We start from the raw sequence: 223846 nt of genomic DNA, 5'->3' as shown, positions 1-223846 counted from the left end.
AAATGAGTTAGAATTAAAAAAAAATAATTAATTCAATGTGATTTTAGACTTTTGGGGGCCCCATTAGAACTCGGGGCCTCCAAACGGCTCTGGGAGGCAGCAAACTGGATACTTTTACCTGGGCTACAAAAAATTAGTTTAATTCAAGAGCATATTAAATTTAAGTATTGAAACTATTTGCAATATTTTAATATTACAATATAATTAAATTATAGTTATTTCACAGTGATACATCGTTATAAGCTTGTAAGATTTGAAAATTTTGTTTTATTTTGTATCACTTCCTTTTTCAATATATCAGAATGTATATTGCAAGGAATTTTTAAATGGAGTCAATACTTTTTTTCTTTGTAAAAAGCTTCTAAAATCCGAAGTATGGCACAGTCTTTACAAATAGTTTAACTTTGGAAAATGAATAACTCTTAGACACTCTCTTATATGTTTACGGTTTTCATTTAACAAGATAAATTCCCATTTAATCAGAATCCAATTTATTGATAAATTATTTTTATAAAAATAGAAAAAAAAAATGGACCTGAGTTAAAAAAAAAAAAGAGAGAGATATCAGTTTTAAAATTATAACATTCACTAGGATGTTATAATTTTTCAATACAATAGTGTCAATACAAAAATCTAACTGGCTTGAGCAAGATAATACTAAACAAAAACAAACATTTTATGTATAAATTTTATGTAACTTTTTGTGATGTAGCAAAATTTCATTAAAAAATTCCAAACATTTCCAATAAAGCTTTTTATTATGCAATGAAAAATATCATACAATTCTATATCAAAGAAGCAATAAGGACACTTAAGTAATAGAAAGTATTGCAATAATGGTTAAAAAAAAAAGAAAAATCAGTAAAGAAACTAGATAAACAAGGCAGTGGCGTAGTTTTGGGAGAAAAAACCCCCTCCGAAATTAAACATTACTTGATTAATGAACTCTTCACGGTATATAGGATGTAGATATAAAAAAGTTTTCATTATTCATTTTTTTGTAATTTAAAAATTTAGAATATATATGTTTTAAAAGGAGATAAATGACAATCTCCTTCGAATATACATTAAAGCTACGCCACTGAACACAGGTCAAAATTTCAACACTCATATTTGAACTCATTCAAAATTTCTCTTTGTAACACATAATTAGATTTTTAATGCATGGCAGTAAAATTACTGAAGGCACAATTTTCTAGCACAGTAGTTCCCAACCAGGGGGAACACTCCCCTTTCAAAGGGAGGAATTAAGTTACTCTAATTACACTTGGTTTCTATTGCAGATCCCTTTGTATCTTCAGAAAATGAAATTATGGTATTTATTCCCGATGAGAAGTTTAATTTAGTTTCTTTGTTAAATTTCTTGATCATTTGCAAGTTGAATTCTTAGACCGAAATAAAAGATTTGTAGAAAAATCAGTGAAAGAAATTTGGTCTTAATTGCACAAGTCTTATCCAATAATGTCAGAAAGAGCTATCAGAGCATTGTTTCACATTATCTTAGCAAGTTTGAGTAAGGCTTCTCAGATGAAAATGACTTAATGAAATAAATTGAAAGTGACATGTGTTATGCCTACTCAGTGTATCAAAGAATTAGTGACGAAAAAACAATTCCAGTCATCAAAAAAAAAAAAAAAAAAAAAAAAAAATCAAATCATTCAACAACAAAAAAATGTGACTAAGAACATACTGGTTTGCTATACTAATATTTTTTTCTATAATTAAGAGAATTATTTTTTTACACTTAAATGATTAATTTGTAAACATAAATAGAAAAACTGCATAAGTATTGGTAGATCCAAATTTTCTTGCTTTTATTAATTAATTTTTAAAACATGTTATGAAATAATCGAAATCTAAATAATCTATGAATCTGTGTATTTGATTTAGAAGGGGGAACGAAATTAACAATAGTAAAAAGCGAGGAATAAAACAAAGTAGTTTGGGAGCCAATTTTCAAGCAGAATAGATAAATTTTTATTCACTAACACACCCAGAAAGCATGTAACCTTATGGCAACCGTGCGTCGGAATTTTCTTTTTATTGCCACGAAAATGTTTGTACTAAAAACCTTTTTTCAATGAAGCAAAAATATTGCAGTTTCAAACTTTTCATCCTAAAAGGATAAAAAAATTATTTTTAAAGCGTTTTTTAAAAAGTATTGTCACTTAGAAATAAAAGGGTCACTTAGGTCCGTAATGACGATGGGATCAAATTGCATTGTCCGTTAAAATTTCAAGAGAAGGTGGATTTTAGCTGAGCATACAAGACTTTGTGAAAAGAAACCTCATAATTACCTAGATTTAAGATTATTTTCCCCTTGAGACTAGCTTTATTAAAAGATTTTTTCTCGCTTGAAAATACTAAGTCAACCTCTATTTAAGGTTTTTATATAGAAGGTTGTTTTCAAAGGATTTGGATTAGGGTAATGTGCATAGAATAGAGCAGATTATCACAGATCTCGTTTTAAGGTTTACACATAAGCTGCATAACAAACCTTTTTAGGTTTACATTAAAAGGTTTTTGCTGAGTGAAAATAAACCTTATTTTGCTATCTGGGATAGGTGTATGTGTGTTCGGAAAGTAACTTCCAATTCAAATAATATTATGGTGGATAACTGCACAATATTGAACTTTTAATGTCATAAAATAATTCCTTTGAGTACAAAAATGTAATATTTTGCTTAAGTTAGCAATAGGTAGTTTTATTGAAATCAAGTCGTTTATTTTGCTTTAATGAAAATTGATGAATGTGTATGAAAAGAAATACAGCTTGATACATTTACTTAAAAAAAAATGAAAGTTTGTTTAGAAAATTCCCATAGCCACAACCTTACTACAGTATATTTACATTTATTCATAAGCTGACGAATAAAACCAACAATTCGTAGATTACTAATTTTACTACAAAAATCATGCGTTCAACATAAAGTGAAATTTTTAAGGTCATATTCCATTGCTTGACTTAAATAGTAATAAAACGAGTCAAACAAACTGTAATATTTTTCTTGTTACTCATGAAAAAAAATTCTAAATCAAATTGCATTAAAATATTTACACAAAACCTTTCATTTTGATCTTGTCATGTACAGAAAACATATTTAGCTGTTTGGGTACATATCACATGAGTCATAAACAATCCTATCACATGCAATTTTGAAAACAAAAGAGACAAGTAACAGAATGTCTTCATGATTACAATTACTGATAAAATAAAAACTACTGAAAAAAGAATACTTAAATCCAGCTAACTATTTACATTTTCTAAAATAATCCAGTATCTACAAATACAGCCAGTTACATACAAAAAAAAAAAATTCATCAGCCATATATTGATGCAATAAAATGAAAGTACTAATGTGTTCCCTATTTAAATAATTAATTTTCTAGAACTCTATTTTTAATTTTTTTCCTAAACAATTAAAGGAAAAAATTATAAATCACAAGTTGAAATTTTTAAAATACTAACACGTTTTAAAACTAATTTGATGCTAAAAGCAGATTTTTTTTTCAAGTTATAAAAACCAGAACATCTTGGAATATTTACAATTCATTAGTTGAAAATCTCGAAGTGCTGGTTACTTTTTTGCGATCTTGTATTACAACTTAAACAATATAAATTATTTGTGCAGTTAGGAAAAGAAAAAAAAAATTGTTTTGATGAAAACAAACCAAAATGAATAAGGAAAATGAAACAATAAGTATAATTTAAACAATATATAACACCTAATTCATAGATGAATTTCTGCATTTCTCTTTTTTAAATTAAAAAATAATTTTTAAATTCGAATTAATTTATATTTAGTAAACAATATAAAATTCTTCATTGATTTTTCACATTGTATTTGAAACATTTATACATTTTAAATTTAAAAAAAAAAAAAAAACATTTAACAGCCATGCATAATTATTATACTCAGTAAGAAAAATAGATTACAAATTTTCATGTCGATATAGATGCTAAAAATACAAAGTGCTTAAAATCAACCAGCAGAATAATGTCATAAAACAAATTCAGGTAACTCTAGGCAAGTATGTTTATTAAAAAAGGGCATTATATAAAATTATTTGCAAATAATATTGCACAAAAACAAAAGTCACATAAAATAGAATTAATAATAACAATTTTAGTTTGAACACTATACATTAAAAAAAAAGAAAAAAAGAGATTTGATCCCTTTAATAAAGTTTTGTACATACATTTCATTTTGTAAACTGTTATTAAAAGAAACAAATATACAAATGCATAGTGAAAGTGCTAAAAGTTCGTAATAAATGACAAGTCAAGTCAAGTTCATTGTAAAAACTAATAGAATTAAAATTATTTAAAAAGTTCCTATTTTGGTTTATAGCTTCATTTTTCCAAGCTAGGATAATTTAAACTGATTTTTTAGGCTTAATTAAACTAAAAATAAATTTGCCTTTCCTCATGTTTACAAAAAAATTATAAGGTTTTTTTAGTAATGAAATGTTTTATGTGGTTTAAAGATTCACTGTCAGAATAAACAGAGTAAAGAATTCACACAGTTAGCAAAAATTGCTGGCACAGTTACAAATACAAACTGCATGATTTCCTATAAAATGAAAAATAACTTCTAAAACTTTTCTGAAATATTTCGAGGAGAAATTTGCTTTAGATACACAGTATTTAAAAAAAAATTACATAAAATATTATTGCCTACAATAGCTTAAGTCAATACTAAGTAAATGATATGTATGCAAAGACAGACAAAATATTCTTTCTGATGGATATTAACGATTTTTTTTTTTTTAGACTTTTGGCACTCTGAAATATGTTCTTTTTACTCAGAAATAAAAGTTCACACCATTTTGTAGAACATTGTTAAAAAAAAATTTTTTTTAAAAAAAAAAATAAATAAAAATAAAGTGACACAACATAATATGCAAGATATACTTGACTTAAAATAAAGGTATTTAAAATAACACAAATTAGTTAAAAAAAATTGTTTAAAAATTATGCATATTAAAAGCATATGAATATTATAATTTTTTTAACAATCCCTTCTTTTAAAAATAAAACACTAAAATTCATTTCTACTTTGAAAAATCTAGTTCATAATTTGTGCAACTGGGAATAGAAAAATTTAATATTAAATATTAATAACTATTTGTAAACAATTCTAGCTCAAAAACATTAGAGTCGTATGTATAAGACACTTTTTTTTATAAAAAAATTTAAATAGTTTTATTATAAAAATTGAATATAGTTTGTACTTCAGTTTTTTAAGAATAAAAAACAGTTGGAAGCCTTATTCAAGTTGTGGCCAAACTTTCGATATATATATACTATATATATGTGTGTGTGTTATTATAAACATGTGTGCAATTAGCTTAGGTAAATTGTGACAAAACGTCAAATTAAAATTTTTAATTGCTGTGTTATTTTATAGGAATTATTAGTCACTTTACATGAATAAGCATCCCTTTTAATTTTATTCCAAAATAATGTCATTTAACATATCTTGATTATATTTATGTACATATTAATTCTATAAAAATATTTTAGTCAAAAATTAAACAGTAACTTTTTCCAAGAGGTGTAATTTCTTCTTGTAACAAAAGTATTTTACCACAAGGAAATATATACTATTTGGCTCAGCTTAATATAGAGGACTGTTTGATTGTAAAGAGCATAAAATAAATGTCAACAATTTTCATTTTCTCTAAATTTAAAATAAGCAAACACAAAATAATAAAAACATTATCAATTTTAAAATTCTCGATAAAATGTTACATGACACTTTTTTTAACTCATTAGTTTCCAATTGAATAAAATAATAGAAAATCCATTTATAATGAAATGTTATCAAGTGGAATGACAAGATTAATTGAATTAAATTAATATTAATAGAGTCAAAGTATGGGTTTAATAAAGTTTTTCCATTTGGGAATAAAAGTAAAATTACACAATTAAATGCTTATAAAAAACAGCATAAATATTTCACAAAATACAATAGCTTTTAGGAGGACAAGGTACCTGTCTTAAGAAATAGTAAAACATCTTAATTTGGCTACTATGTATAATCAACTGCCAAAAATAAAAAATGGTAGAGATATTTTTTCTGTTTTTAAAACATAATACAGAAGCTTGAATAAACCATCATATATTGGCTGAGAATAATTTAAAAATAGTAGAATAACATGTCACGTGATACTTTAGAAGTATTTAAATCTTCTGATTAAAAATATGCTATGGTGAGCTGTAAGTATAGAATATGAATTCATATGTTAAGCTTTCTACATGTTTCTTGAAACAGCTTCTCTATGTTTTGATGAATTTGACAGATGATTCTTTTCAAAAAGTACTTTTGACTTGTCTACCACAAAGTTCTTAAACTTTAAAAGGCACTTTTTTCTTAGGTAAAAGTACTTTTCAGCAATTAAAGCCAATTCTCAAAGAAACTTTAAAAAAAACTTTTACAAACAGTACATTAACAAATAGTACATTAATAATTATACAAAAATTTTCAGTTGAAAATTTCTTTCAACTTATCTGTCCACTAAGTTCTTCAAAACTTTAAAAGGCTTTTTTATGATAGGTAAAGGAATTTTAACAATTAAAGGCACTTTCAAAAAAACATTTTTAAGTTTTCCTTGGAAATTTTTAAGTTACATTTTAATAGGTAAAATGACTTCTTAACAAGTAGAATATTAACAACTTCAACAGCAGAAAACCTTTCTAGAAAAATACATTTTGATACAAGTTTTATAAATTTGAAGGTTAACTTATTTCTAAAAACTAGAAATCCTTTGACAAGTAATATGATGGAAGATACATTCCCCTATGTATAAAGATAAAATTCTAAAAGTATAAAATTTAGATATAACTCTACGTAGCTCAATATAAAATAGGTAACAAGAAATTTAGCACATCACGTTTTAGCTAGTCTGAGGACATGAAGAATAACCTCATCAACAGTTTGATTATTGAGCAGAGTCTTAACAGCATTATCGTCAATAACAACCGTAAAAAGTAACTTAGCATTTTCACGCAATCTATCCATGTAAACATAATGATCTCTGCTAACAGGTGTATGTCCACATCTCTGAATAACTAATTCCAAAACCTCATCAACAGGTTTATCTGGCCATCCAAAACCGATGAGAGTCGGCTCATCAATAAGTAGATACAAAAGTTCTCGTATATTTTCAGTAAGATCCTTCTCACTCAAAACCCTAGTATTGATGATATTGGTGTCTTTCTCGTCTTTTTCGTCAAAGAGTAGCTTATCGAACACATCTCTGTGTCGCTTTCTCATGTGCCGCAGTAGACAATCCTTGCGAATGAAAGCCCTGCCACATTCATGACAAGACCTTGGCTCCTCCTTTGTATGCGTCAAGAGATGTAGCTTTAAAGACGGTTTCACAGAGAAACGTCTGTCACAGGTCGGACATTTATAAGGTTTTTCCCCAGTGTGCAAAACAGAGTGACGCATGAGATCTTCTTTGCGAGTGAATGACTTTTGGCAATGTTCACAAACAAATGGTTTGAGTTTTATATGAACGTAAAGCTGATGCATTTGAAGACGGGCTTTTCTATTAAATATTTTGCCGCAGTCGTCACATTTAAAACCATTTTCTCCAGTGTGGAAAAACATATGAGCATTTAAACCACCTACTTGAATGAATTTTTTCCCACAAAAGGTACAAGTATGAGGTCTGATGCCAGTATGAGTTCTTAAATGGCGACTCAAAGTTCCCTTCAAAGTAAATCTAAAAAATGGAAGAAAAAAAAACTTTTAACAAAAAAGAAAAACTTAAAGCTTGGACCTAAATGTTTACTTTTTGCATAATAGAAGGTGAGCAATGGTACACTTTAATTAGTAAAAGTGAGTGACAAGTATTTAGATTTGTTATAGCAGAAACGTAATGTAACAAAATTTAAGATTTGTTGGGGAAATAATATAAAATGAAGAAATATATTCAAATGAACATAGGGTACACTTTTTGCTACTACAGATGAATAAATAAAGTCAAACGATGTTAATAAATCATAAAAACAGACATAGTTATAAAATGATCAGGGTGGCCACACACGCTCAGAGAAAAAATTCCCTAACTTATAAATAATTTTTTTAAATTGATTTCATTGACTTTCCCTTATTTTAGTAACCAGCAGCATTAATTTCATCATTAGTATTTCAGACATGCCTTATTCTTAAACGTAAAGTTTTTGCTTAAAAAAATAAATTGCAATTTTAGATACTTTGAAATAATTAAATTTTACTGTCTTTGAGGATATTTAGTTAAATTTCATGATGTTTCCCTTATTTTTTCAGATTGATACAATACCCTTGATTTATCCTGTTTCTCCCTGATTTTTTATTTCTGTAATAAGTAAGACGTCAAAGGCTACTACTTTTGGTGTTTGTGAAACAGAATTGCAATTCTTGTAAAATGGCACCTATGTAGGATAACACTTTCGTTTTAAAATTAAAATTGTTAATAAAAGCAATTAATGTCATAATTAAACAAGCAATGTTCTTGGTTTGCAGGCTTAAATTAATTTATTTAAAAGACCTATAAGCAACTATTGTTATTTAAGATATATACATGAAGTATTTGATGCAATATATCTGAATTGTAGTTAAATATGATTTTCAGTGAAAGAAATGTATGAAAGAATAAGCATTAGCATCATAAATTATTATTGCTTTACTAACAGGGAAATGCCTACTTCTGAAAATAATTTTACATATATTTTACTTACTACTTTAGTGATAAAAAATTTTTCGTACATCTACCTGAAATAATTTATCTTTGAAAGTACTGATAATTTACTATTTGAAAGATATTTTTATTTCTTTTCAACTCGTCCGACCATTTGCCCTCAGCTTTTTAAAAAAATTTCCAGCTGGTGCTAATAAAGCCTCCGATTAATTGAAACATCTAGCTTTGCATACAGATTTTTCCCATTAACTATTTGAGGGGAAAGATCTCCAGTAAGATGCTCATAATACTTTTTTTTAAAAAAAAAACAAAGGTAGTGAGTGATTTGTAATTTAGTCAATAGTGCAAAGTAAATGGTCCAGATCTTAAACCCTATAAACTGGAAAAAGAAACAGGCAACAGCCTTAAATCTTTCAAGAGGTTTTTACAACACAGTAAAGCAATGATACTTAAGGGAGTAACATTGTAATGTAAAGAAATTTCTGTACAAACGGATCTATCCAAGAAGTTTGCCCCATTCAATGCAAATTGGTTGATTTGATTTTTAAAAAATCTTACTTTTTGCTCTGGTACTTATTAAGTCCACTTTATGTCGAACGATACTAGCCAAAATAAATAAGCAAAAGAAAAAGTAAAAAATTACCTCCTTCCACATTCATTGCAAGCATAAGGTTTCTCCCCTGTATGAGTCATACGATGCTTGGACAGAGCTCCAGTAGAGGGAAATTTTTTTGGACAATAATCACAAGCATAAGGTTTCTCTCCAGTGTGCTTACGAACATGAATTGCAAGTAAAGATTGACCATGGAATGCCTTGTCACAATACGGGCACTTGTGATTTTTCCTACGATGCACTTCACCGGTATGAGATCGTAAATGTTCACGTAAATTGTCCTAATAAAGTAATGAAAGCATAAATATCTCATTGTATAAAAATAATTATGATTTTTATTTAAATAAAAAAATTTTGCCAAAAAATATAAATAAAATTCATATTTAGACTTTTGCTCATTTAGCAATAGCAGATATCAGAAAAGCACAACCATTTTTAGGTAGTAGACCACAAAAATTAAAAAATACAGTAGAGTCTAGATAATTTGAGGGGGACGGGACAGAGTCCAACTCTAACTTTCGAAAACTTAAATTTAAGAAATATTTAAATGAATAGAAACAAAGCAATTTTTAAATTTCAGTATTTAAATGAAATATCTATTATATTTAAAGAAAATTTACTTACATTAGATTATCACGGAGCATTTACTGCATTACATCAAGTTATAATATTCATTTTATTACTGCATAAGGTTAATTGTACTTAAAAATAATTGTCTAATGTTTTTATTAAACACACTGTTCACATGTTTTAGTGTTTAATAAATAAATTTGTTTTTCAACATTCAGTAGTAGTAATTGTTCCGCATGTTGTGTTTGTGTTGGCCATTGTTTGGAAGCAAAGCCGATTTTTTTTTTTACTAGCTCGGATTTAAGGAAAACTCGAATAATCAAGATTCTACTGTACAAAGGAAGGGACCAACAATAAATAATATAATACTGTAATAATAAATCTCCGAGGAATACATGGATTCTGTTTGAAAGTAATGTGGATAATTTAACAAGTCTATAATTAATCTTTTGCTCCAGCAAAGATAATAAAAATAATTAATGTCAATAAATTTAAACAATTATACTTATTAGATTGCAAAGCAAATTATGGCAAATTTATGAAGGCATTGGCATGCAACAAAAAAGAGAACTTAACTTTACAAGCAGCCTAAAAGTTAACTTTCCCTATTATTCAGAACACAAAATTTGTTACTAATGCAGTATCAGATTAATGTGATGACGGTTGTCAGAATTTTGAAATTATTTTTTTTATTCATCTTATCTATTTGTATTTTCTTCTCCTTTAGCTTATTTACAAATTTATAAGTAAAAAATTTTTGCAAACTGTGAATAATTTTCATAATGAAACTGAAACTCTCATATTTACATTTGAGAACAGTTGTAAACTAGTTCAGTAACTTTCACTTACTCTTTTCCTTTTATATTTTTATTAATAATTTAGACAGTTTCAGGGACAAGTAAAGAGTCTTATGCCTGATAAATCATAAGTGAGAATATAAACTTGAAAATAAATATAAAATGATTGAAAAAAGCCAATATGTTTATTCTAAGATAATTATAAATAAATAATATAGTTTATTTAAGTGTTGTATTTGAAAATATAATTAGGAATAAGAAGCCCTGCAAAAAGTGAAAAATTAAAGGGGCCCCATAAAATGTTTTCCCCATAAATGCCCAATTAAGTTTAGTGATGGCTCTGATACCTATTCACAATTCTAGTGTATTTTAAGAATTTTTTTTAAGCTAAAAGATCAATGCTCATTAACGATACAAAAAAAAAATCAAGTACGAATTAACAGAAAAAATGGGAAATACTATTTTAGAATAGTAATAATTCTAAAGCAGTGTATTTATGATAAAAAAGAACAATAATTTACATAGATATTGATATATACAAGACTGTAAGAGTGTGAACAAGTTTATAACATCATGCTGTATATGATAACGAGGTTATAACGCCATGCAATTCTGTATATGAAAGCAAGTACTAAAATTAAGAAAAAAAAATTCATGAACTTTTAAACTGAAAATAATCATAATATAATTGAAGGTTTCTCCAATTATATAATTGAATTGAAATTTTACAGCAAACCAGGTGGCAAAAAGATCAACTATTAAATTAACACTCTAGTTTGAAATAACAATATCGATTTTCAATGTTTGAATAAGCGATAAAAAACCGCTTTAATGATAATTTATTTATTAAAAAAAATTCAAAGTACACTTTTAGTTACATATTTTCATCTCTGAAATAGTTTTTAATAAGTCATTATTAAGGTATTATTTTCAAGTTAAAAATTTATTTTTATTTAAATTTTCTGTTTAACATAATAGCTAAAACACAAATTTTAATACTTATTGGACAATTATAACAAGTACGGAAGTAAAGGAATATTTTGTATACCTTTCTTGTATATACTCTGTTACATAATTCACAGGGAAATGTCGGCATAGGTAAACCAGAGCATTTAGATATTCGTAAATGACGATCAAGATGATACTTTCGACTGAAGTTTTTCTGGCATACAGCACAAGTAAATGCAAAGCCTTCTTTATTAGCAACTTTCTTTGAATTAGTAGTTTCTGATATTCTCTCAGGTGAATCTACACTGGGGCCTGCTTCCTGAGGAAAACCTGTACCATTGCTTTCATCATATATATCTAAATAATCATGTGGATCATTTTCCTCTTTCACTGGCTGTGGAAAAAAATTAATTGGTTTCTTTAATATTGACATACATAATGAAATATAAATAGCAATTGATTTTTAACAAATTATTTCACAGTAATTGATTAAGTTATTTCATAGTCATTGATTTTTTAATTTAAAATACACAAATTTGAAGCTTTATATATTTAAAAAAATTTGTTAATAATAAAAAAGTTTTAAAAAATAATTTAATTTGATAAAATGTTGAAACTTTGTGGAAAGCATTTGGTATAAAACTAAATAAACACCTGCTAAATATACATACTCAGTGTGCAATATTAGAAATAGAGATTTTTGCTTTGAGGAGCATACAACATATATACATAATGTACTCGTACGCGGGAATGCTATTCATAAGAATTTGTCCCCATCTCGAGCAATTTTTTTTAGCATTAACTCAGATTAAAAAAAAAAAAAAAAAAAAAAAGATATGCACCTAAAACTAAGACTACTGCACATAAAACTAAGCTAATCAATAGCTAGTATTATATCTTTAACAAAACTGCTAAATTACAGAAATATATGCAGGCATGTAAAATAATCAAAATAGTTTCATTAATAATTAAAAGACTTTTGGAATAAATTTGTTAAAATTTGGTGGAGGTGAAAAGGTTGAGTCTAGTTACAAGAATCGAAAAATTTCTTACGGAAGTATTATTTACTAAGATTTTATTTTCGCAGAAAGCTTTTAAATTTTTCTAAATTTGGTATATAGTTTGGCCTGCTTCCAAGTCAAATTTTTATTTAAATCAATCAAGTAAGCAAGGTTAAACATTTCAAACACAAAGAAGAAGAATAAATGTACACATAGCCGGCCAGGTGGCAGAGCGGTTAGTGCGCCTGACTGCGAAGCCATTGGCTGCAGGTTCGAATCCCGCTATGGGCATGGATGTTTTTCTCTCTCTTTGTGCTGTCCTTTGTTGTGAGTGTGATGTGTGAATGTGGCCCACCCTATAAACGGGTTTGTGGCAGTGTGGCGTGGACAATGTTGCTCGCCTCCGTGACTTTGGTTCACAGGTGCCCACTGGGTAACGCTAAATAAGTAACAATTCCGGCATCTTCATAGGCAAAGATTAAAATTCAATGCCTGCCATTGAAAAAAAAAAAAAAGTTTACACATAAAAAAATGCTATGTTGCACAATTTATAAGAAACAATTATCACATGCCAAATTGGCATAGAAATTAAGTATGTGAGCCCGGGAATACTCAACATGAAATAATAAAATAAAATAGTAACTATTTCAAGAGAAAACAGAGAAGGAGAATTGTTTTTTTCAACTTCTCTTGAATTTTCATTATTTTTTCTGAATTTCCTAAATAAAATAATATTTTATTTAAATAATCTAAATTTAATAATAAATAATTTGCTCTTTAAAAAAAAAAAAAAACTTAAAATATTGAGTAACTAATTTACAATTTCAATTCTAATCTATAATCGCAATTCAACAAATAAAAAAAAAAATCAAATTTGATTGATTACAAAATGACAATACAACAATTAATTGAACAGATAAAAGTGTAGCAAAAATATACAATTCCATTAACTTACTTGAAGCGGAGTTAATATTTCAGGTTCGATGTTATCAGGCAAAATGGCATCATCTTTTTCAGCTTCTTTGTTAGAAACATTTCCAGAATTTTGAGCCTCTACAACAGTAATAACCTCTGGAATGATGATATTATTTTCCAGTATAGAGCTTGATTGCTTATTTGTTGGCTCATCACTAACTTCTAACACATCTATTTCTTTTTTTACTAAGTATAAAGAAGAAATTCAGAATTAAAAATGTGTTTGAAAGGACAATTAAAATTTACAAGTTCTAGATATTAAAATTTTACTGTATAAATTTTTTTTGCAAAATTCAGTATTAGGATAAAAAAGATTTCTATAAAGTTAGCTTTTTTAGATATAAAATAAATATTTCTTGCATTAAAAATTTAACTTTTCAAGTATTGGAACAGTTGTTTTGTTCAAATGCGAAATTATATTGACTAAATATCAGTCAGGCTTCTATTTATCGAACTTCCATTTTACGAATTTCTCTATTTTGCGATTTTTTTCGAGGAACCAAGAACATTTTGGAAATTTCATAAAATAACTTCCAAATAGCGAAGTGAATTCTCTATTTAACGAACTTTTCCTTGAGTTCCACTATACCTATTTCTTAAAATATTTAAGAGCATTTCAAACTTGTTAATACATTTTATGGGGGAAATGACCTTGAATTGATTTTCGAAGCCGCTTAATTTTTAGAGAAAGTAGTAAAATCCCATTCCCTTTTCGTGTGCATTTAAAACGAAAAACTCAGACATAATTAACGGAGTTTATCAGCAGCGATTAAACTTGAGAACGCATGTGGTAATGTAAATGGAACGTGTGTAGTATGTTTAAAATTACTTTTATAAGTTACATGCAGCTATAATTTTAAATAACAGCTTAGCCTTTTTAGTTGAAAATGTAAGTAGGATGATAGTGTAACACTGGATAATGTTTTGCTTTCCATGCAGATTTCATTTAGGATACTAAGATGTATAAAATAAATCGTAGATACTAGTTTACAAGAAGAAGGTGTATCAATTGTTATTTTAATTATGTCTAGGGCTTAAGAATTTAAAACCTGTTTTGTGTTGTTTAAGTATTTCAAAAGAAGAGTTTCTATTTAAAGAATTTTCCATATAACGAACTTATTATCAGAATTTATCAACTTCGTTAAATAGAGGTCCGACTGCATATATATTTCTCTAAATGATAACAATAATTTAATTCAAATTAGGCAGTTCCCAAACTTACATAACCAGTTTCCTGGGAGCGTTTTTTAAAATTAATTTCAAACATGATTAGAAGAAGAAAAAAAATGGAAAAAGAAGCAGCTTAACACATTAATTGCAATAAAAATAGAATTTGTTTTACTAAGATCTAAAAGACTAAAAATTCACCCACCATTTCCAGCTAAAGCAGCACTATCAGCATTCATATTGTTATCAAAAAGAATTTCTACATCATTACCAGATGGGTATTTTTGACGAACTGCATCTTTTCCTCTACCAGTCGGGGAATCTGATGTGTTGATATTACTCTTTTTTGACCTGCCAATATTGGTTTTTTTATTGGTAAGTACTGGTAAACTTTTTTTAGCAATAGGTTCAGTATTTCTCTCCAGAGAAAATGCAATATTTTTTCGTAAATTTGATGCGGATATTTGCATTGTTTTGGTTTTACTAACTGCAGAACCTTCAGAAGGCTGAGGTACCTTTTCACAAGATTTAGAATTAGATAGTAAAGTCTTGACCTTATTGAACATTGAGGACTGTAAGCCTCCACCACTGGGAACTTCGGTATCATTTTGCACATTTTCTCGGTCAACTGACACTTCACACGATTCCTTTGTTTTAACCGAATTTTTAACACCTTGCCCTCTTTTCTTCTTTAATGGGGGAGCGGATCCATTTATATCATTTTCTTCAGAGGGTAATTCAGAAAACACAGGAGTAGCATCATTGGCAGGGGCCCGACGTTTTCTTCCATAACTTTTTGGAATATCAATTTTAGTGTCATTTTCTTTTGTGCGCAACTTTCGTCTCGACTGGGACTCAAAAGTTGTATTAACAACTCCAATGTCAGCATTTCCATTTTCAATAGAAGCTGCACTTGAAATCACTTTTGAAGCTTCTTTTTTTCCTCTTGGAGTTGGAGTTTTAGTTCCAGTCTTTGATGTTACCTAAAAAAGAAGATTTTTTAAAGATAAATATAAAGAAAGTTTGTTTAGCCAGCAAAATTATTTTGAACATTACATCAATATAAAATTAAATTATGAATTTTTTTAAAAAAAAGACAGCAAAGTGCAGCAATGACAGAAAAAACCCCCACTTGATTGGAATCTAGTCATTCTAGTATGTTTATTTAAAAGCCTTTTTCCAGTTCTACAATGAACTAAATTTTAATTCGTTTGTTTATCCCTTTCTGAATATCTAATCTTGATTCATAAAACAGCTTTAAGTGTAACAGCAGGAATCATTTAAAATTTCCTCTCACTATGACGACTCTCTGACTTGAAAACAAACTGAAATAAATATTTTGACAAAAATCATAACATGAGTGTTTTTGCGAAATAAATCGGTTGGAGGTGAACAACGGCATTTTAAACCTGTGCATTCATAAAATCTTGGAGTATTTTCAAAAGACACAACAAGATCAGGGTTGCCACAGAAAAAAATGAACAAAATAGTTGCTTCTAGTAGCCTAAACCATGAAAATAGTAGCCTAAAATTATGAAAATAGTTGCCTAAATAAAAACAAAATTTTTTCAATAATATGACTAAAATTTTATTAAACGACTTCATTGTAATATATCATGATCCATTTCGCCAAGTTGACAGCCAATATGATAATATTTAAATAAATGTTAGTGTTCTAGCACTAAATTTTTATATAAAAAAAAATCAGTATATTTGCAGAACATTAAATACTTTTAAATGCTAGAATTAATGCAGAAAATAAGTTTTTGTTAAAAAACACACACAAAATTTTTCCTTTTATTAATAAGTGATTTAGCAAATATATATATATATATATATATATATATATATATTGAAAAAGTGATTACTAAAATTCGAAATTCATGGATCATAGTATCGTATTGAAAATTGGGTTCTTTAAAATCATGCAGAGTTTCGTAGCAATAACTGATGAAAAGGCGATTGAGAAACAAAATAGATTCACAATGGAATCTGCACATTGAGCGCATTAAAAAACGATGACTCAAATTTGCAATTCAAATTTTTTTTTATTTTTCAGGAAAAAAAATTTATTATGTTCAGAAGCTACCACAGGTTGTCAACCCAATTTATGCTTTAAAAAAAAAAACATTGCTAGGAGCACAGAAAAGTCTCCCAATAGTCTCTTTATCCTGAAAATAGTTGCTTTAATAGCCAGGCAAAAAAAGTAGCCATAGTTGCCTCAGGTAGAAAATAGTTGCAAATAGTCGCATTTTAGTCACCTGTGGCAACCCTGCAAGATGTTTTAGAACAAAATGTTTTGAAACCTCATATGACCAAAAACAGATGTTATTTAATAAAAATAATATCTTTTTCTTAATAATTTTTTTCCATCTAGATATGGAAAATTCAAAGATGCATTTTCTTCAATGTAAATGACTTTTTTTTTACAGCATACAAAATAAATTCAATACATCATTGAAAATAGAAATAACTAAATTACCTCTTTGTTCTTAGGTATTTCACAAACATACTGGTGTTTTCTTAACAATCCAATGGAAGAGAATTCTATTTTGCACTGCTTGCAAGAAAAACTTTTGCACTTTATAGCTTTCCTGTTTGTAGTTGCCAAGGAAGAAACTTTAGGCTTTACTGGTTCTGATAAAGCTAGATTTGGTTTAACTAAAACTTCTTTTGCTGCTTTTAATTTTTTAGAATTTTTAGTTACTTTGTTATTGATAGTTTTAGCAGGAGTTTTACGCAAAACTCTTCTCACACCACTTGTTTTTGGAGAAGCCAGTGTGGATTTCTTTGTTATCTTCTTGGAAATGGAAGGTTGAGTTTTTGAAGATATCTTTCCTTTTGCCTTCAACTTGGGCTTTCTTTTAGCAGCCATGTTATCTAAAGAAAAGAAAAAACAATGAAAAATACAAAGGTTATAGCTTATTGAAACAGTTTCATAAAAACAATTTTGTTTTTTGCTGTTTTAATAGGTTTAGATGCAGAAAGTGTAAATATTCATCTAAACTAAACTCAGCGGCACGACAGCCCTTGAAAGCCAAGGCCTGCTGGGCCCATCTCAGTTTTCTTGACCTTGGGCTCTGGGGTCCAGGAGCAGATGTTCCGGTCAGGTGAACGCGGAACCCCCAGTGTTTAGTTCCCAAGCAAGCTTGGTACTCATTTATCGACCCACTGAAGGGATGAAAGGCTGAGTCAACCTTGCCCGGCCCGAGGATCGAACCAGGGATCTGTGGCACGACAGCGCTACCACTCAGTCACTGGGCGTCAAATATTCATCTATTTTATGAAAATAATGAGCTTTGCTCACCAACACATGCAATTATATTTCTATGGTCGATAAACAATTAGAGCCGTGATAATTAAATAATATTCGTTAGAAATAGTCCAAATTTTTATTGTGTTAATAGAAATTTGTTCCACAGATTGAGTTACTAATTCAGTTCATATTCGGATGAAATTTCAACCTAATTTTTAACTTGTTTTTAAAATTCTTATTTAATATTTTATTATCACAGAAAATCATTAATGTCTTTAGATATGATCTTTTGCCAATTAGATTACTTAGCAATAATGAAGAAAGTTAATCCTTAATGTTGCGATATAATATTAAATAATTATTTTGCATTAATTATTTTAATTACATACTTTAAACAAGCTCAGTTTTAAATATAAATCATTATAAAAGTAAATAAAAATTTTTCAAAAAAATTTTTTATTTACCTTTCAATTAAAAAAGTAATATGGGATTACCCATGTTAAAATAATCAAGTTTTGGAGAGTTCTGAGGGATAACAAATAAAGGACGCTCACTTAATCCCATAAAAATTTGACAAAATGTGTAATATCTCGTAATAACTGAATTTTATCCTCCACAATTTTCAAATTACCCTCTCATACTACTTTATGTATATAATTCAAAAAGTAATTCTCTCTCCTTAAAATAAGTGAAAAATGTGTAGTTTATAAAATAATTAAAGGCATGTTAAAAGGCAATCTCTATGTATATATACAGGGTGATTCTAAAAAGATAGGAAAAATTTTAGGAAGTGATAGTACACACCCAGACAAACAATTTTTATCAAAGAAGGCATGGTCGAAAATAAAACACAAAACCCCTAGGACGTCAAAGTTTATGTTATTATATGAGGCAAAAACACACAAAGAACGATGAAGTTAAGTTATAAAAGCAAATTTAATGGCATGTGATTACAGTAAGTGTTCAAAACAGTGGACGGCAGCAGCTATGGTGGTACAACGGCGAAGAAAAGATAGGCGAACTTTAGCTGCAACGGCCGAAAGCTTGGCGACAAATAACATAGCGCAGTAACTCGCAATAGGAATGGAGCTTTCTCGTTAGCATGAAAAAACCTTCCAAATGCGCCACCACTTTTGCATTTTGTTTTCGATCATGCATTCTTTGATAAAAATTGTTTGTCTGGGTGTGTACTATCACTTCCTAAAAGTTTTCCCATCTTTTTAGAATCACCCTGTATATATTTTTAAAAAGTAAACTAACAAAAATTGATAAACAACTTGAAAGCTTTTTTCTATAATTTAAAATAAAAATTATGAAAAAATGAACATTTAAAGGTGCATTTCTTTTTCTTTTAAAAAAAAAAGGGTATTAATTTAAAAAATTTTACAAAATTTAAAATCATGTAAAAATTTATTCACCCTTCACCTGAAAAAAGATATTAACAAGAACTTAACCAGTTGAGAAGAATCGTAGTGAAGTAAATCGTAACAGTAATTAGACCTAAACCTATAAATGCAGATAATTTTCCAGTGTGTAATCATTATTTAAACAGTGAATTATCATTTTTTTCAAAATGGAATCTGAATAAAAAGGCAGTGTGTGTTTTTCAAAAAGGGTACATTTATCGGGATCAAAGGGAAAGCAGGGTGGGCTGCCCTTCCAAAAAAAAAAATGCTTAGGGACAACACTGAAAATATTCCACATCATCTGAAACTGCATGTTTATGCAATTTTCGATTACACCTCTGAAATTTATTTCTATAAAACTAAATGTCAATGGTAATTGAAATAATAGTAATGTATTAAAATGGAAATTCATTATAGAAGTTGTTTGATTGTGACAAATCTTGATTATTATACATGGAATGCGATCGATAACATCATTTTTGGAGTAAATTACATGGAGTATGAATTGACTTCTAAAAACATGTTAATAAGAAAGGAAAAAAAATAATAAAAATTACATTATTTAAAATGTATGTATATGCTTTTAAGTTTCCTACATAATCATATTGAATGCAATTTTGATAATTTGAAATATTTAAACTTGTAAAATACATCACGCAGAATAATTAAAATTAAACAATCATGTTAAATAATTTCTAAATCTATTTAAAAGTTATTGTCATCTAATTAAGATGTAATGGAATCATGATATTTTTATTTCTCTTGCTGTAGATTTCCAACAGGTAAATAAATTAAAAATTGACCCATTTTTACAAATAAGTATTGTGTAAATAGTGTTATAATGATAAATAACAAGATGAATTCACACATTTGAAAAAATTCCAGACTGAATCATTTAGAGAGAATAAATTAGTACTGTTAGAAATTTAATTCTATCAGAAATATATGAAATTCATCTTGTTTGAAATACACTTTAATCTATAAAAATGTATTGAAAAGTTGATAAAGAATACATCTTTTAATAAGATTTGAGTAATATCATCCATCGACAAGCAATGAAAGTCATTTCTCTTTATTGATCTTTAATTCAATTTGAATATAGGATTCACTATTTACATAACAAATAAAAAGGGCAACTACGTTTCTCCATGTTCCTTAAAAGAATTATTATTAACTTGCAACTAATTTAATATTTGCATAATTACAGATCGGTTAAGAGTTCATAATTAAATGATCAGTTAAAATGTAAGTCATTGTTATACAATTAATAATGCTTTCGTCGATAAGTAGTTATTGAATGTTTACGTTTCTTAAAATTAGTGAACGTTAAATTGAATTTATGTACATACAGTTTTAGTTCAATCAGATCAATACATTCAAATAAAACGAAAAGATGAGTGCAACTAGGAGAAAACAACAATTGAAATGAAATAAATTTATGATTTAAGGAAATAATTAAACCTGTAAAGGACGCTCTCCCTTTTAACAAATATAGAACTATCAAGTCTTTCTTGATCTATAGCTTTTAATACCGGTGACATATAATTAAACGACTGTGTTAAAATTAGTTGAAATAAACACCACTAGGGTAATAAATCTGATTGAAATGATTTTTATAAAATATAGGGTAATCAGTTGATATAAATTTTCACGAAATAACGTAACCTGAAATATGTGAATTATTTGCAAGAGATTTTATAAATCATTGCAGTTAATAATAAAAATAAATAAAACTATATCATTGCTTGCGATCACAGGACAACTGGCAACAGTATATTTTTGTTTACGTTTAGTGCTTTTTTTGGTTGAATTGTAGTTTTGGAATCATATTAAATTAATATATTTTGTTTTATAGTCAGAACTTGTTAATATTTATTATTGATAAATCATGTATATAGAATATGCAGCTATGCACCTACCAGATGAGAAAAAGCAGTTAGATTTTAAAGCAAAAGCTCCCGTTTCTATTTTTTTAGATGATGACAGAGCTGATTACAAACCTGGTTGCAGCGTTATGGAAATATCTTTCCCTGAACCTGTTACGGTACTTTTCGTTTTACAATTAATTTTTTGACTTTATACTATGTGATATCTATCATATAACTGAAATCGGATTCAGGGTTGGGCCTAGTTCACCCCAGACATTTTTTTGATTTCCTAGAAATGTCAGTTTTAAATAAGTGAACAGAAAAAAATAATGAATACGTATATATATGTATGCCCACCTTAAAAATATTTTATGGTTAAACTTATATAGACGTAGACGGGTGACAAAATATTTATAAGTAGGTGATTTATCATTAGACTGTCTGGTTAAAAACTCACAATCAAGTATACCACTCTTACTGGAGCAATTTGGTTACAGTGTAGAATAGGGTGCATCTTTCTTTGAGCACTGTAACTTGAAATTTTTACTGAATAACAAATCTTCGGAAATATTCCATTATCCGGTTATTTTTATTGCAATTGCTTATTGGAAATCCTCACTTATAACCCATTTTTCCTGTATTTTGGAAGAATATAATATAATCTAATAAACTTATGTTCTTAAGTTTTATGTTAATTTAAAAAACTGAGAAATAAGTCAGATTTTATAATAATAATAAGAGAAGATTGAAATAATAAGCAAGCAAATGAAAGATTTTATATATACCATTAGAGCTTTATCCAAATACTGTATTTAATCTGAAGGGCACCATCTTCTGCACTCTAACCAACTGTGTGAAAGATTAATTGATAAAAGAGGTAGTATGTAATAAAAAATACATGCAAAAATAGTGAAAATAAAATAAGCAGTTTTATACAAGGACAGGTATCCACTACACAATGACATCAAAAGATCAGTATGCAGATTCTCATGTGCCTCTGTGAATCTAAATCTGCCCTGTGATTTCTTAATTTATTTTATCACAATACAGATATCCTTGGATCTCTTTTTCCTAAATTAAATTTAAATCATCCCTAAGACTTGCAACCAAAGTCACTAAATTTCTTGTAATTTATTCTTCTGTAACTCATTCCCTCTCTATGTATTTTACATTTTATTTTATAACTGAAGTTGAACAGCTGACCCAATTTTTTGGGTTTACAACTACCAATGTTCAATTCCGTAGCCTTGTAATTTTGAACCCAATCCAGAAGACAAGAGAACTCCTGGATTAAGTATTAGGAGACATTTGCTTTCGTGGAGGACTTTTTGATGGAACTAACCCGCATTTGCATTACAAGGAGAGGAGAACCACAAGAATCTCCCACGTCCAACCTGGGGATTCTAACTCATGGTCCGCCTACCTGGGAGGATATTATAAGTCAGCACTGCGGTCGTTGCAAGCCGGATGCGGAATTGTATCGACCAGCCATGGTTGGGATTAGAATCGGGTTCACCTCATTGCAAGGCAAACACACTATGTCCTGAGCCATCACGGCACCCTCTGTCTGTATTATTCCTCTCTATTTATAAATGTTTTTAAAAACCCATCTTTATGTATAAGGGAAAAGTTTTTGATATTTTCATGCACGAATTTTGCATATTTGTAATAATTTATTTTAAGACTTGCTTGGGTTTTAGTTATTTTTAGAGAACTCCAAGTTAAAAAGATTTCATTTGAATTTATACCACGTAAAATACAACTATTACTACCATGGCATGCAGTCAACATAAGAAATTTTTTTTAAACTAACTATATCTATAATATTATAAATGTTTTATGTTATTTGCTTAATGCTATATTCTTGCTATATTATGAAAGTGAAAAATCTCATGATATTTTGTTTTGATTGTTAGTTAAAATGTATGTTTTCTTTTCACTACTAGTCAGTAGTGCCCCATTTGTATTTTGTTTTAATACTAATGTTTATTTTTCTGTGTTTTCTGTGAATATTATATTTTCCTTAAAATTAACCTAATGTATCTCAATGAAGGACTTCTTCTTTTAGATTAGCGAAATTCGATTTCGAAATAATTATACCGCTTTCATATCATTTTCTTGCAAAAAGGTGGCTTCAGAGAAGGATGTCAAAAGTGAGTTGAATTCTTATATTCACATCTTTGTCTGTAAATTCATGAATAATTATGCAATATTTTGCTATTACTGTAAATTATTCCTGTTCAATTAACTAACATATTTAACTAACACATAATAGGAAATAATGAACTAGAGGTGGTAAGCAGTTTTACGTATCTTGTAAGTATAATTAAAAACAAAGGAGGAACTGATGAAGATATACTGAGTTGAATAAACAAAGCAGTTACGCTATTCTTAATAACTTCTGGAAAAACAAAAACATAACAAATTCACCAAAAATTAGAATTTTCAATACTAATAATGTTAAATTTGTCCTACTACCTACAATTTGGAGTGAAAAGGAATATGTGTATGTATTTATTTTACTATGTTTATCTATTATTTTATTAAGATGATCGCATAACTACAGATGAAAAATTTTAAAATGGATGTTTAGTTTAGCATTACAACAAACTCTCTACAATTATAAACACCTACCAGACATAATCAATATATTAATAAACTTCAAATTATTGTGTCAAAGAGAAGATGCACCAATGCACACCTACATTATACCCATTCTCTATATACTGGGAGAGTGGGGAATACCGCTTGTGGTGAATACACTGTATTAAGAGCTTTCCTTTTTTATCCGTGAAGAGCAGCAGGGTTTGACATTGGGATTTGGGCATTCGCTGGCTGACCCTCTACCGCGTAGGAGGCTGAGTTTCATTCCCCTTCGATTGTTAAATGTGTGGTTACAATATTTGGTAGCAGATATGTTTGGAAGAATCTGTGTACATTGTGAGATAAATAACGCATCAACAAATTTAAGTACAGTACAGAACCCGTTATCCGGAAATCAGAAAACCAAAAAATCGGAACGAAATTCGATAAATTTTCCCGCCATTTTTTTAAAAAAATGTTTTTTTTCCTCATAAGATTTTAGAATTTTCCTTTCTTTTTTGAAAGATATTTACCTTACCATCATGTTGGAAATAATCAATAGTGTATTACTTCATCGTTTTTTCTTCTTTTTAAGATTATTTCCAAATAATTCTTTTTTTTTAGTTGGGTTTAACAATAAAAAAACGGCTTTTTGTAGTGATTAAGAAAACCGGAAAAATCAGTTATCGGGAATAGCGATGCTCCCGATCGTTCCGGATAATCGGTACCCTACTGTATATGCATAGTAATTCTGAGTGTTAATCACCTGATTAACACTGATGATATTAATGCATCAATTTAAGTAATTGATTATGTTTTATGTCTTTGATCGAATGATGGTAAATTATAACGACAGGTGAGATTGTCATATGTTAATCAAGTTGTTATAAATCTGAATGTAAGTAATTATTTAATATTTTGTCTCATTATTTCAATGTTCTTTTTGTTTAACCGTATTTTATTTTTCAAATTAATCTTTTTCTCTAGAGCAGGAGTCGCCAAACTTTTTTGATCATCGACCCCTATATAATTTTTCGAAATCTCCATCGACCCCCACAAAAGTAATTTTCTATTAATTAAAATAAAACTCTATTAGATACTGTGTTTGTACATTCATTTTATGATTTTAAACATTTATTAAAGTAATAGTACATTGTGTAACAATAGTTTTATAAAAAATATATTAATATTGAAATTTAAATACCTTATTATTAAATAATAAGTAATTATGTATAAGTAGATATAGTGAGTAAAGTAACTAAAGGTTTACTGCTTCTTGTTCAATGAAATGGGTGTGCCTAGTGTTTTTTTGCAAGGTTCGCTTTATTGGGTTCAAAATTGGTCAATTTTAATTTTCATCAAAATTGGTCACTTTTGTGATTTTTGTAAAAAAATACAAAGTGTGCTATAGTTATGTCGCGTACTGTACTAATCCATATTATTAATTCTTACCTTCTTTTTTGTGCATTGGTAATTAAAATTTATATCTAAACCAAACGAATGGTTTTATCGAAACAATAACTAATTATCCAAAGCTATAAAAGTTTTAATAATGACACTGCAAATATTCAACACAGTTTGCAAAGATAGCTGAAACTGCGTATGATATTTGCGTTTGTAACGTCAATGCTCGCCACACGTGACATTTGGACAAGCGCACATATGCATATGACTTATAAATTACGCTGAGTTCGTGCCACTTCGCGGTGGTACGTAAATACTTGTTTCACCCCAATTAATATAAATTTATTAATTTATGTGTTATAAAGAAACTGATATTGAGTCAATTATAAAAAGAAATTTGCAAATTTTACATACTTAATTAGGTATGTGTGATTTGCTTACGGAGAACTGTTTTTTTTTTTGACCCATAATTGACCCTTCCGATTCAGATCGACCCCCATTCGCCCCCCTGTCTCAGATCGCCCCCCGCTTTTGTTAAATATACCCCTGGGGGTCTATATAGACCACTTTGGCGACCTCTGCTCTAGAGAATCCTGAAAATTAACTGCTATACTTTCTTTGTTTGAATCAAATCTAGTGTGTGTTTTAATCATGGTAAATTATCTTACTTTCATCTACTCCTTGGAGTGTTGCATATTTCTGTGTTTGAAATATAATTTTGATTAAGTTTAGCAAGGGATAATGCTGCTAGCATGAATGCTTTGTTCAAAGAAAACTAATGATTTGAAGGAATTGATTAAATCAATATTCTAAATTGTTTTACAGCATGTATTATAAAGCTAAGCTAATATTATTTAACACTTGTACATCAATATTAGTGAATGTATTACTTGTACTTCTTGAAAGATAAAATATTTATGGTTAACTTGCAGTTTGGTCTAGTCAGTAATATGACGACGCAAGTATGTCACACATAGTACAGTGTAACGTCCCATATCCGGACGTCCCTTTCCCGGAAGGGTCGATTTCCCGGACACTTTTTAACAATCAAAATAAACAAACATCTCTCCATCTTCCCCTTTCCTAAAAAAAAAAAAGATCTTTTGACACATTTTCTCTTTTTCTAAATTGCACTGAACCTCTGATTTATGCATCGAACCCATAAATCACCTGAAAGGGGAAGTGAAGATCTACCAAGACCATTGAGTGACCGTTAGTGACGCTCTTCCCTTGGAATGTAGGAAAAAGAGGGAGATTTGTTTTCAAAAGACCGCAACTGAGTCCCCTCCCCCCTCCTTTCCCATGCAGGTGGCTAGAAAAAGAGGCATTTCCTGGAACCTTTTTATTGAAAGAAGAAATACTGTGGAAAAGGGTAAACGGGGCAAGCGTTAAGGTGGGGGGGGGGAGTCAGAATGGAAAATTTGAATAGGTCTAAAAGGATACATGTCCTTGAGAAACAAAACATTCGTTCTTCTCCATACCATGTAATATTTAGGAGGCGGGGGGGAAAGGGGGTAACATTCTTTTTTTAGTCAAAAAAAAAGTCTTTCAGTAAAAAAAAAATAATATAGAGAACCCGATCAGCGTGTCCCGCCTTTATGCTTGATTGATAGCCAACGATTGGAAAGAAAACAATAATTTGTTACTTCCCCACCCTCAACTTAAATGATCTCCTCTTTACACTTATTTTCTTTTACAAATAAGGAGGAAATGAATTTTTCTCCTCCATCTACCCACCTTAATGAATGACGGGAATTTCCCTTTCTTTCTTGAATCATTCTAGTTAAAAATGGCGGATTATTATTTTCATATGTCAATTTTTTTTAGTTTTATATATTTTAAGCAATAATATTTTTTTTCTAATATTTCATATTTTATTGATTAGATATTCTAATACTAAAACATTATTCCCCTTAAAAATAATGTTTATTTATTTTTTGCTTCTTAGATTTAGATCATTTTAAGTTTTGTTCCAGAATTTCCCCTTCCTGCTTGAATCGTTCTAGTTCAAAATAGCGGATTAATATTTTCGTAACTTAAATTTTTTTAGTTTACCATATTTTCAGCAATAATATTTTTTTTCTAATATTTTATATTTGATTGATTAGATATTTTAATGCTAAAACATTATTTCCCTTAAAAATAGTGTTTATTTATTTTTTGCTTCTTAGATTCAGATCGTTTTTTAAATCATTTTAAGCTTTGTTTACCTTGGGGGTGCATTATACGGAAAAATCTATTATACGGACTTCTGGAAGTCCCACCGATTCCGGATACGCGACTTTACACTGTAATAGGCATTAAGACAAAGTTTTCTATATTTTTCTTGAGCTTAAATATTACTTTAGAAAATTACAATATCAAGCCTATCAAGATAAATTATGCAAAAATTATAATTATGCAAAATGAGTAATTTCATACTGTTAAATATTATAATATAGTCTAATAGGAACAATATTTCATTTATGCAAACTATATAAAAATGAATTTTTTAAGCATTTTACACAGATGTTGTCCTCAGTTCAGCATTTTATAAATTGTAATAATATAGATGTTAAAATTTGTCGTAAAGTTAAACAGCAAATTTACTATAATAAGGAATTTAAGCAGCATAATGTTTAGTTAACAGCAGTTGTCACTCACATCTGTAATTTTAAAAAATATTTATTTTATCTTAGATAGAGACATCCTTCCTTGGCAGGCATCTATTCGTCGTTTTATTTTAATGCAAGAACCTGAAAGTGAGAGAAGCTCACAAGATATATTTTCAATCTCTGCTAAAGATGTAAGTTTTACTTATTTATTTCAAATTGACTTCATTATTTTTATCACTTAGAATATTTTTGCTTTTTAACTGGTCAAGCATATTATTTTGAGTAAGTTTATGCAAAAATTTCTCAATTCTTGTTGAATAACTAAAGGAAAAACAGGAAGGGAAAGAGAACAGAAAGGAAATTTCTTTTTACACTAAAAATAATCATTCATTTAAATAAAATACATTTATAATAGGACTGAAGTTTTATTTATTTTTATTATTATTTATAAGTGTTACTAATGATAAGCATAAACTGTATTCCGAGCATCAAATCTCATTTCCCTTAAGTATCTTTTTATAGTTTTTTGTTTTGCAATTATCACAAACTTAGTTTGTTTTTTTTTTTAAATTTTTAAAGTGAATTCTCTAATCATATTTAACCGTAGCAATTTTAAATTTTATTATTTCAGTGTTTTTCAAGTATCATTCCTAGCTCAAAATTATATGAGGATTTAAAACTAATTCATTCTAAACTGCATAACTTGCACAGCTGCCAAATTGTACTGTTGTTGAAAAGCATTTTACTAAGTGGTATTATAATAATACATAAAGTATTAAGACTTTTCTAAATGTTAAGCTATCTTGCCAACGCTTGAATGCATAATTGTCTAACTAATTTATATTACATATATATACTTGAATTATTAGTTTGTCATGTGACCAGAAAAAAATTTCAGATTTCATTTTTAAAATTTTATGTATAAATGTTGCTTTTTATATGGGTGTCAACTTGTCTGGGAAATAAAACCGACTTGTGCCAAATCCTAACCACATTGCCACAATCATGCTTTTGGCCTGAAGTTATGGTGCTTAACCTCCATGTTCCCACAACTGTTGTAGGATATGAAGAAAATAAATTTCATGGACCATACAAGTTGGCAACAATAGGCTTGTATTATGCCATATGTATAAGATTTGGGTGATTTTTTCTGAACTGTTAACTTAATTTAAAATATATTCCAGAATAATGTATCTAAAATATTATAAAATAAGTTTATAAATTGGCTGAAAATAGCCTATATTAAAAGTGAAATTTTCCCTTGACAGCCGATTTTCACATTATTTTAATAATAGTTTTTACTATAAAATTATTTATTTTTTTTTAAAAAAAAGTTTAAACTGTTTATATATTTTTGTTTGAAAAAGTTATGCTGCCAACTATTTGCTACCCACACTGTGTTAATTAAAAATTAACGTTATATTTTTTTCTTCAATTCATTTCACTAATTAGGGGTATGTATCATTTTGTGATATCTGATGTGTAAATCATGAAACATGCGAAATTTTTATTTCATAAAAAATATTTTTAAATCCCTGGATTATTATTGATCAAATGTAATGTGTTTAGTACTGAATAATTTGGCTATTTTCTTGGTCATTAATTGTAGAATAACTTAAAAATAAAATAAAGAGAATATTGGACATGATGTTAAGAGTTTTATGTTAGTGTTTTGCCATAAATACAGCTGGGTTTTTTTAGTGTTAAACACCAAATGTTTAAACACTGAGGAAAAATATATGTATGGTATGATATGCACCAGCAGAGAAGGGTTGTGTTTTGAAAAAAATTATATGCTGAATTTCATTATCGTTTAGAGTTTAAACATTGAGGAAAGTTCTTGTTCAGAGACTATAATATGTCCATTTTTGTATTTTATTTTGTGCTTTATTCACATTATTTTTGTTTTATTCTATGTAGTACAAAGTATATCCTCTTCTTTTTGACCTTTTGTTTTATTATGAAGCTGTTTTAAAAATTTTTATATATTATAAGTGTATTTGTGTATGTAGAGTGTGAAAATGTTATAAAATCTTTCCTCCTTTATGTTTTGTTTTAGAGTGGTGTGACTTTAAATAGTGTGGTGAACTTAAGAATTATTTTGAAACAGCCTTCATATAGATGGAAAAGATTTGGAATCGAAGAATTAACATTCTTTGGAGAACTTACAAAGGTGATGGTTCTATTATGTAAATTTTATTTTTTAAACCAATATTGCTAAGTTAAGTTATTCAATTTTTTCAAATTATTATATATTTGAAATGTTCAAGACAGGGTTGTCAAGTTTTTGATGAGCTTTTTCTATGTTTACCTTGCAAGTTTTTACCATGGTTTTTAACATCATGTCCAAATCCCAAGTCTTTTGCTGACATTGTATTTTCATTTTATTTTAACTAATTAAAGTTTAAATGAAAAGTGTATCTTAAATGGCGTATTTTTTAAGAAGAGTTATAAAAGATATTTGACAAAAAAAAATTACTTCAGATAGTTCACAAAAATTTGATAACATATTTTTCTAACGTGATTATATCAGAATTTCATATATCTTAAGTAAAATGTATTGTATACTTTTATAGGTTTTATTTCATTAAACATATTCTATTATTAATTTTAAATATCAAAGCAATTACACTCTAAAAATTCTGTTTCAATGACTTTTATTTTTATATTAAGAATGAGAGGTTTGTGTCTCAAATTATTTAGCCCTTGAATTCTTTGGTAAAATCTTTTCTGTGAGAAAAAAACAAAAGAAACAAATTAAAATAATCGAAACCATCTCATCATTTGCTTTCAATCTTCAACACTGAAATGATGTTTCATAGTACAGTCGTCCCCACTATATCGCATATCGGATAACCCGCTTATATGAATAAAATTTAATGGAATCAAATCATTTTATATGAAACCAATGTTAAACTTCCCCGTTTAAAGGATATTTGTAGTTTCTTATCTCTGCCTAATTGCATGTGGTACTCACGTAAGTGGTACTGTAATGAAAAAAAAATTGTCTATTTTTGAGAAATTTTAAAATGGAATTTCTGTTTTTCAGTTAAGATAAAGATATAATAGGTGGTATGTTCATTAGTTGATCTAAATAGGTGTTAGAAAAAATTTGTTAAATCTTGCTGGTATTTATACATTGAAGTAAACGAAGGGGTTTTTACCCCTCTTTGATTTACATCACACACACACATAATTTAGAATGTAAAAAAAGGTACCAAGTGTTTTGTGGGCAAGACTTTTGGTCCCCTCCTGTTGCCCTATTAGCTTTGATAAGAAAAAGTTTCAAAAACCTAACGCAGTGTACAATATGTCTTTCTCTTAAGTAAAATAAGCATTGTTTTATCCAGTGAATATTTTTGAGTTGGTTGCAAGCTGAGCGCAAGAAGGAATGATGTGAATTAATCGAGAAAAAAAAGCAATGAATCTTGGAAACAAAAAATCCCAAACTAAAATAGCACATTAATTTGGAATTTCTCAAGTTTCAAAGATTAGAAAAAAATGAATAAGTAAATTTAAAAAAAATTCTGATTGTATTTGAAATGAATATGCAAGTCGTGAAAATCTTAGTAGGAACTAAAATGGAAAATTTTATTCTGATAAATTGACGAATTATACGGGTATAAAAACAGTCTTTCATAGACTTTTTCGGAAAGGATCAAATAATATTTTAGTACTTATATTATACTTTTCACTAACAATGATTTATTTTCATGTAACTTAAAGTGACATTTGTATTTTATGATACTAACACAGACAGTTTTAATTATAATTGTTCATTGGTCATAAAACTGAGTTTATTTAATCAAAGCGCTATACTATGCATTAAATACCATTAAAAAGTAAAAGGCTGGAATCGATGGTATTCCTTTAAGCGGGGTTGACTGTATAACTATTTGGCTATCTATACTTTTAATGTTTTGCAAGTAACATTTTTAATCAAATGAAGTCGGTAGACTGCCAGTTCTGGTAAGTGTATAAGTATTCATAGTTGGTGAATGTTATAAACGAAATATTTAATTCTAAGAAATATTTATGTAGCAACCATATTTACCTTAGCTATGCATGAAATGCAGTAAAAACATTAATTAATAATATCAGTGATCAATCGTTTTCTAAACATCATGTTAAGTTACAAGAGTATATTGAAATTAAAATGTATTTTTTAGCAATGAGGTGTAACTATAAATAATAATTTGTTTATTCATAATTGTTATAATCCAATTATTTAGCTCTAAGAAACATTTATGTAGCAACCATATTTACCTTAGCTGTGCATGAAATGCAATAAAAACAATTATTTATAATATCAGTGATGTTCAATTGTTTTCTGAATATCATTTTAAGTTACAAGAGAATAATTCTATTGAAATTAAAATGTATTTTTTAGTAATGTGGCATGGTAACTATTAAATGATAATTTGCTTATTCATGTTTTTAATTTTCAATAATTTAGACAATAATATTGAGTTTAGGATCCGTGCATGAACAGACAGAAGTAAATCACTGCTGTGTAGTGTGACACATTATTTAAAATGCATTAATTAACTTTTTGTATACTTTGTGTGCCTTATACATATGTAATTATATTCATTTTTATAACAAAAGGGTTTGAAAAGTTTAAGAGCGAAATTAAGTTTAATTTTATAAAAGTTTTGCTAATTTTTAAGTTCAAGCATTCACTCTATATTTTGTTTGAATAGTAGAATAATTAATGCGACCTCATATAAAAATTTTAATTTATTTCATTTTGATGGTTTACACTTTCGACAGGTTAAACTTTTAAATGTAATATTAGAAATTGCTTTTATGATTTCAAAAATAATTTTATTTTGCTTTCTAATTTATTTATGTATTTTATAAAGATTTTTTTATTATGTTTTAAATCCTAAATGCTATTTAAATATTTAAGCTAAACTATTTTTATTTAATACGATGGAAAATTGCTATTTTAATGTTATTATTTATGGGTGTGCTCTAATTTGAAATATTATTTTTAAGTACCTATGTATATAGCTGACACATGCTTAGATTGATTTAACAAATACTTTTAAATCTATGCATGTGTCTAAAATGTTAGCATTTATGCATGTAAGGAATAATATTTTGTGTAATTTCTTAATTTGCAATTTAAATTTAGGATTCAAAGCAAACTGTAGTATCATATCCTCTGTCTGCTGGTTCTAGAAGATCAGAATGTAAAAATAGCACCACAGAAATTGTAAGTTTTTTGTATTTATTATTTTTTTCAAATAACTTGCCAAAAAATGTAAATTATTGTTTTTTTATTCCATGACCTTATTTTGAAGAAAACATTTTGCTTTTCATTGTTTCAATCATTCTGTTACCGAAAATAACATAATTGTGACAGCTAAAATAAGTGAATAAAAACGGATAAATTTTACAGAGAACTCTTGCAGTTAGTAAATTAAGTGCGATTTCCAGGCAAAAAAGGTTGTCATTTGAGCTATGTATAAAAGAGATATTTAATTGAACAAGTTTCTCCTGATTCAAGTAAGAGTCCATTTCAATTGTAATATCCTTCTTCATAATGGCTAATGTTTCATATAGTTGATTTAAGAATTGTCCTTTTTAGGTTTGTTTGAAATTAATACTGTTCAGACAATTATGAGTGCGAAAAATCTTCTTCCTAAATTATTTTTCAGATTGCAGTTAAATAAAATCATGTGCATTCTATAGTTAAAAAATCAACTGAATATTATTGTTTACTTTAAAGTATAATTCTATTTTATTTCATAGCATTCTGCTCATTGTAGCTGCTTTGTAGGTGAATAACTCAGCATTACAAACTGAATTTTATAATTGTACGGTGCTAGTATTGAGAAGTTTTTACTTGATGTTAAAATAATGTATTTTGTAGGATATTGTAGAGAGGGGAGGGAGACTAAAATAATGCTTATTTCTAAAGTTTTCTTATTTTTTTAATGTATAAATTTAGCATAAATTAAAATTGTCTGCCTTCTTTTTTAACGAAAAATAGTACTAAGTCAGAATATGAAATTTTGATGGTGCTTTATTATAGAAAAATATTTATTTTAGTAGATGGAACCTGTTATTTATGTTTTTTTATTTATATAAACTTAAAATAACTATACTAAATTGAAATTAGCAATAAACGCTTTATAATGATCTAATTTAAAATAGTTTAAAATAATTGTATTTATTTTGCATAATTTTCTCACTTATAAATTACAATAACTATAAATTTAAGTTTAATGTGTTACTTTTGCTTATATAAAAAATAAATTTCATTATTTATTTTGACTATTGTAATTTTTATTAAAATTCAATTTAAAACACATCCTAAATATAAATTTTTTTTTCAATAAGCTAATTTGTAAGTAAGCTAATTAACTAAATTTTGTTGTTTTTAGAATAAAAATGACAGTATGGAAAGCCCAAGGACTAAATACATACTTGCAATATCTGATGTAATGAAAGATAAACAAGCAACAGGTTGTGACGTTGGCAGATTTGAAGTAAATATTTCCATAATAAAAAACTATGCATTATTTTTACATATCATAATAAATTTATTCTTATATCCATAAACTTTCTATCCATAAATGTGGTTAAATTAAGAATTTAATAAATGTTAAATATAATATATCAATCAATAATAAAATAGTTGAAACTTCTAATATAAAAAATGTTTAAGATTTCAAAACTACAGACAGCCGTTATGCAACCTAATGTGGCGAAGTTAGTTGATAAGTTTTGTATTTTGTTATTTACAATTTTGTACACTTTAACTTGCAAACATATTGCTTAAATATACTTTTGATTTTATAAATATATATTAAGGCAGTAACATGAATTATAAAAGTTATGTAAATATAGCGGATTGTTACATAAATAAAGCTAGTCTTATGTAGATTTTCCATTGTACATTACTATGGAGCAAAAAGTGTTCAAAACTGCAGCATGCATCACAGAATATTTAAAATCCCCATTGAACAATTTATGTTTGGTGTAGAACTTTTTACAATTTATTATTGTCTTGAAAAATACTATTTGCTGTTAACAATATTTTTACATAAAACTATCTAACACAGTGAGAGACCAGAAAAAAAGAGATTAACAATTGAATTTTTAAAATTAGTCATTCTGCCTCATGTTTGCCTTAACATCTTTTGCCTAAATAGCTTGAAAAAAATTTTTTGCTTATATATTTGTTCTTTTTTTATTATGTTCGCCTGTTTTTAGTTTGCTATTTTTCATATTTTGAAAATTATTACATAATCTAGAAAAATATTTAAAAATGCATGTTATTTTTATTTGCAATTTGTTATTTATATTATTTTTCTTTCATATGCTGGCATGTTTTGCTTTATGTTTTTAGTTTGCCCTTTTCTCTTTTCAGTCTTGAAAAAATTGCTTTATGTTTTATATATCTCTTTATTCAACAAAACTGGAGAGAATGGCTTGCTAAAAGGTTATGTAGTTATTATCAGGCATGATATTACCACCTGTGTTTGGAAAATTGTTTAACGTGAGGTTTTAGCACAAAGTTAGTATCTTTTTTTTATTATTAACGAGTAATACCAGAAATTATCTGATTAAAGTCTTCATTTAATTAATTTATAGTATTTAGTTTAGATTATAATCAAATTCTTAATAGTTACTAGGTTTATTTATTTTTATGGTTGGCTTTAGTAATTCTTGTTGCTTCAATGTACTTTTCTCACACAGTTTTAAGATTAATATCAAATTGAAAGTGTGTTTGTTATTTAACATTCATATTTTATTTTAGGTTGAGGGGTCCTATGACATAGGTCATCTGGTGTGAAATATTTTTATTTCAAAGAAATACTTGATAAATTACATTGTTATGTATTATACTTTAGTTTGTATCTTTGATGAAATTATTTATTTGTAAATATTTTTGCACTTTAGCCATAATGTTTTAAGCTCTAGAAGTGTTAACAATAGAAACTTCTATATTGTTTATTTATTAAAATATTTTTAGAATCTGTTACATTACTTATTCTTCCTCCTTTTTTTTTCAAATGAAAATTAAATAATAAATACTGATTATGTAATTGCTAAAAAATTAATATGCTTAGTGCTAAATAAAAATGTGTGTTTACATATGACTAATCCATTTCAGTTAATTAGGTTTTTACATTAGACTAATAACTTTTTACATTAAAAAAATACAACCTAAGTTACAATCTCTTAAGAGTACCTAAGGGTTATCTTTCTAAGATTCTAAAAAAAGTTTTACAACCAAAAGAAAACATTATAAAAGATAAAGAAAATTTTGTAATGTTATAGACATTATAATCTATGATCAAGTTATATTTATTTTTAGATTAATGATTAGAAAAACTTACATAAACTAATTTTATGACTGAACTAAATAATCTAAATGAATAAGTTTAACATTTATAACTTTAAGTTGACAAAAAAAAATATTTAAGCAGTTTTTTTCATTATAACTTAAATTAACTTAATTGTATTGAAACAATAAATTTATTTTACTACATCATTTACTATAATAGCTGTTTATAGTTTTTAGCTTCTAAAATTTTATAAGCAAATATTTTTTTAAATACTTTCATGTTTATCAAAAAAAATAATTTAAATAAAAAAGAAATACAACAAGTTTTAGATAGATCATTTTAATGTAGATAAATAATCTATTATTATTTTAAAAAACTTAAGATTTTAAAATTAAAATTTACTTCAAATTAAATATTTTATGTATAAAAAATTTAAATTCTTAACACTGTTCTGCTGTTGCATACAAACGTGAGCTTAACTTTAATGCATTTAACTTTAATGCTTTAATTATTTTGCTATAAATCTATTAGAAACATGTGTCTAACAATAATTAAATAATTTTAACATTTTTTTTTTTTTTTTTTTGTATGTTCAAGCTCTCTATGAAGTTTTAAGTGCTTCATAAAATATTAGCTTAGTTTAAGTAAGTTTCATAAAGCAATTTCAGTTTTAAATATTTTTTAATACCTCTAGTTTTTTTTTGAGCGATTGCAATTTTGTTATTGTCTTAAATATAGTTCAATAAATTAAAATATGATTGATTATTATCAAAAAAAATTTGTTTTTACTATTTTGTCAGAATCTAGTTAAATTTAGTGTGTTATTTATGTACAAAATAAATAGAGTATCACATAAAATCAAAAATAGATAAAAGACAGTAAGATTTAATTTGCCAACAAGCAGAAATGTTACATTTTTTTTAAATGCAGTGATATAAATAGCTTCGATGCTGGAATGATGCTTTAAAGTGCATGAGGTAAAATCTCAACATGAATACTATAAATTAAAATGACCATTTTATATTTTCAGTTGCCTTGAAACATTTTAAAAGTATTGCTAGCTTAAGCTTAAAGTTACTTCATTTTTACGAATATCAACCTTTTCAAGTTTAATTATACTCTGTGTACTCTTTAATTATACAGGTATCTGTATGAAATATGTTACATATCTTAAAGATGATTTAAAAAATGAAAGAAGCATGCATAAAAACGCATGGTTTTTTACTTTGAAAACCAGGCCTTTCAACAAATTTTAAAATTTGTTATAGCATTATTAGTTTGTAAACAGATAGTGCTAATAACTATAAAATAATTTTTTCTGCTGTATGTTAAGGCCATTTCAACTGATTTACAAGATCATCAGTTTATTGATGGTTATTATTTTGAAAACATTAATTCATAGCTGTCCCAGTAAGCAGTGCCATAAAATAACGAACTTATAAATGAAAAAAAAGTTGATATACTATTCTGGCAATTTTGAAGCTATAAAATGGTCAATACAATAAATACTTATGAAAATATTTGTTCTTCCTTTAAAAAATAAATACGTCTGAAAATGTCACAGTACAAAAAGCAATACAATAGGAAGACAGTTTTATATACAAACATATAAAATGCACATTATAGTATAGAAAATATACAAGTATCCTTTCACCATGTATTCTACAAAAGCAAAAATTGGTCGGAAATTTTTATTAACCAAACACATTGTTTTTTGATTTTAGCTTCATACTAATCTCTAAGAGAAAGTTTGTAAATCTCACTTTTCTCTTTCTCAACATAATGGAATGGCTTAGTGCACCTGGCTTATAAAATTGAGGCACTTTTAAAATGGTTATGAAATAAAATATAGTTCTATTCAATACAAAAATATCAAGCTTTACAAAATCAGGTGGTAGCCTAACACCAAATGCCTCTTGTACAAATTTATATATATTCAATTTAAAAAATATATTAGATATTGGCTAAGTTTGAAAAATATTTATGTAAATAAAAATTTTATTAATGGTCATTGGATTAGAAACTCAGTTTGAAAATTAAAAATATATTGTTAATATAATTTTAAAATGGGAACGAAAGATTTTAAACTTGACATTGAAGATAGTGCAGTGCAACAAGTAAAATTATAATTGTATAAAATTACAACTAAGCTCTATTGAAATGAAGTGTATCTTGACGGCTTCTAATGTTTATAATGTGTTTTATTGTTACGTAGATATTATGATATTTGTAATGAATCGGTTAATCATTTTCCATTTTGTAAAGGAAGGGATTATACAAAAATACTTACTGGTAATTTTGATCATTTTTATGATTTTACTTCGCTAGAAATATATATATATAAATAGTTGTCAGCCAAATACCAGTAAACAAGCATGATTTCCTGGTCTAATTTTGAAACAAAATTTTACATTGCATACTGAGCTCTACAATTAACACTCATTCATAGAAGATTAATATTTGGTTCATGTGAAGTTTTGATTGGATTCCACATTCTTCCTATTACTATTGCTAAAAAAATAAATATTAATTTTTTAGTAACGAAAAAAGAGGATGCTTAAAATACCAACCACATAGCATTAGTGTTGGGAAGCAAGTTTTATATTTTATAAAAATAAACAAAAAAATTTAATGATTTAAAATTTTGATGTAATTGATGAAATAATAAGTTGTGAGAATTGTAAATAATGTGTTTCATAAATAGCTGTAACATTAAATTTCTAGCTATTGCAATAGACAACGATGCATGTTTTTTTTTTCTTTCATTTTGTGACGTAGCACTATTAACCAACCTAATAGCCAAAGCATAAATATTAGCCTCAATCTTTTTTAACATTAAAAAGAGTCTACTTTCCATTCCGGGTTAAGAATCAAGATTTTTTCCTTCAAAGATGAACAAACAGCATTCGCAATGTAATAGTACCAGTTAAACGTCTTTCCAGTTACAAGGAATGAAGTAAAAGTTTACATCGAAAAGAAAAAAATCAAAGGCTCACTCCTTGATCATGCACTGTAACATTTTGACAAAAGAATAGACACAGGTAAATTAGTTAAATCGAAATATGTGTTTTTAAATCCACATATAGAAGTACAATCTTTAAGACAATTGTCAAATTTTTTTATAAAATAAATTAATATAATTTTGCATACAAGTTTACTAAATTAAAAAAGAGAATTTAATTCACTTGAACAATTTTAAAGACATATTTTTATTAAATTTATTATTTATATTCAGTGAAATCTGTTAAGTTAACCTTCAGAAAAACGATTACCTAAGTTGATCTTAATCAAATACCAAACTGGAAATAACAAATTCCCCTTTTATTATAAGTTGATCCACTAGTGGTTCAACAAACACAGGTTTCACTGTTACTAAAATTCTTTTATGTATCCTAAAAGCTTGTTCTTTTTTTAGGCAAAAATTATTCCATTTTAAGCTATGGAAGGAAATAATAGAGATATACAAATTTCATGTCAACACTAAGCACTATTTTCATGTTTCCAACTTTTGCAATAAAGATTTCAAGAAATATTTTCTAGCCAAAAATCGGTATAAAAATGTACTCAACAATGCTGAACTCGACTTAACATATTTTTCATGACAGGCTTAATTTTTTGGGATTTATTCTTTTTTTGTAGCATAGTTTTATTGCTGCTCCCATTAAAACCATTGTGAGGTTCGTGTTCCTTGGCCTTCTGCCTTTCCTGTATTTTTTGCCTTAGGGTCAAAAGTGTAGCTAAACTGGCACCTGTACCTTGCCGGACATGTTTTCCAGTCAGAGCTCGACAAGGTCTTTTTCTCTGAGAATCTGGTTGCATGTCATCTTCAACTGAGCTTGGCGACATAGGAGGAGGCAAGCGAACACCAGGAGAATGCTGCTCTCGTAATCTCTGCACTAACTGTTGATAATAGTCGTACACATGTACTAGATAAGCTGGTGGAGTATGTTGCTGTAGCTGCCTTCTCAGAAGTACTTCGGAATGGGGATAGTATTCTTCAGGTGGTGGGTCTGGCGAAATTGCTCTTCTTTTCGGAGATAATGGGCGATCCAAGTAGGATTCTCTTGGTGATGACGTCCTATCGTCATAAAATCTCCTGGGTGGGGATACTGGATCGTCGTATATTCTTTTTGGAGAAACACAGCGGTCACCATAAACAGGAACAAATGATTTTCTTTTCTTGGCACCTCCTGTGACAGGGGAGTTAGCGCGATAACTTTCATACGTCCGATGATAGCTGTTGGCTATCGAATTAGAGTTCGAATCCGAATCAAATAAATGTCCTGAAGATCGTTGTATGAAGTAAGATTTAGGTTTGATAGGTGATCGAGATTTGACAGGTGCTGGCTTGATGATTGTGAAATTGGGGCAGCTAGATGAACGTGGAGGGCGTTTGATGTTCAGGGCACTTTTGCCATTATCGGATGTTGCATCAACCGATCTGAAAAATTAATTTATTAATAACTAGAACAGTATCCTACTTTTAATTAATAATAGAATAGTATCATAAACTTATATCGGCATAGATTCATTCACTACTAAACATGACTCAAACAAGTTATTTTCACATAGATTCATAAGAAATGAAATTTAAGTATTAAATAAATAAAATATCAAATAAAGGATTAAACATCAACTAAATTTAGAATCGACATCTGTTTTCTAGTTAGGAATATATATAAACTATTTGGATAGATATTAATTCTAAAATGTAATTAATTAATTTTAAAATAATTTAATTATTTTTGACGAAGTCAAAATCAATCTTTCATGGGAGCAAAAAATCGTAACAAAAACAGGGTAGAGAAGTGCTGGGATGAACACTTAGAACAGCAACAGCTATGGGGGGAAATCATTTACAGGGTTTTCATTTCTTTTAAATGTAGGCTTGTTCCCTGTAGCAGAATTTTTTCGAGCTATCTGCGACAAAGCTCTCTAGCACTAATATCTTTCTGCAAGATACTTATAATAATAACAAACAGATATGTTACTGATTTAAAATAACAAAAACGCTGTGTTTACAAAAAAATTTTTTTTTTTAATTGAACATGTAATAATTTTTTTTCTAATATTATGGGTGAAATTACCCCATTTTGTTGAGGAGTGGGGATTTATAATTTTTTTCCTCGCATTTTGTAAATAATCATGAAATCCGTAGAAAATTGCAGATAAGAGATCGAAGACGAAATCATATGAATCTGACTCCTCAAATGTGTGTTTCGAGATTAGGTTGTTGTAATAAATAATATCGTCTAAAAAATATCGGATTTAAAAACTATGGAGAAATCAATAGCAATAACTGCCAAAAATTCGATAGAATTATTGTCTTAAAAAGTAAATACTCAAATGCACGATTCAAATTTTCCATTTTGTTTGAAATATATCGGGATATTTAAAAGTCACCTGAAAATCAATATCAATAACCGCCGAAAATACAATCTAAACATTGTATCGATTTACGATACCATTGACTTAAATTGAGCGCGTCAAAAAGAGATAATCCAAATTCTAAATGCATGATTAAAATATTACATGTCAATTTCTGTAGAAAAGAAAAGTATTTTTTTTTTTACTTTTTAAAAGAAACATTTTTCTGCAAGAACTCTGTAACGTTCTGCGACAATGTCGCCGTGTCGCTCCGATTTTGCCACGGGGGTTGTTATAAACTTTATTCGCGTGTTTTAAATATAGATTAGAGGATAATCTCACCCCAGAATTGACCACTATTTTGTATTAGTTTAATCAAGTCTAGTGGGTCGTCTTAAATTTAATTCTACTTTATACACCTATAGAAAGAGCTATCTTTAAATGATTAACACAGACCTGCTTCTTTTTGTCCTTGGGCTTTCATAGACTCGTTTTAACTGCCTGTTATGATGGAGCTTCCTGATAGCTGTCTCCAGACTCCCCCTGCTGCCATGCCTGATATCATGAACTCTGTTTTCATCAGGACTGACTATGGAACATTGTCCGCCATACCTTTCGGAAACAAAAGGATATAAACTGGCAACAGGTAGTATAGGCGGTTGGTGCCAATTCTTTTTGTACTGATGTGTGGTGTTCTTAGCTGATAATACTGATGAAGAATTGCGAGATTCTTCTATATTTCTTTCCAGCACCACTTTTTTACGCAAATCCATGGGGGCATCATTGTCATGATAGGCCGGGCGCACTGCCCACATTGCAAGTCTTCATTCGCTGGAATAGTTATCAAGAATTCCTCCAATCTCGTCCAAATAAGGAATCTGTAACGAAAAAATTACAACCATTTACTTTTTATACTCTCATTTAAACATACAGGAAGCACAAACATTGTAATCGAGTAGTAAAATTAAACAAAATAGTAAAATAATGAATATTCTATAAATAAATATATTTTAAGAATACGAGATTTTGGCGATTATCGTGGTTACAAAGATAAGTAACTACCCATGACTCTTCTGGATTGGGTTCAAAATTAAAAGGCTACGGAGTTGAACATCGGTAGTCGTAAACTGAAATTTGCGTCGGCTGTTCAACGACGGTTATATAATAAAATAAAATAGAAAAGAAAAGATAAAAGTTCTCGCGTTAGCTGGACAGTAGTGTAACCAGTGAGCAAGGAAGCTGTCGGACAATATGCCGTGCACGAGATTTTGACAGAGAATAGTTCTTTTAGCTTTATGAAGAAGGGTGCTGATTAGAAAAAAATTCAAACTGAAATTTAATTTTTCCATAATGTTAGTACGAATCCTTAGATTTGAATGAATAAGGTATGATAAATAACAATGAATTAGGCATATATATCTATTATTCATCCTTTATAACTTGACACATTAATTAAAATTTGAGCTGCTTAACCGAAAAAAAAATGTACTTGTAAGTAGGACTGGGCGATATTAGAAAGTATATATCGTGATGCATCGTCAGTTTTGCATCGCGATATAGTATTTTTGAATTTCATTTACTCGTAAGGCACAGAAAGTCAGATTTCTATCAAAACTTCATACTCTGATTGATTTAAATCAATTTATAAATTTGAAGATATATATGTTTTGCTTAAGAAAGATATTAAATAAATTGACTACAATGTTCAAATCTTACTTAAAATATTTATTGAAATGTTTGTTTAGAAATTCCTAATACGCGTAAAACAAAGTGTTAAAAACTTTTTTTAAAGCGTTTTTTACAAATTAATATTTTCTTTTACTGTTATGCATAAATAATTACATAATTATTAAGCTCGATCGTAATGCTAAATTTCTAAATGAAACGTTAAAAATTATTTGTATGTTTAAAACAAAGTGCTAAAAAAATTTTAGAAAAACAAAACGCTTTTAAAACACTATTTTTTATTATTATCATTTCAGTCATTATAGTTCTATTGTAGTTCATTTACGTCACACTAGAGCTGCACAATGGGCTATTGGCGACGGTCTGGGAAACATCCCTGAGGATGATCCGAAGACATGCCATCACAATTTTGATCCTCTGCAGATGGGATGGCATCCCCGCTTCGGTAGCTCGACGACCTGCACGCGAAGTCGAGCACTTTACGGTAGAACAGTTTAACGAGGACCAATACCGCACTCCCTCGGTCCCTACGCAGACTGATCCAAGTGGTCACTCACCCGCACACTGACCGCAGCCAGTAATGCTTGACTTCGGTGATCTGCAGGGAACCGTGTCTTAACGATCAGTCCACTGCGGGACCTTATCATTTCAGATAAATAATGACCGAATTATGAACAAAAAACAAAGTAAGATTTAATTTCTTAAAAATAAAAAAACTGTGATATTCGATAATATATTTAGCTAATTAACAAATAATATGAAAAGAATATTTTTTTAAAAAAATTATTATACTCTCAAATAAAACGAAGTGCTAAATGATTTAAAAATGAATAAAATACGCAAACCTCTCAAATTTTTTTTGTATAAACAAAGTTGATTGACTTATGTCCAAATCCAAATGACAAAAATAACTTTTTTTTTCAACTTTATTTCTAAAAAAAAAAAAAAATTAAGATTTATAAATTTAAAATTAGTAATAAAAACTCATTAAATTATTAGAAGTTTCATCCAAAAAGTTTCTAATAAATTAAAAGGAAGTAAAAAAATAACCTGACAAATTTAATTCTTTATGGGGGCCTAAATTAGATCGCCGATAATTTTCACATTTAAAAATAAAAAGAAGTTTTTTTTTTAAAAAAAAACTCATCTAATTAATGAAGAAACTCTTCTTTATATATTCTTTTCAAAAATAAATTGTTTCAGAACAAGGTAACATCGGCGATCACGAAGTTAGTCCCACTGAAAATAATCTACAAGAAAAGTCGCGACAAAGAAAAAAAAAGCTAAGAGGTGCGAAGAGGAACATGCGATATAACGATATGTGTTCTCAAAACTCTGATTCTGATTCCACAGCTCACCAATCAAGGCCATTTCAACATAACGAAACGAACATCGTCTTCCACAGCGCGAGTCGACATCGGAACGTAAGAGAAGAGTCTTATATCGCTATATCGTTATCTTATATCCTTGCGTGTCTTATATCGCTATATCGTTTTACGCTCGTTGTCTTTACTCGACGGCTTAAATCAGATTTCTGATGCATCGCCTTGAATGAAAGTCGATGTATCGTCTTGCCGATATATGCGTTAAATCGATATGTCTCGATACATCGATTTATAGCCCAATCCTACTTGTAAGTGAAAAATTTCCATAACAGTAAGAATTTTTTCTTCTTCTTTCTATTTAATAGCGTAATTAATTCTGTGTTTATTACATATTGGTAAAATGGGTCTTGGTTTGGATTTGATGGCTTCCACACACTTTTTAACTGTGTTTGAGAGTAATAGAGTAAACAGTGCGCATGCGTCGTCATTGCATGCGTTGCTATGGCTACCGCTGCTGTTTTTCTTTTTATTTTCCCTACCAGGCATTTTTAATGTATTTACACTATAATAATTTAAAGCATTTTTACATTCTTTTTATTATTAACGTATAATTGCTGGCTTGACAGTGATTTCAATATAAATATAAATGCTGAAGAAGGAATTTTGTGACGTCTTGAATCACGAACATACGCAGGATTTGAAAACCAATCCGACGACAAACATCAATTGAGACACTTTACCCATGATTTGAAATGGTGTGGCGCTTAACGGAGTCAATCCAGAAAGAAAAAGCATTTGATCAATGGAAAACCAGTAATCGTAATATGGCCATCACAACTTTTTTTTCATTTGCGTGCATTTTTTGTTCTTATTCAGTTTATTTGTGAACTTTTAATGGTACTGTATTATACTGCCTTAGTTTGGAGAAAGGGAATACCAGTTCAGGTGCTGTTCACGTCGTCTGACCAGGATCAAAATTGCGTGGCATTTTTACCGCTAAAAGATAGAGTCTAAAAATGGGGTAGGTGCTTAGCCGGGGTTGGGGGATGATGTTAGGAAGTTTGAGCCGTCCTGTTGAGGAAAATCATGAGGTATTTCTGTTCCTTTTGTAAAAATATGAGTTCTTTAGAAATAATGTGGTTACATTTCACTAGAAAGTTAATAAAACATACTTGTAGAATTCAATTATGCCTCCTCGTCAGGGAAGAGTAGATGTATAAGAGATCGTTGTGGTGAATACAACGGTTTCGTTAAACACTTGATGCAAAAAAAAATCAAAAATCCGCCCGCATTTCTCTCATCAAGGACGTGACTAAATTATAATTGAGGCTAAGCCCTCAAAATAACAGCTGCAGCATACAGTTAAGAAGAAACGAAAATAGAAATACTACATGTGTCGACGGCAGGTGTAAATGGCGCGTGTAATTATTGTTATTCATTTGTTCTTCCCAGACAGAATTTTTAAAAAAGCCTATTTCATAATTATTTTTTACTTCAGTTTCAAACCATTCCCACAAGCCTTCGCTATAGCTAAAAAAAATAGATTTTTGTGAGGAAAGGGAACTAATGTTCAAAACTTACGGTCTCAAACTTAAAATTTATTTATTTAAAATCACCGCAAAGCTATCTCCATACATGAAGGTATTACTTCCTTAGTCTTACACTATCCTGTAATGATTTTTGCAACTAAAAGCATTTTAAAGTGATTTTGATTTGATCGTTAACATCGCATTTAAGCATGGGTAGCTACAGTGTGGCGGGACAGGGTTTTAAACAGTGGTACGAAATAATGTCATTTTCAGAAACTTCGCCAAAATCTGAAAAAAGTCAACTCCAACATTGCCAGGAAGTAGCACTAATTAACATCATTCCAACAATGAATAAACCGCGCGTGTATGATCATGGAACCAACCTAAAAGTTTAAGTTTAGCATAATATTGTTTAAGTCTTAAACAATATATTAGTTATTTTATATTAGTAATCTTATAATATGTTATAAGATGAACATATATGCACCTACGATACCTAGTTTTGTTAGCATTTTCAAGAACTTATAACATAGCTGACTCTGTTAAAAAACAACTACATTTTAAATGCAGACTACTTATCGTTTAGAATTAAATGTTTTAAACTCTTCATTTTTATTTTACGCATAGCATGATTGACTGAACCTTTAAAAAATTTGTTAACAATAAAACTTAGAAGAACAACACGAATAAAATATACAAATAGAGGTACAGAAATGGAGAAAGATACTTCTTGTCACTTTCTTTATTTCATATTTCTGAATCTTTATTTGTGTTTTATTCACGTTGTTTTGCTATATTCATATGTTCATACATATAGAATAGGCCAAAATTAGGAAATTTCGTAACAGTGACCAGTTGTAGCATTTTTAACAGTGGCCACTTTATCAAAATTTTTAAATTACTTAAATAACTGCTGATAATAATAATGCAAGGCGTTTCTTGCGAAGCATTTCTCAGAATATGGTAAATATTACAAGGCTCATTTCTAAAATAAAGAAAAAATTCCACATTTATTGAAAAAATAATAATAATTATAAAATGCATGTGGGGTACATTTTCTTCGAAAGACTGACAAACAATTTTTTAATAGCTATTTGTTATATTTAGTCGCCCTGTGGTTGGAGGCGACCATTAATTTTATAATACGTAGTATAAATTATTTTATCCTCATTTGATATATAAAAAAAGTCTGTGCTTACGTTTTATTAATGCTTATACTTTATTTGATATGCTAATACTAATGAAGCTATTTGTGAAAATTTGTATGCTAGAATTGTAACTTGGCAGCAAATTAAAATGTAGAAAAATGCGAACACTATTACGCGAACAGTTTACATAAGTGTTAAGGATTTATAGATTTCGCCAATTCGAATTTTGCCGGTCTCCGCATCGCAATACTCAACCGCATGTGTCTTTTATTTTAATCAATCACTTTAAAAGCTATAATAATACCAAAAATCAAGCGATTTAAAATGTTATTACAATTAAGGAAATTAATATGCCATTTATTTACTTTCCGATATCTAAATAATCAATCAACAAATTAGTTGACAGGATGTGAGAAACAAACTTTAAAACTTAAATGATAAGAAAGTGTAAATGCGCACATTGCCTAGGTATAAGGCTTTCCGCCTTATACTCTTGATTCCGCCTTATACTCTTGATTCCGCCTTATAATCTTGATTACGCAATTTAATGGAACAAATCAGATAATTTGCAGATCAGCTGAAGTGTACATTAACAGCTTTCGAGCCTAAGCTGTAATACATATACTTATTTGGGTGCAAGAGTGGGATTTGGATGTATTTCAATAGATTTCTACAAACATCAACTCTGAAAATATTATTCAATTTTATCATGAAAATTTTATCTTAGTTACCTGTTGCTTATAGCTTGCATAACCTGAAATTTTAAGTTTCCTATGACGTCTGTTGGTTCATAACCCCAAATGAAATTAATTCCAAGATAAAGACGATTAAACGATTGGAAAGGTTTTAAAGTAAGCACTCCGTCTTCATAACTCCGAAAGCTCTTCCACTACACTATTTGCCTTCGGGTGATGTTTTCCAGGTAATGTTTTCGTTTTCTTTCTTTAATTGTCTGAGAATTTTAACTAATCAGGTGCTGTTCGAATTTTTTACTCTCACCAAGTTCCTTTCATCGTTCCACTTTATTGACTAGCACATGCCGACGGTTTGTCCAAGGCCATCTTTGATGAACGGCTGTTATTTTATTTATTTTTCTTTCTTTTATTTTACAACTTGTTTCCATCCCTCAAGCAGGTCAGACACATTTGAAAGCTCAGTATGGGTTTGCACGTGACTACCAAATGTATTCTGTGAAGAACTTTCACCGAAGAAGGGGATTCATTTACCAAACGAACATGATTTATTATTTCACTTTTCTTATTGTGGTATGAAGAATGAATTTATATTCTAAGAAAGCATTTTTAAAATAAAACCAATTAGTTATAATTCATAGCGTAATTAATTATTTAATCAATAAATTAAAACTATTATAAGGTAGACATGTCTCACAGATTTTCCAATAGTGACCGACGAAAATTAAAGGGGGGAGGGATTAAAAAAAATTGCAGAAGCAGCAGATTCTGGTGTTCAACTGAACGTTGCGTTTTGTTTTGCTGCGTCAACACAATAAGATTTGAAATTACGAGGATGTGTAGAAAAATGTACAGGGAGTACAATGTCATAAAAAATTTAACATTCCATTAGTTCGAGATTTATTAACTTTTAACTAGCCTTAAAAATTATCATACGGGCCGCTCTATGGGCCCCAGGAATACAATGCTGAAAAGGTCATATTTGTTTATAAACTTAACACAAGAGTTGTTTTTCAAGAAGAAATTTCAATTTGTTTGAAAGTTTCTTCCCACTTTTTTCAATTCCTACTATTAATTCACACTATCTCTATTTTTATTTATATATCTTATTCAAATTTTCAATCGTTAATAAAATACTTTTTATTTATCCATTCAAGTTCAAATGCATTTTTTTTAAACTTGTAGTGGGGGACACTTGATGCTAATACAGTTTTTTCAAATATTAATTCACTAATTAAATTTAATTAATTAATTTTAGTTTTATATAAGAGAAAAAATTTCTCTAACTGTAAATAAAATAAAATTTTTATTTGTTGATCTAAGTAGGACTTCAATTTTTTTTTTTTTTTTTTTAAATATTACTTGTTTTTTGCTTTAAATAATGATTATTTATTTATTGTTGTAGAAATTTTATTTCTTTCTCTGGAGGTTTTCATTTTATAAACTCGCGCTTGAAGTAATGTCAAAAATAACAACAAAAGAAAAGAAAAAATATTATATGAAGCCTACTTAGCAAAATCGCTTCCAATTTTAACTATTAGGCTATAGGCTATATTGTTAAGGCTATAGGCTATATTGTATAGGCTATATTGTTAATAAGTAAAATTACCTCTTATTGTGTCACACATTTTGCATTCCTAAGTTTAATTATCTTTTTTTAAGTACTATTGACTATTTTCTAAATCCTCTTAATCATTCATTTCGTTACGATTAAAAACAAAATTGTCTTGCAAAAAATTACATATTTTATATATACAATATCGTTTTTGATTGATTTTTAAAGAAAATATTAACGAGAAACAACCACGGGGATTGGCAAACGGAGCGATAATAAGTAAATGTTATTATTAAATATGATGATTAGTTTCTTTTATTTCATTATGCTTAAATAAAATTTCGAATATAAATTAAATAAGTTAAAATAATTAAATATAACATTATTATCATTTTTATTCACATCATCTAGAAATCTTAAAACAATTTCGAAAAGTATATTAAAGATTAAAGTAAATATAGGAATATAAATTAAACTAGATAATTTTAATAAAATATTATTATTGATTTCATTAATATCAAAAAATCTTTAAATTTTTAAAATAGTGAAAATAGCATTTTAAGAAAAAAAATTCTAACGAGAATATTAAATAATTTTCCATCTTTGCTTTGATAAGTGTGTATTTAATGCAAACTTTATGAGTTAGCTTCATTACGTATGTCTGTTACAATTAAAATTACAAGTTCTAATAATACAACTAATTTTTCGTTTACTTTTACTTACATAAATTTGTCAATACCTTAAGTCATCTAACCTTTAAAGCCTTATAAAAACTAATTTAGCGCATTATGTTAGTAAATACGTTAAATTATAAAATTCAAATACGCCAAAATATATTGGGGGATATTTTACTAATACTATCTAAAAATGCGTAACATCATATGCATTGCATTTCTGTTATAATTCAGGATCAACAAAGGAATTATTATTTTTCTTCTCAACTACATAATTTAATTTAATTATAGAGTTCTATAATAATTATTACAAGCATTACATTAGTTGTAGACGATTATTACATTAGTTGCAGACGATTTATTATGACATTTATTATGTAGACGAAAACGTATTATGTTGTTTACATCGAATACTAGCTTAGATAAAAATCAAATTTTTTGAACTAAAGGAATTATTAAGAGTACAAAAAATTATGACACAACTAAAAAATGAAATATTGTTATATAAGCAATGAAATAAGGCTTGCGCAATAAGACTGTCAGCAGAACTGCATGGCGTCTTCAGGGCGATGACAGCGCATTTAAATTTATCGTTAATATCAAACAAAACTTTATACTATTTTGAATATAAGATGATAATACAGTTTATACTTTTCGTTTAAAAATAGCTATTTATCTTAACTTTGTAAACATTTTAAATTTAGCTTATATAAGTTGAACTTATAAAACATTTTGGACACAGTATAATTTTTCTTTTAATCTCAAGAACAAGAAAATATAACTAATATTATATTTGTGTAAATAAAATGAAGACGATATATTTCTTTCGAGAATATGTATCAAGCCGATATCGAATTCCGTGCTTTCATAAAAATCTACGGTATAATTTTCTGAACAAAAGGAATTTTTAAGAATAAAAAAAAACTATGACATACCTAAAAGATGAACTATTTTATTAACAATGAAATAAGGCTTGGGCAATAAGACTGTCAGCAGAACCGCATGGCGCCTTCAAATCGATGAAAGAGCATTCAACTTTATCATTGAAAAAAATATCAAACGATAATTATTTACTATTTTGAACATAAGTTGAAAATCTGAAGCTCGTTTCCTGTCAATACTTTTAGCTCAAAAAGAATCACCCGAATACAGGTGGTTTACCTGTAATAAAAAAAAAGAAAAAAAAACTATTACATCATTTGGCAATGAAATTACATCACTATTACGCTAAAAGCAGACGAATAAAACCGCCACCAATATAATTCATAAAGTTAACAGGTGGAATGGCAATATGACAAAAGGCAAGCAGTTTTTAAGTTGAAAAGGAACAATTGATTCTTGCGAAATCAAATAAAATATCTATAATAATGTTTTATGAGCTAATGTGGCATATTATTTTTTAAAAAATATAGATGCGTTTCGAATAAACGATTGTGATTCTAAAAATAGAGCGTTATTTGGATAAAAGCCAGGTAAATTTTTATTGTTTTTGATGTTTTTTCTTTGTTATTTAGATATACAAAGGGAAAACGAAAAGATTTATGTTGCCCAAAAATTGTAGGGGAAAAAAAAACTTTATGGGGTAGAGTTTGAATTAATAAGAGTAATTTTTGGATTTGAAGATGATTTTTTTTTCTTAAATAATAAATAAAACTGATATTCAAAAGGAAAAAAAGTTAAACGTTTAACATAAAAACGTCATGGTGTCTAAAAGTCGACTAAGAAAAAAGATCGAAGACACAAATTTAAAAAAATGTTTTCAGAAAAGATCATATTTTAATCTTATTTATCAGAGTAACATTGATTTGTTTTGTCATATCATTAAGTTTCAGAGATCTTATGGGATGAATATACTAAATTTTGTAACAGAGAAGAAGATTCCAAGCTGTCAATAGTGGAAAAGTTAACAGTTTACCTTTTTCTTTCTTTCACACACAAAACCGTATAAACTTTAAAGCTAATTTACTCTAATTTTCTGAAAAGCTTACTCTTTATTTATCTACTCAGCTCTTCAATTGTTATTTCACTACTAATAATCTCTATTTCAACCTCATTTAAAGCTATTATCTTGATTTATATGTAAGTTTTAATACCTATATTAATATTTATTGTAAATTATACATATATATATAATACATATAATAAATTATATATATAATACATATAATAAATTATATATATAATACATATAATAAATTATATATATAATACATATAAATGTAACGTATACAAATAAATGGTTTAAAACTAGAAAACAACCACCTTAAGTTAAGATACGAACAATGGATACTGTTTTAACTAATTGTATTTATTTAATGCTAACCGAAATAGGTTGAATAGTTTATGCGAATCAGAAATTTAAAAAGATACAACTTTTTGGAGCTTTGACTTGTGAGATTTTTTGTTTAAATTTTCTATTTTGATTAGCTTAATTAATCTCAGAGGCATATTGAAATACGCAATAATTGACTGACATTAACGATCAAGGGCTAAATTTTTTGAGTCTTTTCGACTTAACTATTGGGATCACATTTTTCAGATTGTGGTGTTATTTTCTGAATTCGCTTTTATGTTTGTGAGAGGAAAACTTTCAAATCAATTCAAGTTCCATTTTACTCTTGACCGATACAAGCAGAGCTGATCGACAATCGAAATTTCAGTCACTTTCCGATAAGCTCTATAACACTAAAATTTCAACACTCAACTTGATTACAATACAAATTCCTATCGTTTCCTTTACATAAAAGTAACGTTATTGTAATTGTAATGCTTACCATAGTTTGAGAAGTGGTTTAAAAGAAATGAAGAAAAAAAAAAAAAAAAAAAAAAAAGCTCTAAACAAGTAAAATGCCAAAAGTCTACACCATGATCACGAGCCTTCACATTATTTTTAGTTGTGTAATAAGTATTTATATATTACAATTTTTAAGTCTCTGTAAACTGTATGAAATAATTTTATAGTGTATAATTTCTATCCGCTTTTGCTGTGTAAGCTTTGTTTAAATTCTTCCTGCTCTCTGTGCCACAAGTATGTTTGATTTACAAACTAATTCTATTTTAAGAATTAGTGTATGCGTGCTACCTAAATTCCTGGTTCTTACCTTATATTATCTCGTAAAAATAACTTTCCTGATTCATATCTTACTGCTTACTGTAATTATAAATTTTAGTGTTATTGCATAAGAAACATAGTGGCGGATACTTTACACCAAGTAGTGTAAAAGAACTATCTATTATGTTACACGGTGCACCAAGAACTATCCTTGGCTTTTGTTGTAGTGAAACACTATTTTGTTGTAAAGTAGTTACCACCATTTTTGGTGTTCAAATGCATCAAAAATTTTTATAGTGTCATAAATATCTCATCGAAATTTATATTCTAATCAATCACCGAAAATCGTTAATAGAGTGAGTATGATTTAAAAATTTACTTCATGTAATTACGCATATTTGGATGCGTTGAATTAAATGCATTATGATCTTCAATAAAAACTTTACAGTTAAAAAATAAACTAATTAAAAAAACAACACAAAATATCTATATTTTCTTATTTTTTGTCCTTCTTTTACGAATTTTTTATTTATCAGGAATGAAAAATCCCAACTTTGTATACAGATGAGCATACGGATTATATTTCTCCATAAAAACAAAACACTTTTTTATAATTTCTTATCTTTTAAAAACTTTACGTGAAATTTTTTTTTAAAGAAGGCTACCTGTTACTATCTAAAATATAACTATTTTAAAAACTTTTGTACGATCACGGAAATAACATAAAAGCATTTTACATTTTCGAAAACGCATTTCTACGTTATCTGTATTATCAAGGAACAGAGTATGTATCTCTATATCAATGTACAAAAGGATTCATAATAAAAACTTAGGAATCGATAATATTAAATTATTTCTTTTTACTAATGAAATTAATGTTACTGAAAACAATTTTGCTTCCATATTTTTTTTTCAAATAACATAATAGTATTGCATTTGTATATAAAAACAACCAATTGACTAATAAAATATAATCACGCATTGTTTGAGAGGTTGTATGTAAATATTTCTTTCTTAACGTGAGATTGTGTTCAGTATCAAGCACCATTATGTAGCTATTAAATCATAAAAAAACGAGAAAAGTCATAACTGTTAAAAGAAAACATGACTCTGATGGACAATAAATGATTGTATTTTATTAGTTGAAATTAATTTATTATTATTGTGCGTTCCTGTTGTTTGCCCAATGGCAGAAACAAATTGCTAAATTTTATTTAGTCGTTAAAAAGACACATCAGTTCCTGAGGAACATATTGTTTCGAATGATTTCCCATAAAATCGTGAATCTAGTCAACAAGGAAATATTCAAGTAATTTGGTTAAGATAAAATGTAAGTAAATGTTTAATAAAACTGAGAAAGTTAATGTAAGCAAAATAAGGTTTTCTCCCCTGGAAGCTCTTTTGTTAAGAAAAATGAGAAGGCCGCAGCAAAGAGTGCTTAAATTGAAGCTTTAATTTTATACATATATTTTTAAAAAGAAAAGAAAAAAAAAACGGAACATACAAACGAAAATTTTTTCGAAAGCTGTTCTTCATATGCTCTTCTGTCATATGAAATGCAATTTATAGTTAGATATATGATATTTTAATAACAGAAACAACGCAAAATGCCGTTATGAAGAAAGGAAACAGTTTTGTTAAAATAAAAGTCTTTGTGACATAAATAATTGAGCATATAAAAGTTTGGAAAAATTTAAAACTAATACTCGATTTTATGAATTTTTATCTAGCTGGAAAATACTCGCCTTTTTAAATTTACGAAATAAAAACTAAAAAATATATGTTTGAAATATTTGAACTGTTTCCCTGTTTTAACGTCTAGACAGATTCATTTCAGTAATATAGTATGTAGTTTAAAATTAGTTTAAGGCACTGAAACTGTGGTTTATTTATTTTTTATTTTCCTTGGTGGAAGCGTTATAGAGAACATTATCATTTTTACCAAGGTGAAATTCAAGGAATAGTTTTAATATTTTACAAGCCCAAATAATGTAGTGATTGAGTAACTTTTATAATACTGAAAATAAGATCTTAAACTTTCGTCTTTGCGCCATTTTTATAATTAGCTGAGAGGGCGCTGGCTTAAGATGGAAGGAAACGTAACTGTTGGAGTGGTTTGTTACTCCTCTGAATACATTAAGTTAACAGAATTAAGTTTCGGTCGTGTGGTGACAACAGACATTTTCTTTTCAGATAACGTAAGTGACGTCATCCGTGCATATGATTATGGAATCTGTATATAAAGCATGCATTGTTGTAAGCATGTGTTCTTGTCGACTTCCTGTCTTGTCTCTTCACTATGTCACGTCACTGTGTTGTTGTTTCCGGTGACGTACCAACATTTTTGTTAAGATATATTTATGTTTAAATATCTTCAGTTGTACGCTGTATCGAGATGGTACTGTATGAAATAAAGAAATGTTTAAATCTTCAAGTTTCTTTATGTGAGTTAACACTTTCACTCAATACTGTGCTACTCCGCTAACGCATCAATAGTTGGTTATGGGCCTTCGAACCCGCAAACCTTTAGTCTGGAACATGGAATAAATAGACTAATAAGGAGTGAAAAGTGGAAATAAGTCTTCAATTTTCAATATGGCTGAGTCTACTGATGGAACAGTTTTTGCCTTTCCAAAGCTCGGAGATTTTAATTATGGAAGCTGGAAAATTGACATGAAAGTTTTGTTGATGGAAAAAGGATGCTGGGACTTTATAACTGGAAAAGAAATACCACTTGATGATACAGCAGCTGAAAGAGACAAATTGGCCTATCTTCTACGAAAACAACGAGCCTATACGACAATTTACATGGGAATCGAGCGAAAATACCAATCCCTGATTGCTGATACCGAAGACGGGAAGACAGCTTGGGAAACGCTGAAAGTAAACTTTGAACCTACGTCGAGAGCTCGTCTGGCTGGTTTAGTCGATGATTTCTTTAGCACAAGATTTTCACCCGACGAAGAAACGATCGGAATATATAGCAAAAGAATGTTGGAGAAGAATAAACAAATTGAGGATGCTGGATTTAAATTGCCTCCAATATTAGTGTGTTTTCAGCTGATAAGATATCTGCCTTCTGAATATGATAATTTGGTACAGATTCTTTACAGAGTAAAAGATGAAGAATTTACGATCGATTCAATTACTAAGCAACTAATTACGGAATCTGGAAGGATTGAACTGAAACAAAAAGACGAAAATAAAATTACGTTTGTGAATGATGCTTATTCAACTAAAGTTCAAAAGGGTGATTATAAAAGACAAGCAGAGAATAAGAAAAACTTCAGTGGAAGCAGTCTGGACCGTAACAAGAAAACCGAAGTAACAAATCCTCGTCGTTCTGTAGTATGTAAGTTCTGTGAAAAATTGGGTCACACTGAGGATAAATGCTACAAGAAAGTGAATGTGCAACGTCAAAAGAAAGCTTTTTTATGTGAAAAAGACTATTCAAGCCTGAATGAAAAATTTGAATCTATGTGTGTGGAATCGTCTAATACTAATCAATTCATAGGAGAATTTCTAGTAGATACAGCAGCTACATCTCACATCTGTAAAGAAAGAGAATGGTTCTCCTGGTATAAAGAGATTACACCGACAGAGGTTCTAGTTGGTGACACAAATAGCTCAACAATTGCCACTGGTGTTGGAGACATTGACTTTACTATATTGGACATTAAAGGTAAGGTGGAAATTACTTTAAAAAATGTTCTATATGTGCCCAACATGAGGCGTAATTTGATTAGTGGAGCGAAAATTGATATTGCTGGTAACTATGTTGAATGGGGCCGCAATAAAATGGTAATTTTTGATAAATTTCATAATTATATGTTTACTGTAAACAGAAAAGATAAATTGTATATTTTGAATGGATATCCAACAAAATTTAAAGATGAACTTAACGAAAGTCTTGATAGTAAGAATATAGCTTTAATTTCAACTTTAAATTTAGATATTGTACACAGACGATTCTGTCATGTGAATATGCCATTAATTCAAAGTATGAGTAAAAATAATGTAGTAAAAGGCATTGAAAACTTAAGTAAAAGTAAAAACGAAAATTGTACTAGTTGTAAAATTGCCAAATCTACTAGGGTATCTTTAAAACGAAATCGTATTTATCATAGAACTACTAAAACTTGTTTAGAAAGAGTGCATTGTGATTTATGGGGACCTTCTCCCGTAAACTCTTTAGGTGGTAACAAATATTTCTTATCTTGTATTGATGATTTTTCTCGTAAAGTTGATGTATATGTTATAAACAGTAAAACCGAAGTTTTCGAATGTTTTAAGAAATATTTAGCTAAGTGTGAAAGGGAAACTAATCTTAAGTTAAAATGTGTCAGAACTGATAACGGGCTAGAGTTTTGCCATAAAGAATTTGAAAATTTCTTAAGCAATCTCGGAATTAGAATAGAAAGGACTAATGTATATACTCCAGAAATGAACGGGATAGCAGAAAAGTTTAATAGAAGTGCAATGGACGCGGTAAGAGCAATGTTACATGATAGTGGGTTACAACCCAAATTTTGGGGGGAAGCTTTGTTAGCTTTCGTGCATACCAAAAACAGATGCGAGCATAAACTAACTAATCATTTAAGTCCAATTGAAATATGGTCAGGTTTTAAACCTTCAGTAAGACACTTTAAAATTTTTGGATCACTAGCTTATGTACATATTCCCAAAATTAATCGAAATAAACTTCAACCTAGAGCTAAACTTGGAATTGTTGTAGGATATGCTGTACGAACCAAAGGGTACAGAATTTTTATTCCGAACGATAGGAAAGTAATTGAAACAATTCATGTTAGTATTGATGAAACCAAAAAGGGTGTAGAAACTTTATTTGGAAAAAATAAATCTTTTGAATATCTTAAGTTCAACCTAAATTTGAAAAACGAGCTAGATAACTTTGATAATGAATCTATTAATGATAAAACTGCGTTAGATAAAGTAAGTCCTATTGATATCGAAAAGTGGGAAAGGAAAGAATGTCCACGAACTAAAAGTAAAAGAATAGATGTATTTTATTATCCTCCTTCAAGTAAACTAAGACTTAGATCTTTAAATGATGTTAAAAAGTATTGTGAGAAAAACAAACTCTCTTTTGAACCTGAGAAATTTTCATTTAAAGCAAAAAGTAAACATCCTAATAACGTAACTAAAAGTTCAAGTAGTGAGGAAGATTTAAATTCAAATGAAGATTTCGAATACGAGTGTCATTTTTCTGAACTTCCCAAAACATTTGAGGATACACAAATTTGCAAAGATAAAGAAAAATGGGATTTTGCTATGAGTGAAGAACTCAAAATGATAGAAAAACGCAAAGTGTGGGAGTTAGTAGATCTTCCTAAAAACACTAAAGTGATAGGCACTAAATGGGTTTACACTGTTAAACGTGATGAAAATAATAAACCTAAGAAATACAAAGCTAGACTTGTTGCTTTGGGTTTTAAACAAAGAGCAGGTATTGATTATGGAGAAACATTTTCTCCTGTTGTTAACTTTTCAATTATTAAATTGTTATTTATTTTATTAGTATCAATGTTAAACTGGTGTCATTATCAAGTCGATGTAAAGTCTGCATACTTGTATGGTAATTTATCGGAACCTGTATATGTTAAACAACCTCCAGGATATATTGTTAAAGGTCATGAAGGTAAAGTTTATTTATTGCATAAATCCTTATACGGGCTACATCAAAGTAGTCGATATTGGAACTTTGAACTTGATAGTATATTTAAGGATTTAAAATTTGAGAAATTAAAATGGTTAAATTGTGTTTATAAATGTAAGAATACTATTTTAATTGTGTATGTTGATGATATTGTAATTTTTGGTAAAACACAAATTGATGTTAATAATGCTATTTCACTAATTAAAAGTAAATTAGAATTAACTGAATTAGGTCAGGTAAAATATTTGTTAGGTGTAAATTTTGATATGAACAATGGTGCTTTATTAATGCATCAAAATACGTATATTGAGAAATTAAGGATAAAATTTAAAGAACTTCCAAAGTCTAATGTTAGTCTTCCGATAAAACTCGGATGTAAACTTCCTGAAAAAATAAATGAAAGTGATATTGTTGAAAACGACTTAATGAAACGATTTCCATATCGAACATTAATCGGCTGTTTAACCTTTTTAGCTGATCGTACGAGACCTGATATAAGTTTTTCAGTAAATTTGATGTCTCAATTTTCTAATGGTTATACGTTCGAACATTGGAAAATCGTGGTTGATATAATGAATTATGTATTTAACACTAAGGATTACAAAATTAATTTAAGTAAAGCTAATAATTTAAATTTAATTTGTTTTTCTGATGCTAATTGGGGCTGTAGTTTAAGTAATCGCCATTCAACTAGTGGATATTTAATAAAATTTGGAGATGTAATTTTTTAGTTGGCGTTCAAGAAAACAAAAATGTATTGCCCTTAGCTCAATGGAATCTGAATTTGTTGCCTTATGTGAAAGTATGAAAGAAACAGTTTGGTTTTCTAGAGTAATTAATGAACTTAGTATTCTGCCTGACAAAATTGTACCAAAAGTTTTTTGTGATAATCAGGCTGCTATACATTTCTCTAGAAATAATTGTGAAAACTTTAAGACAAAACATATAGATATTCGATATAAATTTATTCGACAACTTATTGAAGAAAATCTAGTAGAATTAGCTTTTATTCATTCTAAGAATAACTTAGCAGATTTCCTAACAAAACCATTAATGGGTAATAAATTTAAAGAAGTTGTGAATAATATATTTTTCTCTGATATAGATCACACGACCGTGGGGCCGTATGTTGGAGTGGTTTGTTACTCCTCTGAATACATTAAGTTAACAGAATTAAGTTTCGGTCGTGTGGTGGCAACAGACATTTTCTTTTCAGATAACGTAAGTGACGTCATCCGTGCATATGATTATGGAATCTGTATATAAAGCATGCATTGTTGTAAGCATGTGTTCTTGTCGACTTCCTGTCTTGTCTCTTCACTATGTCACGTCACTGTGTTGTTGTTTCCGGTGACGTACCAACATTTTTGTTAAGATATATTTATGTTTAAATATCTTCAGTTGTACGCTGTATCGAGATGGTACTGTATGAAATAAAGAAATGTTTAAATCTTCAAGTTTCTTTATGTGAGTTAACACTTTCACTCAATACTGTGCTACTCCGCTAACGCATCAATAGTAACTTAACAGTTAAGCACGATGCTCGTGACTTCTAACATATTAATCTAAATAAGTGTTATTTTCATATGACGAAAAAGTTTTAGAACAACAATCTTTAGAAAAACTACCAACTTTTCCAAGTGATTCTTTTGGCATGATCATACGGAGAAATCGTTGTTTCTAAACATGACCTTATATGAAGCTTAATAAGAATCCGGTTCTAAAGAATGCAAAAAATAATAACCAGATTAGCGAATCCTTTCTCGGAACTACATTAGACGGGTTGTTAACTAAGACACAGATCGTCAACAACCACTATCGCTTTCTATTCGCTAATCCACCCACTAACACAGTGTTTGCGGTTTCGTCAAGAACAGAACCATCTGCGAATTACGTTTCCTTGAGGCGAAGGAAGGTAAAAAGGAAATTCTAAAGAAACAAAACAAAGAAAACAACGGTTATTTCATTCGAAAACCTGTTCTAAAGCACACTCACGTTTCTATATTTAGTCGAGGTTACCTGAAAACAATGAGGGATAGTCATTGGTCATGAGATTCTTACTCTCGCCCCCCCCCACATCATTCTGATGCAATTAATAAAGAAAAGAAATGGCAAAAAATATCTTTATAAGTTTGGGAAAGTGATACATATAATCGAACCTATTTTTTATGGTTCTTTTTAGATCATTCACGTGATGATTCATTCCTCACAAGGTAAGGAAAGATTGTTAATAAAAAGATAATTCGAGAACAGACATTTTTTACTTGTTACCAAATTGAATCCAAGAAGGAATGAATGAATCACTCAGAATCGGAATGAATGAGGAGGAAAATCGAGAAAAATGTTTCCTATTTTTTTTCTTTTGTGCACCAGAAATTTTCGATCTAAAATCCTATCATGCTAGCACCTAACTCAAAACACGTGAACATAGTTTTTCGAAGTTCTGTCGCACAGGAAAATAAAAAAACCACAGTTAAAAGTGCAGGGGTCTGTCCAGACATTTTGTGAAAGGTCCTATTTTTGTAAAATTGCGAACAAACTATTCATAATTTGTGAATATAAAATAAGCGTTAAGTCATATTCTTTCAACCAGGGTCCTACTTTTGTGAATTTGTGCAAATAGTGTCCTGTTATTGCAAAAATTGCTGAAAACCATTTCAAGAAGTTTTTAAATTGTAAATAGATACAAGATTCTGCTCAACAATTGCTGCTACTAAATTAAAGATGCAACATACAAATATTTGGTATTTAGCCTATACAGCTCAACATAGAATATTCATTTCGGACGAATAATGGAAACAAAACCACTCGCATTTTTAATAATTTCAATTGACATATTTTAAATAACACAACTTAGTAATGCATCACTTTTAATGTGTTATGTATAAGTCAACTTAAACAATTCTTAAATTTATAATATTTCATTTAAATAATTGCCAGAAATTAATTTTTATTTACATAATATTATATTAATTAATTTTATGAATAAATATAAATTGATAGATTATTTATTTACAAAAAGAAATATGATTTAATATTAATAAGAATGCGCACACGATGTTTGTAAAAGTAGAAATATTTATATATAATATACTACATTTCGAATTTAAAGTTAGGGAAACTTAGTTTGTCTCGAACCGTCTTGTCGATATATAATAACTGTTGCAAACTCACAGTAGTTTGTCAATAGCATATTATTCGCAAAAAAAAAAAAAAAAACATAATTTTATTTGACGACGGAGCCTTAAAAGCAACCTTAAGTAACTGAATGAAATGGTGCTAGGAACTGTGTTTGATATAAATATAAAAATGAAAAGAATAAGAAAAGAAAAGAGGAAAAATCACAAGGATTGTATATCCCAGTTTTACATCAATACAAGAAGTGATGAAGGAAGAGAGATTGCGAGCAGGTTTAGAGAAATGTACTACTTTATTAATCGGTTCATGTTTGCATCAAATTAATACGATGAAAATACACGATTATATCATCTGATGCATCAACATTTTAATAAATCCTTCCCCCTCAAGTCCTCCTAGCAGCCTCAGGGGTGGGTGGTTTCGGTGAAGTACGAAAGTTTATAGGACTGGGGCCGTGAGTTGAGACAATTTTAAATATTATAAGGGCAACCTTAAAAAATTTGGGAACCCGTGCATCAGAGAATGTCTAAATTCTACGATTAAAATAGTTAAACTTTACATAACAATGATTCAATTAGCTACTTGAAAAAAAAATCTCATCACTTATTTTAAGACGAGTATGGCATTTTTCTTCTGTTAGTTTCAGCATTGTGCTTTTTGTTTGTATTCTCTGTAAGGCAAAAACTATCTCGCGAGAAAAACAGGCGATTTTCCGATTTATTTTTTTAAATATTTCACTGCATATAAAAAGGATTACACATTCTTGGAGAAATCCGGGGATATTTGAGGAAACGCTTGTTAAAATTTGTTAAGATTTTACGTCCTTAAAGAATTCGAAAATTTTTGAGAACAACCAATGAAATTCGAGGACTTAGGATTTGAGAACGTCTAGCATGTACCAAACTATGGACAAACCTTATGATATAATATATAAGCAAATTTTAAGAAAAGAAGGAATAACATAATTATATATTAACAACTTATATTATTTTTATTAATAAATATATAAATATAACAAATATGAACCAAAATTTTACAAACAATATAATAAAAAAATTGCTTGAAATCAAAATGTCGTAAAGTAAGGTTGGAATTATTTATAATTACAAATAAGGACATAAACCAAACTGCTTGTCATTGTTGACAAGAACATTCTTCGCAACAGCGATTTTAGTAAAATCTAAAGATAGGGACAAAAAAAAAATCAAATAAAAAGATATCAGAAACTTTAATTGGCAGTTAAACACGACAACATTTGCTAGAAGCATCCCAATAAATATAAATTTTCAGACATAAATTATTGTGTTAAAAAAATCTGTTTTATCATAATTCACACTATTATATATTCGCAGCACGAAATAAGAAAGCCATGTGGGGGGAAGATTCGCTGTTAGAAAAGTAATATCGTAAAAACTGTGATATTTAAGTGTTGAAGTATCATCGGCATAAAACCGTGACATAGAAAGCAAGCATTAGAATAAAATTCAATTCACGTGACGACAGGCACGTGCAAAAGCGAATCTTGATTATATAAAAGGACTGATAACGCATAAATGCTTACTACCCTGCTATAGTAATGGCGTATGATTAGGATTCAAATGTGCTCTTCTTGGATACTGGGGTCGACGGAACGGTTACGCTCCGGTTATTGTTTTCTAAAGTGCTGCCATTCCAGAAAATAATTTTGTTGTTCAACCTATAAATTTTTGCTCATGCACAATGTCGTGTAAGGTGTAAGAACTTCTTGGTAGAGAGAATAAAAACTTGAAATAAAACAATATCTACTTAAAAATTGGTATCAGAAAGAAGAAGAAGAAAAATACAGTAACGAACATTAATTTCAATTCGTATGAATAAAATCTTTTGTTCAAATCCAGAAACGCATTTCATTATATGATTTAGAAAGAAAAAAAAATGGAGGGGGGGGGATTTTTTCTCACAGTGGCTAAGGTATGGAGCTGTCATTGTGAATGGTTAGTCGCATCGATGTTGGCGAATTAAGAGGACGTTATACCACGGGAGAAACTATTCAGCGCAAATTCTGATTTATTTCCATAAATAATTTAAAATTTGAAGTAAAGAAAAAGTGAGTTCAGACAAACCAAGAGAAAGACATGAAGTTCAAAGAAATTTTCAAATTATCAAAATGAAAACTAATTACGAGAGGAAAAACTTAAGATTGTGCAATGGCTGGGTTGGGTTTTTACAGGTGAAAACCATGGGGAAAAACCTGGTAAATACTATTAACCCATGTTTATTTATTTACAGATACAGTGGTTTGTTACTTATAATTGATAACATTATATATATCATTTCCGTATTTTAGCTAATATTATTAATTCAGGGGTCTGTCCAGACATTTTGTGAAAGGTCCGTTTTTGTAAAATTGTGAAAAAATTACTCGTAATTTGTGAATATAAAATAAACGTTAAGCCACATTCTTTCAATCAGTGTCCTGATTTTGCTAATTTGTGTAAATAGGGTCCTGTTATTGCAAAAACCTTTCTCAAGGAATTTTTAAATTGTAAAGAGATACAAGATTATGTTCAACACTGTAAAATTATAAGTTAAAAAAATTAAATTTCAAAAGATAAACAGCAATTGCTGCTACTAAATTAGAGATACAACATACAAATATTTGGTATTTAGCCTATACTGCTGAACGCAGAATATTCATTTCGGACGAATAAAGGAAGAAGCGTCTGCAGAAGACAAAACTTAGTTCGTTTACACCCCTCTGAGAAGGGTTTATTCGATTTACAAAACAATGATGAAGACATGAAGATAAACAAATTTGTGAAGGGTCCGATTAAAAGATAAATTATTTTGTGAAGGGTTTGTTTTTATGAAAAGATATTTTGTGAAGGGTCCGTTTTTCTTTTAAACATATCCCTGATTAATTAGTTAGTTAATATAAATTTATTAGATAATTTATATCTATATGAGTATCAGCAAGTAACAAACCTTTGAACAAGTGATAGGATGTAAGGTATCATCTAATTCGTAATTGTAAAACCAATTTTTCACGTTACCAGTTGAGGTAAATCTACTCTATATTGAAAACTTAGAAAACTGATAAGTGAATTAGATTTTCAATATGAGCAAAAAACTATTAATTAAATATTAAAATCATAGTTATAAGATACATTATTGTATTATATTATAGTATGCCATAACTTTATTACAATTGCATTTATATATACAGAGAATAACAGGGAAGCTCAAAGAAGCAGAACTTTAGAATTTCATTAAAAAAGAATTAAACAAAATTAATAATAATTTTTCTTTTTTTTTTTATAAAAGAATAAATAGAATAATAAAAAAATCTACAGTAGTGATAAAGGTACTGTAAAAGCAGGATTCATCTTACCTATCTTTTGTCTTTTATTTTTATATAATTAGATAAGGAAAAAAATTATTTTACTTATTTCAGTTTGTATGCGTACTTTTAAAATCAAAATTTTCCGAAATAATCATTTGTTCAAATGAATTTTTATATATATAAATTTCAAAACTCAGAGGAACAACAAAAATGAATATCAAATGTATACAGTAGAAATTACAAAAAAATGTTATTATCAAGACCACTGATAATATATTAAATACACAAATGTTTTATTTTGACGAAAAGTTAGATTAATTTATAAATCAATACACGAATAAAATCCAAAACAGACCTCATAGTGCTTGCAACAAAAAATTACGAGGTAATAATACAAAAAATAAATAAATAAAAAGACTGGACAAAATCAAGGCAATTTTGAGAATACTCTTTAAAATATAGAGCAAGAAGAATAACCAACTAAGAATTTATAATTTACTAAATTAAACATCTATCCAAAAGTTATAGTTAGTTTGTGAAACATTTTTTTCTCTACTTTATCAAAACTGATACACTAAAATTCTATTTCAAAAATTTTATAAACTTTTTTTTTTTAACTTCAGAATGACCTTACCCGATAAAAAGAATATATATGATAGCTATTATATTTTAATACCTAAGAGTACTGAGAAACTTAGATTATTTTTTGGTCACCAAACTTAAAATAATTTTTATTAAACTTGATAAGAGTCAATAAACTTAATAAAAAATAACTTTAACTGAATAAAAAATCACCATCTGCATGCTTAAGAATAAAAAATATATTAAACCTTCTATTATTTTAGATCATAACATACTCATTCAACGTAAACATTTTTTAGTACTTTTTAAGAATTAAATTGATTGCCACAAATACATTACAAGTTTGGATGACAAAAAAAAAAAAAAAAAAAAAATTCAAAAAAGTGGTCAAGGCAATTTTGAGAATACTCTTTAAAATATAGAGCAAGAAGAATAACCAACTAAGAATTTATAATTTACTAAATTAAACATCTATCCAAAAGTTATAGTTAGTTTGTGAAACATTTTTTTCTCTACTTTATCAAAACTGATACACTAAAATTCTATTTCAAAAATTTTATAAACTTTTTTTTTTTAACTTCAGAATGACCTTACCCGATAAAAAGAATATATATGATAGCTATTATATTTTAATACCTAAGAGTACTGAGAAACTTAGATTATTTTTTGGTCACCAAACTTAAAATAATTTTTATTAAACTTGATAAGAGTCAATAAACTTAATAAAAAATAACTTTAACTGAATAAAAAATCACCATCTGCATGCTTAAGAATAAAAAATATATTAAACCTTCTATTATTTTAGATCATAACATACTCATTCAACGTAAACATTTTTTAGTACTTTTTAAGAATTAAATTGATTGCCACAAATACATTACAAGTTTGGATGACAAAAAAAAAAAAAAAAAAAAAAAAAAAAAACATGTTTTAATAAGTGAGTACACCTATTTAATGCCAATTGTTATTGTTTTTCCTCAATTCTGTTTTCTCTTCGACACACTACACTTTAAATAGCAATGAAATTCAAACAAGTTAATAATAACAAATTGACAAAACATAAAATGTGTTTGCAAGATGCGAGGAAAAAACTATATCATGTGCAATGGCTTTTGACTTAACTGATAACACTGAATGTTGATCTCAATAGTTACCTATAAGATAGAAAATAGGTGGCATGATAGAATGTGATCAACAATAGTAAAGGTACGTTCTTTTGAAGTATGCAACAGAATTTCCAAAAATAGCAGATATATTTTGCTTTTAGGGATAAAGACTACTTAGCTAGTGGCCGCCTACGAATGTTTACTACACAAACATTTCGGGTTAAGATTGTAAGAGGAAAACAAAATGAAATGATGTTTGTTTTTCACTTTTCTATATTGCTACCGGAAATAAAAAAAAATGTCTTTTATTTATCTCTATTTCGAGTAATATTGCTCACTTTTTTTTTCAATATCGGGAGGCTAGTAATTTTTAACTAGTCATAAACATATTTGGTTTTCGTAAACTTTTTAGAACATTAGTTCTTAAAATGATCATATATTGTACAGCAATGTTACAATATAAGATTATTTTAAATGCTCCAAATTCTTGTTTTAATACTGCCTTTATATACGCTTTTAAGATGTTCATGGAAATAGCTGAAACAATAGAAATTTTTCTGAGGATGTAGAAAATGTTTCTTTCGACAAAAAAGTTAATACTAAAGGAACAAAAAATGTTTTTATAGACAGTAAGAACCATGGTAAAAACTTCACATCGTAAATACTATACCAACCTTGTGCAATGAGGAAGTTCTCTTCCAAAAATTTGCTAGTATTTCGACATAATGAAGTTTTTTTCCAACTGAACTCACTTTTTCTATATTTTAAATTACTTATGGTGGTGTAACAGAATTTGCGATGATAAGTTTCTTAGGCGCTCTAAAATTTACCCGAAAGCTGATCGACATCAGGGGTCTGTTTAGAAGAAATTTGGGTCCGTTATACTTCGCACAATATATTTTCATAAAACAGACCCTTCGCAAAATATTTTAACTTAAAAACGGACCCTTCACAAAATAGTTTATCTTTTAATCGGACCCTTCACAAATTTGTTTATCTTCATTATTGTTTTGTTAATCGAATAAATTCTTCCCAGGGGAGTGTGTGTGTGTGGGGGGGGGAAGACAGATATAAACGAACTAAGTTCTGTTTTCAGCACACGCTTCCTCCTTTATTCGTTCGAAATGAATATTCTGCGTTCAGCAGTATAGGCTAAATACCTAATATTATTATGTTGCATCTCTAATTTAGTAGCAGCAATTAATGTTTATTTTTTAAAATTAGATTTTTTTAAATTATAATTTTACAGTGTTGAGCATAATCTTGTATCTCTTTACAATTTAAAAACTCATTGAAAAAGTTTTTTTGCAATAACAGGACCTTATTTGCACAAATTCACAAAAGCAGGACCCTGGTTGAAAGAATTTGACTTTACGCTTATTTTACATTCACAAATTACGAGTAATTTTTTCACAATTTTACAAAAACGGACCTTTCACAAAATGTCTGGACAGACCCCTGGACGTATATCAACCTGCCAGGGAAGTAAAAGCGAGTGCAATGTTGACCATATGACCATCATCACGCTGTTGGTCTTGTGAAGAAGAATATACCTCCATGGCTTGGCCAACGACTGCTTGTTGTGAAAATGCAAAATAATAATGAATGGGATGTTGCCTATCGATCTGAAGCTGTGTGGGCTTCAAGCCGCCATTGGGGATGCAATCGCGGTCCCTTACAATAATAACTCAGAGACTTAATAACTGTGCCATCGCGGCTTGCTTGTTTCCGGTATAAAGAAGATTGCCGTTTTGGAACATATAAGAGAAAAAAGCAATGCCTTTTTTAAAGGAAAGAAACTAAACATTTAATCACACGGCTCGTTAGTTTTGCATATTGCTTAGAGCTATTTTAGAGTTAATTTATATTTAAAAAATAGAAAGGAACTTGCAAGCATTTCTTAAATTACCTATGGTTAAGAAAACACTAGTGATGTATAAATACGATGAGGTGATTGATAAAATGAACATTAAAAACAATAATAAAGAAGAAAAAAAAGAAAAAACTCTGCCTTAGTGTCGATAAAAAGTTCATAAATACGTTTTTTTTTGTTGAAAGATCGTTAAATTTTTTCATGTGCATAAAAAATCTTTACACTGTAAAAAATTCCGGATCAAATTCCGGCATAAAATACTGGCACTTTGGTTGCATCATCCGTAAAATATTATACCATAATTTTTACATACATTTTTACATTATTTAATTCGAGTGATTCATGAATTTTATGGTAATTATTAATATTACTGTAAAAGTTACGGTATAGCAAATTATTTGTTCTGTAACGTTCCTAGCAACATTTTTACCTTGGCCTTAGTTGGGCTCAAATTTGGCTCAGTATAGATCATATATGAACATGCATGGAGGGATCAATGTTGGGATGCTTAGATTTTTTAATATTGGTCCTATATTGGACCAATATTGGATGAATAATGAATACAAAAAATAGGATCAATCTATGACAATTCTATATAGGGTAGATATCGGTTGTAAAGTGGCTTTAAAATATCTTGTGACAATTCTATATAGGTCCAATATCGAAAAATATCGACCCTTTGAAACCTTATTGAGCCAAGATTCGTAAATATTGGACCAATGAAGGCCCAAGTTATTTTGCTGATAAGGATGTTCAGGTAAAAATGGATTTTTACAGGAAAAAATGGATCAGATAATTTTATTTGGAATTTTTTACAGTATGCTTTTTTCTTGAAAACTATAAAATCCCATTTCACATATACAGTGGAATCTCGCTTATCTGAGGACCGTTCCCTGCACGGATTGCCAAATTTAGATTATTCGAAATTTCGACTTTAATCGATGTTTCATGTGGTTTTTGTTCTTCTGAAGTTCTTACCTGCCTGATTAAAGCTTTTTTTTTTAAAATGCCTTTTGCGGTATTATATTTATATTGTTGGATTTTACATGGTCCTCATTTTAAATTAAAATCCAGCTTTTGTTTCTTATTGTATTAAAAAAGAGTGATTGTTTTTTTACTAATATTTCATAAATATTTTATAAATTTTCTATTTATAATTTTTGAGAAGTAATATAGGTTGGGATAATCAGAAATTTTAGATTTCCGTTGTTCTATTTTAATGAATATTATACAAAATTCTAAATTAACGGTGCTCTGTTGGGCAGAGACCATTAAAATTTGACAAGGACCACCATAAAATAATTATTAGTGGTCCCACGAACCGGCAATCAATGTAAAGGAATGGTATTGTGATGCTGGTTAGTCCAATTTAGTGGATGTAATTTCATTACAGTATTTTTGAACAACTGACTGAGGAAGGTACATTTTCATTGCTTACGAAGGAGGGATATTTAATCCCAGAAAATAGAACAAAATCATTTAAAAAAAAGTTATGCTTTATTTATTTGGTAAATATTATTAGAAAGAATATGGCCGTAAATTAAAATCATTAAATAAAAAGCAAGGTCCCTTAAAGGGATGTCATTCTCTCATATCAAGAATTATTGTAAAACTAATTAATGATCGGACCGAAAGGTTAAAAGCCTCCCCAGTCCTAACGCCAAGAATTCAAAATTAAAAGTGAATTTTTACCAACGGCCATGGGAAGAGATTCATTTATTGGCGATTTATCGAAAGATAAATTAGCCAAAAACAAAGCCAACCCTTCGTAACCAATATTAAATTGAAATAATTTTGGCTATATTTGGCAGTTAATTGCCAATAATAAAAAAAAAAGACTGTGAGAAATAATATAAGCCTGTAACTGAAACATTTTTGCGGTAAGAGAAATAAAGAATTAGTATTAATAAAAGATACTTTGATGTTCGATTAAGTCGTGACAGACTGTGAATTATTGAGTTTTACATTTGCATTGATTTAAAAAGTTAGCTGTTACATTGATTGTCAAGAAGACAATGAAATATTTATATTAGCTTTTCATAAAATGTGATAAAAATTAAATAATTGGTTTAATTTAATTAAAATTACATTAAGAATTATTAAAAAACAAAATTCACAAAATTTATCAAGGGAGTCTGGAATTTAGGGTTAATGATAGATGCGTTTTGAACAGTTGAAGACAGTTATAGACTAAGTGGTTTCAGGCAGGATGGTAAAAACCAATGTCTTCATGGTGAATTTTACAATTGTGTTCAGAATAGAAATGAGTTCGGGCTCACTTCTGAGGGTCCGAGCCCGAAGAATTTTAATCCGAGCCGGAACTGCAAAGGATTACTTAGAGCCCAAGATATGCGTCGGACAAAGGTCAAATCTTGCGGTCATCAGGGGGTCTGTTTAGAAGAAATTTGGGTTTATTAACGGACCCTTCACAAAATATTTTAACTTAAAAACGGACCATTCACAAAATAATTTATCTTTTAATCGGACCCTTCACAAATTTGCTTAACTTCATTATTGTTTTGTTAATCGAATAAACCCTTCCCAAGGAGGGGGGGGGGAAGAAAGACATGTAAACGAACTAAGTTTTGTCTTAGGCAGACGCTTCTTCCTTTATTCGTCCGAAATGAATATTCTGCTTTCAGCAGTATAGGCTAAGTACCAAATATTTGTATGTTGCATCTCTAATTTAGAAGCAGCAATTGCTGTTTATTTTTGAAAATTTAGTTTTTTTAAATTATAATTTTACACTGTTGAGTATTATCTTGTATCGATTTACAATTTAAAAACTCCTTGAAAAAGTTTTTTACAATAACAGGACCCTATTTGCACAAATTCACAAAAGCAGGACCCTCGTTGCAAGAATGTGACTTAACGTTTATTTTATATTCATAAATTACGAGTAATTTTTTTACAATTTTACAAAAACAGGACCTTTCACAAAATGTCTGGACAGACCCCTGGTCATACTATTAGGCCTTTGCTGTCATACGAACCTTTTTGTCACAATTAATTGATACATTTCACATATTTTATACTTAATAACTGTACAAAACGTTTGCTTAAAAGTAATTACAAATTTTATCAAAATTTTATAAGTCCGAGGCCGCCCGAGCCTGAAAACTTTTTTCAGTAAAATAGTCCGAGCCCACGGAGTACGTCTCATTTCTAGCTGTCTGAGCTGTCTAGCTGCTCATTTCTATCTCATCTGTAGTTCAAAACCTTTTCAACTGTTAGTGCAATACAACGAATTTAACGAAACGTGATAAATTAATACCTAAACTAAAATCTGTTAATTCTCTTTAAAACATTAATACATGAGGAATGTTTTTAATTAATAGATATTACATTAATAGAAATGTTTTGCGAATGATTTTTAACTGTAAATTTATAATGAAACTATATAAAATAGCAAAACAAGAAAATGATAATGAAAGTTAAATAGGGAACAAAAAAAAAGAAGTTAAATATGCATGCACGATTTTTAAATCCCAGCCACCACAGTGCCTGAAAGATATTTTGGTAAAAATTAACTTGTTATTTTTTAAACCAAAATATAATAATATTTCCGGGTTGCTGACTTCTAAACAATTGTCATGGCTCATAGAAATTTTAAAGTTTTTGGATCCTCGAGTATACGTAAAGTTAAAATCATTTGCTATAGTTTTGAATGTAGTCATGTTTACCGGTGTGATTTCATAAATACAAAATAATGATTTTTTTAAAAGCTAAGGACTATACCAGTCCTTGGGCAACGAGAACTTTACATGCTGATATTTAGGTATTTTGAGAGAGATTGTTAAGATATTTATACCTCTCTAGACAACAATAGCAGTTTTGCGGCATGGGAAATTATGAATTTCTCAGCATAACGTTCTATGGGAAAGCTTTGCTAGTGATGTAATATCTATTTATTGATAAGTTTAATACTTAGTTCTTTAATATTAAATAGTATTCCGTATCAAGAATAAAAAGAAAAGAAGAAGTTGGCGAAATATGGGATAAATGTTATAAAATAATATGCATACAATGTAGCAGTGGTTTCCTAAGTTAGGATTTTTTTTTTAAAATTTTTTTTAACTTTTTTGAAAGCTGCGATTACATTAAGATCCAATCCATGATCTATTATTTATTTAATACTTCGGTTGCCTTTACAAAATTTTTTTAAAAGTAAAATGCCAATGAAAAATAAATGGATTTTTTTTAAGTATAAATTTTCTAATAACAAAAATGCATTGAATAGATTATAAGAAGGGCAGGATTTAAAAAATTGAAATTGTATTGCCCATCATGTTTTTCAAATCAAAATAAAATAAATTCGTTAATAAAGAAATACTTTCTCCCAATAACAATTTTCAATGTTTATTGCACTTAGTTGTAGCTTCCATTAAATCGAAAATCATAATTCGGCTTATTTGTTTATTTTCATAACAAACAAATTCATACTAAACTAGATTCAGCTCTAGGACTGCGAACATAAAACCTAATTTAAGATTATTAATTATAAAATGATGAAAAGATTTCACATCTCTTATTAAATATTTTCAAAATCAAGTAGCATTTTGTTTGTTAATACATTCAGAATTGTCTTTTTATAGTTTGTTTACAAACAGATGTTTGACCATTCAGGGTTTTCTAAAAAATTTTTTTATCTTTTTAATACAAAATGTCATCAGATCTATGTTTTTGAACTATGTTTCCAATAAACAATGATCATTATTTACTTATTTGTAAGAATCATGTGGCCGTCAGGTAGCATTTTGAATTTTGAAAAGAACAATAGTAAATCAAACGGTCAACTATCTCCGTTACAGCGAATCAATCGCTTATACAATCATAGTCAAAAATAATTAAAGTCAATTAATTTTTATTTGACTTTTGTTGATTTTTAGTTTTGACTTTATTCAACTGGTGTCGGTAACAAACATAAGAATTATAATGCACGCATTATTGTATTTTCCTGCCTTAAAAATTTAACCATGATAAAATGTTGCCATGTTCATCTCATGCAATAAATTAACATTTCAGCCATCTCTATTTAACTAATTAAGATACATAAATGAAGTTTGGATCGCATTTAGAAATTTGGATGCAAAAAAAAAATCATTAAACAAATTGAAATCTTTTGAAAAATTTTGAGAAAAGAAATTAAAATTTTCATCAAAAAAATCTTTTGATTGTGGCATGTTGTTTGTCTATAGAAACTATCAACCAGTCTAGCGAAGACAAATTTACTTTATACATTTAATTTGAACACGCAACGTAAATCATAAAAAACTAAATATCTGATGAGTCTGAGTCATAACCAGAATTTGCGATGCTCAAATTTTTCAACATGTATTTAAAAAAAAAATAATAATAAATATAAATTTTTTTTTAATCAATAATTCATAATATCAAGGTTTTTAATTGATGGTTAATAAATGGCATACACATATTTTTACGTTCATTTCAGTGAAAACTTCAAATGAAAAACGTTTTCACCTATAAAAACAAACAGACGAGAAATATTATTCTAATAGCGCCGCATATTTATCTTAAATCTTCCGTTTCAATTAATTTTAGTTACTATAAATAGAATGTTTTAATTAGTTTTCGAAATTTCACGTATCAAATGGCATCATATTATTGAATAAATTAAAAACAAAAAAAGTTCACGTGCTAAATCAATAAAATTCTAAAAATTAGGCATCACGTTCTCATGGTTATTTTTAGCATCACAACTCTCTTTTTCAACCATGACATCATCTTCAACAGATGTCATCGCTTAACTCTTGCGCAAAAAATTCGCGCCAAAAGTAAAAATTAATTATTATTTCTACCTTTCTTGGAACTGAGATTCGAGAAAACGGTGAAATCAGTTTTCAAATGACGCATGTCGTAATCCAAGCATGCAGGTAGGTAATCCAATACGAACAAACGCACTTTCACTTTTTTATTTATTCCAGAACCACTGAACGCCACCTCGCACACCTCATCACTTTGTCAAACTGAGGATGATTTCGTTCGCGTTTCGGAGAGAGGAATTTTGACAGTGTGCGTCGGTGGGTGCGGTTAGAGCGCATGCGCAACTGTGAGGCCCTTCCTCCCTTTTCAGTTATTCCATCGGCTGGAGAGAGAGGCGAAGGAGGGTTGCGAGAAATACACGTAATAGACGATGTAACAATGACTGAAACAAAAAGAATGATAAAAAAAAATATCTAAGCTAAGCTCTCGCTGTCAGTCTAAAGGGGCTGTGTATGTATAGAGTTTATCAAATAAACATATATTTTTGCTTATCTTCCAAGGAATTAAGAACTTAGCAAACAAAACGTCGTCCCTTAAAATCAAAAGTTTTATATTATTTTGAGTCACATTATTCTTTTATTATTTTAAAATCTAGTACATTGTTTGAATTTTCATTTTAAAATTACAGTAAAATAACTGTAAATTAACCGTATAGTTTACGGTAAAGAATATTTTTTTACGTTTACGTTTTTTTAAACCATTTACAACTAGTATGGTTTCAAAACCGTAAAAAAGAAATTTAACTGGACATTGGAGTTATGATTTTTAGAGCTAAATTCTTCTGTGAGAGGAAACGAGGAAATATTGTTATATCAAAGCTGGGACTCGAACTTTCTGACAGATAAGCCATCTCAGCTATAATTTGTACCAGATGCAAGAAACTTAGTGGCTTCATTATATAGGCCTAGTTGGTGCTATAAAATTCTGGCTGTTTAACCGTATTAGGTGAAAGCCGTTAATAAACGGTTTTACGCAGAGTTAACAGTTTAAATACCATTTTATTTATGGTTATTTGACTGTTTTGTTTGAATATGGTAAATTAACAATTAAATAAATTGTTATTTAATTTCTAACAGTGTACTTATTCATTAACTTCAAACCTTAAATTGATTAAATATCACGAGATGTATGTTGGAAGTAAATTGTATTACGCAAGATGTCAGGTAGAAATGAAATGGTTGAACTTCAATTTATTTCCTACAATACCGTTTTTTTCACCTACTACCATTCATCTGTTAAAGTTTATTAATTCCTTTTATAGTTTCATTCATAAACCATCTACTATGGCAATATCCTTACAATGTTATTTATCTAATAATTTTCTGTATATTTTGTTCATCCATCTATTAACAATCGTTATGGTTTCTTCCCCCAACGATACCTCATTGCTTACTTATCTATTCTGCTTTGCATTAAAAGTTCTTTCCTCATCTACTAGATCCAATGATTTTGTCTGTTCTGTATGTGCCAGTAATAAATGTTTTTTTTTTATCTTCCATATAACTTTTCCACCTATTAAACAATGTAATGTTACCTACCAGTATAATAATAATCATTCATTCGTTGCTCTCAAGTTGCTTCTCTGCCATGCACTTATCTATCAGAGACTTTAAAGTCCATCAAAAATGTTACTTTTCTATCGATTAACCCGTGCAATGCAGATATTTCCAATAAAAATCTACTAATGTTGTTTAAAATTCCCTGCTGAATGTTCATCGATTAATAACTGTAAAGTTGTTTTTCTACAAATGTACGTAATGTTACTTCGTTTAATTTTTCTCGTGATGATCCTCGATTAGTTCATATTATGTTGCTTAAAATTAGTTTTGCATCAATTAGTTACACTAAAGTTGTTTTTTCAACTTAAATGTTGGTTATTCATCTTCATATTTTTTTAAAGACATTTCTGTAAAAGTAAATACAATTTTCAATTTTATATTATGTATTTTTTTTTCAAATGTCTAAATAATAATTTTATTCTAAGATTTTATTTTTGCAACATAAGAAGCAAATTTAAAGCAAATTTTTTAATCTCGTTTTGTTCATAATAAGAAATAAGTTTGAATTTAATGAGTTATTTTACTAGTGAAGTGACTACACTAAAATAAAAATATATTCCGGATAAAATTACGGTATAAATTATCGGTTTTTGGGTACATCATCAGTAAAATACATTTTTACCGTAAAAATACCGGCAACTTGAGTGCCAATATTCAGTGCCAGTACCAGCATTCATAAATTTTCCTTAATTTGAGAGTAGCGTTCATGTATTCTCCCTGAGTACCGATACTTTTTACCGGAATTTTTTACAGTGTACTAACCCATATAATATAGCTTAACGTTAGTATTCCTGTAAAAATCATCTATTAGTTCTTATAAGCTCCCTGCTGTACACTCCTGTATTAAAAGTTTCATCTACTAGTTCTTATGATATTGCTTAAAAGTTCCGCGTAGTCTATTCAACAACTGTAAAGTTGTTTTTCCATCCATAATGTTGATTCACCATCAATTGGCCTTTGTTGCTCATCACAATTTTTCAGTAATCTTATTCAGTTTCATTTTCCTTTTATTGTTATTTTGTCATGAACATTTCATCTACATTAAAAAAAAATTTTAACGTGCAAAATTTTTTAAATATTACATTTAATTTTAAAGCTCTTCTTTAATCTCATAATCTCTTTCTCATAAATAGCAAAAATGTTTGCCTGATTGTGTTTTATCTTATATAGTAGAAAAGGTTACATGAAATCAAAGAATATCTCATAAAATAAGCGGAAAATATATCTGAAAGCTGAATAAAACATGGATAGTGAAATCATGAATACACAACTTGAAAAACTATTTGATGCATTGCATTGAAAGATGTATGCTCACAAATTTATGCTTATTGGTCACTAAAACAATTTTTACTTAGAATTAATATTAATTTGATGAGTTTTTAGTAAAACATTTACCACAATTTTTCTATACACGCAGGGAAAGTAACAAATAATTTCAATATATATTTCAAAGTAAAACATACAGAAAGAAATATTTTATTGAAAATAAATTATTTAGCAACAATTTTTTATTAGTCAATAGTGAAAAGTGAATGAAATTGAATGTTGACAAGGTGAATTAGTTTCATTTATGGCAATAAAGAAAGGTATCATACTTATGAAAGAAATTAATTTGAGATTGTTAGTTTGGTTGTATAGAAAATAGTATACTTCAAATTGATAATATCATTGCATTTGAAATCGAATGAAATAATTCATTTAATTTTTATGAAATTATTTTATATTTAATTTTTATGAAATTATTTTATATTTAATTTAACTTAATTATTTAAATTTATTTTTTAGCGATTCTATGATCAGTTAGTTTGTGTTTGATTTTGAAATTTATTACAGTGATTAAAACGGTTGAGTTGAGGACACTTGGTCTCTCAAATAACTAACGAACTTGTTATATAGATATAGTCCCTAATGAATAAACAGTAAAAGGATAATAATACCAAAAGATGCGGCCTTGAAGCCTTCGGAAAAACCGGTTTCTTTTCTCTCTTTTTTATTCTAAAAAAATCAACAAAAAAAAAACTTCTTTCTATATTTATAAGTTGGTCGGATATAGACAAAAGACGTCACGTTTAAATAAAGACAGAACATAATCCTGAGAAATATCGTAAATTCCTGTTTCTAGTAAATGAGAGCATAAGGAAGAAAACGATATTCGATTTGAGCTACAAGGAAAGCCACCCTCTTGAGTTTCGTATTAATATTAAAGAGAAATACAAAGAGAAATATAAGTTGTTGTTCTATTTTTAAGCAAGAGAAAGTAATGGGATTTTTCGTTCACGTGCTTATTGTAGTAGATTTGCATATGCATACTCGTTAACTGACATTATTTTCTGATCGCTGCATATTTTAATATGAAAAATGCAGATTATGCATATTTCATGAATTGAAATGAAACAATTTACGAGCTTTGTGGTTACGCTGTTTAAAGTTATTTAAATTTCTGAGGGAAATTTATACACTGAGCGAAACAGTGAGGTTTAAATTACCAGGGTATGGTAAAATGTGCTGTGTTTGAGGATACCAAAATTAATGTTTTGAAATCGTGTTACCTTAGAACACGACCTAAAAATCATTTCTTCGGTTAAATTTACTTTTCAATTTTGTATTTTCTTCATAAATGTGTGATAATAAGAATTATAATTTTAAAAAGCAGAACTTTTGGAAAACTGTTGGAATGGAAACATTATCAAATGAATGGTTTAAATACCGTATATTTTGGTTTTATTAATCAGAATTATGGTTTTCGACGAGAAATGCCATTACCATACAGTACGGCAATTTTACCAGAATTTTTTTCTCCGCGCTCAATATTATGGCGCTGATGCGATTAAAGTTCAATCTAGTGTCGATCTCATACATTAAAATAAGTGTAATTCAAAATTAAAATGAATATTTTTATATGCATAAGGTTTTTAAAAAATTTTTGAAAACTGTGCAAAAAAAGATAAAAATGCAAAAATTACAAAAAAAGATAACAATGCAAAAAAATGGAATTAAAAGTGTAAAAATTCCTCCGAACTGTATATATTAGTATAATGTAGTAAATATACACTAAATAAGTTTTAACATAATTATTTTATTATTTGCATATTTACGAGATAAAGACAATTAAGACGCAATTTGTCCTTTAACTTAAAAAGAAAGTCATACCTTACCACCCTTACATTTTTCACGATTTACCACGAAACACTATTTCTAATGTTTAAAAAAATCTATCTTATCAGGCGCGGACCGAGAAATTTTTCCTGGTGGGGATCATAGACTCAGATTCCCCCTTAAATAATTTTAAAAATATTTTATTTCTTTTGTAAACTATTAAAAAAATTATTATTTTTATTTTTTTCCTTCAATTTGGGGAGGGGTGTCCTGACTCCTATGACCCCCCCCCACGCTGGATCCGCCGCAGCATCTTATTGAGAAATCTATGTTAATATCTATCTAAATAAGCTATATGTGGATATAAACTATTTAAATTACAAAAATATACTTTCCTTACAACATTTGTACTATACGTGGTACTTCATTTAGAAATTTTTTTTACCTTAATCTTCAACTTAACTAGGATTTAGAACAATCTTGCAAGCTTGTAAAAAGCTCGGTAATTTTTAGAGAAGCGCTTTGGTAATGATTATTGTTAATCTTATCCATATCTCACTGTTAATTTGATAAAATTAAGGATAATATATGGTTTTACAATATGCGATAAAATTTGGTAAATTTATCATGATACCTTAAGAATAGTATAAAAAACCATTTGTTTGATTAAATTTACTTCTCAGTTCTGTGTTTTTCACTAAATATCACGAATCATTTAATAACACAATTAGGAACTTTGAAGCGTGTGAAAATAAGATGAATTGAGGTGTTAAATTAAGTCATTATCGTTTTTTTTTAAACTAGGAAACGATGCTGTTAATTAATTTGAACGAAAACATACTTTTTGTTGAAAGCATGCAAACAAACGTACTTTGTTATGTTTGTAGCAAATTTGCATCTTTTTATCGATCAAAGAATCATATACATAGTTTAATTATTTATGCGATTTATCTGAGAGAGTAAACAAAGGAAGATGTTTCAATAATCACTTTTTTTCAAGCACATAACTCAACGATAAGGGCGAAATTTACCAAATAAATAAAACAGAAATAAATAACAAAATATAATAATATAACAAAACACAATAATGTAATTAAATATAATAATAAAATAAAATATAATAATAGTGAATAAATATTAAATAAAATTAAATATTTAACAAAAATGAAGGATTATAATTTCAAAATATTTGGTAAAATTAAATAAAATAACGTTTATTTTGATTTAATGTTTGTATGCAAATTTTTAAATTATTGCCCCTAAGATTTGTGTTTGAAGAAGATGCTTCGCGTCTAAGTTATTTCGAATACGATAAATTACTAATAAAAATGTCAAAGTTTAACATCCTTTAAAACTCTTTATATGAACCTCTATTAGGAAAGACTGACACTGTTTAAAATAACAATGCATTCATTATAAACATGGCGCAATTTATTGCAACTAAACATTCCCAAAATTTAATAACGCAATATTGATTTACTACTTATTTACCAAACATTGCATTGATATAAATATTATAAATTCTTTAAGGAAATAAATAAGAGACAGTAAAACAATTCTGTAAAATTCGCCTACATTGTTGGAGATAACAAAATAAAATAAAAGCTAGAAAAACAATTTGTGCGCGTTTCTCTTTGTTAAGTCAATAAAAAACAATTAATCCCGTTCCATCAGTGACAGAATAAATATTACCTGATAATGGTGAAATTCTTTTACGAATTGACGTCATGAATAAATCGTTATTTCTATAGAGCTTTTACTTATTTTAACCTAGAGTTGATAAAAAAAAGTATGAATCAATTACTGCATTTGATGTTTCTTGCGATAAAGGCAGATTAATTCTGTTTAACTCACACCTGCGTTAGCTTTTTCACGAATCAACTTTTATAATTATTAGCTTATCGTTTCTAATTTTTGATTTTCGTTTATAACAGAAATTAAATCTCATAAAATAGTTTAGCGCGAGTTGAATTTTGATAGAAAAACACATAAAGCACTTTGATCGAAGTGCAAAATGCTTAACTCGACGAAACAGCCATTCTATTAGTCAGCGGTTTCCGTAAGATGCTCTGCGGAACCTTAGGGTTCCCTATTAAAGTTACAGAGATTCCCTAAGTTAGGATTTTATTCAACCAATTATGATCTTTGAAACCTGCAATGATATTTATATTTTGTCAATAATCTATTATTGACGAAATCTATTTATAAAAAAACGCACTTAGCACATTAAAAACAATCTTTTATTAACGAAATCTTTTGATAGAATAACACATAAAGCACTTTGATCGAAGTGCAAAATGCAAAACTTGACGAAACAGACATTCTATAAATCAGCGGTTCCCCAAAAAGTGCTTTGCGGAACCCTAAGGTTCCGTAAAAAAGTTACAGGGGTTTCGTAAAGGACTTTATTGAGCTAATTATTTGTCTTTCTAGAGAACTTTTTGATGGAAGTAACCCGCATTTTCGTCACATGGAGAGGAAAGCCACGAAAACCTCCCAAGGTTAGCCTGACGGCAAGGGGATACATCACGGCTCAAATTCGATATTTTTTTATTTTATATTAAAAGCGTCGTTGAACAGCCGATCCAATTTTATGGGTATACGACTACTAATGTTCAACTCGTAGCCTTATAATTTTGAACCCAATCCAGAAGACAAAGGAACTCCTGGATCGAGTATTGGGAGAAATTTGTCTTCGTGGAGGACTTTCTGATGGAGCTGATCCGCATTTGCGTTACATGGCGAGTAAGATCACGAAAACCTCCCACTGTTAGCCTGACGGCAAGGGGACTTTAACCCACGATCCGTCTACCACTGAAGATATTTCACGTCAGCACTGTGGTCGGTGCAAGCAGGATGCGGAATTCGTATCGATCAACCATCTCTGGGATTCGAACCCGGGTCACGGCATTGGAAGGCTAATGCTCTATCTCCTGAGCAATCACGGCTCAAATTTGATATTTTATAACCGTTTTGAGCATCGGACCCATTTTATGGGGGTTTACGACTACTAATGCTCAACTCCGTAGCCTTGTAATTTTGAACCCAATCCAGAAGGCAAAAGAACTCGTGGATCAAATATTGGAAGAAATTTGCTTTCAAGGAGAACTTTTTGATGGAATTAACTCGCATTTTTGTCACACGGAGAGGAATACCACGAAAACCTCCCACGGTTAGCCTGACGGCAAGGGGATACATCACGACTCAAATTCAATATTTAAATATTTCAAAATAATTAGTAACCTTTATTTGATTTATATGTTCGAAATACTATTGAACTTAATTGATAAAGCTGGGGGTCCGCAAACAAATGTCGATTATTGGGGGGTCTAAAGCAGAAAGAGATTGGGGATATGTATGACAAAATCAATAAGTAACATGAATGGCAGAAAATATGAGATTTAAAGAATCCATAGTTGGTGTATTATTAATTGATAACGTAAATACAAACACCTAGTCTAGAAATACTAACGTATACGGAATTCTAAGTTTCACTTTCCCAATTTTTTTTTTTGGTTTGAACTACACTTGAAAACAATTCATTTATAATCCAAAAATATTACACGATTATGTTCCAAATGCCAATTCTTAGAGAGAATTATGGCCTCCAAAAATCGAGAGGAAAATTGTTTCATTTCTTTTCTTGATCATTATATAATCTTTATATAATTTATTATATAATTAGACCAAAAAAATGATTATAAAATTAGACCGAACTGTATATTAAATTATCATATTTAAGATGAAAATTAAGAGGAAATATACTATTGATTCTTCTTTTTTTCATTGTCTGTATTTTCACTGACCAAATACTTTTCATATCAATGAAAGTTTTGGGAAAAAAGTATGTTATTTTAGGTTTTAAAAGATTTACAGCGCTGAATCAAATATAACCAAGACTGAACTTTTTAAATTTTAAAGGGGAGTTGATTTTCAGAGGAGAAAGCAACAACTTTGTACTCTGATTTTTTTTTAATACGAGAAACACCCATGAACCACAAACGAAAAAAAAAAACCAAGTTTCTATGGAGCAAACAGATAATTGTTAAGTTTTTTTTTGTGAAGTAGAGAGTAAATAGAAAATTTGAGCTAAGTTTTCTCTGTTCTGTGAGTCAAAAACCTCAAAATTTCTAAAGTATTCACCTCTTCTTTATTAAAAACATAATAATTATTAGTTTACTTTTTCGAAACTATGATTTTTTGTTCATGGAGTTGCTTGAACTAAAAATATCTTAAGAAATTATGATTGTTCCGACTCCATCATCATTGTTCCATCAACAAGCACTTGAAAATCAAACATCCTCATGTCTGCTCTTAAAATGGAAAGTTTTGAAACAATTGTCTCGTTTTCATTGGGTTCGCCCTTTTCCGACAAGTAAACATTATCTAGTAAAACATAATATTGTTGCAAACTAAACAACAACAACTTAATTACTCACGAATAGAAGCAATAATTTTCAAAGTAAATAGATACAGTTGATCCCAAAAAATTTTCTGTTTATTTGGTTTATTTATTGATAGTTTCTTTCCCAAATTCTAAATAAGTTGTCATAACTTGCGATTCCTATCAATATACCTTAATTTTATTTTTACAAATAGAAGTAAACAAGAAGTTAGCTATGGTCATTTAACTAAATGCAAGAGTCTAGATGCGAGTCTAGCCTTTATTAACCTGTGAAAAATAGTGTTGACCAATTTCAATTTATTTTTTGTTTCTTATGCCGACTAGAAATATTTAGTAACTAATAATATACTTAACTATCAATAAGAACAACTAATTAATATACTATAATATAAGAGAATTTAAATACTATAGTATTAGAGAATTTAATATAAGTTAAATTTTCTTATATTATTATATATACTAAAATATATAATTATATAAGAAAACTTAATCTATTTTTTTTTGCTTTTGAATATTAAAAAAAAATTAAGCTTTTTATTAACTTTACTTTCCATCCTTTTACTTAGTTCAACTTCATTTAACTTTGTATCTCAATTGAACTGATATGTGATGGAATTAGAAACTCAACTAAACAACCTTTGTTGTTTGAGATATAAGTTAAATAAATGCATTCTGTTGACTAATTTATTTTACAAAAATGGTAAAAAGCGAAGATGTTGGAAATATGTAATGACTGAAAAAAAACCACATCAAAAAGGTATAAAAATTGGAAAAGGCAAGAAGGTAAATGACTTCATGAAAAGATAATTATACGCGCAGAGAAAGCCAAGTTCAGGAATTGAAAAAGAAACTGATATTTTTTATTTATTTAGCACACATTATTATAACCCACAATTTCAAGTCAGTAAAATTTTACGTATTGGTCATACATGTATCAAGTTTTTTTTAAATTTCTTGAAGTTATTATAAAAAATCAAAATTTGCGTACTCACAGAAAAACGTAGTTTAGGGATAATGCAACTCCAGGTTTGATGCTAACGTTGATGTCTTTTGTACCTAGTTGAAAAAAATTTAACAGAGTGAGAATTACAAAAAAGATAGTAAAAACAATTTTATGGTTATTAAATAAAAGGCTTGGAACAAGAGAAACCAATGTCAAGGTTTTAAAGTATCGAAAAACTCAAATATCAAGTTTACGCTATTCGAGATAAGATATTAAGCAAATGTATACTTTTCTGTTTATAGCTCGACACTTGTTTGTTGAAAAACATTTCTTCTCAATTTCCTCAAAGTTTTACTTAATTATAGTTAATAGCTTTTTTATTACCAATTGTGTGTAATCTTTTGTCAGATTTTAATATTGTATTGTACTTGAATTAGGAGAAAGATACATTTTGCAAATTAGTTCGATTGCAAGAAGGGAATAGCTCATATTTCACCTAGGATATATTTATATTTCTTGAATCAGCGCAAAAATGGTTAATGAGATTAAAACAAGTCTAATGGAGATTTATTAAATACGCTTACAAGTGTTAAGAATTATTTTCATTAAGTACTTAATTTTCCTGAGTTTTGACGAAACTATTTCAAGGGAAATGTTTCGAGTGAGTATTTTGTCAACTTGAGAAAATTACAATCTTTTGTTTGGAGGATACAAATTTGTACAACATTTCAAATAACGTAACTCTTTCCAATGCAGTGTTGCCATTCTGGAAACACTTATTCTAAGCATATTAAAAACCACTAAAAATTTGAAACCATTTGCTTCTAAACGTCCACCGTTTTTTTTAGCTACGACTAGTTTTTAAACAGTATAGTGTTGATGTAAATCTCTTTACTAAGAATTTACGAGCTAGATCGCAGTTGCTAATGTGCTGTCTGCTTAAAATTTTCAACCAAATTTAGCTGCACCGAAAAGGGTTAATCGATCAGGTTATATATCATAAAATAAAAAGCGTAAAAGCGAAAGAATTCTCGGGAAACTTGCTTGCGAAAAGAAATCTCAAAATTCAGTAAAATTACGTCTCAGTGGAAACCGTTTTAATATGCGGTCAGAAATTAATGGATAATTCTCCAAATGCACTGAGAAAAATACATAAGCGAGGAAGCAATTTTGTTTAACATTAGAGGGTTCTCGTTTCATCAAAAATTATACACGATTTCGAGACGAAATGTTTGTTAAAAGTAATGAAATATAGCTCAAGGATTGCTGAGACATCAAAAATGAGAGTTTTGAAGTAAATGAACGTTATAAGTTTGGCTACATATAGACATATAATCATACAATGCAAACTTTTAGTTGGTCAAATAGTTTGTCTTGTTCGTTCTTAATGGAAGTAATGGGTTAATTAAACTTTGTTAATATTTTTAGCGGGCGTTAGGATGTTTAACTCAATTTTATGTTATGATAACGCAATATTATGTTTATGATTCTTGGTCACCTTTCAAAATTATCTTGCTCAATATATAAAACTTTAACCTCCTTTTTGAGTTATCATTAGTATTACCGTACCATTCGCAGGAAAAATCGGTTTAACTTTTAATAATACTATTGTTTCCTAGAAAAGTTCAGAGCAATAATTTCGTCAGTTTGAGGTAATTCTTAACTAAATTTGATTGAATTTATGACTCTCGTCAAAAGTATTAAGTTTAATGTAACATATTGATTAGCAAAATCGATAAGGAAATACAAAATAAAATAAAAGAGCTATAAATACTCAATAATCGTCGATAACCGAACTGAAAAATTTGTTTAGCAAACGAGAGCAGTAGAAAAGGTTTCAAAATAGGAGAAAAAAAATAAGCCACGTTTTAACCCAGAGGTTAGAGAATCGGACACGGCCGTGGTTCGAGCCTCGACTCCGCTATGACCCACTGAGTATATGCGATATTCGTGCTCATAAAATCTGTGGGATCGATAGCCTTATAGTGGATTGCTGAGCGATATCATGGACAGGTATCTGGAGAAAATTTCCTTATTTCCATTTCCTTGCGATCTATGTCTAAATCAACTTGTGGTGTTGCCATCTATCTGCCGGGTTTTGAACTAAGACGTACTTTCACCCTTGTGGTGCACTATTATCAAACGAAAGGTTCGTCTTATTGACATAATTTGCAAATAGTCAATGGCTGGCGAGCTCGGCTCGTCCAACAAGATATCCTCGGCTTGTCTTACAAACAACAGCAAAACATTTCTTTCCGAAGACAATTCGTAACATTATAATAGATGAAACGTTACTACCATGGCGTTCTATCGGCGTAAATCAAAACAACTTTTCGCATATAATTTAGAGTTACAGTTGAATATTGTATACATAATAGTAGTTCACATTTAATTTCATTTTACTAAAATACATAATTATAGGAACGAGGGTACGAAATAGTCGATTAAAACTCTTAGAAAGCACTGAGATGACAAGTGAACGAGGAAGCAGTCTCGTAAAATATTTGAATGTTCGCGTTTTGTCAAAAACCACATGGTTTTGTGACGAAAAACTTGTCAAAAATAATGACAATAGTGTAGGCATAACTGAATCAACAAAATTGAGAGGTTTTTCTCACTAAGATTGCACTCGTGTCTATTAATTATTTTAAGGAAAACGTTGGTAAGGCGATTGGATATGAAATGCAGCATTAAACTCCGGTGTCTTTTTCTACGTAAAAGGTTAAGTCTTACAAACACGACTCTCTTCCAAACAATAATTTTTCAAAATTACACTTATTCTCCGTTATTTAGATCTAAGAGAAACATTTATTCACCATTCGAAATTTCTTTAGTTTACAAAATCAATTATTGATAAATTTTTAAATGTGATTGATTGAATTTTTATATATATATATAGCAAAAGGATAATATTATAGCAATAACAAAACCATGAACATTCCTTTTTTTTGTTCAGTAGTTAATTCACACATGAAAGATTTTCATTATTTTGAAAATCGGATTATTTTTCAATTGTGAGCAACTTCTGGCCGTAGATGAGCTCATGGACAATTTAAGCGGAACAACGGTAACTCTTTTTGTTTCAATGTATTCAAAATCCCCTTTTAGCAACGATTAAACGTAACATCACATTGTTAAGATAAACATTTCACCATTCTCTGCACACCTGATTATCTCAAATTAACTATTCGTGGCATTTACAGGTATTCACCCATGAGATTTAAACTATCAACAGATAGTTTTTGTTTCAAACTCTTGAAGCAATGATGTAACTTTTCTCTTAAAAAAATATTTAAGGATAACAGAATGAAAAGCGAGCCAATTAAATTACTATGACATTTTATTCTTTATAAGTTTTTTAAATTTCTTTATAGCATACTAGCTGTTTAATCATGCATTGCTTGGGAAAAAAAGAGGTATATTAAAGTTCTCACAATACCAATTTCTTAACAGTGGAGATTTGCTACAATTATATTGCTATTAATAACAGTACTTAGCTGTTTTCGGGATCAGTAAAAACCTATGACCATATAACCTATATCAGCTACACATACTGGTATATTAGGTACCCATTACTATTATACCAGTAGTACCTATTATCACAATTAATAAAGCAACACTGGTATCAATAATGGTTTGGCAATTTTTTACGGCCATCCGAAACAAATAAAATACCAATATAACTATAGTGTGAAAAATTACTTTTCAAATTACGGTAAAAAATACCGGCACTCAAGGTGCTGGTACATTTTACAGTAAGATCCATTTTTACCGGGACTTGTTACGGAACAAAACATTTGATATACCGTAGTTTTTACATTACTAATTACAGTTAAATCACTCTTATTAAATAAATATTACTGTATGAAATAGGGTATAATATTTTACGATAAAAATGGATTTACGATAAAAATTTATAAATGGTAAAACGGTTTATGCACCCAAAGTGCTAGTACTTTTTACTGTAATTTGATCCGGAATTTTTTGCCGTGTAATGGCACTAATGTTGTTATAATCATCTTTGACGAGAGTCACGGTACTTACAAATTTGATTTATTGAGCCCTGCTAAAAATTATCTCGTGAAATCTCACTTAATAGGTACATAATTTCCCTGCTTTTATAATATTTTGCTATGCTTCCAGGCGACTTTACATTTTTAAATTCGTCAGAACAGAAGTTTTATGGATTAAATTCCTGTAATTTTTATTTATTTTGCATTTATATTTATGGAGAGGCATTTCAATTAACATAGTTTAAAATAGTTTTTAAAACATTAATTCGACGTCGTTATCCCTTCAAAGATCTACATAATTTTATTTCTGTTCACTTGACCAAAAAAATCAAAGAGGAATAATGATTAGAAATGTGCAATTAATTTTCTGTGAAAATCATTTTTGATTAAATAGAGCTATAAACTATCAGGTGTTTCAGATATCTTTTAAATGAAAGTTTCAGCACTTAATGGCAGTCCTACGAGAAAATTCGTTTTTCACAAAGGACCCCGAATTCACATAGAAGCGTTTGAATAGTTCAAAGTAGAATGTTTTATTGTCAATAGTAACTGATAGCTTAAAGCACTTTCTCGTGCTTCAAACTGCCAGTGTGCCGAAATTCACTTCAATAGGATGAATGGCTTAGAAGATTATACGGGACAAACAAACATTCAGTTTCATAGGATTATTGGGGGAAACATGAGGGTGCTTAACAATTTTCTCAATAAAATAAAAAATTAAAAAACCCAATAAACCTGCCTAAATAATACTATGTACAGTGCGCAAATTTTTTTTAATTTTATTTATTTCAAATGCAGAGGTGAATTGACATGTTAAAAAGCAAAAACACAGGAACAAAACAAGAAAGTAAAATGTCATTTCCCCAGGAGCGCTCTTGCTTCCCACTGAAAATAAATAAATAATAAATTTTAATTTAATGATCGAATTTTCATGTTCTAGGACTCCATCCTAATGATTCGAGGTGGTGAATATGAGCTAATAATTAATACAAACGACATTTTAAGTCACAAAATCAGACACAAAAATGAACTTTTTTTTTAGTCAACATACCTTTTTCCGACTTATTTGGGTTCCTGATCCCATAAAATATAGGGTGTAGCCGCAGCCTGGGAAATATGGTCACAGTTCGGTACGGAGTGCGGTGTAAAGTGGTCCCTTTAATGTTAATTTTATTTTTTGCGCATTTCGCCCTAGGTCGAAAACTATTTAAGCGAAATGAAATGGTGTTGCACACAGATAATTCCATGCAAAAGATATTTTTTAGTAAATATTTATAATTTTTTTTTATTATTTTATACAGTAATAGTCGAAAAACCTTTGAAGTGAAAGATATAAAATTTTTGACATCATTTTAAGGAATACAATTTTACAAGGCAGAATACAAAGTTTGGGCGAAATTGGCCGAACAGTTTTTAAGAAATCGAATTTTAAATATCTGTCTTTTTCCCAAATTCACTCAATCGCTCAGTTAAAGGTGAATAAATTAAATGCCGTGAAACGAATTAATGGGAACTAAATTTTTTTATTATTTTATAAATAAATTAACTAAAATTTCAAGGGTGTACTTATTATCCCAGAGGCAGCCGTAACAGCAAATTTTTTGCCCTGTCCAAGGTTTTCAACCGTGCTTTTTAATTAAAGCTTAATTTTGTTTCATTACAGATTTTGCAGTTGTATACATCCCTTGATAGTTGAAATCTTTGCTGCAATATCTGTAACATTATACTAAGTAAAACAAGGGAAAAAATAAACAGTAAATTTTTTTTAAATTGAAATATTTCCTGCTTTATCCATTTTCAAGGGCATTTGCATAATTAAAAAAATGCAGCATTATTTTTGAAATATTTTCCCGTCATTTGTAGAGTCATAAATATGACGGTACTGCAGATTCTCCATAATTTTTTTAAAATCTGATTTTAAAACAACTTGCACTGCAAAGTAAAAACTTGCATATCAAATAGTTACTAGGGTTCGATTCCCGTAGATAACCGAAAACTAATTTTTTCACGACTATTTACTTAATGTTACATTTCCTAATAAAATGTGATATGATAACCAATGTACTCCATTAAGCCTTTTGCTCTTGACGAAATTCCTATTCGCAAACAAATCAAGATAATAATAAATTGGGAGAAATGCTTGTTTAAGGCATTTAAACAAGCAAGTCTCCCAAGTCAAAGAAAAAAAAATCTTGAAAGCTTTAGTTGTAGAAGAAAGAGTTCTTTGTAGTTAGAAAAAAAACTGTTGATTGCAAAAATATTTGAAATTCCAGGCAAAAATCGCACGATGATAAAATAGTAAAAAAACAGTAAAAATTCTTTCGTAAGCGCATTGATGTAGAATCTGTAAATTGATTATTTTTACTGATTAGAAAAAGGTGTGTGCGTGTGATTTTTCTTTTCCAAAATCATCAAAAATATGCTGTTATTACATACTAATTTAATGGCTAATTTAAAGGCACCGCACTCAAAGTCATTACACTAAAGGTAGAATTCATCCGAAAGCCTAAGAGTTACAATAGGACATAACTATAAAAATGCTTCCCCTTTTGATGCAGAATTTGCATTAAACATATTTTTTGCACTTTTTTCATTATTTTGTAATAATTTAAGTTAGAAGAAGTAAAAAATATTATATTTAGCATTTCAATAATCTTATGAAATACAACAAGAAACAATGGTGTTTTTTTTTTCAAAAAAAAAATAAATAAATAAATAAATAAATAAAAAGTAAAAAGGGTTAAAAGTAAAATATTCCAGACACGGTTTACTTCCAAACAATAATTTTTCAAATTTGCATTTATTTACTGTTATTTAGATCTAAGAGAAAAAGTTATTCATCAATGAAATTGATTTAATTCACAAAATAAGTTATTGATAAATTTTAAACAAAATAAGTAATTGATAAATATTAAAAAAAATAATTTCAAAAAATTTTTCAATTTATTTTTTTCTTGGATTTTATATTTTAGTATAAATATAATGTATATAAAATACGATTTTTTTTACTACCTATTAGACTGTTTTTTATAATAAAAAAAATACCAGAATATATATTTGCTGCATTTTCAGCGTCGGAAAAAAATATATAAGAGGGGCACCGGAGCCTCAATGAGATAATTCAGTTCACAAATTTTTCAAACTGAACACTAAAAACAACTACAAAAAAAAAATCTAAAATTAGCTAAAAATATTAACTTATTCATAACTGCTGTCAAGAAAGGTCAAAAACACTTAGACTTAAACCATAAGCTTGTGCAATTCGTCTTGCGACGATTACAGACAAATAACGTCAATCGAATGTTTCTGTCAGTTGACTTCTGAAAAAAACAGATCCATGGGGTGCACTCACACTCTGGTGGTGAAGAACTTCTGCCCACCCACAGTTCCAAGGTTATACCTGTTTACAAAACAGAAATGGTAACTCATTTGTATCAAGGTTGTTTTTGAAAACGTTTTTAAGTCAATATTCAATTACTTTTAATGATGAAGGTGAAGCTAAGAGTAAGCACAGCGGGGTTTCAAACTGTTAACGTGTCGGAAGAAAAATATAATTTCGTTGCGAAAATAAAATGAATTGAAATTGAAACTCTATATGGTTATATAATCAGGACTCATTTACATATTAGAGTAAAATTGAGTGCAAGATTTAAAAAATAAAGAAATAAAATAAAATTTCTTAAGTCTATATAACCAAATCAAAACACAATAGAACTCTTTTCAACTAATTTGTGTTACACGTATGAGTGACGCTAAACTGCGTGAATAAAACATAAACTGAAATAATTAATTAGTTAAATCATTATTTAAACTCAAATAATTTTTTTTATTATCTATATTTGAAGCATAAAGTTTTCAAAACTTTTTAAATTTTTGAACTCCGAGTTTTTGAAATGAATTTATTATTGTTGTTTTTTCGTATGCTGACAGACGAAACTGAAACCGGAAATTAACTCCCGAAATTTATTTTATTATGCTTTAAGTAATTTTACTTGTTTTTTTTTCCTTTTTTTAATAACTTATGTGTTTATGGTAAATAAAATTCATTTTCAGAAATTGCTTTTCGAATTATGAATTAGTTTGTTGCTAGAATTTTCTTACATTTCAAAATTTTCTTACGTTTTCTGAACGACGCTGATTTTCAGAAATTTTTTTTACACACATTCAACACTAATTTGCATACTTTGATATTATTACAGTTCAATATAGTATCTATTTCATGCATTAAAATAAGTGAAGTTAAACATTAAAAAAATAATTTTATAAACATAATATTTTTAAAAAAATTTCGAATTTATTTTTAGAAAGATAACAATGTAAAAACACTTAATAAAGGGTAAAAACTCCCCAAAATAAAAAAATGTATATATTAGTATAGTGTAGTAAACATACACTAAGACCAATAGTAACCGACCTACCCCCGAAGGAGTTTGTGGATAAGGGTTTCACCCGTTTGCACGTGAACTAAACACTACCAAACTACAGAAAAGTAAAAGTACAAAATTAAAAAGATTAAAACACATAGGAAAAATCCCAAAATCGAAAATACACTAAATAAGATTAAGTGCAATTTTGTAATTTTTTACTTATTTACAATGTTATAATGCGAAGTTTATTATTTAAATAAATAATTTTATACGCAAATAACATTAAAAAAAATTGTGAAAATAATTTCAGGAAGATAATAACGTAGAAATATGTATTAAAAAGTGTTTATAGTAGTATAGTGTAGTAAATATGCACTAAATAAATTAAAATATAATTTGGCATATTTACGGCATAGAGGCCGACAGTTAAGACGCAAATTGTCTTTAAACATTAAAAAAAAAAAAAAAAAAAAAAAAAAATACCTTTCTGTTCTTACATTTTTCATGATTTCACACGACACACTATTTCTAACGAAAGAGAAAATCTATATTAATGAAAAATCTATATTGATAACTATCTTAATAAGCTACAAATGAAAAAAAAAATTGAACAATAAAAATATAGTTCTATTATAGTTTTACCATTTGGAAGAAAAAAATTCTTTACCTTAATCTTCATTTTAACTCAGATTCTTAATATCTGGTATTAAATAAGTAAATTTAAACGATGAAAAATTATTTTATAACTATTTACAAATAGTAATTTAAAATGGGTTGATATCAGTGCAGAAATATTACTGTCTTTTTCAAGAATGATTTTTTAAGAACAAAACAACCTCTCTTCATACTATGGATTGTTATTACATTGCAATAGATGATACACACCAGCTGTTAATTTAACAATAAATTCGATTGCGTGTCGAAACTATTCTAGACTCAACTTCAATATCTGTCGTCTGTGTTTTCTTCTGACACTGAAATGTGATGGAAAACAACTGGCCAGACGTTTTGCGCAAGAAAAAAGTTACCAAAATGCGTCCAAAGACAATATTTAAACCTCACTTCATAACTTTTGATCTTCATTGTTTAACCTTGATATCGTCTTCACACGCATGATTACACACGATGTCTGCATTTTAAATTGGCGCTTGATATTGCATAGTTAAAAGAATTTTATGCTATATTTGGAAACTGGATAATCAATTGCATTTATCCGCATGAGGAATTCAGTTATTTTATTTAAATAAACGATTAAAATAAAATTACAGTAAGGGTAGTTGTTAATTCATTATTGTTTCATGACACGTATAATTTGCTTTTTCGTTCATATAACTTGCAATCTTTAATTAAAGAAAATATTGTCCACATTGTTAGAGTGTTCACTCTAAAATTATTGTAAAATAACCAGCAACAGTCTGCTCATCCAGTTAATCGTAAAATTTACGATAAAGACCATTTTTTACAATTATGGTTTTGAAACCGTTTTCAACTAGTACGATTAAAAAACCTAGCTAGTACGGTTAAAAAACCTAACTAGATTTCAAAATTGTAAAAAAAGAAATTTAACTTGCCATTGGAGTTCTTTTTGCTTGGTAATGAGCACTGAAGTTAGGATGTGGTTGAGCTGTGTTTTATCAAATGAATCTTGAAAAGTAGTTTAACTACCTTATCTAGTTGTTTCACTTATCGTAAGAGATGGAAAATACTAAACTTTTTTGCGTTAAGCAGCTTTATGGTACTACCACCTAAGCGTGAATAATAGTTTCGTATTCTAATAGTCCAGGATCACACATTGGGGAGTGCTGGTACTGGAAACTTTTCATGTGTTCAAGAGAATTAGTGAACTATTGTGGAATCATCGCTGGAACTCAAAACCTCGTTTTGTCTGTCATGAAAGTGGAAGATAAGCCTTCTCAGCTATAATATGTATTCAGCTACAAGAACTCATTAGGTGAATCTAGTTAGCGCTGTAAAATTATGGTTGTTTAACTGTATTAGGTGAAGGCAGTTAATAAACAGTTTTTTCACACTTAACAGTCTGAATACCATCTTTAAGGTTATTGGACTGTTTTGTTTGACTATGGTAAAATAACAATTAAGTAAATTATTATTTAACCATTTTTCCCGACAAATTTCGAACAGTGTTATCTCTAAAATGATTTTTTAAATTTTTGCTCGAGTCTTCAACATAATGAAAAGGTAACAATATTTCTAGAAACAATAAAAAATATTTTCTCCAAATATTATAAAATGTAAAAAAGTTAAAAATTTCGTAATTTGTAAATATACTTTTAAGATAATTTGCCAGAAAAGCAGCATGCTTTTATTTAGTAATATTTCAGCAATTTTCATAAATCAATATTTTAGTATTCAGATCTATTTTTAGATAATAACTTATATGCAAATTAAACTGTGCACGCGTAAATAAAAAAAAAAATGACCACCCATTTTTTAGGATTTAATCTTAATGGTTGAGAGAATGACCTGAAATATGCAAATTAATTAGTTCACACGATATTTTAAGATACTAAATCAGACACAAAGATGTATTTTCTCTGAATAAACGAATAAAAATACCCCAACGGATTCGGGTTTTTTGACAATATCTCGAGAAATTTTTAAGGGAAATGAAACTTTTTTACACACATTTGTAAAAATTGTTTTTCCAAAGATAATTCACTGAAAAAAAAAAATTTTAGTAAATATTTATTATTCTTTATTATTTTATTAATTAATTGTAGAAACAATTTTGAATCGTAAGGTACACTATTTTATAAGCCATTTTAAATTGTGTAATTTTACATAGCAAAATAAAAAATTTGGGTGAAATCGATCGAACAGTTACTGAGAAATCAAATTTGTAGGAAGTCGAATATTTAATCTTCGATTTCTCATTAACTATACAGTCGATTTAGCCCAAATTTCGCATATTGCTATGTAAAATTACGAACTTTAAAAGGGCGTTAAGGAGTGTATACCTTACAATTTAAAATTTTTCTACAATTATTTAATTAAATAATGAAAAATAATAAATATTTACTGAAATTTATTTCTTGAATGGAATTATCTTTGGATAAACGAATTTTATAATTGTGTGCAATTTTTTTTCAATCTGACCCAGATTTTGGCTAACCCCTATATTTTGGAGGTCAGAAATCCGAATCCGTGGAAATAAAGGTATGTTTCTGCAGAGAAAATACGTTTTTGTGTCTGATTTCATGACTTAAAATATCGTCCCCCCTAATTAATTAGAATATTTGAGGCCACCTTCTCAAGAATGATCACGCACGTTCTAGGACTCAATCTTAATGATCTCCATTAAGATTAAGTCCTAGAACGTGAAGATCCGATCATTTGATCAAAAGCTATTCAGGGTGGTCAGTTTTTTTTGCTGGCGCACTATACGTACGGATTTATCTCAAAAATTTTTTGCATAACTTAAAAATTGCTAAAGTTGTCTGTAAAGAAACCAATTAACATACGGTTTCCTTACATTTTTATAAGTGAACATTAACTTTTTAAAGTCATTTCTCAAATTTTGAATAAAAATATCTTTAAAAAATTTGTTAAAAAGTACAAACTATGATAAAAGTAGGTATAAGTATATACTGCTGCCATATTAGTTTAAATAAAAATTATTCAAATTAAGAAAGGAATTTAGAAGCAATATTAAGGATTAAAACAACCTCAAAAAACTAGTTCGCAGTGTTTTCAATAATTAGATTAAGAATAATTCGCATATTAAATAAATTATATTAACTAAAGTCGACGGGCAGTTGATTTTAGCATAAACTGCTTTAAAAATTTATCGGTTTAAGTCATGGTGATGACTTAAGTTGGATGTGAAAAAGCCCTTAAAGGTATTGTGTATAAAGTTAACCTTTTATTTTTAAGTATATATTTTATGAGTTTAAAAAATCAATAGTTTTGAGACGCGAACGGAACTTCCTTCAAATATTTTAAACAACGTCCATTTTGAACAACTAAATTGAAAAATAGCATTATTTTAAACAGTTATTCAATAATTCTTCTTCTTATTTTTTTATTTTTTGAAATATGATCTATTTTGATAACTATTACTATTTAAGTTAAGCCGCTTTTAAAAATCTGAATAAAAAAAAGCAAAAAATTTCATACTCTCACATGGAAACAAAAAAGAATTTCATGATAATGAGAATAACATTATTGAAGGCTTTTCTTTTAATAGCTAAACAATAAGGAAAAATCAGTTTTCCAGAAGCAATCCCAATTTTTTTTTTCTCCGGAAAAAATGACTCACATGAAAAAGGGAATTTTATGAATACAAAAATGGCACCATTGAAGGCTTTTCGGTAACTTGTCGAACTATAAGGCAAAACCAGTTTTACAGATACAGAATTCGGAGTATCTAACGTGACGTTTAATGACTAATTATAAACTTTTTTCAAAAAAAGAAAAAAATTATTACGATTTTACAGGGAAAAAGGAATATAATAAATATGACATTGAACTTATTAAAAGCATTGCCGAAATCCAAGGCAACGACAGTTTATGGAAAGACAACAAGTTGAAGTTAATTACGTCTCGTTACAGATTTTTCATAACTAATTATCGAGTTCTTAACAAAAAAATGGCAACATGCTTTTACGTGAGAAAGAAAATTCCACACGGAGAAATACTGCTGGTGAACGTTACTGTAAGAGAATGACATTTCGAATTAAGATTAAAAAAAACAAACGTTATTCTGATTAATGACACTAAAACATACGGTATTTAAACCATTCATTTGATAATTTTTTCGTTCATACGGTTTACAGTTCACCGGAAATTCTGGTTTTCTAAATTACAGTGTTTATTACCTCATATTTAGTTTAAAAAAAATAACAAACTGAAAAGTAAATTTAACCGTACAAATGACTATCATATAGGTATCATGATAAAACTACCAAATTTTACTTCATTTACGGAATTTATCATGCATTAAAGCTTATTTTATTGTTGTTTTATATATGTCAAAATTAGAGAAAGGGTTCTGAAATCAGCCAGAGAATATATTAAATAAATATTAGTCAAGAATATCAAAATGTATTAATGTTCCCAGTAAACCGCTGTTTTCCAAAATATTAAAGACTTGATACACTTTCTATTGTAGCATTTTTCTATAATTAAATATCAGCACATACATTTATTACCCATTCAGGTAGAACTGTTGAAAGAAAGGACAAATACTTATAATAGTTAATACATACACTGCAAAAAAAAAAAAAAAAACACCCAGAAGTGTTACTGAATATATGGGGCAGCTATGATGCGTGTAGTTTTCAAAAAGTTTCTTAATATTTCTGAAACCTCTTTCTGTAATATATTCAGAAACATTTCGCAATATTTCAGTAATATATAGAATAATTTCTTCCAGTTTCAGAATTAATATTTTTAATATTCTGAAGTTTAATAGGCATTTCCTTCTACATCGGACACCACTTGTGGGGTTAGGCTATCAACAGTGTCAACCATCATCTATTAAAAGGTACCCTAAGATAACATGGAGTAAACATATAATAATGGATTAGAATTTAATGGTTGCAGTGATAGCTATGCTACGCTCTGAAACTGAATCGGCGTCAAGGCGATTCGGTTTTCTACTTTTAAAAGACAAAAGAGAAGCCGGGATAGTCTGGTCGGTAGGGCGCTGAGCCCATGTCCGAGAGTTCGTGGTTTCGAACCCCGCCGGCCGAAGATTTCCCGTGTAGTAAATGGTGACTGATACACGTTAAATCTGCGAGTCGCAAAGTCCTCCATGCTCCCATAACAAATCAGTACCTCTGGGGGTACTGGATTGGAGATCGATCGTTCTCTGATCCAGGTCAAAAATTACGATCTGCGGATGAATGAATAGATGTATGAAGGGGTCGACCTTATAAACGGGTGTGACGTGTGTGTGGCTGAAGACGAATTCTTGGAAATAGATGGCGCCACTGAGAAACAAGAAATGCACCTTCTGTCTTAAATTTGCTTGGTTTCACCAATCAGGCTTGCTAGTGTGGCAAGTGGCATTAGAAACAACAACACGACAACAAAAACAAAAGAAATGTTTCTCATTCAATCGGAAACATGTTATTAAATAAGGTACTCTGAGTTTTTTTTCGGAAACATTTTTGTCGAGTCAAAATTAGTTTCAGAAATATTTTACAGTGTATTATATTTAAATACGGATACGCAATATACGTATTATAGTTAAATGAAACAGTTTTTACGAATTGGTAAAGAAGTTTTCTAGAAATAAATTTATTTTAAAAAAAATGTTGGTCTGAAGCTGTTCTTTTCCTTAGTTTACAAAACTTTAAGCAAAAACCTGTCTTACAGGTAAAGATAAAGTAATTTGAAGTCAGCCACATCGCTTTACTGATGTATTCATAACTAATTCTCGAATTGAATAAATAATTGAATAGGCATTTAATGTACTTTTCATATTTCATTTGATTGTTTACTCAGAGATGCCGGATGATTGAAAATAATAGCGTCCAATACAAATCTTTTCAATTTTACTTTCATCACGGATACATATTCGTATGTTTCAGTGATAAGTTATTATGTTTCTAGCATTATTATTTGTATTTTAAAAAGAGCCTTTAGAAAAGTTGGAGAGCAACAGCCACAACCTTAATACGAAGACAAATAGGATTACACAATCGTGGAAATTAATCATTTTAAATCTGATTACTAGATACTATGGTTCAATTTGAACTAAAACATGATTCAAAATGACACCATATTAAGATTGTAGCAAGTTTTCATGATACACTAAAGATCAAGGTACCATATGATTGGTAGAAATTGAACTGATTTCTCTGAGAATGTATTATATCATGTAAGTGTAACATTTTATGCACTTTTAGAATTATAATTATATATAAAATATAACAATAATTACAAGTATTAACAAAAGTAATCTCTACTTAAAAATGATTTGACATTTGAAAATGTCAGCCACTTTTGTGTAATACTTATAAGACTGTCCTTTTTATTATTAGAAAAAATTAAGCAGAGAATTATTCAAGCATCATATTACGCAGTTAATCTTAAGTAAAAGGCGAAACAAATTGAAAAAAAATTGATTTTAAAAATACACTACAGGTCCTATTTAAGTTGAAACTTAAAGCTACAGATTGAAAATTACTTTAAATGCTATCAGATTGCTTATAATCTAACTTAAAATGAATTAAAAATTTAAAATATCTGATTCACATCAATCAGGATTCAGTTATATTAAAATGTCGTATTCTAGATCAACTAGAAGCAAGCTATATACTATTTATACTTTATCTTAAAGTTTAACATCGAATAAAAACAACAGATTATGAAAAAATTTGGAATCAAATATTATATTATATTACTTGTCTTAAATTCAAGTTGAAATTCAAAGCTACAAATTTAAAATAATGCACTTTAAGTACCATCAGATTGAATACAAGCTGCCTCAAAATTAATTTAAATTTCAAATATCGGATTCACAATAACCAGGATACAATTAATTTAAAATGTCTTATTTTAGACCAAATTGAGGTAATCCATATTATAATACTTTGTCTTAAAGTTTAACAAAGGAGAATGTCGAATTCTAGACAAAATTGAGGCATTCGGTATCATAATATTTTGTTTTAAAGTTTAACCAAGGATACATATTATTAAACAACCTAGATTCAAGTAACTCACCGGAATAGAAGATGGCTTTAACCCCGTTTGCTTTTCTATTAAACCCGTATACTTCCACACTTTCTTACAAAATCGCAGGTTTCAATAAAGATGATTTCAGAGCAAAAGTTTACCATTGTCAGCATCCCAGGATCTGAACCAATCAGAAAAAGGCGAAGGCGTTTTCATCCCCAACTTCTTCACCAATGAGGTGGGGGATGAGAGGGATCATTTGGTCGCGTGCTTGCTCCGGATGTTCCTGCTCTGGATGGATGCTATCGACAATGCTCTGTGACTCTTGAGGGCGTGACGCCAAACCTCCCGCACGCGTCAAGTAAATAACTAAATAATAACAAATTTTTTTTTGAAGGAGACGGATGAAGTTTATTATGTATTCCAATTTCTGGATGAATAAAGACTTTAAATAAAGGAAGGAATATCAAGTTACTTGATGAAGATTGTTAAGTGTGGTACGTCAACGTCTGTTAAGCAGGGAGAAGAATACCATATCATTCAGTTTTTAAAAAAAAAAAAAATTTCCACTTCGATGAAGTATTTTGTACTATTCTATCAGAATATGGTAAAATTATGGTACTATCAGAATATGGTAAAATTAACTATGCTTCTCGCTCTATGGGAACACCAAAATGCTCGGTAATATTTACGGAAGCACTTTGGAAGCACTTATACGGAAGCACCGTAAATTTTGTTAAAATTAACAAAAAATAGGTTTTAATAATTGGTAAAAAAATTTGGTAATTTTATCATGACTTAGAACATGGCATACAAATCATTTATTCGGTTAACTTTACGTTTCAGTTTTGTATTTTTTACTAAGTGAGTGGTAATAAAAACTATAATTTTATAACCAGAATTTTCAGTAAACTGTTACCATATAAACGGAAAAATTACCAAATGAATAGCTTATGTACAGAATATGTTGGTTTTGTTAACCAAAAAGAATTTTTTTAAAAAAAAAAAAAAAAAAAAACAGAAATGTCATTGCTATATAGTACAGTAATTTTACCAGAATTTTTCCTCTCTGCCTCAAATCTATAATTTCTTTCTGTTTTTTTTACTTGTTTTTGGTTTTTAGTTACGTTTTTCTCATTTTTTCCCAGGGCACTTCATTTTCTGCTTTAACTTATATGTTTTTGCTGTTAATAAATTTTAATTTTCATGATCCACCTTTTCCTAATTTTCTAGTATGTTTAAAGAATAAAACTAGCCGACCGGCCTGTGTAGGGGGCAGGGAACTGTCCTTACATTAGAAAGGTTCTGGGTTCGAATCCCGAGGTAGGCATGGATGTTTTTTCCTTCTCTGTCCTTACTGTGAGAGCAACGTTGGCCCACCTAATATGGTGCCCCTGAAAGAGTGGTCAACAATGGCAAAAGTGGCCAGTTGGAAAAAAAGAATAAGAAATAAATCCTCTTAATAAAACAATTATAAAAATAGCTGAATTTTAATTTTCATATCTTCATGCTGAAAAAAAAATTAAAATTCGATTATTTTTGAACTTTTGCTTTTATCATTAGACCATTATTATTTCGCCATTTAGATTTTCATTTTTCGTAGTTATCTAAGTACTTATCTTTAAGTATTTTTAGAGAAAAATAAAGTTCTAAGTACATTTAGCAACAAATAGTTGACGAATAACCTTGAAAAGGCATCCTTTTGGCAGAAAATTTAAATGCCAAAAATTCAAATGCTATACGGAGAAAAAATATAGTAAAGTTATATTGTAAGCTAATCACATTTCTAGTAGAAAAGCAAAACAACATATTTCTAGTTAATAAAACCAGAATATACAGTATTTAAACCATTCATTTGATAACTTTTTCGTTCATATGGTAACGGTTTATCTGAAAGTTTGGTTTTCAAACTTTTAGTCCTTATTGCCACACATTTAATAAAATATATAAAACCAAAAAGTAAATTTGACAGCACACATTATTTTTTTGCCATGCTCTAATATATCATGATAAAATTACCAAATTTTAGCACATTTATCAAGTTTTGTCACGCGCTATAAAACTATATTTGTCAACTTTGCAAAAATAATAACCAAAGCGCTTTGGTAATAATAACCGAGTTTTTTGGTGTACCGTAGAGCCAAAAACACTGTAAATTTTATCATATTCTGGTAGTTTTGGCCATACTTTTTTCTCAGTGAACCAATTAAAAATTATAGTGGAGGAAAGTTTAAGTGATATTTCTCGCGGAAAGATCTTATTTTATTTTTATGTTTTGAAACATTCGTTTATTTTGAAATTTTTTTTTAAAATTTCGCCGATTTCATTGGTTGAAGGCACTAAGTAGTTTGATGAGTTATCTAAACAGCTATTTTTTAAATTATTTTTTCGAGTGAAAGAAGTTGCTAAGTGCATTTAACAAATAGTTGACGAGTATTCTTAAAAAGCCGTTCTTATGTCAGGATATTTAAACATCAAAAATGCGAATCCTATAAAGTGAACAGGAATCACTCGATTACGCCAATGGAAAGCTTGGTTACGGGCAAGGGCAAGAAATATTGCGTAATATTTATTCCTCATTGCCAATGCATAAACCTTAAAAACAATTTTCTCAAATTTATTAAAATCCATATAGGAACAGAATAAATCCATCTCTTCAATCAAACCCAGCAAGTCAAAATCTTTTTTGTGAAGCCAGAAATTTCAGTTGATTTCAAACCCACTATTACAAATTATATTAAATTTATTTTCAGCCTAGCCATCATGAAAGCCATCCTGAGCATCAAAATAACTCGGGCCCTCATTGGACCAACATTCACGAATCGTAGCTCAATAAGGGTTCAAAGAATCGATGTGGGCCCTATATAGAACTGTCTGATTCACCCGATATTTTACTGCCACTTTACAACCAATATCGCCTCTATATAGAACTGTCTACCTCACCCGATATTTTACTGCCACTTTACAACCTATATCGCCCGATATAGAACTGTCTGATTCACCCGATATTTTACTGCCACTTTACAACAGATATTGCCCATGTAAAGAATTGTCAGATTCACCCGATATTTTACAATCATTATTTAGCTAATATAAGCCCTATATAGGCTCTATATAGGCCAATATTGACACTGCATAGGACCAATATTTAAAAATCTAGACATCCCAATATTGATCTACATTGATCTTTACATTGGACCCATATTAAGCCAATTTTGAGCCCAACTGGCGCAAAGTATAACTGTTGCTAGAAATGTCATGACGGGAAAAAAAAAGTTCACGAACTCTAAACTAAGAATGAGTTGGCATTTATGTAGCTGTTATCATGAGATGGCGAGAAATACTTCTTCAGCATTTGGTGACAGCAGCACTGGAAAGAAAGGTTAAACGACTTAACGGTTAGTGACTGGCGTGTGCCCTCATTGTTTCGCCTAAGATCTCGAAGAATAGGAAAATTTTAACAAAGGGCGAGGTTCGGTCACATCCCAACACTTATCAGCTATTTTTTTGGCGTTTTTTCTGCCATAGAGGAAATAGATGTATTTCTTCTTCTGTGGATGATTCTTTATTTTACGCTCTCTTTGCATAGCCCCGCCAACGATATCCGGTGAAAAAACTATAAACCGTTTAGAAACGGAAGCAGGTTAAGATATACTTCAAAAATGCCAATTTGTTTAGTTATTTCAACAAAACAGAAGAACAATTTAAGTTGATTGTTTATATGAGTTGAATGAAATTACACCATATTATCTGATTCCGTAAACATGATTATATGATACTTTGGTTCAACTTGAATAGAAAAAGGACCAACTTAACATCGTATTAAGCTTTCAGCAAACCTGAACCACATTATGCTCAAGATACTCATATTATGATTCAATATTGAATCGATTTTTACGACAGTGTACAGTAATTTTTCCCAAATGTAAATTTGCTTACGTTGTGTTATTCAAATAAATGAACAATTTAAATTAGGATATTTAATAGTTTGTACTAAATAAATTTTGAATCGGGTTGTAACCATAATATTGTTAATTTTAGCTAAATGAAGTTAAACCATATTATCTGATTCCTTAAACATGATTATTAAATACTTCGGTTCAATTTGAATGGAAAAAGGACCAACTTAACATCCTATTAAGTTTCAGCAAACTTGAACCATATTATGCTCAAGGTACTCATATTATGATTCAATATTGTATTCAATATGAATGTCAATGTCGATTTTTACGACAGTGTACTATAAACTTTCAATTATTCGGTGAATTAATTGGTGAGACAACCTCGGAAAAGCGAATTATGGTGAAAAATAATATTACACAAGTGCTTGAATTATTTATTTTTCTAAAATAATTAAATTTGAGGGATTTAAACAGATTTTGTAAATGATGTTTAAAGTTTAAGAAACTTCTTTTTGTCCAAAAAAAAAAAAATTATATGAAAATTAAAAGCTAGAATTTTTAAATAAAAAATACCCTGAAATTTTTCTTAATTTCAGTAAAATTTCGGATTAAATTAGTTTTTTCCGCTTGTTCAGAAAAAAAGAATATTTTTTCTCACTGAAAATTAGTGCTGTAAACGATAAAGAAAGATTATTCATTATGTCATTAAAATAACTAAAAAACTAATAAAAGAATAAATAAAATAAATCAATCATTCATTAGACGATCTAAAGTTGTGCAAAAATAGCAAGCTGAATGCACAAAAATCATTCCATTGACCAAACGACCCCAAAGGACAGAAGTAAATATAGCTGACTTTTGGCTAAAATTTCGAAAATTTAATATATTTGCTACTAAACAAAACAGCATGCTAATAAAAATCAAATTTTATTGTTAATTTTACCAAAAAGTCAATAACAAAGCGCTTCGGTAAAAATTACCATAATTTTTATGGTGTTCCCATAAACTCTCAATTGATTGAGAAAGCATATCTCCAACTGAAAAAGTTTTTAGAAATCAGAAATTGTTGAAGTCACAAAAATAAAATAAAAATAAAATTTCCGCACTTTAAAAAGAAAAAAATTATTGCTATTTTTTTAATTTATGTTAAAAACGAAGGAATAGAACATTTTTTAAAAAATATTTCTTTCACTTCTCTCAAAGCCGTAACCATTAAAAAAGAAACGGTTGCAAACAACTGTTGTGAGAAACTCCTTATCCAACAATGAAAAAGGTTGTAAGTTTCAACAGAACAAAATGAAAAAAATATATAGATGTAATGTGTTTGTTTATTTATTTTTCTCAGAGAACATTGACCCCTGCGATACGAGCACAGATGGATAACGGTGCTAGAATGTCATTATTATGGCCGAAGATTTGAAATGCAGTCCAGTCTTCAAGGGGGGTTAATGCACAATGAGGTTTTTGACGGAATCGCCAACTCCCCCTCAAATGCCCTTGGGGAGTTGTGGAAACAGAAGGTAAGCCAGAATGTGCAAAAAAACTTTTCGAATTTCATATACTGTTACGCACATTGGAAGCATTCAGTGTGTGAGAGCAAATTAATGGATTAACACTGACAATCAAAAATTCGTTTCTTTTTTTTCCTTTTTCTTCCTAAAAAGAAATACAATGTGTGAAGCGTTTTTAGTACTAACTATCTGACCTTAAATATTTCGAATTATAGTTTATATTTTAGAAAGTATGTTTACGAAACTTTAAGTTTTACATTCTCAAGAAAATCAGTTTAACACTGCCAGAATTTTCATTCTAAAATTAACTTAAAATAACCGGCAGCAGTTTGTCCATTCAACTAACTGTATAGTTTACGGTAAAGAACATTTTTTAACTTACGGTTTGGGAAGCCGTTTAAAACTAATATGGTTAAAAATCCATGAATACAAAACTATACGGAATTTTTAACCATTCGCAACTACCATGGTTTCAAAACAGTGAAAAACCAAATTTAACTGGACATTGGAGCAAGGATTTTGGTTAGGTAATGGTCATTGGATTTTAGCTGTTGTTGAGTTGTGTTTTATAAAATGAACCGTTCAATGCGGTTTAAATAATTTATCTGGTCGTTTCACTTACCGTAAAGTTGGGAAATACTCGATTTTGATTTTTTTTGTATGACGCAATTTTATGGTATTGCCATCTATGCGTGAATGAGAGTATCGCATTCTATTAGTCCAGGGTCACAAATTGGAGAAAGTGGGACACTGGAAGCTATTCACATGTAGAAGGTAATGGAGAAAATGTGGTGCCAAATCGAACCGCCATTTTGATGGTCATAAGATTGACAGATTAGCCCTCATGGCTATAATATGTACCTAGCTGCAAGAAACTAAGAGGCTTCAGTAGGTAGGCCTAGTTGGTGCTATAAAATTCTGCTTCTTTTACCGTGAAAGTGGTTAATAAACTGTTTTTCTCACAGTTAATAGTTTAAATATCATCTTCTTTACGGTAATTTGAATGTTTCGTTTCAATATTTTAAAATAACAATGAAATAAATTGTTATTTAACTATTTTTTCTGAGAAATTTCTAACAATAAACATTGAGGCATAATATTGGCATCTTGAACCATATTATCGTGCTCATTTGCTGCAACTTTTATAAAATGCTAAATCGAGTCAAGTTTCTGTTGAAGTTGAACCACAGATAGCATTACGTAGAATTATTTTTTACGTATTATAATTTACGTAGAATTTAAGAAGTTCGATAATAATGCTCTACTTGACATTGTATTAAGGTTGATGCAAAATAAAATATCGGTATCTTGAACCATATTACTGCCCTCATTTGCTGCAACTTTTTAAGTGTGTAAATTGAAACATAATTCCGTTCATTTTGAGTCATAAATAGTATCATGCAATCCATCAAGTTTAAGAAGTACTATAATACACAGAGAAAAAGAAATTCTGGTAAAATTATCGTACTGTATGGTATTGGCATAAAATCAATATTCTGATTAATAGAACCAAGATATACAGTATTTAGACCTTTCATTTAGTAATTTTTCTGTTGATATGGTAGTAGTTTACCGGGATTTATTGTCTTTTAAAATTTTAGTTCTTATTACCACATATTTAGTAAAATACAAAACTAAATTTACAGAATAAATAATTTCTATGTCATGATCTTAGGCAGTGCTTCCCAAAGTGTAGTACGCGTACCCCCAGGGGTACGGGAACAGTTCAGCGGGGGTGCGCGTTCTTATGCGAAATATCTTAATATCTTGCAACAAACGAAAATTTCAAAAAATTTTATTAAAAAACAAAGATAGCAATGAAAATTTACCATTATGTATTTTTCTATTGGCTATTTTCTGCAGAGTTAAAAGTTAATAATTAGTGGTGTCAACAGCCAGTTGTGATTCTTAACTTTTGTGTATTTTTATTGTATATTTATAACTTTTGTGATTCTTTAACTTTTTACAGTAAAAAATACATTCATTTTTTTCATTAGTGGTACACAGACTTACGAAAAATTTAGAAAGGGTACTCAAAAGTCATAAGTTTGGGAAACACTGATCTAAGGTATCATGATAAAATTACCAAATTTCACCACAGATGCTAAATATATATCATAAATCAAATAAATGAAATGTAATTATCAAATATATATTTTTATCAAATTTATATTTTTATAAAAGTTTATTCAATTATTAGTTTTATTAAAATCGTAACCGCTACGGTAAAAATTATCAGGATTTTTGGTGCTTCTATAGAGCCAAGAACACGGTAAATTTTACCGTATTCGGGTGGTTTTGACTATATTTTTTTGCTCAGTGTAAGATTGATGAAAAATGGAGCGACATTAATAGTTTATATAGCTGTCACGTCTATTCGTGAATTTTTATTATATTGCAAATTGAATTTACCTTTTACAAACCAAAGAATGTTTTAGTCAAATGAGTAAATAAAAAAATTAAGAAAAAAAACTTGAAAGTTTAATTCAGCCACAAATCAGTATTAGAAAACTAAAAATGCAAATAAATTACTGAAAATGTGAAAAAATTTAATTGAAATTAATAATCTTTTTCCTCAGCAATGCAATATAAAGCTAATAATGAACGTCAGGAAATTCTCATTTACCTTCGTATTTATTTTATTAGTTTTTTTACGAACCTAGAAAAGAAAAAACTCGGCCACCAATTTTCAAAAGTCATCATAACAACGTGACGCACAGTGTCAGTAGGTGAAACCAACTCCTCAATCATTCGAGTTCTTGTGCGTGCTTGAGTGACAATCGTACTGTTACGAATTGGTGAAAAAACAACGAGACGATGACGAACTATAGATATTTTTAAATTCTAAATTAAATGACACAATTAATCAAAATATAAAATTTCTAAAGAGAAAGGTAAAAGTTAAAACAAATAATGCAGATGTCCAAAACGACACTTAGAAATAAGGACAGAACTGGATTTGTCTTTTCCAAGTGGGACAGAAAAGCAATCAAAATTTAATAACTCAGTGCTCAACACTATAAAAATTTCCGAATTAAATTATTGGCACTATTGGAGCATAATCCGTAAAAACTATTTTGACCGTAAAATATTATATTGTAATTATAATGGTAATCCCGGTCATGGATGTTCTTTAATTCTTTGTAATATCTGTTCCTACAGTGGGAGCAACGTTGGCCCACCTTATATGGTGCCCCTGAAAGAGAGGCCAACAAATCTGTATTGTAAAATGCCTGAATAGACGAAATGTTAACACAGGTGGGTATTGGAAATCAAAAAAAAAAAAAAATGTTTTTAATAGTAATAATTATTTAAATAGAGTGATTCAGTGATTTTACGGTAATATTCTGTAAAAGTTACGGTTTATAAGATTTTTTTGTTCTGTAACATGTCCTGTAAAATGGATTCTATGATAAAAAATACCGGCACTTCCTGTAATTTATTCCAGAATTTTTAACAGTGTACGGAGTTGTAAGACCGGGTAGTCTGGCCTTGACTCCAGTTCTTAATTAAATCTCTTTGTCTTTGTTTTCTTATTTTTCTTTAAAAATGTTTGGTAGACAGCATACAATTGTTTGTTCAGTTTAGAGTGGGCTAATTTAAGTTCGTCAAGCAATAATTCGCAATAATCTTCATATTATTGTGCTAACGTTGAGGTAAAAATGCAGTATATGCAAAATATAAATATGCAAAAATATAAATACATAAAACAATGTGTTTTTCTAAAAATATTATAAAAATGAAAGTTTTTTTAATCATTTAACTTTACTACATGAATATTTTTTAATTACAGGATCAACCTAGACTAAATAGACCATTTCTAAAATAACAGAAATGTAATAGTTTCGAATTGAACATTAGCTAATCTAACGTTTTACGTTATTGACAATAAAATTTTTTATAAATTTAATAGCGACAAGTCATTCCAATGATAAGAATTTTTACGCTTGGAAAAATTTTCAATACAATCATCGATCAAACAAAGCAATCAATTTCCAAGTATATAGATAAATGAAATAAATGAATAAACAAATAAATATAAATAAGCAAAAAGTTTTTAGTAAGGAATTTTTTATTTATTTATTTAGATTTTTTTAATAGAGTTAATTTGTGAAAATAAATATTTTTAAGAATAATAGGATACAAACAGCTGAGAATTGAATTTCGAGAAATAATTTGTTTAAATTATTTCTTGATTTGAAATACATATGTTGACATAAATGTATATTTTGAAACTAATACAGCAGTTATTAATTATTTACTTCTTTCCACGAATTAAGCTCAAACTTTTAATACTACGATGCATAACAATTAGCATATATTCTGAGTATTTTAATAGTAAAAATATGGGGAATTGATCTCATTTTATTCTTTGTTTGTAAAGTCTGGATTTTTCGTGACTAACTGAAAATTATAGAGTTAATTTAATAGTTAATTAATAATTGTATACAATTTCTTACAAAGTTTTATTATAACAGAATTCAGCAAACGTTATACTTTTTTTACAATATCTTTAGTTCATAACAAAACAAAAAAAGAAAAAAAAATTTACATGAGGATAAAATATATTGTTAATTTATGTTCCTTGGAATATAGCCGTTTTTTTGGAAAAGAATATAATGTTATTAATGAAAAGTTCTATACTTACCTTATAATATTCTTTTAAACTACACAGGATTCTTTTTTCAAACAGTGATTTCTGAAAAAAAAAGTATATGTTAAATTCTATCAAATGAAATAAATAAAATCTTAAATGAAATATTTAATATTATGGTATGAAAATATTGTATTAATGCAGGGTAAGTAACTTCTTGAGGGTTGTATTCCAGTTCCAAAACGCAATAAATAAATAAATATATAAAAACTATGAGTTTAAAATTTAAATTTGTACATTCCTACAATCATGAACTAGAATTAATATGGTTATTTAAAAATAAGTATCAATAATTTAAATAAATTATTTAATTAAATTATATAAATTATTAATTTAAATAAATTATTTGAAAATCATTAATTGCGATGACAGCAAATCGAATTTAGTTAAGTTTTTTGCTGATAAGGACCAGAAGATAATAACGAGATCATGAAGCTACCAGAAATATGACAAAAAGTCATCGAACACAATAAAAGATATTTGACTAATTAAAGTCTATTATTTATTTCGAAAAAACTGAGTTTTATCTCACAATAAAAAAACCGAAATTACTTTCTTGCAAACCTAAAATATGAAATATTGAAAAAGCTTTCTTGAAAAAAAAATTCTTTTATAGTTTTTAAAAAGACAGTTTAATGGCATTTAATTTCTTTTTTTTAGTTCGAATACGAAAATTTTAAGCCAATAATACCCGGCGACAAATTTTGAAATGATGTAGAAAGTGCAACGAAAAAACCATCTGGTAAAATTACCGTACTGTATGGTAATGACATTTCTGCTAAAAAAAAGAACAAACAGCATAATTCTGATTAATAAAACCAAAATATACGGTGTTTAAACCATTCGTTTGGCACTTTTTCCGATTTTATGCCAAAGGATTACCTTAAATTCGGTTTTCAAAATTATAGTTCTTATGGCCACATATTTAGTAGAAAATACAAAACTGAAAAAACTTAACCGAATAAATGTTTCTTATGACATGCTCTAAGGTCTCATGATAAAATTACCAAATTTATCACATTTACCATAGTTTATTGTTAATTTTACCAAAATCATTACCGCTTTGGTAAATATTACCAAGCTTTTGGATGTTTTCATAGAGCCAGAAACACGGTTATTCTGTTAGTTTTGACCGTATTTTTTTTTTCGGTGATGCAAAACTGAGTGACATTAATGGTTTAACACGATATAACTGTTACATCTATTTGTTAGAACTGAAAAGTTAATTTGAAAGAATGAATAGTTCTTATGTCATGATCTAAGGTATCGTGCTAAAATTACCATATTTTCCAAATTTTATCACATATTATAAAGCCACATTTTATTGTTATTTTTACCAAAATCATTATCAAATCGCTTCCGCAAAAAATTATCAAGCTTTTCATTGCTCCTACAGAGCCAGAAACACGGTGAATGTTACCATATTCTGGTTTTTCAGTGTAGGTAAAATGTATTACATTGGTATATATTGTACTTATTAACACTGCATCAATACTGTGCAATTTGAACTTTAAACATACCCAAGTCAAAATTTTTGATTGCTTTTGTTTGATGGATCAGCATATTCTTGATGGTCAATCATTCATTAATAATTCCATCACGAAACATTACATTATTTGATGGTAACCTACATAAGTAACCATCATCTCAATGTAAAAATTCGGACTAATTTATGATGGTTCGACATAAGAATAGCAACTTGATTTGATGGTTTGTTCATTTGAATCATCAGAAATTTCAATCATAGTTTCTTAGAAATCAAATGTTGTAACAATCATAAACCACCATCAGCCCAATGTAGGAATTCGGACTGATTCCCAAATTGTTTTGATGGCATATTCCTGCTGAACCAACAAGAATTATTATTAAACCATTACGGAAATGCATTGTTGTACCATTATGGACCATCACGAATTTCCATCATAGTATCTTAGAAATCAAATGTTGGAACGATTATGAACAACCATCATCCCAATGTAGGAATTCGGACTGATTTATGATGCGTCCAACTTAAAAACTCAAATTGTCTGGATGATATATTCCTGAGAATCAACAAGAATTCCCATTAAACCATCATGAAAATGTATAGTTGGAACCATCATGGATCATCATGGATTTTTGGTCCATGAGAGTTAAGCTTCTCTTGATGATTAACCATCATAGTATTAAAGTGGCATTATCCATCATGGAATAATGGAAGTTTGTTAGCATATCAAAAACCATGAACACATAATGGGAAATGTTGGATGATAGTGACCATCAAAATGATGTTGGACCATCATGAGGCATACTGAAACCAACATAAACCATCAAAATTTTTTGATGGGACCCTCAAGATTTTGACTTGGGTAGATACTGTGGAAACATCTTTACTTTTACAATGCCATATCCTAAAAGTGAAAGATACTTTATTATTTTCAATGAAACCTCAGCTGCAGTCTGTACAGTTTTTACTTACTTAAACCATCAGCTGTATACTAAAATTTTACTTCTATTTTCAGTACATAATCTAACCAATCATTTTACTATTAGTTTAAGTTTATCTTTCTCTGCAAACAGAAAAAAAGGATGTTTTTCCTTCCTTAACAAAACTTGGGGATGTGTAGCCCACCTCACACTCCAAATCGAATGTAGGTCAGTGGTTCTGAAAAGAACAATCTCATGAATCGTCTGCTCTTCCCTCACTGAAGTTCCGTCGACTTAGGGGACTGGGTGAGTTTTTTTTTTTTTTTTTTTTTTTTTTTGTTCCATTCCACACAATAGAGAAGCGGGGGTGTCTTCTCTATAGAAATAAATGAAACTTAACGGTGACCGTAATTTCTTGGAAGAGAGGGAGTCCATCTGTCACCTCCTTCAAGTTTGAGGGGGTGAAGTATAAGTCGATTAAAAGAACTTCTTTTCTTGATCTTGCCCTTGTATCATATATTTTTTTCGGAGAAGTATCCCAGCTGCACCCTCAATTCGAAATAAATAAACTGGAGCGTGCCTGTTTTTTGTGCCAGGGGTTTTCCTGTTGTTTGTTGACCCACCGGCCTGTTTTTTTATTCCTTAACGCACGTGTGTACTTCAAAAACCTATTTCAATAAACAGCTGTATTATAGACATATAAGAAAGGAATGAACCATAGAGAATCAGTATTCTATTTTTGTAAATCAGTACTTTTACTAAAAAATAAAACAGAGTATAAGTTTTAACGAACAAGACAAATTAATAAGATTAATTAACAAGACAAAACTGGCATGAAATATTTCCTATCATTCAAAAATTGAATTTAAATTTCATCTAAACCTTTTCTCAATAAATATAGACGTTTAAATATTTTTTTCAGTAACCGCATTTAAACAAAAATCATTAACTATATAAATAAATAATTTTTCCTTAAGTGCTCATTTTATTTATACAAATAACGAAATTGTTGAAAAGCAAAGATAGAGAATTTAAAGTAATGATGTCAGTTACCAAAAGTATGCGTTAATAATTTTTTTCGACCAAATTTCTTTACATTTCTAAAGTTTATATTAAAGGATAGTAATGAACTTGGAAATTATAGTTATCTATACTTTAAAAAAGTTCCAGATTGTATGGTATAAATTACCGGTACTTTGGGTGCATCATCCGTAAAATCCATTTTTACCGTAAACTATTATATCGTGATTTTTGCAGTATTTATCTAATTAGAGTGATTTAGTGATTTTACGGTTATTATTACTGTAAAATTAACGGTATGTCATGTTTTTGTCCCTTAATTGAATTTTACGGTAAAAACCGGCACCCTGATTGCCAATACTTTTTACAGTATTTGATATTAATTTTTAATTAATTTGATAGTAGTATTCAGAAATTTCGTAATTTGAAAGTAGCATTCATAGATTTCTTCTTATTCACAGTATTTCATAATTTCTGATTACTCTTTATTATTTGGTGCCGAGAAGAAGTGCCCAGTAGCAACTCTAAATTTTTTTAACATTTCTATTTTAAAATTTCATTTTGGTAAGAAATATTTAATCAGTTTTCTAAAAATAATGAAACAAGGAGCAATTTCATTTTTTAGTGGATCAAATTTAACACAATTCGAAGATTTTTTTAAGAATAAAGAATTAACTTCTAATAACTAGAATAAGAACTGGAATAAAGATTAACGAAGATTTTTTTTGGAGAACTATCAGCCTTATCATCATAGAATTCGGCTACTAATATTTATAAAAATTGCCAATATATAGCAGTTTGAGTTCCTTAATGCTAATTTAATTTGTCTGAGACGGATGAAACCAAATTTTGAAAAAAATTGCACACAAATGTAAAACTCATTTATCTAAAGAAATTATTTTCAAAAATACATTTTTAGAATATTTTTTTTCAATTTATTAAAGATCGAAAAAAAAATTGAATTAAATTTGCCATTGCAGTCCTATGTTGATATTGAAGAACGAAGGCAAATTTATTATGTCTGTCTGAGTTGAACACAGGACCGCAAAGATTCAAGTGTTCTATTTTTTTCCTTTTCGTAATATATTCATCCAAATTTTTTTTCTAAACCATTGTTTCATAATGTGTGAAAGAAGCACAATAAATTAGTAACATTTCTTTTGGTGAACTAACTTTTTGCATTCTAAAAATAAAAAAAGGCGACAAATATTCTCGATTTATCTACAATTTCATTACTAAGTAACCAGCATTAACCATCTAAACCATTGTTTCATAATGTGTGAAAGAAGCACAATAGAAGTCCTGAATTTAAGAGGTTAAAGATGTAAAAGCCATTTTAGTGAGTGTGATCACAATAAATTAGTAACATTTCTTTTGGTGAACTAACTTTTTGCATTCTAAAAATAAAAAAAAGGTGACAAATATTCTAGATTTATCTATAATTTCATTACTAAGTAACCAGCATTAACCATCTAAACCATTGTTTCATAATGTGTGAAAGAAGCACAATAGAAGTCCTGAATTGAAGAGGTTAAAGATGTAAAAGCCATTTTAGTGAGTGTGATCACAATAAATTAGTAACATTTCTTTTGGTGAACTAACTTTTTGTATTCTAAAAATAAAAAAAGGTGACAAATATTCTCGATTTATCTACAATTTCATAACTAAGTAACCACTTCTAAGAAACAAATATTATTTGTTCCGTGTGAATATTTAGAATGCAAACAATTAAAACGGGGAAATTTGTTCCACAAGAATTGCTGTTGGCGACACAAGTATGGAACATGGAACAGACACCCCACCCAATATCAGCGACTTTTTTTTTCCTCGCATACTCTTGTGGTTGACAAGAAAAGGGTGTTTCCCAGGTACAATAACCTTTTCGGGTCACAAGCACCCACATATGCTATAAAAGCTCATCCACAATCATTTGAGACTTCAAGGTTACGCATGACATTCAACACACGCGAAAACATCCATTAAGTCATTTAATACCGCTGAAATAAACTCATTGTACTTAATTGATTCGATTGCGTTTCAATAGTGCTCTTCCTGAATCTTTTAATCGTTCGTAAATGTCATAATGGAAGAAATTGCTAAATGGCTTTCTCGAATTCCGTATGAACGAAATCTAATGATCAGTATTTACAGGGAAGATTTTATTAGTTCAATTACTTTTTAAAATTATTTTTCCGAATCTCTTTATGGTTAGTAATTGATTTTTTGGAATATACGTGGGGAATATATATGTTTCTTGAGCGGCGACCATTGTTCTAAGGTATCATGATAAAATTACCAAATTTTATCATATATTATTAAACCTTATTTTATTATTAGCTTTACCAAAATTATTACCTTTAGTAAAAATTTTGAGCTTTTTAGTGTTCTTGTAGAGACAGAAACACGGTAAACTTTACCATATTCTGGTAGTTTTGACCATACTTTTTTTTCTCAGTGTAATATCACACATTTCTCAATATTGAGTTCTCTAAAGACTTAACGAGTTTTTTCAAGCAACATATAATTTTCAATATTGTTTTAAATCATAAATGTAGTTTAAAAGACTTTTTTTTAAAATATTTCAAATCATGATAGATAAATTGGTTGAAATATATAATTTTCAATATTATTTTAAATCATAAATGTAGTTTAAAAGACCTTATTTAAAAATATTTCAAATCATGATAGATAAATTGGTTGAAATATATAATTTTCAATATTATTTTAAATCATAAATGCAGTTTAAAAGACTTTTTTTTTTAATATCACAAATCATGATAGATAAATTGGTTGAAATGCTTATTGCCTTCGGGATATCATGAGTTGATTATCACGATTAATGCGAAACTAGACTAATAAAAAAAAGTAGCTAGAATTAAGGTCATTAAAAACCAGTAAAGTCTGCTTCAATTTTCAAACTATATACAAAAAAAAATATGTCCTTGAATTGTTGCTTATTTTTCGCTAAACAATACCTAATAATCTTTCCTTCCTATTAAATATTAGAATATTTTTATTACTCTATCAATCGAATGAAAACTATCCCAACTGAACGTGACTTCAAAAATCCTTTTCGGTTCCGATATAAAGTAGTTTTATTTTTATTTAACTAAATTAAGTATTATTTTGTTTCGAGGTCAGAGTTTTATTATCTTTTTCAAGCAATAATTATTAAATTATATCGAAGTTTAGAGGACATACACGCCCTATTCTATGGTTAGCCACTGCCAATTTAAAAAAACTTTACAACATATTAAATTGCATAAAAGTGTAACACGAAATAAAATGTTGTTATACAGTTTTATACTTGAACTATGGATAAATTGATGAACACTCCAGAAAAGTTTAAAGTAAATTTTAAATTTTAAAAATTTTGCGCTGGCAGCTTATTTATCAGTATTTTTTATTTGATATGTTAGCAAAGATTAATTTTTTTTTTAAATTGAAGATAAAAAATTGCTTTTAGATGTTTAAAACGGTATACGTAGTTGTTTATTTTAGTTTGTAAATTCATAACTTATTAATTCATAACATTTAACGTTTGTTAATTCATAACATTAACCTTAAATTAATTCATAACTTTAGGGAACAATTTTTTTTTCGTTTTCTGTTGCAAGATATTTTTTAACGGATCTTAGATACTTTCGTATCGATGATTTCAAATCTGCAATCGATTTCTCCCCCCAAGCAACAGTTCTTTTTAAAAATTACATTTTAAGTCCATTTTTTTTTGTCAAAATGAGCAAGTTTAAACACTTTATGTTTAAAAGGGCCCCATAAATGTTGCGACACATTTCTAGGAGAGTTAGAGAACACCATTAGGAATAAAATTTGCATAGGAACCCATGATTGGAAATGTTATCATACACCTCATACATTTCTTCCCTCATGTCCCAATATGAAGCTGTTTCTTCGTATTCTTTTAAACAGGTCATAATGGGGAAGTATCCCTAGCTGCATACGACGACATTTCCGGTCATGGGTATCTATGTAGTTTTATTCCTTATGATGAACCCTAACTCTTCTGGAAGTTGGTCTCAACATTTACTCAACCCCCTATTATTACATATTGTTTTTAAACTTGTACATTTCTAAAAAAAATATACTTAACATGTAATTAACAAACTAATTTCAGATTTGAAATCCACTCATCTGAAATAGGTAAGATCAAGAATTTGTATTACTGTAACAAAAAATTTGTTCTCCAGTAATTTAAGTAATGAAAATATTTTTTTTATTAAAAACTAAATTAGAGTAATTATATATTTTAATTATTAAATTTTATATAAATAATACAGCGAATGTCAAAAAAGTGACTAAAACTATTAATTTTATTGAAAATATATTTACAATTGCACAACTATTAATTTGTAACTTATTATGATTTTGTAAAAGTTAATTTTGAGCATTTCAAACTATATAATTTAACTATATCGCAAGAATTAAGTAGTTCCCCAACGTATAGCTTTTAAGTAGCATGAACTAACTTACAAAAGTAACTAATTTTTATAAAAGTAAACTATAAAAACATTTAAAAGGGATTAAAGTACAAACTAAAATTAAATGCAAGTAATATTCCATTCCTTATCTATAAACCATTTTTTATAAACTTAAACAATCTTATCAGTTTATAAAATCTATCAGTTAAAAAAATATTTATAAACTTAAAAGGAAACTACTCTTTTACATAATTTCACTTTCATTTCGATTACATCAATAGAACATTGATTTCTATTGTGAATAATAATGGAAACGGAAGCAACGTAATTTAATTTTAGAGGAATTACAACCTGAATCCTATAAATTACAGAAGATTATCTGAGGAAAAAATCGACCACAAGCACAGTCCGGAAAAGGAATATGATAATCTGTCACGAACTAAATGAAAAGGGGAACATATACAAATTACAAAAACATAGTATCAATTGTTAGTAATATATAGGAATTACATAAATTATTTGTTTCGGTTTTATTATTTTTGTTCTTATTTTTTTTTTTTTAAAATAATGAGTTTAAATCAAGTAATGGCTTTTAATTTTTATAAATTTTAATCATAATACATTTATTTTGTTGGCATTGTTATTAGTTCTTTAGCTTTCAGTTTTTTTTAATATTTGAAATAAAAAAAGAAAATAAATAAATAGCTTCCCGTATTAAAAAATGAGTAAATGCTAATTAAAGACTTTTTAATTGATTGAATCATTTGTTTTGTTGCCATTGTTTTTAGTTCTGTTTTTTCCTACTGTTTTTATTTGAAATAAAGAAAAAACAAATTAGTAGATTTCCAATTAAAAGAGAGATTAAATACTAAGTAAATAATTTTTAATTAATAACTTTTTAATTAATTAGTTTTTAATCAATTGAATCATAATACTTTTGTTCTTTTGGCATTGTTTTCAGTTACTTTCTGCTTTTTTATTTGAAATTTAAAAAAAAACAAGTAGTTTTTTATATCAAAGAAGGAGTAAATACTAATTAAATACTTTTCAATTGATTAATTTTTGATTAATTTACTTTCAATTAATTAATTATTAAGAAATGTTTTTTTTATTAATTGATTTTTAATTACATTTATCAATTGGTGATTGCTTTAAATGATGAATGTGTTTTTTCAAATATTCATGAAGAGCAATTTAAGAAAACCTTAGTCTGTCGTGTGCCGTGATGGCTCATTAGTTAAAGGTACTGATGTCTTTATGAAAGACTAAGGTTCGTTCCTGAGTGGTGGCTTGAAGCTCAACCAGTTTCAGATTGATGGGTATTAGCTAGTCTGGGAAGTATGGGTAGTTTGTTCGCAAATGCAGACTACATTGACACATCTTTGGTCGCGAAATAGTGAAACCTTAAATTTCATGCACATCCCCTGGCCCACAGCGGGCTGTTGCGGGAATGGTTTACTTTACTCAATAAGTGTATACTTTATAATTGAAACTTAAGAAATGTCTGTCTTAGTTTGAATGTAATACAGTGGTGGAAAGAAGTTCAGCAGTTTTAACTGGGAATCAAATTCAAATTAAACTGAACATTATTTATTTATTTTTTTAGGTCTTGTTTTGCGAGATCCATTCTTAAAAATCAAATTTTGAAGAGATTAAAATAATTTTTAATGAGTAAATCCAATTTATTTCTCTACGAAAATATGTAAACTGACTTTGTAAATTTATAATATTGCTATTATTATTTTGTTTGAAATTTCAGTCAGGTGCCTATTTAACCTATGCGAATTTACAATACACTGTTAGAAATTTTGAAGTACATTGCATCATAACAATCTAGTTCAAATCTGCTGCAATCTCAATTCGATACAAAATTGTAACTCATTTTCTTAAAAATTAAACCAGCTTAATATTTGGTAACATGATACTAATGTTTAACCTGAACCAAAACATCGTTTATTTTTCATTTTATGCTTTTGTATGCAAAATTTTATTTTCCTTTATCTAAATTAGTATTATTTTATTTTGAGGTCAGAGTTTTATTATCTTTTTAAACTTTGTTTATTAAACTATATTGGAGTTCAGGAAACACACACACACCCTTTTCTAAGGTTCGCCATTGCCAATATAAAACAACTTTACAGAATGGTTAATTATATTAAAGTATTACGCGAAACGTAAGCAAAATATCGTATTGTTTAAAGATTAAATAATGTACTAACTGATGTTAACTCAAATAAAATTTGAAATGAATTTCCGATCTCAGAGAAATTCTGTTGTAGTAGCCAATGATGGTTAAGAGACCACGTAGTCAACTCATTAAGTCGGGTACCACAAAGATTAGAATCAAGATCAACAAAGATTTTAAAAGAATGTAAAAAAATATTTACAATGCTAAAACTAATGATGAACTATTATAGACTCTCAGAAATAAAACTCTCACATTCTCCGATTCGGCAATCCTTGAGCTGTACTTCGTCAATTTTGAGAGTCATTACGTCATGAAATTACGTGATGTTTGATGAAACGTGAACTCTAAAATACAGGACGAAAATGTTTCCTCAATTACGGAACCTCATCGTAGTGGATTGTGGGAGATTGTTAACTACAATTTCGGCTTACAAGGATTAGACTAGACAATAGACAAGCCAGTATAGTGGTGGAGGAGTTGGCCTTGTGCTAGGATGATCATTCGGAAATCTTCGGGAATCGGTGTTCTTCGGGAATGGGTGTAATTTATCTCTCTGTTGTATCACTCTATCTTGTGTTGTTTGTGTGACAATTGATTCACCTAAACTGTGCGCACCGATAAAGTGATTATTAGAAAAGTTAGATACATTAGACACTACGAGGTTTTCTTTCTTTCTTTTTTTTGTTTTTTTTTTTGGAAAAAAATAGAACGATGAAATATTTCTTTAGTTTACACGAAATTCATTTCCTCGAAGAAAGGACGATAGCTATTTCGTCACTTTGACGAAATTTTTGCTTATAGCTTATATCAGGTAACGGTGTCATTAAAAGCGAGGAAAAATTCTGAAAGAGAATTTACAGTGTATCACTCAAATGTATTCGATTTTAATATGGAGTTAATTTTGATTATATTATCAAACTTTGAATGATTTTTTGATTATATTTTCGAATGATTATACGATAATACGGTTCACCTTGAATGGCAACATGGTTCAATTGAACATCTTATTAGGGTTATAGCAAATTGGGTATTATGATCCAAGTTACCAATGTTTACAGTTCAACTTTAACCCAATTTTCAAAGAGTGTAGCAATTAATTTTCTAGCCACTAATACTGATTCACACTGAACCGAAATATGATTTATATACGGTGCATACATTAACGAAAATATTTTACTATAACACAGAACTATATTATCGTTAAAGAAAGAGATATTTTTTATGATAATGTGTTTTAGATTAGATATCAACTGAAATTGTAGCTAATTTCAATGTAATTCAGCTAATTGATGTTTTGGTCCAATTGGAATCAAATATTTTTAACAGTGTATTTAGCCTTGAATGTTTTAATAATTTAAATGCAATTAATCATAGCTATAGGTGGTTAATTTTTTATTGTAAGTTACTCTGAGAAAAAAATATCATCAAAACTGCCAGAATATGGTAAAATTTACTGCGTTCCTGGCTCTATGAAAACCAAAAAGCTCAAAAACTTTTTTCGAAGCACTTTGGTAATGCTTTTGTTTATTTTTTTTTATACATAACCATCGTTGAACAGCAGACCCAGTTTTACGGGTTTACGACCACTAATGTTCAACTCCGTAGCCTTGCAATTTCGAACCCAATTCAGAAGACAAGGGAACTCCTGGATCGAGTATTGGGAGATTTTCGCCTTCGTGGAGGACTTTTTGATGGAGCTAACCTGCATTTGCGTGGCATGGAGAGGAAGACCACGAGAACCTCCCACTGTTAGCCTGATGGCAAGGGGACTCTAACCAACACCTTCTAGAAAAGAGTAGGCCTCTGCACGGGTTACCATAAATATCCTTTAGTAGTTCAAACGTAATGACATATTTCGTACTCTCAACCACTGCACAGCTTAGTACCCCGAACGTAATGACATCTTTCTTATTTTTCATCAACTGCGCAGTTAACTTCGTCACATCGGACTACTAAATTGATCCGTGCTGAGGCCTTCCTTATTCTAGGAGGTGTTGCTCTAACCCATGATCCGTCTACCACTGAGGATATTTTACGCCAGCACTGCAGTGGGTGCAAGCGGGAAGCGGAATTCGTATCGACTGGGATTCGAACCCGGTTCGCCGCATTGGAAGGTGAACGCTCTATCCCCTGAGCCATCGCGGCTCTTGGTAATGCTTTTGGTAAAATTAACAATAAAATACGGTTTCATAATTCGTGATAAAATTTGGTAATACCTTAGAACAGTAGTCTCTTAACCACGGGCCGCTCAAGGAATATTAAACTATTTCCGTTTTATTTACCGTGGAGTATTTCTCTCGGGTTTGTGTGACTTTCTATGGACGAGAGGTTAACTGGGAGCGGAGATAAGACTTCATCTGAGATAAATTTAAAATTAAGATCCGTGATTTAAAGTTGTGCCCATCCCGCTCATGTAACTGTATTTTGTGTTAAAAGCACATTTAAATTGAATTTAATTAATGTTAATAAATCAAATATCTAAAATATAAACAATGCATCATCATCGCGCAGTGTTAAAATTATCAAACGTTGACCGTTGAATTGTCAAACGTGGCAATAAAAAAGTTGGGAAGCACAGCATTTGCATAGCATAAAAATCATTTTTTTTCTTTGGTTAAAATTACTTTTCAGTTTTGTATTTTAATTAAAAAAATGATTTTTTAATTTTTTTAATTCAAGTTGTAATAATTAAATAGAATAAATGAAAATTACTTTTTCTTTAGTTTCAAGTATAGGCCTTTCATTAAATTGCTTTTTTTCAGCAATTTTTTTTAAATAATTGACTGAAAATTTTTTTTGCAACATACAAAGCTTTTTTTATCTCATTACTTGTTGTTAGGCAACACCTTCCATGATTGTACATTTTAAAGATGATTTTAACTAATTTCATAGAAAAATAAATAGGTTGTAGAACTCTAAATTTAAATATTAACTATTGAAATCTAATAATTATGTCATAAATTTAAACAACAGCAATATTTTACTCTTAAATAATCGCTAAATAATTTTATGATCTTATAATTAAAACATTTTAACATATTTAATGTTAAAACAAATCTTTATTAGTATTAGCAGTTTTCGATGTTAATATGAAAAGTTTAAAATGTTAAAATATAAATATATATCTTTTAAATTAAATACACTGTTAGTAATTTTCTATCTAAAATTATGGTAAAATAACCGGCAGAAGTCTGTCCATCCGATTAACCGTAAAGTTTACGTTAAAAAATAGTTTTTTAGCTTTACGGTTTTGATACCCTTTTCATCAAATATGGTTTTAAAATCATGAATACACAACTATACGGTTTTTAGCCATTTACAACTAGCATGATTTCAAATACGTTAAAAAGAAAACTAACTGAACATAAGACATAGGCTTTTCATTGGGTAATGGGCATTGAAGAGCCACTGGAAACTCTTCATTTGTTGAAGCGAATGGAGCAAATATTGTGGTGTCAACACAGGGACTCGAACCCAAGTTTTGTCGGTCGTGAGACTGATAGATTAGAACTCTAGGCTTAAATACTGTAAGAAATTAAGTGGCTTCATTAGGTGTGCTTAGTTGAGGCGATAAAATTCTGGTTGTATATCCGTATTAGGTGAAAGCAGTTAATAAACCGTTTTTCTTACAGTTAACTGTTTGATTACCATCTTATTTATGGTTTGTTTGACTGTTTTGTTTGAATATGGTGAAATAACAATCAAATAAATTATTATTGAGCCATTTTCTTCGTGAAATTTCTAACAGTGTACAGCGTTGTTTGAGTTGTAGTCTTAACACTACAAATGGAGAAGACAATTCATTTTCTAGTTTTAAATTACCTCATTAGGCAAGCATTTTTATTTTTTATTTTTTCCCCTTTTGTAATAGCCGTGAAATCCAGCAGGTCATTATCTTTATAATAATATAATTTATTCCACACAAAAGGTCCCTTTCAAAGAGAACAGATGTTCCATGATAAAGTGACAGATGATATCATTTTTCGATAAAAAGAAAGTTCCAACCAATGAAAGCATCAATTCTGATAAATAATTCTTCTAGCCATCTTTCAATAGCCTATTTGGAAACAAAATACTTTTTGATGTTTTTTGTTGAAGTTATAAATTGTTACATTTTATTTAAATGTGTTCCTTATTTCTCTTGAAGTGGTTATGCGATTCAGAAAATTTATTTGAATAATTATATGTTAGCCAAGTATTTTCATATCAATACAATATTTAAAAACCGATTTTAGATCGTCAAATTATATAATTGAGATATTACGTTTATTAAACTATTTTATAATAGCACTGAACAAAAAATAACTTTAATCATCAACTTTGATTTTCAATACTACTGCAAAAATTATTTTATAGCATTGTAATAATAATTAAGTAAACTTTTTCATGATTGATTTTATTGAAGAACGAGGTTAATACATTTGATTAAAAAAAAAAAAAACGAAAAGTATACTTGAATTGCGAAATTGTTTACATATGGTTATGTACTCAAATAATCATCGGGGTGAAAACTATGTTTCAAATAATATAGGAAATACGTAATATTTAAAAGGAACGAAACAAAAAAGTGTAGCAATTATCAACAATTTCTGCACAGTTTTAAAATATTAATAAATATAGTGCATAAAATCAAGGGTTTAATTTAATGATTTTTTAATACGAATGAAATATGAAATATAAATTAAATTGATTCCTGAAATTTTAAAGATATTAAATACTTAACATAATTTTTTGTTATGAATCCAAAAGTCATAACATGAATGCTATAACGAATTGAAATAATAATTATAACGAATTAAGTTTTAAAATTCGTCATCAGCATTCAAACTGCTCTTATTGTTTTAAAATTTGTGCTTTTGATCATAGTTAAAATATAAACATCATTATTTATGCCTCACAAAGGGTCTCTTCAAAACAGGAACAATAAACTATTTTAAAAAATAAGCACATGTTTTCAAAAGCAATGGTTTTAATATGTAATTAAAATATAATTATAAAAATAATAAGCAGTAATTGCAATCATTAATTTACAATTAATGCACAATTAATAAGAAGAAACATTTTATATTATATACTAATTATTCTATTACTGATGAAATAAGAACTTGTTGAAGATGCAAATATTCACTGATCCTCATGAAGTCCCCAAACTAAATTAATTTAATTTTTATTAATAAATTTAATTTTTTTAAAGAAGAAGATTCTGAAACTGTATGATAATTTTTAAACGCAACTTTTACTATCAAAACAATTTAAAATCTTTTATCATCATAAGAATTGCTCTTATTGTTCTATAATGTATTGTTCTGAAATTCATTCCATTACCGTTAAAATGAAATTATAATCGATGTGATACAATAGGTATCTTTAACAAATGACAGAGGAGACAATAGTGCATTTCGATTACACGGAAACTGAAAGTAATTCTGATAAGACTTCGATATTGTTAATTATTTTATTTTCATTCTACACTTATTTTAGACACCACTTTTAAAATTTATAAAAAAAATGGCAAGTTGTTTGGTATTATCATTGTCATAAATATTTAAAAGAAATTTAATGAAAGTTATTTGAATGCATACAAAAATTTTAAAAAAATTAAACAGAAATTTAAAACAAAAATCTATAATTACAAAATAATAATAATAAAAATAACACGCAAAAAATACAAGGATTAATTTTTAAGAATGTATTTTTAATGGGAAACAAATATTTTTTCATTACCCTCATGTTATCCTTTTGTTCTGAAATTTAAATTTATTTACAATGGAAATATTGGTCTAAAATAAACTGGAAATTTGTCAAGGTTTTTATTAATTAAGGAAAATTATGAAATTATAATTAGGAATTTTAAACGAAACATCCATACAATTTTAAATGTATTATCGTCGTTAGAACTTTTTTTATCATTCGAAAATTTGTGCTTTCCAGCGCCGTTGATTCATTTTAAAAACATGAACAGTGGTAGTAATTCTGAAAGATAATTCTGCTACATCATTAAATCTTTTAATACAACACATAAAACCGACCCCTTTTAAGAATAATAAAATAAGGGTACAAGTTAGTTGAGAATATCATCAATAACAATATCTAGGAAAAATTTAAAATAAATTTTTAAGAATTAAAGAAAAATAATTTATGCTAATATTGCCAAACCAAAACTAATGCTTAATAATGTATAAGTATAAAAAAATTCTGATAAAATTACCGTACTGATTGGTAAAGACATTTCTGGTATAAGAAAACCATAATTCTGGTTAATAAAAACCAAAATATACGGTATTTAAACCTTATATTCGGAAATTTTTCCGTTTGTATGGCAATGGTTAATGGACATTCTGGTCTTAAAATTTATGATTCTTATCACATACATTTAGCCGAAAATACGAAATTGAAAGGTAACATTAACCAACTAAATGTTTTTTATGTCATGCTCTAAGGTATCTTGATATAATTACTAAATTTTTTCACATTTACTGAATTTTATCACATATTATAAAACCCCATTTTATTGTTCATTTTACCGAAATCCTTACAAAAGCACTTTGGAAAAATTACCGAGCCTTTTGCTGTTCCCATAGAGCCCGAAAGACGGCATATTTTACCATATTCTGGTAGTTTTCTCAGTAAAGGTTTACTATATTATTTTAGTATATTTTGTACCGATTAAAACAACATCAATACTGTGCAGTTTGAATATGCATACTGTCGAAAGAGGTTTTAACCAGAAACACGGTGCATTTTACCACATTCTGGTAGTTTTGACCATACTTTTTTTCTCATTGTATAATGACAAAATAATAATAAAAATTACGTAGGAAAATATCCAAAAATTTAAGCAAAGTGTAATTGAGAGCGAACAGATATTTAATCATCACTCGAAAATTATGCAATAGTTCATTAATTAAATTTCATTTACAATGTCGTAATTCCCTCCAAAATATACTAGAAAATTTTCAGGGCTTTTAATTTAAGACAGAAAATTACAGAATTCTAAATGTCTACGTATTTTAAAATGTATTATCGTCCTAAGAAATTTTTCTTATTGTTCTAAAATGTATGCTTTCTAGCGCGGTTTGAAATATAATTATTATTTATACCACACAATGGTTCTCTTTAAAGCAGAACAGATGGAACACAGATGATATCACATTTCGATAACACGAACAGCGAAAGTAATTCTGAAAGATAATTCTACTACATCGTTAAATCTTTTAATACTACACTTAAGATCGACCCCTTTTAAGAATTTTTTTTATAAAAATAAATGCGCGTTACCTGAGATTGTCATCAGCAATTTTACCTCCTAACCTTATTGGCGAAAGGACGCCGGAAGGAAAAACGAAAAAAGAATATCGAATACAAGGCGAGGGGGTGTAGGAACTGTTCGATTGTTCTTTAAGAATGAATGAAAAGTAAGGTTTGAAGAAGGAAAAAGCATCTGACTGACCCCATTCCAGCAGATGATGGAGATCTTTCAGAAGAAAAAAAAAGTCATCCTATATAACCAAACTTGTTCGCACTTCAGATCCCGGGACACCCCAAACTATTCTGTTCTTTTGTAAGAATAAGAGGGAAAGTTAATTACGAAATTAGTCTTTTGCTATTTATAGATTAAAGTACTGACAAAACTGGAGAAAAAAAATTGAGGGGGACACAGATAGTTGATAAAGATTTTCTTAAGAGATTTAGGAAAAGTAGAGCACATAAGGAAAGTGCTTGGTTTTTATTGCGGTTGCCATAACCTTTAATTTATGATATATAACTCATCATTCAGTCTAGAAGAAGGGTATTTTTAGAGTTAAAACAATCACACGAGATTTGTGGCATGCGTTTAGTCTAATTTTTTTTTATGCTTTGAAATCCTTACTATTTTCTTCTCTTCATGGCTCGATATAATTGACAAAACATTTTAGTGTCAATTGACTTACGCATTTGAATTGAATGATATGATTTCTCGGCTTTATATAAAATTGTTTAAAATATATGTATAACAGTTTTGAGTTAAGAATTGTAAATTTTTTTTTTGTTGAAAAAAATCTGAAAGGATACTTTTATTTCAGACTAATTTTTTTTTACCCAAAGTATATTTAAAACTAATTTTTTTACTTCTTTGTTTATAATAATAGCTAAACATGTAATAAGATAATTTAAATTTGATTCATTTTATTAGTAAAGTGACTAGTTATTCAAATGAGGACCCACAAAACGCGAAATATAGAAAAATAATTTTCCTTTTGATATCAATTTAAATTTTATTTTCAAAAACTTAAGTTTTGTAGTTTTAATGCATTTCCCAAAAACAAAAGCACTGTTATAAATGTTTTTTCATTAACTATGTGTGTGCTTGGTCTTTTCTATATAAATTTCTATAAAAATAAAAACAATTTTTAATTTGATATTTTAGTTTATTTTTTTAAATGTCTAAAAAATACTTTTATTTTAAATTAACCTTTCTTTTAAGCACGGGAAGCATATTTAAAGCAAATTTTGTTTTATTCTCGTTTTGCTCATCATAAGAAATAAGTTTGAATTTAATGAGTTATTTTACTAGAGAAATGACTGCACTTTAGAGATTTTCTGAATCAAATTGCGGTATAAAGTATCAGTGATTATAATATCCGTTAGTTTCCTTATAAATATCAGCGATTTTACGATAATTGTTACGGTAAAAATTATGGTATATCATATTTTTTGTTTTGTAACATGTTTTGGTAAAACTGTATTTTACGATAAAAAGTACCGGCACCCTGAGTGCTACCGTAATTTGATCTGGAATTTCTTACAGTGTAGATGCTTAGTCAAACAAGTTGAATTTTTTCTGTTTCAATCAAGCATGAAAAAAATTTATTTTTTCTCTCTAGATATTGATTAAATGTTTTGTCCGATTAATTCATTAATTTAAGTTTGGAATTTTTGTATATTTAATACTATGAAACTATATAATACTATATATTTTTACCGGCAATCATATCTATGCTTGGCTTTCATCACAATCTTTATAACTTATCACTATTTAATATTAACAATTATTTTCCAATGATTTATTAGTAAATTTTTTTGTACTTTTTAATAGGCTTACCTCATTTTTACAACATGGAAACAAATCTTAATCATCTCAGAAATAGATGAAGATAATCTATTTTTTTAGAAAGGAAATTGTTCATAGTTACATTTGAAAAGTTTTCTAGAAACATTTGTTTACTATATTTGAATGTCTCCTTCAAAGTTTTATTCCAAGTGCACAATTGGCGTTCTCAATATTGATCGGAAATATAAAAGAAAACATTAAATTACATCGTTAAACGTTAATTAAACGTTAATTAAAACGTTAATTTACAAGCATTTTGCACGAAGTCACGGAAAGTTTTAAGGAAAAATTCAACAAAAATATACTTCCTACAAATTAAAACTGCATTGAAAAAATAGTAAAGGAATATTACAATGCGTTAAAAATTCTCCGTATTGATTGAAGAAATATTAAAAGGAAGTTATTAGGTCTGGTGAAGCCAAAGCGAATATTTTTGGTTCAAATCTAACATATATAAGAAGAATTAATTGTTAGAGGAGTTTTAAAAGCATATTTACCTAATAATTTAACATAGAAGATGATACGTTAAGATTTGATTCGGATATCGTAGTATGTATCTGAAGCACATGCCAAAAGTAGACTATTCTAAAGAGATATTAATTTGAAATCCATTAATTTCAGAGCTATATTGGAAGAAAAAATTGGTTTTTAAAATATAATTAACAAATTGATAATAATAAAAAAATCATAACCCGGCCAACTTAATCTTGAATTTTGAACAAAAGATTATGATTGTAGTAGAAATCAAGGATCTAAAGAACTCTTATAGCCAGTAAAAGCAACTATAGAATAATGAGAAAAATATTTTAATTTACTTAAATATTAGTTAAATCAATAGCAAGAAGATTTACTAGTCATAGAAGCAATACCCACGAATAAAGTTTTTTTTTTTCAATTTGTGTAAAGGAGATATTTCTAGATTACACTGGAGAACAAATTTTTTGTTGCATCCTTACAAATATTTGATCTTGCCTATCTCGGGTGAGAAGATTTCAAATCTGAAATTAGTTTTGTTCTTAAAGCTACAGATTTCTTTTTAAAAGAACATTTTTAGTCTATATTTTGTCTAAATGTAAAAGTTTAAAAAAGTTATATACAACAGTCACTTAAGTGTTGCGACGCACTTCTAGATGGGTTTATGGTACATCATCAGGATGAAAATAGCATAAAAACCCAAGCCGGATATTTCGTCGTACACAGCTAGGGGCGCGTCTTCTATTATGACCTGTTCAGAAACACACAACGCAACTGATCATACTACGGAAGAGCTCCTAGCGGTGTATGATGACATTTATTGGTATGAGTTCCTATGCATGCCTCATGATGTGCCCTAATTTTCCTAGAAGTTTGTCGCAGCAATTATGCTACCCCTGTCATGTATAAAATGATTAAACTTGTACATTTTGACAAAAAATAGACTAAAAATATCATTAAAAAAACTATAGCATTGAGAGTGAAGTCAATACCATATTTGAAATCAGCGACGTGAAAATATCCCAGATTTCATCAAAAATCTCATTAACAATATTTCTTAGAGTTATGTTTTAATGCACACAAGATATATTTTAAGCAAATTTTCTTTAGAAAATTAAGAAATATTTTTTTAAAGTTATGAAATAATTATAGACATTTTTGTATATTAGGTTAGTATATGGACCATATCTAGCAAAAGCCTTCTCAGGCATCTTAACACTTTCTCATCATACCATTTTGACCTGCGAAACCCTTGAATCATTCTATTCTTTTTTCTTTATACGGAAACCCATTCTAAAATCAATTTTGTAACACGAACTATTTATAGATTTAAAATCTGACAAAGAACTCGAAAAGAAATGACAGAGGCGGGCACTTGAAAAAGATTTCGACAGAGATATGTGAAAAGCAATGCACACAAGGAAAGTGATTGCTTCCATCATTGATTGCGACAACCTTTAATTTTAGTTTTTTAGACAGGTTGGAAAATTTATGCTTCATAGCTCATCCTCCAGTTTTTAAATAAATCCATTTTTAGAAATCCCAGAGTTTGTGGTAAGCGTCTAGAATTTTAATCTTTTGTTTTGAAACACAAGATTTACTTCGTTACCTCAGATATTATAATGTTTTAATGTTTACTGACTTTTCTACGATTTACATAATAATAAAAAAAAAACAATTTTATGAACATAATATAATGAACAAGGATCTTAATAAATAATATATATTTACTATATATATAAATTGCTTTGGCTGTATTAATATAATATACATTGGAAAGCACTATTTTGCGGATATAATCGCGTGAGCTGACGACTAGACTACCTCTTTTCATTGTTCTATTTTCCTGCTTTTATTGAAATTTTAATTATGTGTTTTCATAATGAATATATCCTATCCGTCTATGTATACATATTTTTGTTTTATTTTGGATTTGATATTTTGAATTGAGTTTGATATGTTTTATTTCAATTTCGATTTTTTTGGTGTTCTTCACTTATTGTATTGATGTATTTCACTCTTGCTACATTAATACAATATTAGAAAGCACTCTAATTTGCGGATATAATTGTGTGAGCTAACGATAAGATTAAATTTTTTCGTTATTTTGTTTTTTGGCTTTTTAATTTTCCTAAAAGTTTTATAATGTTTTTATTTAGCTTTTTAATAATTTTTCCTCTTTTCTCTTAAAAAATATTTTTTACTTTATTTCTTTGTATTCCTTATATATATACACACACACACATACATATATATATATATATATATATATATATATATATATATATATATATATATATATATATATATATATATATATATATATATATATATATATATATATATATATATATATATATATATATATATATATATATATATATATATATATATATATATATATATATATATATATATATATATTTACAATTTATCAATTTGTTCCTTAAGTGTTGCAGAATAAAACATAAAAATTTTCTCTGAAAAAAATACAAAAAAATAGATCATACATTTAACTATCTAAAAAACTATAATTTACGAAATTGTCTTGAATTATTGTAAAGGGGATAAATGGTGAAGGAAACAAAATGAAATCGAACCAATCGTGCTATCGTTCCACCAACGATTGTTCGTTTTGAACCCGATCAAAAGTGTATAAAGATAAATGAAATGCCACTACAATACAAAGATGGATATATTCCACTAAACAATATATTTATATGATTTTCATAAAAGAAGAAGATTTCTTTATTTGGAAGTTCTGAAGCGTATTACAATTACAACTGTAAAGAACAACAGAGGAAATGTAAGACACAACTTTAAGTACCTTAATAAACTTCTTTTTGTTGTATTTTGAAATGTTTCCTCATAATATATCTTCCTAGCAATTGTAGGCTTTTGTACAAATAAGATTTATCGAATTATAGCCTAATCTCGCTATCTTAATTCATTGTTTTTTTCGCTTTATCTGCTTTTGTTGGCGTTAGTTTGAGATTTTTTTTTGTGTTGAAAAGCGCGTGATACTCGGAAATTTTGAAATAAAAAGTTTTCTTTTCAGAAGTTATTTGGAAATCGACAAAATGTGTGCTCTAAGAAATGTTTTGAGAAATAATTCTTTTGTAGCTTCTCCGGTTATAAACTAGATTATAGATCAGCTCAAAGTTGAAACGTAATATCAGACACATTTGCTCTAATTTTATTAAAGTGTTAAATTGAATTGAACTATGATTAAGTACAATTTTTACTGAAGTATCGTGTATGAAGTCAATAAAATATTAATTTGAGCGACAATATGATTCATCTTAGCAACACATTGAAGCTACAACAAATTTAAACAATTGAATAATTCAACTTATTCTAAAACTTTTAACAGTGTAGGAAAATATGAAATGATGAACAATTTAATCCCATTTACAATATTTTCCTTTTTATTATTTACGCAATGTTATTTGATTGTTAGCAATTAATATTCAATGTAATTGACAAACGTTTGACAAAAAATCTTTCATATATAATCTGAACAAATGTCTTGGCTAAATTATGAACCATAATATCAATTACGTTATGGTATAACGTAGATTATGTAAATGGTACGTCACTATTTTTTAATTGCAAAATTCTCTGTATCTTTTTCAGCTAATTTATCAGCCTATTCATTTCAAGCTATTCCAACATGTGCTGGTATCCATTGCAATACAACATTCATCCTTTTTGTTGCTAAAAAAACTTAAGAATTCTTCTGCAAGATTCAATAGTTTTCGATTCTACGAAATGAAAGAAGACGATTGCAAGAAATAAAGTTTGTTGTTCTCATCTTGATCAAATCTTAAACAGGTAGATAAATAAGTTGTTTTCGAGACAGTTTGATTATTGTACTCAATTATTCTTAACGTTTAAATTTTTATGTCTCAAAATGTATTGGTTTTGGGATACTGTGCTTAATTGAGGCTCTTGAGCGAGAATTTACAGATCGCATCATATAAAATGTTAACGAATTTCACCGAAATTCAATTTTCATTACAGTAAATTAGCAAAGGGGTTATATGAGGATTTTGAGAATCCTAAAACAAATGTGTATTGTAAGTTAACGTACATTTATCCGTATATCTTAAGCGCAAAACAAACGCGAATTTTTCCCCGACTTATATTATAGATAAGAATTATTTAAGAATTAATACATTCTTAAAATGATTTATTTTATGTGAAAGTCGTTTAAATTTCCATCACAATGATGTGATGAACAACATCGTGCAAGAATTTTTAAAAATAGAAATAATCGAACACGTGTAAGAAGTACAGATAAAAACTAAGAGGAGCGTATAGCTGTTTCGATGTTACAAACAAGGATCATTTGCAGTGGAGAAACAGGGGAGGAAATATTTTTTTTGAACTTATTAGTTACATTTTTTGAAGTTATACTTCTTATGCGACTTCCAACAAGGTTGCGTTAAACGTTAAACGCTACATTTTTATTGGCCGGGAAATCACGTGGAAGGATCCAGTTTTCCCTCATTCATTTCCATATTGTTTTGGTTCTCACTAGCATAAAAATAATAAAAGTATTGTTTTTCTATAAATATTTTTTTAGTTTGTTTTGATGCACATATAATTTAATAGGGTAGTATTTTTTATTTTCAAACTTAGTGGATAACAATTGTAAAAAATGAGTGAAAACAATCCCACGGACAATGCGACGGATTTAAGGTTATGTCAAGGTACGTCTCTTGTGAATATCAATTGATTGTTAGGTTTTCTCTTCTGAAATTACATTATGACGCATTCACATACATCATTAATACAAATGCATTTTCCAGGGCGAGACGATGAGGCAACCGCAAGCACTTCCACTGGTTGGTCCACGAGGGAGAAATTCGCAATATTACAGTGATTACAGAGCACGGAAGCGAGCGGAGCAGGAAAAAGAGTCGTTGAATAGAACTAGTGATCCTTCTACGACGGCTGATTCTTCTACAATTAACGTTGCGAAGTTTAATTTCTTCCGCGCGGAGGGACTCCACGCACTATTTTTTAAAAAATAATTTAGGGTATGATACTGATTAGTAAATAAAGTGATATGGAAATCTAAACTTAATACGTGTTTCCAGATAAATAAACAAGTAATATTTAAAAAAAAAAATTAAAATCAATTCCTACTTAAATAAACAAAGAAAATTTTCAGTTCAGTTACTTCTTATTAAATAATTAAAATTTTTCCTCTATATCGAACTAAAATTATTTAATTAAAATTAATTAATGTGAAAAAACTGTATTAACATCAAGTGGTCATCCACTACAAGTTTAAAACAATGTATTTGAATACAAGAAAAATGTTATTTCAGTTAGATCACAATTCAATTCAACAAAGAAAAATGTTATTTCAGTTACTTCTTATTAAATAATTAAAATTTTTCCTCTATATCGAACTAAAATTATTTAATTAAAATTAATTAATGTGAAAAAACTGTATTAACATCAAGTGGTCATCCACTACAAGTTTAAAACAATGTATTTGAATACAAGAAAAATGTTATTTCAGTTAGATCACAATTCAATTCAACAAAGAAAAATGTTATTTCAGTTACTTCTTATTAAATAATTAAAATTTTTCCTCTATATCGAACTAAAATTATTTAATTAAAATTAATTAATGTGAAAAAACTGTATTAACATCAAGTGGTCATCCACTACAAGTTTAAAACAATGTATTTGAATACAAGAAAAATGTTATTTCAGTTAGATCACAATTCAATTCAACAAAGAAAAATGTTATTTCAGTTACTTCTTATTAAATAATTAAAATTTTTCCTCTATATCGAACTAAAATTATTTAATTAAAATTAATTAATGTGAAAAAACTGTATTAACATCAAGTGGTCATCCACTACAAGTTTAAAACAATGTATTTGAATACAAGAAAAATGTTATTTCAGTTACTTTTTATTAAATAATTAAAATTTTTCCTCTATATCCAATTAAAATTAATTAATTAAATTTAATTAATATGAAAAACTGTATTAACATCAAGTAGTCATCCACTACAAGATTAAAAAAATGCATTTGAGCCCTGACTGGATGAATAAAAAGTATTTTATTAAGGATCGAAAATTTGAACATGATATAAGGGAGAGCGTTAACGGAATTGAAAAAAAATTAATTTTAACTATATAGTACTTTGAAATAATAATAACTTAAGGGAATATTTTTCAATTTCAATCATGGCGTGTTTACCAAAATATTCCAGATTAAGTAAGTAAATATACATTTCTTGCGAAATTCTCTATTACGCATCTTTTTCAGCTATTTTTTTTTATATAACAGACGAAAAGTAAACGCATGCAACAACTAAGTAAATTTGTTGAAAAATACTGGTGTAATAATGTCACGAAGCAGCTCTTGTTTCAAAAACAAGATAGAAGAATTGAAATCCGAAAAACAAATTAAGAAAAATATGAGGAAATTCACCTGTGTCTTATGTCAAGTTCTTTAGCGGAAGTACAAAAATAACCATTCAGAGATCTCTTACAATGACATTCGTAGGTGCCGAATCCATGTGATTCAAGCCCCTCCAATATGTTATAAATCTGTAAAAATTACGCACTGTTACACTTTCTATTAATAGTAGCTGGGTACATTTAAAACATTTTTAAATTTTTTTCCTTAACAAAATATGTTATTTTCATTAGTTAATGTATTGCTACGTTTTCAATATCGCATTTATGAAAAGTACTCATTATTGCTATTTAAAATTCGTCAGATTTTCATTCAAACGTAAAGGCTCTTATTTTTATGAATTTTTAAAAAAGTAATGAGTATTAGGATTTAGAAAGTTACAGAAATTCTTTTTTTTTTTTTTACACGCTTTTTTGCACTACAGCTTAGTAAAGGCCAAGGCTTTCTCATTCTGCTCAAAGCAGAACGATTTACTACATATAGAAATTCTACCCATTAAAAAAATTTCAACAATTTAAACGATACTTAATCTGCTTTTATTAAATTAGTTAGAATTTAAATTCTTTCATTATAATGTTATTCTAGACAGAAATTTTGTGTAAAAAGTGATAAATTTTTTTCAAAATCTTCGGAAAAGCCATACTTGTTTTAGGTAATATATTATCCATATTTTTTTTTTAATTTTAAAGCCGTCGTTGAACAGCCTACCCAATTTTCGGGTTTGCGACTAATAATGTTTAACTACGTTGCCTTGTAATTTTGAACCCAATCCAGAAGACAAGGGAACTTCTGGATCAAGTATTGGAAGGAGCGTTCGTGGAGGACTTTTCGATGGAACTAACCATTGCGTTACACGGATAGGAAAACCTAACGGCAGGAGGTCTCTAACCCATGATCCGTCTACCACAAAGGATATTCCACGTCAGCACTGTGGTCGGTGCAAGCCGGATGCGGAATTCGCATCGACCAGCCATCGCTGGGATTCGAACCCAGTTCACCTTATTGAAAGGCGAACACTCTATCCCCTGAGCCATCGTGGATCATATAATATTCATATATCATGAAACAACTTGAATTAAATTTTTAGGTTTAAGGAGTGCGCTTATTATTTAGTACTACCGTATTGACGAATCAGTATGCCTGTTCATGCATGTTAGCAAAAGTGTTCTTTTTTGGTATTTATTTCTATAATAGAATATTTAAAGAATAATTTATGTCACGATTTCTTCCCTCTAATACTACAGCGCATAAGAAACGTTTTTATGGGATATCTACTACCATTTAATCCAATTATTTTTGAAAAGAAACGAAAAACATATTTTTATGTGAATATATTGAAAGTAATAAAAATTTGTATCAATAAATATCACAAGTGTAAATTAAAAAAAAAAAAAAAAAAAAGAAATTAAAAAAAAATTGTTTAATAGAAAATAGGTATGGCATGTTATCGAAGCCTTAGCCTGCAATTAACTAAAACATGGAAATGTTGTCACAAAGTGAAACCTTAAAAGACTACAAAAACTCTACTCATTCTTTTTTTTTTTGCGGCAATATTTTAAAAAGACTGATACAGCAGTAAAAGTCATTAGTATCAGGTTTTTAAAGATCAAGTGAAAACGTAGAATCGAATAAAACAGATTAGGAATAGAAAAATTATTTTAAAGTGTATCTTATGTCATGTCACGGAAGCTCTAGCACACAAATAGCTTCAATGTGAAATATCTGCACCCATTACTTAAAATAAGAACCTAAAAAAGTCCACAGTAACTCGACTGATTAATTTTTTGTTGCCAATATTTTGAAAAGGTCGCAATCATGTATCAGTAAAAGTATGAGTACCGAGTTTTTAAAAATCAATACGTATAATGCGTGCACATTTGTACATTGTACACGTATTATACGTATTGTACACGCATTGCACATTGCAGTTGTAAAGAATTTACAGTCCACTAATGCATCAAAGCAATAATTACTTTATTTGAGTAACATCGACCACTATACAATTACACAAAAGAACTTTAAGCGATGCATCCTCGAACATGATGAAATATTTATCTTGTAACTTTCGATAACGGTCGGACAAGGAGCGAAACTCCTAGTTTTTACGCCGATAATTTAAAATTAAAAGTGATTAAATTGCTAGTTGACGATTTATCGAAAGATAAAACAGCCGAAAACATGTCTAACACCGCGTAATTACCGTTAAAGTATCGAAAAGGCCCCAAAGTTGCAGCCTTTTCGATACTTGCCCCAAAGTATCGAAAAAGCTGTAGCTATGTGTCAGTAAAAGTCACGAGTATCAAATTTTAAAAATCTGGAGAAAACGCAGAAATTTAAAGACTGGCAGAGAAGAGAAAAGACTTATGTCAGGCTGCAGAAGCTTTGGCATACAAATAACTATATCGAAACCTATATTCTTGTTTAATCAAAGAGAAACCGTAATAGCCAACGAAAATTCGACTGCTGTTTATCTTGCTATATAAGTCGACCAACTATCTTTATTACGATATTTTATTTTATTTTATAATCGGGGTTGAACAGCCGATCCAATTCTGAGTTCAACTCCGCAGCCTTGTAACTTTGAACCCAATCCAGAGGACAAGGGAACTCTTGGATCAAGCATTGGGAGAAATTTGCCCCCGTGGAGGACTTTTTGATGGAACTAACCCAAATTTGTGTTACAGAGAAACTACTAAAGAAAAAACCACGAAAACCAACGGTTAGTCTGACGGCAAGGGGAATCAAACCCATGATCCGTTTACCACTGAGGATATTTTTACGTCAGCACTGTGGTCGGTGCTAGTCGGGTGCCGAATTCCTTTCGACCTGCCATCACTGGGATTCAAACCCGGTTCACGTCATTGGGAGACGAGAGCTCTATCACCTGAGCGCCACCATGGCTCCTTATTACGATATTGTAAATTTCTGGTATGTCTGGTGTATAAGTCGACAGCTGTAGGTAAGTTGATTATTGTCCCTATAGACGTCTTGTGTCAAAATGTGCTAGTCGCTAGGCAAAATGTGGATATAAACGTTATTGTAAAATATTTTTAAAAATTCGGAATTTCGAATTCTTTGGATAGGGGGAAGACGGATTTTTGTTGTACTCAGCAAATGAAGATGGAGTTGAATCCATTACAAAGTCCGAATCGTATAATAACACTGTCAACGTTAATGAATACGATACAAATGGTAATCTGGAAGTAGTAAAATTGCAGAGGCATAGATGTTTTAAAAGGTTTAATTGTCTTGAATAAATTATTTTAACTTTTTTTTATTCTTAATCTTTTTTCTGAAAGTAATTTAAAGTATTTTTTCTTTTTAAATGCAACCTTTATTTGTAAAGGAAATATAATGAAAGAAAATGCGAAATCAATTGAGTATAATTTCTAATGGGGTAACTTGTAAAGTTAAATTGGAACTAAGTTATTCATATCTGTGCCATTGTTTACGATGCACCAATATTTCACGATCAATAAATATTTGATTTTATCGTCTATGTCTAAGTCTACCTCTTATATTTCATAAACTTTTGGGGGTACGAAAAGTCGATTTATGCACAGGTTTATACGGTAGATCGTTTTTGCTTCAATATATCAAAAAGGCTCAGGAAAAGTCAAGCTTAAAATTCAAGTAAAAACACGAAATTTGAAAAACAGATTAAGAAGAGAAAATACTCAATTCACGTGCGGCTTATGTCATGTTACAAAGGCGTCAGCACACAAATAGCTAAAACGTGAAAACTCTCTTTCTGTGTTGCCACAAAGAGAAACCTTAAAGGTCAACAAAAATCCGATGTGTTGTTGTTCACATTCTTCTTCTCTTAACAATTTACTTTCTCTCTTTGCACGTGATCATAATGTATTTCCATTCAGATGAAAGTCAATTGAAGCAGAAAACGAGATAGGCTTTAAACAAAGAAACTCAAAACTAGCTCCTGAAAGTAGGTTAGCGAAAGTGGTTTTTTCTGAAAACGGGGTCGAACCCATCACTTCCGGATTCCCGTTTTGGAGGAAGTCCCACGCCACTAGTTTCATTTCAATTTTATTTTATTTCTTTTTTCAAAGTCCATCCTTTCTTTTTGATCAGCGTGTCCTCAATAGCTATCTTTTTTTTCTTCCTCATCTGGACACGAGCTTTTTTACCTGTTGAGCTCATATATTTTTATTTTGTTTTTTATTTTAATGGGTTCTTGTATAATACTTTCTCTTTTGAGAAAGAGATCGCCAATGAAGTTAGGAGAGAAAGTAAATGTTGAAGTGTTTTAGTGGATTTTTGATGGGCTATTAATGTCTCTGCCGTCACGATTCGAGTAGAAAGCTGGTAATAAATACGGGTTGTGTTGTTGTTGTTAATAGGTCAAACAAGAATTTTCTTTATTTCGTATTTTCAAGAAAGTTTGTTACATCATAGTTTCTGCAGAGCCCAAAAAAGTAGAAAAGCTTCTACCGTTACTATAAACAATAATTATACGGAATTAAAAGTACAGTTTATTTCATACAATAATGGTATTAAATATAAGGGGAATTTTTTTTATAAATTAAAGTTGTTAAATTAAATATACAATTTAAATTTGATTTCATCGATTTGTAGAAAGTTGAATAACATTTTGAAGAATGTGTGTTACATCATTGTTTCGGAAAAGCCCAAAAAAGAGAAAACCTTCTACTGTTACTATAAACAATAATGATATGGAATTAAACGTACAGTTTATTTCATACAACAATAGTATTAAGTAAAGGAGACAATTTATTTTATAAATTAAAGTTGTTAAATTAAATATACAATTTTAAATTTAACATCATAAATTTGTAGAAAGTTGAATAAAATTTTGAAGTAAGTTTGTAGCATCATTGTTTCGGCAGAGCCCAAAAAGTAGAAAACCTTCTACTGTTATTATAAACAATAATGATACGAAATTAAACGTACAGTTTATATCATACAACAATAGTATCAAATAAAGGAGAAAATTTATTTTATAAATTAAAGTTGTTAAATTAAATATACAATTTTAATTTAACTTCATCAATTTGTAGACAGTTGAATAACATTTTGAAGTAAGTTTGTTGCATCATTGTTTCGGCAGAGCCCAAAAAGTAGAAAACCTTCTACTGCTACTATAAACAATAATGATATGGAATTAAACGTACAGTTTATTTCACACAACAATAGTATTAAGTAAAGGAGAAAATTTATTTTATAAATTAAAGTTGTTAAATTAAATATAATTACAATTATTTCATAAATAAACGACAATTCATTTCATAAATAAACGTTTTTAAATTCAATATACAATTCGTTTCAGATAATAATGATAATACATTGAATCTACAATATATTTATGAATGGTGTTGCAGTTAATCGGCCTATTTTTAAATTAAATTTCACACTTTTATTCAAATAAAAAATCCATTAAAATATATCAAATTTCCGTAATAGGAGTGATTAAATTTAGGGCGTAACTAACTGCTTTTTGGTTAAGTAAATCTTGAGCCTAAAGCAACGGTAATACTAAATGAATTTTTAAGTATTATTTAGTTGCAACACTGCAAAGAGTTTTTTTATATATTTTCATACAAAGATACTACACAACTAAGATATTTCGAATTGATCGATGTATTGATTAAAAATGCCTTTAAAAACTTGACATTTACTCAAACTGAAAATTCATAGTAAGCTATCTTTTTAATTATGGAAAGTAGAGCTTTCAATTATTCAATTATTATAAGTAAAGTCTACTTTCAATAATTGAAAAATAATCCCTACTACAATTGGTCTAAGATTTTATGTTGAAAACATTGAGACCAAAAGTTCTTGTTTGTAAGACTTTAACAATCTCTAACGTTAGGAATTATGTATTATAAAAACAAGGAATTTTGAATATGGAATAATAAGAACTTTGATATCTCTCGAAATAGATTATGAAATCTTTATTTTGATTAGAAATAATAAAATATTTATTTTTTACCAGCACATTTAATTCGTTCTTAGATTTTTTGAAGTTCATAGTGACCGCTGATGGGCATAAGAAACATAAAAATGCATTAAAAAAAATTTTTTATTTTAATAATCTTATTTAGACCAGTAAAAAATTTACATTACATCAAATAAAAATAAACTTTCTTTACTATCATAATACTTTTTATGATTATTAATTTTGAAGAGAATGATCCTTTATGAAAACTTTTAATGCTTAAATTACATTAATTTCTTACAAATTTCGAGGTTTCAATAATTTTTGTAAAAAGTTTAACAAAAATTAAGCGCTAAAAAAACTATAAATATTTTTTTAAAACATAGAGAAATTATTATTTTTTTGTCAAATGAATCAAATCATTCAAAAACCATAATTAAAGATTAACTTGAAGCGTACAGATTGTATCCACCTCCAAGTAACTCCCTACACGTAATTATAATTTTTTTTTAAAATTTGAAGTTTGAAATCCATTTGGCACCTAAACGATAGCAGAACGGTCACGAAACGGAAATATCCCCGTAATTACATAAAAATGTATATTCCACCGTTTGTTAATTATATTAGTGTGTAATACAAACTCAAAAGAGTTCAATTGAAATTATTTATTTTTTAAGGTGTTTCTTTTCCTTTATAAATAATGAAATAACAGCTTTAACTAAAAGCATAAAGCGTTATGTCAAACACCATTGAATAAATAACAAAAACTTTCATATCTATTTTTCTTATTCCAAGCTAGCGCCATCTTAGGTTTTGTGGTAAGGAGCTTTATATACGCCTTTACCTTCGATAATGCCAGAAAGAAAACAACATTTTAAAAAGAATTTTTTAATGTTGTTTATCTTTGCCTTTTTTGGGGGGGGGATTTAACTTCTGTATAAGGAAAATAACAATTTCTCCAGTTTAAAAAAATAAACTTTTTCCATATTTAAAAGTTTTATTTCGCATTTATGCGACATTCTGTTCGAATTTCTGTTATCGTTTGCAATAATCACGTGTTTTTTAAATACTTTCCGGGCAAAGTGAATGTTTGGAGAAACAAAAATTAAAAACCGATTTTCCAAGTGAAATGGTTATTTGTTAAGTATTACCTGCACGTGCAGACGAGCACGTGTGCGAATCTTCACGGCACACAGATTTATTTATTTTTTTTTACCCTAAGGGTTTCCGTTCCAAACAAGGAAATATAAACAACAACCTAATCCATTTCTGGTTGGAATTTCGCAAACATTTTAGGTATACCTTCTTTTTAAGAAATATCTGTTTTCATTTCGAAGGCAGAAAATAACGAGTTTAGATTAGATTTGAAATAAATAAAAACTAGCAACAACAACTGAGAGAGAAAACCAGCTTTCGCGAACAAAGGAGTTTCAGGAAGGAGTTGAGTTGTTTTGATTTCCGGCAACAAGATATACTAGATCGTCTGATCGGAAAAAGGAAATCAATGATCCTTCGCGTCCCAGATCACAGACCAAATCAGGCCGTCAGCAAACAAATATGCAAATCACCTAGCGCCACTTTTGTTTGAAGTCTATCATCGCCGAGGCTTCTCTCACGTTCCATCTTTTAATTGAAAGGAAGTCCTTTTTCTACTTTTTCTTTCTTTGTTTTATTACGTAGATTGAAATTAAATCTATGTTCTTTTACTCTCATTTTGGAACGCTGTTCTTTAATTTTGCTATAATGAACGTAATGATAACGAGGGAAAAAAAAGAAGTTTTATCAGTATTTAAAACGTTGTAAAAGATACTGAATGCAAAAAATTTAGGGTAAAATTTTCGGAACAAAAATTCTGGTAAACCGTAATTTCTACAGTAACTGTAAAATCTCTGAATCACTGCAATGAAATAAATATTAAGTGCAAAAATTTCACGTCAAAAATGGATTTACGGTAATATGGATTTGAAAGGATACTGAACTCAGACAGGCTGTCATAAATTTGCATCAAAATTTGATCCGGAATTTAATCACAGTATTATATCACTTTTCTTTTGGAAGTAATATAAGCCAGTTTGTCAAAAATGAAAAATGTTTGGTTAAAACTACCAAAAAATATGGTAACATTTACCGTGTAATAAAGCCAAAAAACTCGATATTTTTTACGGAAATGCTTTAGTAATGATTTTAGTAAAACTAACAATAAAATGTGTTTTTTTTAATATGTGATAAAATTTAGAAAATGAGGTAAAACTTCGTAACTTTATCATCATACCTTAGAGCAAGGCATAAAAACTATTTATTCAGTTAAACTTAATTTTCAGTTTTGTATCTTTTACTAAATGTGTGGTAATAAGAACTATATTTTTGAAAACTTGAATTTCCAGCAAACCGTTACCATATGAGCGGTAATATTACCAAATAATTGGTTTAAATATTATATATTATGATTTTATCAACCCGAATTATGTTTTTTTTTCCTTTTTACCTGAAATGTCTTTACCATACAGTATGGTAATTGAAAAAGTTACCATACAATCAATTACCATGCAGTATGGTAATTGAAAAAGTTACCATACAATCAATTACCATGCAGTATGGTAATTGAAAAAGTTACCATACAATCAATTACCATACAGTATGGTAATTGAAAAAGTTACCATACAATCAATTACCATATAGTATGGTGATTGAAAAAGTTACCATACAATCAATTACCATACAGTATGGTAATTGAAAAAGTTACCATACAATCAATTACCATACAGTATGGTAATTGAAAAAGTTACCATACAATCAATTACCATACAGTATGGTAATTGAAAAAGTTACCATACAATCAATTACCATACAGTATGGTAATTGATTTTTTCTCCGGGCATCTTATGCTGGGCCCGTAGTCTATGGTTTGCATGCCTGCCAGTCGTATCTTACCTGGGTATTTTATTCAATCGAATATCTGTACAAATTAAATTTTGAAACTGCAATTCATAATTAAGGTTAATTATATTTAAGAATGTATATTAAACTAGTTTAAAGACAATATTAGTAATTATAAGTCAAAATTTTTTCTATGTGCAAATTATTGTTTCCTTTAAAATGATACTCCAAAAAGAAAACTGATTTGGTATCGACAGAACATAATTAAGTTCTGTTGGTAAAGCTTTCTGAACACGCCGGCATAGAATTTAAAAGAACTTTCTACGTGGTGCAACGTCGTTGATGTTTTAATAAGAAAGATACAATATAAAATACCGAGTTGACCGAACTCTAGGAAATATTTTCCATTAGAAATAAACATTTTAAAAACATTTTATTTATCATTGAATCAGCTGCATAATTGAAAAATCGATGTAATGAATATATCTAATCTCATATCTAATATTTAAACTCATTGAACATTTTAAATACACTTTCATCAGTTATAGCGATTCGGTGGCTACACTGGCTCCGTGTTACATAGCTTTACCATTAATTTAAAACTAGTTTGTCGTAGCTTTGATATTTTAATCCTAAATGCATATTTTGAATTTTTAAAATCAATTTGTAAAGATGTGATATTACTGGAAAGTTATTAATTTAAAATACCATTAGAGTACTATTTTACTATTTTGTCAATCCTCGAGACCACATTTTTTGGTGGCTCGACTTTCTGACTACCTGTTTAACATATTTGATTTAAAACCTCATTTACATTTGTGGCAATATGCATTCATTTTATCCAAAATTGTAAATAGCAATTTCATATTGCTGTTTACATTTTAGTAATATATTTTTCAGAATTGTTTTTTTAAAAATTTACCAATCATTGGAAAAAAATTAGAAAAACATGAAGTGTGCTTAGTTAACAATAATAATGAAGGAAAACATAAATTTAGTGATTTTTGTTGTTGAATATTTAAGTGAAAATATTGAAATAAAATTGAAACGCTTCATGAAAGATTCATAGAATGTTTAAGCTTCGAATAAGTTATGTTTACATGTTATAAAAAAATAATGATTCATAAATATTAATTTATAACTTCCTGAAAATTGAAACTCATCTAAAAAAATGAATGATTTAGTGAAAAAGTTAATAAAAATGAAAACAATTCTTTATGGAAATGATATGGAGGGTATCCAACTGAATATAGGCATAAACAACTGTGAATAGTATCTTTTCAAGTGACACAGTTTATTTTTTGTATTGAGAAGTACTTTTACTTACATAACAATTAATCTTTTTTAAAAATATTTATGTTTATTATGTCTAGAAATCATAAATCTTTAGTTTCATCACTCTGTTGCTAACATGCGCAGATTTTTTGTTCAAAAGCATAGCTCTTTCATGTTGGTCTATCATAAATTTTTTTGATTATGTATTTCATATAATAATTGACCCACAGTTGTAAAATGCAAGTGAAATTTCAATTTTCAAACTATATTAAAATTAATAAAATTAAGTACTAATTAATTGGTAATTAATTAATTTAAGTAAAAAAAGAGGAAGATAAATGGAGAATATCTTAGCTCAGCCGATGATATTCTAATAATTTAATATAATATTAACAATCTGGAAAAAAATGATTAAAGCTCTGTCACCAGCCCTTATTGAAATTGGACATAAAAAATTTACTTTAAGAAAATAACATCGTACCTAATGCCTAGCCTAAGAAAAAAAATCATTTCTAAGCAGTAGAAAGACTTATTTTGAAAGACTTTAACAATCTGAATTATTCTATTTTTCTTCAATTTTTAAAAATGCTACCTCAATAGCAGATTTTTAACCGACTGGACAGGGAGCTAACATCATGTCAGAAAGGTTCTTGGTTCGAATCCTGAACCATCGATATGTTGCGAATGAAAAAGAGATCAACGATTCCGCCCGTTAAGTACGTCGATGGTGTACGTATGTCGTCAAATGTGATTGTCAATGGAAATAAAAAATAATAACCGATTTCTCAAAAATAATATCCACTATTTAAGTTTAATAAAATAAAATTCAAATTTCATTTAGTTATTTTTTTATATGTATAAAAAATGGAGCTTGTTACATCTCGATGTGAATGAAAATAATTCTGCGTTTTAACTTCTTCTATTTCGAATAGATTATTTTCTTCATCTTTTTAGATTTTAAGGGGTCACAGTGCCCTTGCAACAATTTTTTTAAATAAAGGTATAATCATTCATTTTGTGGATGCTTTACACGCTAATTTAACTTAAAATCAATAATTTATCTTCAAACAATAATTAACTGTTTAATTTTTTTAAAATTTAAAAAAATATTGAACAAATTCAAAATTTTTAAATTTTTAAGGCTTTTTTATTTTAACATATTTAAAAATTCTTTTTTTCTTAGTGCTTACAATATTCATTTTAACAAATTGGTGCATTCATTTGTTGATAAATCAATTAGAATAATTTTAATAGATTATTTTGTAAAAAAGTAAAAAAAAAAAAAAGGCTAAAAATTCCTATTAGGTATATATAACATGCTGTAAAAATTGTAATACCTCATAAAATGCTCATTCCATGCCCAGTTTAAATAAGTGTATTAAACTTAAGATAAAAAAGGTTACTTCAAAGCTTTATCTTAAATAGAAAAAATTCCTTTGAGATTTAATTAAGATTAAAACTAAAAATTATAATCCATGAGAAAAAGCACTTTAAAGTCTGTCTGCTGAGCAAACTTTGTATTAGGGCAATTTAAAATCATTCATAACTTTTTTTAAAATGTAGATAGAGAGATGATTTTTTTCAGTGCATTTGAAATAGTTTGAAGTTTTATTTCATAAGCAAAAATTTTCTCTCTCGATATTTTGGTTATTTTTTGGGTACTGTGACCCAATAAAGAATATAACTTCTTTTATTTTCCTCTCCTTTTTAGATTTTATTTTCATTCTAATGATTTTAGCACAAAAAGTGGTATTTTCAGTGATGTAAGAAATCACATTTCATTGAAAAAAACACCTCCTAAAAAACTAGATCAATTAAATAAATAAAATTTGAATGTTAATTAGTTAAATTTGAGTTTGTACGTTATCAATTAAAAATATTACTTTTACGAAACTGGTTTTTTACATCACTGGGAATATCATCCCTTTTTTGTTGAAAGCAAGAAAAAGAAATTAAAAACCAATTTTTTTTTACATTCATAAAAAACGTAATTTCTTACATCTCGTGAAAGAAAAAAAAAACGAAAAAAAAAAAAAAAAAAAAAACGTTTTAACTGATTTATTTTTCTATTGGAATATATTATTTTCCTCTTCGTTTTCGACGTTCTTTTTAAATATCAGTCTCTATATACCGACATATAATTTGTTTCCTGCAGCTGATGAATATATTTGGTATAAATTAGTGGTATAAAGTAATAGTTATTTTCCTTTAATCAACTTACATTTCCGGATATTTTGGACTTAATGAGAAACAACTATAAAAACGAGATCGTTCGTATTTAATGGTTGACTACACAAGAAACATTCATGTGTTTAAGTATTGAAAAAAAAGTTTTTTTCATAGTGCTGGAGAATTATTAGAAAGTAGTAAAAGCTATTTATATTGCATTTTTATTTTTATTGCTAATTAACTGATTATTAATTTTTTCAAAGTATTAGGTTATATTTTTTATTTTATAAAAATTTAATGAAACCTATAATTTAACTGACATGCTGGAAGTGAAAATATCTTATTTCGAAAAATATCATATTTGAGAGACATATGTACAATACAGATTTTATTAATATCACTTTTTAATATTTGAGTTGATATTTGCTTCATTGATATAATAATGAAAATTATATTACATAAAACATAATACACCACTCAATAAGACTCCGGTCTGACACCTAAGTGGCGCCACTGTTAACGGAACCATACAATTTCTGGGTAGTAGCAACTTTCAAACGATAATTGTCAAAATTTCATGACATTCTGATTATTAGTTTAGAGGTTACAAGTGATTTTAGTGATTCAAGTTTTGTAATTTTTAAGACAATAAAAAAAAATCGTATTTTTTTATGGGGTTACATTTTTTGACAAGTGTTATGAAAACTCTGCACCAGGAAAATAAACTATTTTTTTAACTGATATGCTGAATTTAAACGCAGTTGTAAAGACAACGATGATGCTTAATACTCTGTTCGTCCAAACCGTTGTTTCAGAAAATATCAAAGGATATCGCAAGGTGGTGTGTTTACAATTTTACATAAAAATTTGAGCATGCGCCCGTTGCTTTCGAAATGAGTGCCGCGTTTACTGACACCGAGCCAAAAAGAACATTCTGTCTACGACAATTTAGAACTTTGGAACTTTAAAGCGAGATAAAAATGATTTTTTTCATCGGTACGCGACAATGGATGAAACATAGATTCACTACTATACTCCTGAACAAAAAGATCTTCAGCGTAGTGGACAGCAGCTGGATAAAGTCGTCCAAAGCTACCAAAAACTCATATTCAGTTGGCAAGGTTAGGGCCTCTGTATTTTGGGACGCGCATGGTATTTTGTTCATCGACTATTTTGAAAAAGACAAAGCTATCAATAGCGAATATTACACGGTATTATTGGAATGACTGAGAGAAGATCGGTGAAAACAATGGTTAAACTGAATCAATTACACTAATTACTTCCCTGCCCACCATACTCTCCAGATATATCCCCTAGCAACTACCAGCTCTTTGCAGATTTCTAAAAGATGCATCAGGGAAAGAAATTTGACTCAAATGAAGAAGTTATTTCTTAAACTGACGCCTATTTTGCGAGCAACGACAAATAGTTTTACAAAAAAGCCAGCGAAAAGTTAGAACAGCGTTTAAATGAATGTATTTTTCTTAAAAGGAAGTATGTTGAATTTCTAAAAAAGTAAAGAAAAGGTTTTTCTTAGCTGAACCAGAGACTTATTGAGTGATGTGTTAAAATATAAATATCAACAGCTCGATCTCTTAATTTTGCTCTAGATGAAATTAGTAAGTAAATTTTTATGGTGTGGTACTATTTTTCGAGATTTTAGGATTTGAGCCCACCCCTTAAAAATTCCTTTTAAAAATACTGAAGCCCGTTAAAAATCGTTCGAAATCGGCGTTACCTTAATAAATTTTGTTTAACCATATTGCAGCATGAATTAACTAATTTCTTTCTTAATTTAATAGTAAATACAAATTTGAAAAGTAACTTCAACTGAATGACGGGTTTTTATGCCGTTCTCCAAGGATGGCATCATTATAAAACGTACTAAATTTTATCACGCATTATAAAATCATATTTTATTGATAGGCTTATTAAAATCATTACCAAAGCTTTTCGGCAAAAATACCTAGCTTTTCGTTATGGAGCCAGAAATACGGCAAATTTCATCATATTGTGTTAGTTTTGACCATACTTTGTTTCTTTTTTCTTTTATTTTGAAAAAAAATATTTGTTTCGATTTTTTCTGAATTTTTTGGACAAAAATATCACAAGAGTTGTTTTTTTAGTGATTGTTTTCATTTTCCATTCTTTATTCAAATTTTTCCCGAATAAGTTTCACTTATAGTTGGAGCGACACTCTATTTTTATTAAAAAAAGAAAATCACCAAATTCATTTTTAATACTCGAAGCATTTAATCAAATATTTATATATTACATGAAAATTACCGAAATTACCAAATTTAATTTTTACATTCATATAATATTCATAATTATTTAACAGCACAATTTTTAAATGCTTGTTCTGCTTTAAATACAAACTAACATGAAAATTACAATTTTGAAAAAAAAAAATTAAAAATTTGTTAGCAAATGAACGCAAAAACACGATGAAAAAGGTAGATCAGAGGAAAACAGCGCGGTCATATTTTCATCAAACCAAAGACAGTATTTAATTTAATTCTCCAAACTGGTGAAGCTTGGAATCAACAAACAAAAAGAATTTTTAGGTATATATTCATGACCAAATTATTTATATGCAAACAATGACCAAAACTAAAACAGGACCAAAATATAAGCATTCACAATACATCCAAATGATAAACATTTACTTAACACAAATCTCAAACTTTAGTTAAAAATAAACACTTTGCAACATTTACTTAAGCAATATAATTTTTTTAGACAAAAACAATAGTTTATACAAACATGCAAGTAGTTTACAATGGGAAATTTTTAAAGGTATTGTAAGTAAAAATCAAAATTAAATAAATTTTGAAATTTATTTGACTCCGTTATTATGATATGAACTAACATTTAATTCATGCTTAGAAAAGAATTGATTATTTATATAATAAATAATATTTGTCTGGAGGGCAGATTAAACTGTTTCAGTGAATCAAAGAAATGATTCATTTATAAAACATAATTATTCAATCCTGTAATGAGTTTCAATTATAGCTTCTTTTATTTTTAACTTACTAGGCATCATTAGATATGTATATTTTCAATAAGATTAAGTCGTTACTTAAACTAGTTATTGATTGTGAAATTTAACATAATTACTTATTACAAGGGTTAAAAGTTTGCGCAAGTCTGAAGCATAATTATAGTTTACCTTTCAATAAATGATGTCTCGTTTAAAAGCTTGGGCTTGGAGCTCATTAAAATCTGTTATTTCAGCGTGTTTAAGTTTAAAAAAATATCTAATAATTAGTATTAGTTAAACCGGTAGTTGTATTATTTAAAAAAAAGACATTTTATTCTTTATTATTTCACTTGACTTAATACTACATCTTTTTTAGATTGCACAATACCTTCACGATTTATAAGCTATACTAACTCATTTAATTTATAAATGTGTCAAAAATTCAACGTTTTCAGATCATCAGTACTAAAATTTAGAACTAAATAAACGAAAAATTTATAAGTTCACTTATAACTTAGAATATTAAATGAAATGTTATTCGTATTTTTTAAAGCAGCATTTCCTCAAAAACTAAAACTTATTTAAAACAAAAAAGCTAAGCTCATTATTAAAATCTTTAAATATTTTTATCTACGCTAACTTTTTCTCAAAAATGATTAAATAAAATTGAAACAAATAAAGTTAAAAAATAAGACTAAAAAATTATTTTATAATAAGCAACTAAGTTTAAAAATTAATTAAAATTTAAAAGATAAAAAAATACAAAACTCTTAATATTATCATTATTATTTCATTTATTTATTTTCCTTCTGAAACTTGAATTCGAAACCTGTGCGTTAAATAAATGAATGCTGCTTCAAATACATGCCAATAAAATATAAAAAGTTTTTTTTAAATTATTGTTTTTATAGAACAATAAATGCGATATAGAGATTGTAAATATTCAAACATTAGAATAGTTTCTACAATTTTTTTTTTAAATTTGACCATTTGAATTAAATCAAATGTTTTTTTTTCTCCAGAAAATAATGGCGTTTATATTGTTCTCTAAGGTAGAATTCGTTTTAAAATTAATTGAATTTAAAATTCAAGTGTTGAAATGCTGTTTTAGTATAATTTAATTTGAGGAACAATATTTTTAGTCATCTATAATGATGGAAAATTGAAGAAAAAAGTTTCTATCTCTTAATGTTTTTGAATTAATTTATGAACGTTACGTTGTAACAAATGTCCTAAATTATTACCCAAATTATTTTTTATTTACTTTTTCTTTTGTTAAAACAAATATTTCTTAATTTCAGAAAAATTAATAAATGAAAAATAAAAGATTACTGGTGCCTTATATTTTTATTAGCTGGATTTTACCTTGAATGTTTGAATTATTTATACGCGAAATTTTACATCTTTTAATGAAACAAAAAGTCAAATAATTTTTTTTTTTTTGCGATTCATGGGACATAGGAAAATTAATTTTTGACGTATTTTAATTTCAGAGGGAGAAAAAAAAGTATCGTCAGGTAAGGTATCGTAACTACTGGTGTGCGGTAAAATTTAGCATGTGTCTGGAGCTATGTAAAATCTCGGTAATTTTTACTGAAGGGCTTAGGTAATGATTTTGGTAAAATTAACAATAAAATATGGCTTTATATTAGGTGATAAATTTTGGTAAATGCGGTAAAATTTGATTATTTTATCAGGATACTATACAGCATGACACAAGAACCCATTCATTCAGAAAATTTACTTTTCAGTTTTGTATATTTTACTGTAATAAAGAACTATAATTTTGAAAATTAAAATTTCCGGAGAAATTGCCCCTCATATGAACGGAAAAACTACCAAATGAATGGTTTAAATACCGTATGTTTTGATTTTATTACCAAAATTATGTATTTACTTCTTTTTTTTCCATGAGAAGAGACTTTTTTAAACATTACGGTAATTGCACCAAAATATTTTTTACTTCGTGTATGAAGAAATTTGGAGAAAGAGTTTTCGTTTATTTTAACACGAGTGAATTAAAGTATGATAGTAATTGTCTATGACTGAAGAGTTTAATTGGTTGCATTTTAATAAGTCTGAGAAAAATTAGCACTATAAGGAATAAAAACATCAGTAAGATGCCTGCACTTCAATCAGAAAATGTTGCATTAAAAATGCACAATCAAATCAATGTTTGATATTAGCCATTAAACCGATACGTTTTTAAACCGAAAAATTGATGAACAATATTTAAAAATGGCTTAACTTACTTTTTCCACAAAGCTCTTCAGTTATTAAAATGTTTTGCATAAAATAAAAGTCAGTAAATTCGTAATAAATAATTTATGCAATTTGTTCTATCGCGATAAGCATGTAAATGATTAGTTTAGTCATTGTTTTGAATAACTACTTATTACGAAATAATACTTTTATTACCGTAATCATGACTATCTCTTATTCGTAAATCTTACTCAATCACAAATTATTTTACAAATTTATTTCTATTTCTTGACTGTAATGTTTCTTATTGATTGTTTCAAAACTTTATAAAATGCATAATTATAAACTGCATATTTAAAAAGTCTTTACTGATTTTAAAGCTCAGTATTAACATAGCGCTACAAATATTTAGTGCTCTGTGTTATTTATTAGAATGAAAGAATATAATAACGTAGTTAGATAACCGCATTAATAATAATAAAAATAAAATAATAATAAAAAGTGAAGCAGTAAAAAATTTATATTTTTAAAAAGGGACATGCAACAATAGCGTTTTCAGAAATCAGAATCATTGTTTTTGCAAAATGCAGCACTATATGCATTTATTTAATCGGCATTGAAGAGCGGATTCAAATAGTATTTGCGACTATATCAATGTTCATCTAATTTTCACCTCAACTTTACAATTTTGAAATAATCGTGATCAGAAGATATTTATGGATAGATCAAAAATCGGGATTAACTTGTCTGTGTTGAAAATATTTTCCTGGTAATTAACTGGCAGGGGTCTGTCCAGACATTTTGTAAAAGGTCTGTTTTTGTAAAAATTGTGTAAAAATTACTCGTAATTTGTGATTATAAAATAAACCTTAAGTCACATTCTTTCAACCAGGGTTCTGCTTCTATGAATTTGTGCAAATAGGGTCCGTTTTGCAAAAAACTTTTTCAAGGAGTTTTTAAATTGTAAATAGATACAAGATTATGCTCAACACTGTAAAACTATAATTTAAAAAAATTAAATTTTCAAAAATAATCAGCAATTGCTGCTTCTAAATTAGAGATGCAACATACAAATATCTGGTATTCATCCTATACTGCTGAACGTAGAATATTAATTTCGGACGCAAAATGGAAGGAGCGTCTGCCGAAGGCAAAACTTGATTTGTTTACATCCATCTTTATTTTTTCCCCCTTGGGAAGGGTTTATTCGATTAACAAAACAATAACGAAGATAAACAAATTTGTGAAGGTTCCGATTAAAAGAAAAATCATTTTGTGAAGGGTCCGTTTTTAAGTTAAAATATTTTGTGAAGGGTTCATTTTTATGAAATGATATTTTATGAAAGGTCCGTTAATGGACCCAAATTTCTTTTAAACAGACCCCTGACTGATATATGATGACTGACCCGTGACTAGGGTCCTATAAAATAAGCAACGTGGATGTGACAGTTTTCATGGACGTAGGCTGCGAATTACCTAGAAAGTAATTAAATCACAATTTTTTTTCATTTTCTTCTTTGTTTTACTTACAATTTTTAAAATATTAAAGTAGAGTTTTAACTAAGTTACCAACGATAGTGAAGGATAAGTTGCGAAAAAAATTCTTAGAAAGACAAAAAAAAAAAAAAAAAAATGTAAAGTTGCATGATGAAAAAAAAAAGCTCGTTTGGCAAATGACGTCATTTTAAGGAAAAACAAAGTGATTCAGCCATTATGTGGACTATTGTATTGTTGTATCGCTCTTCCACATCTTTGCGTAATTGGTAGGGAGCCGGGATGGCTCAAGGAATAGAAAGTTCGCCTTCTAAAGAGGCGCACCATGTTCGAATTCCAGCTATGGCTGGTCGATACGAATTTCACAATCGGCTCACACCGACCACAGTGCTGACGTTAAAATATCCTCAGTGGTAGACAGATCATGGGTTAGAGTCCCCTTGCTCTTGGGCTAACCATGGAAGGTAATCGTGGTTTTTCTCTCCATGTAACGCAAATTCAGGTTAGTTCCTCCAAAAAGTCCGTCAAAAAGGTAAATTTCTTCTAATACTTGATCCAGGAGTTCCCTTGTCTTCTGGATTGGGTTCAAAATTACATTAGTAGTCGTTAACCCAAACATTGGGTCGGCTGTTCAACGACGGATATAAAATCAAATAATTTGTAGCGCCCTACCATAGATACCGATGATTCTCCTACTAATAGGAATATTTTTCGTTGGTCTTGTAGTCGTTGCAAGCTGGAAGCTGGGAGAGTTGCACATAAAAATTGTTGGCCAACAAATATATTCCAACCTCTAAATAAGTCAGTTTTAATTGAAAATATCCATTTGTTCACTGTTTTGTAAAACGCCTGTAGAGGACCTAATTTTCCTACTTTTACTGATGCCACGATTAAATTTTTCTACCATTGTAACAAATGCACTTATAAAAAACTTGGTACAACGTTTAACCATATTATCGATAAGTAAATCACTAAGCAGCGCAATTTGTTGCATTCTTATAAGGATGTTAAATTGGTACATTTTGAACCACAGAATATATGGCATTCAAGTTTAAAATTTACGATACGCTGGTTCAAATTTACACCGTTATAAGATTGCAGAAAATCATCGTTCAACAAGTTCCAAAATTTCTAATAGTGTATTCTAATATATTATCTTAATTGAATGCATCACATTAATTGCATTTTAATTGAAAACCTGTTACTGTAGTCCGGGAGATGAGTAATTAGTATTCAACAAATTGATTACAGGATTTACAGCACACCCAATTCACTTTTTTATTTTGCAGAAAAAATAAAACCTGATCCAACGGCATTGAAAAAAAAAACAGTAATAATCACTTATAGTCTCAACAGTAATGCAGTTTAAAAATAATCATTACGCCCAAAAAGGAGATATACAAACAAGCGTTCGTAAATAAAACACCATAAACTAGTTGAAGTTATCAAAAGTACCTCAATTTAGCTTCACCGATATGGCTATATATAAACACAAATAAAAGTGATGTTTAAATATCCGCCTACCAACTAGATTATGTAATGGCAGTGGTTTTAAAGGAAAAGAGTCGTTCATTTGACCCACTTTCGCCTGCATTGAGCAGGTAAAAAATATCTTTTACAGAACAACAGTGCCGTTATTAATGTTCCGTCAGATAAAAGACTCACTTTTTTATTTAGGGAATGATTCGAGATTAGCTTTCCTACTAATAGCTGTAGTAATCTATTTAATATAGAGAATGGATTAAGGTTCCGAGAAAAAATAACTATTTTCGTGCGTGAGCATTGTTTGTGTGAAATGTTTATGCTTATTACGAAATGGATACTGAGTTTATTAAAGTTTTGTTGCGCAACTAAGAATGGGACAGTGCGCAAAATAAAAAACGAACCGCTCTGAATAACTTTTGGTCTTATGATCGGATCTTCGCGCTCTCGGACTCAATTTTAAAGGTTATTTATCTCGAATACGCTAATTAATTAGTGCAGACGATATTTTAAGTTACGGAATCAGACACAAAAGCGCTCTTCCTCTGAATGAACATATCTTTTTTTCCCCGATTAATTCGAATTCCTCACTCCCAAAACGTACGGGGCAAACACAACATGGGAAATATGGTCCCAATAGTTTTGCCAGGAGAACGGTTCAAGGTTTGAACCCTTTAATGTTTACTTTGTTCATATTTAACTAATTATCAATTGAAAATTTTTACACACAGTTATAAAATCAATCATCCAAAGATAATTCACACAATATAACTTTAAGACTTTTAATAAATATTTATTAGTTTTTACTATTTTACTTAATAATAGAAGAAAAACAAAGTAAAAATGTTTTTAACAATAAATAATTCAGTTTTAAATGGCAAAATACAACATTTGAGCGAAATCGGTCGAGTAATTTCTGAGAAACTGAATTTTTTAAAAATGCGACTTTTTAAAAATTCGATAAATAATTGCAATAAAAAGTTTTTTTTAACACTTTAATAAACGAATTTTGAAAAATGTATTTTATAAAATGTTACATTTGTTATATCATTATATAAGTGGTTGGCAAAGTGGTTGGCATTATATAAGTGGTTGGCATTATATAAGTGGTTGGCATTATATAAGTGGTTGGCAAAAATTCATGGTGAAACCGTGATTTTTATAATTCTATTCAAAACCGTCTTAAATTGCACAGAACCGAGCTGTCAATCGTCCAGTATTCTTTTGTACATAGCTAGATTTTGTTGGAGTTTCATTAAGCAATGCTTAAAAATTGAGAAATTAGTAGAAAGTGTGACTTAAATTTAACCATTTATTAATGAAGCTATTATTATTATTATTGATGAAAATTTAATAATATGCTTAATAAAAAACAATTGAATCATAAAAAAAATTTTTGGTTTTAGGTTCTAAACCGTCCTAAGCTAACTTAGCTCTATGCATTCAACATTAAAAACAATTAAAATGACTTATAATAGTTGAAACAAATTACCTATTAAATAGTAATTTTTAATACGGGATCTTTTTAATAAAGTTAAAAAAATTCTCGTTTTCTTTTGCATTATTAGTATTATTAAAAACTATTATGTACCGTAAATACAAAATTTTATACATATATATTATTTTGGTTTTATAGGCTATTAATATTATATTAAAAATAAATTATGGATATATTTTAATATAACCTTGCATTGTATATTAGAAACTTTTTTGTTTTACTTTATAACAGTTTAAAATTTAATATCTGTAACGAATAGAGTCAGATATTAATTTTTTGTGTAAAATGTGTTTGCATGCAATGAGTATTTTGAAGTGATAGATTTGAAAGTGTTTATCCATTTTCAGAAGCATAGAATTTGAAAACTTTAATACACTCCAGAACAGTTTCGGACATTTTTTGTGAATTTAACATAATTTCGTTCAGAAATCTCTCGTGTCATCTTCAAAATTAGTTCAGGACATTTAAAACATCTTCCTTGATTATATGCATAAGTAATCCAATATAATTAAAAGATCGTAAAATGATACTGAGTAGCTGTTAAGAAATACTGTTTAATATATGAACTAGTTTTTCTGGTGGGCATATTGGTATTAATAAAAGGTATTGAAAGATTGTTTATTTATTTCATCATACCTTCGGACAAAATTTGTCATTAGTGAATTCGAATCTTTTTTTAAAAAAATAAGTGGGTAATGTGACACGATTTATGTACCAGAGTCATGTAGGATGACCAATCAATTTTCTAAATGGCACTCCTTTAAGTGAATTCTGATATCACATTGATTAAGTTTTATCACATTGAAGTTTTATCACATATCGTATAGGGCTATTCCACGGTAACTTACGTTACATTCACATAAACTTTATTGTATTGAGATCTTAGAAGCAAACAAATAATATGAATACACATATTAAAATAAAGTGATTTCTTAAAATTACAATAAAAACCAAAAGGAATATAATTAAAATAATTATTATTTTTCACTTTAAACAGTGTAAAAGCCTGAAATTAGTGTGGTAACTTACGTTACCGAAAAAGGAATGGCATAAATTTGCAATATACTTGAAGGCAAAATTCTGTTCTTACATAAAAGTTTCATAATTAAGATTATATGTATCATTTTTCTGACATGTTTAAATATTTCTTATGCCTAGATTGAAGATATTATTTCAAAAGTTAAATTAAATATGATTTTTTAAGTGGGTAACTTACGTTACGAAATTCCCTTTGTATCAAACTTTTATCAAATAATGTACAAATGCAAATTAAGTTATTTAAACAGTATAGTGCAAGGGAGAAAAGTGTACATAAAGTAATTTCAGATACTTTTGATTCACACATAACTGCAAACTTATTAAGTCCTCTGTTATTAACAAGTACAGGGGGCTCAATTCTTTTCACCATGCTTTCTTTCTGTTAAAATATTTCATCTCTTTTTTCTGGCCATTTACAATAGATTCCCACAGCAGCCATTACATTGACTTTAAATTCTTGCTGTGCAACAGACATTACCACACCAGGATATAACATGCCCTCCTATCTAACCATACATCAACCCCCAGCGTTTATCTTGGATTCATCATTTTCTTTTTCAACATCTTTCACTAAAAAAAACTCTTCTGGTATGCCTTCTTGTACTCTTAAATGGTGGATCTGCTTAATGTTTTTAATCTGTGGAGTTTTTGAGAATAAACTAGACACTCCACTCATTTGTTCTAGAGACTCGCACTCAGCTGTTTTTTCTAAACATAAAATAAATTTCTAAAGAATTTCGTAAGATGGAGCATTATAAATTTTGCTGAAGGCTTACTTAGTCAATCCGAACTTTTCATGATGCTTACAAACACAAACATTGCTTGGAAGTTTGCTACTAAGGAAGACATGCTTTGGACGGAGCTCAAAGAATTTAGTTTTTCCAATTTTGCATTCCGGATTTTCTTCCATAAACATTTGGTGCATTTCTCGAACTGAATGATGAAGATGCCGTGCTTGTACTTTCTTTTTGCTATCATTAGCATCTCTAATTATAACTACATCCTTAACTCCCGGTGCCTGTCGAAAGATTTCGTTCAACTTTGAAAACATATGAATGCCAACACCCAAATTAATAACTTAAAGCAAAGAGTTTCATTGAAATTAATATCTTAAGGCAGTGATAATTTATTTGACCTTCGGTATTGTAACTGGATACATCTTATTTAGTTTGTATGCCAATTTTCAAGAGGAATAAACTCATTTCACATTGGTAACTTACATTGCATGCATTTCAGTAACTTACATTACACATATTGAATGGGGCTCAAAACAATAAATAAGTAATATTTGAAAAGAAAACTATTGCTGCTTATTTAGTGTTAGCCTCTAAGGAAGAAAAAATATTATTCTTACTTTTGTATCACTTGTTCTTTTTTACACACAAAAACTTTTTCTAGTTTTTGGTAACTTACGTTGCATGCATTAATGTTTAGTTGAAATTTATATAATTAAGTGAATTTAACAACAAAAACTTATTTTAACACTGCACAATATTTCTATTAAGTGTAATATAAACAATATTTATTCTTTGGAACATTTTGAAATTAAAATATTGTTAACTTACTGATTTTCAAAAACTGACCATGTTCTTCACCCAAATCAGATCAAGTAAATGCCAATGTTCAATGGGTTACCAACACTAAAAAACTAAATTCTCAAAAAAAAATAATTATAAATTATCAAACTTCAAACCTTTCTAATTCAGAAAATATCCAAAATGATAACATTATTCTTATTTGAATTTTCCAAAGCTTTTCCCCTTTTTCATGGATTTGCCCTATATCACATTGATTAAGTTTTGTTTTACTTTATAACTGGCTTTAAACAGCCTAAGCAATAACGAGTTTAACGAGTTTAATTGTTGAAATCAGCTGAGCACAACCTATACTTTGAACCAACCAACTTATAAGAAAAGGAAACTCTTGAATCAAGCATTGAAATAAACCAGCCTTCGTGAAAGGACTTCTTTATGAAACTAACTAGCATTTGTGTTACATGGGTAAGAAAACCATTAAAACTTCCCAGGGTTAGACCAACGTCAAGGGGATTCTAATCGATGAGTTGTCTATTACGGAGGATATTTTGCGTCAGCACTGTGGACAGTGCGAGTCAAGAGTGAAATTCGTCAATCAAATAGCCTCCGCTGGGATTAGAGCCTGATTCAACTCATTGGAGGCAAACGTTCTATCCCCTGAGCCACAGCTGCTCTATATATTGTTTCAGTTTAATTTATTTCCATTGTTGAACAGCTGACCCAAATTTGAGTTTACGACTACCAATGCTCAACTCCGTAGCCTTGTAATTTTGAACCTAATCCAGAAGACAATGGGACGCCTGGTTCAAGTAATGGAAGAAATTTGCCTTCATGGAGGACTCTTTGGTGGAGCTAACCCGCACTTGAGTTACATCGAGAGTAAAACCACGAAAGCATTTTACGTTCAGACTTACGGCAATAGGACTCTAACCCATGCTCCGTCTACCACTGAGGATATTTCACTTCAACACTGTGATCGGTGAATTTTTGAACTTCAATGTAATTTTTTACAGAGATGGTCATTATTTGTTTGGCTGCCAAATTAAGACAGACTATCATGTTTTTTTTTATAGACGGACTTACAGGCAGAAACATCTTGAATTCATGGCGTCATTTCTCAAAAAAAAATTGATCATTAACATATTAAAAAATGTCTTCTACAAAGATGAGCACGCAAGAGATAAGTTTAAAAAATAGAAAACAAGGTTTTGTTTTCAAATTTAAATTGCACCATGAACAACATTTTTATAATGGAAACGGTAGCGCGAGTGTTAAAAGTGTTGATGTATGCTTGTTTATCTCTTTGACATGCTTAAATAACATGTTAGATTGCATCGCAAATTTTTATAAATGATATTACAAACTGACAGTGTAAAATTTTCATGCTCAACAGCGATAAAATATATATTTTTAGTAAAACAATAAAAACATCGACAATAATTATTTTCAATTCTTGTCTAGTCATGTCTTCTAAAGACATAATTTAAAATACAGAGAAATATTTGATGAAGTCTTTATTGGCTTTGGAGCAGACATCACAAATAAAATCTTTTGAAATGAATTGTTCTCTATAGGAATTCTTTGCATTATTAATTGTTGTTTACAAAGTTCTTAACAGCTGTTGCATTAGCATCAGATGGGAAAAACAAGATAATTGCTTACTAAGCACAAAATAATTCACTTCCTACTAGACGAAAGCCAAATATTTGGTAAAAAAAATTAATTTATGGAAAAATATGGTATACTTTAAAAAAATGTAGTCTTTTAAGAAAAATGTAAGCACTATAATTGAATTCTTTTGTCTAACATAAGAGTAAGTTTTGTATTGTAATAAATGAAGAGAATGTTTCAATTTCAGGTAATTTATTAAGGAAAAGATGTGATTTTAAGTAACATTTGATATCATTGGTTTTTTGATTTCCTGATCAATTATTTTTATAATAATTTCTTTTTTTCCTCGTTTGGAAATAATCAAAGTATTTTTATCACAACAAGCAACATTATGATTTCACTCACAACTTTGTTATCGTTTAAGGTAGTTAATATGTTTAATGTTTATTGAATGCGTGTTAGCATTTAGTAGCAGTTAGTTATCCTTCAATGGTATTTTATTTTCACTTAATGCATATTAATTGTTTTGAAGCTTCATATTAAATTATTGAGAAAATATTTCATGAACTATATTTTTTTTTATTATTGTATAGTTGTCTTTGTAAACACAATGTTAAAAGTTTCGCTGTAAAAAAGGTTAAATGGCAATTTATTTAATTGTTATTCAACCGTATTCAACCAAAACAGTCAAATTACAAAAAAAATCGAATCGTTAAGTCGGAGAAAAAATGTTTATTGATTGTTTTTACCTAAGACTGTTTAACAACCAGGCCAACTAGGCCCACCTAATGAAACCAATTTTTTCCGCGCGGCTGCGTAAATCCGGTTGCTGAGAGGGCTAGTCGGGCGGTCCTATGACCTGCTGAACAAGGGTTCGAGTCCCGGCCTTGATATCGCGATATTTATTCCTTTCCTTCAAAGCATAAAAAAGTTTTTAAAGACCTGAATTTTTCAATCGGTGACCCTAGACCAGGGGTGGCGAACCTTTATACACCAACGTGCCATTTTCTCTAAAAAATTGCTTAATGAGGTCATAGACGTGCCGTCAAATAATTTTGACTTCGTGATTATTTGGGAAATAATAATACTAAATACTATCAACTCAAAACTCTTTATTTACATTGAAAAAAATATATATTTTGCAATGTCTCAGTTATACACGTAATTCAACTTAAAGTAACATCAGTGTGACTTCTGTTGTTGCAGATTAGATGATCAATAACTTATATTAGATTGTAAGATGTTACTTTAAGCAGGACTGTGGATTTTTTTGCTAGTTATTTTTTTTAGTTTGTTTCTTACAGTTATAAATTTTTTTAGTATTAATTTTTAATTTTTTTATTAATAATTGTTTATTATTTTGTTTGTTTTTTGAGAATTTTAATTTAATTGTTACGTATGCTTCATAGCGTAATACCATTTGTGTAATAACAATTCATAGTGTAACAACAATTGTGATCGGTGGAGTGCCCAAAATATTGTGTCGCGTGCCATAAATGGCACGCGTGCCATTGGTTCGCCATCCCTGCCCTAGACTATTGGAATACAAAACTATCAAATGACGTATCACTCATAGAGTTTCAACGTCCGATTAAGTTTTTTTTATGGTTAATAAACTGTGTTAGTTGTATACGGTTACAAAACCGTATAGTTTTCTATTCACTGATTTTTAACTTTGCTAGTTATAAACGGGTACAAAACCGTAAAAGTAACGGAATGCTTTTAACCATAAACTTTATGGTACAGATTGCTGCCTGGTTATTTTACTGTACTGTTAGAATGAAAATTCTAACAGTGCAACGCATTCACGAAGTAGGAGAAGTCCAAATAAATGGAATGTTTGATTTTTACACTTAGATCTAAGATTCTGAATGGATAAAAAAATAATAAAGTAAAAAACATGAAATAATAAATGAATGAAATCATAATTTTTGAGTAAAGAATTTTTATGCAATTATACAAGTTCACTTAAATATCATTGCTTTTATTGCAATAAAAATTATTTTTATGTGATTCAAAGTTGTTATATTCATAAATTTTTTATGCGATTTTACGTTTAGGTGTTGGCCATTTTATTTGAGATTGAGTAGAATTTTACACTAAATCTTTAAAGACGATATTGATTGAAGCATTTTAAACAACTGCCTGCAAAGTTTTCACTAAAATCAAATTTTTACAGTGATTAGAAATTCGGCTTCAAAGGATTGTTTTGTTTACCAAGATATAGCATACCTATAGGAAAATTTAAATTTAAAGTTTTTTTTATATGAAATGAAAGAAATTGACGAATACAAAAACGAGATCCTTGAACGCATTCATCAATTACTGTTTTTTTTCTTTAATTAAACACTTTGTTTTCTCAAGAATACCTTTAGTGATTGCTTTTTCATTACCTTAAATTTTAAAAGTAGAATTTAGTGCACTTTTTTTAAATTTTAAAAATTTCAAAAACGACGTAGTTTTTCAAAAACTAAACTTAATTACATTTGCTCTCAAAAATCATAAGAAATACTAGGTAACTAGGTAGCAACGCATAAATGCAATTTTAAGTAACATAAAAAAAAAAAAATAAGGCAACTAGTTTTTGTTTAAAATGTAGCCTAGATAAAAAAAAAAAAAGAAATCGTATTTTAGGATTAAGGTTTTTTACGAATTTTGTTATTGTATCTGCGATATTCGAAAAAAAGAAGCAATTTTCTATATTTTTGTCAATTTAAATATTGTCAAATGTTTAACAATCCGGTGTTCTGTCCTCGTATGAGGCAAGGCTGACTCAGCCTTCATTGAATCGATAAAATAAAGTTCCACGCATGCTTGGGAACTATCTACTGAGGGTTCTGCGTTGGCTGACCACCCAACCGGAACACCTGCTCCTGCATCTCAGAGCCCAAGATCAGAAAAAAAAAAGAAAAAAAAGAAAAAGAAAACTGGAATAGGCATAGTTGGCCATGACACTCCTTGTACTGTCGCGAAACTAAGTTTAGTTTTGGTTCTAGTAGTAATACTGTACTTTATTTAAGTAACTGATTGATAAAAATGTATATTAGTCTAGGGCCTAAGATGCATAAAGAATTATTATTTATCAATGATACCTTTTCATTCTCTTCCTTTTTTTTTTTGGAAAACAAGATTGTGTGAAGGATGTGTTTAAAAAAATGCGGCACCTTATTAAACTAGGAAATATGCTTTGAATTAATAATATTGTTTAATAATAATAAAAAGAAAAAGGAAAATCATAGATGTAGATCTTCTCCTGGTAGTGATTTAAAGGGCAAAGTTTCAATAGTGAAAGTAATATTCGAAATTATATGTCACACTTACTTACAGTTAATTTTAGGGTTAACTTATAAAATGAATAGACTAGGTGTTCCGTAAAGACCGCCCTTATTATCTATTTTTAGAAGTCTTATCAAAAATGAAAAGAAAAGGTGGCAAATTAATATTTAAGAGATAAACATAGTACACAGTGAAAAAAAAATCAGGTAAAACTACCTTACTGTATGGAAATGATATTCCGTTATTTGGTAGTTTTTGCGTTTGAACATTATGGTGAAGTTCTACCAGAACTTCGAGTTTTCAAAATTATACTTCTAATTAATTCATTTAGCAAAAAATATAAATAAGGAACGTAAATTTAACCGAATAAATAGGTTTTATGCCATGCTTTAAGGTATCATGATAAAATTACCAAATTTTACAACATTTACCAAATCACATATAATAAAACCATATTTTAGTGTTTATTTTACTGAAATCATAACCAAAGCACTTCGGTAAAATTATGGGGCTTTTTAGAGACAGAGACACGATACATTTAATATATTCTGGTAATTTTAACCCTACTTTTTCCTCTCGCAATGTATTACACACAGATAGTTTTTGCAGTATGCTGTAAATGTAAAAGACTGACTAAATAGAGAGTTTTTGCTGTATAGTGTAAAAGACTACACAGAAATTTTTTGCAGTATACTGTAAAAGACTACACAGAGAGTTTTGGCAGTATACTGTAAAAGACTAAACCGACACCGAGAGTTTTTGCAGTATTCTGTAAAAGACTTCACCGAGAGTGTTTGCAAGATGATACTTTTACAAGATACTGCAAGAGTGTTTGCAGTATACTTTAAAGGACTACTCAGAGAGTTTTTACTGTAAAAAATTATCCGAATATGATGTTGAACAACTCAAAAAAATTGCCTGAAAGAACATTTTATTATTACGATTTAACACTAAATCGAGCATTCATATATGATTCAAAGGTTGTAATTTAAATATAAGTCCTCAAATTAAATAATCTTGCAACAAACGCCATACGACTTTCACACCATACGAAAACTATTTTCACTTCCGAAAATAACAATGCTGCTATATCATTGTCAAATATTCAAGAAATGCCAAGTGGAATGTCGAAAGTAGTTTTTTTTACTATCTGGAATTAGTTAGCAAGAATTTTGCTCTTGCTTTCAACAGAAACTTTTCTAAAACTTGCTTTCAACAGAAACTTTGCAAATATACAACAAAAGAAACTAGAAATCGCCGCTAAATACATATGCATGTTTTTAGTTGTGTAATAAGGTAAATCATATTTTTATTTTTAAATCCCAGAAGACTGTATTAAGTGATATTACAATGTACAATTTCTATCAGCTTTCGTTCTGTTAAGCCTTGTTAGAATTTGTATTAATATTTTCTCTGTGCTATGCATATGTTTGATTTTCAAACTAATTTTATTTTAAGAATGGGTGTATATCTGCATTTTTAATTTATGTTTCCTACTTCATAATTTTTTTTAATAACCTTAATTGAACAGTAGACCCAATTTTTGGCTGACGTGTATTAATAACAAGCTTAAGCCCGTCCCGCCCCCGTAAGGGGGCACTCCGAAAGTTCGAAGTGAGCGAAACAGTTCAATTACATGTGCAAACATATTCAAAATTTTCAAATTAGAGTTTTAACAAATAGGTGGAATATTAAATATGAAATCCAGAAAACGGTGCTACTTAGAAATAAACTAAGGAAACAAACATTACAAAGAAAATAAACAGTAACAATCAGAAGAGATATTGATGTCGCATCTTCAGTAGGGGTGCAAAGTCAATAAAAGGAAACAATTTCACATGGAAAATATAGGATGTTTGTAACTCAGAATATAATTATGGCTGGCACAACAGTACTAAAGTGATCAAATTCCAGTAATTATTATTATTATTTTTTTTAAACAGAAAGGACATATATATATACCATATATAAAAACTCTAGGAACACAAGTGATTAAAATTTTCAAAATGAGGAATCACATAGGGGCAGAGATTGACAAAGCATGAGACTAAAGCTCCAAAAAAAACATTTTAAGAGAAAATTCAAGTAATAATCAAACCATAACAGGTAAATTAATAAGCCGTGATTTAGGTGTATTTTTCCTAACAAGAGGCAGCAAAAGGCCATCAGGACTGACGTGTATTAATGTTCAACTGCGTAGCCTTGTAGTTTTGAGCCCAATCCAGAAGACAAGGAAACTCCTGGATCAAGTATTGGAAGAAATTTGCCTTCGTGGAGGACTTTTTTGATGGAACTAACCAGCATTTGCGTTACATGCACGAAAACCTCCCACGGTTAGCCTGGCGGCAAGGGTACCCTAGCCCATGATCCGTCTACGGATATTTTACGTCAGCCTTGTGGTTTGTGCAAGACGGGGGCGGAATTTGTATCAACCAGTCATCGCTGAGATTCAAACTCGGTTCACATCATTGGGAGGCGAACTCCCTATTGCATTGTACAATACTATTTATATTGTATTGTAAAAATAACTTTACTGACTCTTGTGTGTATCTTACACATAATGGTTCTTTTTGTAATAAATATTATTAAAAATAAATACAAATAATTACATAAGCCATGTAATCTAAACAAGTTCAGGAATCGTTTTAAATAAAGCTGGGTAAAGTATAACGAAATATTGACGTTTTTTTAACACTACGATAATAACGTTTTCTCCGGAAAAGTAGTATATACCATGTTTTATGATAAAAACTGAGTATACGATAGTTATCAACAGCAATGAAATCATAGTCATTTTAGATCGCAAATACGGTTACGATATTATCGATTTTATCGTTAGTGTAGATACATCTTGTTAGAGTAACAAAAATAAATAAGTCGTATTGGGAAAAATACCGCGATGTATCGTAAAATAACGATATTTCATTGGTATACATTGTGATATTGAAACTGCCGTATCACTGAGTACTAGTTCTCATAATTGTTTATAGAATATATTGGTGTAACAAAAATACGATATAGGATAATGGCGATTTTCGTTCCCCCCCCCCTCTTTTTTCATTTCACACCATAGTAAAAAGTGTTTTTTTTTTTATCTCTATTATGCAGTTGTAAATGCGATGTCTGTTATATCGTAATTCCTTTCACAATAAATCTCAAAATAGAATCATTTATACCATTATAGACCTCGACAAAGTTTTGACGGAAATAAGCAAAGTATCCTTTTTCAAGGTTGTTACGAAAGCATGGATTTTGAAAACCTTAGAAGGTTATTCCATTTACAAACTAAACTAATAAAACATGTTTTGAATCAAAGCACCGAATAAATGGGTAAAAGCAATAAAATTAAACTCATATCAATAAATTATAAGCTTAGATTAAAATATATAAAGTATCTTCCGTAACATGTGAAGGAAGAATAATATGTAAATTTTTCAAAAATTAAGATGAAGGAAAATGTTTTGGCTTTATTTAAAATTCTTTTCTTATATTGTTCCTATATTCATATGAGAATAAGTATTTATTTTACTCTGTACTTTTAAATCTTAAATTTGTATTTTTTCATGGTGTATAACCTAGTGAATGATTAGTTTATAAATAATACGAAACCTATTTCTTTTCTTTTTAAAGTTTCCCATTTTGCTTTCATATAAGCTTCTAAAATGTATTTCTTATTTTTAGCAATTTAAAATTATAAATAATTTTTTAAAAGAAAGGATAAACCTATAAGAACTTTGAGAAATTTTTCACATTGTCTAAGTAATTAAATAATTTTTCATGAATTCAAATTGTTCTTGTTTTTTTTAAACTATTGATAAACATTTGACTTGTCATAGCATCGTAAACATAAATAAAAGTTTTGAAAAATATCTAGAATAATTTAATTAGGAGTACAACTTAAGCTATGGTATTCAAAAATCGAATTTTTTAAAGCTTTATATCATTATAATAATTTTTTCTAATGTTTTACAACATAATATGATATTAGTAAAATTTGTAATCAAATATAATGGCTTTGCTTGTTAAAAAATGAATAACAATTAAAAATATCATAAATTATAAAAACGTTGCTTTTGAGAAAAAAGTTAGTGTTCTTTGAAAATTTGTATATAGGTTCTGCGTAATGACTGCTATGCTTTGAATTTAAATCTAAAACCAAAGTGCAAATTTATTATTTTTGTTATATATTTTGTTTAATTTATTGTTATGTTAAGTAAAAATGTTCAGAATATCTCTTTATAAATTCAATACAGAATGTATGTATTTTGTCACATATCGTTATATGTTAGAACAGTTTTTAAAGATTGCAGTTCAAAACACAGATAGCCATAATATTGATCCAGAAGAAAAATTATTTTGATATTTATACTTCACAATTTATTGCACAGTTGTTAATGTTACAAACATATTTAATAAATTTTAAGACTTTTTTTAGGTTTTAAAACCTTAACCTACCAAAAATAAAACTAAAATTTTAATAAAGGCTTATTGTGCAAATATATATATATATATATATATATATATATATATATATATATATATATATATATATATATATATATATATATATATATATATATATATAAAATATTTGTCGCACCCAGTCATATATCTTTAAAGAAGGTACTCAATATTTTTACAGCTTGGTGATCGGGTACATTAAAAAAAAATTCATTTAAAAAAAACTTATAAGTCAGACAAAGACGAATTTTTAGAGAGTGAAACTTCAAAAGTTTATTGAATATGGTTTGCCAAATGTGAAATGTCCAACGTCGGGAAATGGTTTAACAGATTTTGTATACTTTACAGGTAAAATAGCAAATAAAAACTAAGATATTATAGGGAGCGTGTAGTCACGTCGAAATGCAACATTCACAATAAAATTATTAAAACAATAAAAATGATGTACTTAAAGCAAAATTGTTTACAAATTCAAAATATTGACATTAAAACCATTAAATGAATCGAATCGTAACAAAATGTATAATATTGCATTTTAAATATATAGAAGAATGGAAATTTTTTTTGAAAGTTAATATTATTCAAAATGAAAACGCTTTATTTTAAACATAGAAGCATAAAAATTTACAACAAACGCATGAATTTCTCAGGTAATCAAAGTTCTAAGAAAAACAAATTCAAGTGGTTTATAGCAATTATTTAATATTCAAATTTATTTGTTTATCTCAGAAAATAATGCGTCGTTTTCAAAATTTTGAAGTGAAGCTTGAATTTTGAAGCAATAATGTTCAACAAAACTATATTCCAAATTATTCTAATTGCATGAGAAAAAAAAAGATGAGAAATTTATTTATATGTAAAAGTTTAGTAATCTGTTTAGAAGTGTAAATTAAGTGATAAATTCATATAAAGGTATAGAATGTGTGATAACACTTAATGTAAAAACTAATAATTGTAAAGAATAGAAGAGAAAAACGAAGTTTCCGCTTGATAAGGCATTGTTTACAAACTTCAATCGTTTGCTTTTGCTTTGTTTTCTACTTATTATCTGCAGACGATATCATAATGGAATGTATTTTACAGCATAAAAAGCAAACAAGAGCAGAATTACCAACAAAATATTATATTTCAAACAAAAGATTACTTACCTTAAAATTTAGGAATACAATAAAATCCTTTTTTTTTTTAGATGAGTCAAATTATTTGACGTCTGGAGCAACGGTATATCCTAACGTTTTGTCTATTCCACATGTTCTTCCATAACACCTCTCGCTTTCGATTCTGCCAGGCGTGACGTCACGTGATGCACCTGTAGATTCCGCCAATAGAAGACCACGTTTCTAGGACACTACGAAATGAACGTGGGAGATAGGATTTAAAAAAAGAAATCGTTTTCTCTTTTACTATATATATATTTTTTTATATTGTTTGCATTTTTAGGTTTTGTTATTTAATCATGGATCGTTTATTTTTTTTTATTGGTCTGTGAAAGTGGTATTGGTTTTTTGTGGGTCAAACACGACGCCCTTCCTTGTAAGTGGACTGTGGCGAAGTTTTTGACGTTTGAATTTAAGAAGAAATATAAAGAGGAAAGTGTATTTTCACTTTCTATTCAAAATATATGCAAAGTAGGGTAAAAAACATGTTTATAAAAAGTATGTAGAAATTACTTGTCATGATACGCTCAATTACCGAAACAACAAAACACCATAACTTTTTCAGCATTAAACACATCTGTGTAAAACGCGATATTTTGAACGAAAATAAACAAAATGTTTAACATAATACCGTGTACAAAACAAGGTAAGTATTTTTAAACACTTAAACTGTTGTCAGAAGAGAAGATTGTAAAAACTGCACGAAGTAGCATCAATTTGTAAAAATGGCATGAAAAACTGAATTTTTGTGTAATCGAAAAGTTTGATTTTTGCGAGTTTGATCAATTATACTTGACGGTAACTATTAATTACCTAAGAGATAAACTATAACGATATACGATTAAACATCGTTTGACGGAAAAATAAAAAAAGATAAATTATTTATGACTACATTACTTTTCATACAAGTAATTATTAATTGTTTTTTTTATACAATTAATTTACACTTCTACAATACTTCTTTTATTACTAATATTTTTTCTCCGTTTGATTTAATTTCAGGAAAGTATTTTTACAGAAATTAGGGAAAATATTAACAATTTAACTTAGAATTAGATTAATGTTTCTTTTGCCGTTGATGCAAAACATATCTATATTGTTTTCGATGCAAAACATATCCATAAATACACCCACTATTTAATACATATTTTTAACAACAACGAAATACAGAAAGTAATAATCTTTCCCACGAATTTTATTCAAGCCAAGAAACGTAACTAAATTTATCATACACAAGAGAACTTTATCTTTCCTTAAAAAAAGTAAGTCCCTTTCGGCTATAATAATTGGGCATTATATTGGTAAATCTCTCTAGAATTTATTTCAATGTTACACTCAACTGCATTTCTACAGATGAACGCTAATATTTTTGTACAAGCGATACTTTGATACACGTGTGATGCACGCGAACTTTGCATAATAATATTCAAAATTCTGTTATAATTTACATAAGGCGTTTAAAATAGTTTATCGTAAAATAGTTAATAGTATATATACAGTTTGAGAAATAATGCGTTTTAAAAGAGCACAGAAAAATTATTTGCTTATATAAGATAAATATTATGGAATCATATCTTTTTACATATTTCTTTTTAATTTTTATAAGGAAAGAATATTTCTGTAATTCACGAATGGCAGAAATATTCTTTATTATAAATGCTTAAATATATAATGCATGTATACATAATATATGTATATATTACATGCTTCGCATATACAGAATATATGTATATGCAAATATGTAAATTTATCATGTGTCAGATTTGTTTAGTTTATACCTTTTGATTTTAAAAACAAAAAATGAGATATTATAAATTTTTAATTTCTTGTAATTTACAATGACGACTCGCAATGATTTAAAAACAAGTAATGGCTTAGATAATTTTTATGACACTTTCTATAGTCATGTTTGTATTACTCGGTTGGGTATTATAATTAAGGATTCGTAATTAAAAAGAAGGTATTCAAAAAATGCAAAAAGAATTTTCTAGAAGCTTTTTATTTTCATAATTAGGGCTATTATTATTCACAACGCGTGTTAACGTGTTTGCATTTTCCTCATCTTCACACGCCTTCATTCTAATTCATTAAAAAAATTTGAAAAAAAAATAGAGCATGTAACGTCAATTAGAGCTGAATATATTGAATAAAATTAACTCTAAGTTAATCAGACATGAATTAAATACAAATTTTACTATAGAAAAATGATTTTTTTTTCAAATCTGTTTTTATTAATTTAGAAATGCTTTAAATTTAAAGTTAAAACAAATAGCAATAGATATGAGTTTTGAAATATTTTTTTAATTAAAATAAATCAACAAATGTAGTTACATTTAACTAATACACTGAAAAAGGTATCGTCAAAACTACAAGAATATGGTAAAATGTGCCTAATTACCGGTTCTATGGGAACATCAAAAAGCTCGATAATTTTTACTGAAGTGCTTTGATAGTGATTTTGGTAAAATTAACAATAATAAGACATGGTTTTATTATAAGTGATACAATTTGATAAATTTGGTGAATTTTGGTATATTTTTTCATATGTAGCAGTATGCCATTTTTTAGATTAAATATACTTTTCGTTTTTGTATTTTTTTATTAAATGTGTGGTAAGACGAACCACAATTTTGGATTTGGAGTTTTGGATTATCATAAATAAGTTTTCCTGAGAGTTTTGATCCGAGGACTTAGGAGGCGAATTCGTATGCTCTTTATTGTAATTGTATTTTGTGTACCATTCTGTGAAAGTTTTGGATCTATACTTTTTTGTCATGATCATCTTTAAAAATTAATCTTGTTAAAAATTCAAGTGGTAAAATAGTTTTTAAATAATTAAAATGGAATTATTTTTAAATGTCAAACAACTAATATTAATACTGAATGGATGGAAATAAAATCGAGTTCAATAAATACTATAATATGGTTAAGTTTAGTTCGTCAATAATTGAATGATTCTATGATTCCTTATATATCCACACTCTTAGAATTTTTATTTGAAAATTATGGTGAAATAACAGGTAGCAGTCTGTCCATCCTGTAAAGTTTACGGGCAAAGAACATTTTTTTACCTTTACGGTATTGAAACCGTTTACAACTAGTATGCTTTTAAAACCATGAATACAAAACTATGCAGTTTTTTAACCATTTACAACATGGTGTCAAAACCGTAAAAAAATAAATTTAACTGGACATTGGAAGTAGGCTTTTCGTTAGGTAATGGCCATTGGAGGGTGCAGGACACTGGAAACTTTATGTGTTGAAAAGGAATGGATAAAATATTGTGGTGCCAAAGCTGAGACTCGAACCCTTTTCCTGTCGGTGCTGAGACTGGCAGAATAGCCCTCTAGGCTATAATATGTACCAAACTGTGAAGAGCTAAGTGGCTTCATTAGGTTGGCTTAGTTGCTGCGATAAAATTCCGGTTGTTTAACCGTATTAGGTGAAAGTAGTTAATAAGCGGTTTTTTTCACAATTAACAGTTTGAATACCATCTTTTTTATGGTTATCTGACTGTTTTGTTTGAATATGGTAAAATAACAATTAACTAAATTGTTATTTAACCATTTTTTCCGAGTAATTATTAATAAGAGATTGCAAAATTACATTCGTTGTTCTACATTTTATTAAAAAAATGATTTTAAAAAAATGAAGCCAGCAAATTTCTTTTTGTTAAACGCGTTTTTAATTACAAACTGCTTCGGGCTATTACACAATTACATACTTTTTTCAAATGCTGGTGGTTACTAAGCACAAAGGAATCGTTATATATATTAAATAAGCTAATTCAATTAGCCGTTACTGTTTTCGTTCGAAATGAAACAAGTTAGCTTTTTTCGTTATTAGTTCGAATAATTACATAAATGTTAGATAATACCATCGCACTTCTTCAACCATAATATCCTACAACTTTTCCTTATTTGCAGTTCCACTTTCCATCGGAAATTAGTTCGATTTTTTTTCCCTTTCACTTTCCACCATTTCTTTTTTGCCTCGAAAAACCTCATCTATTGGGAAACATGATTTCGATTTTGTTTCCTCTAAAATTTTGAGGGGAGTAATTCGGGTATTATTTACACCGGATGGATGCTGTAATACGGCCACAGGTAGGCGTCACGTGACGGAGCATGCTGCGAAATCTGGGTCACGTGCGACACCCGGAACGTCGATTAATAAGCAAATAAAAGAAACACTGAAGGAAAGAATAGAACATCGGGTTTATTTCGAGCGATCTTAAAAGGAAGAGAAAAAAAAATCGCGATTTTTTCCTCTTCCGTCTATTTTCAGTGGTCTTTATAGAATATTGTGGTCCTTAAAAAGTGGCCAAACTGGTAAAAGTGATTGCTTTATTTCTCTTTTCTTTCCTCTCGATAATTTCTCTGATTTCGATATATCTTCTTCCGGTGATCCTGCTTCCACGCTTCGTTCGATATTGTATCGTCTGCGCTTTCGAATCGGAAGCTAAGAGACAATGAAAAGTTGGCAACAGATAAAAAAGATTGGAAGATGATAAATGAAATATTGATTTTAATCGGGTATATTTAGTGCGTGCACGCAATTGATCGCATTGGCCAGTGAGAAATCAGCTTTTTGTTGAGCATAGTATGTCATGAGTGTTCAGTCTTAAAAGACGTCATTTCTACTTGCTGGAGAGAATGAATTATGCTGAAAACATTTAATTTTTTACATAGAGTTTTTAATATTAAATAAGATTTAAATGAAACAATGATGAAAATCAAAATTTTACACATTAATATATATTTGAAAATGAAAAATATAACAGTGATAAAAATAGAAACTTTATACCTTGATATCTATTTCAATTTGATACTCTATTTTCCGTTGTTACAACTCCATACTATTTTCCATTTTGCTGCATATAAGTCCAATGACTTTGTTTTCAACCGGCGAATTTTTAAAAAATATCAAAGAAAAACAACAACAAAAAATGTGTAGAATATTTGGAAGATATTTAGATATAAAGCGAATTCATTTACTGTTATTAATATAAAGTATAAAGGATATTAGTATTGATAACGATATAGTATTGATAAAGATTATATCAATTTCCATTTGATAGTCTATTTTCCGTTGTTACACCTCTATACTATTATCTATTTTGCTGTATATAAGTACAAACTCTTTGTTTTGAACCGACGAATTTTTTGAAAATATCAAGGAAGAACAAAAATTAAATTTAAAAAAAATATATGTAGAATATTTGGAAGATATTTAGATATCAAGCGAATTCATTTACTGATATTAATATAAAGTATGAAAGATATTAGTATTAAGATATATAGTATTGATAAAGATATAATATTGATAAAGATATAGTATTGATAAAGATACAGTATTGATAAAGATGATATCAATTTCTGTTTGATAGTCTATTTTCCGTTGTTACAACTCTATACTATTATCTATTTTGCTGCATATAAGTACAAAGTCTTTGTTTTTAACCGACGAATATTTTAAAAAATATTAAGGAAGAGCAAAAATTAAATTTAAAAAAAATATGTGGAATATTTGGAAGATATTTAGATATCAAGAGATATCATTTACTGTTACTAATGTAAAGTATAAAAGATATTAGTATAGATTAAGATATAGTATTGATAAAGATATAGCATTGATAAAGATATAGTATTGATAAAGATATAGTATTGATAAAGATATAGTATTGGTAAAGATGATATCAATTGCAATTTGATAGTCTATTTTCCGTTGTTACAACTCTATACTATTAATTTTTTGCTGTATATAAGTACATAGACTTTGTTTTTAACAGACGAATTTCCTTAAAATATGAAGGAAGAACAAAAATTAAATTTAAAAGAAATATGTAGAATATTTGGAAGATATTTAGATATCAAGAGATATCATTTACTGTTAGTATTATAAAGTATAAAAAATAATAGTATTGATAAAGATATAGTATTGATAAAAATGATATCAATTTCTATTTGATAGTCTATTTTCCGTTGTTACAACTCTATACTACTATCTATTTTGCTGTCTATAAGTACACAGACTTTGTTTTTCACCGATGAATTTTTTTTAAAAATATCACGGAAAAACGAAAATTAAATTTAAAAAAAATATGTTGAACATTTGGAAAAGATTTAGTTATCAAGATAATTTATTTACTGTTATTATTATAAAGTATAAAATATATTAGTATTGATAACGATAGAGTATAAATAAAGATGATATCAATTTCTATTTGATAGTTTATTTTCCGTTGTTACAACTCTATACTATTATCTATTTTGCTGTATATAAGTACAAACTCTTTGTTTTCAACCGACGAATTTTTTGAAAATATCAAGGAAGAACAAAATTTAAATTAAAAAAAATATATGTAGAATATTTGGAAGATATTTAGATATCAAGCGAATTGATTCACTGATATTAATATAAAATATGAAAGATATTAGTATTAAAATATATAGTATTGATAAAGATATAGTATTGATAAAGATATAGTATTGATAAAGATATAGTATTGATAAAGATATAGTATTGATAAAGATACAGTATTGATAAAGATGATATCAATTTCTGTTTGATAGTCTATTTTCCGTTGTTACAACTCTATAATATTATCTATTTTGCTGCATATAAGTACAAAGTCTTTTTTTTTAACCGACGAATTTTTTAAAAATATCAACGAAGAACAAAAATAAAATTTAAAAAAAAATATGTAGAATATTTTAAACATATTTAGTTATCAAGAGAATTCATTTACTGCTATTAGTATAAAGTATAAAAGATAATGGTATTGATAAAGATATAGTATTGATGAAAATATAGTATTGATAGAGATGATATCAATTTCTATTTGATAGTCTATTTTCTGTTGTTACACCTCTATGCTATTATCTATTTTGCTGCATATAAGTACAAAGACTTTGTTTTTAACCGACGAATTTTTTAAAAAATATCAAGGAAGAACAAAAATTAAGTAAAAAAAAGTATGTTGAACATTTGGAAAAGATTTAGATATCAAGAGAATTTATTTACTGTTATTAATATAAAGTATAAAAGATATTAGTATTGATAAAGATATAGTATTGGTAAAAACAAAGATATTGTATTCAAGCTTTAGGATGCGCAATAATACGGTTTTAGCGTAGCTTCATATTGAGACTGCTTCAAATTTATCATGAACTATAGTCAGTCAAACAGGCTTCAAACTATGGTTTAACAGGCTTCAAAATTTCTGACAGTGTGTAACATAATAAGTATTTAAATAGAAATAGCAATATCACAGTAGTAATTTTTTTAAAACTTCTAAAGTAAAAAAAATAAGAAAAACCCAAGAAAACTTAATTTTAAAAATAATATGTTGTCAAAATCCCAATAGGCTAAAGGTGAAAATTCAGCATAGTTGGGTATAAATGTGTATAGTTGAAAAATTAAAAGTTTTTAAAATTCAATATAATTTAGATCATTTTCATCTCATAAGTTACTTATATTTGCTTTTTAAAGTAATATGCTGTAGGTCACGAGGTCTTACCGCAATACTGGCAAAGAATATACGTATGGAAAGAATGTACAATGAATATACTTTGGTATCGCTTTACGATTCTGTTGTTTGAGCGTTGATTAGGTTTTTAAGGATTTTTAAAAAGTTAGTGAAAATGTTATGATTTCTGTTTACATTTTTTATATATTTCTCTTAAGAAAAGTTTTTGTTTGTTTTATTTGTGTTGTTGGACATATATTTAATTCTATTATGGAATGTTAGTTTGGTTTATGAAATTGAATATTTCTAAATGAAACAAATAAATAATTTCTAAAAGAACTGTATTTTTTTCTTCCTTTTGTTGATCGTTTAAATATTGTACAGAGAAAAATATTCTATTAAAATTACTGTACTGTATGATAATAGCATTTCTGTTAAAATAGACTACAATTTTGGTTAATAAAACTAAAACATACTGTATTTAGATCATTAATTTGATAATTTTTCCGTTCTCATGATAACGGTTTACCTGAAGTTTTGGTTTTTTTAATTTTAGTCCTTATTACAACACATTTAGCGAAAAATACGAAATTGAAACTTAAATTTAACAGAATAAATGGTTTTTAAACCAAACTTTACGATATTATGATAAAACTTCTCATTTACCAAATGTTATCACATATTATATCACCCTATTTTATTTTTAATTTTACAAAAATCATTCCCAAAGCGCTTCGGTAAAAATTACCGAGCTTTTCAGTGTTTCCGTAGGTCCAAAAACACAGTAAATTTTACCATATTTTGGTAGTTTTGACCATATTTGTTTCTCAGAGCATTTTTCCTATTTCAAGAAATAATAAATGCGCAAATAAGAGACAAAATATTATAATTAAACTACAATTCATGACAATCAAGAAACTGGTTTGTCATTTTGGGATCATTAAAATAATTATTTTTGAAATTTTGAAAACATATTATTCTATTATTCATTAATAGTTTTATCGTAACATAGCATTAGTCATTATTTCTAATGGCAGATTAGACGGAAAATATGACACTGGCACGTGCTCTACATACATTAGACTAAATTTCAAACATACAAAATCTAAAGCACAAAAATAGTGATGCAACACATTAGTATATGAAATATTCAAACTGTCCCAGGAGTAATTTTGCTACTGATACAACAATTTAAAATTACTAGCTTTCACATAAACCATTATAAATGAATAAGTTATTCTAGCTTTACTACAATGTATACTTGATAGTTGTTTTTTTATATTACCGACGATGCTAATATTTTAGGAACAATTTCTAATTTAATGAAATCATACGACTATTTTTTTTCACACACTGAGAAAAAAAAATATGATCAAAATTACCAGAATATGGCAAAGTTTACTGTGTTTCTGGCTTCATGGGAACTCAATAATTTAAAGAAAGCTCAGTAATTTTCTCAGTACAAGCTCAATGAATTTTATCGAAGCGCTGTGATAATGAATTTGGTAAAATTAATGAAAAAATACTGTTTTAAAATATGCAATAAAATTTGGTAAATGTGGTAAAATGTGGTCATTTTTTATCATGATGCCTTAGAGCATGAATTTAAATGATGAAATCATTGTTATTAATTATACATAGAGAAAAAGTATACTCAAAACTACCAGGGTATGGAAACATTCACCACGTTTCTGGCTCTTTGGGAACACCAAAAGCATGGCAATTTTTACCAAATCGCTTTGGTGATAACTTTTGGCAAAATTAATTACAAAATATGATTTCATTAACACGCTTTTAGGTAGAAAGTGTTACAAACGTTGTTAATTTTATCATAATATTTTAAAGCATGGCATTAAAATTATTTATTCGGTTAAATTTACTTTTCAGTATTGCATTTTTTGTTAAATGAGTGGTAATAAAAACTGTAATTTTGAAAAATGGAATTTCTGGAAACCGTTACCATATTAACGAAGTTGTTAATGAATGAATGGTCTGAATACCTTACATTTTATTTTTTGTTATCAACTCTTAATATTTCTCTCTCTCTCTCGATCGAAATAATTCTCAAAATCAACGAAATACAGCGCTCAAGGATTGCTGAATCGTCAAATTTGAGAGTTTTTACGTCAAATGTGAGAGTGTGTCTCTTCTCATCATGGTCAATATTTTTAATCAACTAGCACTTACAAGAAAAACTGACTCACATGGTTGTACAGTTGGTAACGTGATTTGAAGTTCTTTGATAAACCCGATTTTAAGAGGCAGGTGTCTTTCTCCAGGAAGTCAAGTCTAATACCATAATCGGTGCCATGGCATTATGTGTCTTGGCAATGGTTGATGTTGTATAATTAGAATCCCATTACCATCTTCAAAAAGGAAATTTCCATCATTAAAAACAATAATTTCTTTCAGTTTTGTGATGAGGAAGCATGATTTGCAATAGTTTTACGAAAGCGAGATTATAGTAAATTTTTGGTGTACAATTAATAAACGATATCAAAAGAAATAAATATTATGGACTTTTGTTTGATTCAACTCCTGATATCTCTCATCGAGAACAAATGTCCCAAGTCGTAAGGTATGTAGATGTTGATTTTATGAATAAAAAAGTTTCCATCAAAAAATCTTTTTTTTAGGGGGGGTTTATTGAAATGCATGCTAAAGATGCAGCCTCGATCAAAAATACAATTATAGAATAATTAAATTCCGATGAAATTTCTTTAACAAACTGCAGACCACAGAAAGCATATATCTGTTTTTCTCACGCTCAACGTTACGATGGGAATTATTAAAAAATGCTTTAATAGAAACTGTCAAACGTGAATCTGAAACACAATGGAGCGGCAGAATACAAGCGGTTAGCGTTATCATCAATGGGCTAGAGAATATAGTAGAACTATTAGAAAAATTAGCAAAGGACACTACCACTACAAGTGACATCAGAAGTGAAGCTACAATTCTGTTTCAAAATGTACTAACTTTTAGTTTCATAACTTTAGTTCATTTCTAATATGAAATCTTAAGGAGGATTGATCGTGTGCAGCTCTGATTACAAGACCCTAGAATGAATTTTAGAGAAGGGTTCAATGATCTTGTATCATTAGCGATTGAACTACCCGAAATTCGAGACAAGCTCTGTGAAGAGGCAATAGAAAAAACGAAGTCTCTTTGTGAAAAATGGGATATTGATGCAACAATACGTGTAAGAAGACGCCGCAAAATGCTCGGAGAATTGGCTAGAGATGTTTTTTTTTTTCCACAGAAAGTGAAATTTCTCGCGTTATGAAAAGCGTTCTTGATCGCCTGCAACAAGAAATATGTATACGATTAAGTGACCTTTATTTCATATTTGGATTTCTACTAGACATTGAAAATTTATTAAACGAGGATAATGTTGATAACGACCTTGAAAAAAAATTGCAAAAATTTGGGCGAATTTTATAATACAGATTTCAATGGAATAGAACTTCTTATCGAAATATGTGACTGCAAAATGTTACTCCACAGTAGAAAAGAAATTGAACGTAAAACTCTATTAGAATTTCGTACTTTTATAATCTCGTATGGAGAAGAGGTTTTTCCAAACCTGAGAATGGCACTTCAAGTACTCCTGACTATCTCAGTATCAACTGCTAGCTGCGAACGTTCATTCCGCAAATTAAAATTAATTTTGACATATCTACGATCAACGATGGGACAAGATCGTCTAAGTGACCTAACGTCAATTGTGGAAAGAAACAAATTTGTAATGATCAACTTTGATGATATTATTGATAAATTTGCTTCATCAAAAGCGGAAAATTTATACATAGTAATTAGTTTTATTAATGTATTATAATCATATTATTAAATATATGTATCTCCTTAGAGATAATAAATATTTACTTTTTTACTGTTTTAAAACTGCGTGTTTTTAAAATATTTCTTTATAAATATGTAAAATAAATAATAGGTATCTTTTGAACTAATTCTAGATGATCATATACAATTCAGAATCTAGTCTTGTTTTCTCAACTGCATTTTTTGTCTCAAATTTAAAGTCTAGCTTGAGCCTATGACCTTATTTACTTTACATTATTTATTTAATAATTTGGGAGCATATTTTACATATAATACTATATGGTTTTCGAATGGGGGGTGCTAAAAAGGTATTGTGCCCCGGGCGCGAGTTAAGCTCGCTACGCCACTGCCATCACTGCTCAGTTTTGTTGGCCGAACATAGTGACAGAGACATCCTTTTTATTACCTCCACTGCGCAGTTTATGTTCGTTACGTCGGACTGCTAAATTGATCCGTGCTAAGGCCTTCTTTCTTCTAGGAGGGGTTGAATTCAGTCGTGGCAATGAATTAATAAATTATGCATTTGTACTGAATTAAAAAGTTAGCCGTTACATTGATTATCATTAATAAGTAAATGGAATATTTATATTTGCCAATTACTTAGCAGTGAAACTTATACCAATTACTTAATATTTTTTATCTCTTTATATAAAAATAAAAATAGATAAAAAATTAAGTAATTGGTTTAATTTAATTAAAATTGAATTAAGGAAGGTTAAAAAAAATTACATTTATGAAATTAAAGAAATTTTAAAAACTTGGAAATATGTCTATAATGGCGTCACGATAATTAACGTTATAGGGTGTTTTAAAAGCATGGAAATGTTCAAATATCTGGAGTCACGCAGGAAAATGATGGAATGTAAAGTTATCGCAAAATTTTTAAAAAGGTGCTTTAGTATTTTGTGAACTTTTCAATTCACAATAAAATGACCAAATTCAAGACTAAAAAATTATGTTTTACTGATAAGTATTCTCAACATTCATGAGAGTCTTTTTAAATCGATAACAAAGCTTGTTTTATACATTTTTAATAAATGTATGCACCAAAAACAAATTCAGAGCTAGATTAGATAACATTCCAATCCTGTTTGACATAAAAACATATTATTTTGACATAAAACATATTATTCATCCACTGTTTGGCATAAAAACATAATACTGAAAGATTTTAATTGATTAAAAGATTATTGAAATTTTTTTTTATTACTGTCGTTGTACGACCGACCCAATTTTGAGGTTTACGACTACTAATGTTCAACTCAAAAGCCTTGTAATTTTGAACTCAATCCAGAGGATAAGGGAACTCCTAGATCAAGTATTAGGAGAAATATGCCTTCGTTGATGACTTTTTGATGAAACTAACCCACATTTGCATTACATGAAGAGGAAAACCACGAAAAACTCCCAAGATTAATTCGACGGCAAGGAGACTCTAACCCATGATCTGTCTACCACTGAGGATATTTTATGTCAGCACCGCGGTCGATGCAGGCCGGATGCGGAATTCGTATCGACCAGCCATCGCTGGGATTTGAACCCGGTTCACCTCATTGGAAGGCGAACGCGCCATTCCAAAACTCATTAAATATTATCAAAATAACTAGTGGTCTTTCTTTGGTCAGTATATTCGCAGCTTCTAATAAATTTTATTTATTAACTTAGGGTTCCGCCCATGGATGCTTGATAGTTTAGGGTTCCGTTGACGTAAGAAATTGGGAACCACTGAAATAGATAATCCAAGAGCAATGACGAGTTAACACGTCATCGGTCAACAATAGGTTATGCACGAAATACCGCATGATTCTATAGATAAAGTTGCCCCATTTTGATCTATAGGTATTGCATTTTGTTTCACTGACTTAACCTTTATCTCCAAATTTGTTCCCAACCTTTGGCAGTTTCCTCTGTTTTAGTGAGTGGGGCATGGCCGATTTTGGTGATCTAAAATAGGCTTTTTAAAAATATCAAAAGCGTATATTGTCATTCATTTTTTTGAGTTTTTCTTTATTTTTTCTTCTCATTTGTATTTCTCCCGATGTTTACATTTTAAACTACTCGTGACCTATTTTAGTTTCACGATTAAGGCACCCTCCACAAACCAAAATGCAAAGAAATCTGTTCGCCAATATTTGGGTATTTTTTCAATGAGTTACTATAAAATATTATGGATTTAAGAAAAGGACGTCAAGACACCAGACTTTAATTTCGTTGTATTTTATACACTTCAGATTTTCTTACGAAGTTTCTAAAATAAATACACATAGGGGAAGCCCGGGCAAAACGGGACTTCGCTTTTTCTTCTATGCGTATCACCTTTAGGGACATCTAAAGTGCGTTTTCGGAAAGAAAATATTGTTGTTCTCAATACGCACAAGTCTTTTCGTCAGTTCACAAGGTGTTACCGAAATGCAAGCATTGTTTTGTTTTTATTATAACGTGTTAAAATATTTTTCCAGGTTTGTATGCTGGGCAATTCCATGAAAAGGGGGAAAAGCATTGGAAAATTCAAATAAGAATAATGTTATTATTTTGGATGTTTTATGAATTAGAAAGGTTTGAAGTTTGATAATTTATCATAATTTTTTTTGAGAATTTAGTTTTTTAGTATTGGCAACCCATTGAACATTGGCATTTGCTTGTTCTGATTTGGGTGAAGAACATGGTCAGATTTTGAAAATCAGTAAGTTAACATTATTTTCATTTCAAAATGTTCCAAAGAATAAATATTGTTTATTACACTTAATAGAAATATTGTGCAGTGTAAAAATAAGCTTTTGTTGTTAAATTCACTTACTTATATAAATTTCAAATAAGCATTATTGCATGTAACGTAAGTTACCAAAAACTAGGAAAAGTTTGTATGTGTAAGAAAGATCAAGTGATACAAAAGTAAGAATAATATTTTTTCTTTTTTAGAGGCTAACACTAAATAAGTAGCAATAGTTTTCTTTTCAAATATTACTTATTTATTGTTTTGTGCACTATTCAATATGTGTAACGTAAGTTACTGACATGCATGTAATGCAAGTTACCAATCTGAAATGAGTCTATTTCTCTTGAAAATTGGTATATAAACTAAATAAGATGTATCCAGTAACAATACGAAAGTTTAAATAAATAAACACTGCCTTAAGATATTAATTTTATTGAAAATACTTGCATTAACTTATTTAATTGGATGTTGGCATTCATATGTTTTCAAAATTGGACGAAATCTCTCGACAAGCACCAGGAGTTAAGGATGTGATTATAATTCGAAATGCTAATGGTGGTGAAAAGTAAGTACAAGCGCGGCATCTTCTTCATTCAGTTCGAGAAATGCACTAAATGTTTATCGAACAAATTCAGAATCCAAAATTGGAAAAACTAAGTTCTTTGATCTCCGTCCAAAGCATGTCTTGCTTAGTATCAAACTCCCAAGAAATGTTTGTCTTTGTAAGTATCACGAAAACTTCAGATTGGCTACTGAAGCCTTCAGCAAATTCTATAATGTTCCATCTTTCGAAATTCTTCAGATATTTATTTTTATACTCAGAAAAAACAGATGAGTGCTGGTCCAGAGAATATGAAACTTGTTCTCATCAACTTGAAGATTCGCTAAACAAAATAATCCAAAAAGAAAACCTAAATGATTTGAATTGTTATGTATGGAAGGAAGATGATGCTGGCCAACTGAAAAAAATTTTAGAAGAAGGAAATTCAGAATATTTGTCTGAACACATAAAGAACATGAAGCCACAGTTTCGAAACCATGTTAAAACCAAGCGTGAACAATCGCTTGCTAACAGATGGCAAGTCCAAGCTGCAACGTTATCATCATTCGATAAGGACACTTCAATCATTCAAATAGATTTCGAAGAAAATTATTCGTGTGAATACCAAGGCGCTGGACCGCTCACTGGACGAAGAAGCAAGTCTGTATTTTCACCATATCAGCATGGTACTCCAGAAAGCATCATTCTATGGCCTTCATAAGTAATGATTTAGATCACACTAAAGAAACGGTAGTGCCATATATGGATTACATTTCGGAAAATTTGCCACTGGATATCAAAAATGCTTACATCTGGCCAGATGGGCCAAGCAGCCCGTTCAAGAATCGATATAAAGTTTCGGTTTTACATGTTCTAGAGCTTCATCATGGGAAAATTGATGTGGAATTATTTTGCCACGTCACACGGCAAAGGTCCTGTTGATGGGACAAGTGGATCTATTGAAAGGAGTGTGAGAAATGTCGTATTGAGAAGAAAACATATTGTCACCAATGCCTCTGAGTTTGCGGTAGCAACACAAGAGCATTTAACAAAAATAAATGTGGTAGAAATCACACCAGAAGATATTAAGAAGCGTCAGCAAAAGTTACATCTTTCTAGTCTATTCTCAAAAGCTCCACTGATTAAAAGCATTAAGCAGATCCACCTCTTAAAAGTACAAGAAGGCATACCAGAAGGGTTTCTTAGTGAAAGATGTTGAGAAACAAAAATGAGGAATGCAAAATAAAATCTGGGGATTGGTATACGATTAGATACGAGGACATGTTGTATCCTGGTGTGGTAATGTCTGTTGAAGAGCAAGAATTTAAAGTCTAGGTAATGGCTGCAGTGGGAATCTATTGGAAATAGCTAGAAAAAAGAGATGGAATATTCTGCCAGAAAGAAAACATGGTGAAAAGAATTGAGCTCCCTGTACTAGTTAATAACAGAGGACATTATAAGTTTGCACAGTAATGCGTGAATCAAGTGTGTAAATCAAAAATTTCTTCATGTACACTTTTTCTCCCTTGCACTATACTGTTTAAATATCCTAATTTGCATTTGTACATTATTGGAATAAAAGTTTGATACAAAGTGAATTTCGTAACGTAAGTTACTGTAACGTAAGTTACCCATTTAAAAAATCATATTTAATTTAAATTTTGAAATAAAATTTTAAATCTAGGCATAAGAAATATTTAAACATGTCAGAAAAATGGTACATATAATCTTAATCAATTAACATTTGTATAAGAACAGAATTTTTCCTTCAAGCATATTGCAAATTTTTGCAATTCCTTTTTTGGTAACGTAAGTTACCACACTAATTTTAGGTTTTAACACTGTTTAAAATGAAAAATATTAATTATTTTAATTAGGTTCCCTTTGGTTTTGATAGTAATTTTAAGAAATCACTTTATTTCAATATGTGTATTAGTATTATTTGTTTGTTTCTAAGCTCTCAGTGCAATAAAATTTCTGTGAATGTAACGTAAGTTACCGTGGAATTGCCCTGCTGTTATTATTATTTTAATACATTGCAATACATTTTTAAAATTTGTGGCATTGTAGTGTTATTATTGTACGGACATAATGAGTAGTGAAAATTAAAATTTATTTGTTTGAGCAAATTTGCAGATAATTTTTTAAAAAAATGCACTATCCGGGCAAGATGGGACAGCCAAAGTATAATAAAAGTGCAAAATAAAAATTAAACTCTCCGGATTTGGCAAAAAGCATGAAAATAAGGTAATATTAACAACAACAAAAAATATATAAACTAGCAAATATAACTTAACTGATGAAAAATATGTTAAACCTGTTACTGAATACCGGATTTAATGTTCAGATTGCTTCGAAAGGGCTCATGAAACGCGCAGTACTTATTACGGCTTTGGCTGCTTCTTATGCAGTAACTGTGATGTTTAGGAACGTTTTTTTGTCCATTATTCCTTTATTCTGAGATTAATTTCTGTGATTTTTAAAATATAATTATGTGTCCCATCTTGCCCGGGTAGCCCGGGCAAGATGGGACAGTGTTCTATTTTTGTTTATGTTAAGTTATTATAATTGAACTTTATTATTTATTTATTTTCTGTATGAGACATGTAAGAGCAATGTTCCCACTTTATGTTTGCAATATAAAAGATATAAAATTGCTCTAGTTTACTATTTTTTAAACCAAGTTTTCTTAATCGGTCCATCTTGCCCGGTCTTTCCCTTAATAAAAAAATAGTAATGAAGAATTTGAAGAATATTTCTAAAGAGTATTTTGTGACAGAAAGAAAAGAAATTGAAAGAAAAAAAAATCTTGCAAGAGAAGTTTAGTACAATATGAGTAGAAAAATAATCGATTGCTGACGAAAAAATAATGTCTAAAAAAAAAGTATAAAGTAAGGTAAAAGTATAAGCTAATAATTTTATATAAACTTTTGCCTAACCTTTCCATTGAAAATCAACAGATAACTAAAGAATAAATCGTATTTGATCACGACATTTTGGAAAGATAAAATCGTTGTGCACGTTAAGAAAACGATTTTGAATGGAAAGCAGACTGACGTAAATATACGTCAATATTTTTATTCATATAACGTTAACGCTTATCAAAGTAAATAATGTATCTATATTTAGCTTGTGAATTAAAATAAATTTATTAGCTTAAGGAAAATGGGGAAAAAAAGTTGGATTTGAAAAGAAGCATTCCTTTGTTAGTTGATATTTTTAAGAGATATGAGGGTATGGAAAGGTTAAACGACTATCAGTCCTTGAAAGGTTATACTGCCTGGAACGCTTGACGACATTGTGTTTATTAAAAGGGAACGAAATTATAATTCCTGGTACGCATCGAAAGAAAATGTAAAGAACAGTTTAAATTTAATAGGACGAATACGATTTTTGAGATAACATTAAATTATCAGTTTTCATGAACAGCAATAAAATATGCAGTTTTTTATAATATTCTAGAAATCTTGTGGGAATGTGGATGTAAAAGATAAGAAATGTTGAAATAGAATAACATTATTTGATTAATGTTAATTTTTAAAGTGTGTTCTTTAATAATGTTAAGGTCTTAAATAAAATTACACTAAAATGTTCACAAAAAAATAATAATAAAAAACTAGCATTATTTATATGTATATATTTTAATTTTTGGATTTATTCATTTTTAGATAAGAATGATATGTTCCACTCAAAAACAAAACTTAAAATTCTTAACGAAAGAATCCCATTTCGCACTCGTTATTCAGGTCTAAGTAGGGCAGATGTGTTGGTCAGTCTTTCAGGGGCTCTGTATTAGGTGGGTCAACGTTGCGCCCCTAGAAAGGACAGAGAATAAAAGAACATCCATGCTTTGTCCTAAGGTATTAAAGATTGTCCGATGAGAAAAAATTCTAGTAAAATTAACGTATTGTATAATATTAAAATTTCTGGTAAAAAAATATTCTGGTTAATAAAACTAAAATATACGGTATTTAAAGCATTCATCAGATAATTTTTCCGCTCTTTGTGGTTCCTGTATACCGAAAATTTTTGTTTTCAAAATTATGTTTCTTATTATTTTATATTTAGTAAAAACTGCAAAACTGCAAAAAAAAAAAAAAACCTTAGCTGAATAAATGGTTTTTATTCCATGCTTTCAAGTACCATGATGAAATTACCACATTTTATAGAACAATATTTTATAGTTAATTTTACCAAAATCATAACAAAATCCTTCTGTAAAGCCCTTCAGCACTCCGATGGAACCAGAAGCAAGGTAAATTTTAATATATTCTGGTAGTTTCGACTATACTTTTTTTACTAGCATACAAGCTCTACATGCTAGATCTTTAACATATCATTCTCCGGTATGTAAATTTCCTCTATAAATATGTTTTCTGTGTGCAGAATAATTTTCTCCCCCAAAAATATTTTTGTGTGTTCTATTTCATTCAAAAACAAAAATTTAAAGCCGGAAAATTAGAACAAATATGAAATTCTTTATTGGAACAATTGCGTTTTTTTTTCTTGCAGATTAAGGGAACCCTGACTAATTTTTAGAAACCAGTTGCTTATAGAATGGCAAGTATCAAAACATTCAAATTATACTAAAATATTGGGAATCGGTTAATAGTTTCAGACGTTTGGATGCCCAGGATTCGTAGACCCATGCATCTTAGTAACTTGTAGGCAACAAACAGTAGTGAGCTATGCATGATTTGAATATTTCTTTAAAAAGCCAGCAAATTTCCCCAATGTTTTAGCATTTAGTTGGAAAAAAAACAAATATAACATAATAATATAGTAAATAAAATCTTTAATAAAATGAAATAATTTCAACAATACGATAAATATGTTACATAAAATTTTCTAAAATAATGTTACAGTTTGACATTTTATTCAAGAACAAGTATTCGAATCTATAATAAGTAAACAACATTCAAAATCTATAATTTTAAAAGACAATTGCTCAAATCCCATCCTCTAAATATTTCTTTTAATTACTTTTCTAAGTTCGTTTTAAATAAATAATTTATGTTAAGAAACTATTGATTCATACAATAATACATATAATATATTTTACTCGAAAACGAATGTATCATCATCACGAAACAAAGATTGAATAATGTCCTTAGATCAAAAGTAAATTAAATTTCATATTTTTTACTTTTTAGTAACATATTTATGTAAAACATAAAGTCGTTTTTTCCCAAGTGTCGGGGGAAAGCTGTGTTGTATTTTCTGTAAGAGATATGTTGATAAAATTTGCTTGAGTTTTTGATGTTAAAAGATGTTGAGTTTCTGATGTTAAATTTACTTGAGTTTTTGATGTTAAAACGTTAATTATACTCATTAATTAATAAATAAATTAATAAAATAATTGATGAATTGATTTTTTATTTTTACAAAAAATTGATAACTGATCCTTACTTTCCTTCACACGGAGAAGAAAATATGGTAATAACAAGCAGAATATGGTAAAATGTACCTTGCATCTCTCGCTCTGTGAGAAAATCGAAAAGCTCAATAATTTTTGCCGAAACACTTTGAATACACCGTTAGAAAGTTTGAAACGATTATTTCGTCCAAATTTGCTTCCGTCTCAATACAGTGCCCAGTTGAACCGTATTGTATTTTGAATAAAATAAGTTCTTTTTGAACTTGGTTACAGGATAAGTTACCATGACTTAAACAAAAATATGGTTCAATATATCCCCTTATTAATGCTGCAACAAGCTTTCAAGATATTCTGTTAGAAGTTAGCAATTTTTAGTTCATCGCTCAAACCGAGTTTTTTGATAGTATACTTAACCTTTCGAAATACCTTTCGATTATACCTTTCGAAATACTTAAAATGCAAGATTGTCGTTCAATAAGAATGGGAGAAATATACTGATGGTTACTTAAAAATTTTAATGGTTTATTTTTGACAACATTATATCAATACAATTCTGCAATCAGCTTTTACTGAAAACTAATTTAGCATTACGCATTTTTTGTTTTTAAGTGCTTAAAAATGTCTTTTTTTGGTATTATTTATGCTGAAGGAAATTTTTTTTATCTTCCAAATCATTTTTTTTGTAAGTTTAAACAAAATTAAAAGAAAATTAAAAAAAAAAAACATGTCGAATGTTATTTTTTTTGAAGCTACTAGCCACACAATTTGTTTGCATGAAAAAAAATCGTATGCATGAAGGAAATCCGTAAAATTTTCGAACACAAAAACAGCTGTGCTGTTGACCAATAGCTGTTTTTTAGAATTTCATAAAATGCAGATTTTATTCTTTGTTTTTTTAAAAAAATAATTTGCTGAAGAAAGATACACTCTAATTAAAAGTTGATTACTAACGAAAAGCATCAAAAACCTAAAACTGAGAGCCTAGGACGGAAAATCAAGATCAGCTGGTGAGGAAATTATTAATTTTAAATTGCACTTTTTATGCACTTGTAAGTTACATATTATCTAAAATTTAAAGAGCCTTTTTTTTTTAATTAAAATTATCCAGAAATGAATTTACACTTTAATACAAAGTGAAGAGAAAATACAAGTTATTATAAATCTTTCCCGTCCCATCTTGTTTTCAGAAAAACCGTTTATAACTTCTCAAAACTTCTCTTCTTACTCCAAAGCACCCTTTTTTCATTAAGGGTTCATCGCCCTCCAGGAAACACCTCAGCTATAGGATCCATACACTCTAGGGCGTTGAATCAGAAAACTCAAATTTCAACCTATTCCCCCTTCTACAATAACACATTCGTCACCAGCTATTGTACCTTATTTTTTTTGTCCCTTATCACATATTTTGACTGAAAAACTACCCACCATCTCTTCCTCTTCCCGAGCGCAAGGTGGCTTTTTTCTACCGGATTTTTTTCCACAATTTTTTTTAACCTCTCCCATTCCCACGGCCTCGCAAAACCCTTCTGTCTGTCGGGGATCTAGGGGGCCAGAATGGGTTCTCCTTGTAACCCCCTCTCTCTTAAAGGGGTCGTCGTCTTCTCAGGGTCAAGGGCGGGGCACCGTTAGTCCCCAGGTCAGTGTCCCCTCCACCGTTTGCTGTATAAAAATTTCGGTAAAGGTTTAAGTGAGTGAATGAATATATATTTATAGCAAGTGGTAGGGTTTTCCTTGGGAAAGGCTTACTGGAGGTATATTTTGTTATTTACTATCGCATGTTTTTATTCACATAACCGTCTTGTAAGAACTGGTAAAAGGGCAGATGTTATGTGTAATTTTAGAGTGCACTCCTTTATTTTTTCCTGTTGCTTTTGGTAAATAAAAAATTTTAATGTTGTTGAGAAAAACATTTTTTTTCTTTGTAGAAGAAAAAATGCAGGTTTTTGCGTATTTATTTGTGATGTGCTATTGTAACGTAGTAGTAAAAAAGGATAGTCGCAATTGTTGTGCACTGCATTTACTGCATGAACTTCCTGTATACGGGGTACGGTGCATCAATAATTTTTTTTTGAATTTCAAAGTTGTTATTGTGATTCATATTTGTCACATTTTTTTTAGTCCAACTGAAAAAGATTTAAAGTTTTCCTTAGATGGGCCTATAAATTTCTTTCCTTCGCTTTTTTTTCTTTTTTTATTTAGTCAAAAATGCGGATATTAAATTTTTTAGATGCAAAAATATAATACAAATTTTAAATTCGAAATGCGTAGTTTAGAATGTAAAGTATAAGTAAAAAATATATTTCACATGAATTGTAATTTTCCGGTCCTGCCGGAATAAACATTTAAACTTTTATATATATATATATATATATATATATATATATATATATATATATATATATATATATATATATATATATATATATATATATATATATATATATATATATATATATATATATATATATATATATATATATATATATATATATATGATTATGCTAAATTTTTTTACTAGAAAAAAGGCGTTGCCCAACTAGATTTTTATCAATAGTTTTATCTTCTGCTTAAGATTCTAACAATTCTTGGGGTTTCTCTCAAGAGTTTTACTTGAAGTTAAGAATCCCGTATAGTACCAATAGTTCTTAATGTCTTTTTTTAAAATAATAGTTAAAATTTAATTTCTTAATTAATAGTTTAAAATTATTTTATTAATTATTTAAACAATTTACTACCAAAGTACCATACTTTGAATTGCAGAGCCGCAAAGCGACGAGTTTAATTGAGTGGCCAAATTGGCGGCTACCGTTGTATATATTTGATATTTGTCCATAAAGAACTTTTAACCAAAACGCATTTCCTTCAAAAACAAAATTCGGCAAAACTTCTTTCGTCATTCCAAATACCCCTTTATTTAGAAGAAATAACATACAAAAGACACTTAATTGAGGAAGACAAAACAATTCCTATTTTAAAGCTACAACTCGAAAATATGAAAAGACAACAGGTCTATTAACTAAGATAAAAAAAAACATGTCTCTCTTTTTGTCCTAAACAGCTTTTGCATAACAACGCATTCGAATACGCTTATGTAAAATTGAATAAATGTAATTTGCTTATAATAGCGGAATCTGTAATAACCCTCACAAAGACTTATTGATAAGAATTTTTTTTTAAAACTTATTTTCATTAAACTATCCCTGACCTAAAAATCTTCGTTCGAACAGTAATATATTTTTTATTTCTAGTTATTTTCTTCAGTAAAATTTTCTACTTGCTTGATAAAAAAGAATTATTGAATCGGGTCAAATTTTTACTTTGACACGAATTCACTTTCTTTTTATAAAATGCAAATTAAGCAAATCATGAAATAAAAACGTAGATCATTATTTCTAGTCGCGTGATCATTTATAACTGCGATATAGTATTTTTATTTTATTTCCTTTTTGATTATAAACCATCATAACTAAGCCAAGCTCTAATTCTTTCTGCAATTTTCAGTTTACGAGTTCGTGTTTTATTAGTTTTGGAGTAACCAGACTTATCATTCATGGATACTTTCCCTATTGATATTATTTTTTAAGATCTTTTTGTTGCATTGTTGGAGGAAGTTATAAGGAAAAATACTATAAGTTATTCAAATTGCTTATTCTGTTAAATAATGTTTAGGTAATAACCATATGTATTTTTAATACGATAAATATAAAATCAAAACATTTTTAAATTGCATTAAAGAATAACTTTTAATTTATTTAAATTTATATATTTTAAATACATATGCATAAGTCTAAAAAATAATTAGGTTGTTAAATCATATTAATTGACAAAACCTACTCTGTAAAAATACCCGGATGAAATTACGGTATAAAATACTGGCACTTTGGGCGCATCATATCCATTTTATCGTAAAATCTACTTTTTACCGTAAAATATTGTGCCATAATTTTTGCAGTAATATATATTTAATTAGAGTGATTCATTGTTTTTACGGTAGTTATTACTGTAAAAATTACAGTATATGAGATTTTTTCTAATGGATTTTACGATAAAAAGGATTGGAAAGGTAAAAATGGATTTTACGATAAAGAAAGTACCGGCGCTCTGAATGCGAGTACTTTTTATCGTAATTTGATTTTTTAAAAAGTACTGAATTTTTTCATCATACTGAATAAAATTTGATGTCAAATTAAAGGTTATAAGGTCTCTAACTGAAGCATTAGGCATGGCTCATACATATTTTTTCTTTCTTTTAAATATTGTTTTAAATTCTCTTAAAGGAAAAATGCAGCGGTTGTTTTTGTTTCTGTTACAAAGACTTGTTTTGTGCGCCTATTTTATATTGGTTGAAAATAAATGGCTGATTTTTGATAGTGAAATTCTATTTTGATAATAATTTACTGAAACTATATCTCCAGAAATAAATATTTGAAATCAATGAAATAAATAAATTGAAACTATGTTCCATTCTCAGAGCTCAACTACTCTGCAAAAAATTCCGGATATAATTCAGGTATAAAGTACTTGCACATTGGATGTAATATCCATAAAATCCATTTTACCGTTATCCATTTTACCATTTTTACCGTTAAATATTAAACCGTAATTTTTACAGCAATATATATTTATTTAGAGGGATACAATGATTTTACGATTCAACAACTTTAACGTAAAATATTATACCGTAATATATACAGTGATATTTTTTAAATTAGGGAGATTCAGTGATTGGCCAGTACTTTTTGCCGCAATTCTAGCTGGAATTTCTTACAGTGTACTTCCTCAGTTTTGATGAAAACTTATAAAGTTATAAGGCCTCTGACTGAAGCATAAGATATGGTTCATTTTTATGTTTTCGTTCTTTTAGATATTGTTTTAAATTCTCTTAAAGGAAAACTGCAGCTGTAGTTTTTGTTTCAGGTACAAAGACTTCTTTTGTACGCGTATTTTATACGAGTTGACAATGAATGGTAGTTAAATTTGAAATCTTTTTAGGGAATAAACTACTACTAATTCTTGCTAAAACTATTTCTCCAAAAATAAATAATTGAAATAAATAAATAAAATAATTAAAATCACTTAACTTTTCACAATTTAACTCTTGAAACACAACTGCAATGAAAAATTTCGGATCAAATTACGGTATAAAGTGTGGGTGCATTATCTGTAAAATCTATTTTTATCGTAAAATATTGTACCTTTATTTTTACAGTAATAATTATTTAATAAGAGTGATTCAGTGAATTATTATAGTAATTATTATTACAGTAATTATTATAGTAAAAATTACGGCATATCAGATTTTTTGTGCTTTTCGTTCTCTTTTTAAAAGTTAGCAGTTAAGAGGAAAATAAAATTATGGAAGCGTGTGCATTCTAAATCTTCTTAATAAATGTAAAACTTAAGAGCTGAACGTGTATAGACCGAAAAATATCATTTTACCTATCAAAAAGTATTAAATGTTCGTAATTTAATCACTATTTTTTTTTTTTACAAAAACTTGACAGTTCAATCTTTAATGTACCTTACAAAAGAAGTCAGCAATATATTTTACAGGAATAGAAATTATGATTTAAAGTTGCAGTTTTTTTCTAATTAACATTTTTAAATGTTCATCTTTTCAACGTAGGGGGAAATTTTTTTTTCCAGAAATATTATTGCAAGATAAAAAAAGAAAACCTTTCTCTGGAGTTCATCTTTTGAACAACGGGGACAAATTAAAAATTTTTTCTAGAAATATTATTGCAAGATAAAAAAAAAGAAAACCTTTCTCTGGAGTTCATCTTTTGAACAACGGGGGACAAATGAAATTTTTTCTAGAAATATTTCTACAAAATTCAGTTCATCTTTTCAACGACGGGAAAAAAAGTCAAATTTTTCCTGAAATATTTCTACAAGATTCAAAAAGATGACTTTTTTCTGGAGCTCATCTTTTCAACGAGGGGGAAAAAGTCAAATTTTTTCCTGAAATAATTCTACAAGATTCAAAAAGAAAACTTTTTTTCTGAAGCTCATCTTTTCAACGACGGGGGAAAAAGTCAAATTTTTTCCTGAAATATATCCACGAGATTCAAAAAGAAAACTTTTTTCTGGAGCTCATCTTTTCAACGACGGGGAAAAAGTCAAATTTTTTCCTGAAATAATTCTACAAGATTCAAAAAGAAAACTTTTTTTCTGGAGCTCACCTTTTCCACGACGGGGGAAAAAGTCAAATTTTTTCCTGAAATATTTCTACAAGATTCAAAAAGAAAACTTTTCTCTGGAGCTCATCTTTTCAACGACGGGGGAAAAAGTCAAATTTGTTTCCAGAAATATTTCTACTAGATTCAAAAAAACTTTTTTAAAGTAAAAAGGAATGCTCCATCTAGGCAATGATAAGTTTAAAGTCCATTATAAAATCACGTAAAATGTACCCATGAACATTTAAAATGATTAGTAAGTAATATTTGGTGCACTTGGAAATGCTTCTATTAGGCGGCAAACAAAAGATATTCAAATTACAAATATATTTGGGATTATGTTAAATTTCTATAATAATTGCTAAAATGAATTATTGAATGTACTGTTTTAAATATTTAGATTTGCAATTAATGTTTGAATACTTAATATATTATATTCAGGTTCACTAATTTATTACTTTATATAACTTACGATTCTTGTTTTTTGCGTCGAGAAAATAAAATAAACTGTGAATAACTGATAAAATATTGTTTTCCTTTTACTTTTTCAAAATATTTTTTAATCAAAAATATAGCAATAGAATTTTAAAATACATAACAAATACATAAAATAATGCGTATTGTAATACGATGAAAACAATTCATGATATTGTGCGTAAAACACTGTAACTGGTATTGTTTAAAGATATCAACAGTTTTAGAGTCAGATGTGTAGTACAAGATGTAATTTTGTAATATAAAGTAATTTTATGATGCGCATTTCCAGTGAAGTTCATTATTAATATTAGATTAAGAATAACTGAAGAAAATATTAATAGAACTTGAACGAATCAAATAAAACAAAACATAAAGAAGTTCAAATAAAAAAGATATAAGAAATTAAGAATTTTACAAACACAGTCAACTAACGAGGAAAAAAAAAGGGGAAAAGATATTAGACTGAGTATCATTTATTCTAATTATCAGATTTTTACATTATAGAACAATAAAAGGAAATAAAAAAAAATAAAGAATAAAAAGAAATCAAATTAAAAAAAACTTAAAGAATAAAAATAAGTAAATACCACTTTAGATATTTTATAATTCAAAATTAATTGGCCTGATCTCGCTCAAATGATCCATTTTGCTATATACCTAGTCTAAAAGAATGTAAGAATTTGAATATTTCACAAAGCAAAATTTTTCAACCATTATTAAATGAAATAACAAAAAATTATAAACAATCATAGAAAATTGTTTATTTTTTTTGGATTATCGAATTTTTTAAATGAGCGTAAATTTTTTTCGATTCTCTATAAATTTTCCAAGATATGCTGAATTATTGGAGAAGTTAAATTCACATAAAGTTTCCCAAGATTTCGAAATCTCTAATAAACTATTTAACCAAACCAAAACTATTGTAAAATTATTTTACAAACTGCGGTTACCTCCTTAAATTGGAAAAGAATAATCTAAATTCATCGAAAGAATAGTATGTATATTCAGAAAAAGTACTCTTTTTTGGTCTGATTTCATTACTTAATTAATAGCTTAGCTCTAATTCATATTTGAGGTCATCCTTTGAATTATTAAAATTCGTTTTTTTTCGCGGAAATTTGGTTATTGGAACAACGGTTATTTTTTCATAGTGATATGCTTTTTTAAGTTCAATTTACAAATAGGTTTTGAAGATATGGACATCAATGTTTGCGATTTGATATTTCATTCTACAGGATTGTATCTTACATGCATCCTGCTGATCTTCTTCGTAAGCACTGAAAGTATTCGGAGTCCAGTATTACTCCCTTCACATTCATTTGTATCTGCTGGTAGGGGTAGATGGATAATCATTCAATAATTTTAAAATAGATTTTTCGAAAAAGAAAAAAAATAGTGTCAGTTAAATTAAAGCTATTGTAAATTGAAAAATAAAATAAAATTAGAAAGCTATTGTAAATAAGCAAAAAAGCTTGTAAAGTAGAAAAAAATTAAAATTATCGGAAAAGAAAAAAAAAAAAAAAAAACAGATTGAAAGTTAGCCGTTCAATATTTTTTTGTCTGATATTTTTATAGTACAGTATTTAAAATTAGTAATACATTTGCGTTCTTTGTTTTCGAATAGAATGTTTGGTGCTGCTATCTATTATTATAAATCTGAACTTTTTATAGTTTTCTTCAAAATCGTCCTGTTTTCTTGTTTTTATTTCTTTATGATTAAAATTAGTTTATTATTGAGTATTAAACTTGTACCACGCAAGTAATATTTGCCCTTCAGAAAGTAGTTATTGTTATATACAATTATTTGTATCAATCTTTTCCTTGAATTTATTTTGAATTATTTTAATGAATGAGCTCTTAGTGCTGCCATCTGTCAATACTACTTAAACTCAAAGTACAAGAAATCGCTAAAATTTTTGTGTGTGTAAGGGGGTTGTAAACATTAACTAAAAAGTGGTAAAGAAAATGTATCGCAAACCAGCTTTCTATAATACAGCATTAATTGCAGAAATCTTCATTTATAAAATTACATTTCAGATATTTAAGGTTGCATAAAGTTTTTATTTACAAAAAATTGCGCATGATATAATACGCTCGGAAAAAATTTCAAAACCCTTTTTAATGATATTGCATAATAATAGAAAGTTCAGATTAAAATTTTTTTTATTAATTTTTAATATTCAAAACCTTTAAAACACATTTGTTTCATAAATAAAATATAAACAACAAAAAAATTTTTTTTTAAAAGAAACTCAAATTTACTTGTTTATTAATTAATCAAGAATTTTAAAATTTTCATTATTATTATTTACTAAATTAAGAAAATAAATTTTTTTAGCTTGCATGCAGGAACATTGAGTAAATGTTTATAAAGTTCTTATTTATTTGGATATATTTATTTTAAATTGATAAATTTTATCTAAATTTAAAGGACAATAATAAGTTTTTTTTTCTTCATATAACGAATATCTTCTTGAATACATGAGTTATATTCATCAATATCGTGAATATGGACCATATCATCCTAAATATGGTTTATATTCATCAATATGAATTAGTAAAATCCAAACTTCGATAATGCGGCTTTGTGCCTCAACTTTTATTAATTAATTATACATTTCTGCTTATGTGAAGACTTATGTCTGTTTATGTGAATATTCTTCATTAAATATTCAATATTACGCTAAATGCAGCAAATATTTGTGTATTCGAACTAAGAAAATGTAGCCAAATTTAAAATACAAATATTTTTTCATCGTTAAAATATGACTAGTTATGAATCCTTTCTAACAATAAAAATAACTAAATAATATAATTGATTATCTAAGTTCGATATCTGATTATTTTATTTTATGATTAATGTAAAAATGTTTTCAAATATTAGAGTGAAATAGAAAAACGACACATTCTTATTTTCTGTACCGTTTTGGCAGCTAAATTTTTATTTATTGGTTGGGAAACTTTGTTTTAAATGAATTATGGGAGTGGAAGGATATAAAACACATAAAAGTTGTGCATTATGGGATAAAAACATAAAACGTTTTATCGCAGTTAGTACTTAATGTGAATATGGCATTGTGGTTAGTACTTAATGTGATTAATAGAGCCCGGATTTTGATGACCTAAAAAATCTCAACTAATGCCCTTAAAAAGTGCAAAAAATGCCCTTAAAAATGCAAAAATTGCGCAAAAAATGCCTTAAATAAAGTAAAAATATTGAATTTAAAAAATGTTTTGCTCTTTAAAATTATTATGAGTCATTTAAAAGATATAAAGCAATGCAATACTTGTTCTACGCTCATTAAAGTTTGAAAAATATGTTTTATATCCTAAAATAACAAAAAAAGGAAAATATATTGACACCAAAATATTTTTATTTTGTATAGAAACTTTAATGGATATAACAACTTCCATCTCATAATATTACTAAATATCAGAATTACATTGGATTATTAAATGTTTTTTGATAATTTGAAATGTAAACGAGCGTCTCTTGTCTGAAAGTAAATTTTCATTCCTGCAAAAGCTTCTTTCAACGTCTACTGATGTTATAGGTTATATATTCTTTGGTTATAGGTGCGTACTTGAAAAAGACGGTTTTACTTACTGACAATTCTTCTTCAATTTGAAAAGATGTTGCTTCACCTGTTAATATCCTAGAGATTTTCTTTATTGTTTGGAAGCCAGTGTAATAATGAAAATTGATAAAAAATAATAAAAATTGTAAAAAATTCACAGAAAACTTTAAAAAATGCATTAAAATGCAAAATACGCCCCAAAATTTCAAGAAAAATGCCTTATAAATCTAAAAAAATGCTCTAAAAGACAAAAAATGTCCAAAAATGCAAAAAATGCAAAAAAATGCAAATGTCATCAAAATCCGGGCTTTAGTGATTAATATATAGGGGGAAATTTATACTTCATCTGTAAAAGTTATACTAGGAGGGGTGGGAGGATTTTTAAAACCGTCGTTGAACAGTTTTGAGTTTACGACTTCTAATGTACAACTCCATAGCATTGTAATTTTGAACCCAATCCTGAAGACAAAAAACTCCTGGATCGGGAGAAATTTGACTTCGTGAAAGACTTTTTTTTGTTGGAACTTAACCGTAATTACGTTACAACGAGAAGAAAACCAAGATAATCTGGCCAGCCAGCAAGGGACCTCAATTCCATGATCCGTCTATCACTGAGGATTTTTTACATCAGTACTGTGGTCAGTGCGAGCCGGGAGCGGAATTCGTTTCGACTAGCCATCGCTGTTATTTGAATCCACATCACCTCATTGAGCAGCAAGCGCTCTATCCCTGAGCCCGTGGTGGCTCAAGAGATAGAGTAAAGGGGGAGAAAGGGGTAAAAGAGAAATAAATATGAATATATTTAAATTCATGCATTTTTAATGCTAAGTCAAAGGAAGCCAATCCCAATTTGATGAGATTTATTAAAGTTTTTTTTATTTTTTATTATAACACAGAACAAACTTTGGCTTTCACTTATTTACGGAATTGGCACTAGTATCAAGGTAATCCATCAAAGTAATTTATTTCAGTATTTTTTTTAATGGTGAATCTAATAAAACTAAAACAAAGTCAATAGGATTGATAGTTGAAACTTTATAAAGTAGCTTATAGAAGTAGATTAAAGTAGAATATTATTAAAGTAGATTGTACAAAACGATTATGTACAAAAAGGAAAGTTTTGTTATTATACCTATTTATGCGTCTCACAATGTAGAGAAGTAGCGCACTATTTCTTGTGTCAGTTGTTTCAGTGCAGTTTTTGCACTGAGAGCATCGATTTATATTTTTCAAGCTTTATGCATGGTAGGGTATAAATCAAAAATAATGTTTCCATACATAAAGTACTCATTACTTATAAACTAATAGTTTAATTCAACTTGATTTTATTGATTATAGGGGAAAAAAGGGCAATGTTAGACGTTTAAATGGGTATTAGACAAAAATGGTACTTTGCGTGCAAGAAACCTTTATAGAACTTATAACTTTTAAATTATCGATTCTATCGATTTCAATCAATTAAGCGTTAAAAAAAAATTCAACGGAACTAATACACTGCTTGTCTAAGCAACAATGCCTGATGCTTAAATTGGCATTACAGAACTGAATTTTTTGTACACATCAGCTTTTACAATACTGGAACCAATAATCCTATTGATTTTGTTTTGATTAAATCAATACATAGGAAGCATAATTTTACTTTCCTTCATAGCAAAGCTGAAAGGATATTTGTCAAACTTTTTACTGTTTTAAATAAAACTTCGAACTACTAGTTTTGTCGACTTGGAATTGATTTCATTTGATCAGTATAAAAAATATACTGAAAAAAATACCTTATTTGTCTAGATCAGCGGTTTCCAAATGGTGTTCCTCGGAACTAATTATGATTTTTTAGACCTATAACCAGTTTTTGTCCCACCCATAATATATTATTTATTTAATATTTTGGTTAATTTAATGAAATTATTTAAGTAAAAGTATTTAAAAAAAGGAAATTACAAAATTTAAATAAATATTTTTATTTTCCAAACTAACAATATATTTTTAAGAGAAAATACGAAAAGGAATTCCGAAAAGAATATGCTTTTACAAATAATTGCATCAGTATCATCAAATTTTTTATTGCAAATTTATCATGAAGCAATATTTATCATCAAACTTTACAATGCAAAATAAAATAACCGAATTCAAGAATGAAGAAATATTTTTCTCTGATGATCATTCTAACTGTTTATAAACAGTTCTTCTTCGAAAACAGTATTCAATTTCAACTTGCGCATATGACAAGAACTACTGAATACGATACCACTGCAGATCTGCGAATTCAGCTGCCAAATATAAAAACAAATTTTAAAACTGTTCTTAATAATAAAAAGAAGGAATTTTTTTCTGAATAAATTCGTTATCTTCATTTTTTTTTAGTATATTAACAGTTGCTAATGAACTCCAATTATAAAATTGGGGTTCCGCCAAAAGAAGCTCTATTATATAGGGTTCCGTTAGCGAAAAAATTGGGAACCACTGGTGTTGATAGCCATAATTTTGTCCCCCTTTAAAACCATATCTCTCTTCATGTATAATCATTAGACATGGAATATAGAGTGCTTCAATGTCTTAAACTAATGGTCATATCATGTACTAAAATTGATAACAAAATTATGCCTTTCCAAATGCTAAGCTTCCCCCGGTGAGGTAGGTTCATCCTTCATCATAAAGTTAGCTTTCATGCAGAAATGATTTTTAAGTTTGTAACAATTGCATAGTTATTAACAATTGCAGATCCTTTAACATTTGGAAAATAATATACTTTTGTTTTTCTATTTTCTTTTAGTACAATTTATTCGCACCATTTTGGTAATATTCGTCAAAAATTTAGGGATGCTTATAATTTTTAGTTTATAATATTTCTTATGAAATATTTACATGCCATGGTGAGTAAGGGTAAAAAATGCACACCCTGTCAGAAATTTTCAGTTCTCGAGAATGTTGAGCAATGTAATTTTCGATACCTGTCAACTAATACTTAAAGGAAGTTAAAAACTCATTGTGAAAAAAAAAATACTCAGAATTATTAACTAATGCATTGACAATCATATTAGAATAAATTTGGAAAAAAAGTGGTTATTTAGAACCCCAAGGAATAAACAACAATTCTGGTACAGTTCTAATTTGATACAATTGAGAGTATAAATTAAATTAAATTATTTTTGAAATTTTTAAGCATCAAATAGGGGAGGAGGTGTTAGGTCGGGAATTCTTGAAATGGGGAAAATGAAGAAAGTGCAAATTATTATAACTCTATCGGTTAAATTATAACTCTAGATGAATTTGTCATATTTCATTACAAAGGAAAAAGAATCGCATAAGTATAGAGAAATATTATATCTTCACCGAACTTCCAAAAACGAAGAAACTTGTATGCTAAAGTAAGTTTACATTCCACGTTGTTAGACATTAAGCGATAATATTGAGCAAATTTACTTCAAACTTTATAAGTTTTGAATTGAACTAGGTTCAAATTGTACCTTAGTGTCATATAATCAAATCTAAGGACCGATTTTCAATATAATTGGATTCAACTTGATACCATTCAAGTTACAAAACATTTTAAAGATATTTAATTCAATACGCTGAGTTTCAAACACTGTATTCTTTGTTTACTATGTAAACCATTTTGATTCATAAAATGTATTAATAAATCTATTGTAGAATAACTATAATAATGAGTATATTAATAAGCTGTATTAATAATAAGTAAATTGTCCAAAGAACAATTAACTTATTATTAATTTTTTACAATTACCAGAGTTCTCAAGCATAATTATTTCACAAATAAGCCTTATTTATATCCAATAATCTTGGTATTCTTTTAATATGTATAATTATGTTAATTTTTTTTACTGGAGTTTATATTATAATTTTGATCTTATTTCTGCCTCACTTCTGAAAACTAGTATTCAAAGATACGTGTTGTTACTTCAGAATTATTCATAATAAGAATTCTTTCTTAAAAAGCGTGAATTTTTTATACATCACTATGCAAAACACACAAATACGTCCAACATTTAGATAAAACAATTAATTAAATATTCAAATCCTGAAAACTGTTAAAAAATGAAGTTAAATATCGATTGAATTGAAAATGAGGATAAAAATCGAAATGAAATTAAAACTAAAAAGTAAACAGAAAAATTTCCACTGTCAAATAAAACCAAAACAAAAAAGAAAAATGAAAGGTTTTAAAAGTCAAAAATAATTTCGAAAAAAATGGAACAAAATTTAAACGTAACTTTTTATCTATTACAAAATCGAGTAACAATGAATTACTCTCATAAATATAAATAAAAAATAAAAAATATGCATTATTTTTGATAAAAAAATAATGCATTTTTCTTAAATTTTAATACTTAATACTTTCATAAACACAACAATGACTGTTACTTCAAAATATGGTATCTATTATTTTAGGCACTTTGACTATGAAAACATAATGCTGTTATTGAATTCGTTGTGGGAAATAAAGCGCAATGAACCCCTTTTCAAAACCAAGTAAAATTATTTAATCACTCGAGCAGAAACAGAAGAATTTACTTAATTGATTTGTGCGCTATAATTAAAAAACCATTTATCTTTTTTAACGATGCATCCACACACAATATTTGTTTTAGCAAATTAGATATTGATAAATAAGCTTTTAAAGATAAAATCTTTAAAAACTTCAGGGAATTCTTCCATGTTCCAAAAAGTTAAGCAATTTTTTTTAATGTGATAAACAAGGATCTAATTAACATATATAAATACCCTTTTATTTACTTACTAATTTATTTAATTTCTAGTAAAATCAAGAAATAATTTTATAGACCTTAACGTCAATAATAATATTTTTTAAATGGATCAAACGTCGTATAACTAGTATAAGTAGTTATATGATACATAAAGCTAAGTGAATATAATCCAATAGTAAGTTTTGAAGGAAAAATATTTATAAAAATTATGTGTAGTAAAAAGAAAACCTTGAATAACTTTTGATCGAATGATCAAATTTTTACATACTAAAATTCAATCTTAAATGGTTCATTTTAATTACACAAACTAATTAAGGCAAAGATATTTTAAGTTGCAAAAGACAGAAATGAAATTTCGTTGAGCAAATATATCTTTTTTTTGACAGATTCGAATTCTTGAACCTCAAAATATGGGAGGCAGGAAAATATGGTCTCAAAAGTTTGGTCAGACCATATTTCCCAAATGTCCGTTACTCTACATATTTTGAGGGTAAAAAATCCAAATCTGTCTAAAAAAGGTATTTTTATTCAATGGAATTGCGTTTTTGACTCAGATTTTGCAATTCAAAATATCTTCTGCGCTAATTATTTACCTTATTTATGGTGTTTTCGAGTTAAGATTTTTATCTTATTTTATCACCGGCGTTGAACAGCCGGTCCAATTTTGAGTTTACGACTTCCAATGTTCAACCCCGAAACCTTGTAATTTTGAACCCAATCCAGGAGATAAGGGAATTCCTGGATCAAGCATTGGAGGAAATTTGCCTACGTGGGGGAACTTTTTTTTGTAACTAACCCGCGTTTGCGTTGCATGGAGAGGAAAACCACGAAAACATCTCTCGGTTACCTAATTGGTAGAGGATTCCTGAACCGCCTACCACCGAGAATATTTTGCGCCAGCACTGTAGTCGGCGTGAGCTGGGTGTGGAATTCGTATAGAAAAGCCATTGCTGGGAATCGAACCCAGTTAACCTCATTGGTAGGCGAACGTTCTATACCCTGAGCCACCAAGGCTCTCTCGTTAAGATTGAGCAAGAAATTAAAATTTGCTCAAGAGATCAAACCTGATTGTTAAATAAGAAGTTATTTAGGGTGTTCTTTTTCTATGCACTGATCATTAGTAAAAGTGTGTAGAACACTTTAGTTTTTATTTATTTATTAATTTCTAAATTTAATTTTTTTGTCTATTTTTATGAATTTTTTTTTATATGATTGCATTAATTTTAATTGGTACTTTTGAATACAGTAAAAATATATAATAAATATATGAAATATATAACAAAAATAATACATTCTGATGTCATTTTACTATTTGTTTTTATATTTTAAAATAGTTAAAGCAACTCGCATTAGATGGTTGTTGGCTCACACATATCGTTATAAGGACTTGTACCCAACAAAAAAATAGAACCTTTTCTAAAATCGAAGTAAAGCGTTGAAGATGAAGGCCAGTCATGAGATGACATGATAGTATTGAGAATGACTTAAAGTTCACTGTTACAATTTTTATTCTAAAATTATGATAAAATAAAAGTCAGAAATCTATCCATCCATTTAACCGTAAAATTTAGGGTAAGTAACATTTTTCACCATTTACGGATTTGAAACCGTTTACAACTAGTATAGTTATGAAACTATAAATATAAAACTAGACAGTTTTTTTTAAACAATTTACTACAAGCATGGTTTCAAAACTGTAAAAAAGCATTTAAGTGGACATTTGTTAGGTAATGGGCATTTTAGATTGCAGGACACAAATTGCTCAGTGCAGGACACTGAAAACTTTTCATGTGAAGAGAATGGAGGAAGTATTGTGGTGTCAACGCTAGGACTTGAACCCCTGTTTTGTCGGCCATGGAACTGACAGATTAGCTTTCTTGAGAATTAAATGTACCCATCTGCAAGAAACAAAGTGACTTCATTAGATGGACCTAGTTGGTGCTATAAAATTCTGGTTGTTTAACTGCATTAAGTGAAAGCAGTTAATAAACCGTTTTTCTTACAGTTAACAGTTTGAATACCATATTATTTATGGTTATTTGACTGTTTAGTTTGAATATGGTAAAATAAGAATTCAATAAATTGTTATTTAACCATTTTTTCTAAGAAATTTCTAGCAGTATTTATAGAAATAAACCTTTGGAGAAGTACTGTGTTCAATCGAATCACGTGCAGGAAGATCGAAGACACTGCTTTAGTTCAGTGGTTCCCATTTTTTCTCGGTTATGGAACCTTAATGATAGAAATTCTTTTGGCGGAACCCCAACTATAGAAAAAAGTTCATTAGCAGCTGAGAATATACTGATAAGAAGATTAAAAATCATTTTAAAAATCTTTAATAATAGGAAAGAAATATTTTAAATTATTAATTTCTTTTCATTCATTTCCTTTAATTTCTCTCATTATTAATTAATTTTTTTATATCTTTTGTGTATATTTGTGCTGAAAATTAATAAAGGAGAGTTGAATTATTGTTCTCAGAAAGGAAATGAACGTTGAAAATGAATTAGCAGAGAAACATAATTCTTTTTTCTTGAATTTAGTTCTTTTATTTTAAATAAGAAAGTTCGATAAGAAATACATTTGTAGAAATACATCCCTTACATAATTTATACATTATATTGCTATTGAAAAATTAATTTCATTTCAAATTTTACTACTTCCTTTTCCATTGGCATTTTCAGAAATAAATTAGTATAAACTACCAAATTATTGAATGAATTAGGGATTATTAATTAGATTTAATTAGAATTATTAATAGTTTGTAAAAAAATTTATCAGAACTTGGAAACTTTTGGGAACAATCGCTCTAGCCTGTAAAAATGCAATAATAGTGGAATAACAATAAGACTTTTTTAACATATGATGATTACATAGTTTCTCACTAAACTAATAGAATTTCCAGCTATTGATTTCTAACATGTGTTTAAGTTAATAAAAAGTTTTATATTTTGCAGAATTAATTAGATAAGTAAGGATAATTAGTACAATTTTATCCAACAAATACATGAAAACACAATATGAATGTAATATTCACTTATTATTAAATTGTGAACTTCTCAATTTACGTCTTAATTAGATACTAACTAGATACTTCTCAATTTAATATCTCAATATTAAATGGAGAAGTACCTTTATGTGTTTTGAAAATGCTTGAAAAGTATCTTTATAATTCTTTATACTAATATTTTGCATATTTTAATAACTTTAAATTTTAAATTTCTATATCTATAGACTCAACTCTCTTTCTATATTGAAGTTCGAATTGCTTTTCCATACATAATGACTGTATTAATATTTTTTCTAAACTGTATGGAGTTCAAATTGTTTTCCTCAATTAAGTTTAGGAAGAAATAAATGGATTCGAATTTTATTTTTTGTGCTATTATTTAATATTATATCTTCAAAAAATGCAAACACGAGGAAGGCTTATAATTAGATCGGATTTTTTTAAATATTATTAGAATGTATTATTCAAATATTTTTTTAAATATCATTTATGATTAGATCTAATTTTTTTTATTGTATATAATGTTTTAAAAATAGCTTTTACTTCCATGCATATGTCATTTATAAAAAAGTCACGCATTCTCTCAAAACACTTATTGAATTTAAAGCACGGAAATTTTAATTACAAACTTCATTTTTAGGTTTGCTTGATGAATATTTGATTGGCACTGTAATATTTTGAAATCCATTTCTGGCAGAAACATAATCGTTTATATTTAACACAATTTATTTTCAATTTGTAAAACACACCAGAAGTTAAAAAATACACATTTTTTAAATGGCAATGTAACGGTATTTTCAAATTGATGTGCAAAGATTTTATTCGAAAAAGTAACTTTAAAAATTCGTAATTTAAACACAAAAAACTGAAATTCCCTTGCAATTTTTTTTCTCTCATCATTTTATTTCATTTCTCTGTTTAAAAATTATCGCGTGACTTCTAAATCTTTGATCACAGGAAGCTTTTCTTCATGTGCATGCAAATAAAATAATTACGAGCCTAATAAGATTGGAAAATTAAGGAAATTCAAAACTTTAAAGATGTCTATCGTACGGACACGTCTAGTGTAGAAACATTTATTTAATTTATTCTTTAGACACGCGATGTGTGAAAGCATTTTTGAAATGTGAACGTTCTATTTGATGCGCTCCAATACATAGATGTCTGCTAATTACCTCCCAGCGAACGAGAACTGTAATAACATTTTTTCCCAAAAAGTGAATTTGTATTTCATTTTGTGGAATTTGTAGCAAACGTTTAGATCTGCCCGTTGAAGAAATTCGCGGTGGAATACCAGCGCACTTTCTGTAACGATGATTTGGGGTTTCGTTTTGATTGGCACAGGTACCCTAAAATTTGTTATTAGATATAAAATTAAGAAAAAAAAAAGATTTTTTAATAGAATTATTTTCTTTTTAAAAGCTAGAATACAGAAACTTGTTTAGTATAGTGCATTAGGATTTTATTGAATAGAAAATTTTATAAAGCATTTCATTTACCTTGTATGGAAAATTATAAATGTGTTGCTGAATCTAAAACTAAATAAGTAAATACAATTTTTTGAAAGTTAATCAGCATTAAGTTTTGAAAGTGTTAATCAGCATTAGACTATGATACTTAGCATGGAATATTATTTTCGAGCTATTAAGATTTTATTGAATAGAAAATCATTTTCCAAAACGATATTTAAATTATAAAGGATATTAAAGTTTAATAAACCAGAATTTAACATAAATATCTATCTAAATACGTATATATTTATACCACACATTTTGGAAAAAATACAAAACTGAACAGTTAAACTGAATAAATGGTTTTTATGCCATGCTCTATGGTATTATGATAAAAGTACCGAATTTTATCGCATTTACCAAATTTTATTATATATTATGAAACCATTAATTTTACAAAATGTCATTATTATACAGTAAGGTATTTTTACCAGATCAAAATTACTTATTTTTTTAACCAGAAATGTTATTACTATAATGTACTATAATTTTACCAGTACTTTTTTTCTCTGTGCACTATATTCTTAGTATTATTCTTCAATATTATTTCAAAATTGTGAATCTGTTGACGTGTTACATTGGTAAACTGTAGTGAGAGTCTAAATTAAAGACATTGGTAAACTACATCGAAAATTTAAATTAAAAATAATTTTAAGTCCTTCTTTTTAAATTGAAAAATCGTGCTTTTTCTTCTAGCTTTATAATTAATATAATCTCAAAATAAATTGTTAGGAGCATGTTGTTTAGCTTCATGGCGAATTTTATATATTTAACGTTATTTTTCATTAAAAATATAATAATTGAAAATAAAATTTTATCTTTATATTTTTTTAATGATTGCTGTTCTATTACAATTATTTAATTTTAGCAGTAAAAAATGCACATGTAGATCTTTTATTTGAATATTTTCTTTTGTTTCAGTTTTATTGCGAGCTATTCAGTGCCAAACAGACTCCCAAAATTCCGATTTGAATCAGGTAAATTACTACATATACTTTACATATGTATTACTTTAAATATATAATACTTTTGAAATACTTATATTATAATACTTAGTCTTACAAGGGAATGTCATGAACTGACCAAATTCGATGTTTTTTGCTTTATAGCGAAATATGAACTTGATCAGCTGTTCCCAAAAGATGTTCCACGGTTCCTTAGGTTTTCGGGAGAGGATGACAGGAGTTTCGAGAATTAGGATATTTTAAACCCATAATTATATTATTTAAATCCAATTGATAATCCATAATTTACTTAATATTTCACTTGCTTATATCAGTTTCTTAATGGAAAATGCCAATGAAAATAGAGTAGCAAAATATAAAATATATATTTTTTCAATAAAAATATATTGAATAAAGTACGAAAAGAAAATGCATTTTTAAAAATGTTATAAATATTTCTCTTTGAGCTTTTCAATTCAAAATAAAATAACTGAATTCAAAAGTAAAGAATTACGTTTCTCTTATAACTATTTTATAGTTTCAAACAGTTCTTTTTTATAAAAAAAAACCATAATTCAGCTAAAACCATGTTCAGCATATGCATGCACAAAGAAAAATTTCAAAACATTAAATATTTCATTCTACTTATTAAATCGTTTCAAAATAATCATTAGTCTTTTCTTTTTCTTTTTATTAGTACATTCACAGGTGCTCAGGGGTTTAACCGAAAGAAGTTAGATAAATTAGGGTTCCATAGTCGATAGAAATAGAGAACCACTGATCTAGATATTACGTAAATGAAAACAGTATTCTTTTTACGTCGACTTTAAAAATACTTGAAAATGATAATATTAATTACATGTGTTTGTTCAATACATTAGCTGAAATTAAATTTTATAGTTTTATGAAGCAGTACTTATTTTGAATGAATTATATTTTCAAAAATTTGCTACTGAAGTTTATTTTTGTTAAATACATGCGAAGATAGATAATGTTGAAATTATTTGAACTTTCATAAATATGAATCGAACGGTAAAAATGATCTTTCCATCAAACTCGTATTTGCTTTCACTTAACGTTTTACAAAAAAACTACATAGCAAACAATACTTAACTTGTATAGACACTATTGCCAAATGTGAAATAGGTACAAATTTGTATTTTTTGTAAATGAAACCATTAAAACTTTTAAACTCTCAATCTAATTAAATAAAGTGGTTTGAAATATAATACGTAAAGTTGCCAACAAAAAATAAAGGAAAAGAGCAAAACTAGAAAAACCACAGTAGTCGAGAGAGAAAAATCGATGAAAAACAGAACAAGAAAAATCGCAGTGGCTGAGAGGTATTTAATCAGGGTAAAATGCATTTCCACGCCCTATATAGGACCGGTGAGAAACGAAAGTCGTTAATAAAGGAAGATCTTGTTTCATTCACATTAATGCAGATTCTCTTGTTAACAACATTAGTTCCTCACAAACACTCCATAGCTCGTGGAAACGCATTTTATCCTGATTTGCCCCTCTTGCCCACTGTGTGTGTGCTTTTTTGTTGTGCTGTTTTTCATATTTTTTTTCTCTCTCGGCTACTATGGTTTTTTAAGTTTTGTTCTTCACCTTTATTTTTCCATTTTTTTTGGTGGCAACTTTACGTTTTTATATTTAGATCACTTTTGTTTCTTCTCATTCGTGTCTGGCAAGTCTTAAAAATGGGAGCTTATTCTTGAGCGCTTGAAACTTGCCGATTGTTGGTCTGATTGTTTCGAACTTGGTCCCATTCTGCCCAGCGCGGTGAGTGTTTAAGTGATGAGACTTTAAACGTACAGTTGATGTTTTACATGGGTTTTAGGTTATCTTTGAAATCAAATTATGTTATTGCGCAAAAAATTTCTTGTTCTCAAAAACTCAGAATCAGTTTAACTGTTATGCTGTGAGTTTATATGAATCACGTGAAGAGTTTCAGAAAGTTAAATCTTTGTTGAGTACTTAGTTTTTAAATTTTTTTTATTATTTTTAATTTATTTTTTAATTTTTATAGATAATAATAATATTTTTTATATCAAACTTCAATTTTTTGAATATATATTTTTAAACCTTAAATATAAATTAATATTATGACTTCATATTTAAGGTTGTTTTATGATCTCGAGAAAATTTGATGTTATAGATTTGTCTTCATTTATTTGTGCTTGAATATAATATGCGAGGCAGGTTTTTATGATATATTTAAATGAGTAACTAAGAAATTGCGTTTTCGCATTTCTTGCTGGTGTTATGGGCTTTTCCTTGTCTTTAATCCTTTTTTTTTAATCAGTGATTTTTTTTACTAAGCAAAAGAACTTTTTTTTTTTTTTAAAGAAAATAAAAAAAATAAAAAAAATAAATGTGTGTAGTGCTGCCATCTAGAGAAAAAATAACCATTCATTTTACGATGAAAGCTACTTACGAGACATAACCGTAGTTACATTATAAATTAAAAAAAGTGAACGAGATTTCTTCATTTTTGTCTTAGGTATGCCTGTTTTGTTTTTTATTGTTTTATTAGTCATTTTCTCTTGTCTTGGATTAGATCCTGAGTTCATGAAACCTTAAAAACATCGCGATTATCATTATTTCAGTTTCATCTTTGCTTGTAAGATTGAAAATAAATAAGTAAGAAAAATATAAAAGTAGTTCATGTTCTTTAACTGGTTTGCTTTTATGCAGAATCAAACGTGTTTCAAATTTTACAAAATGATTTTCGGGATGATAGAAAAAATTTTAATTTTGCCAAAATAGTAGAAATTTAAAAACTTTATTTATTGATTTCTCTGAAAAATATAATCTTAAATTATATATTACGATAAAGCTTTACCATTCAAAAATACGTTTATTATTTTATACTTAATATTTTGTAAGGCTTTTCTTATAAAAAGAATAAATACAATTAAAATGCGGATAACATTGCATCAACATTACACGTTGAATTAAATTGAAAATAACTGTTTAAATAATAATTACTCGTCAGTTTTAACTTTTGAATAGTCCCTGAAAATCTGCTATGGGAAACATATACTAGAGAAACACTGAGAAATTAGCTTAATATTTTGAACACGTTTTAAATAATTAGTGTAACACGTCAAAAAGTTATTTATTATGTTAAATTAAAACTTTCAGTGAGGAAAGAATCACATTTTGGAGCAAACGTTTTGGATATAAATAATGTTTTCATAATCGTTTTCGATTTTTTTAATGTAAGCTTTTGATCTTTAATATAAAAAATCATATATCACACTCACTTTTAAGGCATTATTCTTCAGTAAAGTGTGTAAGTTGTAAACAAAAAAGGGAAGTATTGTAATTAATTATTACTAGAAAAATATTATTTCTTATAAAAATTCAGATATTTATTTTTATTTATCCATAAATAAAACGTCTTTGTCTACCAGTGTACCCTGATAGAAATTTTTCGGAAAAAAACTGTTGAACAATATTTTAATTGTTGATTACCATATTCAACCAAAACAGTCCAAAAAGATGATATTCAAACTTCTAAGAAGAATCATTTATTGTCCGTTTTCATCTGCTGTTGTTGTTGACGTATGGGTGTGCGATTCTTCTTCTTTTCCAGTGGCGCTTTCTATGGCCAAGAATTCGACTTCTGCCACACCATATGTCGCACCCGTTTATAGGGCAGAGTCATTCATACATCCAATCATTCATACACAAATCGTAATTTTGACCTGAATCAGAGAGCGATCGATTTCCAATCCAGTACCCCCAGAGGTATTGATTTGCTATGGGAACATGGAGGACTTCTGCGACTCGACAGATTTAACGTGCATCAGTTACTTTATTACACGGTGAGTCTTCGGCCGGCGGGGTTCGAACACACGAACTCTCGGACATGGGCCCAGCGCCCTACCGACCAGGCAATCCCGTTTTTATCGAATATGGATAAACAATCAACATTTTTTCCGTGCCGACTAAGATCACGGTATGAAGCAACTTAGCTCCTATCAGTTAGGTACATATTGTAGCGGAGAGACTTGATCTGCTAATTTCCTGACTGGCTGAACGGGGGCTCAAATCCCTTCTACGACAACACATTAATTCCCACAACCCTTCAACTGAGGAAGAGTTTCCTATGCCCAGCACTCCCGAATTCGTAACCCTGGGCTATTAAAATGCGAAACTCTTATTCCGCATAGAGGACAGTATTACAGAACTGCTTAAAACAAAAAAGACTGCTTGATTAGATAAACAAATAAAGTAGCATTTTGCGGATTTTTGACAGCACACAACTCAACCACAATTTAACTTTGATGTTCATTACCTAATAAAAAGCCTCCCATAATCTATAACTACTATGTCCAGCAAAAATTAAATTTTATGGTTTTAAAATCACGCCTTTTGTAAACGGTTATAAAACCTTAAAGGTAAATCAAACAACGCAATTCAGATATAATTCGATGAACAGACTGTTGCTAGTTATTTTACCATGATTTTAGAATGAAATTTATAATAGTTTAATCTACATTATGAATACTTTAGTATTCAAAATTAAAAAAAAAAAAAATTAAAAATGTTGTGAATACAACTAGAAAATATTTTATTTTTTTAATTTTGTACTTTAGTTGTGCCAACTATTATTTACGTAAAAACAATTTAGGTGAATGTAGGTCTAACCACTGATAAGTGATTCCAAATATACAAACCAAAAAAATTTCATTTTTATGGTTCTAAAATCATGCCTTTTGTAAACGGTTATAAAACCGTAAAGGTAAACCTAACCACGTGCTTTAGGGTTAATTCATAGGACATACTGTTGCTGGTTATTTTACCATGATTTTAGAATGATATTTCGAATCTACATTATGAATACTTTAGCATTTAAAATTTTAAAAAAATGAAAAAATATTGGAAAAATATTTTATTATATTGCAACTGGAAAAAATATTATATTACAACTGGAAAAATATTTTATTTATTAATTTTTTTATTCTTGTACTTTAGTTGTGTCAACTATTATTCACGTAAAAACAATTTTGGTGAATGTAGGTCTAACCACTGATAAGTGATTCCAAAGATGCAATGTTTCGATATTTCCTTCCTTAACATAGATTAATGATCACTAAATTGATACAAAACATCACATTTACCAAATTTTTAGAAGTGAGCAGCATGAAATGTTATGTTTAAGTGTTGGGTAATAACTCAAATATTATTACCACGCATGAATGCAGCTCTGAATGAGGTGGTATTGGTGTATTTATTTTAGTAAAACCAATTTATAAGCTCTACGCAGGCAGAAAATAATGAATTGGTTTTTAAAAATATTTATCTTTGTATTTGGATGAAACGAAATTCAAGTTATTAGTTGCTTAAATTATTTGAAACGTATCAAATGAATAATTTTTATGATACTTAGGTTCAATAAATTCAAGATACCATTATTTCATCACATGCCTTGTAACAGATTCACGAGTTGCTTTCTTTAGCTGAGAAAATATGAGAGAAATCCGAGATTTAAAAAAATTATTTTTTCTTTTAAAATTCTTTTATTAAATTATAGAGCTGCATTTTAATCTATAATATCGATATCGCATTATGAAGGAGAGCAAATTTGTGACTTCTATGCCATGGACATGGACACAGGCACACGGCTCTGCATATATACCCCCGAAGGAAGCAACATATATGTAATTCAAAGGAAAATAAAATTGTATCATTTCATTCTGATTAATAATAATAAAAATTAAAAAAACAAACAAAAACTAAATGACTTTTGGCAGGCAACATTTTCTTTTCAACTTGCGATTCGTAAGATGAAATTGATAAGGGGTTAAATTTATAAATTTGAAAGGAAATTCTTTGCTGAAAATGAATGAAGATTAAATTATTGGGAAAATAAAACTGGAACTTGTTTTAAGAAAACAATAGAGAGAAGAAGAAATTAAACAAAATATACCGACATAGTATTGATGGTTTGAAAATGTAACTTCTTTTAGGGGAGGAAATAAAATGAAATTAAATATGTTAAAAATATGAATATTGTTGTAATATATGAATATTTTTGTAATCTGATATAGTCATCACCAAAAATAACACATTCGAGTGATGATTCACTTTTAAAAAATTATCATTTTCTATGTTTTTTTCTTCGTTTTTTTAATTTGGGGTTGTTTATGTAAATTACTCAAAACTTAAACTAAGAAATGTTTCATAAATTACTGCTGTTAATTAACGATATCTAAGTTTTTTTAGCTTTCGTTTACAAAGAGTTATGGTAAGTTCCCTAGCAGCATCACCTTAAGAGGAAAAAAAGAATAACTTATAAGTTATTGCATTATTTTAGTTTTAATTTTTTTTACATTTGTCCCTGGTAAATGTCTCAGGTTTTTTTCCTACCGTTATTTGTTATATTTTGTTATACCGTAGTTTGTACAAAGAATTTATTTGAAAATACTTTTTAAAAACACCAATTTTGCGCAGAGGCAGTATCATAGTCAGTGATGTTCTACCCAGGCGTGGCCATTATTTAATGTTAGCATAAGCTGTAAGAAAATCCTGGACCTTTATTCGTTAATGTTCTATGATCTAGATTTTATTTTATGATAAATTTAGCAATTATTATGAACAATTGGTTTTCCATTATTGAATAATTTCATTAAATGCTGTACCGTAATCGAAAAATTGTCTTTTCACTAATGACATGAAGTTAAATTTTCACTATATTTCATTTTTAAGCTTGCTGCTTTTAAAATACTGATATTTTTGGTTTTATAAAAATCTCTTCTTTCTTTAGGATTCTGAAGTATACCATAATAATGCACCAGCTCATTACGCAGATTCTAGGCCATCAAAAAAAGTTTCAGGATTCCAGAGATATCAATTTCCCAGATATGATAACAATAAAAAGAGAAAACAAAGCGAAGATGATAATACATACAGTATGATGAAAACTGAAAAACACTTTGACGTAACTGACGATGAATCTGACAAAGAAAAAGACAATTATGAATATTATCATGAAAATGATAGAAACGGCAGTACCCATGATGATGAATACCCAGAAGATAACGAAGCTAGTGAAAAAGAAACTGAAGCATCGAGTGAATTTGATGAGAACGAACCAAGCTTCTATTCTAACGAACCACAAAAAGAAATTTCGTACTTCCCTGATAAAAATAAAAGTATAGGGAAAAGTTTAGTTGCAAAGAAATCATCCCCAGGCGTACATTCTATTCGAAAGTTATTATCACCTGAAAGGATACCTGATACTGAATACTCAGATGATTTTGGAACTGTTGAAAAAGAACATGAAGCATCGAAGGAATTTGAGGAAATTGAACCAACTTTTGATCCTAAAGAGATGCAAAAGGAAAAACAATACTTGTATGATAAAAATAGAAGGCCTGGAAAGAATTCTGTTGCGAAGAAATCACAGGTTGGCTTTCGTTCATTTCAGCAGGAAATACCTCCAGAAATCACACATGATGATGATTACTCAGATGATTTTGGAACTGTTGAAAAAGAACATGAAGCATCAAATGAATTTGACGAAATTGAACCAACTTTTAATCCTGAAGAGCGGCAAAAGGAAAAACAATACTTGTATGATAAAAATAGAAGGCCTGGAAATAATTTTGTTGCAAAGAAATCCCAGGTTGACTTTCGTTCATTTCAGCAGGAAACACCTCCAGAAATCACACCTGATAATGAATACTCAGAAGATTTCGAAACTAATGAAAAAGAACATGAATTATCTGGTGAAATTGATGAGAACCAAACAATTTTCTATTCTAAGCCTAAAACTGAAAACTCATACTTATCCGAAAGTTCTGGAAGAAATTTAGCTGCAAAGAAATCGTCGATAGTTTTACATCCAATTCGAAAAGCACTATCTCCGGATATGAGATCTGAAATAGAAAATAATAAAAATTTTATTGTAAAAAACTTCAGTGATTTAATTGCAAATGAGGATGATTTGCGAACGAAGTTTGGTGAAACTAGAACCGATGCTAACACAAAATCCCCTAAATATTTTTATAATGAATTAAATCCTTCTACTGATGAAACTCCTGTTGAGTCTGAATTGTCAAGTGCAGATGATAACGGTATCAGATATATGACAACTAAATCCAATGAAACTATTATTATTGAAAATACTTCGTCCCCGAAACGTCATATGCGGGAAGGAGATGGAATAAAGATTAAAAACGAATCGTCCACATGGGAAGTAGATTCAGGACTGCAAACAGCTGCTCTTAAAGGATCTGAAGGTACACAAAAAGTAACCATTCTGAAACATATTACTCTAAAGGAAACTTCTCGAAAAGAAGAACAAAATACTCTTAATTCCCCACAAGAATCAAGACAAGAGACACTAAAACCTCAAAGTAGGACATCAGTTGAAAACACAGGACTGCAACCTCGCACAGCCGTCGAAGGAGAGACCATAGTTTTACTAGAAGGTTCTCATATCCCTGGGAAAAACTATGGACCGGAAGATGACACATTCGGTTACTATGCATCTGTTTATCCATACGATAGTTCTAATAAACAAATAGGAGATTTTAAAAATCAAAAGGGGTTGCAAAAAGTTATTGACATTGACAGTCACGTGAAACAAGCTCACCACGTTCATACAGATTCCGGAAACTTAAATAATGAAGATGTTAGTAGTTATGGTACAATAAGTGATGACCATACATCAACAAATCTTCCTGCTGAGATAAAATATGATTTAAATTCAAATTCAAATCAACAAGAAACTGAAAAGTCAATATTTGAAGGATATAATAATCATGGAAATGGAATTTCTAAACAATATTTTTTCACTCTGCCAAGCAGCGGCTTAAAAAGTTCGAAATCTTACAAACCAGTAACAAATGTCCATAAAGGTACGGAAGTAACTGCTTCAGAGTATGACAGCAATTCAGCATCCGGCCATGATCAACAAGCTGATATTTTAGGATCTATAGATGCAAATGAACATACTACTAATTTTAAAGGAAACGTACACACTGGCAGTAATGACTATGACAGTCAAAATGAAAAGCTTGTACCAATAACCGAAGCAGATCCAAATCAGTTATATATTGATCCCTCCACTGGTGAACTGATTAAAGTAGTTTACGAAGAAGATAATGCTAAAATTCACGATTCAAGTATTGGTTATCAACCTAAAGAGTACCAAGATAATAAAAAAACTGATTTGTCTAATTACCAAGTCAAGCTATTGGAACCTGTAAACTATAACGAACAAACGCAAGATTATTCTTCCAATGGAAAACAAACTGTAGCAAATTATGAGAATGATATTGGTATTTCAACTGGTGGTTATACACCAACAGATCTTCATAAAGGTAATGCACAAGATATAAGTTTGGATTTAAAATCAAATAAATATGGCAATAATAAAGGCTCTCAAGTAATTATCCCATCTTACATTGAAAAAGATAAGACTAACGTAAATGACTATTCTCAAACTCAAGGAGACAACGGGCAAAAATTTATAATCTTATGTGACAAACTCCATGAGCAGATCAAAAGTCAAGGTTTGAAAGGTTATCCACAAATACAGAATCATCAGATTCAGCTGGACTACCACCCTAGTCTGAACACAAATCACCCTGAACATTCAGGTTCAGAAGAAGGTACAAAATCTCATCATGATTTTAAGGGATCGAACTTTGATTTGTTGAGAAAACCTAAAGGTAACGAAGGAGAGAATGGTTATTTAGGTAACATCCACAATGGTGAAATAGGGGGCGAGGTTACTTTGGGAAATAACTACAAAGGTGATAATATTGTACCCCATTTTGAGAAAGGAAGCAACAATGACTATTCAGGATCCATAACTAACTCAAAAGGATCCAGCGAGTATGGAGAGGAAATGGGAGGTCATTTGATTTTAAAAGGCGAAAAACCAAATTTCAGTGTACATAATTTGAAATCTCCAAACACATCTCCTCCTTCAGGATCTCTTTCGAAAGGGGTAAATATAAACCATTTTCATGGTGATAACCAAAACTTTCAGCATGTAGTGTTCGTTAAACCACAAAGTAACTTTAAAGGAACAAAATATAGACCACCCCAAAAAGGAACTAACAAAGGTATACGTAATCATGAAAACTACAAAGTTTCTCTTCAAAACATGTTTGGATTTAATAGTGGGGAATATTCTCCTATGACACAACCCCAATACGGAAAACATAAGCACAGTAATTTTAATTCAGCTAATGATATGAAAGGTTCCATCTCGCATAAAGAATTTAATTTAATTAATAACGACAAAGGATCAAATTTATACGGACAAAATAACGGTATTAAAGTCTCAAGTTTATACGGCCAAAATAATAACATTAAAGGATCAAGTTTATACGGTCAAAATAATATTAAAGTATCAGAATTACATGGTTTAAATCATGATAAAGGATCAAGTTTATATGGTCAAAAAAATATTAAAGGATCAAATTTACATGGCTTAAATCATGATAAAGGATCAAATTTACATGGCTTAAATCATGATAAAGGATCAAATTTATATGGCCAAAATAATATCGGAGGATCTATAATACATGATCAGAATTATAATGGTGGCGTTTATGGATCCCAGTTCCAAAATTATCATAAAGAAGGAGGACGAGAGAATACGTATGGAGATTCTGGAAAACAAAATATTAAAGGCATAGGCCATTTTAAAGGTATTGGTATTGGAGGCATCATAAAGAATCAAAATACAGATGGATCATATGCTTCGACTCCAAATAAACACAATAGTTTTAAAGGTGCACTGCTTGATTCAAATAACGAGACACCTTACCAAAGTTCTAAGGGCCAGTATGACAATGGTGGTTATGCTACAATTAAATCAGGTGGAATGGTAGGAGGTCAACATAATAGTGGAATGGTAGGAGGTCAACATAATAGTGGAATGGTAGGAGGTCAACATAATAGTGGAATTATAGGAGGACATTATAAAGATGCACAGCAATATACCGATAAAAATTCTTACAACATAAAAAATTCTCTAATCGATGCTAGTGCGTTTGGTGTACAACATGGAACTCATCAACCCGAAGAGTACTTTTTGGTAGAAGTTGATGATAACAATCACAACGGAGATTTGCAACCGCACGGAGGCTATTATTATATTCCATTCGGAAATCACCACAATGAACAAAATAGTTATTTAAATTAAAATAATGGTCACTTAGTTCACGCCAGAAGCACTGACGGTGATAATAAACAATCGAACATAAAGTTTGTTTATGATGGTGGCAGGGACAGAACCTACCAACTTAAAAATTTGGCTGTTACAGGAATGCATATGGCTCGCGCAGTGCTGCCATTATTGCAAGCACCAACAGAAAGATCAATAAAAGGCAATATAAATTTTGGTGTGCAGATAAAGCGTAATCCTAGTTTACTTGTTCCTGAATATCGTATTGAGTCGAGAGTAGATTCTGCCAGCAATTCTATGAAGTCTTAAATTAGGGAATACGAGCTTAAATTGTAGTTAAACAGCTGAGCTTGTTGAGAAATAAGTTTTTATGAAATATAGATATAAACCTGCAAGTGTTTTGCGGAAACTTAGAGACATTTTGTTAAGTCGTACAACAAGACAAACACAATAAATAAATCTTATTGTTGAAAACAATGACAAATCAC

General features: G+C 28.6%; 4 protein-coding genes across 14 annotated transcripts; 2 read left to right on the top strand and 2 right to left on the bottom strand.

Moving 5' to 3' along the window:
• Positions 1 to 5425: 5425 nt before the first annotated feature.
• Positions 5426 to 21026, bottom strand: LOC107449900 (uncharacterized). Of its 2 annotated transcripts, none has more exons than XM_043043675.3 (7): positions 20886 to 21026; positions 17245 to 17642; positions 14968 to 15745; positions 13576 to 13781; positions 11720 to 12013; positions 9335 to 9585; positions 5426 to 7734 (listed from the first exon to the last, which is right to left on the bottom strand). In XM_043043675.3, the coding sequence occupies exons 2-7, from the start codon at positions 17635 to 17637 to the stop codon at positions 6894 to 6896; spliced, it is 2763 nt and encodes a 920-aa protein (XP_042899609.2). In that variant the 5' UTR covers positions 17638 to 17642; positions 20886 to 21026; the 3' UTR covers positions 5426 to 6893. The 2 variants fall into 2 exon arrangements, with proteins under 2 accessions (XP_042899609.2, XP_042899610.2); XM_043043676.3 differs by having other exon boundaries at positions 20774 to 20990.
• Positions 21027 to 21182: 156 nt separating this feature from the next.
• Positions 21183 to 35983, top strand: LOC107449904 (nicolin-1). Of its 2 annotated transcripts, XR_006225304.3 has the most exons (8): positions 21183 to 21468; positions 23361 to 23445; positions 27958 to 28064; positions 29933 to 30046; positions 33014 to 33094; positions 34269 to 34373; positions 35258 to 35404; positions 35648 to 35983. XR_006225304.3 is itself a non-coding variant. In XM_043043678.3 (7 exons), exons 1-7 carry the CDS (start codon positions 21313 to 21315, stop codon positions 35681 to 35683), a joined length of 684 nt encoding a protein of 227 aa, XP_042899612.2. In that variant the 5' UTR covers positions 21183 to 21312; the 3' UTR covers positions 35684 to 35983. The 2 variants fall into 2 exon arrangements, 1 of the variants encoding a protein (XP_042899612.2); XM_043043678.3 differs by lacking the exon at positions 35258 to 35404.
• A 1055-nt stretch (positions 35984 to 37038) lies between these two features.
• LOC107449895 (uncharacterized) lies at positions 37039 to 171956 on the bottom strand. Of its 9 annotated transcripts, XM_071184241.2 has the most exons (7): positions 171818 to 171929; positions 136864 to 136982; positions 110778 to 110828; positions 84742 to 84805; positions 51091 to 51316; positions 42003 to 42424; positions 37039 to 40620 (listed from the first exon to the last, which is right to left on the bottom strand). In XM_071184241.2, exons 6-7 carry the CDS (start codon positions 42359 to 42361, stop codon positions 39744 to 39746), a joined length of 1236 nt encoding a protein of 411 aa, XP_071040342.2. In that variant the 5' UTR covers positions 42362 to 42424; positions 51091 to 51316; positions 84742 to 84805; positions 110778 to 110828; positions 136864 to 136982; positions 171818 to 171929; the 3' UTR covers positions 37039 to 39743. The 9 variants fall into 9 exon arrangements, with proteins under 9 accessions (XP_071040342.2, XP_042899619.2, XP_071040341.2 ...); XM_043043685.3 differs by lacking the exon at positions 136864 to 136982 and having other exon boundaries at positions 171818 to 171945; XM_071184240.2 differs by lacking the exon at positions 51091 to 51316.
• A 15324-nt stretch (positions 171957 to 187280) lies between these two features.
• LOC122269642 (uncharacterized) lies at positions 187281 to 223509 on the top strand. The gene is made up of 3 exons (XM_043043686.3): positions 187281 to 187608; positions 212169 to 212224; positions 218976 to 223509. The coding sequence occupies exons 1-3, from the start codon at positions 187281 to 187283 to the stop codon at positions 223374 to 223376; spliced, it is 4785 nt and encodes a 1594-aa protein (XP_042899620.2). The 3' UTR covers positions 223377 to 223509.
• The last annotated feature ends 337 nt before the right edge of the window (positions 223510 to 223846 follow it).

The sequence above is a fragment of the Parasteatoda tepidariorum genome, chromosome 10 (assembly GCF_982258835.1).
Source record: "Parasteatoda tepidariorum strain Cologne lab strain chromosome 10, Ptep-v5.0, whole genome shotgun sequence".
Lineage (NCBI taxonomy): Eukaryota > Metazoa > Arthropoda > Arachnida > Araneae > Theridiidae > Parasteatoda > Parasteatoda tepidariorum.
Note: the sequence above shows the minus strand (reverse complement) of the source record. Positions and strands in the feature narration are given on the sequence as shown.

What these genes read in the sequence shown, in the direction of transcription:
- LOC107449900 (XM_043043675.3), bottom strand. Translation starts at nt 17,637, where the DNA reads ATGGCTGCTAAAAGAAAGCCCAAGTTGAAGGCAAAAGGAAAGATATCT. An exon ending in TGCTGCTTTAGCTGGAAATG is followed by an intron (nt 13,782 to 14,967) that starts GTGGGTGAATTT and finishes CTTTATACTTAG; the next exon opens with TAAAAAAAGAAATAGATGTG. An exon ending in ACAGAGTATATACAAGAAAG is followed by an intron (nt 9,586 to 11,719) that starts GTATACAAAATA and finishes TTACTTTATTAG; the next exon opens with GACAATTTACGTGAACATTT.
- LOC107449904 (XM_043043678.3), top strand. Translation starts at nt 21,313, where the DNA reads ATGTATATAGAATATGCAGCTATGCACCTACCAGATGAGAAAAAGCAG. An exon ending in TTTCAATCTCTGCTAAAGAT is followed by an intron (nt 28,065 to 29,932) that starts GTAAGTTTTACT and finishes GTTTTGTTTTAG; the next exon opens with AGTGGTGTGACTTTAAATAG. An exon ending in GTGACGTTGGCAGATTTGAA is followed by an intron (nt 34,374 to 35,647) that starts GTAAATATTTCC and finishes ATTTTATTTTAG; the next exon opens with GTTGAGGGGTCCTATGACAT.
- LOC107449895 (XM_043043680.3), bottom strand. Translation starts at nt 42,361, where the DNA reads ATGTGGGCAGTGCGCCCGGCCTATCATGACAATGATGCCCCCATGGAT. An exon ending in CCAAGGACAAAAAGAAGCAG is followed by an intron (nt 40,621 to 42,002) that starts GTCTGTGTTAAT and finishes TTAATTTTTCAG; the next exon opens with ATCGGTTGATGCAACATCCG.
- LOC122269642 (XM_043043686.3), top strand. Translation starts at nt 187,281, where the DNA reads ATGGGAAAATTGATGTGGAATTATTTTGCCACGTCACACGGCAAAGGT. An exon ending in AGGGTTTCTTAGTGAAAGAT is followed by an intron (nt 187,609 to 212,168) that starts GTTGAGAAACAA and finishes CTTTTGTTTCAG; the next exon opens with TTTTATTGCGAGCTATTCAG. An exon ending in AAAATTCCGATTTGAATCAG is followed by an intron (nt 212,225 to 218,975) that starts GTAAATTACTAC and finishes TTCTTTCTTTAG; the next exon opens with GATTCTGAAGTATACCATAA.